This window comes from Lates calcarifer, linkage group LG10, assembly GCF_001640805.2.
Source record: "Lates calcarifer isolate ASB-BC8 linkage group LG10, TLL_Latcal_v3, whole genome shotgun sequence".
NCBI lineage: Eukaryota > Metazoa > Chordata > Actinopteri > Centropomidae > Lates > Lates calcarifer.
This window is the reverse complement of record NC_066842.1, coordinates 10,198,104-10,435,601: the sequence shown is the minus strand read 5'-3', so window position 1 is coordinate 10,435,601 and position 237,498 is coordinate 10,198,104. Positions and strand designations below refer to the sequence as shown.

The following is a 237,498-nucleotide window of genomic DNA, read 5'->3' as shown; positions in this document are numbered from 1 at the left end:
GTTGGTTTACACTAGCCTTCATTTTTTACAGTGAAATCCAAACACGCCAGAAGAAACACGCAAAGATCTGGTTTGTTTTGAGCTCTAATGACAGATGCTTAATACTTTTATTATTTCCTGTGCTCTGTCTCACTCTTGGACGCCCACACCAAGATATTTCCTTTCACCTCTTTAACCAGCAGACGTTACATACTGGCCTAAAAAGCTGTGGTTTCACATGCTCAGCAATGTTGGGTCCTATAGAGAAAACAGCAGTGCTAAAATTAATTCAAGCATTTCTATCTTGTGGATTGGTAGGCGTTGTATGGTACTGGAAAACTTTTAAGGGGAGACTGAAGAAATATATTGGTGGGTCCATGCAAAACAAAAAAAAAGAGCATGAATAGCTAAAAACTACAGCCTCACAGTAAACAGTCACCTACTCTCCCAGTAGTTGAAGCCCTATTTAAAAAGTGGCAATAAGTGGCAATACAACAATGTTAAAATACTTCCACACAAGTGAAAGCCCTGCATTTGAAATCCTACTTAACTGGAAGCACAGAAGTATCAGCAGAATGTACAGGAGTAAAGTGCACATTATACTTAATATAACTTTCCTTTTTGGGGGGTGGGTGGGGGGTGGGGTGATTCTTTGGTGGAAAAGCTAACAACCCACAGCTAGACACTGCTGTTTTTGTGAGGGATCATAAGACAGAACTGCAGAACAGTTTTACCATCCTCTTACAATCATCACACTGTCAATCACTGCTGAGAAGGTAATGATACACACATGTTTTTACGATCATTGATTAAGCAGATGATCTTATCCAGTCACACACACACACGCACAAATACCTGTCTTTCATTAGCTATCAGGATACTCTTTGTCATAATGCATTGGCCAGCCCCTTACGCTAACCTTAACCATCACAAATAAATGCCCTAACCCGACCCTTATTCTAACCTGAACCTTAAAAGCAAGTCCTTACTCTCAAAGTTGTGAGGACCAGCCATGTCCTCTTAATGCCAAATGTCCTCACAGTGGTCGTTTAAAACCTGAATTTGTCCACACAACCACAGAGAGACATGTACATTAAGAGAGAGGCAAAGAACGTACATTACTCCTGGAGGGTCAACCCATTTTAACAGATCATAATCTTGTGGAACACAAAACTTGTATAACCTGACTGATTGAATTCAACACTCAAAACAACTGTTCAGGTTAAAAAGCACTGTCTAGTGAAAAATATGGCTTCAGCAGCTTTTTTCACATATGTGCCCCCTACAGAGAGAAAGATGTTCTGGTTCAGCATAAAATTTATTCTCCAGCTCAGCTGCCTGTAGCTGTACCAGTTGGATATTTTGCGCAGGGCACCATACTTAACCCTGTGGGTCTGTCTACCAATAAAACAGAAGCAGCGTTAGTCACATTTTGTGCAGAGCAGTTTTCCAGCTTCATATATCAGTGATTTTAACCACGCTCCCTCTTGTGCAGACTGCTGACATTAATTCTTGGTTTCTACAAGCGCCTCCAGCAGACTGATGTTATTCATACAGCACAGATTTACAGTACAGGTTAGGAAGGTAATCAGTGGGCCCACTGAGACTGTGGCCATAAATCCAACAGTGCTGGGGTGTAAAGAGGACAAGGAGCCAAGGATGACCAGCAGGGGATAGGAGTCACAACACTGACATCCACAAATCATCAGAGCACACAGATAGCTGAGTGCAGGAAACTGTTTCCAGCATTGTAGAACAAGCTCTTTGCTGTTCATTTGGATCTGTTAAAATGACAAAACACACAAACACATTTCCTGAAAATACCTCTCACTGATTTAATTCAAATTGTTATTTTTAAGTCATGCTAGCAGCGTAGCTCTAGGAATGGCACTGGCAGTCTGTTGGTCAGTCCACCATTTTGTACAGATATTCATGATCCCCAGAGGTTGAACCCTACTGACTTTGTTGATCCTCTATGCTACCATGAGGTTGACATTTAACGTTCTAAGTCAAATGTCTTGACAGCTAGTGGATGGCTTGTGATTTTTTTAATGAAAGTACAGCCTCACTGAGACACTGACAAGACTGTGGACTCTTGTCAAGTCTTATTAAGTTACTACTTTTTCAAAAATGCATCCCTGTTCGCAGGTTGTCAGCACATTTCACTGGGCTCCAGTTTTTACTGGCTTCTCTTATTAACTGCTGAAGTCCACTCCAAGATGAGTGTTAAGCATCTGGACTGACAGCACACCTGGAAAGCTTTGTTTAAATTATACGGAGCAAAAAAAAGAAGCTTTAACTTTTAATCAGTATATTCACTTATTTAAAATCATGACACTTACTTGTTGGTAAGCCATTTCAAGCCATAAAAGTGAATTAAAATAATAATAATACTTTTTCCCATTATGTTTTTCACACAGCAGCTGGCGAAGATAGCTGCACAGCAGTTACGGTGGTGAAATTCCTCATGGCTGCAGGTGAGAGAGGGGTGAGATCCAGATAAGACGTGTGAGCAGCAGCAGTGACAGATAAGTTGACCTGAGTAAAGCGCCCTGCACTGAGAAGCAGCAGCCTCAAATTACTTTGCAGAGCTGGATGGATGAAGGAACTGACACCTATACATGGGGTCAAGGTAAAACCTGCTATCAAACCTCCTGCAGCACCTGGAAAAAAACTGAGCCAGAGTCAGTTAGATTCACTCTACACAAATTAGACATAACCTACCATGGAAACTTAAATGTTTTATTAATTTCATTGCTATTAATATTGTTGCTATAGTTACTAGTTGTAGTAGTAGTATGAGAAGTGTCTGCACTGGCATATCTAACAATTCATGTCACAGGAAAAAACATTAGTATTTTTTATAATATGTTCCTAGTTTACATACATCTGTGCTTTTGTAAAACATAAATATTTATTTATCTTTCCACAGGCTGTTCCAAAGTAAATATCTGTGAGTTGATCCAACATCCAGCATCTTGTCCTCACATTATAAAATGTGATATATTACATCTGCTGGACCACCTTAACACATGTGCCTTGCTGGTTTATGTTTGTTGTTCTGCAGCACAAATTCATCTGTAAATAACATTAAGCAGTTTTTGTGTCAGTTCAGATGCTGGAGGTGAGAAAATGACACACCTCAAATTCCTGATAGGTCACTGTTGTGAGATCCTGGCAGCCATAGCGCTGAGTCTGATGAATGAATAGGTTTGCTTGGTCATCGATATCCTCAGTTTAAATGACAAATTGTGTATAAATTTGCTGAAAACTACAAACAGCCCTGGAAAAACCTGGGAACAGTGTGATCTGTTGAGACAGAGAACTTGAAATCATTAGTTCAACAGCAACAAAACATTTAATGCCATGTCCAAGTACTTGCTCAGGGGCAGGAAAAGGTTGCACAATTTGCATGCAGAGGAAGAAGACATCATGAGAGCAGACAACATAACACATGATAGTATAATGAGCAGCCTGGGCAACAGAATCCTGAGAAACAACTGTTCTTAACAGCTCCTCCTCGTTATCGTCAGTGGAGGAGCAGAGTCAGGGTCTCTGTTCCATTTAATAGCACTGGAAGGGGCACAATGGAAAAATCCACTCTCACTTTTGGATGAATCCGTTTTTAACCTTGAGTGGATTCATTATTTGATGCTCACACTTTCCAGAAGGTTTTTGACTTTATTTCTTTTAAACAATGGTGAGCGTGTGTCATCATTCAGCTGTTGTCTGTATGTGTAGGAAGGGGGAGCAAAAATATCTGTGATGGTGGTTATAATACTGTACTGTACTGTAGGTGAAAGATGGCACAAAATTATATGTCCTCTGGCAGCTCTGCATTGTGGTCTATTGAGGCCTCTGACAGTGGAATAATTATTTCCTCTGCTTCACTGAATTTCTCAACAAAAGCCTTTTCTCCTTTGAATTCGTAAAGACCAAGACCTGGTACTTACTTTGTTGGTAATCAATCTTAATTGCAGCTGAACTTGAAATGTCTTAATGAACTCATCTGTTCATATTCAGTACGTGAAGGTCACTGCCAAATAAGTGATGTGTCCTTACCAAGGTAAGGTTTATTTTTGGTGCAGACTGTGCCAACATGTGTCCATTTAAAGAACTTTATGTTTTGCCTCATAACATCTGGACTTAAAAGTAAAAGTATTTTTTCTTGTATCTTGTATTTTCTTGGGTTTTGCTGTGTGGAGTTCAGATGTTCTCCCTGTGCCTACGTGGGTTCCCTCCTGCTGCTCCTGCTTCCTCCCACAGTCCAAAGACATGCAGGTTATGTTAATTGGTGACTCTTAAATTGCCTGTAGGTATAAATGGTTGTTTCTCACACGTCTCTACATGTCAGCTCTGCGATAGACAGGTGACCTGCCCAGGGTGCTCCCCCCTCTCACCCAATGTCAGCTGGGATTGGCTCCAACCCCCTTCCCTCACGACCCTGGAAGGATAGGGGGTGCAGATAATGGATGGATGGATAGATGGATATTGCCTGCCAGGACACAGTTTCTAAAGGTTCTTTTAACATTAACTCACACATTGCTTGAATACACAGTACAATTACAATGTCAGCTCTGCAAAACCCTACAAAACTGAATGACATGATACATTTAACTCACCATAACATTGCAGTTAATTGGTTTGGCTCGCTTGAAATTTTGTAAAATTCATCCTCATCCAAACTCTAAATATTTCCAGGGAAGGATTTATTTACATGTTTTTTTTTCTCTTGTGCTGCTGGCTAAAAAACATTTCTCAGATCTAAGCAATTATCAAATCTAAATAATTATTTTGGTTGTGATGAGTGTGAGATCATTAAGAGTCAGTCTGTCTCTGCAGCCTCCCACACAGCACTCAGTCCTCCTTCTCCCTTGGATCAGCACTGAGAGGAAACCCATCACCACCATCTGAAAGGCATCTGTCCAAACGACAGTCCTCAGGCCTCCATGTACACATAAATACACACAGACAGATACACACACACACACACACACACACACACACACACACACAGAGAGACAAAGACAACATAATACAGTAGAGGATCAACAAGAACATCCCTCACTATTCCACTAAATTATATTTGTTGTTACATCTGTTGCTACATCTGCTTTCATGCAGTTTTGCCCTGCAGTGCCCCTGCTCTGCCTTGGCGAGCTGGTCAGTTTACTTTATCAGTGTTTATGTAGAGAGACACTGTATTTATTCAGGTGGGTGACTTATGAAGAAACAGAGAAAGCCTGCGTGTAGGGAAGCCTCAAGCTGTCTCTGCTTGTGTCGTTCATTCAGCAGTAGTTTTCAAACAAACAGCTCTGTTTTCTAAAAAGCTCTTCGCTAGTGTCTCAAAGTTAGAGGGATAAATACAAAACACATGTATCCACTGTGTTTCCCACATTTGTTCTAAGGTGCAATTGTTTAATATTTCCCAAACTTCATAAGTGACTGTTATGACTGCACTATTGTACTGCTACAGATGCTGTGACACTGACTTTTTTTTTTTTTTTAACTGTTGCCCCCTTGGTGACCCCTTTAAAATCCCTCATGAACTACTGTTGAGTCATGACTCAGACTTTAGAGTCCCAGAGATTTAACTAAGTCAGCAGAGAGAATATTGGGTTCAGTTCAAGGTCCAGGGTAATAAAAAAATCTAACTTTTACATGAACAATACATCAAATGCTGTGCCTAATGTGAAAGGGGTTGTTCACCGTGATGAACCCACAGAGAATTAGCACCAGACTCTGCAGATCCTCTCGGCTCTAAGGAATGTTTAAACTCCTTTCAGCCCATTGTTTTTGTTTCACAACTTTATTCTTTTGTTTCAGTCTTGCAGCTCTCATCAAGCAGCTGTTTTAGCCAAAAAAGCTCTGATAAACTCATTGTGTGCTACATGTCCAGCACCAAACAGACAGAGACAAACAAATGTAGCAACTGGCTGGTGGGCACGGAGGAGCCTTTTTTCATATTGGGGAAGATATGCATTACCCTCAGGAGCTGGTGGAGACCAAAAACAGAGCTAAAAGGAGAGCGGATATTGGAATTTCATTCATTAAGTGGACAGAACCACAATTCCAGATGAGTGCTGATGTTATTTGGTGTCCGCTGGGTGTTTAAGCAGTTGTTGTCGGTCTATGTCAGTGCCCTCAAATGGCCACGAAAAATATCATTGCTTTAAATACAGCTCTGAGCGTTTTCAAAGCAGCCTGTCTCCCAGGTACAGAGTTGTCCTTGTTGGCGTTTCTGTTTTTTGATTCTTTGATCCCAGCTTAGATTTTTGCCTGCCTGCTTGAACTCTTCTCAGTTTGTTTGCTGCTGCTGAGTGTTTACCTTTTGCCAACCTGTATCCTCTCTATTGACTAAGTAAATCCTGCTTTTATCCCTCTGCTCTAAAGCAGCTGTGATCAACTGGGGAAGGTGAAGGAAGGAACATACACAGCAACTCCAGCCAACAGTAATGTGATTTATTTTTTTTGTATTTTCCATTCTTCCACATTTTGTTTATTGAATAATAAGGACTGTTATATATCGTTTTTGAAAAATCTGTGTTTTTTTTCATCTGCACCATATTTTCTAGCAACAACAACTCAAACTCCAGATGCAGTATGGAATATGAATGGATGGATCAAACAGAGGACAAAACCAGCCCTGTGTTTACAGCTCGCCATATGTTTCCAGTTTGTGTGAGTACTGCTGACATGCTGAGAGCCGTATCTGAGACCACCTAGTGATGATATAATTATCCGAGACAGGATGTGCAGTAGAGGGGATCAGAGCCCAGGGGACTCTCCCTCGATGCAGTAATGTAATCACCTGACTGAAGTCATCAGAGGGAGATCTAACTACTCTACTCTGACTCTCACAGTCTGAGAAAGCAACAAAAATAGAAAGACGTCTACATTCTTTTAAGATTCACTAAATCTGTTGTGCTTAACTTAAATATCCAAACCTTATTCTTACTGTGTATTCTGAGGCCTTTTTTATGTATGAATGTATTCAGACAGGGCTTCAATATTTAATAATTAGTCCCTCGCATTCAAAGATCTTGGTTGTATTATGTAAAAATCAGGACTTTTAAAGGAAACATAACAATATTTCATTTTAAAGAAAATTTCAAGTTATATATCGTTTTAATGGTCAGCGTTTGGACCTTGAGAGACCTGTACTTTGGCCTATGAAGGCTTCCGTTGGACTTGCCTACCAGGACTTGAGACTTCTTTGGATTTCTTCCAAAATACTTACATTTGTCTTGTTGTTTTCATGCACTAATTGATTTCTTCTTCTTCTTCTTCTTTCTTTTTTTTGGGAAAAAAAACCTAAGAAATGTTTCTTGTTATGGAAACACAAGAACAAAAGGGAAAATGCAGTTTGAGCTGCTGATGATCTGCACACAACAAGATTAACACCTAATTACCTAATAAACAGATGTTTTATTGAGGACTCCCATTAAATAACAACTAGGCTAAATAAATAAAATTATATATAATTATAATTACTAATGCTATAAAATAAACAACATTGAAATAAAACAGTCTCTGCTCTAATATATTAATAAGATGGGGTATTAATAGTATAACAGTATAAACTTGGTCACATTGTTTCGTGTGACTTTTGCTTGAAAGCAGCCTCGTGGCTCTGCACTGACACAGTGTGGTTGCAGTAACCGGGGGCCACCGGGGGCCCTCTCCACTTTAACAGGCGGTCTGTGCCTTTTAGGTGACGGGGAGCCGTGTAACATGAGTCGGGATGAAAACTGTGCGCCGGATCCTTCTGCCAGTGCAGATGCTGGTAAGAGAGAGAGGAGGTGCATGATGGATCCCGTCCCACTGCTGCTCATCATAGTCACATCTTTACCATTTTGCTCGGCAGTCTACGAAGGGCCCCTCCAACCGGAGATCTCTAATGGCACCTTCCATCACTTCTTTGTCCCGGACGGGGATTACGACGAGACCGAGGACCCGGAACAGTGCCAGATGCTGTTTAAATTCTCGGATGTGTATCCATGTGGGGCCTCCGAGGAACGCGACTCCGTGGTGCGAGACGACTTCATCATCACCAAGCTGCAGGCGGAGGACTCGGCGCGGCTGCTGGAGAGCATCGGCCGGACTGTGGCGCACGACCTGGACGGAGAGGACAGCTACGGCAAGTTCCTCCAGCGGGAGATCTCCCAGATCGGCGAGGCTTTTTCAAACGTGGACAAGTCTCTGCTGGAGCTGGAGGTGAAGTTTAAACAAAGTCAAGAAACCGAGCTGAGAGAGGAGCAACAGTTGAACGGCTATGTAGTGAAGCAAGTGAGTGACATCAGGGACGCTCTGAGGGAGACTACGGACATCTCTCTGGGACTTAAAGATAAACACGAGCTGCTTACTCTCATTATCCGCAGCCATGGCACCAGACTGAGCCGCCTGAAGACCGAGTATCTTAATTTTGGCTCATAGGGGCTTCATGTGTGTATAACTGTGTCTCTGTGTGTGTGTGTGTGTGTGAGAGAGAGAGAGAGAGAGAGAGAGAGAGAGTAAGGACCCTCCAGTTCAACAAACAACTGGAAAGTTCATTGTGGCTTATGAATATCCCTCATAAGTATTTGAATATCTCTGACCTTTTGGTTATTCCCATTCCTTGGAACTTGTGTCATTAAAGGGAGCTCTAACAAAAACATCAACACATTCCTCTGAGTCAGGAAGGAAAAAGGAAATGTGAACATAAATTATGTCTGCGAGGAACCCTCTGTGCCACTTCTGAGGAGGAATTTTATCCAGTAGAAAGTTATGAAAATAAAAGTCGTCCAGTTGGATTTATAGGCTTCTGGATCAGTAAAACGACCAAACTTTCTGTCTGTACGGTTCAAAATATGATGTTTACAATTTTAGGTTATTATAACTGATTAAATAAAAGCTTAATTTTCATCATACATCTTAATTATGTCTTTTTATTTCAAGCAAGACATGATATTCTTCACTGTCTTCTGCGGTTAAATCAGTAATTTTGGTTTTCATGTAAAATTTGTGTGTTTTCTGTTGCATATTTGTCCTGAGACGCACAATAGTCATGCAGTGTTGTATTATAAAACCACCTCCATCCTTTGAAGTTTGAGATTTACATAAACATAACTCCTTTTGAAATCTGAACTTTTGGTTTTCTCAGTGGAAAGCGACCCCCCCCAGCACGTCTTTTACGTCACCATGTTTTATCTTTGGCACTGCAACTACAAGTGGCAGACCCAACTGTCCCCTCAAGTGGCCGTGGTTAATTGGCGTCTGAAGTCTGTCAGTGCCTCCCACTTCCATCTGGAAGTCATCTACTACAGTATGAAATATGTTTGTCCGAGGGCAGCCGCTGTCGTTATTATCTGTTCTTCTGTCGGTCACAGTCTATTGAGTTTGTGGTTGATATGAAATGTTTGTGTTGAAACTCAGAGTTGTGTTGGATGATGTCGTCCTTCTAAAAATAGACTTACAGATTACAAGCAGCTTGTTTAAATCTCTATTAGACGCTACCATTTTGTGTTGATGTAAAGCATCTCACACTGTTTATGGGAGGAAAGAAGTTTTGAATTCCTGAAAGGAGTTCACTCTGACCTCCAGGGTCACACACACTGTAATAATCTAATAATCTACTGGGTTTTAATTTGCAGTGCCTTGAATTTAATATCTTGAATGCCTTTGGTCGTCTGTGTATTCTCTGTGTCTTTAACTACTGTTAAAAACACTCTTGTTCGAGCCAAACTCTGCATCAACCACAAAGTAACTGCCATAAGTGTGCCCACATTTTTTTACAGAGATAATGTCTGTGCAGATGTGAGGGAGCCAGATGGACAGCCATGGGCGCAACTGGGTGTGATTTCCTCTGTCTGGTTTTCCTCACAGTCCAGCTTCCCCTGGGGGACCCCCCTTTTTAAAAACAGCTCTCTGCGGCTCGGCACAGCACTGAGCAGCAGGAGAAACCCTATATGTCTATATGGCTCTTAATTTCCAGAGGCACTGCATGGGGCTCAGAAGATTTGATTAAAAGATTTGGTTGAAATTTCCGCTGTGTGAGTAAAGGTAGAACGGGTCATGAAAGCTCTCATAAACAACCTGCCCATCATACTTAATTTGTCTTTTTTGGCCCAAATCATTAATTCCACCTATAGCAAAATATTTTTTCTGTAGAGTTAGTTTCAGGTCCTTGATGCTTAGAGGCAGGAAGGCCTGAGTGTTGAGCCTGCTGTTAGAAGAATGTATTCTCTTCTCTGACTTATCTTGAGGACAAACAAAGAAAGGTCAGGAATGCAGACCAGAGCTGACCTGAGGACACACTGATCCCTCTCCATGCAGAGCACAAAGCCCCAAAACCACATGCCTCTGTAGTGTTGGTATTATTAGAACGAATGAGAGCGATCTGAATACTACAACAGCAACTAGTCCTGATATAATTATCACTGCAGTGAATACTACTTTACAACTACCCCCACTGCCAATAGTATTACCATCCTTAAGCTACATCTGCCTCTGAAACATTTTCTGAGTCTTTGTTTGAATTTAAAGACAGAAGTTGGTCATTGTTCCTACTTGAATAAAAATAGAATGAATTTGACAGAATAATGCTGATGATATACCTGATTTCTCCTGAGGTTTTAACCATATCTAATAATCTTCATCAGCAGGCCAACTCTGTGACAGCTGAGAAAACTTCCATGGAGCAAAGTTCATCCTCTGATGAAGACCATGAGATGGGACCGAAAGCTATGGAAAAAACTAGTATGTGGACACTGAGGTAAGATTAGTTTGTCATACTGCTCTTTTCAAGGTTGAACTTTCATGGTGAGTGTCGATTGACAAAACAGAATAGAAGCAGACTAACAGACAGTCTAATGTGCACTCAGACACAGCGGCATAAATGTATCTTTTTCTTTAGTAAAAGTAGAAATATCACAGTTGCTGAATTCATAATTGAACACTATAGTCTCATACTATAACTTGGCCGGAAGATGCTGAGAAATTAGCCTACCTACCAATGTTTTTTAATGCAGTGGGCACATATAGAACATGTAGGATTATGTGTCACTGTTACCAGAGAGAGTTCAGTTCAATGCAGCAACTATAAAACACTAAAAAGGAACCATTCTTTACAATGAAAATACATTTTATATTTACATTTTAAAAACATCATTGTAATGTTTTTTTTCCTGTGCACCCCTTTACTTAAGTAAAGCTGCAGCTACATATAATAACTCTCCAAAAAGAATAATTTGAGCAATACAGTAGTAAAGAGGCAATACTGAGGAGAGGAGAAACCTCAGGAAACCTCAGTGAAGCCAGCAATTCAATTAGATGTCAAAAGACCTAATTTTCTCATAGTTGTTCTCTCAAGTTGTGGGAAAGTAATTACAGCTCACTGTCACTGGAATGCATGTTGTCAATGGAAAACATAAAACCTGTTGAATCAGTCAGTCAGGATACAAATGCAAATCTGTGCAGCTGTCAGTATGTTTTATGATCCGAGAGCTTTTGGTGTAGTTATCTGAATTTTCTGCTTTTTATGGATCTTTGGTGTTTATAAAAGGAGGGTTGTTTCACTGTAACGCACAGCAGACACTTACTTCACTTTTTCTGTTCTGTTTTATTTGGATCTTTTTATTTTTGTCAGTTTTGTCACTCAGTTGGTCACTGACTCAGGCTTTGGCCACGAACATTTAAATGTTGAAGTGGTTGCATAAAACAGACGCCCGTAACACTAACAGAAATATAAACAGCTGCTTTTTTAAAAAGTGATGCAGTAAAAGTTCTGACTCCATTAGCAGGCCTCTCTCTCTGCTGGTATACCAATGAACTCATGTCATAATGCAAGGGGAAAGACAACCACAAACAAGTTTAAATGATGTCTGTTCAGTGTTACACAAGACGAAATTACTTTTGCATGGTTGTTTTATTTTTCAAAAATATTTTGATGGGGTAGGACCTCAAGAACAACAAAACATTTCCCTCAAACACAGTTTGGTCTTAATGCTCATATTTTTCCTTGGATAAACACAAATGCATCTGCATACATACAATTTAAAAAGTACATGTACATATCTTGTTTTGAATGGGTACATAATGATACACAGTTGCCCTTTGAAATGTGACAGTACACATCCATAGTTTGATCAAGACAGATTTCAAAGTTGTGCTATGGGTCTTCTGCCAGTGTTTCTTTTTCTCTTTTTTTCTTCTCAAACTAGCAGATTGTACAGGAAGAAAATTTGTATAACTATTCTCCTCTTGAAGAGCAAGCAATAACACTGAACAGTTCATTCATAAAGATGGACGGAAAAAAAGCACCAGAGGAACTGAAATCGTCTTCAGTCAAATGTCACCTCTTTTTCATGTCATTTTCATGTGAGTGAGAGCCAGTGTCCTGTGCTTTCTCTGTGCCATGTGAAGGCTCTCTCTCTCTCTCTCTCTCTCTCCCTCTCTCTTTCTCTGCTCTGAGTCCCTGGGTAAAACTGTCTGTGGAACAGGGGCTCGTCAGCGTTTCAGGATGAGACAGGTGTCTGTTAGATGTGCGGCGGCCTGTCAGACGCAGCCGTTCTCCTGCCTGGGCTTGTGCACCACAGGGGTGTGTGGAGGGTAGAGGGAAGGAGCGAGTGTGCACAGGAAACCGGCCAGCAATGTGAGGCCCAGTCCACCCCACGCACAAAACATGGACCAGCCATAACCGTGACTGATGTCCTCCGGTATGCCAAACATGTAGCGAGGATAGCGGGACAGTTCAAAGTTGATCCCAGCCACACATGTGCAAAGAGAGATTATGCAGCATGTCCCTGCCAGAGAGGGAGGGAGGAAAAAAACAGTCAGACATGACAGCAACCCAATTTCATCTCCTCTAATGCATCACCTCACCAACCTCTCTCATTGATAAAGACCCTTACTGCCCCTCTGTGGTGATTCAGGGTAGTGCTCTTTATGTAAAGTGCATCTTACCTCCCATGAGGAAGAGAAGTCCAGCGACATACTGCATCAGATCATGCTCCTTACAGCAGCCCAGCACGCCTATGATCCAGCCGAACAGGATGATGGATATGGCCATACCTATGAAGCTGGCGGTCATCCTCTGGAGGTCTGCACAGCATCCAGAGGAACAAGACAGCGTTTACAACTTTTCTCCTCATGAATTCATCAGATTATGAAATAAATAAATAAATAAATAAAGCGTTTTGGGAACTCACGGAGCGCGTGCCACTCATCCTGCCTTATTGTCTTCGTCAGGTTGATTGGCAGATTTCTGGGGAGCGCTGATGAGGAGTAGTAGTATTTTATTGGCGTGCAGCGCGGAACCAATCCTGTGGATGTAAACAACACAAAGAGGATGCCGCTGCTGAGATGAGATGAAGAGGATATCACAAGGCTCTCTGCTGCCACCCCCACCCCCTCCCAAAAAAAAAAGCTACTACCCCCCCCTCCACCACCACCCACCCATCCACCCACACCATTGTAGAGTAGCTTATTGTACGCATCTCGAGGCTTCTGTTACTACAGCTTGCCCCTTTGTGCCGGGAAAATAACACTGCACGTCGATCGCATTGTAACTGTACTCGGTGTTGTGCTGCGTAGGCCTTGAGGGTCTGTGCGCAGCAGCAGCACCTTGGATAGCGCATTCGTGCACAAAGTACTTAGGGATAGCGCCTCGCAGAACAGAAACGTTCAAAATAAACACATTAGATCTCTAAAAAATATGACCCCCACCACCACCACCCTATAAAAACAAACCTTTAAAGATCAAATCCTCTGTCTCCAAGTCAAATCCCTCTCGATGGCACTTTCTCCACAGCCCAGTGATGGTGGAGTTGAATTGCCGACTGCAGAGGGACTCCATGGCCGGGGCAGGAGGCAAGAAGTGCCGCTTGGCCCGCAGCAGCATTTCGCCGCTGACACTGGAGCCCTTCCTCTCCACATTTTTCTCCTTTGGCAACATGCGAAGCGGGAGGTTGTTGTTGGAGATGTAAATGTAGCCGGGGTCGTTTCTTTTGTTTGAATAATTCTTGCAGCGCTCCCGGTGCCTCCTCGCGTCAGTCTCGTACCAGTAGTCAGTGCTGATCGCCACAGCTATCAGCCCCAGAGCGCAAAACGCCAAAAAGAGACCTGCCACGGTTAAAGTCCTCATAGCAGCCATGTTCCATGCGTAATATCTCGCCTCGGTGCCGTGATAATTCCACGGGACAGCAGGATTCCTGCTCCTGGCTGCTGCTGCTGCTGCTGTCAGTGTCTGAGGTGGGGAGGAAATTCAGCAACACAAGGGAATCTGAAACGCAGAGAAATCCCCCCCGAAGTCTTCATTTCTCTGATTTGTCAACCATCGCCGAAAGGAGCCAAATTCCGAGGCGGAGGATAAATAAATTTGGGCCTCGACGATCTATTTTGGTTGTCTCCTCTATGCCTCTGAACTCAGTCTAGCCTAGATACTGGCCAGTCCAACATTTCTTTTCCAGTAGATGGAGACAGAGCAAATATTTGAAAGCACAACAAGCCCCAGGCCTGCACTTACTGTACTGTGGATGATCTGCAGGAAAAGACTGCCGAAGTTTGACATAGTCCTACTAGAGGAAGTAAACCCCCCACTCAGTTTTTTTTTTTTAAATAGACCACCTCCTGTATCACCTCAGCTGCTGTTGTCTCGTGTTCAGTTATGAAACACTGAGAGACAGAGCAGATTAAACCCCACATAGGGCCTCATCTTCTCTCTCTTGTGTGCAGGAAACTGTTTCATCACATCCAACAGATTGCTTCTGGTAACTTTCCATCTCAAACAGAGCCAAACATATTAAAACTGACAGCCTCACACTGATCATCTCATGTGAAAAGGTGCTTGTGTAACCACAATCAAACAGCATCTTGTAGGGTTTAAGTGTCAGGTGTTAATTATGTCTCATGTTCAACTTCTATAGGATGTCTAATCATGACAGATATGATCTTGGTTTTATTCCACATTTTTCTGGAGGGGAAAATATTAAGACACAAACAAGTTATAGGGACGCAGTGGCTGCGGACATTTCAGTCATGTTTTCACTGGTTTCATTCTCATGGTCAGTACTTCCTCAATTGAAACCATAATGCCCAACTAAAAGGGGAACAAGCCTAATTCCAAACTTCACTTTTGGTTTCAGCTCCTGTGTGCAGTAACTCTTTAAAAAATTCCTACATGAATAAATCATACAGGGGATTTGTTGTGATTGATAGTAAGAAAACAAAGTAGATAGTATTTTCCTGCACAGCAGGTTTAGAAAAGCCAGATTTTTCTACTTGACTATGAAGTGTTGAATTACATAACAATATAATTTTAGCTTTTTGAACTGTTTCAACTGAAGAGGGAGGGAAGTTGAAACATACGAGAAAACACTCACTGAATATATGTGATAATTGACGTCTAATCTAGTGTAACTTCTCTCATAAATACAAAGGTTATAAAGCCTCAAAAACATATCTCGGTTTGAGGGAAAAACATTTTCCCACAGCTATTACTGCTATTACTTTTCCTGGACTTTAATAACAATATTTCAAATAATTATAGATACACTGCAGTTGCTTATAATCTACTCTTTTACTGTACAGGTATACCTATTAGAGATGCAGGAAACAGATGTAAGTATGACTGGCTCATACATGACACTCTGCCATCAGGAACTACCAGAACATATAAATCTGATAATTGGATGATGGGAAGGTAGACTGCATAGGCTCCAACTTATTTCTCACTTTCAGTTCCCATTTGTCTGGTGAAGTCAGTGCTCAGCAACATTGCGTGTTTGTCAGTGAAGCAATAAGAAAAAGTTAACATTCATCGCCAGCCTCAAGAACCAAGATTCTCATGCTGCCTTGTTTATATGATGGACGGCTATGTCATGTCATCTGTAAGTGCCACCGCTTTACTGTTTCATGTTTGACTTCTTAACAGAACAAATCTGGTATTTCAGTCTTTTTGGTTGTAGTTTGTGACAGTGAGAGGATGTCTTACTGTTTATTCCATGTCTTTCTATAGCTGTTTTTATTTTTAATGTGATATATTACAGTTAGTGTATCTTTACCTTTATCATTTACTGATTAATTGTGTATATCTCAGAAGAAGAGAAAGACATACTTCTGGAGATTTGTTTATGTGTATGTGTATGTGTCTGGAAATTTGGGAAAGTAACTCTTGACATAAAGTAAACCCAGCTTTATCTATGAACTGATGCATTGTACCTGGTGATCTGGTGTGTCTAGTATAACAACTAATGTTCATATGTGACATAATTTTGGCAGAGCAAAGAGACACAAATGTGTACTTTCTCAATGACAAAAATATATGTTTTTTCCCCTCCAAAGCCTTCACAGGAAATTATTCCCAACGAGCCTGAGAATTACCGACCACCTGCAGAGCTGTACCCCTACCTCACTAATGTAGGGGAGATTTATGAAGGTACGAAAACTAGATCAAACTATAAGAGAAAAAAAGAGAAGGAGGTGAACCACTAGAGGCCTGAGAGCTTAAACTACTGTCACTTTTCAGACCATAGATGGACCTTCCACTCTGAGCGAGTCCAGCCGTCAGACTTTGAAAACTCACCAGTCAATCACCTCACAGAGCTTCAGTCTGTGTCTCCTCAACAGCTGATACAACCCTACCGCTACAGCAGTGAGTCTCTGCCCCTTCACCTGGAGCCTCCACTTGCACCTCTCTCTGTGTCACCACAGGTGGGTTCATGTCAATGATAGCACCAGTATAAAAAGACACAACTCTACATATGTTATTTGAAATACAGCTATGTATGCACACTGACCAGGAAGTATTACATGCTCTCAACCAAAGCCTCCATTATTATTATGATTATTATTAGCAGGCAGTGGTGAAAATCTTTACGTCAAGTGTTACTGCATAATGTGATTCACATAGATTACTCACTATTTCCCCTGTGTGAGGAGACATTTACTCACTGTGGTCAAATCTTAACAAGTATAAGGATGCCAAGCATAAAAGGAATCTCACAAGAAAAACTAATAATTGTTCAAAATATATTTGGGTATGCCTGGCACTGATCTGACACAGCCTTTTTTTCCATTATAAGTGAAAATTATGGGTAAATTGTTTGGCTTGACTTGATTTGAAATAAAAATGTCAATTATGGCTGCTATTGATGCTTATTTTCACAATTCATTATTCTATCAGTCACATTCTCAATTAGTTTTTTCCAGATTTTTTACACACACACACACACACAGATATATATATATATATATATATATACACACACACAAGTGTATATACAAGTGCAAATACAGTGCATGATGTGGACAGACGGGGATATTTTCACTGAAATGTCATCTACACCACGTGGTCTTACTGAGCACTGAATTCTATTTTGGCAGAGCTACTTCCTCTTTTTCTACAATGACTGTGTTTAAACGAAAATGTCAGATGGTGAATAATTGCAAAACCAAAAAATACTGCAGCTTTGTCTCGTCTCTGTGTAATCCTGAACTATGACATGTTTTAAAAAATTTCTCCTAAAGATCCCATACTACAACCCATCCCTGTGCTACCAGTACCAACCCTCCGCCTCGCCCGGCCATTACTACTCAGAGGAGGAACAAAGAGGAATCAGTCCCCCGCTTGAGGTATCAGAAGGGGAAGATGAATTTGAAGACCACAACCACTCCTCCTTCAGGAAAGACATTAGTGAGCATTTTCCATTGTAAATTTTCTTCTGACATCAAATCCAAAAAGTCATATTGAGGCATGTAAAAATTGGTACCAGAAAAAACATATTTTCATATTTTCCACTCCAGACAACAAGAAGAAAATCCGCCTGTACCAGTTCCTCCTGGACTTGCTAAGAAATGGGGACATGAGTGACAGCATCTGGTGGGTGGACCAGGACAAAGGCATCTTCCAGTTCTCCACAAAACACAAAGAAGCTCTGGCCAGTCACTGGGGTATTCAGAAGGGAAACCGTAAAAAGATGACCTATCAAAAAATGGCTCGAGCTCTGAGGAACTATGGTAAAACTGGAGAGATTAAAAAAGTAAAGAAGAAGCTAACCTACCAGTTCAGTGAGGAAGTGCTGAGGAACCTCTATTTACGTCAGTATTCACACTGATGAGGGAACAAAGGCTGTCTTTTATCATGCTGAAATCACTAAAGTAGCCAAGATTGAATTTGCCTGTACATTTGCAATTTTACTTTGTTTTTCTACCAAGTTTTCTTACTTATTTATTTGTGATGCCAGTGCACTTCCTCTATGGCATTTGTAAATTGCTTTATTTCAGACTCAAATGAAGTTTGTCTGCCTGTGTTTAAGGATTAAATGATGATTAAAGATCAGGGACAGCTTAAAAAAACACAAATTCAAATGTTTTTACGTTTTGTCATGAGCGTGTGTAAATAAATATGTTGTATTCTTTCTGTGAAATTACTCAGATAAACTGAGTACATCTCTAAACAAGGACAAAACTGACTCTGACTCACAGTGTACATGTACACATAGCAATTTTTTAGCCTTGTTAAAAGAGCACGGGGTAGACAGTAGACAACTGTAGTAAAAGACAGAGAGAATTACAGCATACAACCAAGAAAAACAACAAAGACAGAGGTTCATTTACCTGATAAAGTTGTTTCAGCATACAGCCTAGAGCTACAAAATCACAACTACAGAGAAATAATTCAACCTTGCACTTCACGCACAGATGAAAAAGATGTTAACGACACATGGAGTCCATCTGTACCTATGAAAGATGGGAAACTGGCAGGACCTTGACAACAAAATCTGCTGTGTTGTATGGAGGCCTGGAAAGAGGATAGACAGTAGATGCAAAGATAAAACTCAGGCATAGACTGAGAGAAAAAAAATCATGTAATATATGATCATAGACAGATTGGAGATAGATCCCATAGCAGACAGGTTATAGGCCCCCACCCTTCCTGTAAAGGAAATATTGTATAGCCTAATATTACAGTTAAGGCTAGCTATAATTTATTCAGTTTAATACCTCACAAAAACCTGTAATGTTTTATTTGACTTGACAACAATACAATACTTCTACAACATGACAGCAAAAAAAATGTTAATCATAACTTCACTTTCTTAGGATTTGCAACCAGGAGTTTAGATTTTTTTTAAGTGCAGAAAGTTTTTTCATTTTTATTTTAGTCTATAAGGCTGCAGTTGCACAGCTTTAGAGTTTGTGCAGTATTTCAGTGTGTCCAGGTAGGAAGTAGGACAGAAAATAAAGTTGGGTTTCTGTTTTGCAAATCTGCTGGAGTGTATCTAGAACTTTCCTAGTAAAGAAATCAGAATGACATTCATTCACTTGACAGGCATTTCATTGGTAACAAATCAAAATAAAATAAAATCAGTACCTGAGCTGAGTATCTAATTTTCCATTTCAAAGATTACTACAGTCAAACCAAAAAGTCTGATCAAAGGTACAGTCCCAAGAGAGATTAGTTATAGTTTCATCAAAGAGGGACAACACTGAACCTATATTTTATAGTAACCGAATTAACAGGATAACACCTGTGCGATATTTTCTTCACTCATCTGATTTTTAAAAATATCCCCAGGTAAGAACATGTTTTTTCCTCGTCTCTACTAATAGCTATTATTAGTAAATAAAATTACTGTAACAAACAAAAAAACAAAAAAAAAAACAACAGCTTTACGAATTGGATTTTGTCATAATTGTTGATTATTTATTATTTGTTTTCTTAATCGACAAAAATAAGAGCCGCCCCCCAGAGCTGTTTCCTGTGATGTCAGGTCGTTCAGCCAATCAGAGCGCAGACGTTGTTTCGGTGCAAATTTCAAACGCCGTCGAGTCGACAAACGGAACGGCAGCCGGGCAACCGTCGACAGACCGCTTTAAGTTAAGGGGATTGTTTTGTTTTTTTTAAATAAAGGTTGGCTGTCCGCAGTGGCAACATGCGAGTGAGGTTAGTACTTAACATCTTAATTAATTGGGGTCTCAATTGTCCACGTTAACAGTACTTTATTCAGTTAGCAAACTGGTTTCCTGTTTAGCCAGTTTAGATAAAGCTAACACACACACAGCTTGTATCAGACGCTGGGGTGGAGTAGCTGTCTGTACATGCTGCAATGAGTCATTTTGAATGGTAATTTCATGTTTCTGTTAATCTAATGCTACCTAAACGATGATACTATTTCACCTTACATGTTCTGCTGTGCCAAAACGTCGGCAGTAGCTAACGTTAGCAGCTCTCTGCTAATAATAGACCTGCTGCTTGATTTTAAAAACCCTCGTTAACGTTGATACTGGACTGGTTTGACTTGGAACAGGTGTTTAAACCCACTGACCCACACTTACACTTGTTTTTTGTTTTTTTGTCTTCTAGTGAAGTCCACGCAGCAGAGTCTGTTGCCTATCTCAACAGAGCACTGGTCAGGTTGCAGGATATCTGGGAGGAAATCGGGATCCCAGAGGAGCAGCGCCTACAGAGAACTAACGATGTTCACAAGCACATTAAAGTGAGTCTCACGTCAATTTGAATTGATTGAAGTCACATTGTTGACTTTACAGAACTAACAGGCCAACACATTTTTATTTTCTTTGTCATACAGGGTTTGCTGGACCTAATGATCGCTGAGGAAGAAGAGCTCAAGAAGAGATTAGTGAAAAGCATAGAGTCTTGTCTCAAGGAACTTAATCATTTGTGCACTGAACTTCAGCTTCCCCCATTTGAGGTACAGTCATGTTTGTGAAATATATTATTCTTTTCTTTTCACCTGAGAAAATTGCTGACATGTTTGGACTAACCCTCTGGCACTTCTCCAAAGGAGGAGGAAGGCTGCACTATGCTGCAGATGGAGAAAAACAGCCGCACGCGTCTGGAGGTGATGAAGGAGCACAAGAAACAAAGAATGGAAGAGCTAAAAGGCCTCATTGTCAAAGACCGTGAGCTGTGTGATATTATGTGCACCACTCCTTTCTGCATTGACCAGGACTCCATCCCATCACTGAAGCAACTTGAGACATATCATGCTTACCTTGATGATTTGACCAAAGAGAAGGTTTTACTGACTTTATTTCTTTCTTACTCACTTACTTTTTAATTTTTTTTAATGGGTTGTAAAATGTCTTACTTGTGACTGTCTTTCAGGAGCGTCGTCATGATGAATTTGTAAGCGTAAAGAAGGAAATTATTGCACGCATGGATGATCTGGAGCAGAGCCCAGAGACCAGTTTTGAGATGGATGTGATGTGTGAAGATGAGGATGCTTTTTGTCTGTCAAACGACAACATTGCTGCTCTTAAACAACTCCTCAGTCAGGTAAGTTTGTGATATTTTCATCTGGATGTTTGTTAACGTGAAGCTATAATTTGACATTCAACAGTATTATGTATTATATCATATTATAATGAATGTATGATTTCCCACCAGCTACAAGAACGCAAGACTGAGATTGAGCTACGCTGTTCAGCTTTGCGCACTAAGATCCAGGAGCTGTGGAAAAGACTTCAGATTCCCCAAGAGGAGAGGGAAGCATTCTCAGAGCATATGGTCAAGTCAAAGAAGAAAAACATCGAGGCAGTAAGAAATACTTTATGTGGACATTTACCTCACTGATGAATATTTTCAGACAATGCAGTAATGTGCTCTTTCACTAAGAACTACTTAACCTTTCCAGAATAAGTTGTAATAGTGGGTATGTTGTGTTTCCAGCTCCAGGTTGAGGTCCAGCGTCTAGAGGTACTGAAAATGCAGAGCATGAAAAGTGTCATTGAGGCCATCAGAGCTGAGATTGTCCTTTTGTGGGCGCGATGCTTCTACAGCCAAGAACAGCAGCAGGCTTTTGTTCCATATCATGATGGTGAGTGGCTGTAATTTAATCACAAAGTCCTTTCACTGAACATATACAGTTGAGAGTGAGTCTCAATGGATGTTTTCTTTCCACAGATGATTTCACCGAGGAGCTTCTCAACCTGCACGAAGCTGAGGTCAAGACCCTGAAGACGTATTATGAGGACCACAAAGAGCTGTTTGAGGGAGTCACAAAATGGCAGGAGAACTGGACCTTGTACTTGGAGCTTGACGTGAGTACTGCCCTCAGGAATGCAGTGGGGAAGCATTTAAAACAAGCATTTCTTGGTGTGGTAACTTGTTTGTGTGGATCTTTGCATGTCTCATCTTAGAGGAAGGCTAATGATCCTGCAAGGTTCAACAACAGAGGTGGGAACCTTCTGAAAGAAGAGAAGCAGAGAAGTGACCTGCAGAAAAGTTTGCCTAAGGTGAGGAAATGTTCTAATTTAAATTTGTTAATAATGTTTTCTGTCTGTTCAGTAAAAAACAAAAATAGAATTGCTATTGGAAGCTTATTTCCTCTTGCAAGAGAAAAAAAAAAGCCAAACTGGATTAATTGACAACAAAACATGCACAAGCAACCTATATGCTAGAGTGGAAACAGTGGAAAGGTTGTTGGTACATTACCAGTTTTGACCAGCAGATGGAGATATTAAAATATCAATTATCTCAGTCTGTAGTTTTGTGCATTTGATTTTGATTGTTGTTCACCAAATTTTGACACAGCATTTTGGAAATTGGACTGTTATGCAATGTTGACTGGCAGTCCACTGTCAGTGTTAAATCTGTCAACATGGCAACTGTGTGAAACCAGTTTTCCCTCTTTTTTTCCAGCTGGAAAAGAGTTTGAAGGCCCAGATTGATGCTTGGGAGCAGGAGCATGGCAAAGAGTTCCTGGTGAATGGTCAGAAATTTCTTGAGTATGTGCAGCAGCAGTGGGATCACCACCACTCTGAAAAAGAGAAAGAGAAATTGGAAAGGGTATGTTTTATTGCTTTGACTTCTGGGAAAAAAACTCTTAAATTTCCCTGTTGCTAAATTATTGTGAATATAATTACATTCTTTTTGTTTGAAACAGCAACTAAAGAAAACTAAACAGACTCAGGAGGACATGTTATATGGGACAGCAGTGAGGACACCATCCAAAAGGCGGATAGCAGGGACTCCCACACCTGGAAAAGTAAGAAAGGTAAGATGCTGTTGCACTTGTCAGATGTATAGTGTGTGATTATTGAATGTGCACTGACACTGAGTGAATAAAAAGTTGACCCTCTTTTCTTCCTCTGTCCTCTCAGCTCATTGGCACGTCAACCATCTCCACTCCAAACAGCTTCCTTAGTTCAGGTCTCGGTGGAACAATGTGCCAGTCCTCCATCCAGAAACCACCTCTGTCTGCCAGCAAGGTATGCTCACTGTCATCCTCTCCTCATCTCACCAACAAAAATTGCATTGTTTTTGAAGATCAAGCAGACCATGAAGTGTAGGCCATATGAGCGACCTATCAGAGCAGTTTAAATTAATTTCTTTGTGTGCAGATCTGGTTGCATTTTCTCACTACCATGTTGATCATTAATAGAGTATACTGACAACTCATTTCTACTGAAGTGCAGATGCTCTTTAAGTCATAAAGTGGTGAGATCATTATGACCCTAGTCTGAAATTAAGTTGAAAGAGTTGGCAAAAAAAACACATCATCATTCTAGCTGGTCTTGTTGTAGGGTTTTGGCCTGCGAACCCCTGGACATGGAAAGACTCCTCGCGCACTAGACCGAAACAAGGAAAACATCTCCCATCTTAATAGAAATACTCCAAGTGGCGCACTAAGGTCTCAGGATACTCAAGATCACACCTTCACATTCAACTCTATTGCTGCCTCCTATTCGGATTTTGCGGTAAATGAGGTTTTATATCTGTTTAGTCTTTCATTCCAATAAGTCCTTTTAAATACAGTTACAGAAAATAATATTTTTTTCCTGAATAACAGCAGTACCGTGAAGTAGCACTAAGAAATATTCTATTTCCACGTCTTTCAGGATTCTACAGTAAACCCATTAACTTTATGGTTTACTATGTAACACCATTTGGCATCACTGCTATGCTAAAACCTGAGCCAAGACTTTTTAAAACCTAGAAATTACATTTTGTAAATCTGAAGGAATTTTGCCATTTAAAATCTCATCTTTGTTGCTACAGGCACTATATAATTTTGTGTTTTGCGGTCAAAATGATCATTATTTTTAAGGTTTGAGTTCTGTAAAGTGACAAAAAGAATTGCTAGCATGACAAAACTTGATTTAAAAACCATCTTTTAGTTTTTTGATGGCTGCACCTTTAAAAATGTAGGTAATTATCAAATGGCACAACTAAAAAGTAACCGTAGACATCTTTGCCAAGGCTGCATAAGGACTTTATTTATTTAAATATAAAAACGGTTTAAAAACTGAAAATCTGCAGACAGACAACACTTAATACAATGAATACACATACTGGATTTTTAAAATTCAAATAAATACAGTAGGTCATGAGTGAAAAAATTAATGAAAAAATTATGAAAAAGTTTAATAAATAATTCCTGATATACCAAAGACTTTACTTGTCTTTAGGGCCACAGTTTTCCACAACATTACTCTTAAATCTGAACATCATAACATTAACAAAATTTTTTCCAAAATGAATGTATACAGCTGCATTTCATATTACCATGTCACATGCTAACACAGTGGGAATATTCACATTGTATTGTATATTCAGTTAATTGACTGTAACATTCAGATATTTTAATATGAACACCAATACTGTCTTTCTGTCTTTACAGAGAGACCTCTCGAAGGCTGCTAAATCGAATGTAAAGTCAGGACTGCTGAACTCCACCGTCAGTCATCACTAATGGTTGAGAGGAGCTGCTCCACCACCGGGAGTCATCCAGCTCAGCGGTAGTTTGTTGTAGTTTTTTTTATAGTGGACAACAGGGAACTTCAATGTAAACTTCGTACAAAAAATGTAAATATTTTAATCTGTGTGAACACTTTTAGACACCATCTATCCTGTTTTCGTCAAGACTTTACTTTGGGGTTACTGCTGGGGCAGTCTTTTCTGTATGTATTTTTGTGGCAATTTAATGACATTCATACCATAGCTGTTTTGTCTTTTTGACATTTTTCTTTTGGGGATACAGCCTTTTTTTTTAAGTCAAACATTATTAGCTACATCTAGAGCACTACTTTTCGTACTGTAGCAGTTAGCAAGTGCACCATGATTTTCTTCCTCCAGCCTGGATTGACAGCTAAATTTGTTCCTCAGAAACTAAATGAGTGCTTTTTTAAAATCAAGCTGTAAATAAACGTTTAAAAAAACGTTCATCCTCACTAAGTGTAACAGTTTGTCCTAATTGTTAATTTTTTTTATGTTTTCATCGTAGCTTACATGGTTGAATTTTATGCTAACAGACCAAGTCAGAAGGCAGTATCTGTTAAGTATTTCATTTTGACCACATACTATACCTTTAGTACATTTCACATACTGTAGATGTGAAAATAATCTTTTTAAGAAGATGGTCTATTTAAGCCATGCGTGTCATGAGTTCTTCAAGAGCCCTCTCACGGTGATTTTCATGAACAAGCAGCACTTCTTTGATTGCACTTTGCTGGAAGCCCATCTCATTAAACTGAGTCAGGAGGCGCAGGAACTCAGCAGCCTAAAATACAAATATTTTAGTATTAATACACATTAAATTAGTCAACAAAGGTATAGCTGTGTTTCTGATTGTTGTATCAGTTAAGTAAATCACCTTGCTCTCGCAGTTCTGAAACATCTCTAAGGCCTCCTCTACCTGTGCTTCATCATAGCCCAGGTCACACAGACGGTCACTGGCAACCAGGTATTTTAGGATCTGTTGACAAAAGGACAAATAGTTATGAAAATGACGTGAAAGAATTCTTTGGTAAGACTAAAAAGCTCTTAGAGGAGCAATCTCAAGTGACTTTTACCCATTGGCTCAAGTGGTTAGGATGTATTTAATCAGCTTAAGTCCAACATCCAACACAACATCCAAGAGGTTACAAACTGTTCTCGGTGGGGTGGTGGATTTGGTTGTGGCCGTAAAATTACTGATCCAAGGTTGGCTGGTTCAAGTCCACCCCATTACTGACTTGTAAATTTGATTCTTAGATTTCTGAATTTTTTCAGGTTCAACAGCCAAAGTGAACACTGAGAAGTCCTCTGAGATAGGTGCCTAATACGAAGGGTTCTCGGTGGCGTGATTGATTTGGTCGCGGCCGCAAGGTCGTGCTGGTCCTGGAGTGGCTGGTTCGCAAACACTGAGCTATTAAGACCTGGAGCACATGGAGCAAACATTTGGTAACTGCTAAATCATCAACACATTCATTAGATTTTCTGTGTGCTTCAGTTTTTTTTTTAATTGTTAACAAGTGATTTAGCTCAAAACTTGATTCGGTAATTTGCATGCTTCAACTAAACTAGCAGCGTAGGGTAGCTACACCTCTTTCAATACAAAATAAATACTCTCTCTCTCACACACACACATATATATATATGCATTTAAATTATGCCGACACATTAATGTATCTCTTAAGATAGACAGGTGTAGCTGGGCGAGGCGATGATGCTAGTTAGTGGATGCATGCAAAATTAGTAAACAAAAGAATCAGTTAACAATTAGAAAACGGTACTGACACACTACACACACAGAAAATCTGGTGAATGTATTGATATTTAAAGCAGCAGTTACCAAATGTTTGCCCCATGTGCAAGGGCCGACTGACAAATATGTCTTTACTATAAAAAAATGTTAAGAATACATTTTCATCCACAATTCTACCCTGAACTAACAATAATAAAATTGTTTTATTGTGTCATCTGCTGAGGACAACCTACAAATTTCAAGATGTTTGCGGGACAGCATATATTGTGTAGCCTGTAACAATTTGTTACGTACCTCTTCTAATTAAATTTTTGTATTAGATGCTAATTTCCCAGAAAATAAAAATCTAATTTTTTGGGAAATTGACACAATTGTAAATAGTTAATCTAATGGCCACAAGATGCTGTGGCATGAAAACCCAACAACAACCTCAACACAAGCTGGACGCTAATGAATTTTGAGGAAGCAGTTCAAACCTGACTGAGAGAATGACCTTTGAAAGAGTACAATGGTAATTAAATCTGCAAAATGAATGAATATTAGATCCTGGTAATCACATAATGATTTTGTATTTAACGCTTTTAATAAGACAACTCTGAGCTTAGTTAAGATTAGAAAACATATCGCTCATTTTAAGTATCCGCACATGACTCACGTACTTGACGTGCCAACAAACAACATCCCTCCCTGCTCTTGATATCAGATATTGATCACAGTAACCTTTTGATGATTAAATCGTAAATAACTGGCTTATCAGTGACAGCTAAGATCTCTAACAGCGGTGATGTCATAAGTCCCGCCCCCTCTTGATTCTGATTGGTCGGACGTGTTACAAAAGTTGCTCTATTTTCACTATTCAGCGCCGAGGACGTTGAGCGCGGATGAATTAAGATTTAAAAGGTCTGACAAAAACCTGATTACCATGTCACCCTGAGCCTTACACCTATACTGATTTTTTAGGGTTACGGCTTCAATCCTCAGCCCGTGGCCTGTGAAAGCTGCCACCCAGAGGAGAAATTTCCAGTCTCCTTCATCTCAGCTTACGTCTTCTCTCTTTTCTGTGTCGTGTTAATTTCAGTAAATGTTGTCGCCCTTTTACTTTCTCCAACTCCAACACGAAGAACACGAAGAAACCCATCTAAGTCTCACAGAAACCCCACCGCCCTCTAGCGAATGGCGGTGTATTTGCAGAGCGACACAAACACACTAACCCCACTCATTATAAATACTCACGAACCACTGCAACTGGCCCTTATGTATGTGTCCACACTGCTAGTCTTGCTGTTGTAGCAATGCACTAGAAATACTTGCTTATAACTCCCAATCTCCTACATTTAAAAATTTAAAGTACAGAGTTTCAGCATCAAAATGCACTTAGACTACTAAAATAAAAATACTTGCTGAGTTGCTGTTCTGTCCTTATACAGAATAGTCAGTTTCAGAATAACTGCAATATTATAATTACAGATGTTTTTTTGTATAAGCATTACTTTCTCATTGCAGCTGTATAATTGACCTGAATCTGCAAAGTAACTAGTATGTAAAGTTATCAAATAAATGTAGGCAGTGATTAACAATTTATAAACCCAAAGCAGTAACTACCTTCTCTGGGCTGCGGTATCCTGTCTTCTGCAGAGCCAGAATAGCTGTGCGTAAGGGGTAGCCATTCTCTGTGACGGTTTCAAGCAGCTCCCTCTCTTCCTGGCTGAGTGCTGACAACAGCTCTGCTGCAGAGTCAAAGAAAACCCCATGAGAGCCACTGGTCCTCAGGGCCTGATTAGAAGAAAAGAGCAGACAAGCAATGTGGGTTATGAAAAATAAGTGAGTAGAAAAGTGATAAAAGTATGATAAATATTCTTCTCAGAGACTCTGACACTGACAAACCTTCTGTCTGCGGTTTCTGACAACAGGCCCGGCAGAGGAGGGTCGCTGCTGCTGCAGTCTGGATGGAGCAGAAACTGCTGGTGGTGTGTTCTGGGAGTACTTTCTGCCCACGGAGACCAGTGAACGCTTCTTCTTGGCGTTTTTCTGCCCGTGGGGGACGGGGCTGGACTGCTGTGACCTGTGCTGCTCCAGCACTCCAAGAGGTTGTTTGCAGTCTTGAGGGGAAGGTGAAGTGCCTCTGTGGCCTCTGAGTCTCTGAGGTGAGGAAGGCTTACAGTAGTGACTGGAGGGACCAAAATGCATTTCTTTGACTCTGGAGATTGGGTCTTTTGGTGCAGCACTCCGGGGACGCTCTCTGCTCTTGATAGGGTGAGGTGCCTCTTCAGGAGAGGAGCAATCGTTATCCTCGTGGTAACCGTCTTCATCCTCTGAGTCAGGTATGAGGAACTTGACAGTGCGTTGGCGCGGCCAGTGGCTGTCTGCAGAGTTCAGGCTGTGACTACGGGGCCGAAGGTCCGAGGCCCACGGCTCACTGCCCCTGAGACTGGATCTGCGACTCACCTGAGGACTGCTAAACATCAGCCAGTAAGGGGGGCAGGATGGGACCTGATAGACTGGCTGCTGCCCAGTTAAAATACACTTCTCCAGGCTGAATTCATACTGCAGACAAAACAAACAAAACAAAGATTTTAAGCAACAGCACTGCTAATAATAAGTCATAATGTCTTCAGTGAAAAAGACCTATGAGAAATATCATTGATCAAATGCAAAGTTTATCACAAAATACCCCAGAGTACTTCATAACTTTCCAGTAGGAAAACAAAACAGTACTATTAAACATGTCCATAATAATGTATCTGAATAATTACTCATTACAACATAAAATGAACCAACTTGAATATTAAAAATACATTGATATGCAAATTGCTACGGGAGAATATTTAACATTTTCTGGGCTGTGCCTAAGCTAATATAGTTTAGGAAATTTAAAAACTCAAAATACACTAAAATGGGCTCAGTACTAGAAACCACTGATTTCACTTATTTAGCAGCAATTGCAAAGAACCTATGTGATCTAAAAGCTATTGAGTGAGACATAACACCACCAAAGAACAGGTCCCAGAAAGACATTAAAAACAGAAAACTGACCTCAGTTTCTCGCAGTATCTGGGGACAGTCTGGTACAGTGATATCTGGAGCCGTCACCACCTGTACCTCCTCCTCCAGCGGCCCCAGCAGGCTCTGAAACGGGACATCCTCCAACGTGTTCATAGTCGCCAAAATACGCCAACAGATGACCTGCATCAGAAGAACCACAAAGAATTTATGAGTCTGCAGTTATAGGTCAAATTTGTGCTGTAATGTTGTCAAGTCTTACCTTATTTTCTCTGTGGTTCACAGCGCTCTGAAGCATAGACAGGTGTTTGGAGTAAATGACTGATGCACAGACTTCATCGTACGTGATAAATCTCTTCATTACTAAGCCTCTGACATGATCATCTGAGGGCTTGTTTACCAATAATAACTCAGACACCTGTTGTTCTCCTATCTGCAAACATGGAGTACAAACAATGGAAAATTTAAAAACATCTGAACATAAATATGTACCAGAATAATACTGAACAAAAAAGCTTTTTAAATAGCACCAATACAATAATATTTTATATTCCTAATTCTTACATTTTACATTCAATACCCATGCATTAACAGTGTAAGATATACTATCATTTTTCCCTCAATTTAATATTTTTTTTAACTGCAGCTTTTTCATCCACATTTCAGTTTGACTTTGTAATTTCAATGCGGACTTGTAGGTGGATTATGGAAATGCTGAGGTATTGGGAAACCAAGAACAGCAGGATACTTTCCAGAGATTAGCTGATTACATAAGAAGGACAGCAGTGACAACAGTGTTGTACAACGTTGTGATGTCTGTTGTTGTTGTCTGCAGACAAGTTTAAAAGGTAAAGAACAGTTAAAATTTTGTACAGAGATATACATTTTATTTATATATTTTAAACAATCACAATAAATTTAAGATTCACAAACTTGTGGGGTTTACATGTTCTGTAACAGACCTCTGAAAACAGAAAAGCCGTTCTGAAACCTGACTGAAAGAAAAGGAAACTTAAAAGCAAAAGAAGAGATCTAGTTTAATCTCATTTTATAGCACAAACAGCACATTAAAGAGTACAGCAGTGTGGTTCAGTCTAAGAGCATTTAGGTAGAGACTTGATTACAGACGTGAATTGAGGTACTATTTAGTAACAGGATATTACATCACTACATGTGAGTTTCCAACGCTGGGGAACATACAAAGAAAGTAAAAATACCTGCTGCTTGGAGGGGTGTTGGACAAAGCAGACTTAGAGGGGCAGCCACCTAAATGTGAAAGAAATTATATGTCTGACGGAAGATTTGAATACCTGATTTGGGAATATATTTCAGTCATGAATATTAAAGGGTAACTACTATAAAACAAAACTTCAGAGGATACTTAATAAACACTTTTGAAGTTCCTGAGCTAACCTGCTAATCCTGCTTTGTGAAACAGCCACCTGATCCAGTTCAGTGATGACAGAGGTCTGTCAGTAAACACATATACATTCCCTAAAGCGTGGGCTAGAAGAGGAAGCAAAACACTGAAAAAATAACCATTCTGGTAGTTTTAAAAGGTCACCATTATTTTTCACCTGCTGTGTTTGGTGTGCTGGTGCTTTACACTTCACAATATGTTCTCCTAATTAGAGGTCAGGTCATACAAACTGCTTACAAATGCTACCTAAGCAGCGTAGCTCAACATTTACAGCCCGATTTCTCTGTGAGCACCATTATTACAATGGTGGTAAAGAAGAAAAACATCAAAATATTGATGTGCTCATGGAATATTATGCCCTTATGATATAAGGCATTACTTGACATGGTAACATCACATCTACACTTTCTCAGTACCCCCACATTTTTCAAGTGTACAGTATGATCCCATAATTTCCATTTGCTTCCCTTGCCATTACAGCCCATCACCACAAAAAGAGAAAACAAATAACTACCTACACATCCTTTCATGAATAAAATTGCATTATCTTTATATAGATAAAATGTTAACAATCCCCAGAGATTGAAATATTTTATAAAGGTCCACCGTGTCAGTGCACCACTAGAGAATTAACGTCTGATGCACAGGACCAAAGGTTGTTACGCTCTTTTTAACTTGTTCATCATGAAAACACTCCTCACTGAGAACCAGAAGCCTTCATTACTTCTACTACAATGTCCACAGCTTGTTTGTCAGGGGCTATAATAAAACCCAGAGTTGGTATCCAAGGGCTCATAGTAATCTAATGATTTCAGACAGTACTGTCTTTAGGTGAAATGAGTGTGACGCGTGGTTCAGTTGTTAGCAGCATCTGCCTGTCGAGGCCAGTTTTCCTCCTCGATACCCGAGTCGTATTCCTCTTCTGCTGACTCCTTGGCTGGAGTTCTGAAATTCAAATGAGAACTCCAGTTCAGGTTTCAAAACAGACAAATATGGAGACTCAATGTGCTGGGCTTAAGGAATCTGATCTCTAATGTGACACACATGTGGTCCTGTTCTGTGGGCAGAGAGATACTGACCTGATATATCTGGGTTGGGATTTTCCTTGGACAACATCTCTGTCCAGTTCAACAGCCACGATGTCAGAGTGTGGCACCTCAAACATGGGCTCCAGAAGGAGTTTTTCCTATAGAAAAATACAATGTGTCGAATTATTGCATTACATCACCATTACAAAAAAACACTGGAAACTTTGATATCCATGGCAAATTCACATACCATGATGGATCTGAGCCCACGAGCCCCAGTTTTTCTCTCCAGAGCCATCCTGGCTATGGCCCTCAATGCATCTTGAGTCACATTGAGATCACACTGAAACAAGAACACATACCAGATTAATTTCAATTCTAAAAATCCAGTTTACATTTAACAAAGAGACACCTGTGTATAATTTCCTTTAAGTTCAAGAAGGAAAGAGGTTTGATTTGGTGGGTGTCTGTGTTTCAGGTGACAGTCAGACACTAAACTATCCTAATCCTTTGAGTTTGAAGGATTTTTAGATGCCAAAACATTGCAGTGTTTTATAACAACTCACAGGGGCAACTTTTTTATCTTCTGTTGCAACCATCACAAGATAAACGGTAGAAATACAGAGTTCACATAACGGTAATCTACCAGGAATGTGCTGTTGCAGGTATTTGACTGGCCAACGCAGCACCTTGCTGGATGACACTGCATTGTGCAAACAACTAAGCCATTATTGATATTTCAGCCAGATATCCTGTCACCCTCTAAGAAATAACAGCATACTTAATCAAATGAATGAGGAGGCTGAGCTGTGTGTGCCTGAAAGCACCCTAACACTGTGCTGCAGTCAGAAGCCTTACTTTGTCCATGCTGAACAGAGCCTGGTACTGAGGCACTACGGCGTTGCGTGGTTCAGTCAAGATTCGGACTAGTGTTTCTTCATCCAGGCTGTGCAGAGGAACAACCACAGGAAGTCGGCCAACAAACTCTGGGATCATTCCAAACTCAATCAGGTCCCTGGCCTCGACGTGTTTCAGCAGTCGGTCCTTCTCTTCAATCTCTGCCACTGTGTCTGTCTCACCACTGGTATTTGCCAAGTCTGCTGCAGCCGCTGCACGGCGCCCTTTCCCCAGGTTGGAAGGAGTCCCAAAACCCAAATACTGAAGGGTCATGAAACATGAGGATCAAGTTAGAGGCGGGAATAATGACAAACAGGAAGTCTTGGCTGAACATCTGCTGGCAGTACATGTGAGCTATGTTAAATTTACCTTTTCATTCTTTCTTCTGCTAATGATTCTGTCAAGTCCATTGAAGGCACCCGATGCAACGAACAAGATGTTTGTTGTGTCTACCTGCACCGTCTCTCCTCTCAGTTTCCTGGAGTTTTTCTCAGGAACATTGACAATTGTGCCCTCCAAGAGTTTAAGCAAACCCTGACAGAGAGGAAAAGGAAAAAGGTCAATGACACAAGTCTTGGTCACCAATATAAAAATAAATTCTCCTGCTCCATTTTAAATTCAAATTTTGTTCAAGTTTGTTATAAGAATTTCACTGAGCATTAAATGTGTATAAACAAACTGCTGTAAAAAGATTTTATTTAGTGTAATTCTGGATGAATACTGACCTGCTGGACTCCCTCTCCGCCCACATCTCTCAGCTGATGGATTCCAGGCACACTGCCAATCTTATCAACCTCATCCAGGAACACAATACCTGCACATGAAACAGAAGGAAAGGGCAGGACAGGTAAGTTTGAGTCATTAACATGTCGTGTTATAAATATAGTTCATTTCACCCACCACACAGTACTCATCTATATTCAAAACATTACAACATAGATGCAGCACACACAAAATGTGCTCTTTACTTTTGTTGTCCCTAGTTTAATCCCATGTTTCTTAACCTCTTCCTACAATTTCAACCAGATTGAGCCAGAACACATTCTTTGACCATGTAGGGAAAGTGGAGATGTGATATAAACATGCAAATTCAAACCAGTTTAGCCGATTAATACAGTGATTGATATGAAAGTAAACATGCAGTCTCACTGAGTGCTTTTTAAGAGTTGGTGGTGGTTTTAAGGAGTTTACATTAACTTAAATTTCTTGTAATTATATTAGAGAGCATAAGAGAGCAGTGAGGAGTGAGATGTTATGGTGGTTACATTAACTTAACAAGACAACAGTTTCAGCAACATATCATAAGGTGGGGATAAACAAAGAGAGTCTAAGTATATTAGATTTTTACTGTCAGACAAGTATTACTGTCCTATACTGGACGTTAGCTGAAAGAGGCCACTGCATCACAATGTTCATACTGACATCAAGTGTTTTTGTACATTGTTTGTGTCATCTGTCCACACTACATGTTTTTTATGGTTTTTATATTTCAATCATCAGTATGCCCATATAATGTGTGAAATAACTGTAAACATGAAAGTGCTCGTTCTCCAGAGGTCTATCAACTGTAATTTGCCAATTTTTGACTGAATGTTGATGAAAATATTCCACAATGGAGAAGAAAACAGAATTAATGTTTTGTGATATGTGTTGAGTTTTGTATTTTGTGTCAAACATAAAACATAAGGTATGGTTTAAACATGGTAAACTACACTGCTGTTAAATTCAGTCCATCTGCCCACCTTGCTGTGCTTTCTCCACCGAGTAGTTGGCATCTTGCAGCAGTTTAGCAATAACCGACTCGATGTCTTCTCCCACGTATCCAGCTTGAGTTAGTGTGGTGCAATCGCAAATTGCGAAGGGGACATCCAGACAACGTGCCAGTGTCTGTGCCAACAATGTTTTTCCTGTACAAAATTAGAGGGATCATGATCAAATTTCTTTTGGCAGGACAGATCCATATTTACAAATAAGCCACATATTCGGCAGTGTAATTAATAAAAAATCCAGTTAAGCATCGCTCTGCAGTTTTACATTTTAGAATAATGTTGACACAACACTAACCAGAGCCAGTTGGACCTAGAAGTATTATGTTGCTCTTCTCCAGTTTAATGTCAGTGTGTGTGGAGTCCAGGACTTCCCCACCCCTCTTCTCCTGAGGTGCCTGTTGGCTCGCCTGCTGCTGCATGGACGCTCCCAGAGCATTTCCATGAGGGCTGATCCCTGCAATCTGCAGCAGCTCTGCGACAACAAACAAGGCCACAGAGTTAGCTTTGTAACTGAAAAGTATTAACCTGTCTAGGAACACATTGCACCATAGAAAAGCAACTGAATGCTTTTCCTTTAAACACTGCTGTATGATTTAAGCATACCATTCATTGATGGTGTATGTGTCAATCTGTGCATAGTTACAGTTTCTGTGTACAGGCTAAAAATATTCATGCCCAAGTCAGTGCCTGTGTGGAGTTACTAAGTGAGGAGGGCTGGACTGAAAATAGCAAAAGGTACAGATGTTAATGTAGGTCACTGGGCTACTTAATCTTACTGTGTGGTCAGTCAAAGATTAACAAGTTTCATTTTATTGCTTAAGTAGCTTCTATAGTTCAACTGTGCACATGGTAAATAGGGAAATTAAACACACATTAACCAGTCACTGCTCCTGCTGTATTTTGTCAAATAATATATACTGTATCACCCTGATGAATCCTTTTCTAATTATTATTATTATTATTATTATTATTATTGAAGGTTTTTTGTTGAAAGGAAGAAACAAGTCACTGAAAAAGGCAAAAGCAACAACTGAGGAGCCACAGAGGTCTGTACAGTTTGGCATTTGTGCAACTCATCAAAATAAAAGCAAAAAAAAGCAAATTAAGTGCTATGACTTTTGCAGTCACCACTGGCAGAGATCACAGTAACAGTAATGAGGACCAGTCACTTACTTGTGAATCTGTATTCATCCTCTCGTCTTCTCATCTCTAGCTCTACAGGGAGGGGATGAAAGTGCTCAATCAATATTATCATTTATCGTTACAATTATAACATTATCAATGCAACCCTGCAAAATGGTGTATGATAATCATTGAACAAATGCCAAATAATACAGATTATGATTAAAGACACATTATAAACAAAGGCCACAGCTGAAAACTTTTCCAGTTATTATTGCAGGTTTGATGTGAGTAACTCTCAGTACTGTAAACCTTTTAGTCTGTAATTATCAATTATCAAATTTTTGCTGTCAGGTGTAATCTTGCATCTCCTAAATGTTTCCTTTATCCAAAATTAAAAGCAGCCTTGTCTACTGGTTATGTTTGTACTTCTTGATTAATTCCAGGGTCATACTCACAACCTCATACAGCAAAGACTTTCTTGCCCACAGTGTTTAAAATAACTTTGAAAGAAACCAGAGAAATTAAACTGGAAAGGAGTTACATGTATAAGCATGTATCTACAAACAACAGTAATACTGACCACGAGGTGTTAGAGAGGGCTGTTTCTCCACCTCCACCTGCTGTCGACTCCCAGCAGGGATGTTGTTGTAGATGCGCTTGTAATGATTGTATACTGCAACTGCTAACACCTTTTTTGCATAGGACTGGCCAACAACATACTTGTCGAGATAAGCATATATCTGAAAAGAAAGGGGAAAAAATATAACAATATGAAGCTAGAATAAAAATCACTATTACAACAGAATATATGACACCTAAGTGAAAGTCATTTACATATTTTGACAATTTTTGTTCCTGCTTCAGTCTCTCACCTTCTTGGGGGGAGGGGGAGGTTTCTGTGCAAAAGCCAGTTTCACTGCCTCTGCAGCAGATTCTGGCTCTTTGTTTAGCCCCTTCTTTGAGTCCGTTTCAGACAGAACCACGAAAAAGTGATGGCATTTCTCACATTTGACAAATCGTGTTGATGCTACAAAAGAGTAACACACAACAGAGTCAATGCTGAAACATTTCAAAACCAGGTTGAGAAAAATATTAAAGACATTTACAGGTAAACAATTTTTCAAGGTTGCTTGCTCCCAGAACTGCCTCTGGTACTGTGTATGAGCTTTCAATACATTTAGATGACTGGCTTCTCTTAATAAATTACTTATGACCAAGCTGCATTATCACTGCTGGAGTGTATCTGGTTACCATCAGATGATGACAGACTGCTGCTTCTGTATGATGAAGCAGAAAACAGACCCCTTCACCTTTGTCATATTTTGTTATGTTGCAGCCTTATGCTAAAATCATTTCAATCATTTTTTCCCTGTTCAATCTATACTCAATACCCAATACCCAGTAATGACAAAGCTAAAAACTGAATTTAAAAAATGTTTGCAAATTCATCAAAAAGGTAAAACTGTAATATCACATTGATACCAGTATTCTGACCCTTTACTCAATATGTCAGAGACTATGTATCAGTTTAGGTATGTGTTCCAGTACAGATCAATGTTCAGCTCAGTCTGTCTGTTTTCTGTATATTTAATTGACAGTATTTTGTGTAAAAATTAACTTTTTTACACTGAAGTAATAAACTAACTTCCACCTGATCTTCTGTGGTCTATAAGAGAACATAACTGACATGACTATCAACAACACATGAACAGCACACCGCAAACTACCTCTCAACTTGGAGAATTTGTTCCAGACAATGGAAAACAATCATATGCAAAAATATACCTGGGTAGTTACAGAAATATTTTTGCTTTAAAAGTAGACATTTTTTTTCAGCACAGAATCATGAATGAAAATGGTCATTTGTCCATGTATCCTGTGTTATCCCTCTCTTTTCTTTATTAAATTCGGCTAATGCACAAACCATCACCTCTATTTTATTTCTTCTCCTCAACCACATTTCTTCTAGGAATGATAATGCCAGCTATTCAAGTAAGTACACCGTGTTTTCATATTTTAGACACAGAACTGCTCTCATTATGTGTCACCTCTTTCTTATTTTTTTATTTTTTTAATGTTCAATGAACAAGTATTCATTCTTCTACCCATGTCAACAACAAAACAGACACTTTCCTCAAATACCTAAAGGCCTCCTTCATACATAGTCTTGTTGATTTGAAATGTTCTACTTGCACTTTTCAACCAAAATGCACATTAGATCATATGTTTTGTTACGTTTGTCCAGTATTCATAAGTCTACTCACATACAAAGGTCTCTACATGTGTGCAGGGATCTCCACATTTAGGGCAGCGAAGCTGACTTCCCCCCTTGCCTGATCCTCCAGAGCCAGAGAGTCTCTTCCCTTCACTGATGCTTTTCTGTGTAAACACGATATTAAATTACGTCTTTACCGTCTATTCCTCGTACAAAGTGGTGTGGTGTTCTACAGTGGAAGATGGCTATGAGTAAGATTTATCCTGCCAGAAGATTACCTTTCCACCATCACCATCTTTTGTTGTCCCATCTTTAGAGGCATAGCAGACAGCAGTCTCTGAAAATGACCTCACCCGTACCCGGGTGGGTAACGGTGTTTCCCTAGACCCCTGACGACTCAGAGAAAAGAACTGAATCCGGGAGCAGGACAATCCTGTAACAAACAGCAACATCAGTTTTGATTGCTAACAACTCTGTTGTAATTTAATGGTCAATTATCATTTCACTCATTTCTTTGACATATATGACAGGACGCTTCATATCTATAGGCTTTGGATTATTGGTCCAACAAAACAAGACATGAGAAGATGTCACCTTGGGCTTTTTTTTTAACTCTTCAATTTTTAATCAATTTATCAGTTGATCAGCAAAATCATCTGCAAATGAACTGATAGCTGCAGTTGTTAGTTTCAGCTCTACATGTATCACTGGGGAGAGTGACCTTATTTAGTTCATAACACATCAGATCAGTCATAAAACCAACATAATGACCTGTAACTATGGTCATATCAGTTAAACACGTTGCATATTATCAAGAGCAACTGTTCATAGACAGGGGCATAGAGTCCATGGTAATAAAATGTACTACTGTAGCTCTTGTACTTTTTGTATTTAGCATTCCATTATGTATTATTTACTTTAAAAACTAAGTAACAAGAGTGATGATCTCTGGCAGGCTGGTTGATGTAGAGGTAAAAACTCCAGAGACACTTGAGGTATGAAAATCAACTTTTTTTTGTCAGACCAGTGTGTTTTTCGACCTTCATCAGGGTCAGGGTCAAGGTCAGGGATGGCACTGATACAACCAGTGGGTTTCAGCTTGTAGCCTTCATCAGGGTCGTCCCTGACCCTGAAGAAAATCACAACATATTAGTCTGACAAAAGTTGATTGTTACACAACAAGCATTGCTGCACTTGATACATCTACAGACCTCTTTTCCCTTCTCCATGCAGCTTGCAAGTAGCACAGGTTGAGCCAGAATTACCTAACTCTCCATCTACAAGCTGCTTGATGAAACAACTTAACGTAGCTGTAGCTACATAACACTTACTTTTAGCGTGTTTTTATTCGTATTACTACCACCCCCAACTCTATGAAAAGCTGAGTTATATAACAACGTTAGCTTAGCCGTCGCTATTTAACTCTTACAGTGACTTTCCCACCTGCTGTTGATGTTACATGACTGTCATAACAAGCAGTGATCTGGGTTAGCTGGAGACCTACTTCACAGGCTGGAGCAAACAACACAATGTCATGAAGCTTTATCCAGCTCGCAGTGTGCACTGCTTTCCCTTTCTTACCTCTGTGGGCAGTGTTTAGGAACAACCTGGCAGCCGAAGTGCAAGGACAGGACATAACTCTTCTTTTGGCTAAAAACCCTGAAAAATACACATACAGTCAACACGGTGCACAGAGGGTAGGAGGCGGCTAAATTAGCTGGTGGCTAACAGACAGCTGTGGCAAACAGAAGGGGCCGGTGTCAGCGTTAAAACATTTCATAACTTCAGCGTCACTGTTAGCATTAGCAAAGCAGGTCACCATTTGGTGAAGGCGGTCGCCAATTCTGCTTATAACAGCTGAACTTAATTTTGTTTAAACCACATGAAATCTATTGACGGGTTGAGCCATCACGGATAAGCACCTCCTGTTATCTGACGCTACAGCAAAATAAACAACGTAGCTAGCTAGCTAGTTTAAATAAACAGGTAACAGTTAGCTACATGAGCTAGGCCCCGGCCAGAGCCACCTAGCGTTCCTGCAAGTGGAAATGACAAACAGCCCTGGCAGGATAAACAGACAGTGCTTCACAGTGGTGTGTAGCTAGGTGGCTTTACCCTACCCCCAGGCCTCATACCCTAGCTTAACTTTAACATTACAGCAGTAAATGGCGAGGCAACATGTAACCAGCTTGCTAGTTTTACTCACAGGGCACGATGAAACCAGTCGCTTCTTCACACAGCCCCCTCGGAAAAACAATTTTTGCTAAGTCACAGCCGCTTTCGCTCTGTTGTTTTAGTTTGACAGGTCAGTGTATCATACTAATGTCACAGTACCTATTGCATTAACTGGGACGCGGTGGCTTCTTTAGGCCGCTGTTTCCCAGGTGGGACACGACCCAAAGTGATGTAACGCTAACGCTCGCTGGTTATGAACTAGGTCGGTTACCCGGCTAGCCAGCTAACCTGCGCTCCGGGTACAGTAGTTAGCAGAAGTGAGTTAATCAGTGTAATCGGTTTAAGCAATATGGGGGTCTCGTTAATGTCTATGGAGCTCACAGCCATCCAGATCTTTTGAGATCTGCTAATCCACAGGAGGAGCTAGCAGGGATGACCGTTGGTGCGTTCAAGTGATCCTCGTAACTGCGTCCTAAAAGTAACAGTAATTGTAATAGTAAGCTTTATTTATATAGGACTTTTTAAAATAAAGCTACAAAGTGCGTTACATGATTTTCAACAGAATTGCAACATTAAGAGCTCGAACTTTGGTGGTAAAATGTAACATTTAAAGAGGAATAAAATCAAATGAAACTGAGATAAACAAACAATAAAAACAGCAATAGCTAAAAAAAACAAACAAACAAACAAAATGTTTGTTACCAATTACAGAAATGAACACCGTCTCAAACTGAAAATTCACAAACACTGAATTCTAAAAATGAACACTATCTCATGACTTATTAGGCATATTTATTGTCTGAAATCACATGGTGGTATGTAATTAACTTAAAATAGAGTCCCAGTAGACATGAGTAAGCTGATCTAGTTACCCAACCAACTATATTGTACAAAATGCATGACACAACAGCAGTCAAGCATATTAGGTTACATCACACAGACCTTTCACTGAGATGTAACTGAATTACTGAGAAGTTTCAGAAGTCCATTGTACTTAATTCAGCAACAAAGGGAAAAAAGCAGTGCAGCCTGAGCTGTGCAACCAGTTTTTTCTCAGATAATTGCAAATCAGAGAAAAGCCAGTTCTGGCAAGATTATGTAAGATCCTGTATCATTTCAAGCACACACTGCCACTTGATCTTTGGGAATAATTCCCTCTTTGTGTAAATCAATGTTATTGAGAAAGTTAACATGGCCCACAAGTATAGTGGCAATTAAAATGGCTTTTTCCTGTCACAAATGTGCATGATGTTGAAATTAACAGTAACATGTAACATAATGTTCTTTCCCCATGTATATTCTCTGTTCTCTCTGTATGCTCCAAACCCAAATTTCAGTCTGGTCTCAAACTAATTTAGGGAATTTTTTTCTCTCCAAAGACAAGGTCTCAGCCCTGCTGCACAGGCGCTAACTTGATGAGAATACAGCTTTCATAAGAGGTAAATTCCAGTGCTTTTGTCATGGCTGGATTAGTTGTCAGAGCGTCTCGTGGCAGAAGTTGGCTGTTGGTTGCCTACTGACCACCACCACCTCCTGTCATCTGAGCATTTATATATTGTGTCACCTGCAAGTTTCCATCAGACAGACTAACAAGATAACCTAAAAATGCAGAACCTTCTTAATTGATGTTGTACTTTAAACTCTCTGACAAATTACCAAAAAAAACCTATTGACAGACAGAGAAATTTGGGTTTTTGGGGCCACTGGGAGTCTGGGGTCCCAGTGCAGTTGCACTCATCTGAGGCTCTTAATCCTTCATCTTTGTGTTTCCTTTTGTCATGTATCAACTGTGTATATGCAATATCACACCATACACATATATTACTTTGACCATTCTGTGCCAGAGGCGGGGTACACCCTAGACAGGTCGCCAGTCCATCGCAAGGCCAACGTATAGAGACATACAACCATTCAGATCCCACACTGAAAAGCCCCGGGCGAACCAGGGAACCTCCTTGCTGTGAGGCGACAGTGCTAACCACTGCACCACCTTACTGCTCTTACTTTGACCATCAACATGAAAAATGAATTTAAACAGTGAATTTTTTGAGAAAAACCAAAAAGCAGATTGTTGCAGCTCTGAGAATCTCAACAAAATTATTTTCTTTCTTCTTATATTCTTCATATCATGCTGCATAAATCCAGCATTGTGGTGTGAACACTTGTAGTCAGTACTCAATAATCTTTTTTTAAATAATGTGTCACACATTCTTGGTAAACAATATCCAGTGCAACTTAGTAAACCTCTACCAACAACTTCATCCTGTGTCAAAATCAGATCATTGTCTTTTGAAATTCATATAAACAAATTGATATTTTACAAAATTCTTTTATTGCTCATTTCACAAGGTTTTTGGTTATTTTTAGGTCACTCTGAGTTTAACTCTGCAGGTTCTCACACTGCTGTTGTCCCACATATACAAAAGCTTTCTGTTGGGATAGTATGACAGCATGGCCAAGATACCATTACCTGGCCTTAAATCAATATTTGCATCTAAAGGACTTTCTCTCTTTAGATCAAAGGCATATGTCACTCTTCTGTCACTGTCATCTGTAAAATAAAGCACCCCACATACAATGAAAGCATTTCCTGCTTTGGTTGTAGGGTAGGCAGTGTTAATGACAGACTCTATGGACAATGTGTCAGGGTTGAGCTTTGCAACCATCGTATTATCATCTGTATCTGATGCAAAAATGACCCACAGTCCATTTTCATCCACAGCAAACTTGAAGTATGTCTTAGAGTGGGTGAAGAGATATGTCAGGTTTTTATGTCTGCTGTTCGGCACAGTCAGTGTGTGTGTTCTCCTGGAGTTCAGGCTGAATCTGTAAAATCAAAAGAATTGATCACAGGAATACAAAAGACACATTACATAACACAAACAAAGAGCAAACTCTTGTGTTGTGTTCAACACAAACACTTACTTTATAAGCTTGTTTGTTCCTGCATTGTGGAAGTAAAATGACCCCTTGTAAACAACATGGCCGCACCCCTGGTAGTACCTCCCGATGTCTATAGTTTTGTTGCTTGTGCTCTGAAATGCTGCAATGTTCTCGTACTCCACCAAAACTCGACCTGGGTAAGAGAAATATTAATATGTTAAATCCACAATAAGTCATAAAACTCTCCTATGAATGATGACAGAGTGATGATTGCTGTGGAAATTACCTGAAAAATGATCAGCCAACCAGTATCGACCGTCATCCAGCCGTGATACATCCGACATCCAGGCTCCAAAGGTGCTTTTCATTTTGTTCTCTCTCTCCGAACATTTTATATTTTTAATTTTGCACTCTAAATAAATAAAGATATACATTTCAGTATTTGAACAGTATTTGAAAGGTTATTAGATAGATAGATAGATAGATAAATAGATAGATAGATAGATAGATAGATAGATAGATAGATAGATAGATAGATAGATAGATAGATAGATTTTTTTCTAACCAGTTTTTGTCCATTCCTCACTGGCTGTCACATTGATCTTGTTCGCAGTCTGGTGCGGATAGGAAGAGTCTAAAGAAAAAGGAAGAGGAAGAAAATGCCACTTCTTATTTTCACATAGTTTAAAAAGATAATGGATGTTTATTCTGTTTGTAGCCAATATAACTGGTAAGAAATATTCTGTGATGGATGGGTTTTGAGAGAAAAGACAGAGACCTTATAAATTAAATCAAATTTGTAAGTCAATACTTTAAGCAAATATGGTACACAAGACTGTTTCTTACCGCTTTTCATGGCTGTATCTATAATGTTTCCACTGATATTTAAAGTTTCCCTCGTTTGAGCCAGTTCCACTGAAAGTGGAAAAAACAATTAAATGAAACACATATACCACAGATAAATACATACACATACTAATGGCCATATAGTACAAAAGACAAAAGTGAATGTTTTCAGGCCATTGTTACTTTTACATATAATTCAGAACACATTATTTCCCACCTGTTGATGATCTTACTGGTGCCTCTGTGACATGTCCTGTGTTGGTATTATTCAAGATGCTGTGGCTGCCATCCCGATGATATGATACTGAATCTAGATCATAAAATAATATTGGGATTAACATGTTTTTTATCATATAGTCAATGTTAGGTTTGTCTTTAAAGTTCTCCTGCTGTTCAAAATGGTTGATTACCAGGTTCCTTTTTCATGTTTAGAAGTTTCTCAGAGTCAGAAACATCCAAGACATCTCTGGTATTGTCAGGTGGATGTGGTGTTGGTGATTCTGCAGAAATAAAGATGAGATTCAATTTGAAAAGATGTACAGACATTAAATATAAATGCCAAAATTCACAAAGTTTACTCACCAGTTTCTGTCTGTCTCTTGTTGCCAGTTAAATTTGGCTCGTTATCCTGGGAGTCTAAAGAAATAACATGAAAAAGACCATTTCACATTTTTTCATATAGGATAAACTTTAAGTAGTGCATTGTTATACTAAATATACCATATTGAAACTTAAATGATACCTGTCAGTCAGCTAGCATACAGGATTTGAACAGTAGCTTGTACATGATTGTGTACGACAGTTTCTTACCACTTGACATGGGTGTTTTAATCACAATTCCGCTGCCATTGAAAGCATCACTGTTTTCGTCTTCAGAAAGTGGGACTGTGGAATAAAAATTTAAAAATTAAAATAAAGAAAAAAGTAATGGTCACTCACTTAATGCATAATACTACAAACAGTATTTCCTACCTGTTAATACTTTTGTTGGTGTCCTTGTAATATTCTCTGTGTTGGAGTCATTCAAGGTGTCATGGCTGTGGTCTTTATGAAATGATACTGACTCTAGAAAATGAAAGTTATTTAGTTTACTGTTCTTTTCATATAATCAAAACGCAGATTTTACTTCATGCATCCTGCATTCAGCAGAACACCACAGAAGTTTCAGCCACAGAACTGAGAACCACTGAAAACCTTTTTTCAAAGATTTGAGATTTTGTACAAATGCTGCACTTGAGTTATGGCACAAAACTGTGGAAAGTATATTTTTGTATAAGTACATTTGCAAATGTACTTAAGTACACTTTTGAGGTACTTCTACTTTACTTGAGTATTTCTGAAACTACAACAGTGAAGAGGCGTGTCAGTGAAGTCTTTCAGTCACTCTGATGTTTACTCACCAGTTTCTTTATCTGTGTTTGTGAGCTCCTCTGAGTTTGTAAATTTAAAAACATCTCTGGCTTCATCAGCTGAATGTGGTGTTGGTAACACTGTGGAAAGAAAGATGAGTGACTTATGATGATAAAATCAAATCTGTGTATACAAACATTTCATGAATGAGTTCCAGTATCTCCTACCTGGTAATAATTGAACAGGAGCCTCTGTAAAATTCCCTGTGTTGGTTTCAATCCAGGGGTCATGTCCATAGTCTGGACGAGGTGATACTGACTCTGTGGGAAATAAAGCAGAATTAGGTCAGCTGTAAGTGTAGTGCAGTCTGATTCACAGGTTGAGATTTAAGTGTGATGAAATAAATGTGGAATAAAATAAACTAAAATCAGTGAAGCAGTCTGTCAGTGGCATCTTCTATCATTCATAATTCTTGTATACCAGAAGCTAAACATACAAGCAAATTGGTCAATGCTGACATTAAATACAGGACATACAGTATGACAGTTTCTCACCACTTGTCATTGTAGAATCAGTGATATTTCCTCTGTCTTTGAAGGCATCACTGTTGCGAGCTGAGTCTAAAGAAAGCAGGGCTGTAGAATGAAATGAGACATAATATTACAAATACTAATGGTCTTATTATGCAGAGCATTTAACTGCGGACAAACAATGACAATCCAAAACATACTATCTCCCACCTGTCAATAATTTTACTGGTGCTTCTGTGACATTTCCTGTGTTGGTATCATTCAAGGTGTTGTCCCTGTCGTCTGGATGAAATGATTCTGACTCTAGAAAATAAAATAGAATTGAGATTAACATGTTTTTTTTCTCCCACATAGTCAAAGATAAGTTTGTCTTCAGTTTCCTTGCTGCTCAAACTTTTGTTTACCAGTGTCTATTGTTGTGTTTGTAAGTTTCTCAGAGTCAGTAATATTAAAGACATCTCTGGAGTCATCAGCTGGACGTGGTGTCTGTGATTCTGCAGATAGAAACAAAAGATTTAACTACAGGCATCACAGTCCGTACAGGCATCACATTAATGCCAGTAACATCAAAGACACACAAAAAGCCTGAGTCACAGTTATGTTTTTTCCGTTAGTCAAAGTCTCTCTGCAGGTCAAAATGGTTGTTTACCTGGGTCCATTTTTGTGTCTAGAAGTTTCTTAGAATCAGTAACATTCAAGACATCTCTGGAGTCATCAGTTGGAGGTGGTATCAGTGAATCTGTAGAAAGAAATAAAAGATTAAACTAGAAGAGATGGTACAGACATCACATTAATGCCAGTAACATTTAAGAGTCAGAGAAAGCTCACAATCAAAGTCATTAACTCATATAATTATTGTGTACTATATATAAATTCTGGATTATTTCCTACCAGTCATGTTCATTGTTGACCAACTGATGTTTTCTGTGTCGGTTTCATTGAAGGCCTCTCTGGTCAGGAGAGGAGGAGATGAAACTAAATATGTGGAGGAAGAGAAATGGAGAGTTAACTTCTGTGACTTTAAAGCTGCTGAAACACTGTCTGTGGATATGGATTATTCATAGGAACCATTGCATTAAGATTAAAATATTGTATTTCATCATATTTTGGTGAAACAGGTAAAACAGGTTTGTATGGATATGAGATTAAATATCCTCTGTAAGGGGACTGAAATACTGCTTGAGTCTTTCAGTCACTCTGATGTTTACTCACCAGTTTCTTTATCTGTGTTTGTGAGCTCCTCTGAGTTTGTAAATTTAGAAACATCTCTGGCTTCATCAGCTGAATGTGGTGTTGGTAACACTGTGGAAAGAAAGATGAGTGACTTATGATGATAAAATCAAATCTGTGTATACAAACATTTCATGAATGAGTTCCAGTATCTCCTACCTGGTAATAATTGAACAGGAGCCTCTGTAACATTCCCTGTGTTGGTTTCAATCCAGGGGTCATGTCCATAGTCTGGACGAGGTGATACTGACTCTGTGGGAAATAAAGCAGAATTAGGTCAGCTGTAATTTTGTTAGGCAGGATCTGGTCATACAGTAGAATCTGATTCATAGGTTGGGATTTAAAAGTTTAATGTAATAAATGGAATAAAATAAACTAAAATCAGTGAAGTGGTCTGACAGTAAACATACAAGCAAATTGGTCAATGCTGACATTAAATACAGGACGTACAGTATGACAGTTTCTCACCACTTGTCATTGTAGAATCAGTGATATTTCCTCTGTCTTTGAAGGCATCACTGTTGCGAGCTGAGTCTAAAGAAAGCAGGGCTGTAGAATGAAATGAGACATAATATTACAAATACTAATGGTCATTTAACTGCGGAACAAACAATGACAATTCAAAACATACTATCTCCCACCTGTCAATAATTTTACTGATGCTTCTGTGACATTTCCTGTGTTGGTATCATTCAAGGTGTTGTCCCTGTCGTCTGGATGAAATGATTCTGACTCTAGAAAATAAAATAGTATTGAGATTAACATGTTTTTTCCCCACATTGTCAAAGATAAGTTTGTCTTCAGTCTCTCTGCTTCTCAGAACAGTTGTTTACCAGCTTCCATTGTTGTGTCCGTTAGTTTCTCAGAGTCAGTAACATTAAAGACATCTCTGGTGTCATTAGCTGGACGCAGTGTCTGTGATTCTGCAGAAAAAAGTAAAGGCTTTAACTAGAGGAGGTGGTACAGACACCAGTAGAGTTTCACAGACTTGTATAATCAATACCAAGGTGCATTGGAGCTGTACTGGTGGCTCATCACCTAACTAAGATACTTAATGTTGGTTTTTCTTTTAATTTGTCAGCAATCTATAGGTTTGTCTTCAGTCATCCTGCTGCTCAAAATGATTGTTTACCTGGGTCAATTTTTGTGTCTAGAAGTTTCTCAGAGTCAGTAACATGAAAGACATCTCTGGAGTCATCAGCTGGAGGTGGTGTTGGTGATTCTGCAGAAAAAAGGATTATATTCAACTAAAAGAGATAGTACCGACATCATACTAATGGCAATAACATTAAAGAGTAACAGAAAGTCATTAACTCATATAATTGTTGTGTACTACATGTACATTTTGGATTATTTCCTACCAGCCATGTTCATTGTTGAACTGCTGATGTTTTCTGTGTCGGTCTCATTGAAGGCCTCTCTGGTCAGGAGAGGAGGAGATGAATCTAAATATTTGGATGAAGAGAAATGGAAAGTTAACTTTTGTTTTTTGTGTATGTTACCCTGCTGACCATGAGGTCAGGAAGAGAAGAGGTGGATTATCCTCCAGCAGGAGTTAGAGAAGTTTCTTGAGATGTTTCTGATACTTTTTGACACCATCTTGAAAACTGTGAAAAGATTTTTAGGCATAACTAAGACTTTTATTTTTTATTTAGGCTTTTTATTTAGATGATGAAACGCACTGGTTTAGTTTAGATAAATATTCTGAAGAGATTTTCTCACCCATCACCCTGTTGGTTTGATGAACATGTCCTCTGGTCTTGTTTCTCATTTTATTAGAAAGACAGGCATGACATGCTGGACCAGGTGGGCCTGGTGGACCTGGTGGACCCCTCGGACCAGGAGGACCTTCAAACATACACACAGCTACAAGTAAGACAAGTGAAAATGACCCAATAAACCATGCTGCTGGTCAATTACATTTACAACAATAACAAATAAGTCTTGGGGAAAGATTCATGTAGTCTGACTGACTGACTGTGAGATGTGATGTCTCCTCCCTGTTAGACATGTTATTCATATCAGGTTCAAGTATGATGTCGTCCCTCACCCTCAACGAGAATGTCGTTGCAGGTTTCACCTTTCAGTCGGGGAGGCCCAGGGTCTCCTTTAGGTCCAGGTTCTCCTTTTTCACCAGGGGGTCCTACAGTATTGGCAGATTTGTTATCATTAGTTCAAAAGTCCAAAAATGCAAACTAACAACAGGTTAATCGCGTTTTAATTGTAGGACAGTGAACCTGTCATCAGATGATAAAACATGAAAAAAAAAGAAAAAAGAAAAATGCAACCCGTGCCAATCTGTGATGCCTTCAGGGAAAACTGAAATGCTTCAGTAAATGAGTGAAGATAAACACTTTGTCCACAAAGTGACTCTTGTTGCAAACAGCTGAATATTCCAACAAACTACAGCATAATCAAGGTGTAATCATCCAGTAAACAGCGATGTGGCGGCTATAAGCAAAGTTTCTTGCAGACAGTGAGTGGGACGCTCATGTTATGCAACCACAGCTGTACAATGGAAGACTGTTTCAAACTTGAGACTGACTTCTGTTCCTGAGTTTGTCTTTGATTTCTGATTCACACTCTCACACAGGGTTGGTCTAAAGGGATGGGTTATTAGATTTGTGAGACCTCACCCCTTTTTCCTCGTCTCCCCTCGGGCCCCGGCACACCCTGTGGCCCTGGTGAACCAGCTCTACCAGGCAAACCTAATGACAAAAGTACTTTGTTATGGTGAAACAAATTGAGCTTAGTTTAATTAACTGCTGCAGTTACAGTGTCTGTTTTTACCTGGAGGTCCAGGTGGACCTGGAAAAAAAAGATAATATATCAGACAAACTGAATACAGCAGAGGTATCAGTAACCATAAAAATCACAGAGCTGCAGTGGAGAATATTTATGAAGCACACCTGTTAAACAAACTCCTTCGGACTTGCTACACAGGTCAATGAAGGCTTTGACCTGAAATTAAGAAAAACAGAGAGACATAGTAAAATAGATGTTAACTGTAAGTACACTTCAACAAATGTAGGAAAGTCCTGCATAGCTAAGCAGAAATTGTGACATTCTGGCCTTTTAATCACTTGGAAACAATCGGTTTTTATTGTGTCACGTCCTGATAACTGTAATAGTGGCTCTCAGCATCAAGAGAAAAGATTAATCTATTTTAGTCTCAAATTGTTCCCTTTATTAGAACTGAAACAACTAGTCGATTGACATAATATTAACTGGCAAAAACTGTGATAATCAATTAATGGTTCATATAATTTTTCAAACAAAAATGCACTTCTTTCAGCTTCTCTGATGTGAATAATTGCTGGTTTTCTTTGTATTCTACAATAGAAAAGGGATTATTTTTAGGTTCTAACTGGATAAAACAAAGTTGCATTGAACATTTTTGACTATTTTCTGTCATTTGTTTAAACAATTAATCAGTTAATCTAGAATGTAGACTATATATAGATTGACTGTAGATTAACGGATAATGAAAGTAATAGGCTGCAGCCCTACCAACTGATATGATTACAAAGTATAGTTACAGAGTGAAGTCCATCAGGCCAATAATGAAACTAGGCTTCATTTTGGTCAAATACTTGTGCATCAGTGATAAATTAGTTGTACAAATACACAGTAGCACCCTCTGAGGAAATGCCAGTTCCCAGAAGATGTGAGTACAGTTGAGGGAGGAGCAGGCACCAGTCATGCTCCACTACTCAAAGTATTTATCCAGGAAACACTCAGTGGAAAAACAGACCTCTTCTTAATCACTGCAACAGACTCCTGGATTCTTTGCATTACATGGACATGTTTCTTATCCCAAAAGGGAAAAGAGGAAATGTTTAATTAGGGGTGAAAATGTTGATTCCTCCCCTGTTCTCCCTCATAATAACAGTAATCAGAACTTCATAAACCTGTTTTTTTTTTCATATTTTACAGTAGAGTGAATGAACTGTAATATTCATAAAAGAGATTCAAGCGTTTTGGTGTCTTACAGGAACCATGGAGTATGTCATCAGCATCAGCGTATCCTTCTCGTCTTGACTTTGTGTTGGTCCTCCTCCCTGGTTCCTTCTGCTGCGGCGGAGTGTCTGCAGCTCTCCAGCCTCTCCGGGGTCCGTGGACAGGAATCCCGCCTGCAGCTTACAGATCTGCGTCAGCTCCCGCATCTGGGCGTCCAACCTGACCAGCTCCTCCGCCAGCTCCCTCTGCCGAACCAGCAGAAACATTAAACCCGCAGAGCACAGGAGCAGCAGCAGCACGCACATCCCCGCCAGCAGCCCCTTCCATGCGTGAAAGCCTCCACCACTCTCCTTCATGTTTGTGCCCTGGTCTCTGGCACTCCGCTGCAGAGTGATCGTGGCTCTGAAATTCACAAGCATATACACCACATATCTGAACACCTGCCAACAGATGACACATCAGGGGGAAACCACGCTCAGTCTGTTGGAGAGGAATAAACATGTCAAAATCTGTCTGTAACTACTGGGCTAGCCACACCATGCGTTGCGCAACAACAAGCATCTGGGAAACAGTTACAGTAAAATCTGTAGGCTTGCTTGATTTAGAAGTCAGCTAATGGACATATTTCCAGAATGACATACCCTGCAGACAGTGTGGTGCTTCTCATCTTTCTAGTACTCTTCCTCTCAATATTGTCACCAACCCATCCCACACAAAATTACATGGAAGTGGAATAAATAAGTTGTGAACAAAGGGAACATTCTCTGGATCTACAAAAGAGCTTTCAGAGCGCTTTCAGTAACAGACTGTGAGAGTGTGAATGTGCGTGTGTGTGTCAAGATATCCTTTTTAAAAAGAGGTTTTGCTGCTTTCTATTTATCTGGGTAAAAGCACTTTCAAATAAAGAATCAGTGTTACATATTTTTTCTCAACTTGAATTGGTGTGAAAGAAACCTTAAATCTTCCCCAATCTGAAAAAAGTCCTTATCATTCCAGTTCAGTTTCAACTACAATGGAGAGAACAAGTCTTTCAGCCAATCTGGGATAAAACCCCCCACCTAAATGTGAGGCCAATATTCTTGATCAACAGCATACCAGCTATTCAAAGGTACTGAGCTTGAGAGACAGCTCTTTATAAGTACACAGCCTCTGCCTGGACAGTTTTCTCTTTCATGTTTGCATCAGTGATTTCATACACTGAGTCTACATGAAATTCTTAAGACGAAGCTTTTAAAATTATTTTTTTTAAAAACAAACATTTTCTCATTCCTCTGCTTCCCTATTTGAACTGCTGAATAAATCCCTGCTCTCTGTGACACAGGTCAGTCTGACCCAGCTAATTAATTTCCCCTTGAAAAGCCTCCTCGGTTGATGAATCAGACAGTGGGGTTTCTTTATTTTGAACAAAGCTAAACATGAAGTAAGCCCATCTAAAAAAATAATGCAGAGTACAACCCATGAAAGGGTTTTGCATTTCTTATGAATAAAAAGACACTTTTTTCTTGTTCTTTTTGAAGCTGCTTTGAGGTTTGGATCTGCACAGCTATCTGGCCTGTTCAGTGTTCTGCCGTGTATTGGTACTTGTAACCCCCAAGTGGCAGTGTTTCTAAGCAACCAGTAAAGTGAAGGCTTAACTGAGGATTTATAAACGCTTGAATCACTGTGATTTATTTGGTAGGAGGATGCTGATCATCTTTAAAACCAGTGGACGAGGCACCAGTTTCTCTTGAGGCTGCAATCTAACGTGAGAAGGACAAAAGAAGTAAGTATCATTAATAATTTGGTAATTTATTATTGGACAAATCTAATAATTATGGTGATTTAGAACAGTCACAAAATTACTTTAAAGATACTGCTGTAATGTTTTAAATGTGAACTTTTTAGGTGAAATTAAACCAGAAAAAACACAAATATTCAGGAATGCTGATTTCAAAGGGGAAAAAAACTAATTATTTTTGATTGATAGCATGCACACTTTTTGCATAGTGCATCTCAATTTTGAAGTGGGTGAGTACAAACGTAAAGCAAAGTGCACTGCTTTCATGTTTAATAACAAGAGGAGGGAATAATGATTCACTGATATTTCCTTCATGAAGCCACAGAAACTTATTACCATCACACAAGTGAATCTCTGACATTATTTATATGCTCATGTTTTCTGATTCTGAATCCATCATGGTCCTAATAATCTAGCCCGATTTCCTGTTTAACTTTTAATAGATGCTGCACCACAATGGTGTAAAAGTAAAAAGGGGGAAATAATGGAACCCACATATCATTATATAGCTAACATTATCATGATGCTAGTATATAATAACTGTAACTTGATACAAACTGGTGTGTCATTAGCAATGGTTCATCATGAAGCTCTATGTGGGTGTATTTTGGTGTGCTGGGGTTTTGTTGCTGAAGGACAAGAGCATTACAAGGGATGAAAAGGAAGGTTGTCCACAGATTACGTTTCTTGTTTTGTGAGTCTGCTCGTTAAAAGGAGACAAGAGCTCAAACTCTTATCTACAGGTGGACAGAATAAGCAGAGCGCCCATTCAGGTGTGTGTACGTGGCTGGGGTTATGAAGGGGATGCTGCCTCTGGAGACACTCACCATCGGCCGTATGGCAATCGACACGGTGTCTGAAGTCACTGCCCCTCTGCTTCTTCTTGTTCTTCTGGTGCTGCTGCTGCTCACCGCCTATAGCCAAAGAAAACAGTCAGATATACCAGGTAAAAGACCACAGCTTCTGTTCCTTCACATAACCTGTATATACTGATTCCAATTGTGCAAGTTACTGCAGGTGCAAGCAAATACATATTTTACTACTGTGAAAATGATGTCTTGTAAAGGTAACAGAAATTTCAGTAATAATAGTTAATTCTCTACAATTCCTAACAGGGACAGGACATTTACACTCAAAATAAACATTTGCCATTGCATTATTAATGAAAGATGATTATTTATTGAATCACATACAAGTCCTCCTTTTTTTGCTGCCCCCTAAATAAATTCAAGGCCTTTTTCGTTCTGCCAGGTCCTTCTTTCTTGGCAGGACTCGGCCCCATTCTCTCCTACACCAGGTTCATCTGGACTGGGATCGGAACAGCAAGCAACTACTACAACAACAAATTTGGCAGCATTGTGCGGGTGTGGATTAATGGCGAGGAGACCCTAATTTTAAGCAGGCAAGTTCTTAAAACACTTTGCACTCAGACTTTATACCACAAATCTGTGATGAGATGAAGTCAAAGCCTGGCTTCACTTACAGGTCTTCAGTGGTGTACCACATTCTGAGGAGCCCCCACTACACAGGCCAGATTTGGGAGCAAAAAAGGACTGCAGTGCATTGGGATGGAAGGGAGGGGTATCATTTTCAACAGTGACATCCCACTCTGGAAAAAAGTGAGGACATACTTTTCTAAAGGTGAGCCATCGATTTCTACAAATTTTCCATATGTAACTAGTTAACAAAAATATATCACTCCTGTAGATTCAAATCTGCTGATGGTGGAAACACTGCTTCATGGAATGTGAATTACTGGGCTGTTATCTGGCTGTGTTACAGCTCTGACAGGCCCAGGCCTCCAGAGGACAGTGGCAATCTGTGTGAGCTCCACAGCCAAACACCTGGACAGGCTGAAGGAGATGACGGACTCCTCTGGACATGTGGACGCTCTGAATCTGCTGAGAGCCATAGTGGTGGACATCTCTAATAGGCTTTTCCTCAGGGTGCCTCTCAACGGTCAGCTGCATGTTCACTGTCTGTAGATTCTGCACTCAAACTGTGTAATCCCCACTAGTAAATAACATTTCCAGTTCTTGCCCTCAAGCCTGCAGCTTCTGACTATCTTTTGTTCACAATAACTCAGAAAAGGACTTGCTGATGAAAATCCATAACTACTTCGAGACCTGGCAAACAGTTCTAATACAGCCTGATATATTCTTCAAGATTGGATGGCTGTACAACAAGCATAAGAAAGCAGCGTAAGATCATCTCACACACACACACACACACACACCAGTAAATTAACATTTGGTGTGTGATTTCTTCAACCTACTCTTAGTGTTTTTGTGCCAACAGCCAGGAGCTGCAAGATGAGATGGAACGCCTTCTTGAAATTAAAAGACAAATTATTAATGAAACTGAGAAGCTGGATGATGATCTCGACTTTGCTACAGAGCTCATCTTTGCCCAGGTCAGTCTCTTATCTTTGATGATCCTACACTAACTGTGTCACAGTTACCGTCCTGATATTATGGTATATTTACTGTGTTGCGATTACCTTCATCTTTCTGTTCAATAGAACCACGGAGAGCTTTCAGCAGATAACGTCAGGCAGTGCGTGCTAGAGATGGTGATCGCAGCACCTGACACTCTTTCCATCAGCCTCTTCTTCATGCTTATGCTGCTGAAACAAAACCCGGACGTGGAGCTGAGGATAGTGGAGGAGATGAACACTGTCTCGAGTGAGTGCATTCGTGCTGCATTAATCTTAGTTTCGCTTCTCGGCAGCTAAGTTTTAAACTGTCCCAGAAATCCTCAAATTCTGCATTTTCGTTTCCAGGTGAAAAAGGTGCTGAAAACATCTATTACGGAAGCTTGAACGTGCTGGAGAATTTCATCAATGAGTCTTTGAGATTTCACCCAGTGGTTGATTTCACAATGAGAAAATCTCTGGAGGATGACATCATCGAAGGCACTAAAATCAGGAAAGGAACCAACATCATTCTAAACATTGGCCTAATGCATAAGACTGAGTTCTTCTCCAAACCCAAAGAGTTCAACCTGATGAACTTTGACAAAACAGTAAGTCGTGCAACAATACAAACAAACAAACAAACAAACAAACACCAGTTCAGCTCAGTCTTCACCTCCTCTGTTTGGCAGGTGCCCAGCCGTTTCTTCCAACCCTTCGGCTGCGGGCCTCGTTCCTGTGTGGGCAAACACATCGCCATGGTGATGATGAGGGCCATCCTGATCACTCTGTTGTCTCGTTACACCGTGTGTCCTCGTCAAGGTTGCACCCTCGACAGCATCAAGCAGACCAACAACCTGTCACAGCAGCCCGTGGAGGATGAGCACAGCCTGGCCATGCGCTTCATCCCTCGAACCACACAACCTCAACACAGTCAGCTCTGAAACACAGTGATGCTGTCACATTTTGGATGAAAACTGTAGTACTGCATATGCATAGAACTGCTAAGATTATGGAGTTTAGGCCTGCTGAGCTTTTAATACTCCCTGACATACCGGTCCTGTAGTTTATTACATGTTTTTGTTGTTGTTGTTGTCTTGGGGGTCACAAACAGCAGAAATGAATTAACATGGCACCAACTTGCACTTCAGCGAGACAAAAACCTGGACTGAGACAAACTGCATTTTTGCACGTTAATCACCGTTGACCCTTGCTGATGAAGGCTGTGTTAGCATTCATAGTTAACATATGAGGGGTGACTGATACGTTTGTGACCCAAGCTAAAAGGAGATGAGTTAAACAGCTTTGGTTGCATGCATGTGCAGTTTAACTCTTTGTGTGATTATGCAGAAAGTTTGAAGTTAATAACTTTTGTGGTATTTCTGTTTTAGAGAACTGGAAATTACAAGTCAGCGCTGTCTTTAAACTTTAAGCTTCAAGCTGTTTAACTCATCTCCCTCTACATTAGGCCTCTCATACAGTTTGTGTTTCTGTTCTATGGGCAGTTATTTTTATCAACTATAATCAAAGTAACGGTACGGTACAGTTAGAAATGTTAGTACAAATTGTGTTAGAATTTCAGCACACAGTTCAATGTATACATCATTAGAAACATGTACATTAATACGATGTAGACTGATGAGGTGATTTCTCATGTCATATCTCTCATTAGAGGTATGATTATTAATGCTTTTACATTTGAAAATGTCCTTTTTACCTTTCATGTAAACCTTAACACTCATTCAATACTTGTTCATGTAGCAGCTACTTAAATATAGATAAGTATGAGAGGAAGGAACATATTTACACTTTCATAAAATTCCTCTCTGCCTCAAGTCCATCCATTATAACTCTATACTGAATAAACAATCATGGACTCAAAGTGAAGTTAATTTACATGTGTAGAATTTATTCAGAAGTTAGTCGAGCGCAGTGACAGACGCTCCAAGTAACAATGATTTTTCTCTGTACCACAGGCACAAATCAAACACGCCAGCTTGGCATTAGAACATAAGGCGTTGGGTTAAAGTTGAGTTTTTGACGCTTTGTTAGCATCAGACCGTGTTTCAGATCACAACACAGACAAAAAAGAAAAAAGAAAAAAATGATAAAAGGTAAATTTTCCCTTCAGGTTAAATTAAATAAAACAGGTTGAGACATGTCATACAAACTGAAAGCCAAATCTGGCACAGCGCAATCAAAACAGTACATGATGAAGCGAATGATTACTTTTTCTTTGAGTGAAATTAATATAAAATATTTTCTGTAAGAATATAAATCCAATAAATATGTTTTTAATACTGCATTGATAGAAAAATATAATAATCAAAAACCACTAAAATCCACCTCTCACCGAAACCAGAAACATGAGTGCATAGACAATCATAACACACAGAAGGCAGTATCTGCAAATCATCACCATAATGATAAACAGACAACATGGACGACGCAGAGTGAGATCCTCACTGTAGTACTTAAGACAAAATACACATCATTGATGGAAGAATTAAGTGTCAGTGCTGCAGCTGAGCATTGATGTAGTGTCATCTTTAAGACAAACAAGGATGTAAAACTATTTTTGCTGCATGGAAACACAAAGGGTTTCTTTGAAAAGAAATTGTAAGTAAATATTAGTTTGCTTCACTGACAGGTAGAATATTTTAAATTCTCCTGTAACAGTTTGTGAAAGTCATTTAATTGCTACTCCTAAAAGATACCAATATCCTCTGTTCTTCCCAAAACACTTAAGAAGTATCATCAATCAATACAATGTAAGGATTGGACTTATTTCTTCCATTATAATGACTATTACTTCAATTATATTGATGAACATGAAAAAAAAAAAAAAAAAAACGCAGCCGAGTGAGTTTAGCAGTGAAATGTCTTAAGGTACAGAATGAAAACGTATTTAATTCCAAATTGGCTTCACTGTCATCATCTCTCTCTTACTATGGAACATGCAGACCAGAGGCACAGAAATAACTTCACAACTTTCCCTTATACCAACAATATCATTCTAAGTATTCATTTCAAAAGTTTTCAAGTCATTTTGCAGCCCTAGTCATCATTTTAAGACATTAGTGTTCTCCAAACACCAAACGCCCACATAGGGTTAAACAAACAGTCTTTTAACCCTGAGGTTATCACCAGCCATGACTTTCAAACAGTTGTGATCCTGTGAAATATTCAATGACCTGTGGACATCAAGACCAAATCCTACTAAGTAACTTATAATGGAAGAGATAAACAAACAGTAAACACTGTAATATGTAAGATGAGAATGCACAACATCAGATATCTCCCTTTCTGTTCTGCACTACAGCTGTGTGTACCTTCCTCTTCAGTGGTTGAGGGTTCTGGTGGTCTGGTCGGTCAGTGGTGTCAGTGGAGGTGTTGCAGTTGGGGCTCAGTGCTCCTGTAAAGCCCTCTGACAGTGGTAGATCAGGCAGTCGGGCAGGTCGGGGACTGGAGAGCGCAGCCACACGGCCAGCACATCCGCATGCACGCGGCAGTGCATCAGACACGGCTGATCCCGGAGGAGCTGGCAAGCTATGATACCCTCCATACCTGGGTGGGAAGGTGATAAAGGTTACTGACTGTAAAATACAAAGTGTTGGTTGAATAAATGTGTCTACAGCAACACTTGACATGTTGCCATTGCAGGTTATGTCACACATGAAGGCATATCCTACATAATGTTACCATAAAGTGACAGCTCAGCTTTGACATTTCAGTTGGCAAGGTCAAGATCAATGAGACAACCGAGTCTGAGTCAGAGGATAAATGTCTCTTCACCTATGATTTCCACAATATGGAGCTGAAGTTTCTCCTTCAGTACATTCAGAGTGGCTGTGAGAGGTTCTTCTCCGTCACTTATCAGCGTCAGATTTTGCTTTGTATCATGAGAGAACGACAGCCACATCGTTCCGTACTCCTCTGTGGACACCGTCAAAGGTCTGCAGGAAAAACGACACAAAGTAAGTGACTAATGGTCTCTGCACAGCTACACTTTAAATAAAAGCAGAAAAATATGTCACCTGATGAAGCTGGTTAGGGGGAGTTTGTATGAGAACTGCACTTCCTGAGGTGTCCCAACAGGCAATTGGTAAGATACCATCCCGACTACTTCAACATGAACTGAAGGCCTCTTCACAGTCAGGGAAAACTGGTGCATTGCTACACTGTGGCTTGTCACGTCCTCCACTGGACTGTCAGACACACAGGATACCTGAAAATGCAAATGTCCTTTAATATGAAAGACTAATAAGGACAGTATTAGCCTTTGTTAGTAATTATCAGCATGGTATATCACCTGTAGTTGTTCTGAGTCAAGATCTAGTAGTATCTGTCGAATGGCAGCATCAGAGGAGTTGGTAATGAAAACGACTAGCACTAAGGAATCCTCTTTGTGCACATGACAGGCTGAGAGTCCCAGGCTTTGGTTGGAGCACAGAGGAGTGATTTCTGAGCGGCAGAGTTCAGAAAGCTCTGCAGGCAGATGAGAGCTGAGACAAAAGTCTTTAGGGCTGCCTGGGTCTTTGTGTGGAGTGGGATCAGCAGCTACCAAACCATTATCCCCGATGATGAGGGAGGGGTTACTTCCCTTTATGTCACCGTCAGTTGACTCAGCTTCCGTATCACAGGTGCCATTAGTAGTAGCAGGGCCCTGAGAGAGTTCAGATGTCTGCTCAGATGAGGAAATGCCCACTTGTGAGGTGATGTTGGAGTCCAGTAGGTTGTTACACAGAAAGTTATCCACAGCGCTGGGGGCGGAGACAAGGGAATTGGATATTTGTTCAGCGGCACCCGAGGACGAGGCCTGACCTTTGGCTTTTCTTCTGAACCGCTGGGGCGTCGGCTCAGATTTTCCCATCTGTTAGAGGGAAAGATTTATGTTGAAATGTTGTGTTAATAAGATGAGGTCATGTGATAGACAGTGTGAAGAATTCTTTTAATTTCAACTTATAACATGCAAGTAATCTTTTTAAGATTGCATCTTTCCTCCATGTTGTGCAGCCACATCTCAAACAGATAAAAGTGAACCATTAAGAAGAACAAGTAAGCTCACCAGACACACAGAGCTTTGGGAGCTGAGGCCGAAAAACAGAGAAGAAGCCAGTTGTTGTTTTTCTTGATCAGGCTCAGGGGTCGGTGTGGGAGTTGGAGTCTGGCTGTGGGAGCTGTCAGCCTCCGCCTGTTGGCTGGGTGACCTTAGGGGACTCGGTACCTCCACCTGGGCAGCTTCCTCCACAGCCTCCCTCTGCGCCAGATACCCCTCTCTCCCCCACACCCTCTTCACTCCATCCAGCTTCAGAGTTGTAGAGCTGAAGCAAAAAGCGAAGAACCACCAGCGTGAGTTCAAAACAATAAATAAGAATATAATTCTGCCAGCAGAGGTATGCACGCTATGTCCACGTACCTTCCTTTGTGTGAGAGGTCGGTGCTGTCGCCTGACAGACCAGAGCTCATGGACAACAGTGTAGGAGACTGTCTGTCGGCAATGCTGCATGAGGACATGCTGATGGGCAGGGACAGGCCGTATGGCTCCAGGCTCAATGCTGAGGCAGACAACACAGTCAAAACAAGACAGTGCACGTGCTGACAAATGTGCCACAATCTGAAAAGTTTAAACAGTTTTTACCTTTTGCCTGAGCTAGTTCCTCCTGCCGTTGATGGGGAGGCTTATATGGAGCAGCGCCAGCGGCCAATGCTTCCGACACAAATCCATCAAGAAAGGAGAGAGAGGAATCCACCTGGGAACAAATATCATAACGACCACAAGTTTAAACTTCTCCTTTGATAAGGGGGATTGGAGCATTTGGAAAAATTCTGCAGGATTTGCAAATTAAAGATGTCATATGTGAGCACTTACAAATAAACTACGTCTTTATCATTTTTACACATCAACAACGAATTGAAACATTGTATGCACTTAGAATATTACTCTAGCTCTCTACTTGGCTGACTCTTCACCCGATACTTAATGCAGTTCTGTGGTAAACCCCACCCTTCACATCACCCCAGACATGCTAAAACAACTGCAGTGATAACGGCCCAAATGATCCCTTTTATTTTGGAAAATACTGTCATTAATCTAATTGACTGTGTGTCACAAAGGGCAAGTGCGTGCAGGTTTTTTTTTTCCTGATAATACCATCAGATAATGAGCACTTACTCTGCCAGAGAGGAGGAACTACAAAGTGACCTCATCTGCTGTGGCTGCAGGAAGCTAAATCATTTTACAGTGTTTCTGGCATCTTAGTTTCAACACCAAATCAAATAAAATATTTTCATGTTATCAATAATATCAACCATTACAACCATAAAATACATGCACCTCAACAACATTATTGTAATTCTGCAGCCCATGTGTGTTACCTCCAGGGGCTCCAGGCCAGCGTCTTGAGGTAGCACCCTGGCTCGTAGTTCACAGTCTTGGCTGAGATGCTGCAGCTCCTGAGCCCTCTGTCTCAGCACTGTGTCCATCGAGCTGCCATATGTCTCAGAAACCTCCTGAGCGGACTGAAACACCTGCCCCGCCCTCACAGAGCTTGGTCATTGCCAGGAGGACCCAGCTCTTGGTCTCGCTGCTGGTTTGCTTCATGTCCAGCAGCTTTGCCAGCAGCCTCATGACTGTGGCTGGTTCAAGTTCCTCCCTCAGATGAGAGTATTCACCGAGGACCTGAGCACAGCAGAGAGGGGGCAAAACCTCAGTGTATTAAACAGGTAAAGAGGAGTTCTGAATTGTGTCTTACAACAAAGTTTTTATCTGCAATAGATTCATAAATTAGAAACCAACGACTGTATCTCTTTTTGATTTAGGCACTAGAACCCCCTCTGAATGCCTCATGCTCCCAAGCTTTTTTGGTTGTGAACAAAGCAATGTATACTTGTGTCCCCTCGCTAGCAATTGAATAGGTGGTTACTGGTTGTGACTAGTTGAACCAAAGGATGATTTTTCTTTCTATTCTATCTTTATAGGCCTAAAGAGGTCAAAATTATCCAGTATTTCAAAAATACAAACAACAGTTTTTTGTGGTTCCTGCTTCAACCCCTCAGGTTTATCAGGAGACCTCAGAGGTGCAGCTCCCCCCAGGTTGTGAACCACTAGCCCACATCAAACATAAAGGCATTCTTGCCAAAATTCTCTCTCCTGTCTCCAGTGATAATTTCCATACTACAAAGCTGAGACACAGATAAGAAACTGACTTATTTGCCAATCATGTTTACAACATCCTGTGAGTTTCTCAACAGGCACTTCTCATCATCCAAGAGTCCAGTCTTCAGCATGACTTTTATGTTCTGCATCTCTAAACTATGAAATGATCTTCCAGAGGAACTTATATTGCTTCTTAATGGGCTTTTATTTCCTGTAGTTATTCTTAATGTGCACTGTATTTTCATTTCCTCTTTTATTTTCCTACTCTCCCATTTAATGCCTGCAAATTGTAAAGTAATTAGTCTGGTATCCTTCAAACCAATTACTGTATTACTTCTCCTTCTTCTGTGTCTTGCTCTCATTATTATTACATTAGAATTATACAAGCTGCTCATAGTGCTCATTATGCAAACAGCGCTTACCCAGCTGATGACCTGGAGGAAGCGCTGTGGCAGCTTGCCAGGCTCTCCTTGCAGCAAAGAAACATATGAATCCACAGCAAACAGCCTCAGCTTCCTGTCCTCCTCCACAGTGTCAAATCCTATGCCATTAAAGATAAAGTTAGTGTGACAAATCTAAATTACTGAACTGAAATGTCTCAGTACAGGGATACCACAGGCTAAGTCTTACCCTCAGAGAGCAGTTTAAGGAAACTGTTTGGGATGTCAGGCTGCATCATGTCTCCACCCACTGAAAACACTGTGTTCATGGTCTCAATGAACCACTCATTGCCTGGTGCATATGTAGGATGTTTATAGGAAAAAGCAACACAACAAATATGGAGAAACAAGGTATAAAAACACAGAAACACACACAAAAACAGCACATTTTTAAAGGTCTGGATTACTGTTTTTCACCCAAAAGACGAATTTAAATGTTGTACTTGCACTTTACCAGTAGTTTTAATATTAGGAAACTGAGAGATTGAGCTGCAGGTCAGTGGCTTTAACACAGTCCAACAGAGTTATCATTTTTCTCATCTGTGCATGTGTCAGAAGAGTGAATTTGTGAAAAATAAAGTCAATTCATCTTTATAGAAAACAAAGTTTGAGACCCCTTTAAATTGTCAGAAGCAATAAGCCTACCAAGATTGTGATCTTCCCTTTTCTGAAGACCAAATTTATCTTTGTTTGTGCAGGCCTTTAAGACATGTATCACATCAGAAACCATGATAAAGTTATACTGTGAATGATAAGTAATCGATCAGAAACACTGTAGTATGATATGGGTTAAAAAACATTCAGAATTACACATGAGATGTAGTGGATGGGGCTTTTAAGTATGATTTTCTTCTTGGATCAGTGAAGCAATTCGTTTGTGAATAGCAATATTTAGGTCAGTGTTATCCTGTGACTGTGGTTTATTTTTGTAAGGGGTTTCCAGTTTTCAAGCTGCATGAGGTAAATGAATGTACATTTAACACTGGGCACTGTCACACTTTTAAGGATATTTTTCTGCCAGTTCTGCCACCTTCCCCACAAGGTCAATAGTAGTGTAGTCATCCGTATTGCTGTGCAGAAACTCCAGCATCTTCTCGACAATAACGGTGACATTCTGGGCGTTAGTGATCCGAAAGAGCAACTCCAGTGTCTACAAGAGAACAGAGATCGCACCAAATCCTGTAAATTTATTATATCTATGACACCGAAAATCCAGACTACATCAGTCTCTGCCTCACCTCACGCTTGATGATGAGGTCAGGGTGATCAAGACACTCTATGATGGTCATCTGATGCTGCAGGGCCAGTTTGGGATCCTGCTGGACCACGTAGGTGAGGGCCTTCAAGCCTAAAAAATACCAAATAAATAGGGTTTATAAATGAAATTTTAATTGTCAGTGGAGAAAAACTATGTATATTAAATCATGTTTTCTTTGGATCTTACCCAGATATTTGAGATTTATCTTCGGTGACAGAACAAAGTTACCAATGCACTTTGCAGCTTTTTCCAAAAGGTCAGATTTGGGATGAATTGTGTAAATACATTTGACACACTCATATAATATTGCTGGAAATAAAGAGAGATGTATATAAGTGGTGGATTCAATTATTCAAATGATTTCAAACAATCACATTTACTAGAAATGCTTCTCTAAACGAGACATACCATAGGTGATGTTATGATTCATCTCTGCTCTTCGTAAAGACTCGTCGAGGACCTCATACATGATCTCGCTTGTACTGTGAACACAGGACAGACTCATAAAATTGATTTCTAAGAATCTGTTGTCAGAGCACAGCCATGGGATAACATAAACAGCCAGTTCATGCAAAGACAGAATACGTAATATTTACCTCTGGTCATTTTTTCCAAGTAAGGACAGTATTCTGAGAAGCTGGATTTGAAGCCATGGGGCAGGAACACTGTGATAGTTAAAATCCATGGGCAGCTTTCCTCCCACCACCTGCTTCAGTATGGTGACAAAACTTGCTGTTAAATCCTTATAACCCTCTGGATTCTCCTGTAAAAAAAAAGAAACATATGTCATAGAAGTAGATTACACACCATATTTGATCAAACCAGGGTGTCTGTATAAGGTTTTATCAATAAACACAGATAACAAGAAAAAAAATCACCTGGATCATCTGTAAGTAGATGTGCAGTGAAGCTGTCATAACACCAGGATCCTTGTCACACAGAGCTTTGCGAAACTTGTTGTGGATGTGTTGGACTTGGTTTGGTGCTATCAGGTAGAATTTGTACAGTGCCAGAACTGCTTTTCGTCGAATGATTTCTCTACAAATATGATATGCAAAACACTTCATAAATGTAATCATTATGTAAATCCTAACATTCAAGCTAATTTTACATTCTTCATTTACCATATAAATGACAGGAACAGGTAACTAACTGAGCAGGAAAGGCAACAAACATTTCTTACTTTGGGTGATTAAGTTTCTCCTCTACCAGAGGAAGGATCGCAGGTATCATATCTTTGGGGAACATCTGGCTGACGACAGTTAGAGCCATGCACACTTCAATAAGGTTTGTGCTCTGAAGATCCTGCAAACACAAAATCCATCATCATCCCTTATTCCTGTTCAAACTCAAGATGGCAGATGCTGTAAAAACACCCACCTTTAACACAGTGTTCACCAGAAGAAGAAGCAGCTCATGACTTTCGTTCAGAAACAGAGACACAGCGAGGTAACCTGAAAATCGCACAGAAAAATGCTTTTGCCTGAGGTAGTGCTGTTTCATAGTTACATCAAAAAATTGCTGTGATGACAAATGAAGAAGGCTCTCAAAAATCACTGGTTTAAAAACTGGAAAAGCTATGAATCATGCTCCTTGTGCAGAGACTCAGTGAGTAATGCAGAACCACTGGGTAAGGATTCTCAGGAATGACTGAGCTTTTAAGCTAAAAGAACATACCGACTCTTTTCTCCAGAACAGTGCCTTGTTGAGCCAGTTTAATGGCATGAATATAGCTGAAGGAAGCCTCATAACCCAGGCTTTCACAGTAGATTGCTCTCACCATTAGCTCCTTCATCTGCCTCTGAATCAGATTATGACACAAAAAAGAAATAAACACATCAATAGGTTTCAGGACTTATTTGAATAATTTGGTTTCATGTGCAAAACCAAACTGGAAAATCAGAGGGGCCGCACCATGGAGGTGTTGGGGGAGGACACCTGTTCTTTGATAGATGCCAGTTCACGCTGAATAAGTTTCTCTTCCTCCTGAACAGGAGAAACAAAGAAGGAAAGATAATAAAAACAAATGTAAGAGGTAAAAGAAACATACTTCAGTTTATTTATATATCAGGATTTCATCATCATGATGTCTATGTCACACATTGAACATTGAACTGTCCGCATCTTGATAAAGGCTGTTGGACATAGCAGGGGCAACAGTGTGAATAAGGTCAGGAATTTATCATTCTATCCTTGGCAAGATGGTATGTTAAATATATAAATATACTGGCATTCTGTCGGTAAATCAAACCAAAATATTTGATACACTATATATACACCCCAAAGACTGTCTGAAGTATATCATGCTAGTGCACAATGCACACCACGTTGTAGGAATTTGAGATCGGCAGTCCATCACAGTGAACATTAGCTGTGTTAGTGCTGCAGTTGCAAAAACTGCCTATTGGCAGCATCCCTCTGAACATCTTGACTGTCTGAGCTCATCACAAGCACATGAACGCACCAACAAGGACAGCTTTTAAAACAGTGCAATCCCTGTTTATTCTCATGATAATGACACAGCAGAAACGAGTGAATATCTGTTAAACAGTCTAAAACATAGTAACGTACCGGATACTTGGCGTACAATAATAAAAAACTGTAGTTACAAAACACAAACACACCTTCTGGAGTTAGCACAGTCAGCTTAGCAAGCTAACGCCAAAGCATATCATCATAAACAGACTTTAAGTCATGTTGTTTCACATGAGCTCCAGTTTTAAAGGACAGACTCACATGTTTGGACGTTAGCTCGGTGATTCCTCTGATGAGGTTTCCGAGTTTGGAGGTGGAGGACAGTTTCGCAGATCCAGGCTGAGAGTCTAAAGACAGGAGGCTGGGCAGAGCTGTCAGTGTCTTCTCCACAACATCGCTCATTTTGGCAGCGAGAAGCGGATGCGGCAGCAGGTTTCTTCCTTCAAAAACACACTTATTAAATCATCTGTCCATCCCAGTGAGACTCTCTTACACTGAGACAGTGAACGTTGCCTATTAAACACTTAAAAAGATCACAAGAGGTGAAATGCTAGCATGCCAGTCGGCCATTGTTTTGATTCAGCAGCAACAGCCGAAGGCTTGTTCATGACGTCACTTCCCTTTGAATTTGAAAAACTTTATTAAAAACCTTAAACCAAAACAGTGGTAGTAATTTAGCTACAAAATAAGTGTAAAACTGTAAGGTAAGAAAAAGAACAATAATGAAACTGCTACAGTTGTGATATTCAAAACTCAGTTTATTATGTTTGTAATATTTTTGATAAACAGTCCCTTGTATAACTGTACACTAAACTACAATAAAATAATTACAGTAAATATGAAATTACAGCCATTGGACAACTGCATGAAAAGGAGTGGATTCTAAGAATTGAAACATGTTTTTTATATGTATTTATATATTAGTATTTAGATATCTAGTGGGGGATCACAGGTTCAGGGTGTCTGCAGTGACTGAATGTGCACATCGAGCAGTGAGTGGCATCTACAGCTGGAAACAAACAGAGATGAGAGGTAAACCATATTTTAAGGTCATGGGGTTGAAAATAAACATCATACATTGAAGGTTTACCTTTAAATGTGCTTTCTTACATTAGGATAATATTGGCAGGTGGGTTGCTGTCAAGAATGTAGAATAAAAAATACATGAATTTGCTGTCTATTTCCATCTGTAATAAACTACAAATGACCCTTTTTGGTCATAAAGTTTTACGCTATTCATTTGTATGCAATGTTATTTTTAATTGCTGCAGACTAACTAATACAGACTCATTTCTGCAAGCCAATCTAATCATCCTCACTCCAATCCCTCATTTTCCAATATTTCTCATTTACAGAGAAGTCACATATACCCATCCTCCTCTCTCTCTCTCAGTCTGTGGCATGACTGAGACTAGCCCAATGAAGCTGAGGCCTTCAAATAAACCTCACTGCTTCTCCTGCAGATGTATTTTGTTTCCTTGTGTCCCATTTTCTTCCACTTTCCTCCATTTTTTTTTGTGCAGAAAAACAAATAAATAAACAAGTAATGTCCTTTATGTGGGCACATACAATACATCACTTTATTGTATCACTTCTATCCTAGACTGATGCTAGTCACTACCAATTATATTTTCTGCAATATACATTTTACATCTTAAGTTGTAACCATAAGTTTTCTTTCAATCATACTGTAATACAAGCGTGCCATTTGGTTTAATTACTCTCTGACATATGTAAATCTACCCTTTGAGACTGGAGTATATACAATGCTATTAATATGCTCTTTGTACAACCAAGACTGAGTCTCTATCTCTGTGATTGTACTCTAGCAAACAGAAATATCGGTGTGTCTTCAGTAGGTCTGTCTACCATTTAATTCTCTGTGTCTTCATCCTTAAGCCCAGATCTGTAAATAGAGAAACAGCAGCCATTACACGATGTCACAACAAAGGTATTTTCAGACTGAAATGTTGTGAGATCAGACTACGATAACAGGCATCTCATACCCGAAGAGTGTGGTCCCAGGAACCTGTGCAGAAGGCGGTCCCATCTGGGGAGACTCTCAGTGTACTGACACGGTTCTCATGTCCAAACAGAATAGACACCCGTGTTCCTTTGAGAACATCCCAAACATTTATGGTGTAGTCGTTGTAGCCACCAAACAGTAGCCGGCCTACAAAAAAAAAGAAAGAAAAAGAGAGAGATAGAGTAGAACAGTATGTAAAAGCAATATCTTCAACCTCAGGAAAAGCTGAGTAGCCATGAACTTGCCTTTGAAACATTCAAGATAATCCTGAAAGGAAATGTGTGCATGTCTTACCACTGAGAGAGAAATCAACACTGGAAACCCCAAATATGATGCTCTCTTTGGAATAAATAGCCACTTCTCTGTCTGCCCTTAAGTCATACAGGCGGCACTGAAACAAAAAGGTCAGTGTTTGAATCTTCAGCAGAGTTTTAAATGCACAGATTACCAAGAGCCAAGTGAAGTAAATAACAGGAGCCTCTCTGGGGCCAGTTTAAAGGAACAATTTGACAGTTTGGGGAATAAAGTTATTTGCTTTCTTTCTTCTGAGAAATTTCACACATTTGTTTTTATGTAGATGAAACAAATGACATATAGCGTGTTAAACACTGAGCTTTAGAGGTGCTGGTAGGTGGATTTTGTTACATTCAGACAGAGCCAGGCCAGCTGTTTCCTCCTGTTTCCAGTCTTTATGCTAAGCTAACCAGCTACTGGTGGTGGCTTCATATTTACCATCCAGAGACTCATCTAACTCTTGACAAGAAAACAAATAAGCATATTTCCCAAAATGTTGAATTATTCCTTTAAGAACAAACAAGTGTGTAATATCTGATACGTACTGTGGCATCATCTGAGCCAGATGCAAATGCATCTCCACTGGGATAGTATCTATAAGAAAGAGAGACAGCCACAGTTTTGAACAAATTAGTCTGTTAATGTGTAGGATTTGAATATATTTGACTTTTAGTGAATTTCAGTGGTAGCATGAAAAAGATTCTGGGGCTGAGAATGAATGGGCCAAAAGTAAAACATAGATAAAATCAGTTTTCTCCAGGATTGTCTCCTTTTTTTTTAACATATATGCTTATCTCTACACTTACAACAGAACTCAAATTTGACAGAGCCATTTTAAGATAATCACTTACCGCACACTATTTATATCTGATTCATGAGTTTCAAAGGATTGAATACACTGTCCTGAGCGCATGTCCCACACATTGGCCTTCTTATCACAACCCTGCAGTAATAAAAAATCATGTAAGTAATTCAGTAAAGTTGAAACAGTGATAATAAGAAGTGAAACTGAGGAACAAGCCTCCTCACCCCTGAAACAAATGTGTTTCCGGTCTCGGAGGGGGCCAGGTCCAGACACAGCACGTCTGCTGCGTGTCCATGGAAACTCTGCAACAGCTGCCCACTCTCAACATCCCATAATGCACAGGTACCGTCCCCACTGGACGTCAGGATCTTTAACACAAGCAGACGAGGAGGAGGCAGAATAACGGCTGTTCTGGAGTTCAGTAAAAGTCGATGTGGGCTAACACACAGCTATAAATGGATTGTCTTTGCTGTGTGAAACATCATGTGACCAGGACATCAAACCAGGAGCAACTGGCTGCTGTGAATTATTAACAAAGTGGGGAAGCTCCTTTCACTCGAATATGGAAGGCAGTGATTTCTGATTAATAATGAGAGAGAAATAGTGATGCAGCTGTATTTGCAGGAACCTAAATTCCTATTAAATCTGAAGCAGAACATGAAAATGTGCGACTATGGTTTTCCTAAATATGTATTTTCCTGTGTTGCTTTTGTGTAATTATTTATTTATTTATTTATTGTGCACTGGCAGTAGCCTCACCTGCATGTCTGAGTTGGTGAAGCTACAGGCAGACAGGTAGTTTGTGTGCATGGCCACTGACTTCTTCTTCGCAGCCAAGTTCTCATTCTTGTCCAGGGACAGAGGATAAACTGAGCATTTGTTGTCCAGGCCCCTGTGACAGAAAACAATCCCAATTTGTGATGAATAAATAAACAAATAAATAAATACACCACATCTGGTCCATCATCAGTAGTAAGACACTCACCCGCAGGCCACAGCACACCCAGAGGGGGCGTAGGCGCAGGCCATCACCCAGGTGCAAGGCATTGTCACAGCGTGCTCCTAATAAACATCAAAAGACAAAGCTGCATGAGCGGCACCGGGGCAGGGAGATGAATCAAATTCATTAAGCATTAATCCTTAATCATAAAAAGGGGACCCACTGGACAGGTTCTGTATCCCTTATAGTGCGCTGTAGAAATGTGGAAATTCTCTGTGATATTGTGAGCTATCATGAGTACTCCTCCTTGCCATGATAATTCATTAATTTGATTTTCTACATGATATTGGCGACAGTGAAATTCTCAATTATTACCAGAAGAATTAATTTTTTATTTTTATAATCTATGAACATGTATTTTTGCTTTCATTGTGTCTAATTTCTGCTGTGTTTTTGTAGTGAAAATGTCACAGTTACTTTCATGTACCCAAATACACTCAGTGACCTTCAGGTATCTAATTTTTCCTGACACCGCTCACAGGAGGGAAAAACAATGTGCACCTGAGGGAAGGATTTATCTCCCTTGGCAGAAACTAATTATTTGTTAAACTTACTATCTGTTCAAGGGTCACAAAATGATTGTGTTACACAAAAGTTTGTTTATTTTTCTAACTTTGTTTTATACTTTGCTATTTGTCTTATGAAATACCAAATACTAAACACTAATTATCATCCCTGCAGACCTAATAAAATCCTAAAACAAGCTGAGGAAGCTGGGAAAATCACTTTGCTTACTACTTGTGTTTGCACTATAAGACACTAGAGACATACTAGATTGTAATAGCTTATTTTTGAGAAGCTACAAGCCAACAAGATGGGAAACCACTTTTTAGACAATAGTTAAGCATGTTCATAGCTGAAACACTGGTTTGTCAAAAGCTTGTGGATGTAATAAGAATGAGCAAATTGTGAAAGTACCTTTAAATATCTCCTGATGATTTTCATTTTGTAATAAAATACACAGTACATTGAAAAAGGCAGTTACCTTGTTGGTGGTGAAAGCATCCCATACAATCACTTTTCCATCCTGTGGAGAAATTTAAACAACCACTGTGAACACATTCATACTGTTGATTATGTCATTAATTATAAACTGATTTGACTGTCAGGTGCAAGGTAGAAAATCAGCTCTGACAGCATAAAACTCAGACCTGTGAGGAGCTGACGATCCTCCTCTTGTCCTTACACCAGTCCATACACAGAACTTTGTTGCCGTGTCCCTTCAGAGTTCTCCGGGTCTTCATGACAAACTGACCCAGTCCCTCCACCTTCTCTGCCACCTGATGTACTGCACACACACACACACACACACTGTACATTACATAAAACTTAATACTGTAAACACCTTTGATTAATATTGCTAGCAGCAATAAGGATTAAACTACAATAGGCCTATGATAAATGGAATGGTATATTGAATTAATCTTTGTGTAATCTGTCTTGCCATCAAATAGCTCCTATGAGCATCTTCTAAGACATACACTACAAATAACCTGTTTCTAGATTTTCACATTTTAATTCAACATCTCTACTAGTACCATATTTCTGAGACATGATTGGGCAAAACCACTAGAAATGGATGGAAGCACTGGACTTTAAAATGGGGAAGCAAACAAACATCCTGTCAAATCTGGGGTAACGTGAGGCCAGTCAGATCAATAATCACTTTCGACAAATTCACATCCCCCGTGAAAGTGGCCGATATTTGACCTCTCGCAGAAATACGTAAGGCTATTTCTGTACAATTTTTTTGCTTGTTATTTGTTCCGTCACGGTGTAAAACGCAGGGGTGAATCAAGGCCTCTCCATTTTCAGCACTCACGCTCGACATCGTGCAGCTTCGCTCTTTCCTCCTCCAGCTTCGACTTCAGCGTCTCCGATTCCGTTTTGAGATGGGCCAGAGTCTCATTCAGCTGTACCTCCTGTGTCGCCATTTCAGGAATTGGAGGGGATCTCATATATATTTTCCTTTGTGCAGGCAGCGATCGGCAGCGAAAAGGCTTAAAGCAGAGCTAACAGCTGATGCTGCTGTCATGACGTCAGAGGGAGAAGATGCTCCTCCAGTTTCCAGGGAGGAGGAGGAGGGGGGAGGGAGGAGGAGGATCCTGTATCCTGGTGATGCTGCCGCTCCGCACGGGTTGCATCCTCAGCAACACACGGCCTCGAGTACTGTGCGGCTAAATAATGCATTTTCATTTCCGTCGACATGGAAAAAAAAACAAAAAAACACGCCGCACTGTTTCTCCATCTGTCATACAGAGCATAGACAGATGAGGAGCCTGACATTTTTACATAACAAACAATTTATTTCAGTGGATTCAACATGTTGGCACATTATTTGTAACAAGAAACATATATTTTGAAGAAGTATATTACATTTCCATCTAATCCTCTGTGCTGAGTGAGTGATTCACAGAAGTCCAGAGTTTTTTTGATTACACTTTCACATTTTCACAGGGCCATAACAACAAATGAGGACACATCCTCAGTATTGTTTCTGAGAACACAATTTTTAAAAAATATTCTACATGTGGTGGGTATATCATTGTTTCATTGAAATATGTTTTAGACTCTCTATATAAATTTGACTACTTTTAAGGCAACAAAATTAAAGATAAATAAATGATTAACTGTTTCCCCACTAGGAATGGTATTAACACTGCAGTGTGCTTTGAAAAATAAAATTCAGGGCTGCGATGATTATTTTCATCGTGGATTGAACTGCCCATTATTTTCTTGATTAATCTATTAATTGCTTGGTCAATAAAATGGTGAAAACTGACCATGACAGTTTCCCAGAGTCAAAGCTAATGTCTTCAAATGTCTTGTTTTGTCCAATCAACACTCCAAAACCCTAATACAGTTAATTCAATAACATATAAAGCAGCGAGAAAATAACTGAAATGATCAATCAGTTATCAAAATAACTGCCTGTACATTTTTTGTTGATCATATAATGGTTTAATCGACTATTACTTGAAAGAATAAACAATAAAAGGTGCACATGAGAGACATGACCTCAGACTTTCTTCTTTACATCCTACCTGTGGCTCTACATCTTAAATATTTGGCATACATTGTTTAATAAAAGTGTTTACATATTCATATATACAATAACAGCCACAGGCCACTGGCTTATGAGTCAGTCATGTGGAGTGAAAGGTCAGAGGTTGGCCGTGTCAGATCCTGGTCAGGAAGCCCAGATGAAGACTGTTCGGCACCTGGATCAGCTCCAGAGCCTGAGAGGATGGGCTGAAAGGAAACGTGACCTGGAAACGATAATCTGTGTCCAGCATCAGCTGAGTGGACCCTTCACGATCCTGTAGTAATGACTGCAAATGAGAGCAGGCCATATGTTTAACAAAGTGCAAGTAAGGCTGACTGCATTCAAATTTGAAAATGAACAACAGAGCTCACCTGAACTTTGCGGACAAACGACGACGTCACCCTTTTCTCAAAATCATCGATGGGTGTGTATGAATTCAAAATCTTGACAATCTATAAAACCAAAGAGTTTTGTTTTACTGTACCGTGATGCTGGAGTTTATAATATCAAAATGCATCTTAATGAAGTACCTGAACAGAGTTGAGTTCAGTGCATTTTTCAGTGATCTCCTTGGCGTCCTCATCTGTGGACTTGTTCACTTGCAGAAGCCAGGCAGCCTGAGACAACGGCCTCAGAGTATCTATAGCGTTAGAGCTTTGAAGGTCCTTCTCCTTTAGCCACTCCTCCAGGTAACTGATATTACACCTATGGAGAAAAAAATGCTATGAAACTGAACTGTTTTTCATCTTTTAATCAGTTATCACAAACACAAACACTGACCTGATCTGCATCCCCTTCCTGCAGGAACACATGTCTTTGCGGAGCATGATGTTGTTGAGGGTGGTAGCACCCACTAGGAAGAACATTTGTTTGACAGCCTGTTTGATGAGGCCCTGCTCCATGCCATGTTGGGTCATGGTGAAGTGGAAGACACTGAGCTGCTGAATGATAGAGGAGATGGTGTGGGTGTCCGAGTCCTCATAGATGCTGTTGGAACGCTTCCTGAAGCCCGTTGGCTTCATGCTAGAAATCCCTTGTAAACTCTCGTGCTCCAACATACCGGGTACTGTATGTCAAGATGGTGAAGAAGCACATTTTAGAGCACTCGTAAACCATGGTCAAAATATGCATGTGACGGTGATGGACAGTGGAAAATACCAATTGCAGGTGTGAGGCTCTTTTCCATGACTGTGATAAACTGATGGTAGATGTGGATGGCCAGGTCACTGAGAATCTGTCTGTGCTCTGACAAATCAAAATTCTGCAAGCAGTTCTTTTTCTGGCGGGGAGTGTTTTGTTTCATAAACTCCTTTAGTGAACAGACGGAGTGAAAACAAAAAGAATGTCAAAATATATCTGCTACTCTACATGACAGACAAAAACCACAACAGTGCAACAGAGTTAAACCATACCTCCTCCCCACTGTACTGCTTCAGACAGTTGAGCAGCTGATACGTGTTTGAGAGCCAGAAGGACAGCAAGTCAAAGTCTTTGTGGTGACTCTGAAACACAAAAACAGCAGCTGTGTTTTGTTTTCATTTATTTTCAGCAACTCAAGTTATATATTCTACAGCAATGTGACATTTTATTTTATATATCCAACTTGTAAATCTTACTTTCCTTCCTGCCTTTTATCCTTCTTAGATCACCGATATATCAAAATCAGATTACAAGAGCAAACTAAACTGATGCCAAATTACTGCATAACCTTAGATATGGTCATGAATGATGCAGTGCAGATAAAGGCTAATAGACATATAATTAACCTCACCATGATGACCTTTTTGACAGCACTGATTATTGCATTCATGAGAGATTTGAGTTTGACTTCATCGTTCAGGTAGTCAGCATGGCGAACACACATGAAGAGGATGTAAGCCGGCAAACCCGGGATCATGTTGACCACCACACCTTTAGGCCTCAGGTCTGTGGGCAGATTGTGACATGTTTGAGGGAGGATATGCATTCAGTAATTTATTCTCTTATTATGATATCTGTCTGTTTATGCCTGCTCAAACTCACAGACGATCCAGCCTAAGCCAACACTGGGAGAAAAGCAGACATTATATATTATATATATTATAGATAAAGTACTGAGGAAGAATACCCAGAATGATGTTTTGAATGAGCCTGGGTTCATCCTCTCTCTTGTACTCCAACATGCCGAGGTAATCTTTAGGAATAGCAGGCGAAGATGTTTGCTTGGCTGTGTGAGAAACAATGAAGTAAAGTTAATGTGGAGAATTTCAGATTTATTTGACAGGTCACACCTACAAGCCACAACACTACCTTTCTGTGATGTCTCAAGGCTCTTGATTTGATTCTGGAGTCTCTTTATTAATCTGTCTCTCTGATCGAGCTGCTCTTCAAAGTCCTGGAAGGAAAAAGCAAAAGTTGTTACTTTCTTTCTTCGTGCACTTGAAATGTAATCCTCAGCCTTTTCTTTCTACGCGTACCATGTTCTCAGCAGTTAACCGTGAAGTCTCCTGTCTCAGTTTGCTCTTGGCTTCACTCTCCATCAGCTGCTGCCTCTTTAAGTGATCATTCTCCTCTTCCAGCTCCTCTATTTGGCCTTGAAGCTCCCTCTTCACCTCCTCCAGCTCTTCAGCTTTCTCCTCAAAGTACCTAAAATGCAGCAAAAATCACTCAGAAATGACAACCCCATCTTCAATCAAGAAACAAGACTCTAATCTGAGTGTATTACATGCGTTGTGAGCTCTCTTCTTTAATCTTCCTTTGAAGAACGTTGGTGATCTCCTCCGTTTTTTCTGTCAGATGACATGGGGGAAAAAATAAACAAAAGAACAAGTGAAATACTGATGTAAAAAAAAACATCTTGAATTTCTTAGACAAAAAATACTACAGATCTAACCTGCTAATTCTCTCTTCTGTTCCTCTACATGAGCCTCCAATTCTCGTTTTTGTCTCTGCACCTCTGAGACCTGCAGTTTCAGCTCTGGTATAACCTGTGGACCACATTCAAATAAGGGAAAGCACAATCACGCTATATTCTGCACCTCACCTATCCTAAAAAAAAAAAAAAAAAAAAAATCATCAAAAACACACCGAGTTCTCACTGCTGAGCCTGGACACTTCTTGGCGAATATTCTCATTAACATTACTTTTCTCCTGGAACAAGTTTTGCAGTTTGCTGTTCTCATTTTGTAGATGGTCCACTTTCAATTTCAAACCCTCCAGTTGGGTCTCATAGGTTTCCTTCTGCTCCCTCTGGTGGCTTTCCAGTATTCTGCCATCAAAGGTGGAGAAATGTTTAACAGGGTCAAGCATATGCAGGGTGGTCACACTTGTACAAAACGTAATGCAGTTGATGTTCAAGGACTGTTGCGGGTGACAGCAAAAATATAGACCTGGTAGCTTTCTGTAGGCCTTCAAAGGCTGCCAGCAAATCTTCAACTTCATAAATCTTCTCAGAGTCATCTGGAGTTAGCCTTCAGAGAAACAATGTGAGAGATGACATTTCTAAATGAGATGTGGAATAACTACATGAGAGAAGGAAACCTAAAATATTTAGATTACCCTAAAAGAACCTCCTCTTCAACAACACCACCAAGAAGCTGTCTCGTAATCTCAGTCATTTTAGCTGCAGAAAAATATTTAGGGATGACTTCATTTGTGCACTCACATGAGGTCTTAGCATACTTTTAATTAAGGTTCACTAAATATAAAAAAGCCTATACCTCTTGCTTGTTCCGACTGCTGCTTCATCTTCCGGTCCATGTTATTTCTCTGATTTTGCAGGTTGTTCAGATCTCTGCGCAGCTCAGGAATGACCTTGACGTGTTTGGTGAGCTGGATGACTTGTTCCTGCAGGTCAGAGTTCACCTGACCTCCCTCCTCTATCTTTCTGTGCAGACTGACTCTCTCCTCTTTCAGTCTCTTAATCTCACCTTTCAGAGTTTCCACCTCCTTCTCGTGGTCCTGTCTCTGGATCTCAATGTTATTCTCAGCAATCCTGCCAAGAATACTCTCATCAACGACCTGAGTAACTGAACAGGCTGCAAAAAACTAGACTGCACATCTCCATTACTTACTTTCTAAGCCTTGCTTCATTTTCTTTCTCATCCAGAAGATTCCTCTTTATTTGATCAAAGCTCTCTACAAGAGTGTAAAACTGGTCATAAATATGGTTCAAGTAGTATTGTACAATAAGTAGCAAACCCTCTGATCTTTACTCATATTACCTTTGGCCTCTTTTGTGGAGGTTTCAAACTTTTTCTCCAACTTCTGCTTTTCAAGGATTAGTACATCTATCTGCTTTTGAAGCTGTGCAATTGTCTAGAGAGAGAGAAAATGTGTTTTTTAAAAGCTCATAATGTCTGCTGCAAAGACACAAACAACTGTATTAAATAGTTGAATTAATTTCAAGACTGACCAGAGTAGCATCCTCTTTCACTTTCTTCTCTCTTGCCTCTAAAGATGCCTTCTGGTTGGTTGATTTTTCCAGCTGTGCCTCCACACCCTGAAGTCTGTCCACAGTTTGAGAGTGGGTGTTGGCCAAGCTGGTCAGTCTCTCTACCAACCCACGGTTCTCTTTATTCTGTAGGGTTACAGGAATTCATGTATCTTCAATATCTAATATAAAAACCACAGCTAAAATAACTTTGGAAGAATCTTTACCTGCTCTTCAATCTTCTTTCTGAGCTTCTGCACTCTGTACGAAAGCTGAACATTGAGCACCAGGCGACGCATGGTTTGAAATCGCCGTCGAGCCAGCCACGCTCTGGCATACTTCTGGAGAACCAGGGCTTTCTGCTCTTCCATCATCTGACAGGCAACATAGAGATGGTGAGGCATAAATCTCATGTGATGACATTTTGTATTTTCATTACACACTGAATTATAATAATGACCGATTAATAATCAATTACTGACCTTCTTGTATCGTTTACGGGCAATCCAACCTCGTGTGAAGGCCTGGATGGTGATAGAAGCGAGACGGACCACCTGGTAGATCTGTCTCATGCGGTAACCTCTGAAGTGTCTCTGAATCACCACTGCTGCCCAGGCTTGCTTCAGTGTTGCAGCAGTGACTGTTTTACTGGAGGTTTACAAAGTAAACAAGTAGGTTTAAATATTAAAATCCTAGTCAATACAATGAGGAACATAGGACATCAACAATATTAAAGAATGCTTCTAACCGGACTGTCCTCTTCCCACGGATGTACTGTTGGAGGATGATGGCTGCTTCTCTCATGCGCAGGTACTTCCTCCTCTGGCTCCACCCTCGAACGTGTTTCTGGATGATTATGCAGGCTCCTCGAAGTCGGTCCAGACGCAGCTTTTCTAGATAAGCTACCTGACCAGCTCGAAAGAAGATCTTTGTCCGACCAAACTTGTACTGATTGGGGTCCTGGAGATCAAGTATGATAAAGTGATTCACAAACATGGAGTGCACATTAATGCATGACAAGGTTGTATTTAAAGGCAGAATTTAAAGTGGCAGCTGACCTGAATCAACCTCTGCAGCACAATCTTGCAGGTCTGTTTCTTGTCATTGAGGTCCGCCTCCTGGTACAACATTAGGATACTGTATCGGCTGTAAAACTCAATGTATGTCCACCTGCAAACAAAAAGCATATTGGCCATTACAAAACAACCAACCAAGATATGTGAATTTTTGAATTTGGCTGTTATAGAGCCACATAGTCAAGAATCACCTGGATGGATAGCTCTGTGCACTGATACGGATGGTTTCAAGGACTCCACAGGCTCGCAGCTGCTGCACTACCCTGCTGGAGTCATATCTTAAAATACAAGCAAACACTCACTTAAACCAAAAATACAAACATATGCCAATGATTCAGTGAACCATTTAGACAGAGTGGATCATGTCAATCATAGTTTCAGTACTCACTCAAATGGGAGTTTTTCATCATTCGGCTTTATGCAGCGCACATAGTGTGGGGTGGTAGCATTCAGTGTTTCCATCAGTAAGGAAAGGGAGCTGCGAAACTGCATTTGACCACAGAGTTCATGAGAAAGACTAAATGCAAAATACAAACTCACTTGTATTCTGTACACACATGCAAACACAGATTTGGAGCGCTAATAATCTCCAGTGAGCAGGAACAGAGTAAACATTTTCACCTTATCTCCCACAGAAGTTCTCAGCTGTTTATTGGCTGGTTTCACCCCAGGCCTGGCAGGCCTCACTTTGACGCCTTTACTGGTCACAGTGCTTTGTTCCTCCTCTTGGAAAAAGCTGGCCAGAAAAGGAAACTGATAACAGGAGAATTATGTCAAAATTAGAAAAACAGTGCTGTATGGAACATCTCTGATAAAGCAGAAACTTTGATTTGTTTATGACCATGGTGGTGCATCAGAAGATTAAAAGATAAAATAAAATATGGCCTTTGATTACCTTACTGGCTCTCATAATGTCCACTAGTTCTTCATAGAGAGCGTCTCTGTTCTTTTCAAGAAAACCTTTGCACTGATACTCCACCTGTTCAGGGAAATAGGCTGACATTAAAAAAGACATCTGCCAGGAATCCACCAGCGTTAATGGTTAATAACATTAGGAGTCATTTTTGTGCTCCATTATTGGTCTTTAAGGGTCATCAGACTCCACCTTGTCTGCAAAGTGTTGTATCACAAATGCCTCATTTGATAACCTGGGTTTCTCAAACAGAGGATTGGCATCCAGGTAGTTGTACAACTTTTGCAGCCAGCTTTGGTCAGTGCCCTGAGGAAACTGTAAAGTAAATGGATGCATGTATAGGAGGGAGAGAGATGATTACAAATGCAGTCATGGGAAAATAAAAATCCAGAACTGAATAATCTCACTGTGTAAGTCCAAATCTATTCAATCTTACCAAACATTCTTCATCAAGCAAGTCAAGGATCCCCATCTTTGCTTCAATCAGGTCAATGACTGGCTGATTGTCATAGAAATCTATCAGTGTCCATGGGATGTCCTCTTTCATGTACTCCTCTTGCTCCAGCTTGAACACATGCTGAAAATAAAGAGGCACAGCAGAATGATGGTCTGAGTTGATAAAGTGGAGTGTGTGGTGTTGGACTATGATTCTGGCTGATGGTGTTACATACCAAGTTGAACTGCTGCTGAAGCTTTTCATTTGCATAGTTGATACAAAACTGTTCAAAGCTGTTGATGTCAAATGTTTCAAAGCTGAGGACAAAGGACATTACGTTCATATCAAAGACAGCAAAAAAGGCTTGAATATATCAGAAAACGATAAATGTGTTGTATCATTACCCATAAATGTCCAGAACACCTATAAAAGCGTGCTGCTTTCCTGGGACCTTAAGAGCTGTATTTATCCTGTTAATAATACAGTCAAAAAGGTGGGCATAGATCTGCTTGGCTAAGGCATCTCTGGCATTTACTGCTCGCTTTTTGGGCATTGGCTTCACCACTGTCTCAGCCACCAGAACAATCCTCCGATGGCACAGCCAGCGCACCAGCCCCTCTGCGTTCACACCCAGCAACTCACAGAAAACTGCCAGGTGTGGATCACTGGGCTGGAAAGATATAAAAATGAAGTTTTGCATTTAACCTGGTTAATGTTTGAAGTACTAATGCGTAGCACACAAAGGAGCAATTTAAGGTCTGGGGAGTTATGACTCACACTAACTGATGATTTGTCGTCTCCTGAGTTTCTGATCTCCACGTTCCCCAGATGCAGAATGGCTGCCAAAACTTTGAACACGTCTGACTGAAAGTCCTCCTTCAATCCTGGAGAGGCAGCAAGAGGACGGTAAAGCTAACAACTCAAGTCACATTTAAAGCAAGTTACAGTCTGACAGCTGAAGCACTATTTACCCAGCAGTGAAAAGGTCTGGCGAGTCTCGTCCATATCTTTCTTGTCATCTATACCTTCGATAGTGATGTCACCACCCATGCAGGTATACCGGAATTTATCTGCGCTCACTGCAGGTAAAAATAATAGATCATTAAGCAAAATAATCCCACAATAAATACATGTACAACTTTAAGACGTCTGTTCTAATGAGATCAGAACAAACATCACAGCAATAAAATACTATAAAAGCTCCATCTCAAACATGCAGCATAAACCCCAAGTACTGACACTCACACAGTCTTAGGTTCTTGAACTCTGGCAGGTGAGCACAGGAACACATCTGGTAGAAAATGTGATAGTTCCTCTCATTGTCTGCCTGAATAAAACAGAAAATCATTATTATGGATCAGACATAAGCACAATAACACACAGCAACATCTTCATTTTGTACTCTACCTGAAAAACTACTCTAGATTTCTCTAAGAGGTACGTCCTCATGTTCGCTCCGATGATCCGGTACTTCCTGTCAAAGCTGATCTCTGTGTATTTCCCAAATCGGCTACTGTTGTCATTCCTGGTGGTCTTTGCATTTCCTATTGCCTGAGACAAAACCAAGGCCATTAGAGCTCTTTGCTGACGATCAGAAAGATATTAGTTACCTTAATTAAACAATGGGTTCATAAAAATGGAAGCGCATTATTCAACTTTTTCACAGTGCTAAAAAATCACCAGTTTAGCGGAATGAACAGTTATGCGCTGCCTTGCAAATAAGGCTTCTGGTCCAGTAAAATCATACCTCTGTTACTGGATTGGATGCCAGGACTTTGTCTTCTACTCGAGTCTTGCTGCCAGATTTGCTTACAACAGCAAAATACCTCATAGCGTATCGAGCAGACACTGTTTTACCGGCTCCAGATTCACCACTGACGATAATAGACTGGTTCTTGTGGTTTCTGAGACAGGAAAAGGTGTAGTATGCTGTAATAACAACACACTATATTTGACTTTATGTGACTGTCTGGGGTGATATTTACCTGGCCATCTGTTTGTAAGCCTCCTCTGCCACTGCAAATATATGAGGGTCCATGTCACCCATGTTCTGGCCTGAGTAGGCATGAATGATTGCATCTCCATAGATAGGAAGCTGCTTGTATGGATTTACAGCAACCAGTATAATACCTGAAAATGAGGAAACAACACAGGTTGAGGCAAAAGCACAAAGTGCAGACAGCCTACAGCTCAGTGGATATAGTTCAGCAGTTAAAAGCATCTTGCAACTGTACCACAGTAAGTATAGATGATTCTGGACTCCACAAATCGCACTCTGAGATTGTGCAGGACAGCAGGTTCATGGAGGTAGCTGAGAGCAGTGAGGTCATTCTCCCCGACCAAGATGTCTGGGTTGCGAAGAGGAGGGAGCTGTGGTTTTGACGGGTCAACGGGGTAGTAGTGCTCCTTTAACAGAGACAAGTTATGTAAAAGAGTCAGGACAGCTGTTTTTTCCACAACCATAAACCCACTACAGTTTCATGTGATGGTTTTATTAGTCCCATTTTTACTTACTGTGCCATCTTCAAGGAGCAGTTCAAGAACATTATCTCCAAAATGAAAATCTCTCATAATCTCGGCTGATTTCCACACATGTTCTGCATCTGGGATCCACACTCGGTTGTACTTAGAGTGAAGATTTCAATGGTAACATGTTAACAAGTAATCAATACCTTCTTATGAAATTATTAAAAGATTATTTAATACATTTGCCTATGCAAACTTTAACTGGGTAAACTGTGAGGACTTTTATTTTTTTTTAAGTTATAATGGTTTATATTCTGATAAGATTTACATTTAAAAAGTTTAACAAAAGTAAGACAGCTGAGCATTTAGACTTTAAATTCACTGGGGCACAGCCTCCTCCACATCTCTGCAACTTCCTTAACAACTGACAAAGTTTCCATATGTCTCAGTAACTCAGTAAGTAGCCTAAGGAGATATTAACTCTACTGTAATAGTGGCAGGGAGCTTTTCTCTTACCTCGGTGTACAGTTCCAACAAAGCCATGTTCATGCATTATTAGTGTAACTTCTCTTGTCTCTATATTTGTTTATCACCTGTTGTATCACTGTACTTTCCAGGTTACCAGCGAAATTCCTCCCTCTCCCTCACAACTATGACAATCACCAGTCACGTTACACAAAATTACATCACTCTTCCGGTCTTGATTTTCAAAATAATACTCATTGAATTTATTCAAAAGGAAAGCACCTGTTGTTTTAATATTTTTCTATGTAGACTCTTACTCTTATGTATTTACTTTTACTTTACTAATGTTTGCTAGTCTGATTTTTGTTAATGTCACTTGACGATTTACCCTTAGTTGGATTCAGGTACAGCTCATTTAATGTTACCCTTATTGACACTGATCAATAAGGGATGTGGTTCCTATACAGATCTGGGGCTCTGATACATAACTTGGGGATAAAGGAGAGGGGAACAATTATTACTTCTGTTACACAAACTGCGTTCTCTGATGTTGGATCCTCTGTTGAAACCGGATACTCCCACTTCTCCAGTCCTCTAAAATCTTTCAAACAACAATCAGAGAGAGAAACATCACTGAGGCCATGACCTGAAATGTGGGGTCAAGCCGACACACAGAAGGATTGAGCCGCAAAAGTATGAATTTTAAACGTGATAAACCTGAAGCTTTTATTCTGAAAGCACCATCGCTCATATCCCAGGTTTGTCTCGTCTCTTCCTGGATGCCTTGTCGCTCACCTGCTGCGGACTTTGACTGGTTGACTCCGCCCTCCCCGTCTTGTGACAACGGCTCGACAGAGTGGGTGTGCTCGTTTGAACAAGAATTCTGTCAACAAAAGAAACCGGACACAGATCTCAGCCAGCTCACCATGTGTGAACACAGTGCAGTCACAGCTTTGCCACAAGTAGTTAAGCAAAAATGATTTTTTTTTTTTTTAAAGTAAATACTTCACCACCTTATATCAACTTGACCCACATTATCAGTGGACTTGCAAAACTGAAACGTTTTAGAGGACGACTTTTACAAAGAAACACATTAACACATTCCTACTGTGCACAGCTGCGAAGAGGTTAATAATTAATGCTTTTTATGCATTTTCATATGTTCAGCATTTCAAAATACAGAGCAATGATAAATATGAAAATATAAAAGATGTTCTAACAGCACAGAGTTGAGTGTGTGGGGTCCAGATTATTACATAGATTGTAGTTTGATGCATCAGAGGGATATATGTACATTTTATCATCTGAATGAATTACTAACTCAAGTCTGCAACTCTGCTCCCACAGAGATGAGGGTTACAGTGCATTTCCTGTTAAATACAAGATATTACATCACTGTGTGTCAGTTAATGTATTATAATTAAAATATTCTACATATACTTTGGAAGAAAAACACTGAGCTTGATCTACAAGACCTACAACACCTCATGAGGTAGTGAAATCCTTTGTGCAGTGTTCTCTTCTGGTATATTATACGAGGCTTCTTTCAGTACTACCCAGAGTTCTTCTTTAGATTTAGGCCTTAGGTCTTTTATTTATTTCTCTGTCCAGATGACCCCATACTGCCTCTATAATATTCAGGTGTGGACTCTGTAGAGGCCAGTCCATGATTTATCAGCGGTTTTTCCAAACCAGGACAGACCCTCTGCCATGTTTCACTGAAGACCACAAGCACTCATTCTTCCATCTCGCTCCAACTTCTCTTCTCATGGTTATGGTTCATTGAAGCACTCAAATGCATAGTTTTCATCACTTTTGTGATGTGAAAGGTTCCTTACTTGGCTTTAAATAATACAGCAGGAAAAATCACACCCATGAATGAAACCATGAGTTCACAAAACAGCATCTACACCTGTGTCAACAAAACATCAGAGGCCAGAGATGACCTTTAAAAGACATTTTTTGCATATTCACTTATCATAACTCTTTGGCGATGCAGGGCTGAAAAGCTAATATATGGAAGCATATAAACAACATGTCCTCATTTTGCTGCAGCACAGAACTACTGAAAACATTACAAAAGGTGGAAACTTTGGTGAGAAAGTTTTTACTCTGCAGAAGTCAGAGAGCAAGGTGTGTCAGAGGTAACTGGTCTAGATGCGGGTAAGGAAGCTGAGATTAAGACTAGCAGGGATCTGGATCGTCTCCAGAGCGACAGAGGAGGGTGTGAAGGGGAGGGTGATGGAGAAGATCTTCCTGGCATCCATCATCAAAGTGGACGACTCAACTCTGTCTTTCAAAATATTCTAAAATATAAAAAAAGGAGATGTAGTAAAATAAGTTGAAAATAATGTTACTGAACATAAGTATAAAGTTATAGTATAAAAGAGTATAAAAGAGGACTGCACTCCTGCCCACACTAGCAAAACTTTCCAGCTACTCACTTTAATAGTTGTGATGAAAGTGGTCGACACTCGCTCTTCAAATTCAATCACTGGCGTGTACAAGGTCAACACTTTTACAATCTGCCAAGACAGACAAACAATAATCAAACACTGGCACGATATTATGTCTACAGATTTGGGGGGCTGAACCTTTAATGACGACGGACCTGTGCTGTGGTGAGGGCAGTGCACATGTTGCAGATAGCTTGGGCGTCTGCCTCTGTTTTCTTCTTGATCTGCAAAAGTTGTGCAGCCTGTACAAGAGGCTCCAGAGTCTCCTTGGCACCGCAGTCTGCCAGCTCTCTCTCCGCCAACCACTCCTCCAACTGCCAAACATTGTACCTGATCCCAGAGGCATCGGGGAAACAATTCAGATTAAATCAAGGTACTGCCTAGGTAAGCCCCCCATCATCAGTTCAACTACAATAATGAAAATACAACGAAAGAAAAACAAATGTTTGTGTGTTTGTGCGATTTTGTTTTACTATATTCATGAGGTCTGAAAACTGGTATGTAACTACACTGGTCCAATAAAATAATGGCCACGCTTCGTGCAGATGTCTTTGAAGAATTATATATATATTTTTATGTCTCTCTTCAGTTGACACCATGAAAGCTACGACAAATAAAGACATAGGTTTTTTTTAAGCATACATCTCTTAAGCTAAGGTCCATTGATAGCATGCCCAAACACACCAGCAATGTTAGCGTGTGCGCCTCTCAGACCACATGTAGAATACAGTTATTTTGGGCTGTATTGTCTTTGCTCTGTTTCCACATTGGTTTCTGACCCATAATGCCACAGTCCTTCTCGCCCCAAATGTTGATCATGTGACCCAGTTACACACAAATTTTAAAATAAAACTCTATATAGAGAACACACAATTTTAACTAGCCACCTTTTTGAAGTGATACATTTTTTTCCATATATCATTATGTTAAATCATAGTAAGGAGGTTGAATTTTCCAAAATACCAATTATGTCAGGCAAAATTTAGGGGAAATGCATATAAAATGCTTAAGATATGTAAAATATTTCTATTTGATGAAATGGTGTAATGGAAAATCAGAAAACAATGGAATCTTGATTTTTCCATTCACTGTGAATATCATATGGATTAGTTTAAACTAGGTGTTGAAACAAGTGCACACAGTATATACTGTATATGTGATAAAATGCTACTTTTGTGTAAAAAGGGAGACTTGTAATACTAATAATGTTACAAAGAATTATGGTCTTTCCAAGTTTGAAATTCAGACCTTTAATTACAGTACTCTGATCATGCTGGCAGTCTTAGATACCACCTGAGAAAGCTGCCTAATATAAGCAAAGACCAACAAACTCCAATCCACACTTCCACCTTCCCTTCTAATTTAACTGCATCAAGTACAATATCATGACCAGTGTGTGTTCCTTGCTGTACCTGATCTGCAGGCCTTTACTCCACGAGCACATGTCCTTTCGCAGCAGCAGGTTGTTGAGGGTGACCGCACAGATGATGTAAAACTGCTGCTTTACCACCTGCTTAATGATGTCTGAGTCCATCCCATGCTGACTCATGGTGGTGTGGAAGAGGCTGAGACGCTGGAGGAGGACTTCCACTGTAACAGCGTCCTCCTCTGGGAAACTGGAGCTTCTCTTCCTCAGGCCTGTTGGTTTGGACCCCAGAACTCCCTGGATTGTCTCATGCTCCAGCATGCTCGCCACTACATAAAACACGTTAATTGAGGGGTAAAAACAATTTATGTTGTTCTGTTATGGTCAGAGTTCTGAGGAACACAAAGTTATTATACATAGTAAGATTATGTCTCCTCACCTATAAGGGGCTGCAGGATGTCTTCCATGCATTTGATGAGCTGCCGGTAGATTTGAATGGCCAAATCCCCAAAAACCTGCTGATACTCTGACAGTTCAAAGTTGATCAAGCAGTGCTCATTCTGCTTAGCAGAGTTGTGCACTGTGAAGACCTACAGTACACAAAGGTTGTACAGACATCCAGGGTTAATAAAGGCACATGTCCAGCTGTAAAAATAACTCTGGCACTAAATGTTTTCGGGCTTACCTCATCTCCACTGTACTGCTTCAGACAGTGCATTAAGCGGCATGTGTTGGCCAACCAGAATGACACTACTTCAAAATCACCTCCTCTTCTCTAAAAAAAAAAATAAAAAAAAAAAATCTGTGTCAAAATGAATTCAAGAGAAACACAATTTGCTTTATTCACACAGATCAAAGTTATATACTGCACCTTAATGACCCCTTTGATGCTGCTGATGGTGGAGTTGAGGAGAGTGCTGACTCTCTGATCATCGTTCACACTGTCTGCATATCGCAGGCACATGAAGATGATGTAGGCAGGAAGCCCAGGAATTAAGCTGACTGCTACACCACGAGGCTTCAGATCTGAGAAGATCACAACATTTCAGCAAAATACTCAAATAATGTGTCCTCTATCTATCAAAAACATATTCATGCAATTATAAGAGCTATAAACATACCTATGACCAGATTCTTAAGGAAGCGGCTCTCGTCACCCTCCTTGTACTCCAACATGCCCTGATACTCTTTCTCCTTGCGGGTGATATGAACTGCTCTGACAGGGGCGTTCATTGCGGAGGCATTACTCTTTTGCTGAGCGCTCGCTAAACACAGCAGGGACACAATATGAACAATGACAGGATTAAATTAAATTAAAGCTGTGCTAATATCATTGAGAAAATATACTGTGCAAACATAGTCAGCAGGATGTGATTACCTTCAAAATCTTCAACTTTTTTCATGTAAAATTTAAGTTGTTTTTTCAGCTTGCGTATGGTTTTGTCTTGTTTTTCTTGCTGCTCCATGAGTTCCTAAAATCATTCAAACATATTAAATTACAAAACACTTTCATACATGGCATAGAATTGTGAATATAATAACCTAGTAACTGATAAGAGGCAGAGAGCCTGAGTTTCTGGAAAGCCAGGGAGTTGACCCACCAGGTTGTCATTGGTGAGCCGTGTGATTTCATGCTTCAGGATCATCTCAATTCGGGCATCTTCAGGCAGGAGGAGGCTCTGAGCCAACAGCTTCTGGTGCTGCTCCTTTTCATCCTTCAACTTGCTCACCTCCTCAAGCAGCTTCCTACATTTCTCATTGTTAACACGTTCCTGCTCCTGCATCTGGAACTCCAGGAGTCTGGAGAATGGAGAGAGGAGAGACAGCGTTCAGTTCCATATGGCATGAATCTGCTTGAATGCACAAACCAACAACAGAATATTACTTCAGTACCTATTGGTCTCTTTCAAGCCTTCATAAGCCAGCCACAACTCTCCATCTTCATTCAGCGTGTGGATGTCAGTGGCTCTGAGGAGGAGAATCAGAAAATGAAGATGACACATTACTCCTGATAGATTCAAACAATAAGTTTCTGCAGGATTCACCAAGTTAAACCTAAGACTTATTAATACCAGCAAGCAGTTTTACCTGTCAACATCTTGAAATGAGGGAATTTCAGTGAGATCTAATTTCACACTTCCTCCCAGTGCAGAGTCCTAGAGTTCAGTACAAATGGAATAATTTCTTATTAATGTCAAACGAACAATTTGTTGGATCAAAGCAATGAGAATAAAAACAAATGTAATTTACTTTCTTACCTTATGTTTAAGAGCTTCTTGGCGGACCATGTGAGAACGAAGGAGCAGCACTTCCTCTTTTCGCATGTCCAGCTCCTCATTGGAAGAGCTGAGTTGTTCTAGCAATATGTTGTAGGGCATGGAGCCAGGGGCAGGAGGCGCCACTTCACTATTCTCACTGGTCAGAGACTTTCGCAGCTCATTTAGATCCTGCTTCAACTTCTTGTTCTCAGACTCCAATTCTTGCCGCTGCATTAAGACATTTAAAGAAACAGACAAATCAAACATCTAGAATTTAATTCTCTATTCACCTTTCAGTATTTCAATACAAAGATAAGTTATCACAGACCACTGTTATTAGGAATAGCTGTTCTTTGTGAACAGTTTCTTTCGGGAATATTGGAACAGATTTTGTTTGGACCCAAATATATGTACCTGACCAAGTCATACCTTCAGTGTTTCCAAATCCAGTTCTGTTCTGCCAACAGTTCTCTGCTCCTCCACTTCCTTTTTAGAAAAAAATACACATAATGTATCAACCACAAATATCAGTGAAAAACAACTAATTGTTTACTGACACAAAACTCTTCTATCTGTATCTGTATCTACATTTTCATTTCACCAGAAAGAAGCATGATTGGTGTTTCAGTGCATACTTTTGCCTTCTCTTGTTGGGCTTCTTCTTTTTTATCTAGCTGCTGCCACAGTGCCTGTTTTTCCTGCTCCAGATCCTTCACTCTTCTCTGGAGCTTCAAAAGGACAGGCAGGTCCACTGAGGGCTGGGTCTCATCCTAACATAACAGAGCAAGCATTGACTGATGAATCTCTCCATAACTTATGTAACTAGAATGCAGCACTAATAGGATTATAACACAGACAAGACCATAACTGTTCCAAGGAATGAATGTCCAGTTCCCTGTAAGTACCCTGTAAATCACACACATCAAGAATTCCTTTATTTGTGGCACTAATAAAATGTTACCTGTAGGCTGCCGTACGTCCTTCTTAAGAGCAACCATTCTATCAAATAAATTGTGTGAATTCAGGTGGTTAGGAAACACTAACACCCACAAACTTTGTAATCTAACTAGTTACAGTGATCTTTTTATGGTAAGCATGTGAAGAATGACACCCCATTTGCTCAAGTCTGTAGATAACACCAATTTTTCCACCACAACAAACATTTTTCCACCATGAAAACTTAAGAATTCCTTGTAAATGACTGTGCTCAAACCACACGGCTGCTAGAATTTGTCAGTACTGAAAATACAAATGTTTTGCCTCCACCTCTAAGCCTACAGAGGGTGAGGGGTACAGACTGAAAAACATACATTTTGGGAGGGGTATAAGACAATTTTGATTACGGACCATGATATTGTGTGGTTTAGTAAATTACCTCTGTTTGTACAGAGCTGTCTTCTCCATCAGTAGAGCCTAAGCTCTGACTGAACTCAGATGAGTTACTGCTGTAGTTAGAGTCTGTCCTCTTGTGACCAGGTTTGCTTGTACTCTGGTTATGTGTGGAAAAAGACATAATAAAACATGTTACAGGAAGTATCAAGGCCTAAACTAAACCTTTAATATTCACTTGGAACTTTTCTTGGTTTCAGTATGATCTATATCAGCATGCAAAAAAAGTTCTGTGCAGCTAATTAACTTCTCAGTTAAAATGATTCTGGTTTGTGGCAGCAGCTTGAAATCACCATGTTACTTAAATCTATGAATCAAGAGGTATCAAATGACAACTCGTGTTGCCATCTTAAAACTAAGTGAAATTAGTTCCTCACAATGTTGAAGTCCATCTCTTCTTTCAATTCTTTATGCCGTTCCTCCAGATGCAGATGTTCACTCAGCAGACTTTGGTAGCGAGAGCGTTCTTCAGTTAAGTCCTTCTCCAGCTGTTTTGTATTTTCAGTGTTGGTTTTAATCTCTGAAACAAAACAGTTTTGTTTTATTCATTTATTCTGAATTTAACCACTACAAGTCAGCTGTGAAGATTTAAGGTGGACTGCTCAGTACCTGTCAGCTGCTGGGCTTGTTCATGGATTAACATGTTAAGTTCATCTTTCTCACTGTTCAATGAGCTGTTCCTCATATTAAGCTCTTCTACCACCTGATTGTGAGAGAAGGCAAAGTCACGTGTCTTTATTCCCGTTTGTCATGGCTCTTCGGGGTTTGAAACTAACAGCAACAAACCAAACAAACCTACTAAGTTCATAAAATACACAGAGCAAAAATGTCATTATTATGTCATTAATCTGAATTATTATCATTCCAGATAATTAAAGAAAAACACAACATAGAAAATTCTGCCAGGCAGTCAAGTTGGATAACTTTAAATTGCTGTGTAGTCAGCCTACCTGTTGTGTCTGCTCCTTGTAGAGCTTTGTCTCCTCTTCCAGGTCTTCCTTCTCTCTGCGGATGTTTTCCAACTCGTGCTGAAGGAAGGAGAGCTGCTCCAGTAGAGAGGGAAGTGTTTCTGCTTTGGCTCTGGCCTCCTGCTCTGATTTACGTAGGTTTTCGATCTCTCTGCTCTGTCTATCTCTCTCAATAGTCTGGGTCTTCTCCACAACACTCAGCCTCTCAGTGAGCTCTCTGTTTTCTTTTTGCTGCAAGGGGAAATACACACACATGCTGTGCATGTGATACGACAACTCCCAATGACCCAGTGTTTCTCCAACAACATTTTTCTAACAATGATTTCAGAGTAAACAACAATTCATTAGACAAAACTAGACACCTATACTCTCACAGTACTCACCTGCTCGTTTATCTTGTGCTGCAGCTGCATAATCTTGTTCTCCATGCCAAAGTTGAGCTTCTTAAAGTGCTCCACAGAGCGAGCCTCCACTTTCAACTTCTTTAGTTCTTTCTTGGCCCTCATGCGACGCACACAGCTCTGCAGCAGGATGATAGCTCCCACAGTGTGTCTGTAATGCTGTCTAGCCAGCCAGCCTCTCACCCACTTCTGGATGACCATAGCCTTTTGCTCAAACATCAACTGTGTAAAAAAAACAAACAAATATAGTTTATATGTGAAATTGCAATGACAAGACTTGCATTGTGTGTTAGAAAGAGGTGAGGTGAAAATCCATGGTCTTTCTGTACACAATTTTGGATTCTTTCTTAAACTCAAAGGTAGGATTATTTTTGAACTGCATTAACACTGCAGTGACTCAGCATTTCATACGTGCTGCCAGACCATTTCACAGTTTCAACCATAAATATTCAACATGTGTCCTGGTCAGTTTCCTGTTGCGGTGTATTTGAATGACATTAGCTGACAGGAAGTAAACACAGACCTGAGCTGTTGCCTAGCAATGTGCTGTACTAAAGTGTAAACTCAGTCAAAAAAAATCTCTATTCATATGACAGCAATCAGATCTCCAAAACAGTCCAATGCACTCTGTGTATTGGTGCCACAAGCCTTCACTACCTCAACAATGTAAAAAGCGGAACCTGGCACATCTGGACTTCCTTTGAGCAAAGAACACTTCAACATTATGTTCAATAGGGAATTCCTGTTTTCTTGGTGGCACCTGTTAAATCCAATTGTGGTTACTGCAGTAATCAACAATCCAGTTCTTCCATGGGTTGAGTAAATTTCTTTAAAAACCCTCTAGAACTACAGTGTATGAAACAAACTCAAAAAGGTATGGCAGGCAAGCTAAAATCAAGGCTTATATTTATATGGCCTTCTGGGATTAAGTTAGCAAAATCTAGTAAAGGAGACACAAGTGTGGAATTATTTTTAATTATAACTTATATCATTTCTAAACTCCTCCAAATTGTTTAGCAAGTTAGGTATTACCTTATAGTACTGCTTTCTAGCCATGTAGGCCCTCAAGACGCACTGAATGGTGATAGCTGCAGAGCGCTGCTGCTTATAGCGTCTCCTAGTTGCCCACATACGCACGTTCCGCTGAATGACAACAGCAGCTCTGGTTCTTCGCAGGAACTTAACATAACTAACAGAAAAAACACATGTCATAGATGTACTAGAAAAATTTCTACAACCTCTTATTCTGCTTTTGGTTAACATCTCCACTCACCAGCGTGCCTGGTGGCCCCGTACGTGTCTCTGAATGGTGATGGCAGATTCCTTCATCCTCAGGTACTTTTTGCGGGCCAGCCAGCAGCGGATAGTCTTTTGGATGCGGACACAAGCCATGCGCAGCTTGTCTGAACGCAGCTTCTCCAGGTAAGCCACCTGACCAGCCCTGAAGAAGATCTTGTTTTTGCCAAACTGATACTTATCCTGGTCCTTGGGACAAAACACAGTGGTGTATGTAATATGTCATATTTTAGTGGGATGAAAGTTATATTTATTTTATCACTGACAATATGGAAATGCTTTTATATAATTCTGACATACCTTAACAAGGTTTGCTAGCAGATTTTTGCATGTCTGTTTTTTATCAGAGAGAACATCCTTTTGTTTCATGAGGACCCGATACCGACTAAAGAATTCTTGATAGGTCCATCTGCAATATTCATATAAAGTTGAAAAGATCATTTTTATATCATATAATTATGTGTGGAACTACTCATGGCCCTGTGCACCAGCTGATGTTGTTGATACGCTACCTAGATGGGAAGCCTGCTGCTGAGATTCGGATTGTCTCAAGGACACCACATGCTCGAAGCTGCTGCACTGCCCTGAAAGGGTCCATGCTTTATAAAAGATAACACACAAACATCCGTTACAAAAATGAGTGTAGTATTCGTTCATCTGAGCTTGTTGTAAATAACCATGCAAGACAGAAGAGTGAAATAATCTTCCTCACGTGAATGGAGTTTTATGGTCATTTGGCTTGATGCAGCGTACATAGTGAGGAGTTGTAGCATTTAGTGTGTCCATCAGCAAATGTAGAGACTGTCGAAACTGTGTAAAAACAACAAAACCTTGATAACTGAATATGGCAAGACATACGGTGGAAAAATGTGCATGAACATTCATTTTATGTGTATGTTTATGTGTAGTATAATGTTTAGTCACAATCACTCAGGCAAAACTGTTCAATTATTCAGCTTTCCCAGGTTTTTCATGAGGATGGATACTGTAACTGTATTACCAACTATCACCACTAAATGTTCCTGCATTTTAAGCTCTCACCTGCAGTCCAACAGTCTTCTTATTATCCCTCTGACTAGCCCTTCCAATGCTGCTAGTGGGTTTGTTTGAAGAACCTGTCGCCTTCTCATCATCTTCAAACAGCTTCAGCAGCAAATCAAACTGAAAAGATCAGACATCAAAGTAGCAGAACACAAAGCCGTCATTGTACAGCAGATGGCAGTGTTTCTAAAACTCAACAGTGGGTGTATTTCCTCCAATAGTTGTGGTTGAACAATTCTAGGGTGTGTGCCTGGGACTTACAGCACAAAAATACTTGTACAGTCATTTGCTCTTGGCTTTTTAGCAGTTGAAGAGGTCCTGACATTTAATGACACTGAATGCATGTATTTCGTATTCTGACCACCACAAAGACTGACAAATTGAGAGGGACTAATATTATAAACAGTTGATAAACTATTTCACCTTGCTCTTTTTCAGTGCATTTATCTGCTCCTCATTGACCGTGTCCTTGTTTTTCTCCAGGAAACCCTCACACTGGTACTCCACCTAGGCACAAAGCAAAAGGTCACACAGTGTTACCTTGAGTAAAAGGGCAAAGGTCATATTCGTCATCCAGAGTCTGAAGAGGACTGACTAGTCCCGCTTTAATATTTAGAATGATTAAACATTCAAGGAGAAGGATAGAATTTGGATTTTGCCGACAAACTAATTGCAGTTTCACACTTCACTCTCTTGGTGCTCTTGACCAGAAAACATGAGTCATCCATCCATCCGTCCATTTTCCACACTGCTTGTTCTGTGCTGGAGGGGAGTTAGAGCCTGTCCCAGTACACACTGGGTGACCTGTACACATTTGGACTGTGGAAAGAAACCTGGACACCTGGAGAAAACTCCACACAGGAAGCCCCACCTCAGCATGAGACATATAATTGTGGGCAGTTAAATACCTTGTCTGCAAAGTGGTGGATGATGAAAGCTCTATTTGATAACCTGGGTTTATCAAAGTGAGCATTCTGCTTAAGGAGGGTGTTGTACAGCTTCTGGGCCCACGTGTCATCACAGCCTTTGGGCATCTGTGGAAAGAGGAAGAGCTGACACATCAGTTAGGCATGGCATTACTCATAACCTCAAAACACAACATGGTGGAGAATCCTCCAGTGGAAAGTTAGTTAGTTTTTTTTTTTTTTTTTTGGAGGGGGGGGCGCTAAACCGGCATTTTACCTTACATTCCTCATCCAAAAGGTCCAAGACACCCAGCTTGGCCTCGATGAGGTTAATGCATGGCTGGTTGTCATAGAAGTCAATCAGTGTCCATGGGATCTCCTCTTTCATGTACTCCTCTTGCTCCAGTTTGAAAACATGCTGGAAGGAGTGATAGCTAAAAATGATTTACACGCACATTTTGACTAGAAAATGAACGTGCTGAGCAGGAAAACACACATACCAGATTGAACTGCTGTTGAAGTTTCTCATTGGCATAATTGATGCAAAACTGTTCAAAGCTGTTCACATCAAATGTTTCAAACCTGAAAAAAAAAATCAAATTAAAACAACGTGTGGGGAACAAAAATAAAAAACCAGGGGCAGGGGGACAACGTACCCGTAAATGTCCAGCACACCAATGAATGAGTGCTGTTTGGCTGCAGATTTTAAAGCATTATTAATCCTGCCCACAATCCAGGTAAAAAGTCTGGCATAGATGTGTTTAGCTAAGGCATCTCTGCCATTGACTGCATTCATTTTGGAGACAGGCTTCACATAGGTTTCAGTGGTCGTCTTGAGTTTCCTGTGACATAACCAGTGGGCCATTTCTTCACAGGGCACCCCCATCAGCTCACAAAACACCATCAGGTGAACATCATCCGGCTGGAAATACATTAGCAATAATTATCTTACACAGAAAAAAAATTACACATCCTCAGTACAGCATTTGGACATACAATTAACCAAATATTCTTGACAAAATCTCAGTTCTCTTGTTGTGTCCTGGTGTAATCAGTATTTACCAAGATGCTGCTTCTGTCTGCTGACTGATCTTTCACCTCCACATTGCTAAGATGGAGAATAGCTGCCAGAATTTGGTAAATTTCCATTTGATCACTTTCACAGATTCCTGCAGAACAATAAAACAATAAATTATGATCAATCATGCCAGGCAATCCAGAAACAAAATGTCCATGGAAATACTGTCTATTCAAATTCAAACTTTACTACAATGCAACTAACACTCACCTAACAGTGAGAAAGCCTTCCTGGTATTGCACATCTCTTTGGCATCATCCACTCCATCTATTACTGGGCTCTGACCCTGGTTAGTACAGTGGAAGTCATCTGCGCAACCTTCAAACATTAAAATATTGCACTAATAAAGACTGATCCGTTACAACTGCCATTGCAGTTGTTTGTTTTTTAAACATTTCTAAATCATGATGAAAGAAAACCAATATTTCAGAGACTCACATACCTAACTTGAAGGTTTTGAACTCTGGTAAATGTGAAGAGGCACACAGCTGATAGAATATATGGTAGTTTCTCTCTCCATTGGCCTAAAGGTAGTGTAAATAGATGTAAAATGAGAACCAAGTAAATAACAACTCAGTCAAACTGAAAGCTCTTTCAACTGTAGATGCATGCATGAATAACAAGATGAGAGAGAGTTTCAAATCAATTAACTGCAAGGAGAAACACAGAGGATGGAGAGATAGGAAGGGCCACATTGAGACCCTGAGCATAGTCACCAAAAGACAGCAAGTTAAATCCATGGCAAATTACCTGAAACACAACTCTAGACTTTTCCAGCAAGTAGGTTCTCATGTTAGCCCCAATTATACAGTGCTTCTTGTCAAACCCAATCTCAATGTACTTCCCAAAGCGACTGCTGTTGTCATTCCTTGTTGTTTTGGCATTCCCAAGGGCCTAAATAAAATATACATAAAAATATCAACAACCTTTATCATTATATGATTCTGTTCTATCTTCCGGTAGTGGCAAATGTTACCTCCATGATGGGGCTGGAGGCAAGAACTTGCTCCTCAACCCTGGCCTCACCAGCTGAGCAACTGACCGTGGCAAAGTAACGCATAGCGTACTTAGCTGAGACCGTTTTGCCAGCCCCAGATTCACCGCTCACTATGATAGACTGGTTTTTCTCATTCCTGCATGGAATTGTGATAACATACAAACCAAATATCAACAAAAATGAATTTAGAGAATCACCATCAAAGAAAGTACACATTTCAATTGCTTCAAAATTTAAGATGTGTCAAAACCTGGCCATCTGTTTATATGCCTCCTCTGCCACTGCAAATATATGGGGGTCCATGTCCCCCATGTTCTGCCCACTGTAGGCATTGATGATGTCAACTTCATAGATAGGCAGGCTCTCATAGGGATTGATGGCAACCAGGACAATTCCTAAATACCACAAGGAGAAAAATTCTTGGTCAGATTCTACACCAATATACATTTTGGTGTGTGTTCCTTTAAGAGCTGTCTGTGCCACAATAATCAGCATAATGTACTGTAGATTATGTGCACAGTGAGCAGGGCTCCAAAGTCTACAGTGACGGTGATAGTTTGAGTCAAAGGAGATGAAGCTCATTACCGCAGTATGTGTAGATCAACTTGGAGTCAATGAAGCGCACTTTAAGGTTGTGCAGCACTGCTGGCTCATGGAGGTAACTGAGAGATGTAAGATCATTTTCCCCCACCAGGATGTTAGGATTTCTTAGTGGTGGCAGGCTGTTGGTTTTGGGGTCTATTTTGTATTCCACGTCCTAAAAATAAGTCAAACAGGTGGTTAAACACAAAAATATTAGCAGACGTACATCATGTCAAAGCAATCTAGCAACCACTGTGGTTCCCTTGTTCATGTTCACTCATGATAATACTCTGGCCTTATTTCCATACCTGGAGTGCATGCCCAAACTTGACATCACAGCTGCAGGTAGCAACAGCGCAGAGTAAAACTTTTTAGCCACACTACTTGTAATCCATCACTCCACCTATTTTGAAGCCAGTATGTAAAATATGCGTCTTATATTAAAACTTTTGAAGAGTTGTAAAAAGAGGCAGACAAGATGTTTGTCTTGCCTAAGAATACATGTGCATTTACCAAACATCACAGCTGCTTTGAATATTCCCACAGCACATGAGATTTATGAGGCTCTGTTGCCAGTGTTCTTGTGGAGAAATGTGTTCATGGCACAGAACATCACACACCCATTTCCACCTCAGTGATTACGTGTGTGTGTGTGTGTGTGTGTGTGTGTTGCATTTCCCTGCCTTACCGTGCCATCCTCCAGCTGCAGATACAGCGTCAGGTCGCCGGGAGTGTAATCTTTGATAAGCTCTGCTGACTTCCACACTTCTGCTGCATCTGGGAGCCATACACGGGCACACTGATGGACAGAGGGGAAACCGGGTCAGAGCCATTCAACCACTGCGCTTACAGTAACAGTCTTTTCCCAGACTACACCAAAACAGCAGTGACATGTACCTCTGAAAAATGGCAGGGTAGCTAAGTTCAAGTCAGCAGACAACGGTCATGCGTATATAATGCGGATGGATACGATGTATTTCGAGTGTCAGACAGATAAAAAAAACAATAAATAATGAACACAAAAGCTGTTCAGTAGATACCTGTAAGTGACTGGCACCAGTAAAGCACTTTTCTCGATACAATTAATGAACTGTAAACTACCGTTAGCTTAAGAAAACCGCTGAATGAGCTTGACAGCCGACACAGACTAACAAAGTTAATATACCTACCTTGGAGTAAAGTTCAGAGGCTGCCATGTCTTTGAACACGTTCAGAGAGCCACCAGAAACTTTCTCTGCCCGCAGAGAGAAGGGTGACACATCTTACCGCCTCCTAGAGTAGAGGAACATTAACTTTTCTGAGCTCCTGTCTGCTTGGTCCCCAGCCGTGAGCAGAATTCAACTACCGCTGCTTCATGGGTTGTCAGTCAGCTGCGCGTGCCTCGACACGTTTCGTTCTCGTGCGTCTTGAGTGCCTCCCAGCGGCCAGTGCGCTCATGTCATCTAAACCCACCTGAGTTGGGGAAGGAGGAGGCCAAGGAGGTGTCAACATTACTGCCATGATACAACATGTGCATTATTAACACACATAGGAACAGACCACACTACCCATCAGATCTAATTATTTTCTTATTGGAGGATCGTTTCATCCAGAATTAAAATTAAAAAGGTATGATTATGCTAGAGGACTGTGACTGTGGTATTTTTGCTTTTATTCTTAATTTCTTTATCATCATGACTACTATTTCACATCAGCATGGCCACATTAACCTGCAGAGGGAGAATGGGGGAAAAAAATGTTGTTGTACCTGTAATGACCCTCACTGTACATGGTAGTTTCATTATTACCTAACTCAGAGCACTCTAAAGCTGAAACTATTACTTGGTTAATCAGTTAGTTGACTGACATAAAATTAATTTACAGCAATGTTGCAATGTTGACAGTCCATTAATTTTGAAGTTTCCCAGTTTTCAATGATGGTCAACTCTACACCTTTGGGTATTCAAAGGTTTCACAGAATAATGATGGGTATTTTCCAGTATTTTCTGACAATATACACAAAGGTCAAAGTTTAATTTGAAGTTCAAAGCAACTGACAGTGCTTGACAGAGTGATAGATAACCGGGACGGTGCACACATCGTTATCATGCTGTTGTGATGAACTACAATCAGGATAAAAGCTAAAGTTCATACAATTACTGAATTAAAAGTTTGAGGAGTTTAAATGGTGTTTTTTTTTTTTTTCAAAGTGAAAAAGTTATGGCTTCATTCATGGGTCATAATACATTGGAATAACTCATCATCACATACTGGTAAACTTGCCTTCCTCAGGCAGCCTAAAGAGATCACGTATTTTAACTGCTATTTTTAAACTTCACCCTAACCATGGATGAAGACATAGTTGTTTTTTTTCATATTAGCAATTCTTCTTCTTTAGAATAATATCAACAAGGCTCTTCTTAGTGCAGGCAGTTGTGTCATCTTGTAATAATTAGGTGTAAAAAAAATGCAAGGACACATTCAGTTGAGTAAGTGTACTTATAAGATATTATGCAAAACTATTTTATTTACAAAACAAATGGCACAGTGTGACTGCACAGTAAATGCACATGCACACTCCAGACATGTCAAGGGAGTTTCTTTCCATAAAATCCTAAGTGATTCCAGTCAGACAGTGACAGACATTTCAGGCAAGATTCACAACTAAGATTCTCACTGAGGGAGCAAATATTGCTCAAGAGGAACAACGGTTCATTACTTTTAAGGCCATTTTAGAGGTCGGGATGAGATGGAAACCAGCAGCAAATCTTGGCAAACCAATGTCACTAAAATGAATTAAAATACAACTGGCTACAAAGGGTGTGTGTGAGTGCCTAATTTTCAATCATTCAAATGCACAGAAACAAACTGCTTTAGAGGAAGGGACAGAAACAAAATTAAAGATTAGAAAAAAACAGGATGATTACCTCACTTTTCACTATTAAACAGACATGCCCCCATATGAGCAGATGAACACTCACAACAGTTTCAAACTGAAAGGCATATCTGTAAATTACACGTGTACTTCACACATACATCTATACAATTTCATCTCATAACATCTTTTGCCTCTGTAATTATCAGTGACAAGATTCATTTGCAGTGCTGCTGTTAGACAGGCATTTCTATGAAGGCATATATCCTTAAAAGTGAAAATGTTCTGTGAAAATAAGACAGCGTTAGCATCCATTCATATTTATAAGTGTTCAGAAATCAAGCACTGTTCAGTCTTTCAAGAGCTTGAGAAACATTTTGCACTACTACTTTGTTGGATTTAACTCACTGACAATTTAGTGCCTGACAGTTGCCAATGTTTTTGACAGTTGCTAATTTTTTTTCTCAAGTATTTGGCTTGGTATATTACTTGTTCTTAGAGAATACATACAAAGGTGAAAATCAAACAAAAACATAAACGGCAGGTAGATATGAAGTGGGGGTTGGAATGGTAACAATACAGTAAACATAAAACCATCAACCAGCCAGTTTGCTGGCCACGATTGAGGTCTTTCTTTGAGGCAGGTCCTGAGGTGTTGGGATGTGGCCCCCTGTGATCTCTGTCTTCTCCGTTGGGGCAGACGGCAACTGTTTATTCTTCATTTTTGCCTTGGCCATGTTGTAGTCACCAGAGTCAAAGTACTTTTGCTGGACAAAGAAGACATAAAGTGAGAATATTACCAGACTACTATTGTTTCAGTGTATAGCTAGCCAAATGTAGGTCTGACACATACCCCCTTCTGAAGTCTTTTCCTGAGGAAGTCTGAGCCTCCAGGCTTGGCTCCGAGGTTAGGATACCTGGCCTTTAGTTTAGCCTCCTCTGCTTTTTCAGGACTGATGACTTTATCCTCCATTTCCTGTTGAGAGAGCACAGAGTGTATAGGTGGAAAATGCTGCACTCAGCTGATGGGTGGAAACTGTGAAGTTTCTTTAAGATTGCAAACAACAGTAACTGATGAAGTTGCAGCGTATATTCTTGATAGTGACAGCCAGTATGGCTCCTAATTAATTATCATAATTTGTAGGCGCCGCCATGAGGGTAACTCCCAGCTGGTGTTTGCACTAGCATTAATCTTGCCATTTAACTTAGCACGTTAAGCTACATCAGAGGCCACTGTTAGCTAAGGTGTTATTCAGTTCACAAGTGTGTATAGCAGCCTACTCGTTCTCCCTAAAACAGCAGGGTGTTTTCTTTGCTTTATCAATAAACGCTGGTGACTAATTAGCCAATAACTTGGCGGTAGCATCGTTGATGACATTAGGCAAAAGTAGCAACTGGCTAACTAGCTTGCTGCTAGCCGCCTGCTAATGTACCAGATGCGTCGTGCTAGCAGAGCGGGATAATTCGTTGTTAAAATGAGCTTTTCGTCGTTAAGAGTTTACCTGTTGATCCTCCGAACTCCTCGTTTCTTCAACCTCCTCAGACATAACTGTACTGAATCCCTACTCTGCTCGCAAAACTATGGATGAAACCGTCCACAACCAGCTCCTGTGGAAGATGAAAGGCAGCACTGGCAACGACGAGGCGGGCGAGAGTAGCAGCCTGGCCAGCAACAGGCCGGTGAATCGATGCCAGAGAGGCAGATTGGACCGTAAGCATCACATGAACCGCACACTGCAGCGTATAAAGATCTTTATTTACACTCTGTGACAAAAACCGACTAAGAAACTGTTGCTGTTTGCTTGTTTTTGTAACTATTAAACTTCTACAGTTTAGAATAGAATAGAATAGGTCTTTATTGTCACTGGTCCAAAACAATAAAACACTATTTAGTAGCTCTTGGAATGACAAAAAGTCAAAAGAATAAAAAAAAATACACACATACAGTACAGTGATATGTAAAGTGCAGAATCAATATTGTCTGGATCAAAGTGGAGTCTGGATGAACAGTCTTAAGTTTATTGCACTACAATCCTGGACGGTGGGAGCTGGGGTGGGTGGGTTGTGCATTTTACTTCCTGTGAGAAGAAGCTGTTTCTTAGTCTGTTAGTTTGCACAGTAGGCCATGCATAAAAAGTGAAAATAACTTGGGGCTCAAGTGATGCAATATACTGCGTACTTTGTACTTTTATATGTTATATGGGCTTTTATAAATCATATATGAATCTAATATGAACACTCCATGTGGACTCCACAGACTCATTACTGTCTCAGCAAAACCCTTCATTATAATTCTGAATTATTAGACAATTAATTAGAAGAAATTTCTTAAAATTGTGAAAGCATTTCTTTAAGCCTGGAAGATAAAAGATTCATTATGCTTTTGTTATTTCTTGTTAATATTCAGTTGTATTACATCTCTCTGATCTCAAGATTAAGTCAGCCCATCTGGTGTCCTAGGTGTTAACAAAGCCATCAGAATAACTTTTCAACATTAGTTAAAGCATCTTAATCCGTTCTAATGTGCTTGCATTACACATTGCATGCAGTGAAGAAAAGTGCTCCTAACTTTCCCTTCCCCCATGATGTTTTTCATGCCAACACAACAACCATCGTAGATGGTTTATCAACAAAAATGCACATGTAACACAAAAGTATAATAGTTTATTGTTTCTAACAAATATTCAATCCACCATTCATCTGTGCACCAACTTATGTTTTTAGTTTAGCTATGGTTATAGTGGGTTTAATGTCACAGAAAGTCAAACAAGAGCAATTCTCAAAAGATTCTTTGCTTACATTTTTTGTCGGTTACCTTTTAACATTTTCTGCGTTTCTGTAAAACTTTATACTATGCAACAGGATTGAGTAAATTCTTAATAGTCCCAACTACCAAAAGGAAAAACATAACTGGGAGACATGTGGTTAACTGCCGCTGCTTTGGAGGCAGATCTTTGTTAGGTCAACGCTTTCGGTCCATTGGTTAAAACTTGAATGCATTACTGTGTCCATCATCTGCCATCTGAAAATAACAAAACTACAATATAATACAAGGTCAACCCTTTGGACAAAAGATTAATCATCCTCATCCCCCATGTCGACATCTTCTTGTAACTTCTGCACCATTTTCTCCTCCATCTTTTTGGCCTTTCCTGTAAAAACAAAGATGAGCTTTAAACAATGCTGAAATCACCAAATCGGATTCTTCTTGTACATAATAACAGGATTCTTGTATTTAAGTGGTGATTCTGACAACTCTTTACCTGCATGTGGTGCTTTGATAAGATGAATATTTTTCTTGACTTCGTTGATGGCCTCTTCTTTCTCCAACTGTTTGCCCTTCTTTAATCTATGAAAAGGAGCCAGAAAACAGTAAAGGTATGGCAAATACTTTTGTCAAATCCTGTAAATACCACATTTTTAAAATTTTTTTATTTAACATAAAACAGTCACTGTATGATGCAAAAGAGATGAACTCACAAAATAAACTGCTCACCTGTTCATGATAAATCTTGCCTGTCGTTTATGTTTTATTTCCTCCACCCTCTTCATTGCTTCCACTGTGAAACATAACAGTGAAACATAAATACTCTGCTTAAAAAAATCAAATTAAGATGTGTTTTTACAGAGAGTGCTTGTGATAAGTAAATTAATTCGTTACCTGTCTTGTCCCACAGCTCCCTGTTATATTTAACTGGTATGTTTCTGCGTTTCTCGAACTCCAAAGAGTTATCCTGTAAGGCAGTATATTTGCTGGTTAAGTAACAGTAAAACAAATTGACACTAAGATAGTGCTCTATAGACAACCAACTCACCACTGTGAGCTCCTTTCCTGACGCCTTTCTGAAAGCTTTGGTCCATCTTGTTTTTCTTGGGTTACGCTTCTTCTTGAAGTTCTTGTGGCATTTTGATCTGCAGAATCTGAATGACTACATTTATTTAAAAAGAGAAACAGAAAAACAAATAATGAACATTTTAACTCAAAAAGAAAGCACAGAGGTTAGAATGGCTGTGAACAGGTAGACCTGTGGAGGGTTTAGCATTGAGGAATTGCTACAGAGCTGAGTTACAAATTTGAAATATTTTGCATTCAAGATTTGACATTATCTTGATACATGTTTATCAATAGCAGCCAATATATCGTCTGATGTGAGCTGATCACCGAAACCACAGTACTCTCCCTCTCCACCAGAGAGCGCTGAGAGATGGCAAGTTTATTTTTCATGTTTCACTCACCAAATATCCTGGTCACAAGTCTTTGATAACAATGTAAAGTATTGTTAGGGGAAAAAAATGTTAAATGCTTTTTTGCAACACCATAGATGGAATTAGAATCAGTGTTTTTTATTAATATTATATCTCTCTATACTCTTAATACTCGTTTAAGTAGAATTACCCATTTCAGAATAATGTAATTTACATATATTGATAGTTATAATTATTACATCATCTTAATGTTTCTGCAGGATTAAGGTGGGGATCATTAAAATGACTTAAGATACTGTGGAGCAGCTTAATTTATAGTAATGCATAATAATTTATAGATTATTTATATTTAGTATCAATAACCTGAATAAACAAAATAATTAATAACTAATAATTAACTTCAGTTATCAAATAAATGTTGAGGAGTAAAAACAACTGTATTTCCCTCTGAAATATTGAAGTGTTGGTATAAAATAACAGAAAATGGAAAAGTTCAAGTAAAGAAACAACACTACTTGAGTAAATGTATTTTCCACCTGAGTGTATTAGAAAGATGTTTAAAATTGGCGCTGACACAAACTCAACAAACATTTAAAGTTTATAAAGGACAATATAATTTTCAGAGTCTATGATTCGGTTTCTCCGTTTCAAGCTTCTGTTTTCACATCGAGCCTTCAGGGGGCGAAATCACCCCATTAACCAAAACCAAGGCCCTGATGGTTGAATACACAGTTAAATGTCTGTCACTAGCGCAGTTTAAAAGGCAGCATGTATCTAACATTTCATAAATTATTAAGCTAACGTTAAACGCTTAAAGTCCACCTTGTATGTGTTGTTCAACGCCGGGTTACTTATCATATGTCAGCTCTTAAAACCCTGTGTCGACCCACGTGAGAGAGTCCAGCACGTTATGTTAGCCTGCTAGCTAACGGTCCGACACTGACAGTCGAACATGAGCTTCTGTTAAAACAAACTGGATTATTCAGGCAGCGAGACAGCACCTTACCTTACAGTCGTTCCGTACAAACATCACCCCATGCCCGGGGTACACCGGTCCCGAGCAGAAATAACACTTTTCGATGCGCATTTTCACAGCACAAGCGCTGCGTGCGACAACCGATAAAAACAAGACCGAGCCGTTTCTTCTTCTTGTCCTTCAAACCTCGCAGCTGGAGCTAGAGATGTGCTGCCCCCTGCTGGACGTTCTGCTACACCTGTCAGGCACTGGGGTCCAAAGGAGTTGCTCAGCATTTTGGATGAATTTTTGACCCCAGTTATCATTGTTGTTTGTAAAATTGCCACATTTATCACTTCTTGAAGCTCTGAATATATAAATATATTAAGTGTCTCTCTGAGTCAAATGTTATTTATATTGTACAGTACATATTCTAAAAATGAATTTAATTACAAAATTCTAAATGTATCAGTCAATGTGTCTTATATTTTACCATATTTGATAATATGATAATTAATTATGAATACTAAGCCCCCCCACACACCTCTCAGCCGTATTTCTTACGACTCAGTCACCTTTTTATTAGAGTTGGACTAATAAACCAACAATATTGGACAATATTATCTTATTGCAAATATATATGTACCTGTGTATATGTCAGCCAGTAACAATAACACTGTGCATAGATAGATAGATAGATAGATAGATAGAGACTTAACTTTTCAATAAACACTTCAGAGAACATCCATTTAGTCTCAAACACAATACAACACACACACTTATGATGGTAAACCTAATAAGACAAAAAAAGCACAAAATGTATTTTTCCAAGAACAATTTTATTATCTAGTATTTGTGATCATCTTGAGAGTATCAAAAAATCTGTTGCAACATTTCAGCACTTAAAATAATTCATTTTGTTGCTCACTTTGGATTAAAAGATGTATTTTGGTATTCAAAAGCAGAAATATCAGAAAACCATAACTTAAATAATAACAGTTAAGTCTACACTCTAAATCTACATTTGGCACCTGAGTTAAATCAGCAAAAATTACCTGTGGCTTTGAATTTAACCTTTTATATTAATGCATTACACTGACAATTTTTTGACTTGAAACCAGTCTTATTAATTTAGGAAAATGTCACATTAAAATTGGGAAATGTTTTTGTTTACAACGTCATGCTAAAAGGACAATTTAAATCAAAAATTCCAATGTAACTTAAGTACCATTCAGGTGAAATTTCATGGTGATAAAAAGACAGCAGAACAGTTTTTGACATCTCAAGCTTAAAAAAAAAAGAAAGAACTATGTAAAAATGCCTGTCTAGGAATCAAAACCATTGGAAATCTATCACATTAAAAGTCAAATAATGTAAATGAATACCAAAGAAAATCACTAAATAACAGAGACTTCAAGTTTCTTTGGTTAGGATTATTTGTATTACAAAGATATAAAAATTGATTATGTTGCTCTTCACACATAGGGTTTCCTTTATGATAGTCAGAATCCTTCATTGTCACACCTGGACAGGAAATATTACAGGGAAATGAAATGAATTCTTCCCCGTACAGTGAATTTGGTGAATGGTGACAGATGATTCTCTAAACAAGGAATAAATATCATCATCTGTCACTGGCAGGACACACTGGATCTTTGGTCTTGGTGTGAGTAACTTCCACCTCCATCATACCAAGGATCAACTGAATGAAAAGCCGTACCCATCTGAGGAAGTAGACAACTCTTTGGATAATAGCACCGGCGTCACCGCTGCATTTAGCAATGGTCTAGAAGGCAAATGGAACACAAGCCAGGGAGAGACTTGTGCTAAAGCTTTCACCAGAATAAAGCATTAAGAAAATTTACACTGAGAAAAGCATTCAAACCACTGTTCTAAGGGAGATTTACATCATTGGCAAGAACAATATTTTGGCAAACGCATCCTTAATGTACATCCACTATATTTTTAGTTGCCTTAGAATATCTATTGTATTATCAAAAACTCTTTGGGTACAATTTTTTTCCCATCTTTGGATCTCATCATCTATAATATGCAAAGCCCTTTTGATACTAAGGCCATTTTAAAGCTTTGGGTTCAGTGCACTGAAAATGTCAAACAATATAGTATGATAAAGCTCAAATAGTTTGACAACATCTAATGCACTTGTTGTTTTCACAGCACACATCATTCAAAGACAAACAGTGTGAAACAAAAGCTCTTTCAACCGCGAAAATAAAAGAGAATTTTAAAAAATGAGGACCACATAGGGTAATAAAGCCCCAACAGAGGTAACAAGACATGGCAATGAAATGTTTTCACCTTGTCCCCTGAGTCTGAGATAATACTGCACAATATGTGGTGAAAAAGAGGTAGTAATGTACACACAACAACAGAACACTGAGGTAGATAATCAGTCATAAGGGCTCAACTACGCCCCTTACTCCAGTGGAAAGTAATTAAATATAATGAAAATGTATCACAGTACATTTCTGACATTCTTTTCAACATTCATCATGGGTGAGCTTTGGTTTAGGACAGACAACGCCAAACACAGACAAACAGGTAGAAAGTTGTAGAAAAACAAAATGGAAATAAAATGTTATAACAAACATTCATACAAAATCCTGAGGTAGATCCGAAGCAAATGCCCATCTCCTCCATCGCAGCAGCCGGCTTCCCAATCCCTTGTGCCTCAGGAGATAACTGAGGCGCTCAACTCAGGAAGCAAACGAGGTAGAGGTGGCATGGCTTCGCCTGTTTGAGAGCAGATGCGGGCCGAGTGATGTCAGGAGCAGGCCGCCTGCGATGTGCGCAGGGCAGGACAACGACTCGGCACGTCCTCGTTTTCCACTTCGAAAAGACTGCTTCAGCTCAGCGACAGTGGCACCATCGTCTGGCCCAAAAGACTCTGGCCTGGAGCTCTGGCTTGTCGAAGGGTTGCTCATCTCCTCGTTGCTTTCTTCGTTGGAGTAGTGTCCAGAGTCTCCCGTCTCTTGGCTGCCCTCACTGGTGTGAGAGCTCTCGGAGTGGAGCGGTCCATAGATGATCTCCCGGGATGAAGGCGGCAGGGGCGCTGAGCCTAAACGCTCCTCATACCTCAGAATGGTTTTTCCAGCCTCATACAAGCTGGCTCTCCCCTCCAACTGTTGAGATTAAAAAAGAGATGCGAGAGAAATTAAGATTAAAGGGAATCAGATTGAAAATAAAACTGATTAACCAGTATAATGTCACATCACTTACATCACTTTCAGCTGGATTCCTGATTTCCCTCTTGAAGAGCAGCCACCTCTTGTTTTGATTCTTGTTGACTGGACCGGCAATGTTTATGACCATATTAGATCCACCCTAGAACAGAGGCAAAAATGTATGAATTTTTTATGCTCCTCTGCTTTTATGAACATAAAACATGTACCTGTGAAACTCACATACTCATGCATGTTTTGTTTGGCTCACCTTGGTATCTAAAAAGTGACCACTTATCATGGGTATAAGGGCCTCGACATTCTCCACATGACGTTCATTGGGCAGGGGCACGCCAGCATGTGGACCTTCACCAGCACCTACAGCGATGACTTTGTGACTGGAGGATTTCCTGTTGGTCATACAAAGAAAATAGTGTAAACAAATGTCAGTGTTTATGTTTTTGTTATATTATCATGAACTGGTTTTAATGATTTCAAATGATTATAATCAGTACCTTGGTCTGCCCTTGCTGATGAGGATCAAGGCACACATAACGATACAGGACAAGGCGATGCTCACGCCAACAATGATCCCCGTCATCGACCTCTGGTCTATGTGGTAGAGACCATCAGAGAACACTGGAGGATAAACAACACAGTGATTCAGGTGGGAAATAATTGCACATTAGCTGCACTTATGAGAAACAGTTAAGATACAGAAGAGAGATAATGTCAAAGGACAACAGAAGTTAATACTTTCCAAGCTGCAGTTACTGCACTCTGTCACAGTACTTTGACAGCTAGACAAAAACTATATTTATTATATTGATTCCAATACGGATGAACTCAAAATAACCCGTAGTGTAGTCAATAGTCTATCTCCATTTTTTTGGTATGACGTAGGTTTGATGCCAAACATGATATAAAATAAGAGCACTACATCCTTTCTATCCTTTCAACCCTTATATTACAACAGAGCCTTCATTTCAAGCAAAGAACACCATCCCCAGAGTAAAGATTCACTTTCATATAATAATAAATGAATCTGCTCAACTCAGCTCTATCATGTATTCTTCAGTGTTTCATGATGCTTACCTGTCGTGTCTGGGAAGCTATCAGAGTGTCTGGGGTTCTTGCTGCGGTGGTTGTTTCCCCGCTTCAATGGCAGCTCCACAATGTTGGAGAAAGGCCCATCACCGACCTGGTTGGAGGCAGAGATCTTCACCAAGTAGACATTCCCCGGCTCCAGCTTCTCCAGCAGGGCCATCGTATGGCTTCCTGTGAATGTCAACAGAATCAGGCAGTAAGGACTGTTAGTTCAGAAACTGATAACGAAAACAGAATTACGTATCATTACTATCTTTAGAAAATTTGAATATCATTACAGTACAGTAGGTGTTTGTAAGAGGTGGTGCTGGGACACACCTGTTCCTCATAATGCTTTCTACATCACTGACATCACAGACTACTCACCCTCCCTCTGCATTATTTGCCAGTGTCCAGCCACCCAGGCTTTCTGGGAGGCGTACAGGATGGTGTAGTGTGTAACCACCACGTTGGGCTCTGTGGGCTCCCTCCAGGACACCAGAGCGGTGTCATCCTCGATCAGAGTTACTCGCAATCCTGCAGGTGGCTGGCTAGGTGCTGCACACACAGAAGTCACATTCATAATAAGCAACACTTAGAGAGAAATATGCTATAATCTGAGTTGAGCCTGCACTATATAGGAAATAGTGGGACACACAGGAAGTGACAACCGTGACAAACTGATGTTACAGAAATATACAATTTATTACCTGCTGGCAGGGTTCGATGGTAAACGACTGAACTCCAGGGACTCGACATCTGGTCCACATGGAGACGCACAACAAACTCATAGCGAGTGTTTGAATCCAGGTTCTGAACCATCACGCTCTGTTTGGTGCTGTGAGCAAACAACATTCATACATCATGGTCAGTTGGCAGCGAATAATCCAGAGCTAACTACTGCATGAAATTCCAACTTTAGGATTAAGATTATCATCATTAAAAACAGCAGATGATGAGCGATATCCTCACATCATTTGCAAACATGCAGTGTGACTTGATTCATCGTGCCAGAGGTAAAATGCTAAACTATTTTTGGCTGTCATCTTACGTTTGTATGTAACGTATGGCAGAGGCGTTGTGGGTGCCCACAGGTGTACAGCGGACTGTGTAGCTAACAGCCTTTCCAGAGGGGAAAGCAGGACGGCTCCAACGCAGGGACACTGCAGATGAATTGTTGGCCAAGACAGTCACGTGATCTGGAGGTGGAGGGGCTGCTGCCAGTTGGTCTCTGGCCGCTGAATGGTGCAAACAAAAATGTGTATTTTCATCACATTTCTCAAATTTGATAGAAGGTTCTATTTCATTTAAATAGTCAGACGTCTGAAATGAACAAATAGAGAAATGTACTTACACACACATCCCGGCGTACTAACTGTTTGATCTGTCTGATAGCCATCTCCAGCTTGACCAACAGCCAGAATCTTGACATGGTACTTTCTCCTTGGATCTGTAATACAAACAATCACTTTTTCAGCAACAACTACAACTGACTGTTCAAAGTGACATTACAATAACTGCACAGAGCACCCTCTTCCAAGTGATTAATCCAACAGGGACCAAACAACTTGGTCAATAACACCAAAGCCTGAAAGGTCACCATTAAAATACCAGAGGTGATAGTTAACAAACAGAGCAGCATCTATTTAAAAAAAAGGGAAAGAGAGACACTTTGACAGTTTGCTGCAGGAGGTATGGAGGGGTGGGGGGTCTGGAGGTCATAACTGGCCATCCCCCATGCATGGACAATACGTGGTCTCCTGAGTCACAACAACCTCTCATTTATCATGGGTTGTCATGTGTAAGGAGCATGAGAAAGACAAACCAGCCCAAAGGCCCGGTAAATATGGCGACGCGATCAATAACCTCTATGGAAATTATCACAAAATGATACTGCCTTTCCCCCTTTGAAAGCCTATAAAGATTTTACAACTATAAAACCCTGTTAGCATAAGGTTGTGCTTTAAACACAATAAAAACAAGTCACTAATTTCGAGGGGAACAACAGAGGTGGATGAGGTAAAATGTGATCTTGTTTGAACTGTACATTTACAATAATTATGGACACACAAGGCTGCACGAAGGTCTGACATCAGATCAATGAGGTCTAGGGGTTGGAAGAATGACCGTCTTTGCTCCTAAATCAGGACATTTTTAGGGAGTGTTAAGATTTGTTTTATGCCTCTAGTGTGAAAGGTCAGCGTATGGGTATTGACCAGTGAAGGCGGTGTGTCCGGGCCTGTTGTTGGGGGCTGGGCCAGGGGCAGTGTTCAGCTGCTGGGATCCTAGGCCCATGGGACTGGGGGGGTTTGACTGGGGTCACCAGGTCAGGCCAAGATAGAACAGAAGGAATCTGGGCGCAGAACTGTGGGATAGGAGCTGGGCCCCTTTTGTTTCCCCTTTCACATTCTTCCTACTGGCCTTGTGTTATAGCCTTCAACTTGGAGCAAACATGGCTCCAAAACACAAGTTATATCAACAGTGATATTATAGAGTCTGGCATGGCAGTGGCTTGCATGATTGTCAATTAAGAACCATACTAAAAACATTTCTAGCAAGTTATTACAACAAAAACATTTTAGTTAAAAACAGTTAAAATCTACCCTGTCGATCTACTATCTATCTACTATTTCAACTTTTTGGGTGTGAACTGAGTTGGAACCAAACAGTGTTTGAAGGCTCACATCAGACAAAATGATATAGTTTTGATCATGGCCCTGGTTTATCTTGCATATAGCTTGCTGTGGGGTCATTTACATGGACAGCACAGACGTCCAGCAGGGGTGGGGGTCCTAATCCAAGACTGCTGTCTCACGGCTAGAGGTCAGTGGCCCAGTCCAGCTCTGACCAATCCCAGGGGTTTTTGTTTGTGTGCTCCAGTGTCCAGCTGAAGGGGGGTAGGAGGGTCTTACGGGGGCAGGTCTGGCCTTGGATACAACACAATGGCCAGGGGTAATTATGCAAGCTGCAGGATGGGAAACGGTGGTGGGAGGGACATCTGGACCCTGACCTCTAACCCTGAGAGCCTGATCTCACACAATACTGCAGCCGGACTGGAAAGGGCTTCTGGTTAGGCAAGAGGGGTCGGCCAGGACAGGGGGTGAAAATTCAAATGCAGCATCCAACTGCCCATTGAATTTAATTGGGCAAAATAGACCCATTTGAGTGGAACACTATGGGTCACTCTCTGTCGCCTCCACACCCAAACAGAAGTGTAGATGGTAGAAATGCACTAAAACAGTCAAATATAATCTTGTGTGTTTATCATTCACTCCACTATCCTGTGACCCCCCCCACAACTAGACAGCTACAACAACAAGAGTGCATCACTCACCAAGGCCACTGATGGTGTAGGTATAGATTTGAGCCTGCAGCTGGATGTTGGGCTGCTCTGGTTGGCCCTCCTCATGGTAACACAGCCGGTAACCCTGGGCAGCCACAGATTCTGGGGCAGTTTGCCAGCGTGCCACAATGGAGGTGCAGTTAAGCGGCTCAAGTTGAAGAATAGGGGCTGAAGGCACTAGGGGGAGACGGTGGAGACAGCAGGCATGGGATCAATAAACACTCATATTTAGAATATTACACAGCACAAAGGAAGACTAAACCTCTGAACAACAAAGAAAGAAAAGAAAAGAAAAGAAAGATGGATAGATGGAACATCACCTGATTAAGACAATGGTTTTTCAGAAGAGTCTATTTATATTGAGAATTTCAGGTGTTAGTTGTAATTTCAGTTGCCTTCTGGAAGAACTATGCAGCTACAAATGTATCCTCAAGTCAAAAAAGTGTACTACTCTCTGTGATCTACATCTACACCTAAATATATAACTCCACTTTTGAAAACAAGAAATCCAGCTTTGGTGGACAAACAGCCTCCCCCAACACACCAGGCCATGAAAAGAGGCTATTCTTTCCCCCACATAGACGCCTGAGGCCCTCTCTTTATGACCCGTGACTGAGGCCGCTCTAACATCACTGACAGCGGAGGGCAAAGGTTCCTGGGTAACCAACACAAAGACTGTGGGACAATACTACAAGAGCAAACTCTAGTCATAAGCCGGGCCACTCTGCATGAGCTCTGGTGATCCTCCTGGTATTCTAAGAGCAGCAAAGCACTGATGTGACAAAAGCAAAAGGACAGCCAGTTGCCATTTTGCCACCACGTGATTCTATTACTCTGTAACATGTAGATGCAGATCCCTGCTTTTGACCCAGTTAAATAAATTCAAACATACATGAAAACTTAGGAGGAAGTGGAAAATTAAGTGAAAGCTCTATATAACAACATGATGAGATTACATAGAAAAAAAACATCACATACAGCTTTATATCTCCTGCACTCAAAATTTCATGTCATTCCCTTTTCAGCCTTCTGCAGGTTTACCTTTATTGCTGGAGGTCTTAGGTGTGCGGTGCGAGGTCCACGCTGAAGGCTCACACCAGCCCACGCGGGTGGCTGCAGCCATTCGGAGCAGATAGATGGTGTCGGGCTGCAGGCCCTCCAGCACATATTCAGTGCTGTTCTGAGGCAGCTCCACAGAGGTGACGGTGTTGTCTGCGGCCGTACGATAGGATAGTCTGTACGCCGACACCCGACCACGGCTCACCTTGGCCGGCAGCGGCTGCCAGCTCACCTGGATGTCTGTGGAGCTGTGGCTGGTCAGACTTAGTTCCGGGGTACGCAAAGGCACTGCAGAAAGACAATGACATCACAAACATGCTTGACACTAATGTGAGAGCATGAGAACAAACTTGCTAACAAAAAGCTAGACTGTCAAAATAAGTGGAATATACAAGAAAAATGTCCTAACAACAGCACACCCATCCCCCTTATTTCCACTTAAAATGTCCTCTGTACACACATCACTTGCATGCATGTTAGCTTAACTACCAGAGTGATTTATTGCAAGGAATGCTGGGAGTCTCAATGCTCTGTGCTTACCATCCTCCAGGGTATGTTGACTGACTTGGTCGGACATACGGCTGGCTCCCATTGGCATATAAGCCACGATGTAAAAGCTGTAGTTTCGAGCTGGCTCAAGGTCATCGATGATATAACTGGTTGTGTCGTTGCCAATAACAACTTGGTATTCTTCGTTGTTTAACCCTGACATGCAACAGAACAGAAAGCATGTTAGGAGACAGGTTAAGATTATCCAAAGAAGAAGAGACTTCTGTGAACGGTGGTCAAGAATGAACCATGTAAATAGTGTTGTGAAAGGCTTGATGCTTGTAGTTTCATCCTTTCTATAAACAAAGATGTGGAGTGCTCAGGCACAGAAACATAACTCCCTCCAGGCCTCTTAAAGCAAACACAATTAAACATCTAACATCTACTACAGTTCATTTGTTAAAGTTAAATATCGCCTCACATTACTAGTTGAGGGCTGTGAGGCTTTTAAAAGGCTACCCTGTCCCTTTAACTGCAAGCAGAATGAGCTAGGGAGTGGACAATAGGTTGGCTAAGCCTCTTGTTATTTCAGTGAAGTTGCCATTCTCAGTCCTCCTTGACCTCTGCTCTGTGCAGCATCAACAGATGGCCTTCACCATGGAAAGTTGATCACATGTCAGGGAGTGAGATTGCTTATTGTGGCTGACTGTTGCCTTGCATCTATGTACACCTTCATCCTTCTCAGTTCACAACTTTTTTAAAAAAAAAATCTCAAATGCAAAACTTGAAACATAAGTAACCAGCTCTTCCTCTTGGCCTCACCTTCAGCTTTCATGTAATGGATGGAGTAGGCAATGACTTTGTCTGCATTGTAGAGCGGCCTCTCCCAGGCCAGTAAGATAGCAGAGCTCGAGATGGTCTCGGCATGGATATTTCTGGGTGCACTGGGTCTGTCCTCGGACATGACAACAATAAGGCGAGCCAAGGACAGCACAGAACCCTGTTCATTCTCTGCCATGCACTGATAGATGGCATCGTCCTCTGGGATGATCTGGGTGATCACCAATTTACTGTGAACCGATAAAAAACAATGAAAATCAGCAAAAAAAAAAAACAAAACAGAAAAGTCAAGATATTTGATTTCTTTCAGTTTCAAGAACTTTATTTTAATGGTTCTTAGTTATGTTTGATTGTGGCTACTACTACTGTTGTACAATACCTGTTATACATCTTAATCCTCCCATTTAAGTGAACCTCTTCTCCATTCTTTAGCCAGCTGATGCGTGGCGTGGGCACTCCCTCTGCTTGGCACATAAACCTAGCAGTGCCTGCTCTTGGACGGGTCTGGCTCTCAGGCCTCTCAACAATGGATGGTGGCTCTGAAACAGAGGTGTAAGAGAAAAGTAATGAAAATATTGATAATGCTTATAATAATATTGGAACATGGAACACAAGTAGCAGACAGAAGATGTGGTATAACTACTTAAGAGTTTACAGTACCTAGCACTGTGACGTTGGCTGCAGCAATAGTATAGTTGCGGGTTCCAGGGGTGGTGGCCCTGCAGAGGTAGACTCCACTGTGCTTGGAACTGACATCAGTAATAACCAGGTTCCCATTGCCCAGCACTTTGGCATTGTACACATCGATGGGTCTACTGTCAGCACGGCTCCAGGAGATGATGGGCCAGGGGTTGCCTGTGGCCACACACTCCAGCACCACAGTTTGGTGAAGAGAAACTGTGACATTCTGAGGTCCAGCAATGATTCTGGGCCTCTGACGTGGTTTAGGACCTGCACCTTCACAAGAGAAGGAAAACACCAGAAAACAAATTCAGAGTTCTGTAAACAGCATTACAGTTTAACGTCCAGTATCACGGTTCAATCAGATGCTGACTCTTTACCTTGGTTGACTGTCAGCATGGCTTCTCTACTCTTCAAACGGCTACCAATGTTAGTTGCCACACATCGATACAGTCCGGCATCTTCCAATTGTACATTGTGAATCTGAAGGACTCCATTGGGCAATACCGTAATTCTACAAACACACATTAGATAACATTGGGTTAAACTGGACAGCGACAGAATTTGGCTATGTAAAACCACTCATCGGTGACAAATACATGACAAAATAAAGTTTAATATGTGGGGATGATTATATGATGCAGTCTAAAACAACTCAGGTACCTGTCTGTCTGTAGTGGTAATGTGCTTTGGTTGAGCTCCCAGGTGATGGTGGCAGGAGGGCTGGAGGTGACTGCACAGGAGAAACGTGCCACTGACCCCTCAGTCACCACCATAGGCACAGGATGCAACACAAACTCTGAGATACCTGTGGAAAAAAACACAGTGATCAAAGCCAGAAGTATCAGTAGTGGAAAATAAAACCCTAAATTACATGTTAGGCCATTAACAGGTTTGTTTTAGTAGTGGACTACTGAATTACATATTTTACACATAAATATTTAGCAGTTACTTGTGAGGTAGAGCATTTTCTTCCACTTTTAGTAAAACAATACACATTATGCATGCAAGGCCCTGACTTTGATGGATGCTAACTGATTCTATGAAAGGAATTGATCTCTGTAAAAGACCATGATCTTGCTGGCCAGCTGGTCCAATCAATGGATCAATTGAAGAATGACACTGAATGATGCATTGTTATAGATAAAAAGTAATCAATTCACTTTGCATAAGAAGGGCTGCAAGCAACCACTAGGAATAGAAAATATCTAAAACAATATTGTAATACAAAAGTAAATCTATGTCTGGTAGAGGTCAGGGATCAGACACTACATAGAGGCAAAATATTACATTTTAGTCAGTGTCACACATATTTTACACCTATGTGCTTACTTACACCCTGATATGTAGACACTGGTTAAGTATAAACATATTTGCTTTATAATAGCTAAAACAGCTGTGTACAATTTGCTGAGTAATGTTCTGTTTATGTACATTCAAAAGGTCTCCTAATAACAGCCACAAATAAACAACCCCCAATCTGCATTAATCTGAAGCACACTTTATAAGATATGACCAGTGACCTTCATTCATTAAGGTGACAACTGTCTCCCTTCCCCCTCGCTCACAGGAAGGAAGTCAATATCATGTTAAAGGAAATCAATACCCTGTTCTCCCACTGAAACGCCACATTTAAATCCTGAGCTTTGGGAGATCCAAATTAAAGAGCAATCCTTTAATTTAAGACCTAATCTCATCAATATTACACAAATAAACTGGTAACCGCGCTTATGCAGAGTGCATTAGGGGGTTTAACCTAAACCAGAATCAGAAATGATTGTTTGTAAAATATTCCTTGGAAATGGCAGCGGGTTTTGGTTTAGGGTTAGTGCATTATTTTCCACAGGTCAGTATTGTTATGAAGTCTAAAGTTAACCACCTATTCTATCTTCAGACAGCACACCTGACTGGTGAGCATCATGGAAAGTCCTAAGAACCTGATAGGGAAGTTAAAAACAATATGATGTTTACTCTCATCTGATAGATAACAGACCATCTTCACTTTCTCTGGGATCAGAAATGTAGAAGGTGGGTGTGGCCTGCACAGACTGATCCGCTAATTTGGTCACCTCTGTTGTAAAGAACAAATCAATGTCTAGGTCAAACAGCACAAAGGTTTCTCTAAAGAGGTCAGAGTTCACCTCAACCCCCCTGTCCATTCAATTTTAGCCCAAACTGGGCACCAGATCGAAGTCAGTTTAAAATCAGACCACAAAAGAGAACCTTATGAATCTTTTGTTATTTATATCTTCTACCAAACACTGTATTACTGTAAAATTACAATAGCAAAGCCCATATGTACTTAATTTACAAATTTTGTAAGACATATATAACAGATATCTGGCATCCTCTGTAAATCTGAGAGGTGCTGAAACTGGTGATGTAGTCCTCAGACTGGAGGGAAAATACTTACTCGATGTAAATATGTTTTGATCGGATCAACACTATTAAGAGTGAAATATCAGGCCCGTTCATTCACATGACAAACTGGCCTTTCTTCAACAAAAGGTCTCTGCTTGACAGGGCAACAGAGGGCCTGATCCAGTGAAAGGGATTGTGGGCCGGGGAGAAAGAACAGCAGGGCAGCCCAGGCAGAGCAGGCCTGTGACATCACAAAGCCTTTCCCTGCTGACCCCTGACCCCCAGGACCTCTGGACAGAAGGGGAGCTCAGAGGAGGCCCATCCTCCACTCCCTCCGCCTACAGCTGACCAAAAACCTTTAACCCTTTCACTGACAAAGGCTGGACACCGGATTAAACTTGACTTTTGAAGATTTTTATGTGGTTATCTTACAGAAAACATGTTTTTGCCATTCAATAGATGGAACAATCACACCAAGATTATCAGAGGAGTTGGTGTGTGGAAAAGCCTCTAAGGTCTATTTTCCTGTTTGTATTTGTGCACTTGTAAGTCTCAACCTGTGTCTGCTAGTTGTATCTAGCTCTTCATCATTTTGTACTGCTCAGTACTGGGGCATGTTCCCCACCTTTTTCTATCGTCAGTGTCATTGTCAAAATCAGTATACTTCAGAAGGTCATGCTAGTTTCCATGACACCAGTCATGGGATATCTCCTCTAAGACCTGTGAAAAGTGGCCATGGTAGACCAGGCCCAGTGAATAGACACAGCTGTCCTGTCCACTGATATGTGGACAAACAAATGCCCTGAAAACCTAGCCTTTTCTTCTGGGGCAGTCAGGGGCACTCCAAACAAAGGCTAAAAGGCAAATGGCCTTTCAGAGATTCCTCTGTGTAGCAGACCATTCAGCAATTACACAGCCACAGTCTGCAGTGATAATGCAATCCCACTAGCATACAAGAAAGAGGCTAATTTCTAACTTTTTTGGCCAGTGTTTCCTGATCACTTTCATACATGATCAAGCAGTACTTTCCACTTAAAACAAGTAAGAGATCATGTAGGCTCAGACTGCCTATTTATGGAGTATTTATGAGCTTTTAGATTGACTCTCCATCTATCTTTAACTATCTCTTAAAATGGTCCTATAACTGGACTGACAGCTTTAAACTCAAGCACAGCGAAGTCTGAACAACTTCCAATAACATGGAAACCCAGACTTTAGAGGTTTTTACTCAGTGAAGAAAAAAAAGAGAGGGGTGGGGTACATCTGCTTCCCATCTCCAGGTTAATAATCCATGAACTTGCTATTCTAATGCCTGCATGTTGACACCACAAAGTGGATATCACCATCAAGTTTAACCCATTTCATCTTAGTCCCAACAGTGGAAAACAGGAATAAAGTCCTCATTGGGCCCCAGAGAATTCCTCTGACTCTGAGCTCCATACTCACTTGCGATAGTCAGACGTGATCTTTGGCTTAGGATAGCTCCATATTTGTTCTGGGAGAGGCACTGGTAGAATCCTTCATCTGAATCCTCCTTGGTATGCTTTATCTTTGGTATGTACAAGGAGCCGTTGGGCAGAAACTGTATGTGCTCGCTTTCTGCCAGCCTAACTCCATTCTTTAGCCACTTGATGGTGACTGGAGGCTGCCCATGAGCCTGACAGTCCAAAACAGCAGGGTCCTTTGGTATTACAGTAACATCACTGGGCTCTGTGATGAAGGACAACTCGCTGAAACATAAAACACCTAAAGGAAAAGAATGGGAACATTAGTTAAGAGTTGCTCATGTTCTGTAGTGGGAGACTACAGCTGCACAACAATAACATTATACCCCAATAGATCATATATATTATCTACTACAGGGCCTAGTAGTATGTAGTTTGATAGGGAAAATGTGTTACTATTCCAGGAAAAGATCAAAAAAGCACTATACAGAATGATTTTACTGACAATTCATTTCTCAGACACACTGTATTAACACAAATGTCAAAGTAATATCAGTTAATCTGCTATCCCGATCAAAATCAGATAAGAACAAAAAGAAAAAACATTTATTTTTCAGAAACAATGAGGCAGCAAGTATTACATTTTTGTCTTCTTATCGCCAGTTAATCAATGTGGTTTAAAAAAAACAGTGCTATCTTTCATCCGAATACTTTAATATTCAGCCTACAGCCTGTGTCTGTTCCGGTAGTTAACATTATAGTCCGACAGTCCGTCCGCGGACCGCAAATCAGCTCAGCACACTTTCAAACAACGATAACATCGACAACAAAAACAAGACACTTACTTGATAAAGGAAGAAACAAAACAAAAAGCAGCAAGTGCTGGCAGACTTTCATCTTAAACTTCGCCATTTTTATCCGGATTGTTGTGTCATTTTCTCTCCACCTCGAACCGCCGCTCTCCTGCGTGCTGTCCGTAGATCCCCAATACCACTTCTGCTGCGGGGAGCAGCGGAGGACCAAAGGCTCTACCGGGGGGGACCCCCCCCCGTCCCTTCTCACGCATGCGCCCTGACAGCAGAGGGCAGAGGCAAGTGTGTTTGTGCGTGTCAAAATGGTGTTTATTGCACTTATAGAATGATGTGATGATTGGAGAGTGTGATCGTTTCCTGTTAGTTCCTCACATGGAGCTGAAACTGGCAGCAACATCATCAGAGGAGGGTCTTTTCAAAAACTTTTAAGTTGCACTTAAATGCAACCTACAGCTTCTCCCTCAGTTTGAACTGTATCCTTGATTTCTGCCTCTTCTGTGTAGCTACTATATGTCCAGTATACTCTCCCTTTCTTAACATTATGTTTCATATTAGGCCTAGTTAGTAGTGTGCGTCTGTGGTAACTTAAGTGTGTGACAAAACTGTCTTATTGTTACTTTCATCATCAATTTTTGTTCCACGTCCTACTTTGTTTAACTGTACCAAAACGTTGCATCAGTGCGTGAGGTTCCACTCCCTGTTTAAAGGGCTCTAGTGGAGGATGAAGGAGGAGGTATGTTTTATCACTTGTAAAGCCCCCTGAGACAATGTTTTGATCTTGGGCAATATGAATAAAACTGACCAGATTTGACTTGTTAGACAGGTTGATAGTTTTTATTTCACTCAGTCAAACTGTTAACACACTATATGAGGCTGAAATGCACATACAGTACATCAAGCTCTGATCATGTCCATAGACAACATCTCTACATACACTGATCTTCTCTACATGCAAACTGATCAGTAATCAACTACTGATTTCCCATGTAGCAGCTTAGCTCAATGAGATCTTCTTTTCTGTTTATCACATATTTAAGACAACAAAATAAGATGACCATAGTGAATTATCAGTTACCCCGGGCCACTGGTAATAAGGTCACAGTGAATAACATCTGCTCCTACCGCAGAACCTGGTAATTATGAGGAGGTATTGATGGCTGCAAGTCAGCTGCCTAATGAATTCAGATATTGATCCGGCGACCGTGCCTTTTGACAATGACCCTCCCATCTCCCAGCCCTCATTCAGTGACAATACAATGGGCTCCAGCTGTGAGATCAGCCATGCTGTATCAGCACAACACCCATCCATCGGTACAGGTAAATGCAGTCATCACATTCACACTGGGAGATGTGTCATCCCTTTTAAGATCTTATATAACTTATTATTAACAGTATCTACTAGTGGTTGTTTAATGATTTTGAGGGATTACTGTCACAAACATGCACCTCCTCACTTCAATATCCAATCCAATGAGGAGAGCGAAGTGTAATTATGTATTGATTAGAGCTAACTATTGATTTAATCATCTAAAGCCTTATAGTTATAATTCAACGCTCAAAACCAGGGGTCAGATAAATAGCATCCCATAATATGTTTACTCTATGGTTTAGATGTTGAGATCATTTTTATTAATTATTCTATATTTAGAGAGAAAATGTGCATCTTTTATTATGTATTTAAATTATGTTTTCTTTATTAGGAAACACACTTATGATGTAGTTGTAGTAATGTTTGGTTATCAAATAGTTCACTGACAAGTGTGCTACTGTGTTCAGATAACAGTTATTGACATGCATCAGCTGAGATGAAAAATTCCTGATATTTAATTTCTGTGGATACAAACTGATTATTTTCTTCATTCTCACAAAACCTCCAGTGATGATTTTAGATGTGAAAAAGAGACAAGATATCTGTCATTGCCTTATATAAACAGGGGATGAATTATCTGTATTGTCGTCCATCTTTACCTATAGTCTCACGTTTGATTATTGATACGTTGTATACAAACAGGAAACATAATCATGTATTGCTTGTGAAATCTGTCGACTCACGTTGCCAAATGTTGTGGTGCGTAGGTTGAGGTGGCTGCTGGGCTCCACATGGCTAAAGATTAGGCTGTTTGGCCATGATCAATAGGGTTAAGGTCATTAACATGTTATGAATATCACGGGGCCCTGGGAAAGCCGGGCAGAGGACCAACGAACTGGGCTCCGATTGGCTGGAGCTTGTCTCTGGGAGAGGCCACCCCCCACTGACCCTGAGAGGTCATTTGAAGAGCTGGTGACCTCTGACCTCATGCTGAGTGGGTGATGGAAAGGTTTTTTTCATTTGCATAAACTTGACTGCTAAAATATTAAAAATCTGTGACCAAAAGCAAAAAAAACATCAGTATTAGCAATCAATACTGATGTCATCAGTTGGGGACAGTCCAATCAAAACTTTGTTTTTCAACATTTATATTAGAGACAGAGCCTGATTTCTGACTAATATTAAACTACAATGACAACTACGTCCTGCAAGGTTACTTTCTCTCACTCTTTTATTTACTGCAATAAAATACAAAATCATCAGCACATAAACACACAAGAACATTCTTTAAAAAAGTTTATTGGCTTTTAAAACCACTTTAAAAATCTCACCAGTGAGTACTTTCCATTGAAAAAAGAAACAACGCGTTTGCAATATTAACAAGCTACTGTACATTAAGCAGTACACCAGACAACACCACAGAGGAGGGTTTTTTTTTCTACTGGTAGAAATGGACAAATAGTCAAACAGAGTTGGTTCTGGGTCAGTCAAAGGTAAAGAATCAGTCACTGCTTGATGGAGCTCCTGTACTCATAAAGAGGTGCATTTCCTTCATTCAAATTCAAATATCAGTGCCTTATTGTTAAAAAAAAAGAGAAAATGTTAAATTTCTTCACAAATGCATTTAGCAAAATAAGAATATGTAAAATTGACAGAAAACAGTCATCAACAGAACATATAGAACAACAATTAACTTAGTAAACAGCACACAACATAAGTAATGTAACTCATAAAACTAGCACTGCCAGTCTGGTTAACAGAACCTGCCCAAATCACAGAAGACAGTGGTTACCAAGAATACAAAGTACAACAGAAGTCATCACACATGCGTGCGTACAATCATTTATCAACATAATGAGCATGTAGGTTTTAAAAGGTTATTTAACTTTTTTTTTCCCTCAATGCTTTATATTCTCATGTATGAGAATGAGTAAGAAATGTGTATCTCACTGAGATTAATGCACATTTTGCTACAAGACAATTAGTCATTTTCTGACAATTCAGTTAATTTCCTTACTCATCTTGTCATATAAAAGTTTTTTTTTTCTTTTTTGTGGGCATCCATCATTACATTTGTCCATAAAGATGTGGCAAAGCCATGTGTCATAAAAATTTAGTGCAATAATGTGAACCTCCAAAGTTTGTTGAAACATGAGTAATTGTTTTTTGTTGTTTTTTTTTCCAGTGTCTGCTGAAAGGCTTTGAGCACAATGTCTGTCACAGAGATGTTTGCAACCAGCTAACAGTATCACAATTTTTTTTCTCAATATACCATGCTATTGATCCTGCTCAAAGCACACATCACTTCTGCAACTGCAGAGACCTATTATCTTTGAATAGAAAAAAATAAAATTAAATCAGCAAGCGAGACCAGACAGCATTACTTTTTACGACACATTGAGCCAGAAATGTAACACACAACATACAGTATCTTGCCGACTATAGATCTGTTAAGCTTTTTTTTTCTTTTAAATGGCACATACTTAGCTAGAATAATGGCCATAATATAGTGTCTTGATACATCACATCTCTATGTATCTATCCTATTTACAGATGGAGCTTAAACATGACTTATACAACATTGACAATAGCCAAAAACTCAAGCAAGCATCCTACTGTATCACATAGCCTACCCGGCTAGCAGTGATGGTTTCAACATGCTTTCAGGTCCATGGTTACCTATAAAACATAGGACAGTGACCATTTCACAAATTTACATACTGTACATAAGATTTATGCAACTTAATCCTTTTCCTCAAATGCAATAAAACTCTTTTATATCTCCGAGGCTGCCCGTTTCCCGTTGTTGTTAATGTGTACTAGGAGTGTCTCTAAGTGTAATAATCTCTTATGTTATTCAAACAGATCATCTTTGGTATGGAAATAAGGCTGAATCTCCACAAACATAATAATTTCACTTCCCCTTGATCTCAAGATGACATCAGAACATACATGTCAGCCTTTTGCCTTTTTGTGTAACTAAGCCGTCTCCATACCATTAATAATCTTATCCAAGCTGGGAGTATAGCATGCCAAAAAATTTTAAATAAAAATAAAATCTCATGACTGAAAGTGTGCCTGCCATGGTTCTCATGAAATGACAGCATATTAAATTCCTCTAAATCCATCACTGATAAGGGCACACACAGTGTAGTCGTTAGCCTGTACAATACGCGTCTATATTGTAACACTGCAAAAACAAAAACAGAATAAGAAATAGTACTGAAAATATCAGAGTAACAGCTGCCTTGATATGATGAAGCTCTGGATGGTTCCGAAGATATCTTAACATTATACTATATACAGTCTCTCTAAAGATGGCGTAAGGCCTTGGACTTTGGGAATAAGGCAGCCAAGTTGTTGATTCCTTTCAATGTATAGTCCACAAAGAGGCCTGAATTCCCATCCTCTCCCTACTGATTCATCTACTCCCTTTATAAGATATTAAACAGTACAAGAAGTATAGGCTTTAAGAAAATTTCACTCTTGGACAATGCTCAGATGTGAATCAGTTTTGCACTGATTTGGTATATGATAAAGTATAAAGATTATGTCATAAATTCAGCACCTGGCAGCAGAAGACGCTACCCTTTTTAATATTCAGATATGGCAGGCAAACGTACTACAACTATTATGTGCATATACTACAATCCCAATATCATCTCCATTTGGTTGAACTTGGACTGCACACACTGAAAATAGTATACAACAGCATATGTTTTTTGGTGAAGTCTTTTGTGCCAAATTTCCTACCCATCTCACTTTCATTAAGTGTTCATTTAAATACAAATATTGCATTATTGATTGGTTATAACATGGAAGATTATGTTTCTCTTAATGTTCATACCATACAAATCTGCTCTTGTAAGTGCATGCTGCCACCAAGTAGTACTCAGACTTTTTTTTTTTTTTTTTACTTGAAATGCTTACATTTCTGATTTCAGATGAGGGAGAAAAGTGGTTAAGTACTGAAACTCTGGGTGACAAATGAAAAAGGAGAGAAGTAACTAAACAAGTCAGTAGGAGAGATTTTCTGGTAAGCCTGGCACTTTTAACAGAACGAATGGCAAAGTCCAGACAAATCCCAACAAACTATAGTTTAAAAACAGATATACTACGTACGCACCAAACAAACAACAGAGAACAGAAATCATACAGAGTAAAAGATAACATTAGCCCAGCATCTCTACTGTAGTAGGCTGGTCTTTGCTTTCTAGCCAGTCAAAACCAGAGTTCACAGTATCACTGCATATCTGCTGAAAAAGCGGGTCGTTCTTCAGTTCTTCCAGTGTTGAATCTTCATATTGTTCCTGCTGCTGATTCGGGTCAAACAGCAGGTTGGTGTCCAATGTGTTAAGGTCAGTGATGCTACTGGACAGATCTGAGGTCAGTCTGATGTCATTTGAGAAGTCAGACGCCACGGCGTTGAGCTCCGAAGCTACCTGACCCACCAACTGGGAACTGGGGTTGAGACCGTCATCCCCCAACAAGTCCTTGACAGTGTTGTTGAAATCCAGCTGTTGTTGCTCATCCTCCACCTCCTGCTGCTGTGTGCTCTGGAGGAGGAGCTGTGGTTGTGTTTGCACAGGATTCTCCTGGAGCTGCTGCTGTTGCTGCTGCTGCTGCTGCTGGTCTTGCTCACCAGGACCCGCTTGTGCTTGGCTGTCCCCAGTGGTGAAACTCACCTGTTCTCCACCGCCAGTGCTGAGGTAGCCATGCTGCTGGAGCTCAAAGGCAGCAGGGCTGGAGCTGACAGGCAGCTGAGTCTGGTGAGCAGTTCCCCCAGCGAAGCCAGGAGTGGTCTCCAGGATCTGCGTGAGGTTCATGCGTGCCGTGTAGTTAGAGGGGAGGTTGTTTATGCCCAGGCCGCGGACAGAATCATCCCCGTCAGCTTCCATCTTGCTGAGGAGGACGTTGGTGATTTTGGCGGTGTTGCTCTGACCCTGAACCGGCAGCATCTCGCTCTGCATCATGATGTTCAGAGGTACAGACTGGCTACGCTGGGCCATACTGTGGACAGAGCTGACCGTCTGGCTGTTGGACAGGATGCTGAGCACCTCGGAGGTGATGGGGGAGTTAAAGGGTGAAACCACGGCTCGGGTGGTGGTGGTGGTATTCGTGGTGGTCGTCGGCGGGCCGGTGTTGCCGCTGAAGTTCCTCTGGCGCACTGCAGGGCTGACACTGCGGCAACGGAAAGTGATGGACGCAGATGAGGTCGATGCTTTGTTGTCTAACGGTGCAGGCACAGCAAAACTCTCCTGTTTAGTGGGAGTTGTTACACCTGTTACCAGCTGTTGCTGTTGCTGCTGCGATGTTTGTTGTTGTTGCTGCTGCTGTTGCTGCTGCTGCACTGGGGAAATGGGAGTCAAACGGCCAAAGTGAGCAGCATCCTGTCTCGACTGGGCCTGAAATGACTGGCCAGGAATTGCAAAAGCATGTGGCTTACGAAACTGGTCATCTACCAGGTCTTGGTAGCTGGGCAGAATACCAATACTATGGTTGGACAAAGGGCCTCCGGTGTTGCTGTTGTAGCGGTTGTTGATCCACTCCAGCTTGGCCTTGTCAGGGTGCGTTGCCATGGGCCTCTGCATGGGCTTAACGGGGCTGCTGGAGACAATACTGGCGTCATGATAACCTGTGATACTCGAGTTTATGGGAGTGAAAGCAAAAGGGTTCCTGCACTCTACAGGGCTCGGGGGGACACTGCTGCTGCAGTTGGACAGTGGTGTGCTGATGGGGGTGTGGCGGCCCATGGCTCCATCCACCGGGGTGATGGGGGCCATGCGGGAGCAGGGGCTCTCCCTCGTCAGGCTGTGCCCAAGCGTCATTTCTGAGGTGGGGGTGGGTGTCGGGGTGGGCGTCGGCGTTGGAGTGGGAGTTTGGACGGGAGTGGTACTACTGTGGGCAGAGTGGTAGAAGGTAGTGCTGGCCTGGTGGGCATTTAGGATAGAGCCTTGGTTGCTGGCCGACTGGCCTTGTAGAGACACATCGACGCAGCTGCTGAACAGACCCTTCAGCTTCATTTGCTCCTCCATTTGGACAAGCTCCTCCACGATGCTGTCCTGGGTCATGTCGTCATCATTGAATGGGAAGTAGTCCATGTTGGGCTGAGAACCTGCAAAGTCAACCATCTCTTGCGTGAGGGTGAGCTGGCCTGAGGCCTCAGGGGGCTGAGCTATAATGGACAGTTGGTCAGTAGGGGCTTGTTTGTGTTCTGCTGGTATCTGCTGAGCAAACGCCTGCTTTCGAAGCTCATCAAGCTGTCCCTCCTCCCATATTGTGCTCTTTAAGTCACTCATCACAGAGGCTTCGTGTGCTCCTGAGTTGGCTGGTATGGCACGGGGGTCCCCAGTGATCTGCTGCAGCAACGCCTGATCAGATGGGTTGTTTCCAGCCACTCCGGTGCTGGTGTCAGTGCTGAGAGAATGGTCTTCGTGTTTCACCACCAAGGCCTGGGGTTTGACAACAGTCTGGGAGCCCTCAGTGTGTGTGATGGGTGAGTCGGAGAGTGCAAGGATCTGCGTGGGCCCTATGGGTGTGTGTTTCACAGTCACTTTGCAGGGGGCACTCTCTGGTCTGGCAGGGGTTCCCGGTCGGGGGATCCTCTTCACCACAGCACTGACTCCAGGTTTTGGATTGTCAACTACAGCCAGTGGCTGCTGGGAGATAAATACCCTCTTCACAGGAATCACATGGGACTCCCCGCCTGGACCTGTGCGCTTCCTGGGACTCTTTGCATCTGGGCAGGAATCCTTCGACGTTGGGGTAACAGCAGATGAGCATTGGATGAAGTGTTGCCATTGGAGCTCTGATTATCAACAGTCAAGTACAAAGTACTGTCATGGCAGTTACTGTTATTGCTGTCCTGAGTCCCAGCTACAGCTACAGAGGTGGGAGGGGATGTGGGGTCAGTTTTTATCCTTACCCCTTTATCTGGTCCCGGAGAACACTTAACCAGGAAGCTTGGCTCACTGGCAGCCCTGAACTTCGCCACTCTCTCCTCTTTGACTCCAGCAGCAGTTTTCTCTGTGCCAGAGGTGGGGTTATTGTCAGCTTCAGACACCGCTTTGGCGTCAGCGGAGAGGGTCGGGGTGGAGGCCAGGGCACTGGGCCTGATTGCGGGAGACTGAGGCGCAGCCGAGGTCCCACCGTGTGATTGTTGGGAATCATCCGAAGCAGCTGTGGTGCTCACACCCGCCGAGGCAGGACGCACAGTTGAGCTGCTGCTGCTGCTGGGAGCCAGAGCGATCGCTGTCATCTTCACCACATTGACTGAGCTCACATGGGAAGTGGGCATCACAGTTTTAATGGGGCTGTTGGTGATGAGCAGGGTGGGAGGTGAGCGCAGCGTGATGGCACTGGTGGCAGAGGGCTTGGGCAGGATTTGAGCGTATCGCGTACCGTGTCGCGCCAGGCGGTCACCCACAGGACTAGCTGAGATATTCTGGGGAGTTTTGGGGGACTGCTTAAGAGACTGAGTGACCACTTGGAAGTTGACAGGCAACACTTTTCCCTCGGCTGTCCCTACAGGGCTCGGTGAGGTCATTAACTGCCTGCTTCTCTGTACCTGGAAGAAAAACACAGAGAACATGAAATTACATTTAGCCACATTCATCGAGAACATATCTGAACGCAATTAGGAGGAAAAACGGAGCCACATACCGTGACTGGGCTGGGGACAGCTGCTACTACAATGCCTATGGTGGGCTGAGGGGAGAGCAGAGCGGGGCTGCCACAGGGGATGGTGGGGCCGGGGGTACTGGCCTCCGCTCTCTTGACCTGGGTCTCGCTGGGCAGCGGTGAGTGGAGCTTCTGCTCCTGTTGCTTCTTCTGGATCTTTCGCTGCAGTTGCTGCTTTGCATCGACAGAGGGAGAGGGCAGGGTCTTCACCTGGGGCTGGAAAGAGTTCGCCTCAGCTGTGGGCACAAACGCAGAGGCAGGAGTTGGCGTCTTAATTCCTGTCGAGAGAACCGGAATGAGATGGGAATTAAGATTAGCAGCTTGCCACATACACACTCAGAAAGGAAAATATTATCAGGTAACTCTTAATTCACATCAGAAAAATCTATCATTCGCTATTGTCACTCTGAAACCACATTACCTAAAATATCACTATTTATTTAAACTGCATTCTAATTTGTCAAGAAGCTGCTGAACTAGGTATACTTAAAGGATTTTTGTTTTTCAGTCTGAGCAGGCTATGTAATTATTATTTTTCATTAATAGAGAATTTCCAATTTCCATTGAAACCACATCCTTCTGAGGAGGCGTACAAGAATTAGAACTATTTTAGCCCACTTTTAATTTAATGGCTGCATCAGGCCAACATCTGACTGCTGAGAGAACACTGGGCTATGCTTTCATGGTGCACTCAGGTGTCATAATGAAGTTTCCAAGAATCACGCATTTTTAAAATCTTTCAAACCCAAAGGGTGCAGACCTGTGGAAGTTTACACAAATCCCCTGAAATGACTGAAAATTGGGTTGTACAACATTTGCACCACAGCTTATATATTTATTCTCCCATTTTAGGCAACAATGAAATTATGAGGATAGTTAATAGACAGCTGGATAGAGGAAGACCTGGGCGATAAATTGATAAATATCACAATATAATTTCATGTTGCGATATATAATTTTGCAACAATTTTCCTTGGTAGAAATGGTAAATGTTCAATATAACTAACTTCCATGCTTATATCACATTAACAGGCACAGAGATGAATTGTGACCCACCAATTCCACCAGGCACAAATAGAAGTATGCATTTGAAGTGTTTGTCATGTTGTAAATAATTATTCATCATTTATTGTGATAATTATCAATATCGACTGATATGACATTTTTTATCATGTTATAATTTTTGGCCATATCCCCCAGCCCTACCTGTAAATGTATACAACATAATGTCCAGTACTGATGAGGCAAATAATCACAAATAAAAACAACAGCTGATGTCGTTCCAACTTAAAACATCAATATGACGCATAACAACAGCAGACAGGGGACATATTTACCTGTGGGTGTTCCTGTCATAACAGTGAGTGCAGCCATGGACTTAGTACCGATGTAGTGGCTATTGAGCAGGAAGCGGGCCAGGTCCTCCACGTTGTCAAACTGACGACTCAGGACCTTTTGAGCCCACTCACACACCAGTCCACACGCTGCAGATCTCATTTCATCCTCAGCGCTTGGCGACTGGCCCGTCGGCTCCATCAGCTCACACTACAGTCAGACAGAGCAGAGCAGCAGGTGGATGACCATTGTACCGGTCTAAAAGTCTAACTAGATGTTTACTAAGTTCTCACGTTTTTATGATGTAACTTACCCCATCGCCAGATTTCTGCAGATCCAGGTTGGGTAAAGACGGCATGTGAACGAAAGCTTTCTTCCTTAACCCGCTATAACAGTATGTGAGAAGGAGTTAAGGTTTCTAAAACACAATGACTCTAGATACAGAAATTGTTATAATAAGCTAATACTGACCTGAATCTGGCCAAATCCGTTTCTGAAACTTTCTAATCTATCCTCTGCTAGTCTTTGCATCAACAAAGAAGTTGCTCTGAAAATCTGCCAGACCTCGTAAAAACCAAACTCGAGGCCAAAGATTAGCTTTTCAGCTCTGTGCCAAAGATACTCTGCAACAGACTTTTTAAATACACAAGCGATATTGGCAACAGTCTTTTGGCAATAGTGGTTTTAAGTTCTTCAAAAACTAAGTTACCACACAGCAATGTGTTTAGTGCACTGACAAAACTGATAACTAGTAACACATGTATGTGGCACTTATTGTAGTAGTCTTTATAAACTGAAATTGCCTTCTGGATCACAAGTATTACATCATTAAAAAAAAAAAAAAATCTTTAACCCTATCCTTTTACACATGTAGCATAAATCCCCTCATTACTCAACATGTGCCTCTTGTTGAGCATTACTCATATTTTACAGTTTAATTAAACAGCATTTTCCTTTAGTCTTGACAGAACCAGATTATCCACTGTGCATGTTCATGCACCTACACCGCAAGCAACACAGCCGATAAATCACCAGGTCACACTAAATCATTATGTCTAATGTCTAGAGCTGTATTACCACTGACACTCAGAAAGTCTATGAGATTTTTGGTTGAGAAAAACTGTCAACAGCTGAACTTTCTTTCTTTCACTGGCCACAGAGTCAGCTGATCTACATGCGTCCTGACCTTCGTAATGATGGAATCTAATTTAATTTCTATTTAAAAATAAAAATCGAAATAAATATGTTAAAATGCTGTTGTGCTAATGACTGTGTCCAGTGTGTCCATTTTGAGTTATGAATTTAGATGGCAAGCTCTTTCTAGGAGCCTGTTAAAATGTGTTTTTTAAAAAAGCAGAAATCCACAATTTGCCTGATCAAATCTTGCTATCTAAGTGAGAGCACTAACTACAAAATGCATCGACCAAACTGCACACAGACAAAAGTGAAACACAAACACTGGGACACTTCAGAAGGTTCAGGTTCATCAGAATTAAAGGATATTTGGATTTGCCCCTCATGCCCAGTCGACGTGCCTTCATGTTAGGAAAGACATTCTTCATGATCTTTCCAAAGTCTGCTGCACTCAGTGGATTGTAGCCAAGATTGTCACAATAGCTCCTGTAAGAGAAGAGAATCCACCATAAGATTAAAAGGTAACACATACTGTACATTAGTCTCCTCTTCTGCCCCCTTCAACCCCTCCCTCTGACCCCACAGTGAGGGTCACACACTCACTTGTATTCATCATACACCTCTTGCTTTGGGAGGGAAGTCTCTGGGTGCTCTTCTAGGTGATTCCGTATCCAGTTGAATGCATACATCTGTTGAGTACGGCTTGACGACATGGAACTCTGATCACTGAAATTGGTGCATAAGAGAAACAGACCTGGTGAGGCAGTGACCTTAACTTGTATGCATCATTTCTTGTTAATACAGAAACTTTAATACCATAATCCAGGAGTGGAGGACCCCCTCTCATTCTCAGTCCAAATGGGCAGAATTTGGGGGTTGGGGTGATGAATAGATATGGGGAAACAAATGAAACACAGACAGCTAGGTATAGCAAAAATCTACATATATCAGTGGTTTGCTGTCATAATGATAATCAATCATACAGCTGAAAAATGACCCATAATTTCGTATGAAGAAAAAAAACCTCACCAGTGACCAACAACCCCCCAAAAAAGTTTTTTTTTTTTTTTTTTTTTAATGTAATTTCAATTCTACGAGCTATCAGCCTAAACTGTGTCTGTGTAGTAGCCAGTGGATAGAGACTTGAATTTTTGACAAGCAATGAGAAAACAGTGCCAATAATGTAATGAGAGCCACAGCAAAGCAGCCGTTATGTGTGTGAGACAAAAAAAAAGGCAAAAGTGGAAAACTTGAGTAAAGTGTGTGTCTGTGACTTACCTTTTATCATTGCCACTGCTGGGACCAGAAGGCAACTTAAGGTAGAGGTAGAGTTTTTCGATGTCTGTAAACTTCTCAACATCTTGCTGCAAAAATAAAAATATCACAAAGGAAATAAGTCAAAAGATTATTTTGACTGAATAAAATGGCAGCCTGAAGCTTTTACATTTTCCACTCAAAACAGAATCTATAAATATATGTTTCATGGCGACTAAGTATTAAATAGGTATTGATCAAAATAATTTCAGGCCCAATAATTTGGTCTTTACAATTGGACAATGGAAGCGTGGAGAAAATTCACAGATGTTTTCATGTCTTGCTCAGAATTTTTATCGGCAATTTCAAAATACTAAAGGTAGTACGCGGTCGCACACAGGCTCCTCACTATCAATTCCACCCAATCTGCTTTTCAATTGGTTTCTAAGAATGGATGCATCTTACCTGTTCCTTTCTATTTGTCTCTTTGTTGCTAGGGGAACCAATACTTGAATGAATGAGGTGAGCGAGAATGAGTCCCCTCCTGCGTACGTCATGGCTTGAGCTTAAATTTGATTATTTTACACTATTACTTTATGTGTTTTGTTTGTGTTTTCTTGTATTTTTGCATGCATTAGCATGTATACTGGTAACCTGGGTGACCTTAGAGGTTTGATTTCATTTACATAAATTTCATTTTCATTTCCAGAATCACGTTCGAATGTCTCAGAAATGCGAAACATCAAAACCTGAAGCATGAAGCAACACTATGCAACGACCACCCCACATTAATATTAATACTGTATCGATAAATGTGATCTGAATTGTTTGGCCCACACATTTACCCCTTTTTTGGAAAATTACATCCATAAATGCAGGAGAAAATGATGATATATTTTAATATAGTTATTCTAATATATTATTGGAGTTGAGCAATATGTTGTTACACAAAATCAACTGTCAGAGATTTTCCTTTACTGTTTATAGCATGGTATTATTCTTGGAAAATAGGATTCTTGCATCCATGTGATAATGTATCTTGATATGTCAGGTAAGACAAAGAAATTACAATTTGGGTTTATCTATTAAATTATTATTTTAACATCAGCATGTATATCAACATCATATTAAAAAATCACTGTACAAATGAAACTACATACAGGGCAATTGAGGATTGTATCCATGTCATCCACCCCTAAATATAGTTACTGTAAGTGTTCCTGATATTTTGTCTCCTTACCTTTACATTATATGTGTATTAATGTAAAGTGTTCCATCATCCCCATTTAGACACAATGCAGATAAGAGACACATATTTTCAATGTTTACATTGAAATTAACCTTTTATTTTAGCATTTAAGCATCAGTTGCCTCTAATCTGACCTGTTGTGTCCAACAACATCACTGTGTGCACATCAAAGGTGCTAAAAGGTGGATATTTTATTAGGACTTTCTAATAAAATAGACTGAACTTGCCTGCTGAAATCTGCCCAACACCAGACAGACTTGTTGAAATTAAAATACAGACACTAACTGTTTTTTTCCCCACTGGTGAGAAAAAATAGACAAAAGCTTTGTCATGCAGCTTTGATTGTCACAGGAGGTGTGTGACACTTCAGCTTAGATAATTCCAAAACAAAATGAGCATAAATAGATGCATTTTACTGACTTAAAAACACTAACGAATGCACTGATATATCTGATATACATATCTAAATAATACTTAATTTACTCAATAACCCACATATACTCCCATACTTGCAGAGATAAATACACTTTTGATTGTATCAAAGACCAGTTGTTCCTTTTTTATATTCTAAAAAACTGGATGAACATGTATTATTATTAAAATACGTACACTACAGCATTTCAATATCATCCTGTTTTGTATCTGTTGCTGTGATATAATAATAGATAAGTGAATTTAAGCATCATGATTTTATTTGTATTCATTTGTATATGCACAGGACACTGAGTCACTTCATCAGGTTATAAGCATGAAACACAAATTTACATATTCTGTTCTAACAAAAGCTAAGCTGCACACCTGATCCATCAATTATCATTTATCATCAGTTACATGGCTCTCTGATAATAAGGGCAGAGTGTGAGGTAACAAATAAAGATTGTCGTCAAGTAGGAAAGTTTGTTATGGATACTCACCAATATGCTGTCCACTTTTGATTGTACAGATTTGCTACAATGAGAAACAGAACAAAAGCCAGAAATGTGAATGAATATGACTTGGATTAAAATAACACTGCAGGATTTGTTGACGTTTCTACTAAATTTGTTTTCATTTCTAAATCCTGATCCTGCTGCCCCATTGTTTTTTTTCTCTTTTTTTATTGGGGGGAGTGGGGGGGTGGGGGTGGCGTGATTATTGGGGTTTCTTTGTATGGTATGAGATATGATAGACTAGTTCCTTCATATTAACAGTCGGTCTGATCATGACCATGACACTTTATTATCTGTATCTATGCAGGTATCATGGTATAAAGTCATCAAATCAATCTAAACACAACAAACTACACTGACAAGGTGAAAACCTGCCTTAGAATTGTTTGCATGTTAATGAAAAATTGAAATATCTTATTTACATAATAATTCAGAGCCTTTAATCAGTACTTTATCGAAGTTGCTAACTGCAATTACACCTTAAAGTCCTCGGTGTATGGGACAGTCTGGGCTGGGCCATTCAAGGACATGCAGGGACTTATCCCAAAGCCACTCCAGCATTGTGTTGGCTGTATGCTTCACATGCTAAAACCTTCACTCTGTGGTCATGTGCACTCTGGAACAAGGCCTGAATCATTCTTCTCACAAATCTGACTCCCTGTCTGTCTGTTATGTAGATAAGGTGTTAACCAGGTGATGAGCAGCACCCACAACCTGAACTTCAGGAAAATAATGAAGCCCACTGAGCTCCTGGGAACATTCAAAGCTTAAGAAATAGTTTCATAGCCCTTTCTCAGGTCTATGCCTATGTCATAATTTAAACACAAAAGGCCTGCACAGAGTCCCTTGGACTTTATGGCTTGGATTTTTGGTCTGACAAGCCACTTAATCTCTGTACTGAATTTGCCACAGGTGAACTCCAGTCAAGGTCTGTTGAGTACAAAGTCACTTCCTAGTTCATTCAATCTACTACTCCCTATACAACAGACACTACAGAGCTAACTAAGAGATTTCAGATACTCTTTGTGTTATCATTGTTTTGCATCATCACTGACAAGTGTAGAGTTGAACCACTGTAATTTTGCACTGTAAAATGTGCAGCAGTGCATTGTGGGATTGTTTGTAGAAAGCAGTGGAAATGCAATGGAAACTTTTAGACTCGTCATAACAGGAAAAACATGTGTAACTACCACAACCTTAAAACTGAAGCAGCTAAATGGAATTCAGCCAACATTAATTACATTATTAATACCTTTGCTTTTTCAGTGTATTTTTTAAGGATATAAATTTCATTAAAAATCCTGACACTCAGACGATGGTGAACAGTGAATGTAGCTCACTATTTAGTTAATAATGATTTCAGACACAGCTGTAGGAATATCTCAAGAATTGTCAAAGCAGGTGCATCAAAGGATGTCGCTGAATCCCACAGTACAGAGTCTGAATATTTATGGAAATGAGAGATTTCATTTTTAGTTTGTTTTTTTTTTTTTTAAAACAAATTTGCTAAAACCTCTAAAAACACATTTTCACTTTGCCAGAGTTGGTTAAAGTCAACTGAATCCATTTTAGATTACATCTAGAAAGTGTGCAATAAAGATGAAGGGGTCTGTCTTAGTAACTAGACTGACATAGATAATAAAAATGCTAAAGTTATTTATCTGATTTTAATCACATTTTGGTTGGGAATCAAACGGAAACTGTGTGAAGAATTTCTAAAGCCACTGTAGATAATACAGAAATGTAAAAAACCTGAATCGCTATGAGAATAAGTTTTTCTATTGTGACATTCATTATTAGATTTTCTTCCAGCTCTTTCATTACCAGCATTAAATCAGAGTGGAGCAGTGCGTGTGGAGCTGTCTGCTTTGACACCTGTCACCCTGAGCATCAGCACCACCGGTGGATCTGGTGTCATCTATAACATGGCCTCCTATGGCTCGATACTAATGATCATAACTGCTACAGCTGCAAGTACCGCGCCGTTAACGCGTTATTAACGCACAAACAGGTACCAGACGGTGCAGCTTTCCTCTCCTGCAAAGTGTTCGTGTTAAATATCCGCGGTCAGCACGGGGGGAGCACTCGTGTTATTTTCAGCCGCTTTGTGCAGCTCACTGCCTCCCTGCCACTCCACGGCTAGATACGCTAATTACGAGGCTACGGCTAGCGAAAAGGACAGTGTGGCTGCTTGAGGATCGAGTCCATCCTTACCAAATTGAATTCTTTATTTTGAACTGCAACGCGTTCGCCTCGGGCCCCTGGAGTCCCGGCACCAGCGCTGGAAGAGAGCCTAATCCCGAGGCAGGCTTCTGACCAGGTTGTTGTTGATCATCAGCCATCGCGATGGAGGGGTGGTTGGGGGAGCTTTAACAAGTAGGCCTCATCCCCGGCTGTGCACTGCACCGGACCCACCGCTGCTGGAGCGGCTCAGTCAAGCTAGGACAGCCCGCTGAATCCACCGCGGAGCATGGCTACGAAAACGCTGTGATCTGACCCTCGCGAAGACGCCGAAACAAAAACCAGAAAGAAAAAACACCCGGGCATACAAAAAGGCATTTCGAGGAGGTCTCTCTCCGCTGCCGCAAATAGCACGCCTGCAGCAGCCAGCAGCAGCTACAGACGAGCCGTCCGCGTCAAGTCGCACACAGACAGCGGAGGAGAGACCGGAAACACAGCGGGATTTCACCGTCAAAATAAAAGCATGAAGTTTGTCATGCAAACAGGATGGGTTCACGTGTTTTTTTCAACAACACTCACATGCCCTCATGTAGAGCTATGCAAAAGGTTGAGGCACTTGAAATAATGTCATGAGTATATTTTGTATATCAATTAACTTCTTAAAAAGTGCAGTAAACCATAAAATAAAATCAATATATAACCTTAAAACAGCACCATTTATTTGTCCTTATTACACTTGAGCACAGTTAGTCAAGTTAGATTATCCTATGCATCTTGGAGGACCTGTCACAGTTTCTCTGTGGATTAAGTCTGTGTTGGTGTCCTCTGTCTCCTCATATAATCCCAGGCTGACTCCATGATGTTGAGATCAGGGCTCTGCAGGACTCATTTCTGCTAATCACACTGACCATTAAAAGATTCAATCCTAAAATGCTCCCAATCAGTGTAATGGAAGGCAAATCCCACAGTCCTTGTTGTGCACAAAACATCTTAATATTCAAGTCTTCACCTCCCTTTAGCACAGAATACCCTCTTTGTGTCTCCACACAGTGTTTCTGGGGAATAGTGACACAAAGTAGGAATTTCATACAGAAAAGACTTGATATGTCAACTGCAGAGGCCTCATACTGAATTCGGATAAATTTTGGGGTGTATTTTTAGACTGTGGATTTTGCCCTCTATCAGGAAGGAATTGTTAGATAGTACAAATAGGAGGAATGACTACAGCTGACTACTGTTTTAAGATAGACTTGAAAAATCATGAACCTATCCTTTAAGAGGAACAGACTAATGCAGCACTGGGTGTGCATCAGGGCCTCATAAAATGGGGGAAAAAAAACAACTTTGTTGAAAGACCACATTTCAGTTTATATCATTACTCAGCAGTTCATCAAATTACTGCAAACTAAATGCCATATAGTGAACCTGGGGCATTTGGAGACCCAGAATACTTTCTTCAGTGTGCTCACAGTTTTGAAGTACTTGTACTTCACTCGAGTGTTTCCATTTTATGCTGTTCTCTTCTACTTAAGAGCATTTTGAGAGAAATGTTGTTCTTTTTCTCCACTACTTTTTTTTTATACAGATACAGGTACTAGTCATGACAAGATCTAGCTTTTTTGTCTTCTATCTAAAAATCTCTATCTGAGTTGGTGAGTAGTGGCCAGATAAAACAAGTAGAGGACGGTCACTTTTATTATAAACATTATAATAATAACCCTCAACAAACCCTGCTTTATTAACCACTCCTAAAAACCAGACAATACTTCGATTTCACTGAGGCATAAATGCATCCTCGTCCTGTTAGCTCCCACAACTGTGCGTGTCATTTAAGCAGAGTTTTCATTTTAAAATCCTGCCCGGGATTTCAGTTTTCATTGTGTCTAACTTGACGCTGTGTGCGCGCTGTAGTACCGCTGTCAGCCGGAGGGGGGGGCGCTGCTGCAGGAAGCTGGCTGATCAGATAGTGACAATGACGGGTAAACAGCCAGGATGATATCACTTCACCAATGTAAACCGCTCATTTACCAGCGCATTTATTGATCATCGATATCTACCGATAGGTGCTATCGGCTGATTATCTGATCAGACTCTTGATGAGGAGACGCAGAAACATCAAAGTGCCTCCACAGACAGATTGTCTCAAGATTTTTCTTTGCTCATCACGCAGCTTACTATTTTTTCCTTCGCCTGAAATCTGAGACACAGTTGGCGGAAAAAAATAACCTGAGAGGATGAATTGAATTGAGACTGTCTGTACCAGATATAAATATAACGTCCACTTATGTCACATCGGTAAACCTGCCATACGTGATATATATTACACACATGTGCTATTAATTTGATCCCAATCACTGCATTTAACTCATAAATAATTAGTAATGATTCGTATGTACGTCCTTAATGAGAATACCGATGTGAAAATTCAGAATAATGGAGTCACCAGGTCAAGAAAAACAAGACCTAAATAAATTCTTTCATCATGACTTATTTTATGCTGCCATCTGTTGATAGAAACAGGCAACGTTACTCCACTGCTCCACTGACACTATGGTCATGAAACATAATGCAAGACAGCAATAGACTGAGGCACACATGGGAAAGGCATGTATGTACAAGTGGCAAGTAGTTGAGATAAGAATAACAGGAGCATAGGGGAATAATTGAAATGTTGTTACTTGCTTTATGTTGTTTTTGCAGGACTTGAAGTCGCTCTGCTGCAGCTCTGTTTGTGCGTGTGTTTATTTAAGGTCTCCTGGAACAGTATATGTGACTGCTTTCCTCTTTGGCCTCTACAGCAGCTATAAGTCTCTTCTCAGTGCACAGAATCTGATCATGGAGTCAGAGGCCCAGATCAGACATCAAAGTACACAAACTTTAAGTCGTTGAATACAGGTTGGGCTGCTTTACCTTGAAATGTTTTGAGGCCAAGTGTGTGAGTGTGTGTCATGTCTCTGCAGGTTCAGTTGGTGCAACCTCCAATCAGAAACTGGTTTAACTGAGTCACCTCATGCTCGGTGGCAAGACCTGCTTACACATCAGGAACACTTGTCATATTTTTGTGTCAAATGTTTTTCTGTATTGGAACTTCTGGTTTATTTCAGATAAATTTTGGCCCAATATCAATGTCTGACAGATGTGTCATGATGTCTATTTATACACCAGAACAGTCAGTACATGGATGAATGGTAAATCTTTTTTTTTTTTTTTTTTTTTTTTTTTTTTAAAAAAAAACACAGTAATTTGAACTTATACAGTTTAATGATATAGATTAATACACTAAGTCCCCAAAGCTATTAGAAAACTTGTTGGAAAGTGGGCTCTTGAAAATTAAAACAGAATATAAGTACTTTATTTCCAAGTGATAGTATATGATAGATTTCTTATTGGGACACTGGATCTATAAAATAAATATGAAATGTTAAGTATTTGAATGTATTTACACACACACACACACACACACACACACACATATATATATATATATATATATATATATATATAAATTTGCATCTTATTTGTTATGACCCTTTAGAGTGATGCAAAGAGGTTAATAAACAGAGGTAAAACGAATTACTGATGAAAATAAGCTGGTTTCTGGAGTTTAACTCCCTAATCTCACAGCTGGTATTTATTCCTCACTGCACTGATGGTATTGTTGTTGTTGCTGGGTCGGAAAAAGAGGAGTATGTCATTATGTCATTATATTTTTAGAATATGATTTATATCATCATACATTTGAGGAGAAATTGTACAAGAGACATGCATGGTTTCATTCATTTCCTTTCACTTGATGCCAAACATATTTGAACATACATTTTCCCTATTACGAAATTATATGAACACGTATGGCAAACTGTAAGGCTGGCATGGAGCAATTAATTAGAAATATTACATCTCTTATTGTATGTATGATATATCTGATTTTCTACACTTCATTTCTTGCTGCAGAGTATGCAGCATCTTGTAGGTGAGATTTGTGCCCTCTAGTGTACGAGATTCAAATAAAACATTCATTTATCATATTAAAGGCCAATAAAAAGTAAAATGACACTGAACTTGCAAAAATGGAAATATTTACTTAGGCCTGTTTAGCCATTGTTTTGTGTCTTTTTTAAACATGAAAACTATAGATTAGAGTAAAACAGAAGACAAGAGCAAATGCTTTAATTATAATTGGAAGGCCAACATGTTGTGTTTTTATTGCTGGTGTGATTTGATGAAACAGATCTTTGCTTCAACATGTAGATATTCCTGACAGTTTCTCCCTCTTTCCACAATGTATCACACACATCCATCAAATCTTGTCATGCGCTGACTTGTTAACAACACCGGAGGTGTGGAACGGTGACACTTCATCTAAATCTCAAGAAAATGTTGTTTCCTTGTTAGTCATTGTTTTCTCACTCTATTTTTGACCTTCGGTTGCTGGCTATTCTGGACTGATTTGTTTTACTGTCAATCTTCTGTCACTTCTGATTTGGGTTGGAAGGTCTCATCTCAGCAGTCTTTGCCCTTGCTCATTCCTCCAAATGTTAAGATTTACACAACACTCCTCCTGAAGTGGCTGCTGTTTTTGTGGCAATATCATACCACACTCACAGTGCGGTCGGTGAAGGTCTGAGACACTTGTTGGCCAATGTTGCTTCATTATTACATTCACAAAATATTACTTTTAAGAGGAAATATGTCACATTATGCTGTGCCATGCTTATCAAACACATGCCACTTTTACAATGATGATGATCCATGTTAAAATTTATTTGAAATATAGAGACACATATGAAAATAGAGAAATATATATTTATTAAAAAGTTGATGAAGACCATCCAATCTGAACCTGTTTGTGCACATTGTAGATTAAAATATGCAGTAGTTGGCACACTTAAATACATTTGTTACTCTGAACACCACTTATTTTGTTTGTCGTAGAGTTTTGACATCATGACATGCTCCCTGAATGTTGACCAGGTCACACACTGTAGACGGGCAGTGACCCTAAAGCCTCCCGCCTCCTTCTTCTAGGTGCTGTTGAATGTGGGACAGCGAGGTCACCATGGCGCAGAGGTCAGTGAGTCTGGCTCTCACGTGTGCTGTGTGGCCGCAGCCGATCCAATCCTCTTATACCCCCTCCAACTTCTTCCAGGACTCAGGCCAGACTATAAGATCAGCTCACTTTGTTCAGGTCTTATCCTGAAGTAGTAGATCCTCAGTACAGAGTCACGCCAGCAGGTATCAAACACCACAGCCAACCCCCTTACCTCTGGGCACATGTAGTAGGCCTGTTTGCTTTTTGAGATGCATTCACTGACATGTCTTTCAAAGGGAATTATTTACAGATATTTGCTGGTTGACTTACATTTTGAGATATTTCCTACTGCTTTAGAAATTAAAATTTGCTGAACTATTTTTATCACAGGCAGCAGTGTAGGTCATGCCAGACATAGTCTTATTATTGTGACATCATGTGTTCAGTGTACAGTATAAACCTGTCTGATTAAACCAACATTACCGTTGATAATCTCTGATATTTTGTATTTCTATCTCATTCCTGTCTTATTTATTCTTTGGAAATATGAGTGAGCTCTAAACACAAATGCACCATTTTAGGTTGACACAGTTCCAATTTCATTGTTCTTGCACAATGACAATAAAGTTCTTGAATCTTGAATTCAACTTCTTATTAAAACAGTCATGTGGTTGTTCAAATGAATGGGAAAGTAACAAGGGGTGAAATGAAAATAATCATCACATCAATCAATAATAAAAACACAACCAATTATCAAAGGTATCATCATCGTTCACTAAAAGCTAAGCCTGAATATTAGGAGGGGGTCTATCACACTGTTAGAGATAACTTCTGTTGTAAATTGGCGCTATATAAATAAAATTATCAGGTCCCCACAAAACAGCACTGTACTTTTGTCTGCTTTTTCCTTTGGTTTATCAGTTTAGTACCAGCGTAAAATATGGGAGTCCCTGGCTTTGACGTCACTTACACAACCTATCGCAGGCCGGGCTGTTATAGCAGATTTTATACAGTGTTTTTTTTCCCTCCTCCTTCTTTTTGGCGTCCTGTGGAAGAGCGGATGGGAAATTCTGATGTCATCAACCTTGGCACAGCGGGACAGAGGAGCATGCAGAGCCTCAGGGTGCCACGATTGGTGCCCATGTGTTTGTGCCCCGTAGATGGTGAAATAGATGGTGTGGTGCTGCCCGCCTGTGCTGCACCTGCGTCCCAGCATGCTGATTGATCAGTTTGGTCATGTGGAATGTCACCATCTGCTCCCCAGTCCCACTCACCCCTTCTTGTGTGAATGCCAATCACTGGCAGGAAGATAGTTATTTAAGCCATGTCAAATCAGGCGCATGACGATGAGGAATATGCCAACAACACTTGAAATGTGTTTTGAAGGCGTAGTATGCACAACAGCATATCGCACACTAAAAGGACAACCATGACTTCAGACTGCAAAGAGGTTTTGTTTTTGTTCTTGGTCAGCCACATCAATACAGATTTTTACAGACCTCTTAAGAGAATATAATCAGATTTTCCTCACCTCACAAAATTATATTCCACAAAAATTACATTTGATAACCGAGGACTGCAATGATGGCATGATTAGGTGAATGTGTTTTTATTTATTTGCATATAAACGTCTTCATTTTATTTTGAGCTTGGCTCCTTATTTATTTCTCCTTCATCCCTTCCAGTTGCTCTTTTTTGGCCTCTTAATGGCCAACAGCCTATCAGGGGGCCATCAGGAGTGACATTCTTCATTGTAGAGCGCCATAACCAATGACATTTCAACCATGGGAAAATAAAGATATGCAAATTTGAACTCATTAACATTTGCATTACCTGTTTGAATAATCGCACTCCTGACAAGACTGCAATTAACTAAGATTGATGCAAAGTTCAGGGTTAGGGGACTGTATATATTTGCTCTCGGATCATTTACCCAAGATACTGTATGTGTGTGTGTTATGCACGGTTAGTGTCTCAGATAGGAGAACTGATTTCTGTCAGCAGAAAATGTCATCCAGTCACCACTGGTGTTCCTGGCTTATAAGAAAAAAATGAATATATACTCTGAATTTTTAGCTTAAGACACCTGCACTGAGATCATTAACTCTTAAGAACCCAAATCTTAACTTAATGATAAAATTATCACAGGACAGAAGCTATTCCTAAAAAATAAAAAAAGAATTGTCAACAAATGATTGTCCTGATGAAGATGAAGAGACTGACCTCCTAACCCAGTTAACACTAGCGAGGATAGTCAGGATTAGACTCTGACTTTACGGAAGCTGCATGGACCACACAGCTCACCTTCACGTAGACTGAAACCAGCTGAGATTTGTTTTCGTGCTTTCAGATCAGTTTATCAGTGTGCCATTTCCACAGTAAACACAAATGTCCTATTTATGGTCATGCTTCTTAAATAACAGTTTTCTAATCATGCAGTCATGGATATTTGCCTGACACCATCAGCTCTCAAAAAAGTACAGTCAAAACACTTTTATAAATATATGTTGACTATATTTAAACTGCACTCACTGTGCATTAAAAGTCAAACACTGGGCAGCCACTGTAAACATTTTCTCAAAGACCTAAATAGAAATAGATGCTGTGGAAAGATTCCAAAGAACTGTTAATTTGGCCTCAATACACCCAGTCCCCTGTGGCTTCAGTGTAAACACTGCAGGGTTAGTGAGACAATGTGTTTAAGGTAAATACTTTGCAGCTGTCTCAGTGGGAATTATTTGATTGGATTGTTGTGAAGTCTCTCTAGGACAAAATGCCTTGCCAGGACAGTGTGCCACACGGCAGGCCTGTGCATCATCGCCAACTCCACTGTTTTTTCCCTCTATTTATGTAACATGCAGAGTGTGGCATAGACATACTGCAGGCTGACTCCTTCTTCTTGTTTATATGCCCTTTATTTTGGCTGATAAAGTATTTCAAAATGAAGAGTTTAGAATTTTCCTGGTGTCTGAAGATATTTTTCAGAAATATTAACTGTATGTTATTTATTGTATGCAGTAGGTCACTGTGGATTCCAGCGCCAGGGCAGCAGACAGTAGAGTTTACCTCAAACAGGAAGTCTGACTGTTGTTCATTAGCAGATCACCCAGACAGTCTAATGTATAAATAACCTTTAACCCAGCCGCTGGAGGAGCTTGCCACACTACACGTGCCCACAAACTAAGACTTGGTACTATTTGTAAATGTAGGTCAGACAGGGGTGTGGTATCCTCTGTTTACTGGAAACCTCTACCTGTCTTAAAGGAGTTAATCTTCATGGCGTCATCACTGCTCACTGGTCCTGATGAGGCATTGCTGAGCTTGCTTGCTTATGATTTTACACTAACATAAGATGTCACAGGAGTAGGATAACACCTCAGCAACAAACTTTATAAACCACATTAATGATGGTGTTATTTTTTGGTTGGTCATCCTGTTTGAGTGGGGAATTCCCTGATTATTACCAGTTTCAGTTTGATTCAGTTTTGCACAAACAGGCTCCTTAATCATCAACACACACTTAACACTAAACACTACAACCTACCTATCTTTATTTCATGACTGGATTTTCTCTAATACAATAAAAAAAAAGATGCTCCTGATACTCTGGACCAGGCTTGTACTACAATAATAGCATCAACCCTTGGCCACCCCTCTCTGCTGCCTGGAATGGTCCAGCCCTGATTTGCATAAGTTGTCTGCGGGTAGCTGCATGACCAGCAGGGGTAGGTTAGGGGAAGAAGTGCATGTGGACTATATACACATGAGTAGAGACACGGACGGACGAGCTGTGTGAGGACTGTATTGTGAGCCTGGAGTCTTGCACTGAACCAGACAGAGTTATGTACTGTGCTCATCCTGTCTCAGGCACAGGCAACAACTCATTGATGTATTGCTACAACATGAAACCAGTGAGTACATTTCTTATATATTTATATATTTAGATTTTATTTTTCAGTGGTTACATGACATTTGGTGATGATGCTGTTGCACCCTTATATTGTCTTCTTAGATGTTGTGTTTGTTTGTTGACTTTCCATGATTCATCACTAGTTTCCAGCTTTATCTGTCCACAGTGGTTGAACAATGTGTTCTCTGACAGATGTGATGCAAAATTTTGCATCAGTAAGAAATGCATTTACATGTGCAACGTGTATGAAAGTTAGAAGTATCATAATTTATAAATTTCTAATTTGGATATACCTTTAGTCAGGCACTTTAGAGTTGGTGTGTTGATGATCTGCTGTGCATGGAACATTTGTTGGGTTATAAGGTGGTTTCATCAGGCTTGTTTGCATGTGCGTGTCTTTCTGTGTGTCTGCGTGAGTGAGTGAAAGACGGAGGGAGAAAGAGCTTTGTGTTATTAATGTGTCATGTTTCTAGTTTGTACTCCATGTGTCATTGTCACTGCCTTAATGAGTTGAGTATATGGTATGAAGCTTACTCTTGTTCAGACTTAGTGGTTGTAGCCTAGTGTTATAGTTAATGCAAGTACTGAAGGAGTTTGTCTAACTATTATAGGGTTAAAAATCTTAGTGAGTTGCTTATTCATAATTAATTTTTTTTCTCTGTTTAGCTCCCCATTAACTGCACTTCAACCAATATTTATTTCAGAGTTTACATAAGAATTAAATTTTCTGACATTATTAATCATGATTATTCACCAAACACACCAATACACTATTACCAATACACACCAACCATAACCTATAGTGTTATCTAACTGAATGTTAACATTATTCAGTTAGATAACACTATAGGTCCTTGCTCACTTGTGGTTTAATGTTGACAAACTCACGTTAAAATGCACCACTGAGACTCCTGCTTCCTGTTAGCTGAGCACCATGTAGTCAAGCCTAGCAGCAGAAAACATCTTGACATGAAGCAGATTGCTGCTATTTCTATTTGATTTAACCCTGCTATGTTGGAGCAGTCTCTCCACCACTGCAGCCATTATCAAAGGCAGCTTTGATCTCTGTGAGACTAACCATATCCAGACATCGTGGATCACAGAGGCAGAAAATTGGTTGCATGTGGCTGGAGTTGGCCATGGTGGAGCACAGCGTAGGCCCTGAATAGCAAGTTGATATTTCACTCATCTAGCATCATAATGCTGTTTACATTTACAATGGGGAAAATAGTGTACTTGTTTGCTGTTTTTGTACAAGTCTCTGAGTGGTTTTACATTAAAATGACTCTGGAAATTCAAAGACACATGTTCAAAAATAATAATCTCAAGCAGATATGAAGGTTTTGTAGTTTCCAATTCTCATAGTTGTGGTCTTTATTTGCCAGAAAAAAAAGTCTCTTATCATTTGCGATGCCATGATTGATGGTTCCTAAATCAATGCTATGCTAAAAGAGGATGCCATGGTGACGGCCCCTCTCCAGTGGGGGCCAGAGAGGGCGTGCTGGGGCGGGGGTGTGACCATTATTAACGGGTCGCCTGCTATGCTGATGGTAAGGAGGACAATTGGCTTTATCCTCCGCCATATGCTGCCCATGGCGGCTCAGACGGGCCCAGTGTCGGCAGGGGCTCCATCTGTTTGGCCTAGCCCACAATCACCATGGGACTCATGCCAGCCAGGGTCATGGCTGTGTGTGTGTGCTTAAGTGTGTGTGTCTTTGTGTGTGTGTGTGCGTGTGAGAGCCTGTGAGTGTGCTTGCACGAGCATACTCAAGAGAGTCTTTAATAGCCTGCTTTACAGAACTTGTCGTCCGGGTAACTGACACCCCATTGATGCTGCGCAGGGAGGTTTATTTTCATTTCCTGGGGCACATCAAAGCAATCGAGGGAGGTGCAGGTGCAGCCCAGACCTCTTGGTGTGTTTGAGTGAGTGAGCATGTGTTGGTGTGTTTTGTGTGCATATGTGCAGTTTGTAGCCCTGTGCTTACAAGTAAAAAAAAAAAAAACCCACATATGTTGAAGGTGTCTTTAGTTTGCTATTTACATTATTTAGTTTCCTACAGGAGAGATCATGGGTGAGACTCAGGTCTCAGGTTTGGTTTCTTTCTGAGGGCAAAGCATGCGAAGGCCTGTAATTCAATTTTATTTGGGAGGGAATTGTATCCCAGTCTTCTGAAGCCAGCCGAACCTGATAATGATTAGGGCAAGGATTTCTCATGGTGAATGGTTCCTAAATCCGGATGAGGAGGTGCATGGATCTGCAGCTTATGGATTACCGCAATAGCTCTAAGTGTGCATCAGCTCTCTGCTTTGTTTTCATAATGCTGTTGCTTCAGCCTGCGCTCATAGTACTCATGCGTTTGTGTCAGTAAGATTGATTCAAATAATATAGATGCATTCAAAATTAGTGCATGATTACACTATCTTGTAGTTCAAAGTTGTTTTCTGACAATGCCCTAAATAAGTTCTTCTTTTTAGGTTTATGGGCAGTCTCCCACTAATGACGACATCAATCAGAACTCATCTTCACATCCGTCCAACAAGGCCCCCAGCAATGTGTTCGCAAGCACCTTCTTTGGTGAGCTTAACCAATCCAAAATGAACATTATTATTCAAGATTATACATCTCTAATTGGAACATTTTGCTTGGTCCAATGCTGATTCAAACCTTTCATCCCTTTATTCAAACAGCCTTATCCTGTGATCACTCCAGTGATCTGCTTTGCCTGCTTTGATTTCCAAATATTCAACAGTAAAATGTTCAAAACCTGGGTCTTTTGTGTTTTTCATTTATTTTCTCATTCATCCACAGTCTTTGAATCCTAATCAAAAAGGGCAAATTTCAGGACACAAATACACATAAAATAAAACAATAGACAAAAACAACCAAAAAAATTATACTGCAATAGAAATACATCAAACAAGACTGAGAGTCTACTGTGATGCTAACAGCATTTTGAGGCTGTATTTAGGCACAGCATTGCTTTGCGTTAAATGCTAAAATCAACATGCTAACATGCTTACAATGACAATGCTAACATCCCAATGTTAAGTAAATATAATGCTTACCTTGCCAACCATCCTAGTTTAGCATGACAGTAAGCTAACATCGGCTAATTAGCACCAGTACAGTAAAAGTAGCTCAAGGCTGATATGAATGTGATTATTTTGCAGGTATTTTTGGTCATGAAGCGAAATGTTGAACAAATTTAAAAAATGACCTGATAATGGTACATTGAAGGATAGTCAGGGGGTCAGAGGAAGTAATTACAGTTATTCCTGAGGGAATTAATATTTTTTTTTACCAAATTTCATGGCAATTCATGCAATAGTTGTTGAGATACAGTATTTCAGTCTTGAGGTAAAATAACCATTCAGACAATAGCATAAGAAATAGAATTAAATTAAAATTTAGTTTATGTCTCATCATTGGAGAGCCTTTAACAATTTTGCATGACATATTATTCTCGGAGCTCAGATAAAGTCACATCTGTTATATTAATTAACATTGTCCAGTCATTTCAGATAAATATAAAGTTAATGTGGCTTTCAAAGTGTAAATTGTGATTTTAAAGGAAAAAAAATATTTGTGTACTGAACAAATGATTAGTTGAATTCAACCAGTGGCACATCATGATAGGATTGTTTCCACAGAGGTCGCTGAAGAGCTTCATTTCTGGACTGGCTGCTTGAGATGCTGTTCCAGTGCAGGCTATAACATATCGTTATGCATTTTAGAGGGGACGAGCAATTCGCCCGACATCTGGAATGCTGTAAATGGGCTGAACCAGCAGGGCTATGAAGGTGTACTGGGAGCAGCCACAACCCACCAAACACAGCCGGGGAACTACAGCAGCCTGCACCCACCACACAGTCACCTGGTGAGTTTACCTCCAGGATCTTGTGTATGTTGACATGGAGCCTTTTGACCCCTGTGTATTTAACTGTGTGTTTGCTCACTGTTCAGGACTACTCTCCACATTCAGTGATGGTGGCTGATATGAACAGGGGTCTCCCACCCATGTCCACTTTTCACCGCAACAACACGGCACCACGTACTCCGTCAGTCAACACCTCAGAGAATTCAACAGGTGAGGAAATGGAGAAAATAATCCTCATTGCTTATTTCAGAATATATTGACTGTTCTTTATTCTCACATTATATGATGACTGTTTTTTTTCAGTCTCAGGGAGCCAGGGAAATGTATCAGGGTCACAGACAGGTGATACTTTGGGCAAAGCTCTGGCCTCTGTAAGTATGCACCACCTCAATCCCATCAGACTGACTCATCTATGCCTTGTTATGTTCAAACAGTCAGACCAGACCATATAACCCAAGCCTTGAGAGTCCCAGTGGTATAATGCAAAAGGGAAATAGTATCTCCTCCCTGCCAGTAACAGAGAAGTGCATATTAACGAAGGGATACTTTTGTGCTGCTGGACTTTTTATTGGCTGCTGACTAGTAAAATGACCAGAATTGATGAGTTTAGTTCAGGTTACGAGCCTGCTCCAGAGGCTGTGGCAGCAGCTGTAAAACCTTACGCAGAAATGACAAGTTGTGCTTTTAAAATGATCCATGCCCTGGTCTCACCCCCTCCCAATGCTTCTCTCTCTCTCTCTCTCTCTCTCTCTCTCTCTCTCTCTCTCTCTCTCATTCTCTCTGTCTCTCCCTGTCTGCCATCAGATTTATTCCCCTGATCACACCAGCAGCAGCTTCCCCTCCAGCTCGTCCACACCGGTGAGGTCTCCGTCTCCGCTGCCGAATGCAGCTGAACCTGCAGGTAAACTGGAGTAACAGATGCAGCCGTTGGTGCCACTCACAGTGAAATATAATTTATTTTTATTTTGTATATCTCAGCCTCTTCATGATCTATTTTGGTTGTTCTCTTCCTCCCAGGTACTAACATGTGGCCCCGGAGCTCAGTTCAGGCGCCAGTCTCACCACATTATGAGTCCTCACTTATATCACTGGTAAAGACCTGATTTAATATAATCTCTCTCAGACTGTTTATTCATATAGAGATAAAAATATGAATAAATGATAAATAAAACTCATGACAGCATTGCAGAAAATGTTATAAAGTAGAATATGTTCAGAAAATATCAAAACATTCAAACAACTGCATACCCAGGAAGTAGACTTAAACATATATAAGTGCATTAGCATTTATATATTTTGTGCCATTCTGAAAATATCAACATAATGTATGTAGTAATAATAAACTGTACAAAAAGCAAACCATACACAAATAGTTTTCACTGTACATAAAGTGCATGAATTGAATTTTTATTTTTTACTTCCTTTTTACTTACTAATAGAGACATTAAAGGAAAATGTCCACATTTTAGGATATAGGTTTATTTGCTTTCTAGCTGAGAAGATCCATGCCACTCCCATTCATGTTCAGCAAATATATTTATGAAGAAATTAGCTTAGCCTATAGCATAGGCGAAATGTACAGAAACACGGAAACAGCTAGCCTGACTCTGTCAAAAAGTAACAGAATCCACCTGTCAGCACCTCTGAAGCTCACTAATAGACTTGTTATATGTTATGTTGAGGTTTTACAGGATTTTATGTGCCCGAGCTGGTTGCCTGGCAGCCTGATATCGATCTTCTCATCTAACTCTTGGCAAGAGAGCAAATAAATGTAATTTTCAAAATGTCCAGTCGCTGCTTTAAGCTTTCAATCATTCAAGTAAAAAATGTGTCCTTAGATTTACAGCATATGACTGGTCTTGTTAAATTTGAACACAAAAAATGTTATTTTTTCTGGTTTGAAAAAAATGAATTCTAGAGCTACAATTTGTGGAACAAAATCTCCCACCGTTATTTAACTGAGAGGATGTATAAAAATTCTGCCCTGATTGCCAAATGCCACACAAACAATAATTTGTCTAACAATTTAACAATTTGTCTCCTGGTCTTTTCAGTCTCAGGTGGAGGACCGTCTGGACAGACTCGACGATGTGATCCACGTCCTGAGGAACCACGCTGTGGGCCCCACAGCCGGTCTGCCCCCTGACATCCACGGCCTGCTGAACCAGACCCAACATGGCCACCCGGGCTCTGCCAACACCCTACCACTCACCTGTCACACTCCAGCCATGGTTAAGAACCATTACTTTGAAGTATTTAAGGAAGGACAGGGCAGTGTGTATGGAAATTCCATGTTGTGTGTACATGCAATGTGTGTGCAGTATGACTGTGTGCTGGTGTCCAGTTTCAGGAATTTTCCACTTGCTATGTCTGCATGTTTTCCTCATGTAAAGGTTGTTGTCCTTGAAATAGGAAACTGAGCACAATGGGAGAGCGCTGTGACGCGTCGCCCTTGTATGGAGAGTATGTGCGGACTCTAATTCCACTGTGGGGTGATGGGAGAGCGCCTGCATCGTGCACTCCCATTCCAGCATGTTTCCCTTTCAGCAGACCACGGGGATTTTAGCCCAGCTGGAGTGGAAGTATATGCAGGGGAAAGGGGTTTTTAGTCTAATCCTTTGGGGGAGGGGGGGTATTAAATTCTCTCACTTTTTTTTTTTTTTTCAAAATGATTTGTCGGTTAGGAGTGAATCATTCCTGAAGAGAATTAGGGGTATGTTTAGGGAGTATATAGTAGTTTTAAGGGGAGGATTAAGATTGTCTGAGATTAAATTAATTCTGTAGAACGAGAGATCCACTCAGGGTTACATCGGAAATGAGAGGGCAGATGTTGGTTTTGTGACTTATTTCTCATTAGAGTTGTATACTGTATGTGACTGAGCCAGGCTCGCTGACTAAGAAAGATTTATGGAGCCACGGCATCATTCTACAGTTAGAGAATTTTCAAGTGCTCAGGAGTTCAGCTGAGGACGTATGAACACATGAATACTGTACTTATCTCGTCCCGCTCTTTGTGTGTCATAAAGGTTGAAGCTGTCAGCATGAACAACAACCACTCAGCCTTCCAGAGCCGCACACAAAATGGCCACCCATACCCAGCCAGACAGAGGGCCACACTTCAACCCATGCAAGGTGAGTTTTTCCTCTCATCTATCCACTGCTGCATGCCTGTATTTCCCCTCCTTTTTCTGCAGTTTTCAGCCTTTGAACTATTAGGACTTAAGAGATTTCACAGTTTTTATATATATTTTTTAATGTGTGATATCCCACAGGAGGTCTGGGAGTTCAGGGGAATTTAGAGCTGAAGATGGAAAGTGGGGAAAGGGAGGAGATGATGCACACCAATCACAGCCACAGCTCTGACAGCCAGAGATCAGATGAAGAGAGCGAGCACAAGACACAAGGAGAAAACAGTGCAAGGAACAGGTAAACACTCACTCACTTCCTTGCTTTCCTCTGAGGAAAAAAAACAAAACAGAATGCACCTGGTCAGAAAAACTATTTTATTGTGTAAAACCTGCTGTGGAAAGTGACTGTAAAAGAAAAAACTACCCCATACTTATTGTGCTGATTATGCGTAGTCAGGCCTTTCTGCTGAAACATGTGCTGCTCAGCATTCATAAACTGTATTTTGTGACACATTAATGGAGCAAAATCAACATTTATAGTTGTTTTTTCCCCCAGATTTATGCACTATACATCTAACGTGATTACACAAAAGATTTCAAAATTAAAGTCTCTCACTCAAAGCATTAGCGCCCTCTTGCCATTCAGTTACACTAATTTAAAATACTGTCAAACCCCCTCCTGTGAAGGACAGCTGTGTCCACGGCAGTCTATTTAGCTCCGCCTCATATTTCTTCCTCATGTCGCTTGAAGTTCCAGTAAATTAAATGATGAAAAAGGGGAGGGATAAGAACAGCTGCTGGGACGTACAGTCCATGGCTAAGACATCAGGGTGAACACCTCTGTCAAATAGATACAGTCCAGGCTGAGTTTTCACTGCACTTGTATTCTTTTTGACAAGGGCTGCAACTAATTATTAGCATTATTGATGATTGATTGTAAGCTCTGTAAGACAGTGAAAAATGCCTGTTACTAGTTCCCAGAGGCCGGGGTGAGGCCAACAAATTATTTGTTTTGTCCAGCCAACAGTCCAAAACACAAAGACATTCAAATTTCAGATATAAAACTGAGAAAAGCAGCAAACCCTCACAGCTGAGAAGCTGGAACAAAGCAACATTTAATGTTTATTGCTTAATAAATTGATTGAACTATTAATCAAAACAATTGCAGATTCATTTTCTGTTGATCTATTAATTGACTAATTGCTTCAGGCCTGTTTGTGACATCGGACTTGATCATTGTTGATAAACGAGACACCGGAAAACATGGATATACAAAGTCAGCGCCCTTAAAACCGTACTGTACATCTTGAAAATCTCACAGATGAGACAGTATGTCCAGATGTCTCAAGTCTCAGAGGTCACTTCAGGACAAACCTCTGAGTGCAGGCTTTCTTTTGATTTAGATCTATAATCTAGTTGATCAGTGCTGGCATATGTGAATGACCTAGAGCAACATTTTTTTCTATAGAACACTGTTTTGGTTTTCTATTCAAACCAAATGATGATGTAATGGAAAATAAACAATTATTAAAATATAATAGAAAGTGCATCTCTTTACTCATCTTTTTACTGAGAATGGACACTGATTGCTTAAAAAAATGCTCTGAGGATAGAGTCTGCTGTTAATATTCTATGTAAACCTGTTTCACAAAACAAATACGAGTGCATCACATGACCTCAGTGACCAGCAGAGGGCAGAGAAATCCACAGAATAACTCATCACAGTCCTCTTGGGTGTAATCCACTGAAGCTTCCACTAAGATGCGCCCAAACTTGAATTTCAATTTTAAAAAATTTCTGTATTTTTCACGTACCTTCTTCTTGTTGCAGCATCCATGAGGATGAGGACCTGAGCCCAGAGCAGAAGGCTGAACGAGAGCGCGAGAGGAGGATGGCCAACAACGCCCGCGAGCGTCTGCGTGTACGGGACATCAACGAGGCTTTTAAGGAGCTGGGTCACATGTGTCAGCTGCACCTGAAGAGCGAGAAGCCGCAGACCAAACTGCTGGTGCTGCACCAGGCCGTGGCGGTGATCCTCAGCCTGGAACAACAAGTCAGAGGTCAGTGCATTGCTGCTGCTGCTGCAGACCCAGATGTGCAGGGAGGCAGGAGAGGCTGTAAAGATTGTCTCCCTGTCAAGTAAAGCAAGGGAGACTGTGAAAATAAGATAGCTAGTGCAGAAGAGTATCCAGTTAGTGATAGTCAATAACTGATAGAAAAGTTAACAGCCAAAGCAGAGGTCATGAGGTATTTTCCAGCTGTTTCCCCTTAACTAAAATATTTGAGTGGGCATGACACAGGGGATGGAAATGAATAACTTCCCTGTACAACCACGTGTCTTCAGTTTCTTTATTTAGTCAAATTCTAACTCTATTGTTTGTTGAATCCCACAGAGAGGAACCTGAACCCGAAGGCAGCATGTCTGCGAAGGAGAGAGGAAGAGAAGGCGTCTACAGTCATGACGGATCCACAGTCCATGCATCTGGCTTTTCATCCTAGTCTGACTGACCCGACAAACCCCATGGGCCACCTCTGAGCATCTGACAAAAACCACAACACGTCCAACATTAAGTATTTAACATTAACATATAACAGTTTGATGTCAGTGGGGGATTTTTGGGAATATTAATTTTTGTATATAAAGCACAAGTAACATAGACAGAACTCTTCACAAATTCATTGATAGTATTTACACAAAGAGTCTGTCTTTATATTTTATGTCACTGTGTTTTTCATTTCCAGGTGTTGAGTGAAGAGCATCCCAGGCGTCTCCCAGCGTTTCCTCTGAATTCGGATCAGAGCGGAGACATCCACCTCTCTGATTGTAAAGTGTGACGCAGTTGAACAATCATCTCCTCACTCCCCAAATGGACTTCTAACTTTGTGCCTAAACTTTACTTGTAACAGACAAATGCATTGTAAGCTGCAGATGTTTTGTACATATTTTGTATATTTATTGATTATCTTTATGTTCGATTATATCAGAATGGATGAAACCCAGTGAGCGGTGAGGTGTCATCTGCAGTTGTTAATTTTTGGCAGAGCCAGATATATTTCTGTCTTGACTTTTACAGTGTTATCACTATTTGCCATGTACGCTTCCACCGAGCTCAGAGGACTGACATTACCACATTTGCGCGTTCAGACGATGGATTTCATTTGTCCTGTGGTTTCTGTGTGTGTGTGAGTGTGTGAGTATTGCAGGAGTTTGACCATTCTGTGAATGAACAGATCTCCAAGAATGTTCTGTAACGTGTGGGCATCATCTGTTATTTGTATATTTGTTATAAGTTTGTGTTATGGCACTGTCAACAAGATTACACTTACTGAAACACTGGTGGACAGATCTCCTCTTCTTCTCCTCAGTGTAATTATTGCTCTTCAGATGTAGTCAAAGCTCTTTGCATGTTTGAGTTTTTAATAGAACATTTTGTTTTTTTCTAAGTTATCTAAGTTATCTTTTATACAGATATTGTGAATTTAATAATGTCTCTATTTGCTTTTTTCCATTCTGATTTTACACAAAAGACTTCCTGTGCAGTTTTGTTAGATGTAGCCACATTTCATGCTCTGAGCAATACAGTATTACAGAATAATTGATGTCTTGTTTGCTTATCACACTGCTGAACAGATAATGAATAATAATCAAGAATAATCTGAAATACTCCTATCATAACATGTACAGTATGTGTACAGTTTGAAGTAGCCTACAGGCATGTGTCAAAATAATAATGTAGCAATAAATGTCATTTTTCAAATAATTTGAGTCTGTGTGTTCTGTAATAAACTGCAAAGAGCAACGTCAGAGGATCAACTCCAGGGATAGATAGATAGATAGATAGATAGATAGATAGATAGATAGATAGATAGATAGATAGATAGATAGATAGATCAGCTCCCACCAAAAGCCGTTCATAACTTCAGTGGATGAGAATATTACAGTGTGATAGATGGGTTGAATGTCTGACACGGAGCAGGCAGTGAACGCATCTCCGAGCGGGACAGTGTGATCGTGTCCGGGCGGAGGAGGAGGAGGAGGAGGGAGGAGGAGGTCAGTCTGAGCGGACAGAGGAGGAGGAGGACTCAGCACTCAGACTGGACACACGGCGGGCAAGTTTCACCTCAGATCGATGTCTTTATAACTCGTGTTTACTCAAAGGAAGAACCACGTTATTGAACCTTTAGCGACGTGTAGTGGTTTATGTGCTGCGCTCAGTGGTGAGTTCAGGGATCATAATGTACTTTTTTTCACTTTATCTGTTATGTTCCTCCTATAAAACGTATATGAGACTGACAGTTTTATCTCATATTTCGCGTTTACGTGTCTTTAATGTACCCGTTCGTCTGTATATCCTGTATATCTGTGTGTTTAGAGGTGACAGTGAAGTTCATCAAGAAAAACGGGATAAACGCAGATCAGACAGCAAATAAACTTGTAGCCTCTTCGCAAGTAAAAATTAAGAAATATTTTGCCGTCACTCTGATAAATCACACTAATAAAGAGTTATAAGCTGTAATTAATAGCGTTATTAATGGTTAATAGATTATTTATTTCAGAGTACAGTTAAGCCATTAAGAAGAACATCAACGAGGTTGCCAGGTTGTGTAAAATCCTCCCTCTGTAAGACACCGTGCTCTTTAATTCATTAAGAAGACCCCTCACAAGACCAGTCACCTTCTGGTAAGTATCTGATGTTGATAAGTTGATGTAATGAAAGCCGGATTTGTGTGTTCAAACAGTCTATTTGAGCAGACTTTCTGTTTGCTCTAAAGACAAAGAAAGTGACACATTGGAGGAGGTTTTTCTCTTTTCTTTTCCTCAACCTGGCAACCCAAAAAATGTATTCTCATTAATGACTTCTAACTGATCATAACTTTGTAGATAAGTTACAAAATTATGATCTCAAAAATGACTAGGGGCTTAATTTGTTGACCATGTAACTGCAGTGTCCCAGGTTTGAGTCTGACTTATATTGCACATGATCTCCCCTCAGTTCCTGTGAGCCTTCTAATGAAGACAGAAAACCCCCTAAAAAAAGTCCATCTGAGTGGACTTTCTGATGACATTAACGAATCCTAAAACGTAACTAAAAGGACCTGGTAAGTGCTGTGCTGGAGGAGGATTTTGTATAACCTGGCAACCCAAAACTGGAATCTTATTAACAGTTTTAAACTGATCAATAAAGCATTAGTGAATGATTAATAACTATAAATGTCATCAACTATAAAAGTAATTTGTTACAGTGTATGAACCTTTTATGAAGGATACCATAGTAGAAAGTGGCATTAATACTTTTCTCTCTAAACTTATGTTGAATGAGCTGCAGTCTGGAGTGTTATTAATGAAAGTGTCCATGCTCAGGATGGTGCTCTTAAGAAGATATTGTTTTGTCTGTGGCACAACGCCTCTTGTGTTCTTGTGCTTCAGCCTCACAGTAACATATTTGTTGACTAACATTTTCCTCAAGTGTTACACCATGAAGTGGGTGACGACACCCAGGAGACCTCGGCCAGTTGCAGTCGTCATGCAGATGGCTCAGCTTTGGCTGTACAATAGTACACTGTCATTAGCACACAGAGGGAGCTGTTTTCATTGCACAGCAATATCAGGCTGCTGTCAGTGTCCATTTATTGTGTCTCTATGTTGGATGAGTGCAGCTGCGTGAGGAGCTCCCTGGATGTCAGTGACTGTGTCCCGCTGAAGCTCCAGCCCCGTTCCAGTGTTTTGTAAACACTAACCTCAGCCTGACCAACCTGATGTATCAGTTTTCTCACTTTCCCATGCAGGATTAGTCTCTGTCAAATGCCTCTTTTTTAAAAACTTACCTGTCTGTTTTTTTCCTCCCAGTTGATCTCTTAATCTAGTGGAGTCAGTATGGAGTCTCACAGACTGAGTGGCTCTCCAGACATCAGGATACAGAGGGACTACACGCAGCAGCACAGTCCAAGAGGAAGCCAGGACAACTTGTTTGGAGTGAGGGTGCAGGTTCAAGGGATTAAAGGTCAACCTTACGTGGTTCTGAACAGTTCTGGCCAGGAGAGCCACAGGGACATCTCTGTTATCACTCACCAGGCAGGATACAACCCGGGGATGGTGAGGAGGTCTGTGGATGAAAGACACTCTCCAGCTGAGACACAGAGGACTGCAGCCTCCCCTGTTTTTCATTATCAGAAACACCCAGAGATTCTGAGACCTTATGACCCTGAAAGTAATAACCTGAACCTGGTCATCCCTTCACAAACCCGACCTGGACTCCCCCCTGAGACAAACCAGACTGTTAACATGACCAAACCCAGGATCCCTCTGCCAGCTGAAGGCCCAGGGGGAGACCAGGTTGAGGTGGCCCAAGACAAGTCACCTCCCTCAGGTGGACACCTCCCTGCGAGGACCCCAAACTCAGTGGACACAGACTCCATCCTATCAGTGGGGAGGCTGATAAGCCAGTTCAACAACAGCCAACGGAGGGGAAGGGGTGCCCCCAGGAACAGGCTGGACCCAGAGCAGTGTCGGAGGTCGCGCAGCGTGGACAGTGGGCGAATCTCGGACTCCTCCTCGTCCTCCTCTTCTTCCAGCATACCCTTGTCTCTGAAGAGCGTAAGGGGGGAGACCCCAGGTGGGGTGTATCCTCCTGGGTCAGCCAGGGCTCGACTCCTCGGCAGAGAGGCCTGTGTGGGGAATAAAAAGGAGGAGAACAAGACTAGCACACTGCAAGGACATCATGGAAAAGAGATGATGTCTCCACATGCTGCAAAACTGCTTCACAGAAGAGAGAAACCCTCTCTCTCTGGATCATGTAGTGACCAGACTGATGATTCTGATGAAAGAGATACACAGGTAATGAGATTAGCTTCAGAGAACAGCTGTCCTTTTAAAGGTTGTATTTATCTGCTGTATGTTCTCTAACCAGGTCACTCCTGATCTTCTGAAAGGACAGCAAGAACTCTCAGTGGACTCAACTGAAGACACAACAACAAAACAAATACTGTTCACGTACCTCAAGAATGGGTAAGCTCCCCTCAGCTTTCATCTCATTTAGTTAAAGGAATAGTACAACATTTTTGGAAATAATGGTGATTTGCTTTCTTGCTGACAGACAGATGATACTACTTTCATGTTTGTAGCATTGTTAGCCAGCAACTGCTTAGCTTAGTGCAAAGGCAAGGCAACTTTATGTTTATTACACCTTTTAAACACAGACACAATTCAAAGTTCAATAGTAATACAATGAAAAGCTAAATTTCTTAAAATAGAATAAAAGTACATGAAAATGAGGAAACAGCTAGCATGGCTACAAAATCATCGTTGTGTTTGTGTTTAAAGTGTGAAAAATGAAGTATAGGAATGACAAGTTGTGGTTTCTCAATAGGTTATGTTCTGGACTAATTCTTGGCTGGGTGCAGTGAGTCAAACAAATGAGATATAGCCTGTTAGCTAGTGAGTGTTTCCAGGAAGCTAAGCTAAGCTAAGTGGCTGCTAGTGCTAGCTTAATATTTGGCATAAACACACGAGAGTGGTATCAATCTTCTAACACTTGACAAGCAGGAAAATAAACATATTTTTATATTATACAAACTATGTCTTTGAAATAATTTAATAAATGAGTTTGCATTTCCACCTTCAGCTGAAGATCCATTAGTGTGTAGTGTAGTCGGTTAAGGGGTCACTGATCCAGCTGTGTGTGCTCAAACACACAGCGGTCAGGAATGCAAAGCATGAACAAGTTTCCACTGATAAATAAGTTATTCACAGGGAAAGTTTTTGAGATCCACCGGTGCCTATTTTCAAATATGTGTTGAGTTATTTCTTTTAAAAAAACTGTGAATGCCCTTACACAAACTCACACCACTCAGAGGCCTGCACTGCTATGCATTTGTTGAGCTGGCCACTGACCAGACTTCATTTTATGATTACACCCTGTCAGTGTGTTTGTGAAATATTTTCGCCTCTCAGGACGACTGATGATGACTCCACCACTGAGAAGAAAGTCAACCTACTGCTTGAAAGGATCAACAAGCTCAAGTGGAGGACTGCTGAGAATGTGGAGGAGGAGGAGAAAGTGAGTGTTGGGGATGAGATGTTTGCCAATGTTGATAGTTGTTCAACATGAGTCTGAAACTCCTATAATGATAACTCTCTTTTCATGCAGAATTATGAAGCTGAAGTGGAGCAGTTGCAGGAGAAACAGGCAGCGCTGGAGAGCGAAGTATCTGAGTTAAAGCAAAAACTGGAAACTGAGGTGAAGGTGAGGTTTGATCCCATCCTGCTGATTCACCTCTAAACCACTCACCTCCTGTTCCTGTGACTGATCATGTCCCTTTTCTGCTGTTGTGTTGTGCAGAATGAAAAGACTCTAGCCAAGGCCTGTGAGAAGGCCAGGACAGAGAAGAAGAAACTTCAGGAAGAGCTGACCAAAAGTCAGACAGAGCTCAGCAAACTCAGGGACAGACTGGCTGAAATCGAGGCAGAACTTCAGTCCACCAAACGGGAGTAAGGATTTGACCTCTTAGTCAGAAAAGTTTCCAAGTAGATGTATATTCCCCAAAATGTCAAACTATTCCTTTAAATGACTATTGTAGGTGTCTAGTTTCACCAAAGAAAGTAGATGTTTAGGGCTAAACAGAAAACCCGCACACTTCAGCTCATTGATGTGCTCCACTTTCTTTAAGGAAGCTTCTGCTCATATGCTCATGCTCATAGGTCATTCAAGTGAACTGTAATGTGTGATCGGATTAAGGTCATCAGACCGAAAGCAGAGTCAAATACCATTTGGATTAAGTGTGCAGATATCTGTTCTTGTTATCTAGTCCTATACAGCACTGCACTAAAACTTAAAAGCAGAGTGAGCAGGCTTATTTCCTTGATACTAAATGTGGAACTGAAATATGTCTGTCTTTCCTGCATATTTTTGTTTCTCCTATGCTGTCAGATTGAGTCAGATGAAGGCAGAGAGAGAAAGATCTAGGACGGAGATGAAAGACCTTCAGCAGCAGCTCTCTGAGATGCACGATGAGCTGGACCAAGCCAAGAAGGCGGAGGTGATAAATACGGAGAAAGAAATCCTTCTGAAGGTAAAAGAAACCAGATGTAGATCAAATCAACAGCAGCTGTAAAGATTCTTTGCTGGACTCAAGGTGGTGACACTGTATTTTAATGGATGTCTGTCAGGATATGGTGCAGATGCGTGCAGACTTCCAGGAGATGCTGCAGGTGAAGGAGGAGCAGGAGGAGGTGCTGCACCGGCGGGAAAGGGAGCTCAGCGCCCTGAAGGGGGCGCTCAAAGACGAGGTGGAGACTCATGACAAGTACATCGCCGCTCTGAAGGATGAATACGAGCAGGAGCTGGAGAAGCTGCTCAGGGATTTAGATCTGGCCAAAGAGGTAACAGGAGAAGACTGTTTTGATTTCTCATTTTCCAAAAACTATAATGTGGTTTATTTCGCTTTTCATGTTCATCGCTTATTACTCCAACCTGTCTTTTAGAGCAATGCTCTGCTGGGTCAAGAGAAGGTGGAGGCAGAGGAGGAGAAAGGTGCAGCCAAGGTGCAGCTGAAGGAGCTCAGCCAGGAGAGAGATCAGCTGAGAGGAAAGGTGCAGGAGCTCAACAAGAAAGTGGATCAGCTAAACCAGGCAATCCAGGAGGCTAAAACCACAGAGAGACTGCTGGAGCAGAGAGCAAAGCAGCTGGAGGTGGGCAGAAGGTGTGGGTGGGGGTGTGGAGGGATTCTACATGGGAACAACAACAACATTTGTTTTTTTTAAATCCATGTTTATTTAAATCCATGTCTGCTTTGATCTGTCATTTTTATGTATATGGTTGTTGTTGTTGTTTGTCTTGTTCCTCAGAGGGAAAAGCAGCAGGTGGAGGAAACGCTAAAGGATGTGAGGAGGAATGAGGAGGAGATGTGTCAGTCAAACCAGTCGCTCCTCGCTCGGTTGGAGGACGTGCAGGTAAGGCCGGGTCGCTCTCGGCCTCAGAGGAGCAGCTTGTAGGGGGGCATATTGGAAAGCTCACAGTTTCCTCTTTCATCTGTTTGCTTTTGACAGGGTAAGATGACCAAACTCAATCATGAGCACCGGGACCTGAAGGAGAAACTCAAGGAGGAGAGGAGACAAAGAGAGGAGCTGTGGAAGATGAAAACCGAGCTGGAGGACGAGAGGAGGCTGCAGGACCGGGCGGTGGAGCAACTGCAGAGGAAGGTGAGAGGTGGACCTGGAATATTTATCAGGCCCTATGGGAAAATTCAACATTTTTTGGAGCCAAACGAGACCTAATAAATCTGTTATCTTAACCCTGAAGCCACATGAGATCAGCAGAAATGGCTGATATTTCTTGCACTATCATAGTTTTCTTTCATCCCATATGTTCATATACCCTAACGGGCCCGCTTATCTCACTGTTGAGGCTCTTTGTTTATGTGTCTGGTCAGATGAATAGCATCATGGAGGAGTGCGAGGCGTCTACAGATGTACTTCAGAACCAGGTCGACGAGGCCAGAGAAAAGAGTCAGAGGGAGTTGGCCGAGCTGCGGAGACAGCTGCAGGAAAAGGGAGCAGAGCTTGAGAAATCCCGACAGGCAGCCAAAAAGCTGCAGGAAGAGGTGTGGTACTCATTGTCTCTCTGATTCATCAGGTTGGGGGTTCTGTCTGAGTCACTAATAAAATAAAAAGACAGCGGCACAGTCAAAAGGAGTTATGACGCTTTGTTTCAGAAATTTTTTGGAATGAAATTTAATAAAAATATTTTAAAAATGTCACCAGACTTGATTAATTCAGTTATTTTTAATAATGTCTGAGTCTGAGTGCCCACTGCCCGACACCAAACCGCTGAATGTTACCTTATCTCATAGTGTGTGTTTACTCAGTGGTCTGCTCTGTGCTCAGCTCCTTCCTCTGGAGGAGGATCTGCAGCGGTGTCGCAGGGAGCAGCAGGAGGCCCAGCTGAGGGGCCGGGAGCTGGAGCAGAGGGTGGAGGAGCTGGAGAACAGGAACGCAGCCATAGCAGAGGAGAGAGAGCGGCAGGTTAAACTCATGGAGGTAAAATGTCCTGAACTCACTGAACTAAAATAAAATAAAAATAAAAATTCATCCAAATTATGATAATGTAAGAGTAGATATGAGGACATTTCTAAGGGTTTATTAATGCACAGTATCTGCCAACAATTATGAGCTATCCTATGATTAATAATATTCATATTGTTATTACAACTGTGCTTTATCATGTTGTCATTCAAGCCTTTTTTAAAACTTTTTTTTCAATTCAAAATGTCTTTGAGTGAAGCTACAAGTTCAAGTCTTCATTGCACACTGAAGACCATGGGAAAATTTCAACCATAAACTGTGCTCACTCTTATTAAAGCAGTCAAACATTCTTTTCTCTATCACATGTTTTGAAGTGTTTATCTGTTCAGGTGCCAGTATTTGTGCTCATTTGTCCCTGTGAAACATAAGGGTGCCGAGAGGATCCTTGGCCACAGCATCTCACAGCTCAGCACTGTTTGTCTTGCTGATGACAAAACATTACACAGTGGCACCAGCGTGCTCACTGTTGACACTGCGTATCAACCGAGGAAGCACATGTTTACTGTGAAAAGTTATCAGACCTGTCTGGGTGTTCTCAGGAATCCTCTTTCACTTTTATCCCCCTTCCCATTGTCAAACACTCACATCCATACAGGAATCTTGAATTTATTGTAGGTTTTTCCAATGCTATTATCTTTGTCTTACTGTATTTTCCCACCAGCCTCCTCATGTACTATTACCCAATAACCCTTCTCTCTGAGTCAGTTTTCTAACCACAGCCTCTGGGGATAGATTCATCAAGTCCTCTGTGCTGGTAAACATTGTTGTGTAGTGTAACATAAATTAACTTGATGATGGTTTGATACATTCTTCCATGTTTTCTTCTCATCTCAGGGACACATCAGTAACCTAGAGGAGGATCTTAATGATGAGCGCAGCAGTGCTGACCGCCTGATGGAGCGGCTAGACAAAACCAAAGAGCAGGCAGGTTTACTCCTTCACTGTCTTCTTTTTCTACACAAAGCTCTTGTTTTGCATTTGCTAACATTCATAAATTTCCCCCGACTCCGAAGACACAACCCATCAGTGATGGAATTATGTCTCAAGCTTGAACACCCAGCCCTACATCTGTTTTTATCAGATGTAGGGCCGAGTGCTCAGATTTCCCCTCAGACACTGAAAGCTGCTGATCCATACATTCGCAGCGGCTCGTTAAACAAGTTTTGTTTTTGTTTCTTAACACTGAGTTGAGCCCTGAAATATGACTGAACCCCCTCTTCACATATATGTTTTTCTTCATCTGATGCCATCATAAGAGGCTCACATCCTCGGTTTGTCTGTAAAGTAGGCCACCATTCATAGGAGAAAAGTGGTGCAGACTAATTGACACACAACACTGTTTTGGGTGCAGCACAAAGACAAAAAACAGCTAACTATTGTGAGCAGCTATTCACACTCCCTTCACTGGGCCTCTGGATGTTATTAGAGAGGAGAGAGCCCTCAGTTCTGATGTGGCCGCTCAGAACAGACAGCATTTCCTCTGGGTTTAGGAATTAAGATGGAAACCTTTCATTTAACCTGCAAGTAATTGTCAACATGCCCTGCCCTTTTTAATAACATACGCTTGTGTTTTCAGTTAAAATCGAAGGGAGCACATACAGTATAACTTACAAAACATTTCTGTTATGCAATATATTGTGACTGAAATTGTCTCTCTCTGGGTGGTGTGTGACAGATGGATCAGATTAGGAATGAGCTGATGCAGGAGAGAGCAGTCAGACAGGACCTGGAGTGTGACAAGATGAGCCTGGAGAGACAGGTACTGACCCCCTGACCCCTCACACTGCCAACACTGGACAACAAACCAGAGCTGAGACATTTTTTGACAAAAGATTCTCAGCACAAATTCCACTAACTGATGCCAGAGACGTGGGTTATGATCTCCATACCATAATGGAATACGCCAGCATTACATTATACTATAAAAACTAGAGAAACCCAGTCTTCTGATGAAGATCATGAGATGTGACTGAAAGCTCTGGACAATTTGGGTTTTCTCTTAAACAAAGTTTCTGTTTGCATTCAGTTTTAATCACCAAAATGCACTGTGTGAATCCTTGAGGTCAAAGGTCAGTGGAATAATGTGAAACTATTATTAGGATTGTGTATCATGTAATCTGTATGTTCTTCCACAAGAAAAACAAGAGTGAGATTCATAAAAACATGCGTTGCTCCATGGTGCTACTGGAGGTCAAAAAATTGCACAGGGTACCTTTAAATTTTTCCTCATTAATGACATTCTCCCATTTGATTTTCTCGCCGTTTGATTTTCACATTTGTCAGAATAAAGACCTGAAGAGCAGAGTGACTCATCTGGAAGGATCACAGAGGTCCAACCAAGATTCACTGGTCTCCAAACTTAACAGCCGCATCCAGGAACTGGAGGAGAGGCTGCAAGGAGAAGAACGGTAAGTATTTGCATGTAATATTAGTAATAGATATAAATGTATATAGAGTTTGTATTTGCCAATGTAAACACTTTGGGATAATAGCTCCATCAGATACTTAATGGTAGCTGTGGAGCAGTGACCCCACTCATATCACTTTCCCTGTGGTTGTAAGAGTGAGAGTATCTCTGGTCTGAACACACCGGGAAGGTGTTGAGTTACAGGAAGCTGCAGTGGCGATGTGATCTCTTGGTGCTTTTGCCCTTAGGGACAACAACAGCCTGCAACAAGCCAACCGCAAGCTGGAGCGCAAAGTGAAGGAGATGAAGATGCAGGCAGACGAGGAAACCATCAACCTACAGAACCACAGAGACCAGGTAGGTCTCATCTTTAACCACAAGAGAAAGAAGCTAAGTAGTAGAGTCAGGGGCAGCAGACTTGACCCATGATTCACTTGCTCACTTTTGTGAACTCCGCAGCTGACTCAGAGGCTGAAGACAGCGAAGAGGCAGATGGATGAGGCGGAGGAGGAGATTGAGCGTCTGGAACACGCCAAAAAGAAGCTGCAGAGAGAACTGGACGAGCAGATCGAGGCCAACGAGCAGCTTCACGGCCAACTGAGCGCATTGAGGAATGAGATGAGGTGACCACTCACTTTTTGCCACCGAGTTTCTATGTTTGATGTCTAACTAGTGGTTTTATTCATTTATTTATTTTTTGCCTCAACAGGCGAAAGAAGAAATCACCTCCTCTCATTAAGGCTGTGGAGGATGATGCAAAAGACATGGATGACTTTGGCTCCGACTGATTGACTGACTGGGGAATCACTGGTTTAATAATTCTGCATATTAACAACTCAGGTGTGATTTCATAATGTTTCCAGTTGTGAGCAGCATGGCACCTTGCCAAGGCTGACCTCTTGTGGCAATATGTATAACTACAATATCTGACAAACTGATGTTTTACAATGTGACAGACAAACTCTTGATTTATTTACTCAAACTGATTTATTTGTTTCCTAAGTTATTCCATCACTGTGTGAATTAATATGGTGCAAATTGCAAATCTTAAACTGATAAATAAAATAAAAAATTATTAAAATGCTTCATTCCTCTTTATACATCTCCAGTAAAGTCAAACTGAAATAAATCCAGCTGTTTGATGTTTCTGTAAATCTGAGAGTTTGTCACTGACCACACACATAAATAAAGAAAATCAGATTTTAGGGAGACAGAGCACACCTGCCAATCACCTGGCCTCTGCTGTGGACTTGTTGATGTGGTGTGATGGTCGTACAAACGGATCAATGGTCTGTGCTGAATGGCTGCGGTCGGGTAGAGGTGGAGATTTGACACAGCCGCTCTGATCAGCTCCCAGAGGTTGACACTGCTTGACAGCTGGCACTTTTAACAGCATTTTGCACAGTGATACATGGAAATACAACACAAGAGAAGCATGAGGCAACACTGTGCTCTCAAACATGGAATACTCAAGGAATTCCTGGCAGAATTCCTGGGGACGTTTGTGTTGGTTGTAAGTAACACTTTGTTTGATAAAACTTCTTTTTTAATATTTTGGACTGTGCAGAATATTTCAGTGTGTTGCAGTTTATATAATGCAATGCTTTTACTTCATGATCAAATTTAAAGTTGAGCTTCTCTTTCTTAAGTTTGAGATGTTGTTTATGTGCTAAAACTTTACTTACTTGCTTACATACTTAATTTCAATTTATTGTTGAGGTCCAGACCTCTCAAGCTGATCTGCAGAATTGGTAGTGACTTTCCCTTTAAAAAAGAGTTTTAAGTCACTGGAACAGATGTGAGTGAAAATCTGTTGTTCTCTTACCTCCCTGTTGGTCAGTTGTTCGGCTGTGGCTCAGTCGCTCAGACCGTCCTCAGTCGAAACACTCTGGGTGAGCCTCTCACCGTCCACATCGGCTTCTCTGTGGGACTCATGATGGCAGCATACGTGGCTGGTGGAGTGTCAGGTAAATATGACTCCATGTAGCTGAAAGCACTTCTGATAAGTAGAACTTATCTCACATGAGCCACAACACCACGCTCGCAGTGTTCAATATGGTGGTTGGATTTAATGCATATACAAGACAATTTAATGAATACTTGTTGATGGATGTTGCTGAGATCAGTTTCCCACTCTGCTGCTGATATTGGCGTCCTGTCAAAGCAACTGAAAAATATCATCGGTTTTAATAATATAGTTGCCAACAGTTTGTTGTTTGCACATTCAGCTTCTTTGCTGACATATAATCTCCTGTGCAGCACTACAGGCTCTATGATACATTAAAATAATTCATAGTTAACACAAACAGCCCGTGTCAGAACATATAAAACAGTCTAACACAGGTTGCTAGCATGTGTTGTAATTCAAACATTGTTACTCATGTGGTTTTCAGCTTGTAATAATATAACTTTTATGGCTTCCTGTCCCAGCCATGTGCCACCTCCACAGCTTCACTGTCATCAGGAACGTGCCAGCTCTCCGTCCAGATTCAATGAATGTGCAGTGACCATTGATTTGTTAGTGCTAGTGCACAGCCTCTCCAGGGTCATACATAACCCTGGGCACTAAATGTCCTGCTAACTCCATTGATCATAGGCTACGTTCATCTGTCTATGACAGAGACCAGGCTCAGTATGAACCAGGCTGCTTGGCTCCTCTGAGCAGCAGCTACCTCCACTTCTACATCAAAAGGACTAAATGCATTTCACATAGACAGATCACAGATTTCTAATATGTTTTTAAAATGAAAAACTTACAGGATGTGAGCACATTTGGATTTTTTAAAAAAAAGAACAGAATCAAGCTCACATTTGTTTTTGACTTATAGGATGAATTTCCAATATGTGACCATTATTCTCCCCCTTTGGTCTTGAACGTACAAAACAAAACCCAGCACCGCCCCTGGAGGGCTGCTCCCCTTCTGTTGCCTCTTGTAAATGTGACAGCCTCCCTAATGATGGAGAGGATATCATGCCAGCCACCCCCACCCACTGCACCCCCTCTTTCATTCTGTGCTTTTGTTCTCCGTCCCAGGGGGCCATGTGAACCCTGCTGTGTCCCTGGCCATGGTGATTCTGGGAAAACTGAAGATTTGGAAGTTCCCCTTTTACGTCATCGCTCAGTTTCTTGGTGCTTTTGCCGGAGCTGCCGCAGTCTTTGGATTATACTATGGTGAATACACCTGAGCCTTACTCTCTTATACATGCTCGTTAAACCATAACTGTTGGTAATGATCTCCAGAGGTTTAGTTCTCCCAACTGGCATTAAACTGAATATTTCATTATTGTCCAACAGTAAAAATATTTCAGCTACACATGCATCAATATGAGATACTCATGGATGAAAAGAACAATTGTGCACAGTTACAACTATCTATTTGTCTTCCTCACAGATGCCTTCATGGACTTCACCAGCGGGATTCTGTCGGTGACAGGAATCAATGCAACAGGTCACATTTTTGCTTCCTACCCTGGCAGACACCTGTCAGTACTCGGCGGCTTCATCGATCAGGTGAGCTCTGGTCGCTGCGACACAATGACCTCCACCTCCGTTGTGAACTATATGGCTCTCCCACTCAGACTCTTAATACTGCAAAGTCTGGCTAATGCGGCTAATGCACAATTGATTGCCCCATTTAATCTAAGAACACCCCCACTTTTGCTTAGTTTTGGGTCTAATGACCCATTTCCTGGCATTCACCGAGAGGTCAAATCTATACTTAACACCATTTTCAGTCTGTTTAGACCGTGCAGTGATCCAAAAATAACACGTCTACCAGCTTAAAGCTGCTGAAAACCACATCAGGTTAACCACTGAGTTAAGTCAGTCAGATTCTGCTTATGTTAACACATCCTTTGTTAGTTCTGTGGTGCTCAGAGGTGAAGTATAAGTTGTAGTACCTAAATTCTTTTTGTTTAAACAACTGACAGCACTTAAAACCTAGATTGTGATTTTAATAAAACCTGACAACTGCACCAACTACACATTTTATTATTAAAAAAACAGTTATTATAAAAGACACAATATGTGCACATTAAATAAAACAAAAAAACAAGTGTTATTTATGATGTTTTTAATGCTTTTAAAAGTGTTGTGTTGATTCTATAAACTGCAGCATATCGACTACATGACGACTACATCTGCTCCTTCAGGTGGTGGGGACAGGCATGCTGGTTTTGTGTATCCTTGCCATCATTGATGGCGGAAACATTGGAGCTCCTAAAGGTGTGGAGCCACTGGCTATCGGCCTGATCATCATGGCCATCGGTGTGTCCATGGGCCTGAACTGTGGCTACCCCCTGAACCCCGCCCGAGACCTTGGACCCCGACTGTTCACGGCTGTAGCAGGATGGGGGATGGAGGTTTTTAGGTAACTGTACAACAGAGGATGACAGATTAGAGCTTTGTTTTTAACATATAGTGCCTGATGTTGAAGTTTATTGTGTGATTTCTCGCATATACCTGGGTTGAACATGTGTGGGTCCTTTATTTATTAGAACATTGTCAGACATGTAAACAGATTAGGGCCTGCGCTGTGGACATGAACCATAGTGTTATATAACATCACATGCACTCAACAGATGCAGTCGATGATTGTGAATGATCCACTGATGGCACCAGTGACCTGCAGCAACCTCTTTGCCAGTGGTTTGAGTGACTGCCAGAGATGTCTTTAACTCTTCTTTTGTTTTTTCTTCATCATCATACTTGTGTGTCCGCAGCACTGCAGACTACTGGTGGTGGATCCCTGTGGCAGGGCCCATGGTGGGGGGAGTCGTAGCGGCTGTCATCTACTACCTGCTCATCGAGCTGCACCACCACCGCGACGAGCCGGAGAAGCCCCACGGGGGGGAGGGGGAGGAGGATGAGGAGGAAGACGAGGAGGATGATGACAGCAGTCTGAAGGACAAATATGAGATGATCACCATGAGCTAAAAAAAAAAAAAAAAAAAAAAAGACATTAACCTCCAGGACTGACTGGTCAGGTTCAGCTGTTTTACTGTCAATCAGATGACAAACACCCAGCACAACTTCCATCTGTAAAGACAGGCTTCCTCTGTCAGTGCGCTCTCTGTGGTTAACCCATTAAATAGCAGGACACACGCTGTAGTTACACTTCTGACTGACTTTATGCTCTGCAGAGAGGTTTAAGGGGTGCCAGCTCAGCGATGGCACCCCTAAAACCTCCATGGGTCAGAAAGCAAAGCAATGTAAGTTAGGAAACTTTTTAGGTTGAAAAACTGCAGCTAGTTGCACAAATTAAGTGGCGTGGATACTGTTTTCCAAACCAATACTGGACTGTCTCCTCTGCAATTTCACTTTTTATGTTTTATGTTTCATAAACACGTGAAAATCTCAGTCCTGCTTCACATTATTATGACTTTTCATATGTGTGTGTTGTAAATATTGTATTGTAAATATCTCCCTTTGTTGGAATATACTCACTTGGAAACAACTGGAATAATAGTTTAACATGCATGCCAGTTTCCTTTTAGGTTTGCTCCCAGTTTCCTCAGTGGCTGTGGTGTATTATCTGTATATTCACTTAAAACTTTTTTTGTTCTTTGTAATTATTTTCTTCTTTTGCAAACCACAAATCCTCCTTACTGCTCATTATTATTATTTGTATTCTACTCAGTGTTGTTTTGTCTACATTAAAGTTTCTACAAATATCAATTTCTTAAGAGATATTTCACTTCAGGGACTGATCCCACTCCATCAGAGAGACTCCATCATCTGTTTTATTTATCGCTGAAAAGTGCAGTTAAGCCGAATGAGTTTGTTGATGTAATTTTCCTCTCAGCATTTACACCATTACCCTTGTATATCCTCATACATCCCTTAAATTGCTGCACAGGCTGTAATAGTCTATGTGATAAAGTGAAAGGGGACAGTAACAGCAACATGAATCTTTTCAGTAAACCTCACCAGCAGACAAGTACATCCATTGGTTTCAGACCGAGCACCTTCGACAATAATTGGGCCGACGTAAGAGATGAATTGTTTGTGTTTAGATGATAGGACTGCAGAGGGTGATTATGCCTCACAGTGTCAGCTCAGAGTGCTGTGCTGAAAAATGTCTCCTACATGAGCTGATCGCTCCAGTTAATGTCCTTGTGCGCATCAAAGTCGATCTGAGTCACAGTTGGGCATCTGATTTTAACTCTACCAGGAACCTTAGGTGGTGACTCTGCTGTTGGAGAGATGAAGATGAAGTTATACATGGAAAATTAAATTCTGAGTGTGAGAGAGCCTTCAAGTCATCCTGTGTGTGTGTATTTGGTCAGCGGTGGAAGACATATCTGGGACCTTTACTTAAAAGTAAATTGAATCTGTTACAAGTAAGAGTCTTGAATTCAAATTTTCATTCAGAGATCCCCTCCAGACTCCACAAAAATGTTCAGTTACCTGGTTATAAAAAATCCTAAAAGCACATCTATACCTTCTCTTTCATTAAAAAAATTATACACAATTGATATATAATAAACTGCATATATACCTAATTCATAACATACTGTTAGGCAGCTTAGTCCACAACAAACTTAGAGGCTGATCATTTGTTCTGTGTATAAAAAATGCATCTACAAGGTAGACAGCTGCCAGATATATTGAGTGGAGTACATTATTTCCTTCTGACTTGTAGTGACGAAGACAAAAAGCAGTGTGTAAATTGTGTGTACACAAGTGCAAATATTCAAGTGCCTCATAATTGTACTTGAGTAAATATACTTTGTAACTTTCCACTACTGGCTTTGTCTCAGTATTTGTCTCTGGGGTGAACAGGCGAACTTAAAAAAAAAAAAAGGTCTGCGATGCCTTCAGTGACAGATGAAACTCTAGGAGAAGAAGTGGATAGGAAACACAAATCCCTACTCCAACTTTCAGGATGAGATGGAGTGAGGCCTGGCATGTAAAGGAAACAGAACCAGAGTATCAGCACAAGAAGCCCAAATATTCAACGCTGAATGGCGAGGAGGTGTCTGATGAGTGACCCGGAGAGCTGCAGGGTGACTTTATCTGACACCAGCCTGAGGGCCCAAGCACAGATCACATTATTGTTCATGTCAGTTTGTGCATACATAGAACAGAGAGGAAAATCAGTTTGTATAGACTGACTGGCAGCTCGATAACGATACATGTGCAGGTGCATGTGATTCTCTCTCATCGTCTCTCACCTGCGCTTTGAACAACATAGGATATTAAACTGTGCTGATTCAGTCTGGCTTTGAGGAAACTCTGACAGGCCACTCAGCTAACACAAGGAGCAGTCTTCTTAGAACTGGGTGTTAAAAACACATCTCTCCTTCTCTCTGTAAAATCACATGGACACTGCAAACAAGTTCAATATGAGCAATGCTGTTTCTCCAAAGAATCTGTTACCTTCAGCTAAGCTCTCACACATTCTTTTTTATCTAATTTTTTGGAAGTGTGTGTCTTTGTTGTTTTAAATTAAAGGAAAAGACACAGATGAGATTCTTCTAACTCGCAGCATCTCAAGTGGCCATTATCTGGATACTGGACAATGGCAGTGGCAGTTATTTCTTTGCCTCTAGTGTATTTCCATTCTTTGCTTCGGAGCCCTCAGGGTCAGCTGCTCGCTGGAGAGAGTGCTGGCTGCCACTTAGTTTAGTCTGGGTGACACTCAGGAGGCCTGGTGCCACTTTTTTTACAATCATGCTTTGTCACTGCGGGGGAGAGACAAAAGGTACTGCTCGCTTATCAGCCGTGACGTCAGCTCCTTGCACAGAGCTGCGACTCTAAATGTGGAATATTGACCAGAGTCCTCTCCGCGGGGACATTGTTTCAGGCACAGAGTGGCATCGGTTTGAAGAGAGCTGTGGGAAAATGAACTACAGCAAGACTAATAACAACAACACAAACTTACTGCAATACAACTGCCTGCCTGCGTTATCCAGAAAATATTGAACCTAAACTCGAGTTGTGGGTGACTGTGCTCGTTCATGTCACAACCAGCAACTGAAGCTGAGGATCAGAATTGAAAATCAATAGCAGGCCTCATTCCATTGCATGTGCAAATGTGTGCTTCCAGGATCTCACGTACACTTTCCTGTGGTTGTTACATCATCAGACACACTCATGAGGAAAAAGTCATCGATAAATATAGGCGATGATTAATAAAGTGCACAACAAACACATGGATTATCCTGTGTGTATTGCTGTTTGCTTGTGCAGCAGCTGTTATTTCCCTCTACCATCTTTACTCAAATAAATATTGGTGTTACTAAGCCCACTCAACATTTAGAGATAAGTTCTCGGGTTAAAGTTGTCAGCTACTGCTAAGATAGTCTTTGATGGAAACAGATGATGAGAAGTGGGTCTGTGGTGCTGATGTTGGTGACTCACTGGCTGCTCTAAAACCTCTGGTCCCAACACTTCACCCACAGCAGCTGCTCCCTCTGCCGTGGGTGCCTCTCAACTGCATTTAGCAGAAGGTTAACTCCACTGCAGTAAATGATCAGTTCAGGACACGGCTGCCAGAGCACAGCACTACAGCAGAGACACATCGACAGGCAAACATTAGAGTTTTCTCAGTCTTTCATCCAACAGCCATCAGTCCATCTGTGTACAACATCATTCATCCTAAGATCCTTTATTAACCTCACGCTTCTATATCATGCAGCATTTAAAGGATGATAGAACATTAAAAAACAGGCTGCTGTATCTCTGGCCCACCCCAGTATTAGCAACATATGATGCCCTTTTTAGTAATTTTACAAAAAATAAATCTTCAACCCTTTACATATTTACAATAATGCAATCAAAACAAGTTGTAGGTACTTTTGTAAAATCCATTTTGACCTTTTTAGAAGTTACTGAAATTATATTAATTTGCATGTCAATAAAGCTGGGGGATCACATACTATCCACACACTCTGATCGCTGCAATATGGATTTATTAAGTCAAGCTTTCTGACAGCTTGCCTCAATATATGAATATTGCAATGACTGCAGCGTGCAGATGTGTTTTCTAAAAAGACAAAGAGTCTCGGCTCCAGCACCTTCAACAGACTTTTATTTGATCGGCAGTGATCTTTGTTTATTAGAGAAACAGATTGCAAAACCAGTGGACAAAATTGTTGCAGCAGAGGCAGAGATATTCTTTTAGTCCCAAGCAGTTCCAAAAACACTGAAATCCAACACTTTCCCTTATAAAACTCAAGCTTTTTTCAGACCCTTCCTGTCTGTTAAGTGCCCACATCTTTTATATTCCACTTCAGTTTGTGACACAAGCTGGTTGTAAATTTTAACTCTCAAGCTGAGTTGTTCTTCATGTGTTAAATCAGTGGAACAACCGGATTTTATTCTCTCTATGTGATCTCAGTACACGACCAAAACTGCACCAAACCAACAATAAAAACCAAAGAGCTCACACCTTACAGACAGTAAACAGGGGTCTATTTTATTTTGAACGAGTCTTTTAATTAATGCATTTCAAGTACTCCAAAAATTACATCTCTTTGCACAATACAATTTGAAATTTTTTTTTTTTAGTAAAAATGTTCAAAGTGAACAAAAATTTCCGATACTGTATAAAACACAGTGAACATTAAAATCAGACAGTAGTATTACTTTTTAATCTTGTGTTCTTTCGGCCTACATCACCTACAACATTTCAACTCAATTTGGACATTTTCAGTGCACGTTTATCTAAAAACTTTACCAAGACTACGAAATTAAAAAGAAAGTAAATTTTACAGGCATTATTCTTCTGCTCTTCTACCCAAACCATGCCACAGGATAACGAAGACAAAAATGAGAATGTAACATTAACTCCATCACACTGAACTTGTTTTTACCATTGATGATGGTGGAGAAAAGTATCATAAGCAAACTCCAGTTCAACTAGCACATATAAGAACATAAATAACTTAGAGGAGAGGAAAGTTTGTCACATATGAACATCTTTGAACAACTTACTCTGGAATTAGAATACAAAAAATGAAACAGATGTATCAAAATGTAATTTTCATTTTCAAATGAAATGCAAATTTTCGAAGTACTGTACAAGTTTACATGTAAATTCTTCAGGCCCAACAGGTGTGATCAGGGGCCTAGACGATGAAATTTAAAAAGAGCTCCATTTTTGTACAGACACGAGAAGTTGTAGCAACTGCTGACCTGCCCAATTCATCTGCCATGTGAAGTAAATTGTTGACCGTGAGACACATTTCTTTTTAATGTCCCCTCCAGAGCACAGGTGTGATTATTACGACCATCAGGACAGTGTTGTTAGATATTAGTTGAGACTAGTATTGCATGCATTTAAAAACAATGCCACGATAAAAGAAAGTCAGAGCAGAAAAAAAACATCCTTTGCTGAATATATAATGCAAAATCCTGCACTTTATTTGTCTGTGCAAATCGTTCCCCCCTGCTGAACTCTTTTGGTGGGTAAAATGTTTGCATCATAAATAAATCATGGGATTTTGCATAATACATCATGACCAGATTTATCAAATCCTCTCGTTTAGTGATGTCATTTTTCAAAACGTCCCTCATGCTTTGCTGCAGTGTGAGGGGAAAAAAAAAACACCTGAGGTGAAACAATCCCCACAAAAACAATCTCATGTCCTTCATTTCTTCCATCTAAAGTGGCTCCAGAAACCTTCTACAGGTGCTTCCTGTGTTTTATTAAACCTGTGCACAAAGATCAGCTTTATAAAGGTTTATGGCACGCTGATGTAAACTCACACTGAGGCCTGCACTCATGAGCTCTTAAGGGGATTCAGTCCATGATGTGATCTGACCAGAGGAGAAATTGCAGAAAACAAAACGAACAGCCGCTTGTCTCCTGTGAAACTAGTGAACACACTGAAGAACGTGTTAGTGAATAGTGTTGACAATACTGTCGCGTTACACCGCTCCTTCCACTTGTTTTAAGACTAACATTAATAGCTGTCAAAGTAAATAGTGTTGAGTGACATACAAATATTACAGACCTTGGTCAATTAATAGTCACATTTAATAAATGTGTCTGCATGCCCACATTGAAAAGTCCTTAAGATTCGCTATCTTGAAGAATAATAGAATGATTTAATCTTACATATTTTTTTTGTACATCCACACCGGAGTCATTTTTAAATTTATTTCCACACTCATGTAAACTAACTCTGTAACATGATACACTCTCATTTCTAAACTAAGCCACAGCATCCTTCACTTTCCCTTGTTTTCATATCTGAACAGGTAGAATCATCATAAGCTTCAGTTAGTGGTTATTCGTTCTTCATTATCAAAAACAAATCAGTAAAGACAATTAAAAGGTGTACCAAACTAGGTGATCTTCCCTTTCTGTTCCCATGACTCTGTACCTCATCTAGCTTGTTACGCAACATGAGAAAAACATGATGTTAGCGAGACAATAAAAAAAAAAAAATGAAGAAAAAGGGACCTTGAACAAAGAAGGCCTAAAATGTGGGATATGGTGACCTTGTTCAAATTTGAAACCTAGCAGTCTAAAAGTGAAAGAGATCCACCTGACTGGACGACTGACGAAGAGAACTCAATGGCCTCGAATCCTCAACCGCAACGTCCAAGGAACTCCTCACGACCATCATTCCTTCATTTATGTGTTAAGAGTCCTGAGAGCACTAACCAAAAAATAAAAGAAAAAAAGTGAAGAATTACACATTTACAGTAGAAGAAATAGTTTGTTTTCACTTATGATACACTAAATATGTACAGTCACATGCAGAAAGGACTGTCTGCACGAGAGACCGGAGCCTGTGTCTTTTGCCATTATGACATGTGTAAATCACAAAAGTGCCGCAAAATCCCCTCTGAGTGTCTCTCATTTCTGGCTTGAATGGCGAAAAGAAAAGCACGGAACAATTCACCAGCAGCCACGGGTGTGTCACTCAAGAAGACATTGCAATAGAACAAAAAAAACACATCACAGAATGTACTAAAGCTACAGATGATTCCTTAACTCCTTGGCACTCCTTCAAAAAAAAAAAAAAAAAAAAAAGAAGAAAGAAAAAAAGAAAAAGAAAAAAAAAAAAAAAGGTGGAAAAAGATGCTAGATCGCACTGCATTGGAAATGGCTGATGGTCGAGTCCACTCCACAAAGAGCCAATTAAGTTGCTAGATAGTGTTTTTCTCTTTTCCACGTGTCTGTTTTTGTCTGTAGATGGAGGATATGATGGTGACTAACAACCATGTCAGGCTTTTCTTTGGATGGAGTGACGCTTTTGTTTCCCACTGTAGGCACAAGGAGGAGCCAAGGCATTGGGGGGAAGGTGGGGGGACGAGGTGCGGGGGTCTCAGCGTCTCATCTGGCCCATCTGATAGTTCTCTCTGGGCTGACGGTGGTGCCTCTGGGGCTGCGCCTGCCGCTGAGGCTGCCTCTGGGCTTGCCGCTGGCCCCCGTGTCCTCCATGGCCGCCGTGCCCTCCGTGGCCGCCGTGCTGGTGGGAGTGCGGGTGCTGAGACTGGTGCTGCACCTGGGAACTAGCATGCTGCTGTGCTCGCCGCCTCTTCAAAGTACCTGCCGGGAGAAAGTTTTTAGGTGAGTGTGTTAAAAGTCAGACAATAAGATCGATAGTGTACTCCAAACGAAATCTGTTTCATTTAGTGTCATTCTCCTTTTGAGGATAGAACTGGAGGAAATGTTCCCAACTCCCAAAGATCCAAAAACAAGATCTATTAATTTACTGCATCCACAACAGACAGAGGTATTTGTGGCTTGTATCTGTTGGGAAGAAACAACCCAACCATATTAAGACTATAGAAATAAATCATATGACACTGTTGACACTCACAGGCATTAGTGTATTAGGGTCTCTGGCTAACAGGCACACATGTGCTGATAAAAGATACTTAATTTTGATTGCAAAGATGCCTTTCTTTTGAAATAAAAACTTTAAATAAATTTAGATATCAAGTATAACACTGAATGTTTTGAAGCTGTTGGGAAAAGTTGTGACCTTTGTGATACTTAATCACACACTGTTTATAATTATAAGTAGAGGAATTTGAGCTTATTCCAATGCAACATTCATCTTGTCTCTATACACACTAGTAGTCTGACAAATAAAGGCAATACATTAACTCCTGTTATCTCAGTATTTGGTGTAAGATCATAGCTACAGTGAGACCTGGTTAAAATATCTGTATTTCTACAGTCTTTCTATTTATTGAAGAATGTAAACAGTTTAAACAGATTTATGTTTCATATTAAAAATAAAGTAGTACATCACCACCCACAAAACAACAACCACATAAACACAAAAAGACAAAACAAACAAGAACATAGTGGCAAGTAATGCACTATATAGTCTGTAATATACATACAACATGCCAACTAGAAAAATCATTAATCATTAAGCTCATTACTCTCAGTAGGTAGGGTATTAGTGTGCATGTAATTGTATTTGTTCTAAGTGTGTCAGCTTATTATAATAAGCCTCTTTTCCTCGTGTATCACAAAACTTTCTCTGTAAACCTCTGGACTTACCTGGAAGTGGTTTAGGAGGGGGGAGTTTGGGGTTACTGCTCGGTGTGTGCACACTACAGATCTTAATGAAGCCAGCCATGAGCATGATGAGGGCGATACCCATCAACAACACTGCCCACCAATGGGCCTAGAGAAGAAAATCAAAACACAATCAATACAAAGACACGTCATAATAATAATAACTTATCACCTGCTGAGAATCAAGAAGTTGACACATACCACAATCCACTCTGCAATGTTCTCATAGAGCTCTGGGTTGAAGATAGCCTTCTTTAGCCTGGCAAGGGGTCCGTCTGCATCAACCAGACGGCACTTCATGAACACGTCACAGTAGCCCTTGAAGTCGTTGCAAGGCGAGCCGGCAGGCAGCGTGGTCACCTTCTTATTGAAGAAACGAGCCAGGCGCTCTGATCCGGTGCTGCTGCATGTGTTGGGATTCACTGAGGAGAAGGATCACATTCGCATCACAAAGACCAGATCTCAAGTGTATTTTATTTTTAAGAAAAATCTGTTATCAAGGTGGGAAAAGGGTAAATGACTCACTCTTCTCCATGCAGCATACGTGGCAAAGCTCAGTCTCATCCTTGCCATCTTGGCTGGCACAGGTGCACGCCTCAAGCCCATACTTCTCACAGATGGAGCCAGAGCAGCCCTGCGGGGGAGGAGCATGAGGACAGGCGAGATCAGACACTGACTGGTATGAATATGAAGTTGCTATAACAACCAGTTCTTCCAGGTGTGAAGTCTTCAGCCACTCACCCCGTTGAGGCAGACTTGAGTCTCTCCGTGGCAGGCGGTGAAGTTGGCCTTGGGCTCAGATGTGGGGCATTGGGCACTGACTCCGTTACACATGCCCTGGTGAGCACACTCTGACTCCTCTCTGCACTTGTCATTGCGACCCTTATGAGTGCACTCGGCAGTACAACAAGGACCCTGGCTGGGACTGGAGAGGGAAGAGACAAGTGTTGTGTCAAGACTGATCACAAATGAGCTGGCTTCTGTATTAAGCATTAAAATGTTCAAGCAAACAAAAACTACATAAAAACAACAACATCGGCATCTACCTGCAGACTCTGTTGGGCTTTAATTTGCACTTCTTGTTGTCAGGCTGATTGGCATCATAGCAACACTGGTCCCTGCACTGATCGCTGTAGCCACAGTCACACTCCTCTCCGGGCTCCACCAGGCCGTTACCACAGATGGGCTGGCCAGACTCTGTTTGGGGAAGAAAGAATAAACATTGAGTGTCGTCCCAAAGAACTATAAACTTTGTTTCATACTCTTCTTGCTCAGAGGGCTCAACGTGTATGAAGCATCAGACATTTACTATGAAATCTATCTTATTACAAAACCAAACTAATGCATTTTTTGTAAGACAGTAAATTGCAGCAATAACAGGAAAACAAAATCAGTGTTTAAATTTTTGTTCAAATAGAAACAGACCACAGAGAGCCCAATGCAGCATTAAACCCAAACAAACACTCTCATTAGTCTGTTGGTGGAAAAGCAGAAATATCAGGCAGTACAAGTGTACCAAGACATTTCTTGGAAGCCAACATGCATATCTAATATTTTCCCACTAATATCAGCCAAGATATGCTTGAGACTGCATGTGCAGAACTGATAAGGCTTTGTAGACATGCCAGTCTTATGGTTGAGTAATTGAATGTTGCTGTTGAAAGTTGCACTAAGTGATACAAAAAAGAAGAAAAAACACATCACAAATAGCACGGCCTGCCAAATACTGTCAGTAAAAATAATACTGGACTGATGCCAGTTTTTGATTTTCAATGCCATGGTGCATTTTTAGTTACATGGATTAACTCTCCAGGCATCACTGGGGTTAAAAATCTCCTACACTCCACAGTGTGGGTAAAACTCAGAACAATATTGTAGTTTCCATTTAGATGTCTGAAACAAAGCTTAGTATGGATAGTTACAGGAAATTAAAAGTCCAAGGTGGAGCACAAAAAGGAAGGCATACCAACAAAGCAGTTGCTCCTCTTTTTTTCCAGCACCTGACTGATGTTACGAACACTACAGATGGAGAACTTATTGTTGTTGAGCTTGTCTCCCGATGTAGCTCTTGCATACATGATATAATTGCCCTTCTCCTTCTTGTCTTGGCTCTTGGATTCTCCTGGGGTGCACTCAGATCCAGAGTCATGCTGAGAGTGAGAAAAAAAGAAAGAAAAAAAAAAATCACAGGTTAAAAGAAGAAGGGACAAAGTGTGCGAGCCCCTAATAAATTCTTTCTCACTGTGCATAAATGTGGAACATCTAAGTAACTCACCGGGGAGCCAAAGTTGTGTCCTACTTCATGTGCAAAAGTGATATGGGAGACTTTTGGAGGTACGTGGGAGGCATAGTTCTGTACTGTGATTATACCAGTGTTGAGAGACTTCTTTTTTCCGTCTGAGTACAGCTTGCTTTTTTCACAGATGCCTCCGGAGCTCCCTGAGAAAGAAAAGCACAGGTTGGAACAAACCCTCTTCTAAAGCACAGCTAAAAAACATGAAGGATTTTGCTCATTAAGGAGGGGAAATCTGATTACTGTCATGACTAGTATTCATTATTCCCTCCTAGAATTATCTCATATTCAGGCAAGATTGGGTGATAACGTGCCTACAACATTGCACAAAGAAAGAAAGAATGTAATATGTTATATAATGGTTTAAAACCCGCATCTGTTTGTTAGGAGTTTATTCATATCTTGTTTTAAAAATAGGATCAACTGTTTGCGGTTGCTGATCACTGATATGCTGACTTGTCTTTTAGTACCTGAGGGGGCCCCCACCCAGGCCAAACCCAACACTCCATCATCAAAGTCTCTGTCGGTGAAAACATAAGCCAAGCAGTAGTCGTCATGGTTCTGCTCAGAGTTAAGCTCCAGGAACTTCTCCACACCAATGTTGGCAAAGCGGAACGGGTTGGACCTGTCCCTCTCATCATTGGTGGTGTTTATCTGAGAGGGAGGATGACGACGAGTTCAGAGGCAAAGGCAGTGATCACATATAAAGTGTAAACTTGAATCAGTAAAAGACTTACCCTGATCCTTTTCACCATGAAGCTGATGTTGCGAATGCCCATGAAGTCTGTGCCCTGATAGATGGCATCAATGGCCTTGACATGACTGGAGATCTGAAACAGAGAAGTAACACACAACATTAGATATAAAATCTTTGGCTGTGAGGGTCTAAACACAGGTTTAACAGCCTGTTGACTATACAGGCAACATCACGCAGTCAGATTCAGATTGCAAGTATAACAAAACACCAAATGTATAGTATATGTGTAAATAAGACTATATTTCATCTTGTATTTGAGTAGTAATGACACTTTTTGCAAAAATATTAAAGCAACAGTTTTACATTTTGATAAATACGCTTATTGGCTTTCTTGCCATGAGTTAGCTGCAGAGGATGATACCACTCTCATAACTGCAAAATAAATATGAAGCTACTACCAGCAGACAGTTAGCTTACCTTAGCATACAGACTGGAAACAGGAGGATTACAGGTAATTAACACACTTTATCTCCTACATAGATATTCACCATCTCATCAATCTCTTGGCAAGAACATGAGTATTTTTTTTTACAACAAACTATTCCTTTAACATACAATTCTTTCACTGAAATTATACTTTCATGGACATTTGCTATTTGTTGCTATTTTTTGTGTACGTCCAGGCTAAGAAATTTAAATTCCAAACAGTAAACCAGACATTACTGAATTAAAACCTAGAGTGAACCCTAGAGTGATTTTTTGTTGTTTTTGTTGCTCTGTTCTAAGTGTTATGAGTCACCCTTGCACTGAATCAGAGGTGTTATTATTCCGATACTAATTAGCCTTTACACTTTATACTAATTTGCCGTTTCTGCTGGTTAAAAATGAGCCTCTGCACCAACATCACCAGACGAAAAATCCTGCATACTCACTGTGTAAAATTAAATTTTAACAGCACCGCAGTAGCATGAGTCAAGTGAGCGACACTGACTGTGTATTACCTGAGCAATTACAGCCTCTCTGGTCTTGTAGTACTTGTAGAAGAGGTGGTCGGTCTGAATGAAAAGCTGGCAGGTGTTCTTCTCAGCCTGAGCCATTCTCTTCTTCCTCAGCAGCACAGGGTCATTGGAGCCTGCCTCAGTGTGGAGCTCCTAGTGTGAGCAGCACAGGAGATGGAGAGAAGGAAATAGATGGTTAAATAAAACATATATATAGCATTTTCAACCAAACAGTGGCTAAATAAATAATGCCCAGTATTTTTAGGCTGTAGTTTTTCAGCTGCAGTATGTTGATGGCCTGCAACTGCGCTGAGGATCATTTACTTCTTATGTCACATACGAAGATATGGTGGGGAAAATAGTGAAGGAATAATAGGAACAGAAGCACATTAAACATCCAATTAAAGGAATGATTTGGTTTTGGGCAAATTCATTTTTTCAAAAGCACAGACTGACAACCACTGTGTGCCTATTTCATGTTCTGTGTAGTTTTGCATAGCCCCAGTTTTTGTCTCATGTATTACCATTACAGTCAGGAAGCTAAGCATCTGATTGTAAAATAAATACCAGTAATAGACTAAAATATAGTAGTAGTAGTAATAGTTTTTAAATGCTGGAGGTTATGTCTTGCTCTTTTTGTAAAACACAAGCAAACTGAAAATCTATTGGAAAGAAGCTGCAGTATCTATCAATACACTTTATTTTTGATTCATGTGGTATAAATTGAACAAGGACATGTCATTTTTGGCAAGCATCTTTAATTGGATTTAAAAAAGGGGAACAATTTCAGAATGGGTTTAAAAGTCTTTTTTGGCTGGGAGGATTCTGTAAATACCTTCAGAACGGCAGTAAGTGTTGTTAAATGGCTTTCCTGGATTTTTCAAAGATCACTGCGTGGTTATTTTCCAGAAAATTGGATGCTTAGCGCTGTGACTTTAACGTAATGATACTACATGGGAGGTACAAACTGGGGCTAGTTTTATGAGATACTGGACAGTGTGATTAATGCAACTTTCCTTAGTTTATGGAAAACTATGAGATTAGTAAAAAATACAACCTCTCTTACAATGGCTGATCTACCTAAATTCTAATTTACATATTTATAGCATGTAATTCTACAGTTTAAAGAGAAATTACATTATGTCAAACCTCAAATCCACCTCCTTTATAAATGAGCATACACCCTAACAGGTCATATTAATATGCTTTTGGGAAAAGTAATTCCAAACATAATGTAACTGCTACTATATGTGCATTGTATTGTATTTATGTGTGAAAAATATTTGTTGAGTGGGTTTGACAAGTTAACAATACAAGTTTAATTGGACAGGTATACTTGTTCAATATTGTGTGGCGAGGAGCAGTAATGTCACTTCTTCATAGAGTGTGAACATCAAATATCAAAAAAATGGGAATAAATGGGAATAATACTCCGTTGGACGCTTGCTATTTGTTGTGTATTTCCAGGCTCTGGGTTTAAAATTTCAAACAGGAAACCAGGCATTACTGAGTACAACCCTACTTTAGACTGAAGTATCCTGCTATTGAGATGAGCTTCTAATTTATTGTGCAGACATCCATTAATTAAGTTGAGATAGGCTGTTCTCACCAGTCAATAAAACTTCAAACTGCACAGAGACTTGAAAAAAGGCCCCTATGGGCGTCTCTGACCCTGAGTAGGAAGAAAAAATGTGAACTTTCCTCAAAAACCAAACAATCTTTTTCCTTCACACTGTGAGGGTTTATGGTGGTGCATGGTGAAGTTCACCTTGGGTGGTTCCTCAACAGCAGAGGCTTGGTACTTCTTCATCCTCTCAAACACTGAGCTATCAGCACAGCCTCCCTCTGGGCCATACTTGTGCGGATAGTCTGAGTGAGAGAGGCAGACACAACACTGTTAGGATTATGGGAGACAATGTTAGCTACTTAACCCCCTGAGTCACTCTATTTCTGGCGCTATTCATGATCAGCTAATGGATGTACTTACACGCCACTTGAGCCTAGCTTTGCTGTGTGAGCCATTACTTTCCTGTCTCTCTCATTAGCAATTCTTCTCACATTTCTGTTTAATTTGCCCCTCAGCTACATACTATATGTACACAGATGATGTAAAATTATGGGGTGCCAGTGCAGTGAAGTGTACTTGGTGTTCACTATCAGTACCAACATTGTAAAGACTGCTTAAATGAGCTGGTAGCCCAAGAGAAAGATCGTGTTACTCAGCTAATTAGCACCCCCAGGTATCTCTGCTCCCTGGTGGGGGTGGGGGTGGGGGAATCACACTAGTCTGCTTCCATCAGCTCAACTACCCTAACCTTGCACTTTCCCGATCACACATTTACATATGCATGTGTGCATGCAATTACACATACCCGATAATTACATGAAAACAGGCTGTCAAAGTATTTGTGTAACTGAGGTTGCTGGGGACTTACGTATATCGTCCTCGTGGTAGATGACGGAGTGGAAGGGCACATCTTTGCCCTCCAGGTATCTCTCAGCAGGCTCCACATAGTATGTGCCATGGTAGCTCTGAATGAAGCCTTCAAACTTACCATCCACAATGGAGCCATGAGTCAGGGTACCTTTCTCACCTGGGAACCCAAATTACAGGAGGTGTAGGTGTCAGCAGAGTCACACAAGATCAGGCATTCATATTTCAAAAAACACGATGAACAACAAAATGCCTAGGGCTACATTACTGCTTTCAATTGATTTAAATTAGAAGCACAGTCTCACCATAGATTTCTCCAGTGTAGATATGAGAGGTATCATATGGAATCTCTTCTCCTGAAACTTCTAGCTTTAAATCTTGGGCAAACAAGGTGGTATCCCTCTTCATTCTTAAATTAAAATGCCTGAAATCAAAGACATAAAAAGCTATACAACACGGGACAACTGTGTTCTCTATATAGCAAGACGTTTGTTTCCTCAATGTCCCAAAACTGTCTGCTGCTGATGTATTCATGTCACAGAGTATGAGCCTATAGATTTGGATGTGGATCTGAATTTGGCTGCACTTTAGGGGGTAAGCAATATTCCTCCAGCCTTTGAGAAAAAGGAAAATGCAAATGAAATGGGGAAAAGGGTGAAAGCAAGGGCATGGTTTGGCAGAGAGAAAAACATCTGAGCTGCTTTCTGTTGCAGAAGGGGAAACTGGAGCCTTTATCTTTTAAGAAAGGGAGCAGAAAATTAGGACATCTTGAAACAATGCTGCTTTTGATTGAACATATGGTAAGGAAACAAAGATGTTACAGTAAATCATGATTTTCATGTAACACCTACACAGTGCTCTAACGGTATGTTTGCATTGTGTGTAAGTTACTGTTCTCTAGGTCAGTATACAGCAGCTCAATCAACTGCAAGAAAATTTTGATGTAAAACTTGACGTGATGGCACATAAATCTTGACCTATATGTGTACGGTATCTATTGAATCATGGCTGTTCATGTCTCAGGGGGTAAAGTGTAGAGTGCACAGAGATCAGAGAGCAGAAAAATATCAGCTATTTCAGAAATATTTTGACATTTTGTTCAAATCAGGCAAAGGGAAGGTGGAGGGTGCCGCAAATTAAATGTAAGAATTTGAGTTGTGTCTCTAGCTTTGTTATGAAGTCAAGAGGAAAAGAGGCTGACACATTCCTGCTTTTCAAAGGAACAGATATCTTCCTTCCATGTGCTTGTTTGCACAGCTCTTATCGTTCTCTTCCCTATTAAGCAGCATCAGAGTTTGGGAACAGCAGGCCCTGCTACAGGCAGGATGATAAACAGCCTTTGCCAAGCTCCCAGCCAGATGGTCTTGACTTTGTCATGGAGAGTGTGGACACTTTCTATCAAACAACACCACCTCTTCAAAATGCTGGATGAGGAACCATGCCAAGGACTACTATACATGGATCCATCCACCCAAGCATCCTCTATACCTTGAGGGGGCTCCCACCCAGGTATCAAATGTATGGAAACACCCCGGGAACACCTGATCCATTAAAGGCCTAACTAACATACAGACAACCACGTTCACAGGTTCTACTTCACCTGACATGCATGTATTTAGGATATGACAGGAAATCCGAACAAACCCAAACTAGGGTTGCAACGATTAATAATTTTAATAAAGTTCTTGATGAATCTCCTGATTAAGCTTCTAAACTAAAACAACAAATATCTGTTATGATTATATAAAGCCAAAGTTTTTGTCTTCAGACTTCTTATTTTGTCCAGCCAACAGTCCCAAAAGTATTAGTTTACACAAAAGACCAAGAAAAGGAGCAAATCCTCACAACTGACAAGCTGGATATAGGAAATGTCTGGTATTACTGTTAGCTTGAATGACTGGCCAGTTAATTTTCTGTCCATCTATGAATTGAATAATTGTTTTAGTGCCAATAAACCAATATAGAAACTAAAAAGAAAAAAATGGGCTGAGATATTAAATCCTTCCTCGTCGCAGAGTCAAAGTGTCACTCCTGACCAGGTCTATGATTTCATAAAAAGGGATTAGATGTAAATAACTTTCAATCACTCTGCATATCTCTGCTACAGCTGACCTCCACCTTTATTCATAAACAATGCAGACATATGGGATGAGCTTTGCAAGTAAATAAACGGACAGGTAAATAAGGAGATAGATGATGAGACATAAACATAGAGATGTAGACAGAATTTCCCTTTGGGTTAATATCTGGGAAAAAAAAAAGACAAACCTTCCATGGGCATGAAAATCTAAATGGAGGAACTTGTCTTCATGAGAGAGTGCCCTCTTGGCCCTCTGATGCTTGCTGTGCACAAGCTCTGTGTCGTAGGACAGGCCTTCATAGTGACGGATGTATTTGTTTAAGGGATTTCTGTAGTGTCCTGTTTGAAAAGAACAGAGGAACTCCTGTTACCAACAAAAAACAAGGAAAATCCAACCCTTATCAAATCCTATGAAACGAATTCCCTTACTCAATCTGAGAAAATGACAACACGTCATCCCAGATGCATGGATAAAACCTGTCATTTATTCTATGTTTTATACGTATGCACAATGCATAATCAAAACTAATGTGGGTATGGTTTATGTTTGTGCCTCAGAGTTCATTACACAGAGAATTTAACTTAAGGAAAAGTAACATAAAAATATACCCATAAAAGACAAAAACATACATGCAAACATTAATTCTGGGAATAAAACACTAACATGTTAATCACATCGGCCACTCTTACTGTGAGACACTTGTTTTGTATGTGAAATAATATATTTCAAGCATTAGATATGTTGACTTAAATCTCTGAAGTGATGTTACAGTGTGAGAGCTATGTTTCAGAGTAAATAACTGAGGCATGGTACATGTTAGGATAATTGGCGCCCAAAAAAAACAGATGATCAGGCAGATATTTGACAGGCAGGGGGATTAAAATGATGGAAACTGACAGCAAACCAGCATGGTCTGTGTTTTAAAATCCAGCTAAATCTATTTAAGTCAAATGGATGCCAGTTTTGGAGCTGTGCTTAACAACAGCCCCCAGCGTCACAGCATAATTATTTTGCCACCAGAAGAGTGGGTGGTGGGCTCGAAGGAAAAAAATTCTCGACCACCTCCACCCATTTTACCAACTGCTTCACACTCAAAAGCATACTGACAAACTCCATTTCAAGAGAACACAGTAATTTTGTTAAGGCCGTTTGAGCCCTTCTGAAAGTTACTTCTACCTAGATCTTTGCCCCATAACATAAACCAAACGAGAGTATTTTCAGTAAATGCAGTATATGTAATTAGTACTCTCTGACAGGTAATTATGCCCGACTGGTGAGCCATAAATTACAGGATTCACTGCAACTATGTAACAAAGATGAGTAAGTAGACCAGGCTTCAGCAGTCATGTGCATTATGAAATATTTAAGTGCTAACATTAAATTTTTCATTGAGGTGACTATGAGAAGTGAAAGCCGCGACTGTTCTGAAATACGTTAATTCCTCAAGGCCTACGGCAAATAAGACAGTAAACACTGAGTAAACACAAGGATCCCTGATTCCTACATTTCTGTGATCATACAAACCATGCGAAATAGTCAAAAACACCAACACAAATCAACATAATGTTTATAAAATAATGTTGTGAAGCACAATCACACACATCTTTTTACGTTAATTTCATCACACGAAATGGGCCAATTAGTGAAACAACAGTAATTACTACTTTTGACAGGGATCCAATTTGAGGTGAAAACTATATGGACTGCGAATGATTAATATGGAGTAAATAAAAGTACTAGTAGACATCATTTCATGTCGCTATACTACATTAAAAACCACAACAGGAGCATATAAAGCAATTGTATGATTCCATAGGTTCGACAGTCAATACAGCATTTTATAGGAAAGTAATTTTGCCTCAAAAAAATAATACAGGATAATTATTTTGTAAATATCTAATCCAAAGTTATTGCAGCTAGCGGTACGTTAAATGGGAAAATAGTGAGAAAAGCTTAACACACAGCACTGACCAGCTGCAAAACAGAAAACAAAACAATGCCAGCAAACCTGAAAAGTCATGTCATGTAAATTGCTACCGCTGGTCTGGTTCAGGTAACATAATGTTAAAGGCTAAACTTAGTATTTTTGACAAAATTGTCAGTGTTAGCGGCTAAAGTGTTAGCTAGCACAAAGCTAACGGTCCGTTAAACCAGTCGGCATCTCCATCTTCTCATAACAATGGCTGTCGGCGCTGCTCGCACGATAACAACAATACCGACCAAAACCTGACAATAAAAACCGTGACAACACACAGAAACAACACAGCAGTGTCGCTTTATTTAAATCAACTGCACGAATCCGAGTCAGCTTTTGCGCTATGTAGCATTTGTTGGCTAGAAGTAAGACGGCAAAAAGGGTGCAGTCCTCTTCACAACAAGCAGGCCCCGCTGATCCCTCCTGTTAGCTAACGTGCTACCAACCTTTCTGCTCCTCTCAGCCGCCGCTTCATGGATTCAACAGAGCGAACAAGGTTTTATCTGAAAATGCCTCACTCACCTTGGGTGTAGTTTAGTAAGTACACGAAGAGGAAAACTTTAAGAAGAAGCATATCTGATAAATCCATTGTTAGAGCATTGATGCCGTTTTCACTTTATTGTCCTACTTAGATAGGCGCAGACGCCCTGTGTGTTTATTGCAGCTTCCTCTCATCGCCTCCTCTCTCTCTTGCGCACTGACGTCAGACGCAGGGCAGCTTGGCATCCCTTCCCCCCAAACGCTTCCATGATCCAGGCCTGCAAGCCCCCACAGCTCCGACTGCGCCTGGGGGTCATGTAATGAATGCAATGTATGCATCTTTTTCCACCATTACAGACACATTCAAAATGAGGAACAGAAAAACCAAAGTATATTTTAATATTTATGTGTCGATATTATCACATCCCAACAATTCTTATATTTTTACAGTGTGGATAGAACATTTACTCAAGTTATGTACTAATTGTACTAATGCACAGTTTTGAGGTACAGTTACTTTACTTGAGTATTTAAGTTTATGCTGCTTTATACCTGTACGTCATTACAGTTAAGAAGAAATATTGTACATCACATTTAATTTTAAGTTATTAGTAGTTACCTTGATTTTATATACAAAACATTATTATTATTATGTTCTGTTATTATGGATTAAAGGCCCTGCAAAGAGTTGTGTGAAGCCCTGTTAGGATGATTTACATGAGGGTACCATGTACTAATAAAAATGATCATCTAACCTGTCTCACAACAAAACTAACAGGAAAGCCCCAAAGTCACCCATTAGTTTTCATCTTCTTACACAAAATAATAACTTGTTTGCACAAATTATTACCTTGTCCGCAAAAGATTAAAGAAGCATCATCTTTCGTAACCTTGAGGACTCCACAGTTTAACAATCTGTATAGGGAAACTCTACATAATGAGTATTTAAACACATTTTGATGGCAATATTTTTTTACTTTTACTCAGAATTTTCAATGCACGACTTTTACTTATAATAAAATAATTTAACATGTGGTGTTGCTACTTAAATTGAATAAAGATCTGAATACTTCTTTTGCCATTTTATTTTAGACCAACAGCAGATTTAGTATTTTTACATCATACACAAAGTCATCATTTCAGTCAGACAAAAATGCTAAAGCATTTCCAAGGTCTAGTGTCTAAATTGTGTTTGTCTGTTTGACATTTCTTGTAGTAAAATGACTGCTAATGAGACCAAACAAACAATATAATCATGCCATCTTGAGCTCTGGGAAATTGTGATGGCATATTTCCACCATTTCCAGACACAGACCAACAGAAAACAAACAGCAGTTTAATCGATAACGAAAACAATAATTTTCAATTGCAGCCCAATTATTTTGTTTTTTGGTACCAACTGCTGTTTTTTTCTGATAGAGTAGTGGCAAAACTGAATATTTATAGCCATATTATCACAATAATTACTTGCATAAGAAACCCATAGAGCTGTCACACAATTCATAAGCAGCCAACTAAACATTTACGTTGCTTGGCAACCCAAGATCCTGAGAATATAGCATTGCCAAAGAGAAGGAAACTCCATTGGTTCTGTGTGGTCGTTGGATCCATTTCCTGTCATGCATCAGCTCAGATTATCTGTAACCTATTTCTGATCCTGGCAATTCTCAGTGATGATCATCTCATGATGCACCGCTTCCTGTTGAAGGCAGTGGTTTTCTTGATGATAATACCACATTCACAAAGCACACTACTTGCCACAACATTCCCTATATTCATATAGGATTAAATCAGATATATACCCAACAGCCACAAGATTAAAATTAGTGACTAGTTTTTACTGTTGTGGCTGACTGGTGTATATGTGAGATTAATGGAGCTCTTAGGGATAATCATCAACAGGCTTTGTTCATGACCAGAATCAAAAAAAGCACCCAATTCATGTTTTTCAGTCTTTCTGTTGAGGTTTCTTTTTTATGACACTTAATTAGCAGCAAAATCTTATCAGTCATTTCTTCTGTCTCTTTATTCCAGACGAGCTCCTCTGGCTCCAGTAGCCTCCACGTGACACACCTCCACATCAGCCCCCAGTTTCTGCAGCTCATCCAGCCAGATCTGTTGCTTCTGGGACAGCCGGTCATTGGGCCCCTTTACCTCCACCAACTACAACAACAAGACAACCCATGTCACGGGCCAATATCCAGTATAATCCATGTGATCAAACATGAAATAATCAGGTGCCACAGAGAGTGTGAATCCATAGATAAAGGAAAACATCTAATTCAAACAGCTGGGATGTGATGTGATCTCACCTTGTAGGTGTTATTTGAGGTGTTCCACACCACTAGATCAGGCAAACCTCCACGGCAGTGTCTATAGTCTTTTGACATTCTTACTATTACTCCTCCTAAGAAGGCTCCACCCAGGCAAGACACGAGTGACTGCAAATGCATAGCAGTCGTTATGTTAATACCATGTTAGTACTTATAATAACACTTGTAAATAAATATCTAATCATGGTCATTTACAGAGGTCTAGTCATTCAAGTCGTACTTTGCATCTCCTATCCCACTGTAACTATACACAATGTAAGAACAATTATTATACATACGTAGCATTTATATAATAGATGTGATATACAGTGGCTTCAGAAAGTATTCAAACCCCTCACCTTTTGCACACTTTATTGTGTTGCAGATTTCATTTTAAATTGATAAAACTGCCATTTTGCTCAACAATCTTCAAATTATAATCACAAGTGAAAAAATGTTTTTTGAAATTTTTGGAAAATTTACTAAAAATCAAAATCTGCAGTACCTGATTTTCGCAGCATTTACAGCTCGGTTTAGTCTCTATCAGCTTTAACACCTGAATTTGCCAGCTCTAGGAAATTTCCTGATGGTTCCAGGCTTTCATTTCACAATTATTAACACCACTCTGCCCCTGAGAACACTCAAAGCTTTGCTCCAATTTTATCACAGAGTTCTACAGAGTGTTTATTTGATTTCATGGCCTGGCTTTTGTCATGACATGCAGCATGAATTATGAGACCTTACATATGCAGGTGTGTATATTTCCAAAGTATAACATGTCCATTCAATTTACCACAAGTTGACTCCAGTCAAGACACATCCACACAAGACACATGTCAAGGGAAACTGAGTATTCAATTTGTCATTATTGGTGAACACTGGTGGACAGAACTGTTTTATCCAATTATCAAATGACATATAAAACACAATTAAGTATGCTAAAAGTGTAGGGGTCTGAATACTTTGTGAGGCCTTTATATATTTACAAGAATGACAGTAAATACCTGTGCCTGTTGAAGGGATGAGAAACGCTCCCAGTTTACCAGTGAGCACACTTTACCCTCCTGTGAGGTCCACACATCCTCCAACATGCTGTGTAGTGTCTCCACAGACGCCCCACTGACTAACTGAACACGAGAATCAATCGCCTCCTTTCTGTTCTCGTAGAAACAGTCAGTATAAAGGTCCAGTGGACACGTCTGTGATGAGGGGAAACAAACAAGTTAAACTTGTACAGATACACGGTTTTCAACAAAACTTATACAGAGCTCACTTTACCTGGTATGGGTTTCGGAAAACGTCTGGAATACCCTCCATAAAAATGATATCCCACAGCAAAAGGGCAAATAATGTTGAGAATGTTGAACCCTCACCATGGATCCCTGTTGCATTAAAAAATGACAGTATATTGTTCCTGGGATCAGAGGATATCCAAATGCTTTTACTTTTGGGTAGGAGAAGAAAAGTTGTTTACCTTGGTCAAAACCCTGTTGGCGGTAATGTGCTAAAGACAGTTCCTCCACAGAACATATTACAGTGGCATCAGCACTCTCTGTGCCCTCTCCGTTCGCTGGTAAAAGAAACCTAGATTTCCCCATGCCTCCCTCATGAGGAAACAGCTGTCCTCGGATTGTCACCTGCAGACAAAAGCACAAATTCTAATCTTTTACTGTCACACACCCAACAATGAGCACAAAAGTGATTTTTCCAAGAAAGCCCAAACTCACATGCTTGACATCTTGGACATGAACAGTGGGTAAGTCTCTGAGTTGCAGGCGATACTTCTTGAAGCTGGCAGACTCTTTCATCCTAACAGCTCTCTGATGCAGGGAGAGTTTATGTCCTGTTCGTACCAGAGAGTCTGACAGCCCATCTCTAATTGCACAAATAGCCTGGGGGCAATGGGAAAAGACCAGCAGTCAAACAAATGAAAACACAACATCCATTACTGAGCACAATGTCATGTAAAGAGATAAATGATGAAAATGTCTCTCAGGAGGTGAGTAGAACCGCAGACACCGGTGCTCACTTGCTCTGGTTTTTTGAGGTGCTGGTGAAGGTTTAGTGCTAGTCTGTCCCACCATCGCCCTCGGCTGTCAAGACAGTAAACAGACTGCAACAGTAAGGACCGCAGCTCCTCTACTGCCTCCTGTAACAAAAAAGTCACATCTTCAATAATGACATACTTCATAAATAGTTCAATTTGTGTGAGAGTGTGAGTGGATCAGGTCACCAAACCTCATACTGGCGTAGCCTCTGCAAGATCTCAACCCCTCTGGATAAGATTCGAGTGTAAGCCCATCCTGTGGTGAAGCTGCGCAGGAACACAGGCAGCTCTTCCTGATGACTATCCAACACAATAATAATGTTACCATGAAGCAATCACAAGGGACTCTGTGTTTTAGAGAGAAAGATATAAACAGATTGATGTGCTCATTACCTGAGGTCATGGCTTTTCCTCAGCTCCTGCCAGGCACTTTTGGCTGCAGTGTAAAGCTCTAGGGCCTCCTCCCACTGACCTGCCTGCATAGCTGAGATTACCTCTTGCAGGGATCGCATGGATGCTTCATATCTGGTGGGATGGATGGAATCATGAGTGTATAATTTTTGCCTATCCGGCTTAAATAAAACACAAACTCAATTTAGCTCTTTAGGCAGGCCCTCACCTGATCAGGTCCTCTCTGTCCTGGAACACCTTGGCTCTACGTTGCACCGTGTAGTCCGGGAAGGCCAGACGTCCTGAGTTGACCAACAGGATGGTGAAAAGCTGGTTCTGCCCGCCAGCCGCCATCTCCTCCTCATCCATGGTGTCGGTCAGAGAAAAGAGCAGCAGGATGCGAGAGAAGACAGCCCGAGGACCACGACAGAGGCGCACACAGGAACCTGCAAGCTGCTTTGCCCTTTTGAGGATGACAGCCTTAGTGTTGTTCTGTACAGGGGTGAAAGAGAAGAGGGACTTTTGCCTGCTCAGACGAAGAAGCCCGTCCACTAGCTGCTGTTTCTGAGTCCCAGAACTGCCCAAATGGAAGGTCTTAGCCAGAGCTTTGAGTTCAGGAGCAGGCAGGAGATCCAGAGCCTCTCCTAGGTCCTCAAGATCATTCTCTTTGAGATGCAAAAATCAACATAGGTGGGTATTAACAGGAGAAAAAATAATGTACATGGTGTTTGAGAAGGATAATACACATACTTTGTGCTCCAGGTGTTACTAGTTACACACTAACTCTATCAATCCATCTAATGTCTAAGCAGTCACAAAAAATAAGTGCAGGAGGAATATGAATATGCAGCCTTCAACAGCATAATAATACATGTGTCAGCAATTTAAGAGGCTTCAGCTAACTCAGCCAGAGATGTTGTCAAACATTGAAAAGATTTAGGCATCATTTACCTGTCTCTAGAAAACCGCTCTGAGCCAGCTCCTGGGCAACAGGTCCAAGATCACTGCATATCTCCACATAATCTAGTTTATTTACTTGTAGCCACTTCAGCTTCCTCTGAAAGAGCCTCACATAGAGCTTCTGCCCCATGACTTTTTAATAGAGAAGAGGACACATGTGAACAATTAAACCTGATTCCACTATCATTAAAAAAAATACAATAACCGAATGATATCCCAGCATACCTGATAGTTTCTCAAATGCATGTATGAGTGACATATCATCCTGGTTAAACAGAGCCCTATCGTCCTCATTCTCCAAGACAGCCTGTAACACGGTCCGGAAGTTATGGAGGTAGTAGGGAAGTCGTGGTGGATGAAGGCTCTCGACAGCCTGGTCACCGATGGTTTGCTGAGAGACGAACTCTGGTAGCGAATCACTACTGCTGACTGCAGCACTTTTCTTATCACCTTCCTCTGAAATCAGAGGGAGGTCACAAGAAATGGTAGAAGGCACCTCAGTTTTATGCCAGTCCATATCTCCTGCTTCTGCCTTATTCTCACTAGACAACACCTCCTCTGGCTCCTTGTTCCCCTCAAATTTTGCTTTCTTTCTGAAACCAGACGCCTTGCCATCGGGAGTTGTTTCCTTTTTCCTCTTTGCTAGTTTTGAAGAAGAAGTAGACCGTAACTTTGGAGTGACTAGTTTTTGGAAAGTCTCTGGTGTAGGTGTTTTCTGATTAAGTACTTTTTCTGAACATAATAGGTCTCCCACTGCTGTTGGAGTCTCAGCACTGGTTTCTGTCAGGTCAATAACTGTCACACAATCTTTTTTGTCCTCTAAACTCTGAATCAGAACATTTTCCTTCTGGGAGCTGCTGAGTGTCGCAGGAGGATCGCTCTCCTTTTCAAAGTGCACTGTTGCATGTTTACCATCTGTCTTTGTCCTTTCAGGTACCTTATGACACTTTCTAGATAACTTGGAGGAGAGGCTTCCCAGGTCAATCGTCCTAACCACAGTTTTGCTGTTTATCTCACGTGGTGGCAGTTGAGAGTTATTCTTTTTGAAATAAGGACTGGTCTTGGTCTCTTTGACCCCTTCTTCTTCTTCTTCTTCCTTTTTTCGATCCAGCTCTGGGGACTTTGGGGGATTCCTTCTGGGTGACAGCTGGGTGCTTGGCACAACACTATTACTTGCTGAGGCGGCACTGCTGTCTCCTCTCTCAAAGTTCTGACATTGCAAATCAATGTGCTCATTGATCCTGAATCTTGGTACCAACTGGCCACACAGGGGGCAGGCCAGCTTAGATGGAGGCTGGCTGCTGAAGAACGAGGTGATTGGAGTCGTGGTGGCATCGCTGGCAGATATCCCAGCGGTGACACTGCCTTTCCTCTTGCTCTTTGTCAACGACAGACTTCGCCTGAGTTTGTCTTTGTTCGCTCTTCCGGTCATGATGCAGGTGGCTGTGGTGTGGCTCGATGAAAACGTCTTTAGCTTTTCTTTGTTGCATGCTCAGAGGTGAGTTATCAGCGCTGACAATGCTGTAGCTCTGTTTAGCTAACTTAAAAGCTAACCTCGTTCAGAAATAAACACATTAACACGTTTTTTATCGTCACATATATGCAGCTTTTGGAGTTTCACAGTGTCATTATATAAAACGCCTAAATTGTACATTAAAAAAACGGTCAGTGGTTCAATCCATTGGTTAACATACCGGTGGCTTTTTGGTAACAGAGGAGCTGCATGATAACAATCCCGCTTCTCAGGCTTAACCAGAGGAGCTCAGAGCGCCTGTTAGGCTGACATAATCGATCCCAGTTGCATCGATATTTTCTCAATTCCTTAAATGAATAAACGCAGAAATAAATAAATACTATAGTCCTGGATGTAAAACATTTATGTGTAGATATTTTTTGGACTAAATTTAATTATAAGTACCCTTTGAAACATATGCACAACACAATTTTTACATTCTTAATTACACATAGACTTACTGTTAAATATATGAGCCATATATAAGAAATACATGCTTTAAATTAAAACGTAAGCGTATGTTTGACTCTGTATTCATTACGCCTCTCCCAGTGTTTTGTGTTGGGGAGCAGAGCAGTGAGCACATGATGGGGGGTGTATTTCCTACACAGGTTCCTGGGCTGCTGTGCGGCTTTTATTCAAAAATCACCATTCCGGAGAGCAATCTGATCTGATCAGCACACAGGGCATTTCACAAGGAGGGCCGCCGGCAGGACTGATGTTGGTGAGTGCAACGCTAGATTTATCAATGCATGGATGGGAAACAAAATGTTATAGTGATGCATATAGGCCTATCCGGCGTGCGGTAACAGGGCTGAGGACAATGCTGGATGTGCTCCTGTGGTACAACATCAGCCCATAAGCTGGATGTCAGCATGGTGCAGTCTCGATGCTTCAAATCAAGGTCGATGTGAATTGCAGCAGCAACAGCAGCAGGATAATATGATGCTTCCAGATGGTGAAAGCAGCAGAGTGTGCGTGCGCGTGTGTGTGTGTTTGTGTGTGTGGAGGGAGTCAGCTCCATTAATGCGTGCTATATGCGCTACGAAACCATATATCCGATTATCGTATCGATATTTAGGCAGATGGGAGTGCGGCGTCCACTTGTGGGGAAATCGGAGCAACCACAACAACCACCCCTGCAGCTGCGGCAAAAGTTCGGCGTAGTGGGTTTATAAAATACCACCACAAATACGTAAAGGGCAGGGCAAAATGCGTGGAGTCTAATACACCGAGCCGCAGTTTAAAGACTATAATGAGCCTTATTGTTTTTAATTAGCGGTTCAGCACCATGGAGAGGTCAGGATTAGATCTGCTTGGTTTGTTATAGGTTTTTGTTTTCGTAATGCCATAATCTCAGTTGCATTATCACCCGATCGGTGCCGCGAATGGTTGGGATTTACTGTGTTTAGTGTGGTAAATCATATCCGAAAAGCTGGAGACTAAACAGCACAGTCGAACTGTTTTTCCCAGTTCAGACACAAGCTCAGATGCTTCATGTTTAGAGGAGGGTTTTGATGATGACATGATCAGACTGGGCGTGTAGCACAGCCACTCTGCTCAGTGTGATAGCTCCAATACATTCAGTGCTAATCAAGTGATACAGCTCTTATTACCCGGCTGAGAACACCGTTATCACATCTCAGGGGGTGTTTTGCTTTTCTAATGTTTAACATCATAAGAGAGATGAAAAATGGATTTGATGGAGCCTGGGAATTCAAAAGGTCCTCCTTAGAATATAAAATATTCGTCCTAAATTTATAAGAATATATGTAAAATTAATAGGATTTTTTGTTTATTTTGTTGAACTGATGAATAATCCTTATTACAACACATTTTTGGTGTATGTTGTATATGTTTAGTATTGTAGGGCTGCAATTAACTATTATTTTCATTATAAATTAATTATCTTCTTGATCAATAAATGAATAGTTCACAGAAAGTAGTTAAATATGCACATCCATATCGACTTTAAATTTTTTTTTTTTGTCCAAACTCAATCAACTTAAATCAAAAAGTCAAAGATATTCAAATGACAAGAAAACTGGCAAATATTCACATTTGACATCCTGAAACCAGTGAGCGTTGAAATGCAAATAAATGATTATCAGAATAGTTGATTGATGCAGATGATTTCTGTTAATCGACTAATTATTAATTATTATCAATTAACTGACTAATAGTTTCAGCTGCATAGTACTGTGTGACTGATTAAAATAATTCAGAAAAGAGATGTTTCCCACCAACTGTGTTTGCATTGAACTATGGTGTCATCTGTTCATTTGCCAATACATAGATTGTTTTGTTGTGCCTTAGTCCAAGGCAACCATTCATTCAAAGATGCTATTCAGATGTCAAAAGGATGACGTACTATTCCACAGACAGCATTCTCAGAGGACATACTGTAAGTCATGAATCATAAATCTGGTAACGACACTATCCACATTATGTGAATTTTTCAGGGACAGTTCTTTGTAAGTACTTTAAAGTACTAATCCTAACACTGACATAACATAAAATCAACTAACATAAAAAATAAACATCACTTGCTGCTGGCCTGACTCACTTAAATCAGGTTTCCTGTTTCCTGCTGGACATCAAGACAAAATTAGAGCAGACACAACAAAGCAAGATGACAGATAACAGACAACATCAGCAGTCAGGACTGAAATGGTGCGTGTGGGAGTCGATGGTGTAGAAATAATGGATGAATGTAAATTAGTATGACTTTAATAAGTGGCTGCTGTTTGTCCTTGAAACAAGGTTTGTTCTGTGTTTGTTTAAACTGTGAAACAAAGACATTCATTAAGATATGATGGGGGATGTTTTTGTGAAAGTGAAGAAAATAATTGCTGACTGTAAGTCATTTAAATCTGGTACAGTGTGAAGTGTTTGAGAGCTTCTCTGCTAGTGTGCTGTAGTGTAAACAAGCAAAGAGGGTGTTTTGTGGCTTAAATGAAATCTTAATGGCTACATAATTTGTGTATTTACAGACGAGAAAAAGGCCTGTGAAACCCTCTGATAGTTAATTTCTTTTAGTTCCAATGAATGAATTCATGTGAGCTCAGTCATAAAACTCATGATTTGTTCAGTGATTTTTCTGTTAGTGTGCAGGCAGTAAGCAGTAGGAGAATGTCGAGAGTATGAGTGAAGATGTGCTATTGAAAATGTCAAGTGAAAATTTACAGATAGCATAATGCAAAAATAAAATGTTGGTTATCTATTAATGTTCACAGGGTTGAGGTTACTGGGCTCACAGGGCCAGTTATGGCTCATGGTAAGAGGCCAGGAGCCATTTCCAAAATATTGGCTCCCAGCCCTCCACCGTGCCCCGGTCCAGGACTCGCGAAACAGAGCCAAGAGGAGCGGCGAGGTTTGGTGAAGGAGGCGTCTGAGCAACCACCTGGCACCTTGAAGGATAACAACAATGACCAGCTGACTCCTGCTTCTGCAAATCACTATTACATGAGTTGTGACCCTAGTCCTGAGGACATGGAGGACACCTGCTCTGAGTATGACAACGTGGGCTCTGATGTCGAGCAGGACTATGATGAGGTTCTGCATCTGAACAGAGAGGGCATGGTGGACATGAGGTATTACAAGCAGTACTGTCCTGAGGATGGCGGCTATATAAAGCATGCAGGAGGTGATAATATTAACGAGAACAGCAGTGCTGTCGACCAGTTCTCTCCCCGGGCTCGTCATAGCACAGAAATATGTGAGGGATCGCAATCTGACACTAAGCCTCATAAGATGGGCCATCGCTTTAGGTCACATTGTACGACGATCGCTGGGGATGAAGCAGAGAGGGAGGTGGAAAAGGGCCAGGAGAACAGGTTCTTCTTCAGTGACGGAGATGAGATAGAAGAGGTGCTGGATGGGGCCAAATTCATAGAGGATTTAGAGGAGACAGAGAACAGCGTTCAAAGACCGACCAGCCTTTATCAGGGCAATGATAATGAAAGAATTACAAAGGGAGGCGATGAAAGGGAGAGAGAGGATGACACTCGACTTACAAGAAACCATACTATCCAAGGAGCCAGTAAGAAGTGTGAGTCATCTCACGTGGGTTCAAAGGAGAAGGAGAGGCAGAGTAAAGGACGAGGGAGGAGGGGAACAGGAGAGGATGTCGAGCATATTGTTTCTGGGATCAAAGGATGCACGACCAACAGCACTGAGCAGCGTCCAAAGACTTCGTCAAAGGACTGCAAAAAGGCCGCTGTGCGGACCAAAGCTAGATCTGGCCCCGGTAAGCAGCATCCTCCTCCTCCACCCCGTCATTCCCATGCCCAGCCACCTGCTGAGACCCAGAAGGCCCAGCCTCGTAGAGAGACTCCTCCTGTTCCCAGACCCAGTCCCTCCTCTGCTAACAGCCAGGAGAACGAACCCAGGGTTATCAAGCCATCGCTGGCTCCCCATCACACGCCAGAACAACAGAGGGAGCCTCTTGAGGAGAGGCAGAGACAGCCAGAGAAACCCCAGCAGGTAACCATTGCAAATGGGGCAGATCTTTGTCAGATCTCATCCCCTGTGGCTTGTATTTGTCAATGTTTGCGCCCAGTCTACCATCACTGTGTCCCAGAGTGAATTAAGTAAGATTTTAATTACATGCTTTGCCACAAATAGTCCTTGTCCCCACTTTTTCCCTGTGGGATTATCATCTACACGGGACAACGGGAAACATTTAAAACTAGACTTGCCCAAGTTAAAGCAGATGTTTGTGTACAGCAGGGTGAGAAGCCAAGCACAGCCGTGATGCCTGAGGACGTGCCAGAGCAGCCGAGGAGGCCTCATTGTTCAGAGCTCATCCCTGCAGAGGAGACCAACACACCCAAGGTGAAGATATATTAAACAACAGCACTTTTCAGCCACAATATGTGATCTGTCAAAGATGTAAATGCAATACTTTAAATTTATTTCCATGTAACTTAATCAGTATTTTTCTTTCTGCATAATTTCATTTCATTTTTCATAATTAAGTTTTTGTAAGCACTATACATGGGCCACAATTCCTACAAATATTTGCTAATATTTCTTGTTACCATTAAAATGTTTCTAAGTCAAACTAATGCCATTTTAACTTATTTTAAAGAAAACACAGGAGGCTACTTCTTTCCCCAGCTTTGAGGATGGTAAATATCTCAGAATATTCTCACATTTTACAGTTTTTATTCATCCCTACAGTGTCTTACAACAAGGGCCTTCTTTGTTTTGCTGCACAGTCCCAGGTCCCTGTGAACCAGAGGATCTTATTGATGGGATCATCTTTGCTGCTAACTACCTTGGCTGCACTCAGGTGTTGTCTGATAAGAATCCATCCAAGTCTGTTCGCATGTCCCAGGCCCATGAAGCTGTCAGTCGTATCAAGGTAACCTGCCTCTTAAGGGATACAGTCATTAACATCCATTGATTTGGTTTATAAATATTTAAACCTGCCATAAGGGTCACCCTATACTCTTTTCCTGTTGGCCTGTTTCAAAAACACATTTGAAACAAATTTGAGGAACAGCTCCATTTTTGGGCTCAGGAAAAATTGATTAGATCTTGGTGGTGCTCTGAATCTGGGATCCTGTTAAGCCTTTTTAATGCCTTTTAAGCTTTAGCTATCAAAGTAACAGAGATGCGGACCTGATTCCAAATCCTAACGGTGTGTGTTCAGGTCTAGGAAATCAAAATTGGTGCATTTGTAAGATACTTGTTCAGCACTGATGGAAGTTTGTATCCCAAAGTACCTTTTACCGTGAGTTTCAGTTAATGAATGGGGTTTTTAAGGGCGTAGCTGTATCTGTATTGCCAGGTGAACTACTTATGCTGTGGAGTAGATTCAGTTTTTTACCACACGGTGGAGCTGTTGCATCTTTTTTGCTCACCTCCTTATGTCAGTGTTTTGATAGTCTTCCATAGCCAGACCTGTCCCTACAGCTCTGTGTGCAGCATTGGAGAATGTGTATGTTTTGACAATGTGAGCTGAAAGTTTGCAATGTGAGATTAAAGGACAGAAATATGACATGTCTGAGTAAAATAATATGTTGTTTCTTTAAAAGAGCCAGGATGAAGACTCTCAAATGATGACAGAGGTGGACCTGTTCATCTCCACAAAAGCTGTCAAAGTGCTGAATGCTGACACACAGGTTAGTAACTCTTAGATCTGTGTGCGTTGAATCTATTTTCAGACATAACGAGCGCTGATTGTGATTCTTTTTGCTCCACACAGGAGACAATGATGGACAGTGCCTTGCGTACCATCTCCTATATCGCTGACATTGGTAGCATTGTGGTTCTGATGGCTCGGAGGCGCATGTCTCAGGCTTCATCAGAGGATTTTTCAGAATCTCCCGATTCTGCCAGCGAGGGGAAGTCTCAGTACAGGATGATCTGCTATGTCTTTGAGTCAGAGGATGTGAGTGTTTGCAGCTTAACTGTGCGTACGTTTTTAGTTTTGGGTTTATGCTCAAGTTTAGTTTTAGATATTTATTCTGTGGTCACTTAAACCACTGTGATCTTTCTCACCTCCTTGCTGTTGTAAACTGGGATTGCCTTTCTGCTGAGTAGTTTTCCCCAAACGCTTCCCTTCCCCTAGGCACAGCTCATCGCACAGTCCATTGGTCAGGCCTTCAGCGTGGCCTACAGAGAATTCCTGCGAGCCAACGGCATCAACCCAACCGACTTGAGCCAGAAACAATACAGTGACATCATCAACTCCCAGGAAATGTACCACGATGACCTCGTCCATTTCTCAAACTCAGACAACTGTAAAGAGGTACAACATTTTTTATTTGGCTGCAGGTGAAATGTGGATGATGACTGATGGATTTCCCTCAACATAAATAGCTTTTACCAGAATCTCATAGGTGTCATAAATATCAGCAAACATGCTTGAAAAGGATTAGGAATTTTTTTTTCTGTTTACCAGCTGTACGTGGAGAAGCAGAAAGGAGAAAGCCTCGGTGTGGTGATCGTGGAGTCCGGCTGGGGCTCCATTCTGCCCACTGTCATCCTGGCCAGTATGATGAACAGTGGCCCTGCAGCTCGCTCTGGAAAACTCAGTGTTGGGGACCAGATTATGTCCATTAATGACACCAGCCTGGTGGGGCTGCCGCTGGCCACCTGTCAGGGCATCATCAAGGTACGGAGCGTGTCAGGGGAGCTCTAGTCTTTGCATATATTTTGTGTTAAGGGTTTTTGGCCACACTAGAGCCTCTGATGACTCTCAGCATCTTTACTGAGTTATTCCATTTACACAATCAACCACAATAAAACATCACATAAGTTCTTAACAAAACATTAAGGGCTCTCAAAACAGTTTGACCCCCCCCAGCCAGCCTGTGCCCTTCAGCCCCAAGCCCATTGTTCAATGGGTGAAAAAATTTACTTTTATTTTGAAAAAGAAGGCTAAACAATTTCAGACTAGTTAGCAAATGTTGCTCAAACCGGTGTAAGTAGAAATTTTTTTGACACAAACAGAGCTCTATTGCACAGAGGAATATGCTGTATCAGGTTTGCTACACAAGCAGTACCAGTGGTAGGATAAATCCATTGTTACTTTTGGTCCTTTCATTTGATTTGTTATCAGTAAAAAATGTCACTTATCCCTTAAAGTTATTGTTTGATAATGTGTTTTGGGACATGTTCCAGGGTCTGAAGAATCAGGTGAAAGTAAAGCTGAGTATTGTGAGCTGCCCTCCCGTCACCACCGTCCTCATCAAGAGACCTGATCTCAAGTTCCAGCTCGGCTTCAGTGTTCAGAATGGCATTGTGAGTAAGCCCTTGTTAGTGAGTAGCGTGACACCAAACTTTAGGTTGATGTTCGAAATGAATGGTTGGCAACTTCTGAAGAGCACCGCTGTTTTCAAAGAGCGGTGGCTGTGCTATACACGGTGTGCAGTTACACATAAAGTGTCTTTTTCACGCCCTCAGATCTGCAGTCTGATGCGAGGTGGCATTGCAGAGCGAGGCGGCGTTCGTGTTGGACACAGAATCATTGAAATAAATGGTCAGAGTGTTGTTGCCATGGCACACGAGAAGATTGTTCAAACCCTGTCCGTCTCAGTGGGTGAGGTAAGAACACTTGGCCACAAGATGGCAATTTTCAGTGATTACTGCAACACACAGATCACTGAGCCATACAGGCCTTTTAAAGATATACATACAAATTGAGATTTGAGTTTGATTGTATGAGATTGGTTCAATGCCCAGGTTGTACAGTAAACCAATAAAAATCCTTTTTTATCCATCTTTATGGAAAAAAGCTATGTAGTAAGTAAGACTTTTATTTGTGAAGACTTAGTCGGCCAGAAATTAAGCAATTTGTTATTCAATTTATAACAAACTGTCAACTTTAGGAATCTAATTTATTTCCTCTAGCTCAAATCTACTGATTGATGAGATTCTCTCTAACAGTAACCAAATCTGCCTATGAGCACCTCTTAAGATCAGTAGACTTCTGTTACCTGTCGACAGAGGTGCAATTTTCTCCTCTTTCCAGTCTGTATGCTAAACTAAGCTAAGCTAACTGTCCGCTTGTTCACTCCTTGGTCACTCCTATTTACCACACAGGCTTAGGGGGGTCTCGATCTTCTCCTATAACTCTCAGCAACAAAGCTGAGAAATAAATGTATTTCTTTAAGTTATAAATTCAAGCAGAAGGAAACAGATCAGTTTCTAGTCGACAGTTTACCATAAATTACATATTAAATTGCTTAATTCACAGCCAGGCAATTTTTCTCCATCACCCATTCTTGATCTGCTCCACTACTCACACTTTTCAGCAACTGTGAATTTGTTTCTGTGTGTGATTTCCCCCTGATTTCTCCCAGTATATGCCCATTAAACCCATAAAGGCCCATTATTTGTCAGTAATGGATCCAAGGTCTCTTCTGACTCTCTGGTGGCGCAGAAGGGAGTAAATTAGGCCTGGATTCAAGTGATGTGATTACGACTGTGCTTCTATAAATGGGCTCTTAAGTTGACAGCGTAATCGTCACTGCTCCTCTCTTCTCTGCCTCTCTGCCAGATCAACATGAAGACGATGCCCGCTGTGATGTTCAGACTGCTGACAGGACAGGAGACGCCTATCTACATTTAGAGACCCTGCATGGATCAGCCCACTGTAGTTCTGCATGTCTGGCTGTGTGGAGACAGGTGGCTCAGTGGGACGAGGAGAATTTATTTTTCTATCATTTTATTTTTTTTGGCCTCTTGTTGCAATGCTGTAAAGAACATCCAGTTCTCATTTTCAGGTTTTATCTCAAATTACATTGTCATAATGGCCTTACAATGTGAACGCTCTGTCTGTAGTACTGTATGTGAGTTTCTGGTGTTGAAGAGAAGTAGCTTTAAGGTCATGATTATTTTCTTATGAAGAGATAAATTAGTACATTTATTTTTTATTTAGTCATTTTTATAATGTGTATGGAGTTTAAAAATGTACTTCTACTGTAAATACTTTGGATTACTCAAGGACTTGATTGGAAAGGCCATATTACTCTACAGTATATGCATGTTATTATGAAGAATTACTGACCAGGGATTAATTCTCAATCTGACACGATAATCTATTACAGTAAGTATTAAAAGAAGATAATAATATGCTGTACAAAGGCACTAAACTATGTGTATTATGGTGACGCTGAAGGCCAAAGACACACCTACTTTTCAAAGACATACAGTATGGGTGATCATTACCTTTACCAGAACGTACAAGAATGTATCAAAATATACATTACTGAATGAATGTAATGTTGAAACACACTAAGAATACAATCTCACTGCTGAACACTTTCTTTGTTTTCATTTTATTAAGGTGTTACCTACAAACAGACAAGACAATAAAATACATTTTGCTTGAATTAGAGATTGAACAGTTGACCTTTCACAGGCTGTTTCTCTTAGTGTTTTCACATTTATGTAGAGCTCAGAAGCCGTGAAAGAAGGAAACTGAAACCAGTGAAATCCTGCAGAGGCTACATCAAACATCAGTGTAATAAAAATGAACAAATTGACAGAGCAGTGAAAATGCATACTAATCAGTGTATATACATATTAGTATGGATCCCATGCAATTATATTGTATTTACAACTACTGCTACATGCCAATTAACTTTACAAACTATTTACAGTTGAATCACTTAACACATAACACTTTACAGGCTCACACAGATAATTAAAACGACACTCCATCTGTAACACATTCAGCAAAAATAACTTCAAGTATTGGCTGGAAAAGCTCCCTGAGGGAAACCTGGATGGCTTCATATATGTTCCTGAAACACAGAAAGAAAATGAGCATAGTCAGTGAGCACAATATTTATTTTAAATGATTTATGGACATAAAATATTAGCCATAATGGCAGTGATTCATTTTATTTTAACCTTGCAATCGTAATTAATGTTGCATTGGTTACATTTCCACTACTAGGATGATCATTATGTGTTAACAGGAAGTATTATCCTCCTAATTCCAACAACTTACCGTGCTGACTTTTGATGGCAATGGTGAAATTGTCACCCCGTCAAGGAAAACTGAATTCAGGTAGCCCTCCCCGTAAGCAACATCCTCATCTTCATAACTGTCGACACCAACACTGAAAGCCTCTTTCATCTTCTCTGGTATCATGTAGTTAAACATCACGACCAGAATCCCAATGATGGTGCACAGAACACCTGCAAGTCATCTCAGTTAGTAGAAATCTTTTATGCAAGTGCAAAACATCTGAAATCAATGTGCAGCTCATTATCTTCACCTGTAGCCAGAGCCAGCCAGAACGAATGACTGTATTCTGTTTCAAAGGAGTCAGTTCCTATGGAGAAAACACACTGCGGCACATTCATGATGGTGGAGAATGACGCCATGGAGAAGAAGATGAAGGCAGCGGTGAACAGCATCATGTACCCAGCATACAGAATGACCGGCATGGAGAACAGGATGTTGGCAAGCATCCAGCAGCAAAATGCAGTCCTGAGAAAGTGGCAGCAGGCTTTTTAATTTCTGCTATTTGTTTAAAGAATTATCTGCTGAAATCAACACTATATCATTACAGTTTCAAATGATGAGTTGTGTGTAGCTACCAGAGAGTTGCAGAGGCGTATCGTCCAGAGTATCTGTACTGATAGATGAGTCCACATGGGCTGCTGAGGGTGAACTTTTCTGCAATATACAGGATGGGATTGGGTAAACCTTTCTCCAGAGCTTCCTCATACTCTTCTTCAATAGTGTCATGCCAGCTGAATATCTCATTGTAGTCAATGGTCTCATTGAACTGCACAACAGGATTCCCTGAGAGAGAAAGGAAATGCAAACTCATGTACAGGACAGATTAAAATGACTTGTTGTTTCACAAAATGGAGTTTACTTTTTACTTTTTATGACAAATATTGCAGGAATATTGTGGTCAAACTATTTAGTATTCATCTTGATCAAACATGTAAGTTGTTCAAAACATTAAAGGTGCCAGTATATGAATGTACTATAGATGACATCTAGACACAACAGCAGCAGCAGTGACTCACCCTTCAGTGTAACGTTGATGCCATACAGTCCAACGTGCAGGCCGATCTCAGCATTAACCACTGCGTTGCTGAAAGACTTGTAGGTGGCATTAGTGGTCATTCTGGCCTCAGCCCAGTCGTTGGTAAAGTTGAGCGCTACGGAGAAAAAAGCATAAACATTTATCACTGTGCCAAGAAACAACATCTGTGATTTATTCAACAACGATCAACAACGATCATAAGATTACAAAACTCACCCACAATCACCGCACCTATGAACAGGCTGATAAATATTCTAAACGTCCAGAACAGCCTCTGATTGGAAGAGAAATAAGAGAATAAAGATTATTCTGACTGCTTAGGTAAAAAAAAAAAGTGAGCGCAGTTAAATTAAAACAGAAAAATAAATTATTTTTATTTTTATTTGCACTTTCAAAAACCATCCTAACAAGCACAAATGGAGACGACAATTCTGAGGTTTTATGATATGTTCGCAGTGAGTAATAGTTTATCTGATGGGTTGCACTCACCGACTTCCCTCGAATCCCTGGCAGAATGAGAAGAAGACCGCCCGCTAGCACAAGGAAGACCAGAATAATGGTGAGCAAGCGGCCACTGAAGATGAAGGAGGTCCTTTGTAGAGGGTAGAATGGGTAAATGTCATCGTAGAAAGTCATCTTAGCTCCTGATGTTACGGTCGCAGCTGAGACCAGACAGTGCAACAGAGAAGACAGTGTTAGTGGCGGGGTTCTCAGTTTCCTCCAGATGCAGAGATAGCAGCTCTTGTTTCTTACAGTAGATAAGGGATGGGGCATTATTACCACTGTGTAACATTGCACATGATTCAAACATGTCTGACATGTGCAAAAGCATTTAACATTCCTTCACACTTGGTATCTTTACTGAGAGAAATGCATCTATATGATATACAAAGGCATGCAATTCTACAGCTCCATTTGAGCGGTGTAATGTAAATAGGTGCTCTTAACTTGGCTGCAGCTGATTTAAATGCATTAATTTGAACCTTAATAAATAGAAAAGTTTCAAAGAATCTAATAAAGCCAATCAATGAAACAGAGAAAAGGTAAAACCCCAAAAAGGGAGGTTTCTTACCTGAAAATTTAAAGATGAGGACTGAAGAAGAAGAGAGTGATGTGGAGTGTGAATGTTGAGGGAACATACACTTCTTTTATACCATTCGGTCCCCTTTGTGTCACTGAGGAGGAGGATGCACTTACTGGAATACTGTGGAAAAGAGGTGTGATCCAGAGATGATGACCATTCCCATTTGGGCAACACAGGTCACATGCAGTTTGTGATAAGCTGTGCAACACACGTTGGCTTTAGTATTGCACCATTCCTCATCTCCACCTGTGCTCCTGCAAGTCTTCTGCACTACAGTTCAATCTCTACAGGAGGTAAGACTCAACTATTTCATCTTCTCTTATTAGATATCAAGTGATAGGGGCACAACATTGTCTTTGAACGTCTAGAGTTAACAGACAAAAGGAGCAGTGATATATTTTTGTAAAGTTTTACTGTTCATTTAAGCAGACAAAGGGCGTCAGGTGTTGAGTTTGATTTCCTGTTTTTTCTCTCTACTTTAATACCAAACCAACTTTATTTAACTGTAACTGCATTACATGGAAATTTGACCAAAATATAAAAGTAAGAGTTGGTTACCCTCACCTTGTCTTCAGTTCTCAGAAGCCCTTCACTCCTCTTGGCTGAGGACTGAGCTGAGGAGCATCTCTCGCATCAATGGATTTGCGTAAACGGCTCTGGAGTATCTGTGCAGTGGTTGGCTCTGTGCTCATATTCAGTGAACGTAAGTAGACGGCAGTTTAACTTCATATTACTCAACTCAGTTAACGTAGAAAATGGCGGTAAGCAGAAACAGTGTTTAAACCCGACATGTGTTGAACAGATTCACGCTGTGAAATAACCTGGGAGGTTCCTCGCTTTGACGGCTGGTACAACAGCCTGGGATATCCCAGACGCGGAGCTGTCGGTAAGTAACAGTGTTCAGTAAAGCGTGCAGCAGCAGCAGCAGCAGCGGTACAGACTGCCAATTACGCTGTGTCTCTGCTCGCGCAGGTTCTCACCTCATGCGTCTCGTGCCCGCGCATTACTGGGACGGGGTCTACCAACCTGTCCAGCAGCCGCTGTTGCCAAACCCCCGTAGACTGAGCAGCCTGCTGACCCAGGGGCCCTCCGGTTTGCCCTCCACACGCAACCTGACCGTGCTCTCGCTGTTCTTTGGTAAATATATTGTGTTTTGTTGCATTGGTGTACACTATAACATATTAGCCTAAGCGTACTCAATTTGGAGACAAGCTAAAGAAACTGTTAAGGAGTTGTAATAATCTACCAACATGGTTCATATCTTCCGAAGTGCAGGTGCAACACAGGTGTAAGTAATTAAATGATGAAACATATAATGATATCCTTACTGGTGTTAAGCTAATCGTTGAATCAAGTGGTAAAACCACAGAAAAAGTAGAATTATAAAATTGCAAGTGACAAAATCAAACAAATATCACTGATAAATGATGATACTAATTTAGTATAGGCCTTTGCTTTCTAAGCAGGCATAGTCTGGTACCAATAATATGCCAAGATATCAACTCTTTGGTTTTCATGGTATGTCAGTGATTCAACGTACTCAATTGTCCCCGTTATATCATAACCATTGACAATATATTGTTGTGATAATAAAGTTGGTAATGACCTTTTGAAGTAACTAACTTTTCTTTAACTTTTTTTAGGCTATCATGTTGCTTTTGAAATTTTTGACTCAAGAACCCCTGGGTGTCCACCTGAGTTCATGAACATCCCAGTCCCAAAAGGTGACCCCGTCTTTGACCCGACCGCCACTGGAGAAGTCCTGCTGCCCTTCCAGAGAGGACCATGGGACAAAGAGTCTGGACAGAGTCCCAGTAACCCGCGCACACAGGTGCTGATTATTGAGTCTTATCAATGTGAAATGACATGTTTGTTAAGTGCAGCCTCCAGAAACAATCAGGAAGGGTGAGCAGTAAGTTAAGAACTGTAACAGTTTAGACAGCTCTGGAGGGCACTTTACATTATATTATCTGACATTTCCCTTTCCTGAAGTACACTAATTTTAGATAAACAAATACAACACATGCAGGTCAACTTGGTGACTGCATGGATAGATGGCAGCTCCATCTACGGCCCATCCACATCCTGGGCGGACTCTCTGAGAAGCTTCTCACGTGGGCTCATGACCTCAGGCTCGGAGTGGAACATGCCAAAAGAGGGAGGAGGACGCAATCTCATGTGGAGCGCTGCTGACCCCTCTACGGGAGAACGTGGACCTGACGGCCTTTATGGTGAGACATGTCACAATTTAAACTGGAGCTGATTGTTGCAGAAAAATTCAACTAAACTGACTCCCACTGAATGTTATTGATTATAGGAGCAGTTCACTCAAAAACACCATTAAACATAATTTCCTCCATACCTGGAGTGCAGTACATCCAGCCAAATAGTTAAGTGTGAGTTATTGAAGGAATATTGACTGGAGCTCAACCTAAAGCTCTAGTGCTCAGTGACATTTCATCAATGGCCTTTAAAACTCAACAACAACAGCAATCACTCTTTCCAAGTGGGATGACACAGTTCTTCACAATAATCCACAGCTTTTTCAGCTTCACAAACGTGCTGTGATTGCACATAACAGAAAATCTCAGCAAATCACACTGAAATGCATCTTTCACTCAAGATCAGCTTCATCGTTTTATTGTTTGTTTGGCTGAACTGTACTTTTAAGCGATCTGTTATCTGTATTGTATTTTCGTATGTGGCAATACCCACTCAATCGATACTGCAAGTTGCCAAAAACAAACAGCAAGAATTTCTTGCAAATGTTATTTCACCAAGGTCTGCTTTGATCGGTCTGCAAGGCTGAGTCAAGGGAGGCCCAGCCTGACGTGTATTATGACTCTTTAATTATTGTGTAAATGGTTTGTCACACTCACCGCAGTAAATCCCTCTCTCTATAGCAAAGAAGATGCCATACAGGTGTCACAAAACCAGTGTTTTGTTGCTTGTGTTGTTACAAGTGTGTAGTTATTATCTGGGGTGGAGGCGGAGGATCTTCTCCTGTTGTCACCACTCTGTTGTCACGTCCTTGAAAACAAACAGCCAAATTATCATTCCATTAGTGGTCAGAGAGCCTCATCAATGAATGCAGTGGGAGTATAACATTATACTAATACAGTGCAGAACATCTGTGAATTCTGGGACAGTTCTCTATTTAAAAATTCTATATAAACAGCCTCTTCTCTGTTTATTGTGTCGTGGCTATGGTGATGTTAATTCACATGATGGAAGAGAAGAATTCCCTATAATTTGTGCCATCTTCTTTCCTCAGAGTTGGGAAATGCCTGGGCCAATGAGAACATGTTCACAGCAGCAGAGGGGATTATCTGGTTTCGCTACCACAATTATGTAGCCTCCAAACTGCATGAGGAACACCCAGGGTGGTCAGACGAAAAGCTGTTTCAAAACGCCAGGAAGACCGTTGTGGCCACATTCCAGGTAGAGGGAAAAGTCTGCATGTAATCCTCTCGCTGCACAGATGCTGATTTAATTTGCACTCTGGAAAAGAGCGAGGTTGCATCAACGCCAGGTGGTCGTGATTTTATGGATGAAATTGATGGTTTTAGTTTCAGGGCGAATGCATCATCCCTGACTTGTTTGATTAGCAGAGTCTCTCCTCTGCAAGAACTGCCCTGAACAACATTACTCACACTTTTCCAGTTTCTACTGAAAATAATAGCTAACAAACTATTTACAATCAGGTAATATTTTAAGTCACATCAAATCTAAAAGAGAAATGAGAATGATCCCAAAAAATTAGGTAAAGAGAGGAAAAAATCTGATTGCAGGATATAATATCATCAAAGCTCATACCGTCATGTTCTGTTTATCTCTTTATGAATAATCTAAGTTATAGTTTAGATTCAAAAAAGCTGCAGTAACATTTATACCTGTTATTTTTCCAAACAGAGTATTGCTCTCTACGAATGGCTGCCTGGATTTCTCAAAGACAAAAAGCTTCCTCCTTACCCAGGTAAGAATCAGCTAGAGTACGTGTGCGTACAAGTGGAAGGGAATGGGTAATGCACCAGTGACCACAAGCCGTGGTGAGGTGAGCTATCGTTGGTCCGTTTTTGACGAATATGTGCTCTGTCAGCAAAGCATCACCCTGAGTCTCCTTCTTTTGCTGAATAAGCACCCACAGCTGAAGAAAGTTAGTAGTCAGACAGTAGTCAGATGACCCCAACACCTCAATCACTTTTCATTTTTGTATCTGTTCTGCCTCTCTTACTTCACTTTGACCATTTGGGTGATGATATACTGGAGGAGGTTTACATGCATGTGGATTCACAGCTTGTAGTTTATCAAGTTACTTCTCTGCACACAGGTTACCAGAAGTTTATCGATCCAGGGATCTCTCCTGAGTTTCAAGCTGCTGCTGTGCGATTTGGTATCACTATGGCCCCACCTGGTGTTTACATGAGGTATTGGTTCTTTTTTTTCCCCATAGCAAATTGTGAGAAATCAAAGCTTGCTATTGTTAATGTGCTGCAGTGAACAGTGTCAAACACTCTTTGAGAGATACACTCTATTGCATTAATTGTCCTTTTTCCTACAGGAACCGAACCTGTCATTTTCGGAAAATTACCAATGTAGATGGCAGCTCATCACCAGCCATGCGTCTCTGCAACAGCTTTTGGAAACGTCAGGTATATAACAATAAGTAAATTGACACACGTACTCATTTAAATACTCTGTCCATTTATCACCACAAACCTGTTCTCTGCCGTCTTCTTGTGTGATGTTTTCTTTAAATGAGAGCAGAATTATTTATTTATGGAGACAATGGAAAAGTACAGAAGAGAACAGGAGGGATTTCTGGCAGGATATGACCCAGGGTCTTTGTAACCTGAGAAACACAAACATAAACCTGTGTTTGTGTCTGAGTACAAATGGGGACATTTAAAGGACATTTTAAAGATCTGAAGGATAGAAGAGGCAAATATTTGCTGTGATGGATGATGATTGTTTCTGTACAAAGTATCTCCCTAAAGAAGTGCTTTAGTCAGCTTCTACTCTGAATGGCCTCTTTAACACCATCTGTTAGGGAAAGGTGATTTTTGTATATTATATATTAATTCTATGTCTTTTTGTTTCCAGAGACTCAATGTGAAGACAAGCCAGGATGTAGACGACCTCCTCATGGGCATGGCTTCCCAGATTGCAGAGAGAGAAGACAATATTGTCGTGGAGGACCTGAGAGGTTTTTAATACGTGTTATTCACTTTCTAGATACACAGTTATGAATTAATATTCACTGCTCTGATCTGATTTATGCCTTTATAGACTACATGTACGGGCCCCTAAGGTTCACCCGGACTGATCTGGTTGCCATAACCATCCAGAGAGGAAGAGACTTTGGCCTGCGAAGTTACACTGAGGTCAGAAAAGCTCTGGATCTGCCTCCTGTAAAAACATTTGAGGACATAAATCCTGAGCTCAACAACATCAACCCACAGGTAAAAGACTGCAGTCCTCAAACTGAAAAACATCTTTAAACAAAGAGTGATCAAACATGAACTGCATAAAAAAAGTTTAACAGTAACTTTGAATTAAACTGTGTTGTATACAGTTGCTCCATGATGTTGCAGAACTATATAACAGAGACGTCTCAAAACTGGAGCTCTTCCCCGGAGGACTGCTAGAGTCTCTCGATGGTCCGGGTCCAGTTTTCTCTGCCATAATCTTGGACCAGTTTGAACGCATCAGAAATGGGGACCGCTTCTGGTTCGAGAACAAACAGAATGGGTAAGCTTTCCTCTAAAGCACTTTGAACATACAGTAGAGATAACTGTAATACAGTCTTAATTCCCACAGTACTCTGTGATTGATCTCACTTTACTGTTTGTGGTAGTTCCATCCTTTTATATCATGTGGGTCAGTCAGTTCTTACTGTGGGTGTTTTCCAGTTTGTTCACAGATGAGGAGATCCAGACAATCCGCAACATGACGTTTCATGACATCCTCGTTGCTGTCACCAGTGCAGAGGCCAATGATATACAAACTAATGTGTTCTTCTGGAGGGATGGTACAGTACACAACATGTGTGTCATACAAATAAATGAATATTATTAATGAATTACTAAAAAGCAATCTCTCTGTTGCCTTAGGTGACCCTTGTCCTCAGCCCGCTCAGCTGAATGCATCAGTGCTCTATCCCTGCACTAATGCTACCAAACTTAATTACTTTGATGGGTATAAAGCTGGCTTTGGGATATTTATCATTGTTCTGTTTCTCTTTCCTGTTGGTCAGTATCATACTCATAAATCCATCTCTTTTTGCACTGAAATAATACTGATATCACTTATCAGCAGTTTGATCAGTTTTGATTGTTTTATTTTCACAGTGAGTTTTCTAGTGGCCTGTATGGTGGCGTATCTTCGCAAGTACAGATACAGGAAGTTCCAGAGGAGAAGAAAAGCTGGAGCCAAAACAGAGGAGCCAGCTGTGGGAATCACTGGTATGAATCAGTCAATCAGCACTTTATTTGCATGAATCTAAGTTTAACATTGGGCATGTAGATACTGAAGTTAAGTGTTCACATTGGCTACAAAATTCAAATGATAGTCGACATTAGCCTCATTATAAACACTAGACAAGCTGAACTCAAGTCATAATCAGTTATTCACAAGTGACAGTAAAACTAAAATGCCTTTGCTATCATCTCTATTGCTGGTATTTACTGTTATTGTATACCTGTCCTCCGCCTCTTCTCATTCTGTTTTTGCTCTCCAGCCCATGAGTGGCAGGGCCATAAAAAACCTCTAAATCCTGTCAGTGTGGAGGTCGATGAGAAGAGCCGGCTGCAGATCTTCGATAGATCTGCCTGCTGCTCCGCGTTGCCTCAATCTGGGCCACCAGGACTACTTAGATATCCATCTCTCCAATGACCATCACCGTAAAGCTCTGCTGCTCAAAGTACCCAAAGAGTATGACCTGGTGAGTAGCTGGAAATGGGAGGGGATGGTTTTGCACCTTCAAAAAACTGTTTCAAAGAGTGTTGCTAGCGCTGCATCTTGTGCAAGCATGTACAGCCAAATGTTTGCATTTAAGGTTGTCTGCAGTTTATGCACCTCCAGTGTTTTCACTCAAGTTGCTTCTTTTTGTTTTCCACGTCACCAGTTGTTGTTGCAAGCATGATTCTGCAGAAGTACCTGATCTGCATCACTTTTATCTCTCTCCAATCCTATTTATTGTCCTCTGATGTCCTCTGTTTGCACATCCAGGTGCTGTTTTTTGATGACGAGAGCAAACGTACAGCATTTGTCAAGCACCTGCACCCTGCGGTGACAGACGTCGGGCAGGAGATTAGAGTGAGGGAGATGAGAGAGAAGGAACTGCTGAAGGAGGCTTTAACCAAAGAGCAGAGGGCTCAGATTGTGGAAACTTTCATTCGACACGCTTTCTCTAAGGTACTGTCAGCCTCTGGGTGTTTACCTCATCCTCTGCTCTGATACAGCAGCAGCAGCAGCAGCTTTAAGCTCAGCCACAAAATGTCGTCAAACATTGTTTGAGGTCAAATTATGTCCAACCTTAGGCCAAAAGAACTAATTGTTGGTCTTGATGGTGACCTCATCTGTGATGATAACCTCAGCTAACGTCAGTGATATTACCAATGACACTATGGTGACATACAGTATAATGACACTGTCCCCCGGTGCACAGGTCTTGGAGATAGAGAAGTGTGACGCTGGTGACATGAGTGGCGTTTCCCGTGAGAAAGCCAGAGAGGTTCTCCAGTGCGAGCTGACGGCATCAGAGTTTGCAGATGCACTGGGCCTCAAGCCCGACTCTTTATTTGTGGACTCCATGTTCACACTAGCTGATAAAGATGGAAACGGTTACCTCTCCTTCCAAGAGTTTCTTGATGTGATGGTTATCTTTATGAAAGGTAAAACCCATGACTTAAATGATTGTCCTTTTTTATATTAATAAAATTCAAACATTCAGGCTTTTGTGAATTTAGACCACCATATGACACCCCCTACTGAAACTAATAATAATCAGTTTCATTTTGGTGGACTGGCAGGGCTCTAAGGACAATCTACTGTGACTACTCAGCTGCAAATGAAAATTAATTCACAGAACACATCCTGTAAACAATTGAGTGAATCAATAAAAACATCAAGAAACGAAAAGACTATTTCATTACAGGTTTTATAGACTGATTGCTTATGTTTAGACAGCTAGGAGTGAGCAGTGGACTACATGAATGACAGATGTCTGATACTTAATAAAAATTTGGATGCCACATAGTAGAACAGTGAACAGTATTAGCCATCGATGATATGTGCATTTATACAGGGTCTCCTGAGGAAAAATCCAAACTGATGTTCTCCATGAACGACATCGGTGGAACTGGTTTCTTGTCAAAAGAAGAATTTGCCAGGATGCTCAGGTTTTATCAAGTGTTTTAACTTTTTCCATGCCTGAACCAAGTCTCTTGTTTGTTTTTTTTTTTGTTTGTTTGATGAGCTGTCGTTGCCCTTTCAATGTGCTTCAGGTCTTTCATTGAAATTTCCAACGGTGCCCTGTCAAAGAGCCAGGCAGAGGAAGGCATCAAGGCCATGATGGAGGCTGCAGGCTTTAATGACAAGGAGAAAATCTCATGGGAGGACTTCCATTATCTCCTGCGGGACCACGAGAAGGAGCTGCAGTTTGCTCAACTCAATGTCAAAGGCTGGAAAAAGTTTTGTTTAAGATGTTTTTTTATATACATATATCCTCATTTCTCTGACCTTGTCTGATGAATTAGTGCGTCTGCTGTGTGTGTAGGGATGGAGAAACAGGGGAAGAAGCGGATGAGTCGAGACCAGAGAGTGTCCTTCATCTGTCCGACAAACAGGTAAGAGAACAGGACACACAGGATGTAATTTGTCATCCAGATCATTAATGGTACAACTGTTGCTTCAACGCTAGAGACGAAAAATGATGACTTACTGTAACTTTTCATCACTCATTGTTTCCAAGCTCATAATGCGATTTTTGTCCACTTTTTGTTTGCAGCAAGACAGATGGGCAGGAGATACGTAGACGGATAAAGTATGCTCCTTGTTTTATTTTTCTGTTCCTGTCCATGACTCTGAACACAGAATATTCCCAGAGTAAACTCAAGTGGATTTGAATATTTTCAGGTTGAGCACAAGCACTCCAAAAGTCTATGTGAAGCCCAAGCGTGAGCAGTACATAAGGAATCCAGTCCAGCAGAAGATCCAGCATTTCAAACGTTTCATTGAGAATTATCGCCGCCACATTGTCTGTTTCATCATTGTATATGGCATCTCAGCGGGTGTGGCACTTGAAAGATGTTACTGTGAGTGTTCTACTTCCTCGTTGATGAATTATAGTCTTTCACTGCCCTCTAGTATCATACTTTCTGGTCTGACCTAATTACAAAATACTGTGTTCAGACTACGGTTTGCAGGCTGAATCTACAGGTATCCCTGAGACTTCAGTGGTGGGCATCATTGTCTCCCGTGGCTCGGCAGCCGCCATCTCCTTTCTGTTTCCGTACATGCTCCTCACTGTGTGCCGTAACCTCATCACGCTGTGCAGGGAGACCTTCCTCAACCGATACATCCCCTTTGATGCCGCCATTGACTTCCATCGCTTCATGGCCATGACTGCCATCATCCTGGCAGGTTGGCAGAGAAAAGGAGAGAGCATTACAACAATGATTGTAGAGAGTAATGTTGGAAACTTATGTTTTGATGTCTAGATTTTATTTGTGCTCACACGTTTCTGTTCTCGCTATAGTTGTTCATAGCTTGGGCCATGTGGTCAACATCTACATCTTCTCCATCAGTGACCTCAGCATCCTGTCTTGTCTGTTCCCCAAAGTCTTATCCAACAATGGGTAATGTTTGTAATATCTGCCTGATTTTTACAGATAGCTGTACACTCTGTAGTAGAGCTACAGTTTTTGGCATTTAACTGAATGCTTTTTTTATATTTTAGGTCTGAAATCCCTCTCAAGTGGTCGTGGTGGTTCTTTCAAACTGTTCCAGGTATTTTAAGAAACTGATTTTAGACCTTCAGCAGTTATACAGTACACGGGCTGTTTGCTATGACTCTGTAATCCTGTTTTTATGCTCTGCTTTGTTTTCCTAGGAATGACAGGCGTCCTGCTTCTTTTTGTTTTTTCATTCATGTATGTTTTTGCCTCACACTATTTCCGTCGCATAAGTTTTCGTGCATTTTGGATCACACATTACCTCTACGTTGTCGTGTATACTCTTGTAAGTAGTTTTCTGATTTAAAAAACACCCCAAATGCATTCATAATTCATAATGGAAGGGCAGTTACTAAGGTGTGATGCTGGCTTTGTTTTCATCCACCAGACGGTAATTCATGGCAGCTTCGCCCTCCTCCAAGAGCCCCGTTTCTTCATCTATCTAATCCCTCCTGCGCTGCTTTTCCTGCTGGACAAACTAATCAGTCTGAGTAGGAAGAAGGTGGAGATCCCTGTGGTCAGAGCGGAACTGCTGCCTTCAGGTTACACTGAAGTCTTTAAAGTGTCTCAGTCTTTCCTTGGTTTTAGTCTTTGCTAATGAAATTGCACTTTTCCACCATCTTCACTGAACTTGTGTGTGTGTGTGTGCATTGTGCATTCGAATTCACACTTCCCTCGGCTGTCCTACCTGTAGGTGTGACACATCTGGAGTTTAAGCGACCACAGGGCTTCGTGTACCGTTCGGGCCAGTGGGTTCGCATAGCGTGCCTCATGTTGGGCACAGATGAGTACCACCCATTCACACTGACTTCAGCCCCTCACGAAGAGACCCTGAGCCTGCACATCCGAGCTGTGGGGCCCTGGACGAGCCGAGCTCCGGGAGCTCTACACCGAGGAAAGCCTGTTTGAACTGGGAGCCTATCCAAAGGCAGGACATTGATTTATTTTGTTTGTATGAACAATTTCAAGTGCTTTTTCATTCTTTGTCTTTTCATGACATTTATATTCATATTTCATTTAATCCTCAGCTGTACTTGGATGGCCCGTTTGGTGAGGGCCATCAGGAGTGGATTGACTTTGAAGTGTCTGTTCTGGTGGGAGGAGGAATTGGAGTCACCCCATTTGCGTCTATCCTCAAAGACCTGGTGTTCAAGTCCTCCATCAAGTCCAAGATTCAGTGTAAAAAGGTGCAGCTTATAATCAAACAACCTATAATCCATTTAATCTTGAATTTTTCCCCAAAGCATTATTTGTTTGTGCAGGAAACTCATTCTATAAACAAACTCTTGCTAATAGTCAGTGATTGTTTGTAGGTGTACTTCATCTGGGTGACTCGAACACAGCGTCAGTTTGAGTGGGTGTCTGACATCATTAGGGAGGTGGAGGAGATGGACACCCATGAGCTGGTCTCAGTCCACACCTACATCACTCAGGTGGCTGAGAAGTTCGACCTCCGCACCACCATGCTGGTGAGACTCTGCAGTCCTCTTTTCAAAGTATCACAAAAAAATGTAAAGTGGACTGAAATGCTGCTGAATATTTAACAAACTTAATTTTTTTTAATGTTATTAATGTCAAAGGAATAGTTTGACGTTTGGGAAAATATGGTTACGGGGTTTCTTGCAGAGAGTTAAATGTTAAATGTGCAAAATGAAGATACATCCAGCAGCCAGTTACTTTAGCTTAGCATGAAGACTGGAAACAAGGGGAAACAGCTGTCCTGGCTCTGTCTGAAAGTAACAAAACCTTTGGACAGAGCCAGGCTATCTTCTCATCTACATGTACAAGAGTATATAAACATATTTCCCAAAATGTTGAACTGTTCCTTTAACAGTATTTCATAATGGAAACCACCAATTCCTCACTGTTGTCTTGTCTTTGTAATGTGTGGACAGTACGTGTGTGAGCGCCACTTTCAGAAGGTGTGGAACCGCAGTCTCTTCACAGGCCTGCGATCCGTCACCCACTTCGGCCGTCCACCCTTTGTGTCCTTTTTCAGCTCACTGCAGGAAGTTCACCCCGAGGTTAGCCCTTCATCCATCTTCATCTACCTCATGTTTTTCTGAACCTGCCTGGACAAAATGAATGAAATATTTAAACTTTTAAATTTCTTATTTTTCTCCATAGGTGGGTAAAATTGGTGTGTTCAGCTGTGGTCCACCTGGACTGACCAAGAACGTGGAGAAAGCTTGTCAACAGATGAACAAGAGGGATCAGGCCCATTTCATGCATCACTATGAGAACTTCTAACATTTCTTCAGCACTCCTCAGGACTGCTGTTCATGGTAGAAGGAACGACAAGCCACTTTACGCTGGAGAATAAGTTACTGCAGCAGTTAACGACAAATACTTTTCCACACATAATCACAGAGCCAATGTAGGAAGTTTAGATTTTAAGCAATACCGAATATTGAAGTGAAAGATACTTGTTGCTTTCTGATTAAATATGTCTTCTTCTCTACACATTTGTTTTGTAATCACAAATATTATTGTTACATTAATTTCAGTCAGTCAAGGATAGGATTATTATTTCATGTAATATCACAAAAATACAGGATTTTATCAATAATTTATGTCAAATCATTGTAATCATCCACCATGTGTTTTTCTTTTAATTTGCTCAGAAATGTGGTAAATGTAGTTTGCAAAAATATTGAGGTCATAATATATGACTGATTCGTGTTATTGATTTCTCATGCTTTTGTGTTAAATGTCTGGAACAAATAAATTAACATTTTACAATAAATATTTGTGACACTGTCATGTCAGTCAGTGCCTGTCACAAAGCATAAGCATTAGCACAGTCAGCTCATCAATATAACACTAGCTTTCACTGTTGTGTGTTTGTGGTAGGATGTTAGATTATGTAAGGACCTGTGGGGTTTTGTGCACTGAAAGTTGACTAAATTCTGCTGTTGGCTCCTTCTGATGCCTCTAGCTTTTAGACTACAATTACACTTGAATTAACCGTAACTAAATTTGATTTGTTGGTTGAGTGATAAGCCGGGCGGCTCCTCCATCCACAGAAAGATTAACAAGTAAAAGTAGTCTCTTTGGTGCTGCACGAGACATAATTTAACAAACTGCATTGTTCACATCCACGTGTTTGATATTTGTATAATACTTTCGTGAATAATGCCTGCATGAATGCCGTGCTGCTGCAATACGCTGCACACATTGGTTTGCCTGTCAGACACATTTAAGATAACACAAGATAACACGAGGGTGTATGCAGAAATTTAATGACCTGAGTCAATATCATGGAGATATAGTGAAACTTCCAAAGCAGGATAAAAGACACAAGCTTACTCAACCACAGAGGAAAGTCTTAATTTTGCATTTCTGTTTGAGTGTAATCTAAGAGGCATAAATAGGGAATCTTCAGCGCTTCAGCTTGAGGACATGGCTTCAAGTCTGTGTGTGTTATCAGGCTCAAACATCCACTGCACTGACAAAGTGTCTTTGAGCAAGACGCTGAGCCACTAGTGCCTCCAGAGGTTCAACTGACTACTGTAATTACAATCACACCAGTTGCAGTTACAGGAACAATGTCATTTTTTTCTACTCGGGTTAGTTTCACTGAGAGCAGAACGCCCTGCTCCTGTCACACAGTTGCACATACTCACACCTGTCAGCTGCTGGGTTTACAGGGTTAACCACAGTCTGATTGTTAGCCACTGAGCACTCTCCTTTAACTCACTGCACCTTAATCACCTCAGCAGGTGAAATGAATTTGTCCAAGTGGCGACTCTCTTGTCACAAGCCTGATTAATTAGATACGTCCCCATTGTTTAACACCGAAATTAACACATCAGGTAGCTGACTTACCGTAAGTGGCATGTTTCCTCAAACTATAAATGCTATTGCTGAGAAAACCTGTTATAATTTTCAGCTTGTTTAGGAGGTGCTGAGCGTCTATGGGCTTCACATCAGTAAAGTTTCTACTCACATGATGTGAGACAAATAGAATTGATCCCACTCTTGCCTCCTTGCTTAGATAAAATCTTTCAGTCTTTCTCAAAGACTTGGGCTGAATGTGCAAGGACTTGATCGCTCTGTTAGTGATTGAAATCTGTGATTAAAGGGATCTGGTGCAGGATTCTTGCATGCAGGAGAGAGGAAAGTTCTTGCAGCTGTCAAATGTTTTTCTTTGGTGGGATTCTTAATTTATAGGTCTGTCATGTCATCTAAGGTTTAATAATAATCTTCCCTGAAAAACCTTTGTACAGTAATACGAGTGGCCAGACATGTACATTCACTTCTTTTTCTTGCCTCCTTACTGTATCTTTATCTTACATTTGGTAATTATTTCATGAATCATCTTCTGTACTTTCTTTTTCTATTCTTATCAGTATGTAGTTCTTTTACACAATGACATTTGCCATTGCAAAATTTTTGTCCAAATTCTAATCTCATTCGATTGAATTCAATCTTATCTAATCTAATATTACATTTTGTCCTCTGAAAAACTAATTGTTGCTGTAAGAAATAAATGAGGTAAAGATTTGGTCAGTTTGGTGGCTCAGATGGTTCATGTTAGTACCCAGTACATGCAGCGTCCTTAATTGATCAAATCTGGGACACGTCCTTTTCCACATACAGCATGATTCCTTTGTCTTCATTTCTGTTTACTGTACAGCTGTTCAGTAAAGACAAAAAATACATGTCAAGACAAAAATTTTAAACAGATTAGAAAAGCAGACACTTATGTGGCATGGCTCCTATGTTGTCCACTGTCTTGACACTTTTACTCGTCTGCCAACACTTGTACAGCTGCCACACGCTGAGACAAAGTGCTTACAACAAGTCAAACAGAAGTTGAGTCATATAGCCAGTAAGCTGCTGACATTATTGCATCACTCAACTCAACTTACCAGAAATAAAACCAAACAGAGACTACTTTATATGTCCATGTGATAGTATTTGTTGAAGTGATAAGAGGACAACTGTGTAACAGACGCAGATTAAAACATTTTACTGCACAATAGGACTGCAGATAATCCTATGTAAATAAGTTTCAAGCCAGACCTTTAAGTCATTGGAACATGTTATGGTTATTGACAAGCCTTTTCTTTATTTTATCACTGGAACATTTTTTGTTAAAACTTTCCTGTGGAAATCTTTACACAGACAACAAAGGCTTACAGACAACAAAGCTACTGCCAGTCACAGGCCATTTATTCTCCAGACCTTTGGCAAGGTCCATGACTTTAATTTTGCATAATGAGAAAGTATTTTTACACTTCAGATGTGCATAAATTATTTTAAAACTGATCAAAACTGTGCTGCATGTTGCAGTCTGAAACTATGATTCTCAGTTTAATTGAGATGCATGTCTCACAAAGGCAAAGAGCTGCAACAGGCTCAGTGAGGCTGAGCAAAAAAGGCACTAAAGTTTAAAGTTCTCAGCCAAACTGTGTAACATTTGAGTTGTTAAAACTTAATTGTATGTCTTTCCATGCTGATTCACCATTGTCCCAAACTATAGATAATAATGATTAGATATTGCACTCTTGTGTTTGGACAAAGGGTGAAGGCAATAGTACCAGTATCTATTGACAAAGTGTGGTCTCTTTTTTGTTTAATAAATTAATCTTTGAATAAATACATTTAAATATCAGATGTGATTACAGAAAACATAATTACTGATAGAATACACGTTTCAGTTGTTCAATAATCAATCAATCAACTCAATTAGAGTTCAGTTTTGGCTTTAGTTTGTTTTGTGGACCCAGAGGCAGGTGCAGACACCAGGTTAGGGAATTAAGGCTTTAGTGTGAATAAGGGGAAATGAGGAGAGACGTGAAGAAAGGCAAGGGGGTGAAGGAAAATGGCGGAGACTGTAGGTGAGCAGCCGAGGGAGACGGCAGCTCAGGCACAGACATTGGAGCACAAAGACAAGCGTAAAACACTGTAGAAACACCACATGTAACTCAAATGAGGCTTAGCAGCCGAGAAAGTCCGTACCACGACTTTCCCACGACATGTGAATCTGGCGACGAGTGGATGAAGAGCTAATGATTAATGACGAACAGGTGAGTCGGCTACCTGGAGCAGCGTCACGTCTCCACACACACACACACACACACACACACACCAATCTAAGATACGAGGGAAGCTGGCGGGAGAAAACAGAAGAAACTCTGAAGAAACTTGAGGTCACAGGGGAAGCCGTGACAAAGAGTTTGGTACATTAGCTTTAGCTAAGCTTACTGCTTCAGGTAGCCTAAGCTAGCCATGGTAAACTAGAAATGGTAAGGTGACTGGTCTTAATGCTCTGGCTTTCTCGGGCAGTACTTTATAAACCTTAAACAACAACACACTGTGTCATTAGAGCAAAACACTGCAAACCAGCCTCATACCATGTTCAGCTACAGAGCAGCACTATCAGTTTCAGACCTGCAGTTTGGGGACCAGTGGTTCCAGTAGTCATCAACATGCAAGGGAAATACTAGCTGCAGAAATTTGTGCCAGAAAATCAGGTGCTCTACTGGACTCCTGTTGTTGAAATTATTTAGGGATCTAAATTAACTACCTCTGGGTAGGTGATTGCTGCAGACAGCTAACGCTTAAGGATTGTATACCTTATCTTAGTATTTCTGTTTGGGGGTTAGAGTGGCGCAAAGACCCTCTAATACTTCATCCAATGGCTGAACCTTGGGGCACCTCTTAAGAAATATTTGCTCTCTCTGTAGTGTGATTGTCTGTTTGGTAAGACGAGCCAGATTAGAACTGTGCCAGAGTCCAAGCAATGTCTTTGCCCTCGTGATAAGGAAATCACAGTCAGCTGTACTGGATGCAGCACTAAAGGTCAAGAAGTACCAGAAAAAAAGTTTGCCCTGAAACCTGGAAGCAAATCAAGTAACCACTTTGACGAGAGCTGACATAGTGCCATGTTATTAGAGCCAGGAAAGTCTTGCAGCTGAAAACTTCCTTGAAAATTTGCTTATCAAGTTTGAAATTCCCATAATGTTTGCTCCTCAGAAAATGGCAGAAGCAGTACCAAAGTAGTTTTGAAGGCCAATAGAAATCAGCCTGTCTCTGGGGAGATGTTGATAAGGTTGCTGATAATTTATTATTGATACAAGCTGTGAGAACAGCATGAAATCCTATGGAGGAGAAACTACCAAATGTGCTTTATTAGTAAGGAAGGACGAAGTAGCTGGTAGGCTAAATCACTTACACCTGTTAAGTCCCCTATAAATCTGTTGTTGTTCTCCATAAATGATTGACAAGGCAGTAATTATTCTGAGATTTGTGAACCATGTCTTCGATCTTGTTACCCCAAAACTGCACACCATTAGCCCAAAATTCAGTTTTGTTTCTCAGCACTGTCCTCAATAGATACAGTCCTGAATAAAGTAGAATTTATTTGTCTTTCCCTCTAAAATGCTCAATTTTTACTCCCTTGTTCCCCACAGATTTGTTTTTTTCCACTGTACCAACATTTAACTACCAGTAGAAAATGAAAAGTACTTGGTTTGGTACTGATTCATCACAGGCTGTATTATAAAGTGTTATTGGATACCATTTGAAAAAAGTGGTGGTTTTGCAGAAGTCCAGGAGCTGCTCAATCATTTCTTTTAACTTTGGCCTTGGTTTTGGCCTTGTCATAATTTCCTGGGGTCATGACATGTAGTCAGCTAGGCGTGGGAAGGGTGTTGAACAGAAAGAAGACGTTGTTGTTGATGGGTGGGAATCAGGAGGATGAAGGGTGGATGATGCTGTTCTCGTCTTATCACTGACCTTTGACGTGTTTGCCTTAACATCTTTAAAGGTGGGATGACCTGCTCAATGGAAAAGTGACTAAGGTATGAAAACGTCAACAACTGTATCTTGAGTCTGTTCCGGTGAACTTAATCTTTTTAGTCACTCCCAAAATTCATATTGTTGTCACTGATGTTCATATTTAGGGAGGATCAGGTTTGTTGGAGAAACCTAGCACCCTCCTAAACTTGTTTAATCCATGACTAACAGATGGGAGAGGACTACTGATGAATGTTTTTAATTTCCAAAGAGCTAAGAAAATGTTATTTTCATAAGCTCTGCCTGCTTTTTGTACACATCATTCTTCCCAGATGATTGAAGAATCTGTAGTTATGTCAGACACAAAGTCATCAGGAAAGTAGCTGGTTTTCAAGGTGTGATCAGTGATAATGTCTGGGTTTTTTCCACTGATGTGAGATGATGACTGTCTCTAAACCTCTGTCCCTGTTATTGCTTTGTGGCAAGACATTGGGAATCTTTCTGTTTTCATTTGTACTTCTGCACAGGACAGCAGTCTCTAGGACTAGAGCATAGTCTTTGGTTTTGCTCTTCGGGCAAAGGCCATCTGTTTGTGTCTGTGCCAGTTGTGGTGTTCAAGTCCTATATATGCCCATGACTTTGTGACCCAAACCAGGAAAAAGTGCAGTCAAATTCTCCAGCGTGAAGTGCATTGTGATTTCTAGTTTGTCTACTTTCCAGTTCCATACCACCGGCCTACTATCACCAGGAATTGTGCCAACATCTAATGCCATCGTTCAGTGCCAATTTAGGAGGCAGCTCGCCCTTTATTCCACAAGATCGAAAGCTCTACAATATGGCCTGAGACCTTTTTTCTATTTTTTTTTTTTTTCTAAATCAGCCACAGTCTTGGTCATGCTGACACAGTTGGTGTACACAGCAGACAGAGATGAGAGAAGAGGCATTTTGTAGAAAATATAATGTAAAGGTTAAAGTCCTATTCCTCACACTAGAGAGCCTGGTTCTCAATAATAGCGCCATTTATGTCAGAGGGAACACACTGGTCTCGGATCAATAAGGATTAACCGATTTCATTTCATGGTTTTTTCATAATAACTGCCATAGAAAATAATCAGTGGTTGGCTGAAAATCAATCTGTCAAACAGCTTCCAGGTGTTTTTCTCACCATCTCTTTGACCTCTGAACAGACAAAAGCCTGATATCTTGCACCTTTTACATCTGTTTTGTAATCATGCAGCCGTATGGAACATACAATCACACTTTCATCACACACTTTGCAATATTAAGGGACGATTAGGCAATGAGATAAGGAGCTTTTGCTAAAATTGGCACAAAAGACAGTGCCACACTGATAGAGAGGATGTGACCACAACTAAGAGAACAATTTTAGGCAACTGCAAGAATGTGTTTAACAGCCAAGTTCAACCTCAGTGATTCACAGGAAATTAACTGATGCATTGAGGATTACTGATAGTGGAAACTTCCACCCTCTGTGTCATTCAGATTATTATGAGTGATATTAAATAATATATAATAATAACAGATATTCTTTAACCAGGTTTCAGGAAATTAGAAAGTGAAAGAAGAGCTCTTTATTGGTCTATTTAAACCACCCTCATGTCCATACTGGCCCTGAAGTGATTCCTTTATAATGTGACCACAGTGTAACAGATGGTGTCCACAGTAATTGTTTTATGCAAAAATCTATTGTAAAATTCAGCAATGAAAACTTATATAATGCTTCAGCAGTCTGCTTTAGTCAGATCAAGCGGGCTTTTCCTAAAATTTGTCTTTTTAGTAATGTCTGAGGAAACATAAAGTGGGAATGTAGTCCTAAATATACTGCACATGAACATGAAATATTCAGCCTTAATTACTGCATATGATTAAAATATGACTGTATGACTGTGTAGGATACATTTTTAGATATTATATTGGTAACATTTAAATGTTTCTATTTGGAGACAGCATTACTTTTAGTAGAAGAATATAGTGATGTCCAGTGCGTTTGGACTGAATGACCATTTTCAGTGATCAACAATTAATATTTTCAGTTTTCTTTAGTGTCATGTGACACATAAAGTTTTGATTTGAAATAGTGCATAAAGAAAAAGAAAGCAATAGTGATTATGGAAAACACTGGTTGTATAAGAAAAGCCTATCTCCATGTGTTATGTCAGGTCAGGAGCTCCATATATGTTAATTACATATACATATTTTACACATTACACGTATTGTTATGTGCAGTCATTGAAAGAGATTTAACAATGTCGACAGGTTATTTGTCATCTGTCTGTCTTGCCTTCTGGCTGCAGGTCACAAACTGATCTGATGTCCTTGAAGTGTCTGTGTTTCAGTTTCCTGGTGACAGTGGTAGCAGATATGTCTCTGTGCTGGTTTGGTTCGCTCTGTGTTTAATTAAAATTCTGTTCCCAATCTGATTTTCATTCTGAGATGTTCTGCCAGTTGAATTCCTCTGTTAAGAGACTGGTGGCAGCTCTCTTTGTTGTGTGATTTGTTTTCTTCTCTCTATTGTTCACAGAGCTCTTTTAGGTTTTAAAGGCTTTGATTTCTAACTCTGGTCTGTGGCTCAGAAACAGATTGGTTGAACTCTTGATAGATTTATGAATCTATCACCACATTAATTTAATGTAAATGTGATACTCCGTGATCAAATAGCACCCTCTTCTGGTACATCTGGGCCATCCTCCATCCTTTACAAAAGCAGCTGAATGAAATGTGATTCAAGGTCATCTTTTTTTATATATAGATTTCCAGTAATGCATTAAGCTCTCCTTTATATGCCCTTGTTCCGTTTTATTATATGTTAATGCCTCTCCTCAATGCAGGCCTGACATCTCAGTATAACGGGTCAATGCCTATTGCAAAATGGTTTAATCTTGCTTTAATCAGGTGTCACATTCAAAGAAATAACAAGAAAGGTGAGCTGTTGGGAGAACTGACCAGTGGACTGCTGAGTCCACTGCAGTGGGGCACCTGGAAGTGCCTTGCTCAGGGGCAAAAAGAACAATCTTCATAGACATCAGGCAGATTTTCCAAGATGCGTAGAGGATTTGAACCTCACAAGCCTTCTTTTGTAACTCCCTGATGATTTTTAGTCAGCATTACCCAAAATAACTGTGGAGCCTGTGACATGGTTGTGCTGAATTATCTTCAAGGAGCTAACGGAAAAGAGAAGCTAGTTAGACACATTTTTAATTACAGGGAGCATATGGTGATTAAATGGCCACTTAAGTAGCTCAGAGGTTTGATCTTCCAGCAGGACAGGCAAAATAATGTAAAATATGTTGAGGATGTCTGTGCAGTGGTGAGCAGTTTGCATTGGTGTACTTAAGAGTCTGGTAATCTTCTTAGTGTCGGTAAGTACCCAGCTAGAAATCAGCTACTGTCCAGATTGTCTCTTCCTGCCCCAGATAAGTGACTCAGACAACAACAAAGTGAGGCACGAGGAAATATGTAGCATGGTTGCTCCACTGGCATGAAATATGCACCTCCCGTCCTTCGGGAACTGTGTTGACAGAGCCGTGGAAGACGTTTTGGTGGGTTTCCTCAAGATGTTTGGCAGTGGCACCAAGAAGTGGTTTGTGAAGAAGCAGAAGAGGCAGCAGCAGAGGCCTGGCAGGAGGCCATGCACCAGGAAGAAGAAGAGATGGGCAGCTAAGATCCTCAAGCAGCACAGACAAAAGATCCTGAACGAGCTGGACGTCAATACTGTGCTTCCCTACCTGGTGTATGATAAGATTTTCTCACTGGGGGAATACAAGGAAATACTGGGACAGGAGTCCAGCAAGAAACGGACGGAAATATTCCTGGACCATCTGTCCTCAAAAGGGCCTGCTGCATTCTGCTCATTCTGCTCTGTTTTGGAGGAAGTGTGTCCCCACCTGCTTACCTGCTTTCTGTTGGATGGAGAAGGTATAGCCATTAATTAGCTACTAATTACATCAGGTACTAGTACAAAAATAAAGGTCATAGGGGTCTCTGTGTTCCCGCCGAATGTAGGCTTTGAAAAACCTTTCAGTGTTTGTTTCAAGGGAAAGAACAGAGCTATGCCTCATCGATCTGTGGTAGCTTTCCACTTATTTGTTCAATGTTTTCACTTAACCTATGTTGTATTTAATTTTCTGTGAGAAATTGAAAATAAAAAAACAATATAAAGGGAGGGAAACTACTTTGCCGTAAGCCAACGCCACAGACTAAGAGCCAGCAAAAATAGCCTCTTAAATCTGGATGGCTGAGGGGATTACTGAGCCGCCAGCGCTCCTAACTAGCCTCTGAAAGCATATGGCCTCAACGTGGCTACAGTCTGCAGGGCCTTGTCTGTGCTGCACTATTCTATCAATATGCCTTACTTACATTTATATAAAACTGAGTACTCTCAAGAAAATGGCTCGCATTTACAACTGAGTGAGTATCTGCTTTATTTGTGGCTAATATCCCACAATTAAGGCCTTGTGAATTCTCTTGCTTACTCAACCATTACAGGGGAAGAAGTGTAAATTAACTGAGCTATAAAAAGTGGCTAATATACTAATCTGTTCCTACAGATGGTGCTCCAGGATGGGGGAGGAAAGGGGGTCCCCCTGTGCCCCCAAACAGTCCAGGAGAGCAGCCTCTGTACTCCCCTCCCAAGTACACCGACCCTGTTTTTGAACTCCAGGTGAGAGCCACTTTACATATTGCTGATGTCATGTGAAAGCCTCATGCTGAGACTGTTTTCATTTCTGCTTTATTACATAATGTTCAGTAGGTTATTTTAAATCATGTGTTATCACGTGTTATAAACCTGCTTCCAAGCCACATAAGATTAAATAAAACTTGGTGTTGAGGTTAAATCCAAGGCTTCTTAGAGTCTAAAAAGTTGACATGTTGGATGCTTTCATTTGAATTTCAAAACTCCTTCTTAGTGTTTTTAAAGAGTCTTAGCAAATCTCTATGAACCCCAGACTGATAATCACAAGGCCTGGGGACAACAAAAATAGCAAATTATTTTTTTTGATGTTGGTTGACTGCATGCCGAAAGGGCAAATTGTACACTCTATTGAAGCATCTATATTTTCCCTGCAGTTTTCATATGCTATGACATTTGCAGTCTCTGGATCTTAACCCAACTGAACACCTATTTTAGACCAGTGTGTTAAATTGTGGCATTGCGAAAACATCAAATGACGGAATATCTTTTGTCTATTCTGTGCCAGGGAGCACAGAAAAGGTGTCAAACAAAGGTACTCAGTGCTGGTTTTTCCTTTAATTTGTCAACCATTTTTGATTTGACATTGCAGAAATTATATACTGCGCTGTGCTATATCCATGTCTTAAAATGGTGCTGCTTAGCTGTGTACATAAATGAAATGACAGAAAAGGGGAGCATAAAATCACATCTACTGAGCTGAGTGAGAGCGACCAGAGCAGTCCGGTACACCGGTGCACTGTCCTGCGAGGCTGTTTTTGTCACAGTGTGTCAGGCCCTGTGAATGCGTCACGACTGAGTGATGGTGTCTTTCTGGGTGTGTGCGGACCCCTGGAGAGTACCCTTGGCCCAGCTAACAACACAGCTGTGGTGGGAGGGAGGGAGGGAGAGAAAAAGGCAGGGAACACTCGTGTGTGTGTACGTGAGGTAGAGTGGGCGGGGGGTGGGGTGGGGGGGGGTTTCACTCGCATGTGATGCCCGGAGTGACGGGACAGACAAGCTGAAATGCTCCCTAGACTGTTAAGGAGGTCTCTTTAATGTATGACAGCTAAGTCAGCATGGAGACAGCTATCCCAGTGGTCTGGCCCTGGGCACTGACACACACACACAGACATATACACATACACACACAGACAGGCTGACAGAAACAGACACACACAACACAGTTACCACAGCAGCAGACACAGCCAGAATGGTCACAGAGCCTCCACAGGAGATGCAGAACACCAATAAGGCAACGTAAGTCCTCTTGAAATTTTGTGTCATATACTTTATTTGTATACACGCCAAAGACTCTTGAGTGCAGGTGTGTGTGATGACACTCATTGTGTTCTGACAGTTCTCACACATATCTGCTGCTGGTGTTAGTGAAGGCAGAACTTAGAGAGGATGTCTTTTGCTGCTCTCGCTGCCTTTTTTGACAAATCATTGAATTACTGCATGGATATTAACTATCAATGCAGGCTAATTCAGACACAATGAGCGAGTCAAGTGCCGGGCAAGGTTGACTGCTTGTATATCTGGACAAAAAAAAAAAAAAACAAGATAATCTTTTGTTTATTCACTCTAAGGAGAAGTAGGACAGAAACTGCCTCAAGTCATGGATGCTTGGCTTCAGAGTTTGTGTGCCAGCGTGTGTCCCTGTGTGACAGAGTGAAGCGTGTCTGCAGCGGTGCTTGTTATAAACGTGGAAACAACCTGGGAACTGGGAATATCTTCCTGTGGTGAACTGTATCAGTGTACAAAGACATATGCGTGCGAGTGTCTGTGTGTGTTTGTGTTTTTTTTCCCTTTCACCCTTCTGCTCTGCACACTTTCTCTGATCCACAGTGGAGGAGCAGATTGATTGTCAGCTGCGCGGGTTCAAAGAGACACTGTGTTTATTAGTTTGGCTTTTCGTGTCCGCCTCTGGTCAGTATCCTGCTGACTGAGAGTGAACATGCAGCATTTAATCACATCTCTGGGCTTCTGTCTTAAAGGGCACAAAGGACCTGTGTATCAGTGTAAGGGCAGAGCAGGGACTGATGTGAAGCTGACTGAATCCAGTTTTAAGGGCCATTGACTGCCATATTGTTTTCATTGGACTGCTGTTGTGTTTTAAAAACCTCCAGAGCACTAATCTCACTCTGAACTTGCAAATTCAAGTGCTGAATTAACTGCATTAAATGCATGATTTCGCAGAAATATTGATGGGATAGCTGTCTTGTTTTAACTGCAGGGTACACTGCTGTCTCCTACCAGAGGATGCATGCATGATTCACCAGGATGAGTCGGCCGCGTGTTTGGATCTGAGGCCTTATATGTATATGTGAGGCTGCAGTGATGATGTAAGTCACTGTGCCTTCATCCATAAGTGGAGAAAATGAGATGCTGGCAGGTTGAGGAGGAGGTGGAGGAGGAGGAGGAGAGGAGAGATTAGCTGAAGCTGTGAGGTTATGCTTCTCTGTGCTGATGACTCACCTCACAGCACATGGAGAGAAAGCACTGCGACAGCACCGAGGTGTGACTGTGTGTGTGTGTGCGCGCGTGTTTCATTACTCTTGTTCTTCTTGGTGCAGTGCATTCATGTGAAGAGGACTTTCTCTGTGAACTTCTCCTCTTTGTTTGGTGCAAAAGTAATAAATCACGGTGTTACAGCGGTAGTGGTTCTTAGGGCTTTCGTCCAGGTTTGCCTCCTCTGGGAGCAGCCTTGGAGTCCTACAAACCAGCTTTGATTCTGCTATACAGAATAAAGTGGACAAGAGATTCTAAGGACACAAGAAAGAAGGGCAGGCCTGACTGTCCTATTTACTTGCTGGAGAAAAAAAAAGTACTTTAGTGTGTTATTAGTGCACACGTGTGCCTGTGTGTGTCTGTGCAAGTGTGCTGGTGTCGGTGTGGGTGCGGGTGCGTGTGCACAGCGTACA

The 237,498-nt window shown here is 40.7% G+C and overlaps 24 protein-coding genes across 37 annotated transcripts; 9 read left to right on the top strand and 15 right to left on the bottom strand.

Annotated features, from left to right (window-relative positions):
• The first annotated feature begins 6,423 nt into the window (after positions 1-6,423).
• fibina (fin bud initiation factor a) lies at positions 6,424-8,888 on the top strand. The gene has a single exon (XM_018666364.2). It carries the CDS (start codon positions 7,714-7,716, stop codon positions 8,413-8,415), a length of 702 nt encoding a protein of 233 aa, XP_018521880.1. The 5' UTR covers positions 6,424-7,713; the 3' UTR covers positions 8,416-8,888.
• Positions 8,889-11,865: 2,977 nt separating this feature from the next.
• On the bottom strand, positions 11,866-14,711 carry tmem276a (transmembrane protein 276a). The gene is made up of 4 exons (XM_018666361.2): positions 13,708-14,711; positions 13,167-13,280; positions 12,922-13,059; positions 11,866-12,761 (listed from the first exon to the last, which is right to left on the bottom strand). The coding sequence occupies exons 1-4, from the start codon at positions 14,108-14,110 to the stop codon at positions 12,514-12,516; spliced, it is 903 nt and encodes a 300-aa protein (XP_018521877.1). The 5' UTR covers positions 14,111-14,711; the 3' UTR covers positions 11,866-12,513.
• A 971-nt stretch (positions 14,712-15,682) lies between these two features.
• Positions 15,683-19,334, top strand: spi1a (Spi-1 proto-oncogene a). Its single transcript, XM_018666362.2, has 5 exons — positions 15,683-15,845; positions 16,300-16,393; positions 16,484-16,668; positions 17,485-17,650; positions 17,761-19,334. The coding sequence occupies exons 1-5, from the start codon at positions 15,819-15,821 to the stop codon at positions 18,069-18,071; spliced, it is 783 nt and encodes a 260-aa protein (XP_018521878.1). The 5' UTR covers positions 15,683-15,818; the 3' UTR covers positions 18,072-19,334.
• A 418-nt stretch (positions 19,335-19,752) lies between these two features.
• Positions 19,753-25,155, top strand: LOC108876687 (protein regulator of cytokinesis 1). 2 transcript variants are annotated; one of them, XM_018666358.2, is made up of 14 exons: positions 19,753-19,903; positions 20,324-20,456; positions 20,550-20,672; positions 20,766-20,999; positions 21,089-21,259; positions 21,371-21,520; positions 21,653-21,800; positions 21,887-22,023; positions 22,123-22,218; positions 22,625-22,771; positions 22,869-22,979; positions 23,086-23,193; positions 23,509-23,682; positions 24,606-25,155. In XM_018666358.2, exons 1-14 carry the CDS (start codon positions 19,893-19,895, stop codon positions 24,675-24,677), a joined length of 1,815 nt encoding a protein of 604 aa, XP_018521874.1. In that variant the 5' UTR covers positions 19,753-19,892; the 3' UTR covers positions 24,678-25,155. The 2 variants fall into 2 exon arrangements, with proteins under 2 accessions (XP_018521874.1, XP_018521873.1); XM_018666357.2 differs by lacking the exon at positions 19,753-19,903 and adding an exon at positions 19,971-20,083.
• Positions 25,156-25,302: 147 nt separating this feature from the next.
• On the bottom strand, positions 25,303-30,329 carry LOC108876688 (ubiquitin-associated protein 1-like). Its single transcript, XM_018666359.2, has 6 exons — positions 29,713-30,329; positions 29,484-29,633; positions 28,335-28,994; positions 28,053-28,223; positions 25,578-25,679; positions 25,303-25,484 (listed from the first exon to the last, which is right to left on the bottom strand). Exons 1-6 carry the CDS (start codon positions 29,809-29,811, stop codon positions 25,350-25,352), a joined length of 1,317 nt encoding a protein of 438 aa, XP_018521875.1. The 5' UTR covers positions 29,812-30,329; the 3' UTR covers positions 25,303-25,349.
• Positions 30,330-30,468: 139 nt separating this feature from the next.
• On the bottom strand, positions 30,469-40,457 carry clpxb (caseinolytic mitochondrial matrix peptidase chaperone subunit Xb). Of its 3 annotated transcripts, none has more exons than XM_018666353.2 (15): positions 40,239-40,455; positions 39,486-39,563; positions 38,183-38,337; positions 37,954-38,068; positions 36,562-36,716; positions 36,270-36,429; positions 35,738-35,779; positions 34,860-35,036; positions 34,538-34,702; positions 33,521-33,609; positions 33,165-33,329; positions 32,757-33,056; positions 32,149-32,241; positions 31,950-32,056; positions 30,469-31,815 (listed from the first exon to the last, which is right to left on the bottom strand). In XM_018666353.2, the coding sequence occupies exons 2-15, from the start codon at positions 39,538-39,540 to the stop codon at positions 31,725-31,727; spliced, it is 1,869 nt and encodes a 622-aa protein (XP_018521869.1). In that variant the 5' UTR covers positions 39,541-39,563; positions 40,239-40,455; the 3' UTR covers positions 30,469-31,724. The 3 variants fall into 3 exon arrangements, with proteins under 3 accessions (XP_018521869.1, XP_018521868.1, XP_018521872.1); XM_018666352.2 differs by having other exon boundaries at positions 40,111-40,454; XM_018666356.2 differs by lacking the exon at positions 35,738-35,779 and having other exon boundaries at positions 40,111-40,457.
• A 95-nt stretch (positions 40,458-40,552) lies between these two features.
• LOC108876747 (gliomedin) lies at positions 40,553-51,519 on the bottom strand. Of its 6 annotated transcripts, none has more exons than XM_018666456.2 (30): positions 50,911-51,519; positions 49,828-49,879; positions 49,709-49,726; positions 49,555-49,626; positions 48,999-49,061; positions 48,641-48,766; positions 48,280-48,363; positions 48,051-48,140; positions 47,752-47,841; positions 47,560-47,652; positions 47,387-47,467; positions 47,078-47,170; positions 46,901-46,990; positions 46,580-46,663; positions 46,338-46,427; positions 46,093-46,182; positions 45,899-45,991; positions 45,713-45,793; positions 45,386-45,478; positions 45,209-45,298; positions 44,781-44,873; positions 44,619-44,693; positions 44,391-44,444; positions 44,219-44,308; positions 44,026-44,118; positions 43,809-43,877; positions 43,528-43,596; positions 43,249-43,374; positions 43,005-43,155; positions 40,553-42,905 (listed from the first exon to the last, which is right to left on the bottom strand). In XM_018666456.2, exons 1-30 carry the CDS (start codon positions 51,295-51,297, stop codon positions 42,443-42,445), a joined length of 3,243 nt encoding a protein of 1,080 aa, XP_018521972.2. In that variant the 5' UTR covers positions 51,298-51,519; the 3' UTR covers positions 40,553-42,442. The 6 variants fall into 6 exon arrangements, with proteins under 6 accessions (XP_018521972.2, XP_018521971.2, XP_018521973.2 ...); XM_018666455.2 differs by having other exon boundaries at positions 48,969-49,061; positions 50,911-51,513; XM_018666457.2 differs by lacking the exons at positions 45,209-45,298; positions 45,386-45,478; positions 45,713-45,793; ... (2 more) ...; positions 46,338-46,427; positions 46,580-46,663 and having other exon boundaries at positions 48,969-49,061; positions 50,911-51,515.
• Positions 51,520-52,372: 853 nt separating this feature from the next.
• On the top strand, positions 52,373-56,950 carry LOC108876685 (aromatase). Its single transcript, XM_018666351.2, is given in 11 exon segments — positions 52,373-52,640; positions 53,399-53,601; positions 53,907-54,057; positions 54,141-54,183; positions 54,185-54,296; positions 54,438-54,614; positions 54,742-54,856; positions 54,954-55,068; positions 55,177-55,339; positions 55,438-55,679; positions 55,761-56,950. Coding segments are annotated over 10 exon segments (1,521 nt in total). The 5' UTR covers positions 52,373-52,640; positions 53,399-53,450; the 3' UTR covers positions 56,013-56,950.
• Positions 56,951-56,956: 6 nt separating this feature from the next.
• ap4e1 (adaptor related protein complex 4 subunit epsilon 1) lies at positions 56,957-67,000 on the bottom strand. The gene is given in 22 exon segments (XM_018666349.2): positions 56,957-58,635; positions 58,864-59,024; positions 59,106-59,296; positions 59,381-59,941; positions 60,137-60,392; positions 60,488-60,626; positions 60,710-60,821; positions 61,447-61,614; positions 61,616-61,750; positions 62,650-62,768; positions 62,858-62,970; positions 63,678-63,817; positions 63,906-64,015; positions 64,112-64,234; positions 64,334-64,407; positions 64,522-64,688; positions 64,804-64,963; positions 65,109-65,230; positions 65,306-65,379; positions 65,603-65,726; positions 65,840-65,911; positions 66,662-67,000. Coding segments are annotated over 22 exon segments (3,423 nt in total). The 5' UTR covers positions 66,803-67,000; the 3' UTR covers positions 56,957-58,474.
• A 137-nt stretch (positions 67,001-67,137) lies between these two features.
• Positions 67,138-72,603, bottom strand: gnb5a (guanine nucleotide binding protein (G protein), beta 5a). The gene is made up of 11 exons (XM_018666348.2): positions 72,348-72,603; positions 71,677-71,813; positions 71,511-71,552; positions 70,511-70,587; positions 70,285-70,417; positions 69,750-69,893; positions 69,572-69,663; positions 69,266-69,314; positions 68,721-68,817; positions 68,407-68,573; positions 67,138-68,306 (listed from the first exon to the last, which is right to left on the bottom strand). Exons 1-11 carry the CDS (start codon positions 72,481-72,483, stop codon positions 68,295-68,297), a joined length of 1,086 nt encoding a protein of 361 aa, XP_018521864.1. The 5' UTR covers positions 72,484-72,603; the 3' UTR covers positions 67,138-68,294.
• Positions 72,604-73,463: 860 nt separating this feature from the next.
• On the bottom strand, positions 73,464-83,549 carry myo5c (myosin VC). 2 transcript variants are annotated; one of them, XM_018666342.2, is made up of 40 exons: positions 83,390-83,549; positions 82,922-83,032; positions 82,642-82,813; positions 82,393-82,537; positions 82,155-82,311; positions 81,815-81,958; positions 81,653-81,734; positions 81,379-81,486; positions 81,185-81,291; positions 80,812-81,077; positions 80,643-80,724; positions 80,408-80,548; positions 80,164-80,286; positions 79,954-80,037; positions 79,680-79,811; positions 79,447-79,544; positions 79,250-79,336; positions 79,041-79,152; positions 78,731-78,942; positions 78,465-78,630; positions 78,210-78,356; positions 77,965-78,129; positions 77,774-77,867; positions 77,624-77,687; positions 77,270-77,544; positions 77,109-77,172; positions 76,940-77,020; positions 76,638-76,818; positions 76,444-76,537; positions 76,276-76,339; positions 76,028-76,196; positions 75,861-75,945; positions 75,679-75,777; positions 75,343-75,497; positions 74,984-75,073; positions 74,730-74,880; positions 74,352-74,637; positions 74,102-74,276; positions 73,943-74,023; positions 73,464-73,857 (listed from the first exon to the last, which is right to left on the bottom strand). In XM_018666342.2, the coding sequence occupies exons 1-40, from the start codon at positions 83,420-83,422 to the stop codon at positions 73,705-73,707; spliced, it is 5,235 nt and encodes a 1,744-aa protein (XP_018521858.1). In that variant the 5' UTR covers positions 83,423-83,549; the 3' UTR covers positions 73,464-73,704. The 2 variants fall into 2 exon arrangements, with proteins under 2 accessions (XP_018521858.1, XP_018521859.1); XM_018666343.2 differs by lacking the exons at positions 82,155-82,311; positions 82,393-82,537; positions 82,642-82,813; positions 82,922-83,032; positions 83,390-83,549 and having other exon boundaries at positions 81,653-81,730; positions 81,815-81,928.
• A 501-nt stretch (positions 83,550-84,050) lies between these two features.
• LOC108876676 (unconventional myosin-Va) lies at positions 84,051-99,437 on the bottom strand. Its single transcript, XM_018666339.2, has 40 exons — positions 99,245-99,437; positions 98,764-98,874; positions 98,079-98,250; positions 97,744-97,888; positions 97,473-97,629; positions 97,247-97,390; positions 96,939-97,020; positions 96,707-96,814; positions 96,481-96,587; positions 96,075-96,340; positions 95,919-96,000; positions 95,696-95,836; positions 95,422-95,547; positions 94,937-95,020; positions 94,514-94,633; positions 94,185-94,282; positions 93,985-94,071; positions 93,773-93,881; positions 93,450-93,661; positions 93,209-93,365; positions 92,159-92,398; positions 91,758-92,006; positions 91,417-91,510; positions 91,185-91,327; positions 90,794-90,907; positions 90,054-90,188; positions 89,848-89,904; positions 89,419-89,646; positions 89,249-89,316; positions 89,054-89,128; positions 88,762-88,960; positions 88,539-88,632; positions 88,282-88,425; positions 88,032-88,186; positions 87,846-87,935; positions 87,600-87,750; positions 87,207-87,489; positions 85,950-86,124; positions 85,783-85,863; positions 84,051-85,644 (listed from the first exon to the last, which is right to left on the bottom strand). Exons 1-40 carry the CDS (start codon positions 99,269-99,271, stop codon positions 85,492-85,494), a joined length of 5,463 nt encoding a protein of 1,820 aa, XP_018521855.1. The 5' UTR covers positions 99,272-99,437; the 3' UTR covers positions 84,051-85,491.
• A 1,102-nt stretch (positions 99,438-100,539) lies between these two features.
• On the bottom strand, positions 100,540-102,602 carry arpp19b (cAMP-regulated phosphoprotein 19b). The gene is made up of 3 exons (XM_018666347.2): positions 102,432-102,602; positions 101,783-101,905; positions 100,540-101,696 (listed from the first exon to the last, which is right to left on the bottom strand). Exons 1-3 carry the CDS (start codon positions 102,474-102,476, stop codon positions 101,526-101,528), a joined length of 339 nt encoding a protein of 112 aa, XP_018521863.1. The 5' UTR covers positions 102,477-102,602; the 3' UTR covers positions 100,540-101,525.
• A 971-nt stretch (positions 102,603-103,573) lies between these two features.
• rsl24d1 (ribosomal L24 domain containing 1) lies at positions 103,574-106,309 on the bottom strand. Its single transcript, XM_018666346.2, has 6 exons — positions 106,142-106,309; positions 104,745-104,858; positions 104,591-104,663; positions 104,426-104,489; positions 104,193-104,278; positions 103,574-104,081 (listed from the first exon to the last, which is right to left on the bottom strand). The coding sequence occupies exons 1-6, from the start codon at positions 106,220-106,222 to the stop codon at positions 104,005-104,007; spliced, it is 495 nt and encodes a 164-aa protein (XP_018521862.1). The 5' UTR covers positions 106,223-106,309; the 3' UTR covers positions 103,574-104,004.
• A 601-nt stretch (positions 106,310-106,910) lies between these two features.
• LOC108876679 (protogenin B) lies at positions 106,911-121,557 on the bottom strand. The gene is made up of 19 exons (XM_018666345.2): positions 121,422-121,557; positions 120,578-120,877; positions 117,434-117,578; positions 117,151-117,284; positions 116,750-117,046; positions 116,469-116,628; positions 116,072-116,319; positions 115,301-115,465; positions 114,743-115,048; positions 113,693-113,878; positions 111,713-111,808; positions 111,410-111,596; positions 111,069-111,196; positions 110,746-110,916; positions 110,368-110,550; positions 109,788-109,911; positions 109,544-109,682; positions 109,331-109,435; positions 106,911-109,233 (listed from the first exon to the last, which is right to left on the bottom strand). The coding sequence occupies exons 1-19, from the start codon at positions 121,486-121,488 to the stop codon at positions 108,808-108,810; spliced, it is 3,567 nt and encodes a 1,188-aa protein (XP_018521861.1). The 5' UTR covers positions 121,489-121,557; the 3' UTR covers positions 106,911-108,807.
• A 2,423-nt stretch (positions 121,558-123,980) lies between these two features.
• On the bottom strand, positions 123,981-139,050 carry LOC108876678 (DNA-binding protein RFX7). The gene is given in 11 exon segments (XM_051073300.1): positions 123,981-129,475; positions 129,478-130,264; positions 130,360-130,655; positions 131,715-131,922; positions 132,026-132,110; positions 133,216-133,332; positions 133,450-133,572; positions 133,663-133,702; positions 134,126-134,210; positions 136,264-136,297; positions 138,493-139,050. Coding segments are annotated over 11 exon segments (4,509 nt in total). The 5' UTR covers positions 138,621-139,050; the 3' UTR covers positions 123,981-126,869.
• Positions 139,051-147,226: 8,176 nt separating this feature from the next.
• On the top strand, positions 147,227-158,159 carry LOC108876745 (transcription factor 12). 2 transcript variants are annotated; one of them, XM_018666454.2, is made up of 13 exons: positions 147,227-147,399; positions 149,874-149,973; positions 151,134-151,276; positions 151,363-151,486; positions 151,580-151,647; positions 152,081-152,177; positions 152,294-152,367; positions 153,331-153,507; positions 154,303-154,408; positions 154,552-154,702; positions 156,235-156,464; positions 156,798-156,975; positions 157,147-158,159. In XM_018666454.2, exons 1-12 carry the CDS (start codon positions 147,331-147,333, stop codon positions 156,938-156,940), a joined length of 1,482 nt encoding a protein of 493 aa, XP_018521970.1. In that variant the 5' UTR covers positions 147,227-147,330; the 3' UTR covers positions 156,941-156,975; positions 157,147-158,159. The 2 variants fall into 2 exon arrangements, with proteins under 2 accessions (XP_018521970.1, XP_018521968.1); XM_018666452.2 differs by having other exon boundaries at positions 154,549-154,702.
• Positions 158,160-158,444: 285 nt separating this feature from the next.
• Positions 158,445-168,975, top strand: LOC108876712 (cingulin-like protein 1). Of its 3 annotated transcripts, XM_018666397.2 has the most exons (20): positions 158,445-158,622; positions 159,399-159,504; positions 160,253-161,239; positions 161,313-161,410; positions 162,356-162,461; positions 162,552-162,647; positions 162,744-162,892; positions 163,332-163,473; positions 163,571-163,783; positions 163,886-164,092; positions 164,249-164,353; positions 164,450-164,602; positions 164,833-165,003; positions 165,287-165,439; positions 166,319-166,408; positions 167,160-167,243; positions 167,768-167,892; positions 168,140-168,248; positions 168,351-168,514; positions 168,601-168,975. In XM_018666397.2, the coding sequence occupies exons 3-20, from the start codon at positions 160,280-160,282 to the stop codon at positions 168,677-168,679; spliced, it is 3,204 nt and encodes a 1,067-aa protein (XP_018521913.1). In that variant the 5' UTR covers positions 158,445-158,622; positions 159,399-159,504; positions 160,253-160,279; the 3' UTR covers positions 168,680-168,975. The 3 variants fall into 3 exon arrangements, with proteins under 3 accessions (XP_018521913.1, XP_050929256.1, XP_018521914.1); XM_051073299.1 differs by lacking the exon at positions 159,399-159,504 and having other exon boundaries at positions 161,340-161,410; XM_018666398.2 differs by lacking the exon at positions 159,399-159,504.
• A 224-nt stretch (positions 168,976-169,199) lies between these two features.
• LOC108876713 (aquaporin-9-like) lies at positions 169,200-173,520 on the top strand. Its single transcript, XM_018666402.1, has 6 exons — positions 169,200-169,404; positions 169,732-169,858; positions 170,926-171,063; positions 171,284-171,402; positions 172,044-172,261; positions 172,614-173,520. The coding sequence occupies exons 1-6, from the start codon at positions 169,303-169,305 to the stop codon at positions 172,825-172,827; spliced, it is 918 nt and encodes a 305-aa protein (XP_018521918.1). The 5' UTR covers positions 169,200-169,302; the 3' UTR covers positions 172,828-173,520.
• Positions 173,521-177,292: 3,772 nt separating this feature from the next.
• On the bottom strand, positions 177,293-192,586 carry LOC108876711 (disintegrin and metalloproteinase domain-containing protein 10). The gene is made up of 16 exons (XM_018666395.2): positions 192,388-192,586; positions 190,078-190,228; positions 188,115-188,233; positions 187,811-187,969; positions 187,144-187,244; positions 185,379-185,528; positions 184,418-184,510; positions 184,151-184,334; positions 183,663-183,826; positions 183,354-183,537; positions 182,434-182,584; positions 182,129-182,312; positions 181,913-182,021; positions 181,589-181,809; positions 181,370-181,496; positions 177,293-180,400 (listed from the first exon to the last, which is right to left on the bottom strand). The coding sequence occupies exons 1-16, from the start codon at positions 192,452-192,454 to the stop codon at positions 180,177-180,179; spliced, it is 2,388 nt and encodes a 795-aa protein (XP_018521911.1). The 5' UTR covers positions 192,455-192,586; the 3' UTR covers positions 177,293-180,176.
• An 826-nt stretch (positions 192,587-193,412) lies between these two features.
• On the bottom strand, positions 193,413-199,823 carry fan1 (FANCD2 and FANCI associated nuclease 1). Its single transcript, XM_018666420.2, has 12 exons — positions 198,280-199,823; positions 198,046-198,186; positions 197,324-197,759; positions 197,098-197,229; positions 196,896-197,004; positions 196,687-196,806; positions 196,385-196,549; positions 196,132-196,294; positions 195,936-196,039; positions 195,662-195,856; positions 194,658-194,786; positions 193,413-194,508 (listed from the first exon to the last, which is right to left on the bottom strand). Exons 1-12 carry the CDS (start codon positions 199,484-199,486, stop codon positions 194,371-194,373), a joined length of 3,039 nt encoding a protein of 1,012 aa, XP_018521936.1. The 5' UTR covers positions 199,487-199,823; the 3' UTR covers positions 193,413-194,370.
• Positions 199,453-209,344, top strand: apba2a (amyloid beta (A4) precursor protein-binding, family A, member 2a). 2 transcript variants are annotated; one of them, XM_018666422.2, is made up of 13 exons: positions 199,453-199,552; positions 200,179-200,291; positions 202,804-204,052; positions 204,299-204,403; positions 204,660-204,699; positions 204,790-204,935; positions 205,612-205,698; positions 205,782-205,967; positions 206,148-206,327; positions 206,481-206,693; positions 207,203-207,322; positions 207,485-207,625; positions 208,581-209,344. In XM_018666422.2, the coding sequence occupies exons 3-13, from the start codon at positions 202,835-202,837 to the stop codon at positions 208,650-208,652; spliced, it is 2,508 nt and encodes an 835-aa protein (XP_018521938.1). In that variant the 5' UTR covers positions 199,453-199,552; positions 200,179-200,291; positions 202,804-202,834; the 3' UTR covers positions 208,653-209,344. The 2 variants fall into 2 exon arrangements, with proteins under 2 accessions (XP_018521938.1, XP_018521937.1); XM_018666421.2 differs by having other exon boundaries at positions 204,296-204,403.
• Positions 209,345-209,407: 63 nt separating this feature from the next.
• duox2 (dual oxidase 2) lies at positions 209,408-212,997 on the bottom strand. Its single transcript, XM_018666423.2, has 9 exons — positions 212,744-212,997; positions 212,168-212,299; positions 211,585-211,757; positions 211,312-211,369; positions 211,076-211,210; positions 210,635-210,842; positions 210,310-210,524; positions 210,039-210,229; positions 209,408-209,829 (listed from the first exon to the last, which is right to left on the bottom strand). Exons 2-9 carry the CDS (start codon positions 212,232-212,234, stop codon positions 209,818-209,820), a joined length of 1,059 nt encoding a protein of 352 aa, XP_018521939.1. The 5' UTR covers positions 212,235-212,299; positions 212,744-212,997; the 3' UTR covers positions 209,408-209,817.
• duox (dual oxidase) lies at positions 212,378-224,883 on the top strand. Its single transcript, XM_018666418.2, is given in 36 exon segments — positions 212,378-212,472; positions 212,755-212,882; positions 212,982-213,065; positions 213,152-213,316; positions 213,823-214,010; positions 214,209-214,410; positions 215,454-215,620; positions 216,092-216,155; positions 216,510-216,606; positions 216,741-216,831; positions 217,283-217,385; positions 217,469-217,641; positions 217,755-217,930; positions 218,092-218,210; positions 218,293-218,430; positions 218,530-218,643; positions 218,919-219,010; positions 219,012-219,122; positions 219,410-219,595; positions 219,849-220,074; positions 220,488-220,581; positions 220,687-220,862; positions 220,959-221,028; positions 221,190-221,225; positions 221,318-221,496; positions 221,594-221,824; positions 221,940-222,039; positions 222,141-222,190; positions 222,294-222,421; positions 222,524-222,677; positions 222,830-223,008; positions 223,010-223,063; positions 223,164-223,322; positions 223,449-223,604; positions 224,031-224,159; positions 224,263-224,883. Coding segments are annotated over 35 exon segments (4,581 nt in total). The 5' UTR covers positions 212,378-212,472; positions 212,755-212,815; the 3' UTR covers positions 224,386-224,883.
• Positions 224,884-237,498: the final 12,615 nt, after the last annotated feature.

Coding starts and splice junctions, on each gene's coding strand:
- fibina (XM_018666364.2), top strand. CDS start 7,714: ATGAGTCGGGATGAAAACTGTGCGCCGGATCCTTCTGCCAGTGCAGAT.
- tmem276a (XM_018666361.2), bottom strand. CDS start 14,110: ATGGCTGCTATGAGGACTTTAACCGTGGCAGGTCTCTTTTTGGCGTTT. Junction 13,281..13,707: donor AGAGGATTTGATCTTTAAAG/GTTTGTTTTTAT, acceptor TTACATCCACAG/GATTGGTTCCGCGCTGCACG. Junction 13,060..13,166: donor GGATGAGTGGCACGCGCTCC/GTGAGTTCCCAA, acceptor GATGCTGTGCAG/ACCTCCAGAGGATGACCGCC.
- spi1a (XM_018666362.2), top strand. CDS start 15,819: ATGATGGACGGCTATGTCATGTCATCT. Junction 16,669..17,484: donor CTCTCTCTGTGTCACCACAG/GTGGGTTCATGT, acceptor TTTCTCCTAAAG/ATCCCATACTACAACCCATC. Junction 17,651..17,760: donor CTCCTTCAGGAAAGACATTA/GTGAGCATTTTC, acceptor TTTCCACTCCAG/ACAACAAGAAGAAAATCCGC.
- LOC108876687 (XM_018666357.2), top strand. Junction 22,772..22,868: donor AGAAAGAGAAATTGGAAAGG/GTATGTTTTATT, acceptor TGTTTGAAACAG/CAACTAAAGAAAACTAAACA. Junction 23,683..24,605: donor CCTCCTATTCGGATTTTGCG/GTAAATGAGGTT, acceptor CTGTCTTTACAG/AGAGACCTCTCGAAGGCTGC.
- LOC108876688 (XM_018666359.2), bottom strand. CDS start 29,811: ATGAAGAGATTTATCACGTACGATGAAGTCTGTGCATCAGTCATTTAC. Junction 25,680..28,052: donor GATACCGCAGCCCAGAGAAG/GTAGTTACTGCT, acceptor TTTTGTCAACAG/ATCCTAAAATACCTGGTTGC. Junction 25,485..25,577: donor TTCAGAACTGCGAGAGCAAG/GTGATTTACTTA, acceptor TTTGTATTTTAG/GCTGCTGAGTTCCTGCGCCT.
- clpxb (XM_018666353.2), bottom strand. CDS start 39,540: ATGTCCTGTCCTTGCACTTCGGCTGCCAGGTTGTTCCTAAACACTGCC. Junction 36,430..36,561: donor CTCCCCCTCCCCCCAAGAAG/GTGAGAGACTGA, acceptor CTTTCTTTTCAG/ATATATGCTTATCTCGACAA. Junction 32,242..32,756: donor CTCTGTTCAGCATGGACAAA/GTAAGGCTTCTG, acceptor TTCTTGTTTCAG/TGTGATCTCAATGTGACTCA.
- LOC108876747 (XM_018666455.2), bottom strand. CDS start 51,297: ATGCTTGTGAATTTCAGAGCCACGATCACTCTGCAGCGGAGTGCCAGA. Junction 45,992..46,092: donor AAACACAACAATAGACACTG/GTAAACAAAAGT, acceptor TTTATTTTCTAG/AGTCAGAATCATTTCATCCA. Junction 44,874..45,208: donor AAACACAGATAAAGAAACTG/GTGAGTAAACAT, acceptor TTCATTTTCTAG/AGTCAGTATCATTTCATAAA.
- gnb5a (XM_018666348.2), bottom strand. CDS start 72,483: ATGAGATCCCCTCCAATTCCTGAAATGGCGACACAGGAGGTACAGCTG. Junction 70,418..70,510: donor GGGTGTGCTGTGGCCTGCGG/GTGAGTGTCTTA, acceptor TTTCTGTCACAG/GGGCCTGGACAACAAATGCT. Junction 68,818..69,265: donor CTGGCTCAGATGATGCCACA/GTACGTATCAGA, acceptor TTTTTGTTTCAG/TGCCGCCTGTATGACTTAAG.
- myo5c (XM_018666342.2), bottom strand. CDS start 83,422: ATGAACATGGCTTTGTTGGAACTGTACACCGAG. Junction 82,312..82,392: donor GCTTACAAACAGATGGCCAG/GTAAATATCACC, acceptor TTCCTGTCTCAG/AAACCACAAGAACCAGTCTA. Junction 81,487..81,652: donor GTTCAAGAACCTAAGACTGT/GTGAGTGTCAGT, acceptor TTTTACCTGCAG/TGAGCGCAGATAAATTCCGG.
- LOC108876676 (XM_018666339.2), bottom strand. CDS start 99,271: ATGGCAGCCTCTGAACTTTACTCCAAG. Junction 97,889..98,078: donor GTTGATCTACACATACTGCG/GTAATGAGCTTC, acceptor TGTGGTATTTAG/GAATTGTCCTGGTTGCCATC. Junction 90,908..91,184: donor AAGAGATGGACTTCAACATT/GTGAGGAACTAA, acceptor ACACATAACCAG/AGTACAAGCAAACCTGGTCA.
- arpp19b (XM_018666347.2), bottom strand. CDS start 102,476: ATGTCTGAGGAGGTTGAAGAAACGAGGAGTTCGGAGGATCAACAG. Junction 101,906..102,431: donor GGAGTTCGGAGGATCAACAG/GTAAACTCTTAA, acceptor CTCTCTCAACAG/GAAATGGAGGATAAAGTCAT. Junction 101,697..101,782: donor GGAAAAGACTTCAGAAGGGG/GTATGTGTCAGA, acceptor TTCTTTGTCCAG/CAAAAGTACTTTGACTCTGG.
- rsl24d1 (XM_018666346.2), bottom strand. CDS start 106,222: ATGCGCATCGAAAAGTGTTATTTCTGCTCGGGACCGGTGTACCCCGGG. Junction 104,664..104,744: donor CAGGAAAGGAGCTCACAGTG/GTGAGTTGGTTG, acceptor ACTGCCTTACAG/GATAACTCTTTGGAGTTCGA. Junction 104,490..104,590: donor GGAGCTGTGGGACAAGACAG/GTAACGAATTAA, acceptor TATGTTTCACAG/TGGAAGCAATGAAGAGGGTG.
- LOC108876679 (XM_018666345.2), bottom strand. CDS start 121,488: ATGGCGAAGTTTAAGATGAAAGTCTGCCAGCACTTGCTGCTTTTTGTT. Junction 113,879..114,742: donor TAAGACCTCCAGCAATAAAG/GTAAACCTGCAG, acceptor GTCTCCCCCTAG/TGCCTTCAGCCCCTATTCTT. Junction 111,809..113,692: donor CTACACCATCAGTGGCCTTG/GTGAGTGATGCA, acceptor TTTGTATTACAG/ATCCAAGGAGAAAGTACCAT.
- LOC108876745 (XM_018666452.2), top strand. CDS start 147,331: ATGTACTGTGCTCATCCTGTCTCAGGCACAGGCAACAACTCATTGATG. Junction 153,508..154,302: donor CCTGTCACACTCCAGCCATG/GTTAAGAACCAT, acceptor TGTGTCATAAAG/GTTGAAGCTGTCAGCATGAA. Junction 154,409..154,548: donor CACACTTCAACCCATGCAAG/GTGAGTTTTTCC, acceptor GATATCCCACAG/GAGGTCTGGGAGTTCAGGGG.
- LOC108876712 (XM_018666398.2), top strand. CDS start 160,280: ATGGAGTCTCACAGACTGAGTGGCTCTCCAGACATCAGGATACAGAGG. Junction 162,893..163,331: donor CTTCAGTCCACCAAACGGGA/GTAAGGATTTGA, acceptor CTATGCTGTCAG/ATTGAGTCAGATGAAGGCAG. Junction 165,440..166,318: donor GGCAGGTTAAACTCATGGAG/GTAAAATGTCCT, acceptor TTCTCATCTCAG/GGACACATCAGTAACCTAGA.
- LOC108876713 (XM_018666402.1), top strand. CDS start 169,303: ATGGAAATACAACACAAGAGAAGCATGAGGCAACACTGTGCTCTCAAA. Junction 169,405..169,731: donor TGGGGACGTTTGTGTTGGTT/GTAAGTAACACT, acceptor CCTGTTGGTCAG/TTGTTCGGCTGTGGCTCAGT. Junction 172,262..172,613: donor TGGGGGATGGAGGTTTTTAG/GTAACTGTACAA, acceptor GTGTGTCCGCAG/CACTGCAGACTACTGGTGGT.
- LOC108876711 (XM_018666395.2), bottom strand. CDS start 192,454: ATGGATTTATCAGATATGCTTCTTCTTAAAGTTTTCCTCTTCGTGTAC. Junction 184,511..185,378: donor GAGAGGCTGTAATTGCTCAG/GTAATACACAGT, acceptor TCTCTGTTTCAG/ATCTCCAGTCATGTCAAGGC. Junction 182,022..182,128: donor CTCAAGTCTGCCTCAACGGG/GTGAGTGGCTGA, acceptor CCTCCCCCGCAG/GGCTGCTCTGGCTCCATCTG.
- fan1 (XM_018666420.2), bottom strand. CDS start 199,486: ATGACCGGAAGAGCGAACAAAGACAAACTCAGGCGAAGTCTGTCGTTG. Junction 197,005..197,097: donor AGGAAAAGCCATGACCTCAG/GTAATGAGCACA, acceptor TGTGTTGGATAG/TCATCAGGAAGAGCTGCCTG. Junction 196,807..196,895: donor AGAGGCTACGCCAGTATGAG/GTTTGGTGACCT, acceptor TTTTTGTTACAG/GAGGCAGTAGAGGAGCTGCG.
- apba2a (XM_018666421.2), top strand. CDS start 202,835: ATGGCTCATGGTAAGAGGCCAGGAGCCATTTCCAAAATATTGGCTCCC. Junction 204,404..204,659: donor AGGAGACCAACACACCCAAG/GTGAAGATATAT, acceptor CTTATTTTAAAG/AAAACACAGGAGGCTACTTC. Junction 205,968..206,147: donor ATGTCTTTGAGTCAGAGGAT/GTGAGTGTTTGC, acceptor CCCTTCCCCTAG/GCACAGCTCATCGCACAGTC.
- duox2 (XM_018666423.2), bottom strand. CDS start 212,234: ATGTTCCCTCAACATTCACACTCCACATCACTCTCTTCTTCTTCAGTC. Junction 211,758..212,167: donor CCTCATCTTTAAATTTTCAG/GTAAGAAACCTC, acceptor GTCTGGTCTCAG/CTGCGACCGTAACATCAGGA. Junction 210,525..210,634: donor TACGCCTCTGCAACTCTCTG/GTAGCTACACAC, acceptor CCACTTTCTCAG/GACTGCATTTTGCTGCTGGA.